This window comes from Pomacea canaliculata, linkage group LG2, assembly GCF_003073045.1.
Source record: "Pomacea canaliculata isolate SZHN2017 linkage group LG2, ASM307304v1, whole genome shotgun sequence".
NCBI lineage: Eukaryota > Metazoa > Mollusca > Gastropoda > Architaenioglossa > Ampullariidae > Pomacea > Pomacea canaliculata.
The window spans coordinates 27,006,118-27,235,456 of NC_037591.1; the positions used below are offsets into that span (position 1 = coordinate 27,006,118).

The 229,339-nt window shown below is 43.8% G+C and overlaps 11 protein-coding genes across 26 annotated transcripts; 6 read left to right on the forward strand and 5 right to left on the reverse strand.

The window, feature by feature from the left end:
• Positions 1 to 29,880: 29,880 nt before the first annotated feature.
• LOC112558093 (probable basic-leucine zipper transcription factor N) lies at positions 29,881 to 37,127 on the forward strand. Its single transcript, XM_025228292.1, has 4 exons — positions 29,881 to 30,138; positions 32,312 to 33,677; positions 33,898 to 33,993; positions 36,481 to 37,127. Exons 2-4 carry the CDS (start codon positions 32,948 to 32,950, stop codon positions 36,660 to 36,662), a joined length of 1,008 nt encoding a protein of 335 aa, XP_025084077.1. The 5' UTR covers positions 29,881 to 30,138; positions 32,312 to 32,947; the 3' UTR covers positions 36,663 to 37,127.
• A 1,388-nt stretch (positions 37,128 to 38,515) lies between these two features.
• LOC112557352 (serine-rich adhesin for platelets-like) lies at positions 38,516 to 51,751 on the reverse strand. 3 transcript variants are annotated; one of them, XM_025227151.1, is made up of 13 exons: positions 51,163 to 51,751; positions 50,776 to 50,822; positions 50,148 to 50,299; positions 49,342 to 49,826; positions 48,945 to 48,991; positions 48,295 to 48,449; positions 46,197 to 47,980; positions 45,252 to 45,319; positions 44,823 to 44,968; positions 44,450 to 44,562; positions 43,970 to 44,200; positions 43,523 to 43,585; positions 42,862 to 43,000 (listed from the first exon to the last, which is right to left on the reverse strand). In XM_025227151.1, the coding sequence occupies exons 1-12, from the start codon at positions 51,712 to 51,714 to the stop codon at positions 43,568 to 43,570; spliced, it is 3,798 nt and encodes a 1,265-aa protein (XP_025082936.1). In that variant the 5' UTR covers positions 51,715 to 51,751; the 3' UTR covers positions 42,862 to 43,000; positions 43,523 to 43,567. The 3 variants fall into 3 exon arrangements, with proteins under 3 accessions (XP_025082935.1, XP_025082937.1, XP_025082936.1); XM_025227150.1 differs by lacking the exon at positions 43,523 to 43,585 and having other exon boundaries at positions 38,516 to 43,000; XM_025227152.1 differs by lacking the exons at positions 43,523 to 43,585; positions 49,342 to 49,826; positions 50,148 to 50,299; positions 50,776 to 50,822 and having other exon boundaries at positions 38,516 to 43,000.
• A 34,117-nt stretch (positions 51,752 to 85,868) lies between these two features.
• On the reverse strand, positions 85,869 to 93,843 carry LOC112557542. Its single transcript, XM_025227480.1, has 14 exons — positions 93,795 to 93,843; positions 92,961 to 93,011; positions 92,059 to 92,138; positions 90,587 to 90,661; positions 90,091 to 90,193; positions 89,718 to 89,806; positions 89,229 to 89,291; positions 88,495 to 88,934; positions 88,189 to 88,271; positions 87,832 to 87,903; positions 87,312 to 87,420; positions 86,916 to 87,011; positions 86,605 to 86,661; positions 85,869 to 86,301 (listed from the first exon to the last, which is right to left on the reverse strand). The coding sequence occupies exons 1-9, from the start codon at positions 93,826 to 93,828 to the stop codon at positions 88,244 to 88,246; spliced, it is 963 nt and encodes a 320-aa protein (XP_025083265.1). The 5' UTR covers positions 93,829 to 93,843; the 3' UTR covers positions 85,869 to 86,301; positions 86,605 to 86,661; positions 86,916 to 87,011; positions 87,312 to 87,420; positions 87,832 to 87,903; positions 88,189 to 88,243.
• A 737-nt stretch (positions 93,844 to 94,580) lies between these two features.
• On the forward strand, positions 94,581 to 106,123 carry LOC112557860 (hemicentin-1-like). The gene is made up of 19 exons (XM_025227946.1): positions 94,581 to 94,689; positions 95,149 to 95,178; positions 95,551 to 95,636; positions 96,836 to 96,907; positions 97,215 to 97,314; positions 97,740 to 97,834; positions 98,133 to 98,201; positions 99,167 to 99,299; positions 99,820 to 100,062; positions 100,302 to 100,463; positions 101,405 to 101,526; positions 101,978 to 102,116; positions 102,358 to 102,471; positions 102,774 to 102,956; positions 103,207 to 103,317; positions 103,724 to 103,802; positions 104,330 to 104,384; positions 104,941 to 105,017; positions 105,411 to 106,123. The coding sequence occupies exons 1-19, from the start codon at positions 94,677 to 94,679 to the stop codon at positions 105,469 to 105,471; spliced, it is 1,944 nt and encodes a 647-aa protein (XP_025083731.1). The 5' UTR covers positions 94,581 to 94,676; the 3' UTR covers positions 105,472 to 106,123.
• A 5,448-nt stretch (positions 106,124 to 111,571) lies between these two features.
• On the reverse strand, positions 111,572 to 115,875 carry LOC112556484 (glycoprotein 3-alpha-L-fucosyltransferase A-like). The gene is given in 2 exon segments (XM_025225523.1): positions 111,572 to 113,625; positions 113,628 to 115,875. Coding segments are annotated over 2 exon segments (1,446 nt in total). The 5' UTR covers positions 114,613 to 115,875; the 3' UTR covers positions 111,572 to 113,164.
• A 7,197-nt stretch (positions 115,876 to 123,072) lies between these two features.
• Positions 123,073 to 131,672, reverse strand: LOC112556483. The gene is made up of 9 exons (XM_025225522.1): positions 131,410 to 131,672; positions 130,575 to 130,783; positions 129,653 to 130,201; positions 128,798 to 129,144; positions 127,742 to 128,281; positions 126,786 to 127,622; positions 125,884 to 126,053; positions 124,997 to 125,240; positions 123,073 to 124,075 (listed from the first exon to the last, which is right to left on the reverse strand). The coding sequence occupies exons 1-6, from the start codon at positions 131,548 to 131,550 to the stop codon at positions 127,219 to 127,221; spliced, it is 2,190 nt and encodes a 729-aa protein (XP_025081307.1). The 5' UTR covers positions 131,551 to 131,672; the 3' UTR covers positions 123,073 to 124,075; positions 124,997 to 125,240; positions 125,884 to 126,053; positions 126,786 to 127,218.
• LOC112556485 lies at positions 131,582 to 134,719 on the reverse strand. 2 transcript variants are annotated; one of them, XM_025225524.1, is made up of 2 exons: positions 133,377 to 134,719; positions 131,582 to 132,163 (listed from the first exon to the last, which is right to left on the reverse strand). In XM_025225524.1, exons 1-2 carry the CDS (start codon positions 133,377 to 133,379, stop codon positions 131,615 to 131,617), a joined length of 552 nt encoding a protein of 183 aa, XP_025081309.1. In that variant the 5' UTR covers positions 133,380 to 134,719; the 3' UTR covers positions 131,582 to 131,614. The 2 variants fall into 2 exon arrangements, with proteins under 2 accessions (XP_025081309.1, XP_025081310.1); XM_025225525.1 differs by lacking the exon at positions 133,377 to 134,719 and adding an exon at positions 132,697 to 133,065.
• A 1,008-nt stretch (positions 134,720 to 135,727) lies between these two features.
• On the forward strand, positions 135,728 to 143,053 carry LOC112557484 (zinc finger protein 724-like). Of its 3 annotated transcripts, none has more exons than XM_025227376.1 (3): positions 135,728 to 136,556; positions 137,718 to 137,818; positions 138,850 to 143,053. In XM_025227376.1, the coding sequence occupies exon 3, from the start codon at positions 140,037 to 140,039 to the stop codon at positions 141,117 to 141,119; it is 1,083 nt and encodes a 360-aa protein (XP_025083161.1). In that variant the 5' UTR covers positions 135,728 to 136,556; positions 137,718 to 137,818; positions 138,850 to 140,036; the 3' UTR covers positions 141,120 to 143,053. The 3 variants fall into 3 exon arrangements, with proteins under 3 accessions (XP_025083161.1, XP_025083162.1, XP_025083163.1); XM_025227377.1 differs by having other exon boundaries at positions 135,728 to 136,143; XM_025227378.1 differs by having other exon boundaries at positions 135,728 to 136,101.
• Positions 143,054 to 143,728: 675 nt separating this feature from the next.
• Positions 143,729 to 148,900, forward strand: LOC112557520 (trypsin-3-like). Its single transcript, XM_025227433.1, has 8 exons — positions 143,729 to 143,883; positions 144,379 to 144,497; positions 144,675 to 144,744; positions 145,387 to 145,615; positions 146,235 to 146,350; positions 146,575 to 146,751; positions 147,294 to 147,464; positions 147,907 to 148,900. The coding sequence occupies exons 1-8, from the start codon at positions 143,868 to 143,870 to the stop codon at positions 148,038 to 148,040; spliced, it is 1,032 nt and encodes a 343-aa protein (XP_025083218.1). The 5' UTR covers positions 143,729 to 143,867; the 3' UTR covers positions 148,041 to 148,900.
• Positions 148,901 to 149,476: 576 nt separating this feature from the next.
• On the forward strand, positions 149,477 to 156,233 carry LOC112557521 (HRAS-like suppressor 3). Of its 2 annotated transcripts, none has more exons than XM_025227434.1 (4): positions 149,477 to 149,634; positions 149,746 to 149,897; positions 150,520 to 150,667; positions 154,957 to 156,233. In XM_025227434.1, the coding sequence occupies exons 2-4, from the start codon at positions 149,765 to 149,767 to the stop codon at positions 155,198 to 155,200; spliced, it is 525 nt and encodes a 174-aa protein (XP_025083219.1). In that variant the 5' UTR covers positions 149,477 to 149,634; positions 149,746 to 149,764; the 3' UTR covers positions 155,201 to 156,233. The 2 variants fall into 2 exon arrangements, with proteins under 2 accessions (XP_025083219.1, XP_025083220.1); XM_025227435.1 differs by lacking the exon at positions 154,957 to 156,233 and adding an exon at positions 150,860 to 152,132.
• A 778-nt stretch (positions 156,234 to 157,011) lies between these two features.
• Positions 157,012 to 215,962, forward strand: LOC112557874 (pleckstrin homology domain-containing family G member 5-like). Of its 10 annotated transcripts, none has more exons than XM_025227967.1 (11): positions 157,012 to 157,463; positions 160,023 to 160,118; positions 179,983 to 180,044; positions 182,741 to 182,752; positions 190,773 to 190,902; positions 194,411 to 194,537; positions 195,604 to 195,679; positions 196,594 to 196,840; positions 196,951 to 197,048; positions 197,534 to 197,670; positions 215,951 to 215,962. In XM_025227967.1, the coding sequence occupies exons 2-9, from the start codon at positions 160,106 to 160,108 to the stop codon at positions 196,980 to 196,982; spliced, it is 699 nt and encodes a 232-aa protein (XP_025083752.1). In that variant the 5' UTR covers positions 157,012 to 157,463; positions 160,023 to 160,105; the 3' UTR covers positions 196,983 to 197,048; positions 197,534 to 197,670; positions 215,951 to 215,962. The 10 variants fall into 10 exon arrangements, with proteins under 10 accessions (XP_025083752.1, XP_025083754.1, XP_025083753.1 ...); XM_025227968.1 differs by lacking the exon at positions 157,012 to 157,463 and adding an exon at positions 158,322 to 158,513; XM_025227969.1 differs by lacking the exon at positions 182,741 to 182,752 and having other exon boundaries at positions 157,013 to 157,463.
• The last annotated feature ends 13,377 nt before the right edge of the window (positions 215,963 to 229,339 follow it).

Genomic DNA, 229,339 nt, shown 5'->3' on the forward strand with positions numbered 1-229,339 from the left:
AATTCAAATGGCTGGATGGTGGGAAAAGCACGTTAGCGAACACGTGTTAGAAACTGTCGGCAAAACGGTTGAACTTTGCTCAAACATTCGTCCCAGTTCAGCATTTTTGTTTTGGAACTTTGGTAATTGGCCACACTTGCCAGTTATAATTGCCCATTGGGATTAATCAAGTTTGTCATTTGTCACTTGTCATCCCCTAAGAGAGTGCTGCCATTATCTCTCTCACACAGACGAGTCTACAACCTCCACAACCCCACCTCAGACACAGGGGGGATGCTAATTCCCCGTTGTTCCTCACAGTTTTTCCTGTTGTTCTCAAGTTTCTTAATCCTTGCTTCACTTTCCTTGAGGAATAAGGCATCCAACACTTTTTCGGTTAGGTCTGTAGGTTTATCTACATGTCTTCCCTGTTTCCTTGCATTTCTCTCTTCCCATTCTCTACATATCGCACTGTTATCGTTATAGCAACACAGTGGATGTCAACAAACAGCTGCTTCTCCACTGGGGATGCAAACCAGGCTTATACCCTTCACTATCGAAAACTGCTTTCATAGGATTCATTAAGTTTTAATTCCCTTGAGGTTCTTCTGCAGGCCAGGTCTTTCCAACAACAGAAGAAAGCATTTCCCTGAGGGTCTGCTGGTGGTGTGAAGGCAAATGTAACAGAATTAGTGTGTGCAAGCAAGCATGCGTGCATGTGTGTGTGTGTGTGTGTTTGTTGTTGTTGTTGTTGCTGCTGTTGCTGTTGTTGGGGAAATGTCTTCATTCTAAAGACGATGTGTTTGACTTGAACTCTTCCAGACAGAAGCCGAAACTTATCTCCGACATACTCTGGAGCGTTTGTCTGAATATTCGGGGCGGATGGTGTCAGGTGGTGAAGTAACCGGGTGGAGATGGAGAATAGTCCCTAGGTAAGCAGGTGTTAGACAGCTGGATGGCCAAGTCTTTGAAGAAGTCCGACAAGAGTGCTGACACTATCTGTCCGCACGCATATCGCCGAGACACGTAAAGTGCTGTCTACGTGGCTTGTCCGTCACGTAGTGAAGAGGATAAATCCTGGTGGTGCACTCCTACAGATCTTTGTCACTTGTAAACAGGACATCTTATGGCAGTCATACAGATAGTTGTCAGGGTTTAGTAATGGCGACTGGTGGCAGTCTTCCAGACATCTTTGCCATGTGTGAACAGCCCGGCGTCTTGTGACAGTCCTGCGGATATTTGTATCACGTGAACAGCCTGCCATCATATGTCAGAATCATTCAAATGTTTATCTATAGCTGCAAGTCCGGTGATCACGTGGTTGTTCTGATGACAAGGACAGAGAGCGAGCGGTCATCAGACCAGGAGCGAGTAGTCTGGCAGGGATGATGGGGAAGAAAAGTTCAGAAGAATAGCCAGGGCAGATAATTTCTAAATAAAGAAAACGAAGGATATGCCTAGAATAAAAAAAAAAAAAAAGATGATAGATGATATAATACGCGGCAGCCCGTGATTTGAGCTCGATTCGACAGCTGCTTCTGCCGACAAGATTAAAAAAAAAAGATGCTTGTATTCATTTATCTGTATCGATAGTTAATCAACATCGACATAAAAGAGATTAAAAAAAAAGAGATGGGAAGCAAAGAGATGGGAGAAAGGAAAACAAAGATAGAGAGAGAGAAGCAGGGTGGGGACGTGGTTGATGTGCAGGGTGGCTGACGAGAGCATGGTCTTGAGACTGACAGCCTCACAAGGTCTATTTAAGCACCTCAGCTCCATCCTGTTGCCGGCTGCCATGGATATTGATTTCTTCATCAGAATAAGAATTGTTGCAGCATCAGCAAACACGGCATCGTTACTACACTTACAAGCAAAATGGTTTATGGGGGTGTGGTTGTTATAGGCAACACTTTTTGCTCTCTCTCTCTCTCTTGCAGCTGGTACAGCTGCCTGACCAGCATACAGATCAGCATTGAAAAAAAAAAACTTTTGCATTCGAGTGCTGCAAGGTTTCTTTATTTTTTCTTCTTATTTAAATTTCCAACGATCTCCGTTAACCTTATTTTTCTGTGCGTGGTGTTAACACATTCAATGATGGAGTGGATCGTAACTAGCACTGAGGAATCGAACATTTCAAATTGACAAACATTCTCGTTAAAACAGAAATGAGACTGTTGAGAATCAAGTAGGAAACACAGACACAGGGAGGAGATGAAAGAAGGTATGAGCTGGACACGACAGCTCCACCAAGGCTGCTAATCTTAGCCTTGGACGTGAACCAGACCTTGACCCCACCTACGTTTGACGGAGGTACACTGATCCTCTCACCTGGGCAGGTTTCCAAAACACAGAAGGAGAAATCCGCCCTGGCGGGAGGCAGCGCCGGAAGGTAGTTTGCACAGTCGTCCATCTTTCTGTCCTCAGGTGAAGCTTCCTAGTGAACATCGCCACAGGCTGGTGTAGTCTAGTCTTTGTGTGAACCTGAGTGATCACAGGGCTAGACTGTAGACATGTAGCCTGGACTTAATTAGTTGCGACCTACCTTCAGTTGACACATTCCTGAGAGTTTTCATCTGACTTGGGAAGCCATAGTGGATGCCGGCTAAAACTGACTGACGGTAAAGTACGAGAATGTGTACCTAACGATAAGTATTCATAAGATATGAAAGAGAAGAAGGACAGGACGAAGATGGCGATAGGTAACCTAACGGATGTGTAAGACAAAAACAAAGATACAAAGCTTTTTGCCAGTTTACACAAAGACCTGACCGAGGGCTGCAGGTTTTTTTTTCTTCTGTGTTGGTCGTGTATGCACGAGCATGCGCAACACCCATTTCCGGCTTCGTTGGCCATAGCTACTTGTCCTCTTGGTATGGCCTTCCTTTGGAGGACATGGCCAACAGTACATTTCTGACCGCCGGCTTCCCGCGGTCAAAGGGCGGTGGGAGGGAGGGATGGAAGGATGGAGGGAGGAAGAGGAGTGTGACTCGCACCGCATAGAAAGACAAACGCGATCGCAGACACATCGATCTTGGCTCCGCCAGGCGGTCATTAGAGTTCTGCTGGAGGCCAGACAACGACACGTTGTCTTGACAAGACCCGGACACAGGGCGGCGCTGATACATGAGCACAGCTGCACAGCTGCACACGGGCTTACAGCAATGTCGGCTCACTATGGCGGGTGGCTGCTGTCGTCTTTACAGAAGCCATCGGCGACTGGACCATACCACCCGTCCTCCTAACACCTCCTCCCTCTACTTACCTACACCTTGCCGACACGTGTTGGTGACTGACCCCTGACCTGTATGCTGCATGTGTGTACGTGTGTGTGTGTGCATGCACACTCGAGGATTTAATAGAAAGATAACTATTTAAACTGCTTATGAAATATTCATGTTAATTGTCATTCTTGAACCGTCTCGCATGATTAGGAGACCGAGACAGGGGATTTCAAGGTTTTTTTTTTCATTCATTCTTCCGTAAGGAGTATTAAGACATTAAAAAGAGGAACACAAAAAGGTTTGAGCAATACATTAGCCACGCTGAGATCAAAGAATTGTTGGAAAAGAAAATTGCAATGGTCGAGAGAGTTTGTAATGGTGGGTGATTAGAAAAAAAAAAAAATAAAGAAATCAGGCAGACGCACAGACAGAAACAGACGCAAAAGAAAAGAGAGAGAGAGACGAAGACATTCTGAAACAAAGATCTGTCAATACCATTACTCGGCTGTTAATGGACACGACAAATGGAGATATATTATGGACTACATGACATTTTATGTGACCATCACCTCTATCTCACCCCCACCAAAAAATGCCTCAGTCGCATAATTGCCGGTGTTTGGCTGGTTCAGACCATCCCTCTAATTGCCGGGCTGTACACGTCATAAAAAGGACGAGTGGCGCAGTAAAGTCGTCGGCGTCGATACCACGTGACATGAAGGTGAAAGTACGCAAGCGCGTGAGGTCAGCAGAGCACCCTCACCCTCACCCTCACTTCCATCTCCCCACCAGCACCACTAGCACCAGCACCACCACCACCACCAGAGAGAGAGGTGCGTGCCTTCCACCACAGATTTCTGCACGACTGTCCCAATCAGCATTACTTTTAGAAGCATGAAAAATAAAACAGCCGTGACCCTGGTTCGTGTATGTGTTCAGTGGAGCGTGACTTTCGCAAAGAGCTTGGAATGAAAGGGTCTGACAGTCCTGCGGAGCGCTCGTCAACTGTCCACCCGACTGTTTGAAAGTTGTGAAATTTTATTTCCAGACTCTCACTTTCTCTCTATCTCTCTCAGAAAAAAAAACCCACCAAAAGTCTCTTTGCAAATTGCTTTGTCTGGAGCGTGTCTCGCTCCACTGCAAAGCCACAATGGATTGTGGACTGGAGGTTACTGAAACATCCACACAGCCCAGATGCTTGAAAGGTCACACAGATCTGAGGTATATCAAGGGACTTAATTAGGCGCCAACAGCGCCCCCTTGTTAGTGACCATCGCGCAGGCTGGAGCGATAAAGAGAGGAAATGTACGACAACTCGAGGTTATCTGCTCACTTCTCGAGGGTTGTACCACGTCAGCACAGCGTCCGCCCCAGCACACATCTGGTGGCATGAAGATGAACCTTGAGGTGAGTGGTTCAACGGGCGGTGGGAGAGAGGGGGGAGGGCGTGTGAATGTGTGGGAGGATGCTCCTAGCTGCACCGAGCTTTAATGAGTGTTTCTCTGCCCAAGTTGTTGTTTGTGTGCACCTCGACCTCTACCTCACCTGCCACTTTACACCCTCCGAATTTTACAGTCATCTCACACGTTGTCATGGGCGACAGGGTGGGCAGCCATTTCGTTGCATCAGGTCCGTGAATGGAAGAGAACTCAGGACACAGCCATCGATCGTGGTCCACGCGTGCTAAGTGACTTTGTTATTGTTGTTGTTGTTTTCTTAATAAAGATTTTAGTGAGTATTCGACAACGACATACGAATCATCTACCTTTACCGCAATCTTGAACCGAGATTCCCTTCAAGGACAGCAGCCGATACAGTGTAAACACTTCGGTAGATTGGGTTAGGTTTTTTTTTTCCTCCTTCCTTTTTCAAATTTGTGTTTGGTGGGCGGGGAGCGGGTGGGATAAGGAGAGGTGAGGTCACGTACCTCGTACGACTGGGGTGTGCAAGATAAGCACGCGAGTCGTCCACCTCAGGGACAACATAATTAAACTCTGTTTCCATGTACCTGTAGTTGTAACCAGTTCTACAGCCGATGAGGTCCCCAGACTTTTTTTTTCAATGTTTGAAAAGAACGTGAGGGTCAACAGGTGTGAAAGTCCAGAGCTTTGTCAATAAGACATTGCCTCGGCAGTTGTAATTATCTCTCAACAATCGGTTATCTCTGCGACTTGACCAATTCCTGTCTCACCTTCTCTGTTTTTACAGCTTTTTCATTGGATGATCTTGCTGAATGTAAGCCGCGTTCGACAGCCAAGGATTCGTTTTTAATCAAGAGCAGATTAACCGCGAACTGGTTTCTTACTGATCGATGATCTGGTTTGGGTTTCTAATTTGCCCAAACCTATAGGTAAAGCATTGGAAATGTCTACTGTCAAGTCCGTGAATTGAACAGACTATTTCCCACATTTTTTGTGCTTTACCGTGTTCCTGGTCTAAGACTAACAACCAGCCCCAACCTTTCGAAATACCAAACAGTCATGTTGGTATAATTTTGCAGTCTCGTGAAGTATCTTAGGATGCTTTTGGTTACTTGGCTGGTTGATTTGGTTTCACCTAGAGGTGATTTCGTAATATGGGGGTAAATGGGGAGGAAACCGGAGTACCAGGAAAAAAAAACCCTACTCCCGGCCTTGTGAACAAGAGATGTCACATACAGTGTCTCTAGCCGAGATGTGAACCCAGAGCCTCCGTCTCTCTCTTTGCAATGCTGAAAACCCAGCGTTTTATCCACTACACTCACCCAATCTCGGGGTACTTAAAATACTGCTAATAATCTTTAATCTTCTTCATCTCCATCACCTCAGCCAATCAGCTGCAAGCAGCGAAGGCAGAGACGATAAGTTTCCATAAGTTCAAGGGAACCTTTTTTTCCACAACTGGTTCGCGACCAGAGCTTGAACCAGAGTACGAAGCATCCTTTTTTTTAATTAAGAACGAAACTTTCAATTGTCGATTATCACTGATTCGAGTTTTCAGATGGAAAGAATAACTTTGTTAAGTCACAAGTGTATCGTCAAGCAGCCAACCCTCCACTTCCCGCTACCCTCCCTCCCCACAATGCACCTCTCCTCACGCCACCCTGGTTGTTTCACATTTAGATGGCGCCACCGACGAGCCGCGCATCTGTGGAAGAAACTACAGCGATGATTGAAAGGAAAGTGTAGACAGGGTCAGACAACTCGCTCTATGGTCAGGGCGGCAGAAAAAGCGGCGACCTGTCACATCTAGATAAGCGTTGATCATTACCTGTCAACATCCAGGCAGGGGCACATCATTACCTGTCACGCGCAGATGCGTGCGCATCGTGGTAGGAACAGCAGGTCAACAATGAGTTAATTTGTACGACGTGCTGCGACTTTTTAACCTTTAGGGCGTTGGGCGAACCCTGCGTTCATCCCCCGACCCCGCTAATAATAATGATGAGAAAAAGGGTTTTGTCGGCTTATTGCAGTATCCGGCGGACATTATTAGCGCAAGCGATAGAGGTATTTTTTTTTCGTTTTTTTTTTTTTTTTTTAAACTAACCCCTCCCCTGTCTTCCTGGCCCCTGCTCCCTGTACTAAGCTCCAACACGAATCTGCATAGCATGGGGCCGAGCGAGATGCCAGAGGGCGTTAATCTTTGCAATTCTTTGAGGCGTCACGTGGAAAGGTGAGACCTTTACACCTGACCTTTCTTGTGGGGTCACCCTATAGAAAACTTACCCCATTCTCTATGCGATTACGTATGTAATAGTGTGTGTGAGCGCGTGTACATGTATATGAGAGATAAAGAACGAGTGAGGTAGTGGGAGAGAGAGAAAGAAGAGTATAGGTGATGGCGGTGGTCGTAAAAGTGTTAGGTCGACAACTGCAGGCGGTGCCTGCGACGTTTATTCTGTAAACACTCGACAACAGGTAAGAGCTCTCCACTCGCCTCTGGTCTACACGCTCTCTCTCGAGGTGGGCCTGGAAGGTGGGCCTCATTCACGGTCCTCCGACATCCCCCTTGCTCCAGCCCCTCCATCAGTCGGCGAGCAAAGGATCGCTCAAGAAGCAGCACTTGGAGGGGCCTATGGAGGAGTGGCGGCGGGCCTCGCACCGAGTTGTAAGTCCTTTCCACTCAGCTTGGAGAAGTCGAGCGGCTGAAAGACAGATATGTCAGGGGTTAAAAGCAATCATTTTTCTCATGACGTCATACATTGGTGAACTTTGTATAACCTGTCTTGTATAAGGTGTTGTTTAACATAATGAGAAATATTCAAAAAGTTCGCGATATTCTGATGACTTTAGTTCGCGATGCCTCTCTCGTTGTCGTCGTCACCTTTTCAAGACAGACGCCTGTTAAAAATTATATTCTATAGGTTTGTCGCATGTCATGTAAGAACAAATACTACACAGCATCCTCTTCCTTTATTGATGAGTCATTAATGCTAAGTTCAAAGGTTGTTTGCGACCCTGTTGCTGGTATCTGGGTGTCTCAGAAGCTCCAGGTTTGCATGTTGACTTGTTTACACACATTTAACATTTCCGTTCTGCTATGTCAGCTGCTAGCATCTGTATGTTTCTGCTGGCAAATGTTAAATACGTGGATAGATAGAATAATGGACAGATGGATGGATAATGGATAGATAGGAACATTTGATCCACCCCTAACATATCTAAACTCGTTGGCAGATAGATACAACCTTTCATAAAATCGAGGAGTCTGCTGATCGACAAGGAAGACTGCCACAGAGGGAATGGAACGAGAGAAAAAGAATGACCCGAAAAGAAAGATTAGACTACAAAGATGGCGTCTGGGGTGCGACAGGATGGGCGGCTCGCAACTAAGAGCGTCTGAGACAAACAGATGGTCAGCCAGTCCACCAGTAAAGTACACATGTCGGCCAAACAAGACCTGGAAATGTAGAGAGAGTATCGGGGGAGGACAGAGAAAATGTTCCCAGAATTCATAGTTTGATAACCATCCAGGGTCTCCTGTCACAGGCTGTCCGATCCCGACTCCCCACAGTGTGGACATGTGATACAAACCTCCTGCCCTCAGAAAGGCGATGAAAACATGTCTAATAATACTCACATTCTTCATTGAATTATTTAGTTAATTATTTGTTAGTTAGTTACCTGGTGCTAGTTAGATGTCAGCTAGTTATTTGTTAGTTATTAGCCAGGAATTAATAGTCCTATTACTGCATTAATTTTACCTAATTAATTATAAAGTGAAGCCATCACATAATATTTTATGAGTATGGATGATGATGAGATATGAGAATTCATTGTAAGCACGACACACACCACAGTCTACCCGTGACACACACCCTGACACAGGTACATGCAAGGTGCATCTATCATCGCCACCCTACAGAAATCAATGGTTCAACGCTGTGGGCAACGAAGGACGCGGGGACGTAATTGGGGTCCGCTTTGTAGCCAGGGGAAGTAACTAGCAGCTCATGAAGACATTAATGAGATCAGAGACATCGATCTTTCCCAAGGAGCCCCCGAGATCCTCGTTCCCTGACGAGTCTCCCGACGGTAGGTGGAGGTGCGGGGGTGGGAGCGAGGACTTTGTCGGGGGATCTGATTTCTTACCAGCTAGATATAAATATACAGGCGAGCCGAGACTGCAGGCGTGTGAGCCGAGACTGACTACCATTAGCAAACCGCTGGCAACTATCAGAGTTTGGAGTTGAAACTACTGCAGGGACCATGGCACACTGTGCTGTCTGTAACTGTCAAGATGGCAAGCAGTCCACAGTAAAGATTTATGTAAACAGTAAACAACGCTGAGGAAAAAGGCAGAAAAATAGACAGAAAAATTAATTGCAACAATCGACACCTCTGGCTATATTATTTATTATAAATAAAATAAGACAAAATTCTAGTTATAACACTTTGAGACACTATAGAATTATAAAAAGTAATAATCGAGATATGGATTTCATTTCACTACTAAAACAAAAACAACAAACTGTTGTCATTAAGGTAAGGTCACAGAACAAAATAAAAGAGAAATTACTTAAAATTATCAACTACATGCTCAAAAATAGTTTCAAAAACTAAATGGTAATCAAGAGACTAGAAACAGTGAAACAACATTTTAGTAAATTACTGAACAGAAATTCGAGTAACCTCCCTTGAACATCAGGGCGAAAATTATTGCTCAACCACAGGAAGAAAATCGGAGATGATAAATTTTATTCTCCTACAAAATTTAATTCTTCATTAACTAAATGGCAAGGGAAACTGAAGTTGCTTGCTTAGCAGATGTGGAAGACATGCTGAATGAAATGCTTGTGTCGCTTGCGATGTGAAAAATCAGTCTGTTCACATACTGAAAATACTGGAACTCATGAGCAGTTCTCTAATGTGAATTGTAACAGAAGTGGTAGACAGGTGCCACAACCCCGTCTGAAGTTCAGTTTGTATGTTACAACCAGATTACAAGTAGGTATTGTTAAAAAACAAACTTTGATAAACATATAGCTACAATGATATTGGGTAACGGGTGAGGGTCAATCAGAAAGCTGAGTACATTGTAGCTACAACAGGCTTTGCAAGTCGAGAGGGAAACACGAGGTGCTACAAATTCTTGAAGTCCACGACTCCCATGCTTGCTTTCTAGAATCATCCAGCTTAATGGAACTGCTCTTGTTGCCACCCGACTGGACGTACAAGATGTCTGGTCGACGTTTTCCTGTGAAGCTCGGGTACAGAGTGTGGAGGAGGGGTGGGCTAGGGGGACGGTGTGGGCGAAGCCTGGTTACAGGACAGAGGGACTGTCACTCACAGTTGTGTGGTGTTGGGAAAACTTTAACTTTTATGTTAGAATTCATGTACTGCTTCATATCAACATCAACATAGGTATCAGCCATGATACGTTAAAATTATACTAACACACAGGTCTGATCACTATTTAATTGTGGTTTTGATGTGAGAAAAATGACATATGTATCTATAAACAGAGGTGATAAGTAAAGAGTAATTATATATATATATATGTTTATGGACATTTACTATATATATGCTTCCTAATCTGGTTGGCTGTCCTGGGTTCAGGTCTCGTCTCGGGCACGCTGTTTTCTCTTTTTACAGAGCTCAGTTGCTGGCTGGATGTCAAACACCAAGTCACCCCGTCCTTCCTTATCACCTTTGTTTCTCCAGTTACTTGAGATTCATCTTAGAGTTCTGTGTTTAGTAACCGTCCTACATATTGCACATTCAACTGCCGATAACATTGTGTTTTAACATTCCGCCATGTCTTTTTTCTTGGAGCCAGATACCTTCATTTTCCCCGATATTTTGATGTCGGGAAATAAAGAGGATTTTTTTTTTTTGTTGTCATGACACTTTAGTAAAAAAATAAGGGTTATCGTGCTCAAGGCTACAGTTTATCCATTCCACGGAAAGAAAGCTGTTGTAGCAAACTGTTTTATCTGGGGCTGCTTCTGTATCTTATCACCTCCCGTCAATGTGAATGAACTCTGCGAAGAAAAATATCTTCTTGTTTTCCTCGCCTGTCAGTGCCAGGAAGAGGTTTCTATCTCTACAAGACTACACCTTGAGGGATCTCTGCCTTATCTGCAGTTGATTAAACATCAAGGGAATCACGAGCGAGTGTTTATTTTCTTGTAGAAAGTGAGAGCGCGAGCACACACACACACACACTCACGCACGCACATACGCACACACAAGAATAAATACACGCTCACAAAAACAAACTATTTCAAACGTGCATTCGTTCATGTGTGGACCAGTGAGCCGGAAGTATCCTTTCAAGAGGGAGAGTGATGTCCCCTTGCCTTACAGGCTTGCTGAGGGCAGTTCTCTCCCTGTCTCTCTCTCTGTTTTTCTATTTTGTCTACGATCTGTTCTGGTTTCATCGTCATAAACTTGTGGATGTACATCTTCCTCCACTTTCTCTTTGTGTTGGACTGTCTGTGACTTTCATCACCGCTTCATCTTCGTGTTTTGTTTCTTCAGTGGACTGTCACGTGATCATGCCGTGCAGGGACCAGAGTTTGTCTTGTTGACAGGGAAGCTGGCTATGCACGTGCACTCGTCTTACTGTCACGCGCTTGGATTCCTGCTGTTGCTGGAGACAGGTGCTCTGTAAATAGCTTAACATTATTATTAAAAGAAAGTTAATTTATGCACAGAGTAAACACGCTTGTTGTGAGTGGAAATGAGAGTGGTTTGATGCTTGGCTTTGGCGTAGGTTTATGAACAGTGGCAGATGTAGGTTTATGAACAGTGGCAGACGTAGGTTTATGAACAGTGGCAGGTGAAGGTTTATGAACAGTGGCAGATGTAGGTTTATGAACAGTGGCAGATGTAGATTTATGAACAGTGGCAGATGTAGGTTTATGAACAGTGGCAGATGTAGATTTATGAACAGTGGCAGATGTAGGTTTATGAACAGTGGCAGATGTAGGTTGACGAAAATACCAATTAGCAGCGAGCTGCAGTCTGGGTTTCCGACTGATGGCTGCCGAGCATGGCCATGTTAATTCTTCTGTCAAAAAACAAACGTAACACTACTTAATGTGGCGCCGAAGATCCGGTTCACATTGCCTGATCCACGGTGAACCCAGTCTTTCATCTAGCCTTATCTTCATGGCAATTATCTCCCTAATTACCGTTGTTCCTGTTCAGTTTGAGCGTACTTGAGACAGTTTTATTATGATGTGTTCCGTGAAGAGAAAATAAATAGTAATATAAATTTAAACAAACAGACAGGCAGGCAGGCAGACAGACAGACGCGCCGAGGAAAAGTCTCAACCGTCATTATTTGTTCACAACTTCCACCAAGATTCAGAAAAGCTCTCGAACTTTGAAGGCGAAGACTTTGCGAATGAAGAGTGTTTTCCCGAGTGTATATTTTGTTCACTGGCCGCAAAGTCTGTGTACAGCCAAAGTTGGCGCAAAGAGCCGTTGTGGACGATTTGTGCTGTGAAAACACTTTGCTTACCAGCCATCCCCTCCCGCCACCCCACCTTCCACCCCACCTTCCCAGACGACAAACATGGCTGTCGAGTGGAGGCCATTTTAAGCCGGTAGACTGGGGAATGTGTGTTTCGACACGACGATGCAGAAGTGTTTTAAAGTTTGGTCAACCACAATGACTGTCTCCTTCTAGAAACGCAAATAAACGACATCAGGACCCAGAAATGCCATGGCAACCGGAGCGTGAGGCGATGCCAGGAGGCATGCACGTGACTCCACCATTTTGTCATACAGTGTGTTTGTGTGAGTGTGTGAGTGTGTTACACGAGTACTGCTTTGCAGTCGCAGGGAAAGAAGGACCAAGGATGCAAGTGGCCCACATGTTGCCCAATCTCCGTTTACACCTCATGACACAGAATTACCTCCCTTGTCGGGAGGAAAGTGACGCAGAGAGGAGGCAGGGGCGTCAGACGGTCCAAGAGGAAATGATCGTCCATGTGTGCCACAGGGTGATCTCCCCTTGCTTGCAACGTCACATGTCACAGCGAGCTACTTCAAGATCACACTTTTTACCTCCCTTGCTTCGGCCAGTACGCGTCATTAACTGTCTTTGGTGTCTGGCACTTCCAGGATCGCGGCGATGACCCCCATCCTCTCTCTCCCCCCTCCGGACAGAAAGAGACGTCCTTGGGTCTCTGGAACTCTGCCAGCGCTCGCCCTCTTCGCCAAGATTTCGGGAGGCGGAGTGTGTGAGGGAAGCAGCAAAAGAATTAAATATTTATGATGCCCTGCACAGCAACATACCTTGCATCAGCAGCAGCAATAATCAGGACGAGGACACAAACACATCGCCCTTGAGTCTCACACGCACCCAATCGCCCACTACTACTGCTAATCATCATCATCCGTCCTTAAGTCTGGCTTAAGCAGCTCCTGCACGGACTGCAGCTCCTACACGGGTGTATAATACGTGCATCAGGGCACAGAGAGATGAGCCTCTAATGTACAGTGACGTGCATGTGACGTGCAGATAGTCCCTATATATACGTGCAGATAGTCCCTGCCCTTGCAGCAGCAATAATTTCTACTCTCGAAGTTTCAAAACCAGACGAATCATGCCTATATAAGCTGCCATCAGGACCACCCGATACACATGGTCGGGTGTCCTGGTCGCCTCACCGGCATATGAGGAATATTGCGACTTACAGGAGGAATATCTGATGCAGACAGGCTGGTGGTGTCTTTGCAGCAATTTGCTCCTCGTGCACATCATTTGACTACCCACTGCTAGATATCACCACCCGATACACACGGTCGGGTTTCCCGGTCACATCGTGGTGTCTGGATACTAATACTCCTACCTTCTTTTAACAATGGGGTTGTGTACCCGAGTGGCTCTAGTCTTGTAACAATACGCTTGTCCATCCAGTATCTAGCATTCTTGTTTTCATGATGCCTAGGAACTCTCTGCCACCCTGTGGACTGAATGTCAAGAGATCCCCCTACCCCGCCCAGCTCCCCACCCCACCCACCCCACCTCGCCATTAGGGAGAAGCCTGTAGTAGATCTTTGCGTCCTGGAAGAGTGGGCTCCCTTCCGGTAAGGGAAGGTTTATTCCATGGAGACCGGATTACGTGTCGCAAAATAAGCTTACATCCGACATTTTTGCTGTGGTGTCCTCAGACCAGGCGGGCATGTCTGGAGGAGCTAACAAGGCTCGGGGGAGGTTGTGCTCTGTAACTGACTTAGCGACATGCATCTACACAGGCGTAAATAACACGTACTTATACATGCACTTACATCTTCTAACGAAATGTACTTATGATTAGGGAACGTGTGTTATTGTCTGCCCTCTTACTTGTAGTAATATTGCATAATACAGCTACCTGAACTTATATAATATATATATAGATGTAGTATGGCTCAACTGAGCACGTATGAACACCTGATCTACTGGTGTACAATTTCAAAGATATGTGTAGTGAGATCTGCGCCATTGTGTAATCTAACAACATCCGGGGCCTGTTACTGTTCCTGACACATGCACCAGATGGGGGTACTATTCTTTAATGACACATTCATCACGTCGGCTTGTCACGTGACTAGTTATAAACGTTGTATGCGTTCTCTTGTACGTTTTTTTTTCTGTGTCATCGTTTTCTCTGCGTCCGTTGATCTGCCACTGGCTTGCTATCATTATCATTATCATCATGATCATGATCATCATCGTCTTTGTTGTCGTCCACCAAGGAAGAAATGATCACAGAGGTGGCAGGAAGCGGTGATTGAGAAAGCTTCAATGTAGCGATGGTCCCCTGAATCACGTTGAAATCACGTTGAAAGCTTCTGTGTGTACCGGGAGAGTTCGTCCCTTTGCGGTGTGTGAATCCTGTCGTCGAGGTTGAACTACTTTCTGACTGTATTATCTTCATCCCCACACCTGGCTAAGCAGCGGTGAGGAATAAGGAGCTCACTCAGGCTTGCTAAAGTATTGTGTCAGGTCCTCACCGATCACCGCCGGGGGCATCTCTGTCAACTATATAAAATGTCTTTTCAGTTCCTCTTCTTTCTGTGTCCATCTCCGCTTCACCCCACCCCAACTTTGAAGTAGCAGAACTCAATAATACCTTCTCATCAAATACCTTTCTATCCTCATATTATCTTCCCTATTCACCCAACCCTGAATGCCAGGAACAAACTGAAGGACTATCCAGTGATACACCGGTGTATCAGTTTCCTCAACTTCACATTCAGTGACTTTTCGTCGCTCTCGCCGGTGAAATATAAACCTCAGCTCGCGAGCCGACTTTATCCCACTAACCACTGCATGCTTACATACTTACACCCTGGCCATGCAGCTGGCCACAGCCACTCACCACCCTGCCTGGAGCATTCACTTCTTATCTCCGTGTTGGTACGGCAACCGGCAGTATCCGCTGGCCACGCGGTATCCGGGCGAAAAGACACTAACACGCCGCGCCTCCTCGCCAGAGGTTGTCATGGAAACCAGAACGAATTTTTTTTTTTTTTTTTGCTTGAGTGTGTGTATGCGTGCGTGCGTGCGCTTGAATTTTCGTGGACATCGTTGCTGGTCGTTTGCTTCCATCAATGGTGGGAAGGGTGGGGGGGGAGTGCTGGGAGGGAAACGGTCGTCTGCTGCTTAAGAGATTTTGTCCCACCTCCCCGCCCTTTTTTTTCTTTCTTTCCTCTCCTGCCACCTCTCTCCCTCCTTGCCTCGATTCCTGCCCAAAGGTTGCACACATGGTCTGGCGCAGCGGGGCGCTGTCACAGACATCTTCTGTCAAGATCCCATTAAGACTCCTCCGTCGCCAGTCCTGTCTACAGTAACCATGGCAACGCAAATAAAGCCGTACAAGGTAACACTGGTGTCAAAACTCGGGTGAAGCGGGTGAAGGAAGGAAAGAAGGTGCGTGTTGAGGGGCAGGGGAGGGAATAGAGGACGAGTGGAAACATCGTTCAGTGGTTGAGAGCAGGAGGGAGAGGAAAGAGTGACAAAGAGAGAGAGAAGGGGCAGGCTCTTATTAAAGAGATTACAAATTGACAATGCCAATAGTCACGTGATGCGAATGTGCGATGAAGCATGCGCAGTGCGTGTATTTGCGCAGAATGGATCAGCTGAGCCAGGAATTTTCATGCCATCGACCAGCGTGGCTCTTGGAAACCCGCAGATATTTCTCCTTAGTCTCGCTGGCTGTCTTTTTTTAATTCATCTTCCGAATAGTTAAAAACTGGTTGGAGGTGCAATGGCCCTCCCGGTGTTCGGAGCTGGTGATGACCCTGTAGAGGAGCGTTAGGGGGGAAAGAGGGTAAGACAGGGAGGTTTTCAACACCTGAACTACAGTGCGTGCACCTGGCTTATCACGAAAGGTGTGAGGCGGCGAAAAGAGAAATATTTGGATCTGCCTTCCCCATGTTGCGTCTTTTACACGGTGAACCACTTACACTTCATTCCCACTACGATCGCTAGGTCAAGGGGCTATGCCAATGTATGCAGCTTCTTGCATTTTGCCTGCCAGTGTGTGTGTGTGAGTGAGAGAAAGGAACAAAAAAGAGAAATACAACACAGACATAGGATAAGAGAGAAAGAGAAAAGGAGATATGGATAAAAAGAGAGAATGAGGCAGACCAGTCGTTAGAAACATTATAACTGTTACTGCCATGAAGACGGTGAATACTGGGTGAGATCGATGCCCGTTATGTTCAGCACTTCACTATCGGTGTTCGATACAGAGACTGGCACAGTACATCTCGTCATTGACGCAGCCTGAGCTCTGTCTACACCAGGCTACACTAGTCTACACTAGACTACACCAGGTTACACCAGTCTACACTAGGCCACACTAGTCTACACCAGGCTACACTAGGCTACACCAGTCTACAGCTTGACGCAGCCTGAGCTCTGTCTACACCAGGCTACACTAGTCTACACTAGACTACACCAGTCTAAATCAGTCTACTCCACTCTACACTAGTGTACACCAGGCTACACCAGTTTATACTAGTCTACACCAGGCTACACTAATCTACACCAGTCTACACCAGGCTACACTAGTCTACAACAGGCTAGTCTACACCAGGCTACACTAGTCTACTCCAGTGCACACTAGGCTACAACAGGCTACACTAGTCTACACCTAGCTACACGAGACTACACTAGTCTACACTAGTCTACACTAGTCTACACTCTCCTCCAACAGGTTCATGCCAAGGTCGTAGAAGCTGCCAGCCACTCTCACATAATGTGTCCACAAGCCTCAAGCAAATGCAGTCGGATCTTAACTAAATCTTCTTAAACCCTTCAAGAGCCTTCTTAAGCAGACACACATTATCGAGTGTGACGTCACTGAAAAAACCGTTAGTGCGCTTGACTGAGTACAAAATGGCAGCTCGGAGGCCTGCTCGGAGTGGTTGCTGAAAAACTCTTTCATCCAACATCTGTTCGGCAGGAATTCGATACCCGATACATCAATAGAGGTCAAGATGGAAGGCTCCCCCTTTTACAGCCACGTGGCGTAGTCACAGTAAACCACTTTCAAATACTAACGGCATCTATGGCGCCATTGACCTTGACCTTTTGCACTGAAAACAGGTAGACTAAACAAACATATTCGACAAAAAGTGTCCAGTTAAGAAGATTTTTAAGGTATCTGCAAGTTTCGCTAAAACTTTAAGTAATACTATCATTACTACTAAAGGTTGCTGTGCTCGGGTGGCCCCCTCCTCATCTCCACCCCCATCTCCATCCCTAGAAAAATACTGCGCCGTCTGCGGGAAACCTTTCGAGATCGAACTGTTGAAATCGCAAGGGGAGGTAATAAGCTTCCCAGGAAAGTTCCTCTCTCTAAGTTTGCAGATACCTAAAAGAAAATGGAGATTTGTTGCTGTAGACACCAGAAGTAAGTCTCTCTCTCTCTCTGCGGAAAAAACGTCTCGCAGTTATCCTGCTGATTGGTCACACCGCCTGCGCTGAAGCTACCAGGGGAGAGCAGCGCCGAACACAGTGACAGCCCCTGACAGATGAGTCTTGGGAAGTAGGTGGGTACCTAACCACGAAGTATATTAGGAAAGGGCACGAGAAATCCAGAAATTTGAGATACATCACACAGGAGGTTCCCGAGTCAGACTGTCTCGCCCTTCAGTGCCATGCGTGGTCGACTTGGTACAGTGTTCGTATCCCTGTGCGTCACTGTCGCCGTGCTTCTGTCTCTACGTCACACGGTCGCGTTTGTCAGCTTTGAAAGGGTGTCTTCAGGGTACCCAGAGGCCTACCCAGGTCAGGTACACACAAGACAGCGCGAACATAAGAGGGAAACACTGACATTCCTCCTACACCCAAAGACAAAAGTTTGAGAGAGTCTGGAGACAGAAAAAGCCAGTGTCTGTATTTTCGTGTAAATAGAATCTGTTGACTCAGCCAGTCCATAATGTAAAACAAAATACAAGTGACATATGGAAGAGCAACTCGCATATACTAAAAACACACACACACACACACACACGCACGCACGGAAACGCGCAAGCACACACATGGATTCCCTGTGCAACATTATTTTTTTACTGTTTGTATTATAATGATGAATAGTGCAAGACGCTACAAAAGAAAGAAGGATTAGATTTTTATTATTCATACAAAAAGCTTTTTCTGAATAAAGCCGCATTTGCGGATTACTAGGCAGGGCGTGGCGACGTGATGTCGGTACATTCGCCATGGAAATGAAAGAGTCTCTAGAAAATTCCTTTTTACAGATGATGACGATAATGTGCGGGTCTCTGTTGTACACAACATTCACATTACACGACAGCGGGCATCTGGAAGACACCAAGTGCCCCCCGAGGTAATACCGCACGTGTTACTCCGCATGTTACTCTCTACAAGGGAGGAAAAAGCATGGAATGGTGGAGGGAGGGAGGAAAGAAAAGAAAGGAAAGAAGGAAGAATGAAGGCCAATGAAGGGAGGAAGTTGAGCCCCGGGAATACGTACACAGCTCGCCTTCGGAGTGTCCTGTGCGCATGCGCGCTGGGAAGGTTCCTCCAGGTCCTGGTGCTCCCAGGAGTGCACCTATTGAATACATGGAATGGAGGGAGTGAATGCACGGCAATCAGACGGGATGAATGCAGCAGAGCACTCAGGTCACGCCAAAAGGCAGCTTGTTACTCTCCTCTCAACCCTTCCTACTTGCCACGCCTATTCTCTGCCGATTTTTTCCTCCATTTTTTTGTTGTTTCTCTTCTTTCTTTTTTTCTTCTTATCGGGGACTTGTCTTCTGCGTCAAGAAACCTTTCAGATGCGTGCAGGAAGATAAGTGCCATAAGAGCATAGTGAAATTAATTAGAATTGTCAGAACGTGTTCAAAACACATCACGCCACAGCCTCCGTCGTCCTGGTGGGTTAAGGGCCTTGCTTCGCTAGGGGTCTCTGCTATTCTTGTCACGATTACCTCATTGCAAGGAGGAAGATTCTCACTTCTTCGTCTGCTGGAAGCCAGGCGAGGATAATTCTCAGTAAGTTACGACCTATGTGTGTCGCGGTAGGTGCAGGCGAAATGAGTGAGGAAAACAGTGAAAAAAAAAAGAAGAAAAAGAAAAAAGGAGAGTAGGGGTTCGCTGGAGTGTCGATGAATAATAATAAAAATAATGTAACCTGCCAACCCTGTTGAGATATTCCGGGGACTGCATCACGATTAACTGAGAAAGAGAGGATAGACAGGGGAGAGTAGAAGGAAGGGAGAGATGGAAGGAACAGAGAAGCAGAAGGAGAATTAGAGACTGCAATCTCACAGTTAACACAAGCTACTCAACTAACCTGCAAAATTCTTCAATAAATCTCGTTATTAATTGAAGACAGTCTTACACTAATTGAAACATGCGGTGCTATGACTGGTATCTCCGGCGCTGCCTCTGGGATCTCGGTCCCTCCCGAGTAGAAAAGGGGGATCACGCTGTTATCTGTGTATCTTTGTGCATTGGCTTGTGGGATGTGTGCTAACAAATCAATGCGTGACCATTTGTATACCCTTAAATGAACAGATATCCATCCCGTGATAATAATAATAATAATAATAATAATAATAATAATAATAACATATTTCCCCACACACAATGGTGGGGGATGGTTAAGGATGTGCTGCAGAAAGAGGTACAAACAAGAAAGCGGTGGGAGTGAGTGAGAAGAGAGCGAGGAAAGAGGAAGAAAGAGAGAGAGAGAGAAAGAAAGAGCGAGGGGGATATAGGGAAAGGAGGGACGAAAGAATGACAGCAAGCGAGCGAATAAAAGGAGAGACCAAAACATCATAAAATTTTTAAAAACCTTAACAAAGAGTTGTGACCTGGATAAACATTTTTGACCTTTTTAATAGAAAGCAAACTAGCGTTGCGTAGATAAGTAATTAGTCGTTAGACTTCAAAGGAGAATGTGACTGTTATATGGAGGCCGCCGATAATTACAAAGTATCGGATTGAATCAACAAAGGAAAACACACCAAGAAGAGAGAGAGACAGAGGTTAGAAGTCTCCAACACCATACATTACTGAGTCCCTGTGGCTGTATCAGCACCAGAAGCATGTTTATTCATCTGTAACCCTGTCTGAATCATCAGTGAAATCCGAGGCCGCTCGCTGCACTAATGACATTCGCCATCCTGCTCTCTGCATGGATAACAAAGCGATCGTCGGGCGACGACTGTGTTGGACATGTAAGTAGGTTTACTGCGCACGTACATCGCCACAATCGATGACAGCCTGCCACGGCAATGAACCTCAGAGTATGGAAAACATGTCTCTCCCCCTAATGACGTGTCTGTCATCTTCATCATCATCATCATCATCATCATCATCATCATCATCATCATGATGTCTAGTCGTTTTTAATCCAACTTCTCATTTTTCCCCATTAATTTTTGTAGTTTGTTTTTGTTTGTTTGTTCCTAAGGTTGTTGACCATTTGTCCTTTCCTTTTTAAATAATTTAATTTAACTTCGTTTTCGCTGCCATTTTAAGACGGAAAACAATTTCAACCGCATCTTTTTTTCTTCGCATATTTTTATTCATTTGTTTGCAAATGTGAGACTTGGAAGACCATCATCTGAAGAACATGCTGGTCAGACATCCGGTTCTGTAGCAACAGAACACAACAACTGTTGGGCTGCGCAATGACGTCAACAATTGCCATGACAACAAACGAAAAGCTGCGGCAGTGACCGTTCTTTGTCCTTTCTCGCAGAGGTCGCCTGGAGAAAAAGAGGGAGGAAGCGAACGTGCACTGCACCTGCCCTCGGCATTGACGAGCTCAGTTTTATTAGAAGTTAAAACGAAACACTGTATTGATGCGTGAAATCCGCCGCCATTCGGTGACGAGGGCTCTCGCGTCCAGCAGTTCTTGGCCCTTCGTGTCACGCACCGCAGCCTTCGCCCTTCATTAATTTTGAGCGAAACTCCGCGGCAAGAGGCTGACAGAAAAGCAGGTGCTGGATGATGGAAACCGTTTGCGACAAACATACTTACTGTCAGTTGACGAACATTCCGCATGACGGCAAACACTGGCGGCGGGCCCTGGAGCAAGGAGTTCAAGACGAGCAATTTCCGTCCCGTCCGTTTTCACACAACAACATTTGGCAAGTGACGAACAGATTTCTTAAATCAGCTCTGTACTCATCACATACTCTTCAACCCAGTAAAGCGAGATTTTTGCTATCTTGTTCCTTTCATTTTTTTTTTTTAATTATTCACCTAACCCAATAATAACTTAGCTGTGGGATCTCTCTTGAATGTTTCATTCCGATATCTTACAATGATTACACACCAGTCGGAGCAGAGACATGTTCTCGTCTTGAAAACAGAATTACAAGCAGGTGTGTCCTGACATTGTTCTTTTTCTTCTATGATGACGATCATGATTATTCTATTACTTCACATATCAATATAGAGGTGTGATAGGAGATAGCTGGGTAGGTCAAGGATTGTTAAATAATCTTATTCACACAAAATCCAAAAGACTTAAAACAAGCAAACAAACAAAATAAAACCTGAAAGAAAAACAAAATAAAGCTTGGAGCAACTACTCATCTGCATGCTGATTGTTAAGCTCATTATATCCTTGGTGAAGTGGATGTGGCAATAAAAGTTAAATGGCCTCAGGTCCACTAATTATTTGCACTGTCTTTTTCTGAAAACCGTTAGCATCTGTGGTTATAAACTGTCATAAGCTGCATTTTTCGGTTGTGACCGTTTCCCTGATGGATAACTAGCTCACGCGTTCATGCGTCGCTGCCACCAGTGGGTCCGGAATCAAGAATATCCTGTTGCCGGCTAAAAACACAAAGCAGCCCGACGGCGGAAATCTCATAATTTCTTGCCGTAACCAACTAACAGAATTACAACATTTCGTGTCTCCACAAAGCCGTGAAAATAATAGGATTTCTCGCTTTTATAAAACAGAGAGATGCCAGCAAGGAAACGGGAGAGAGCGAGAACGAACAAGAGACTTTGAGAGAGAGAAAGAGAGAGAAAGAAAGCGAGCGATATATAAATAGAGAGAGAAACCATATTTTAAGGATTCTCAGCTATCTCAAGATAAATGTTGTTTTAACAAGAGGATGTAGGTATGGCTCAGCATGTGTGCGTGTGAGCGCGTTTAAATGTAGATGATGTGCATATATATTATGTGTTTGTATGTATCATGTGTTCATATAACTGTGTGTATGCACTTGTGTGTGCGCGTGCGCGCGCTGGTAGAGGGTGTGCGTGCACGTGTGCTCGTTTTCGTGCGTGTAGTGTTTGCTCATGTGGGAGTGAAGGAAGGAGGATAATGAACACTATCCTGCCAACGCATGTTCTCGCGTGCAGGTTTCTGAGTGACTGGATGTGATTATATTAGTTTGCGCTAAGAGGTTTTAAGATATTATTAATCATCCATTCTTCAAAAAAAAAAAAAAAAAAAAAATCAACGTTATGCAAGGAAGACGGCTTTTTTTTTTTTTTAAGGTGAGGTCTTTTTTACTCCCTTCTCTTAGTCAGACAAACGGTCACAGAGAACGACGCTCTTGCACGCGAAATTCAACTAAAGCCAACAAGGATTTTCTTCCATTACACATTCAAACCCTCAAGTGACCACCCTCCTCCAACTACACACGGACACACACACACGCACGCCGAGCGCTGTTGTGATCTCATGCTCTGGCTGAAGAATGCTGAGCTTCCTTCAGTTGTTTTCCTTTCTTCTTTTTTTTCTCTCTCTCTCTAAGGGCACAGGGCATTCCTCCAGGCTCAGTTTCCCAATGCCGATTGCTTGTTTGCAGTTCTTATTTTATTGTTTTATGGAATCTCCTCTTCCTGGTAAAATTGCCAGAAAATGGAAGGTCATGGCTGCTTCATGGTAGAAGACTTTGGAACATCAGGCTGTCACAATTCTTCTCTCTCTCCTCACCCAGCCATCTCAATCTGGAAGCGGTTGTTCTCACAGGTATGCCTGCTTGTCAGTGTAACAGTTCGCTACACAGATACATCACTGAAAAGCTGACTGCGACAGACTCGTTGGTCCTTGTCAGTCCACCATGGCTACCACTGATCGAGCGACCTTCACAGACAAAAGATGGACTTTTTTTGTTTTCTTTCATCAGCCTCTCTGGTCTTCTTTGCCAGCTGTCTTGTCCTCGGGGGACAGTGGGAGGAGAGGGCAGTAAGGAGCGCGGAAGTCGCACTTGCAACATGCTGACAGCTCCGTCTCCATTTTCATCACTGCGGTGCGAAGGGGCAACGCCGCGCTCTCTCGGGGGCACAGAGGTCACCTCCGGAGGTCACGACCGCCGAGGTCTTTGTCTGGAGTGCGACAGTCGCTAGATCAAAGGGACAGCCTTTTTGTGCGCAGGAGCCGTGGGTAGCTTAGCACGGAGGGCATAATTAGCCATCGCAATGGTCGACACCCCTGGCCTCGAGAGAAGGCACGGATCGGGGGGAGCAAGGGAGCGCCGTGAAGAGGGGCAGGTCTGAAGGCACTTGACAGGAGGGCGGAACTGCCGTGCAAGTGGACCGCTCGATGGTGCTGGGTTCTTGGCGGCGCTGGCGACACCTCCTTGGCCCTGTGTAAGGACTTGGAAAAGTTTATTAATTGTATACAAGTAGTTTGCTCGGCTTTGTTGCAGTGCAACAACTTTCGGGAAGTACGGTTCAACATCTTGCGAGATCGGGTGCGACTAGAACGCAAAGGCTTGCAGCTCTCGCTTCTTGACACTGGATCGGAAAGTTCTGGATTGATGTCAGTGACACCTGTTCCAATGCTGGCCGACACGTTTATTCCCCGGACACTACATTTTCTTCATTCTCTTTGAGTCATATCTAGGTATATTTTCATGCAAGACGAATTAATCTAGCAACCTCTCCGACTTCATGCAGATTAACTGCAATTGACGACGATGTTTGTCAAGATATTCATCGGTTGTTTGTGTCATAGGTAGATGAGGCGATAATTAGTGTTTTTGAATGTTTGGTTGTTTCTTTGTTTGTTTTTTAGAAGAGCCCAGACAAATCTGAAAACATCGACATCTCTGTCCAGCATCAGGTTATCTGGTTTGATGTTGAGAGACTTGGACCCTGACAGCAGATTTGCAGTATATATATCCATGGAGATGAAGGACAATCGATTCGTATCTCCTACAAAGACACAAATTCTAAGGTATACAAGAGAATAACAACGAAATAAATGTTTCTATGTTCTCTACAAAAAGAAAAGAATCGCAAGATAAAGAGGTATGGACTCTCAAGATTATCAGTACTTGCAACCACGATCCTTGGTTCAAGGAGAGGCAAATAAATTAAGACAACACCCAGTAAAGACAGAAAACCGCGAAAGTTGGGCGAAAGTTGCATCTATTGGGCTAGGGACATGTGATGAAAACAGATGTAACTCGAATTGTAGCTTCGATCACGTGGTAGTGTCACGTGATACAGATATGATCTGGAAGCTATAATGACTATAATTGAAGTTCAAGTACACGCATTTTGACACACCGACAGAGTTGAGTTCCACAATCCAAACGGTCAGTCCGCAAATTGACAAACCTGATGTAACCCGAGATAGAATAACTGAATCCATTTTGTGAGCCAGCGATGGATTTTCGAGTCCAGAGAAGTCCGACTCCTTACTCCAGAATGTGGGCTGAGTCTGCGCTGTTGTAGGGAGGAGAAGGGGAGTGTAAGTCATAGGATAAGCATCGGGGGCGGCTTTGTGTGAAAGATGGTATCAGCAGCGCTGCCAGCAACAGTCGGCGATAGTCGTCAGGGACCTCGTGGTCCTGGCTTTGGCGCTGCCAGAGCTTTTTTTTTTTTTTTAACCAGTCTGTGCTTCTCTGCGATTAATGACTTCTAACTATAGCTATTATTTACATACTGTATGTATACTTTTATGCATGTATGGAAATCGCATGCATTTATCTCAGTCATGGAGGAAAAGAAGACACGTATGTAGTATACATACCTACGTTCGCCAGCAATCTCTTGATCAAAGTTGTATATAGAACAACTGAACGTGTAACATCTTGAACTACCCCCTATTCTAAACTACCTCCACCCGCTCACCCACTACTACATTCTCACTGAACAGCAGACAGGAAAACAGATGAACAGATTTCGCCTAGGTGTTGTCATATTTATGTGTCTGTCTGTGTGTGTGTGTCGTGCACAGAGTCATTCGCAAGTCGGTGAAAGTTGTGATGTATGCGACACTCCTGTCTTCGATGTATCGATAATCTTATCTCTCCCGGAGGGACTGAGTCACAGCATCCCCTGCTCGCTCGCGCAGTGCCCGTGCGCCAAATTAAGCTCCCCGCCCCCCTCTTCACCACACCCTCCCTGCCCCCGATCCCTTGCTCGCACTCCTCTCAGCCCAGGCGGTCGATTCTCGGTGATGATGAGACCCTACTCTCCAATTTCCTAAACCCACTTTTTTTTTGAGAGAGAGCACAGGGAGTGGGGAGAAGAGGATGCTGGCGGTCGAAACCGCAAGGGAGGCAAACTGCAAAAACGCTGCTTTGATTACCGCGGCTAGGTTTGTAGTTGCCTCCCCTGAATTGTGTGGGAATTATTCAGATTCAGGCACCGTACATGCAAATGTTAAAACTGTGATTTAAGTGGGATGTGAGATAAAAACATTTCATAGTTTAAATTTGTAAACAGTTCAAAGAAAGACCGCAGCTTGTTTTCTATGACATCCCGAGTGTAATCCTCCAGTAAATTAAAAATATAAAAAAAACAGTAAAAAATAATAAATAAAAAGCGAACTACAATCTGTCTCGTATTTAGACAAGCTAATACTCTTCTTAGTCAAATACTCTCCCTTCCATCGGGTGTTGGCCACTCGTAATAAGACATTTTCAAACTGATTTTTTTATGTGACGCATACAAAAAAATCCGCAAAATAAAGTAAAACTAAAAGTTCCATTCTTCTCAAATTATCTCTCATAAAATTGATTAAAATCTATATTAAGGCAATAACGAGACACAATTTAAAAGGAAAATATGTTTCCTTTAATTTTCTTTGAAATTACGAGCGGAGGTTTTATTATCTCTCTAAATCACACACACGCCTTTCATCTGTGCCTTGAAGCATGATGTTCACCTGCGTGTTCTCATTCTTCATCTTCCGAGCTTGAGAACAAACATTCTAATAACATGTCTGGCGGGGGAAAGCTTGTTTTCACACGCAATCCTCTGGACTTAATGTGCATCTGTTTGGTCTTTGCCTGATATTCTCATCCTGCAATTACTAGATATTTGAACTGCAGTAATTTTCGGATTGTGCTGAAGATGTATTTATTTTTATTTTTTATTTTCCTGCTGTTGCTGGTGGTACTAATGATAGTGGTGGTGGAGGTGGTAGTAGAGGTAGTCTTTTCTGTTGCTTTTCTTTGTTTTGTTTTTGTTATTTTTTTCTTCTTGTGTGTGTGTGTGTGTGCTTTTTTTTTTTTTGTTTTTCTTTTGTTGATGTGTTGTTTTTATTTTTTCTTGTCTTGTTGGTTCTTGTTGTGGGTCTTGTTTTTCTTGTTATTTTAATTGTTTTGTTGATATTTTTTATTTTGTTGTTGTGTTGTGTTATTATTTATTATTTTTTGTGTGCTGTAGTATTGTTGTTGTTCTTGATTGAGTTCTCCTTTTTCTTGTTGTAGAAGGTTGCTTTGTACTGTTTCCATGAACCCTCGTTACTAGAGGTTCTCTCGGCACTAATTACACCGCACACAAGCACGAGTTTTGCTCTGTGCACGTGACTGGCATCCCATTCTCTCAGCACCGAGACCAAGCTCGCAACACCTAGTAGCCACCCAACCTTATTAAGTTTTTTTTTTTTTTTACAGCAGTCTCGTGACTAGAAAGGATTTATGTTTGTGTGGTGATCTCGTAATAAGCGAGATGAAGCATGGTGGGATGGGGAGGAAGCCAGAGAGCGGGTAACCCTCTCCCCATGATGACATCTCCTCACAGGGACATCAGTGCTTCAACATCATCGTCACACGGCGATGTCATAGCAACACGTGGACATCAACAGCCGTAGTTCTTTGCTTGTGATGGTCATTAGACTGTCATTCTTCTCCAAGATCACTAATCATACTCATTCTTTTGTGACTTATAGTATTTGCTTGGGTGTTTAGATAATGCAGAATCTATGAATGCTGATGGTTATATTTTTGTTTTAACGATAATTACCTTTAGCCTCCCATATTTGTTATTTTTCTTTCTTGGCACTTGTGACACCGGTGGAGTCTTGTCAATTGTTGAAATTAGGAATTGATGAATGAATACATTCATTTGTAAACCACAGATGTATTCGTCGAGCACAAAGGAGAGAAAGAGTGACAGACAGCACGCGCCATCTCGCCCCGCTTCACGCACTCACGGGTTGATTGCTCTCCTCTCCCTCCTCCTTGAGAAGCTGCTAATGTAGCTCTGGCTCCAGGAATGACTAAGCACCCATAATTTTTGTATTTCTGTTACCTAATCCTTCTCAGAGTAACATTTTTTTGCGGCTTATGCGAAAACAGAAAGCACCAGTTCATTTAAAATTCCGTTCTAGTTTTGAGATGGCTCTCTAATGTGGACAGTTCACGCTTATTTATAACTGTGGGCACGATTAAGGTGACAAAGGAGTGAAAGAAAGATGTAGGCCAAAGGAATGAAGCTTAATGTGTGTGTGTGAGCGCGCGTCACAGAGAGAGAGAGAATGTGCGAGAGGACGCAGGGAGCGAGTGAGGGAAGCAGGAAGGAAACGTCACAACAAGCATTAAAATTGAAGAAAAGGAAGCTACAGTCTTCTAACGCTCTGAAAACATAATTTTGAGTTAGGAGGCCATTGTAGAGTTGAGGGAAGGATGTTCTCTCTTATGTATAGACCTTGGAGGTTAGGGAATGTTGTGATGGAGGAGGAAGAGACTACAGATGAAGTAAGAATAGAGGAAAAATATGCATTTCTGGTTTTAACCATGAGACACTGCAGCACGGAACTCCACACACACACACGTACACGAACACACACACGCACACACACGCACACACACGCACACACACACACGCACTTACTTGCAGCAGCAAAATTCTATTTCAAACAGCGCAATTCATCTCTTACTACAGGACTGAGCTTCTCATTGTTTTTGTGCAGCGAAAAGGCTTTTTTTTTACAGTCAGCTTTATCATTCCTCATTCTAACATTCCAGCATGGGCTGAAACAGTGAAGACAGTGCGGATGTAACAGAGATGTTAACTGTTGGAGAGCTATACCACTGTACTAGACACGGCTATAGCTACAGTTAAATGTATGGTAGCATGAAACATATTTATGAGAAAGTCTTACAAGAGGTTTGTGTGTAGTACTTATCTTTTATGATTCCATTCTCTTTTTTACTTTAATCTCATTTTTTTATTTTCTATTTGTAGTGTGTGTGTATGCGCTCGTGCGTGCGTGTTCGTGTGCAAGTGCGTGCTTCTCTCGTGCTACTCGTGCCTTGTGTGGATTGTAAAAGTTTCTACCGTTAAATCAAGGTAAGTAAAGCCCGTTGTGACAGCCTTTCGTTCTAAAAGTGTCTCAAGTATGTCTAGCGTGTACATTAATTTTTGTAGATGTCTTGCAAGTGTTTCGTTGTGACACCCTCTGTATTCTATTACAGCAGTTGTAGTTTGTCTTCAGAAGTTCGCGATTTGTTTATGAGGATCGAGTTCTTCCAGATGGCACTAATGTCATCGACTGAGGCAGTGCGACCATATGTGTGTTAGTTTTGTTAACAGGTAACACACACAGAGACACATACCACACACATACCACACACACACACGCACACAGAGACACACGCACACACACACTTCCCATGTACTGGTCTACCTTGAGGAGACAATGACCTTCCCAGACCCTTGTAACTTATGTTTACCACACCCCAGCCACACAAACCCTTTGTTCTCAAACCTCTCACTGCCTCAGAGAAACCGAGGGAAGAACTTGTCTTCCCAGTGCAGAGGAAAATATGTGTACTGTGTACTGTGTACTGTGTACTTATCTCCGAGACCCGATACTAACCGGAACAAAGGACTTGTTGTGAAGGAGACATCTTGCTCACCTGCCTGCAAATGATGCCCTCTCCTCCTCAAACCATCCACCCCCATACCTTGAAGCACACTTTGTGAACAGACTTGAAATAAGTCGTTCTTTTGTGGGCGAGCAATGGGATTGTTACAAAGCAGCCTGAGGCTGTCACTGATGGCCTCTGCAAAACTTCTTGTCTTCTCAATGCGCGCTTGAAGCTGACCTGACAACTCGACCCACTCTTGAGAAATTCTCTCCTGCTGAGCCACACTGTTCTATGTTGTGTTTACACTGAGATGTTCCATGCTAAACACTCGTGTACACTTCTGTTGAGGTAATGATCGGTGATGGGATATGTACAATACAGTTTAGTTTTGTGTCTGACATGAATAATCGTTGTGTTGATAGGAGCATACGGGTACTGCGTGTGGATAGCGGGAATGTAAAGTGTAATCATTGTGGATAACAAACAACACTAAATGTATGCTGATAAAAAGAGGGCAAGCTAAAACAGCTAGTGAACACAGTCTCATTGTTTCAGATAATATAGCTTCCATGGCGAGTGTGGAAGCGAGGAGCTCGTCACAGCTCAGTGAGCATGCTGGCAGTTTGCGCTTTGTCCAACCCTACCAGGCAGCCTTTGGACGCCTAACTTTTAATTTATTTGAAAGGAAAGCAAGAAGACCAGGACGACATTTCACAGACATTATAAATGTCCAAAGGACTGTGCATGGAACCTTGTTGTTCATTGGCTGTCGTAGCGGCGCTTAAACAATCATAACTGCAGAGGTATGCAAGACGAAAAAAAAAGCGTTTTATATGGGAGCAGGCAACACCTGTGACATCCGTCTTGGCAGTGTCGTCTTCCCCTGTAGTTGTGTGTGGCCATGGCCTCACCTGCCAGACTGGTGCTTCCAGTTTCGCTGCAGACGACAGGTAAGCCAACAGCTTCTCTCTCTCTCTCTGATTGGTCTGGCGTTTGATGCCCTATCGCTGGTCACACTGGCGGTTAATGTAGTCCCTGATGACTAGCAACGGTGAGAAGGTTTGACTGCTGCCGTTTGCATTCAGTTATAACGGGGTTTAGTTCCTACAGTGTTGGACTACCGAGACCAAGCACCTCGCTGTAGCCGAGACTGCATGAGATGCCATTTTGGCAGGTGATTCCGACTTGAGCATCTAGCTAATTATTCTATGATGAATCATCCTCAAGGCAACAGCCGGACTGTGGCAGTAGTGGTTTGGCACCAGACAACACAGACCATTCGCTCAAAATGCTTTCACACATTTTGCCACCTGTTGTGTCAAACTGGCGTCTGGTGACGTGACGCCCCTGTCAAAATACGTCACATTGAAAACTCTCTACTGACTGTGGCCTTCAACAATCCTTTTCCATCTACAGAGGACGTGCCAGAGGCTTGTCGTCATCATTGTTGTCGATGTAGTTTAATTCTATTGGCTCTTACATAATTAGTCGCCCGTCATTGTTCTTGCAGCCTCTACCCGTTCTACTAAGTTGTCGTGTGTTGTTCTTGTTTGTTTGTAACCTGTCATCGACTGTTGCATTAATTACTTATCACTCATTATCTCTCTCGGACCGCAAGTGCAAAGAATGTCCGGGGAAATCAGGAAGTCGAATAGGAAAGGCTGTCAAGGACGACAGAAAAACATTCCCTTGTCGCCATGATGTAAAGCTTCCGTTTGAAACTGAGTATGACGTCACATGTCGTCTGCTGCGAGTCAGAAGAGAACGTGTGATTTTCTAAAAATAGCTCTGTGTGTGTGTGTGTGAGAGAGCGCCCTCTGCATGGGCTGTATGTGTTATTCGTATACTGATGTGTACGATTTAATGTTATTGAACATTTGTTTTTGGGTTTTTTTTTGTTGCTCAATTTATCAAAGAAGCGGACTTGTAGCACTGAAGCAGTTTATATCACGAGACAGTTTACTCGTCATTTCCTGTGTGGATGTTGTTTAGACGAAGAATGTAAGCTGAAATGTCACCAAGAATATAAAACATCGGCCGACAAAGTAAATTGTGATGAGAGTATGAGGCAGCGTTCATGTTCTATATCAATGTGTCGTTAATCACACACAGGTGAACACACTTACACACAGTATATGTTTCTTTGAAGCAAAGTTGGCAGAAGGTGAGAAGGCTTCCATCAGGGACATCCGAGTAGTTTGGGGTCAGACACAACTCGCTCCTATCGGAGCTAAACACAGTTACAGCTCCTGAGTACGACCACATCAGAGATTTTTTAAAGTTCAGTCAAAGTCGCAGTCCAGGCATAATATTACGATGTCTAGAGGTTGCTCCTTCCGACTCAAATTGTAAGGCTACTACCATGATGTACAGTATACAGCACAGGGTAAAGACTTTACACCGTGAGGCACTTGCTTAGCATTTTCATATACTCCTAGTGGCAAAGAATAACCTATGGCATTGCCAGAGCCTTGTTTTGACAAACAACATCCATCTCTGCCACTTGCACGCCGTGGTATGCCCCCCTCTTTATAAAAAAGATTTCCAGTACTCACGTGATACGTCCTACTCCTACGTGGCAGCTCTACGTCCTTGACGTGTCCTCTGTCTTCATACCACGGCGTGAGGCCGAGAGATAATTTCGTCTGTGGTCCTGACAACTCATCTCTCCCTACCCTTGTCTTCATGGCCGGTGCTGTCCCCACACCTGTCTGTAGCAGCATCAACAAAAACCAAATTTTATTTTTCCTGGGACACAAACTTTTGAAATGTTGAAGCGATGTCGTCGTACATCTCTAACTTAATAGCTAAGAATATTTCTACTTGAAATGTCGAGGGATGCAAGCATGGGAAGTATTTTCAAAACCCCGCAGGTTAGGACGGTTGTTTTTTCGCAGTAGTTTGATTTTTTTTCTATCCGTTGGAGCGAAAATTGCAATGACAAGAGGACGAGGGGTCAAGTTTCGTACATAACTATATGATCTCTTTGTGTCAAACTTAGATGAAGTTTACATGTAGAATACTGGGGCGCCAACTTTCAAGTATTTGTGTCAAGTATTAGTCAATTAATGAAAGATACAATTGACCCCAACAGTCTCCTGAAAGGATTTCTGACGGTTGCAGTTGTTGCGGTTGGCGATGTACATGGCATTCTGCTTGGGCCAGGAGTTGATGCAGTCAACGGAGATTCCACTGGAAGCTTAGCAGCGACCCTCAGTCGCCCCAACAGACGACCACTAGTCGGCCCGCTGCGGCCCGCCTGCCCTCACAGCCCTCCCAACCCGTGCAGCACCAGCAGCAGCAGCAGCAGCAGCAGCAGCAGCAGCAGCAGCAGCAGCAGCCTCTTCCGCAGATGTACACGTTGGTGTCTGGAGCAGCTGGAAAACCTGGTTTGGTGGAGCTGTACGCTCCAACTCCTCAACCGCAGGTAGCTCCACCTGGTGCACGGATTGTGTATGCCTACCCAGAGTCGCTGCCAGGTTACTATAGCAACGCTGGGGGGCAAGTTGACACTGGACAACAGTCCGGGCTGCAACCAGTGTATATTTACTACGTTCCACAAGTGCGGCCACCCCTCAGCCACCCCTTTCAGCCCACCCGCAGGAAGGAGGTGCGGTAGTCTTGAGTTCTTCCTACCAAACGGTACTCCAGCAGCAGCAACAGCAGCAGCAGCAGCAACAGCAGCAGCAGCAGCAGCAGCAACTTCAAGAGCAACAACTACAACAGCAGCAGCTGCAACAACAACTACAGCAGCAACAGATGCAGATGCAGCTTCAAGAGCAACAGCTACAACAACAGCTGCAACTTCATCAGCAACAACAACTGCAGCAGCAGCAGCAACAGCAACAACAACAACTGCAACAACAACAGCGCTTGCCCAAGCATTCGGAGTCGCCAGTGGCGCCGGAGTACCTGGCAAACCAGCTGACGAAGCTGCTGGGCTCGGCTGGTGCGCATTCCGGTGCGCAGGCTTTTCTCTACTCCAGCGCCAACACTCAGCAAGGCCCGTCACTCCAGGACGTCGGTCACAAGGGCCTCAACTTGCCCACCCCTTTCTCGGATGCTCGCATGCTTGCTGGCACAGGTATTGTGGGTAGGCAAGGAGGCGGCGAGCTGTACCCCAGTCATGTCCAGCTGTCCCCCAGTCACATCCAGTTGTCCCCTAGTCACATCCAGCTGTCTCCCAGTCACATCCAGCTGTCCCCTCTTCAAGCCCAGCTGTTAGCCAGTCACGGGCACCTAGCTCAGGCGTCAAACAGTCACGCACACGGGTCACAAAGTCAAGTCCAGCTGCCACCCAATAATGCGCAGCTGTCTCTCACTCACGCACAGCTGTACCAGCTGGCGCGCAGTCAGGGTAAAGGTGGTCAGGGACACCACCAGCACACGGATACCGAGCACATGACGCCACAGTGCCCTCCCTTGAGGGCAGGGGAGCATTGCAAAGGAGTATCTCACGGCTGTCACCAACACTCCCAGTGTGAACCGGGTGAGTGGACCTCACTGTGTCTGTGTGAGCTAGTATTTTTTTTTTAGCACACCATTAACCGAATTACTACTTTAATAATAATATCATAATAATGCACCATGGTGAGATGTTGCAAGCTTAAATGTTTTCGATGTCACTTGGCTCAATGTCGACTCCAGTAGAAGGGTGAGTAGCTTTCACAGAGATGTCTGTCGTACATGTTCTTTTCGTGTGTCACCAGGAGCGGCATGCTGTCCTGACGCCTGTGGCATGGTCTGCAAACGGGTGGTGGCCGCATCTCGCAGCAGTCGCATGCTGCCGGGCTCCATGCTCGTGCGTACGTATCTGTACATCCGTGACGTCACGCTAGTCAGCATCAACCCTCGCTGTGTTGATGTCTGTCGCAGCTGATCGGCTGAAAGTTTCGCGCCTTTGAATGATTACAACCCCAGTCTACTTCGCCCTAACATTCCTCATCTTTTTTTTGTTTCGTCAATGTCAAGAATTGTTTTCTTGCAGCCGTGTGTACGGGAATACAATTAGCACCTCACGTGTGTTGAGCGTCTCGTGTCTATATGTCTACACTAGGCATCCACCAGTGTAGGGTCACCGTCTGGTACTCACCTGTACCGTCAAGAAGTTGCCAGCATAAGTTGTTAAGACAGGCAGGCCACACAAGGTGAGGAGGGTAGCCAACTGGTCTCTACCGTGGGTGAGCCATTAGGGAAAACTCACCCTTAGTGCATGTTGACAGTCCCGGTGGTCATGACTGAGGAGGCCACTAAAGGCCCAGCAGCTAGATAGAAGTCAAGGCTGTAATACTGTGTGGACATCAAAGGGCAGGGAGGAGATACAGAAGAATTCCATGGTCTTCCACAGCCCAGTGAAGGGAACATTCTTGGAAAACCAATGAGATATCCCATAAATACCGTGTGCCACCTCCAAGACAGAATGTGTTGGTTGATGACAGCAGGAGAACCGAGTACACATAACCAACCATAATGGCTATTCTATCATGTATCAAAAGATGCCCTGTGGTTTGCCAGGCAGTATTGCCTCGGATCCTCAACCTCAAAAGAGCCCAACAACGAGAAGTTCGGGTACCTGAGGATCTGTTGAGAATGACATCTGCCTACGTTGCAGCTACTAGAATGACTAGTGTAGAACGACAGAAGAATTATTCTTGCAGTAGTAATACGACAAGTAGCTATCATCCAGTTTATCCTAACTATTCCCGAAAAATACAGTTATTGGAATCATTTGTACATAAGCTGAAGTAGTTCTAAGTTCAAGTCTCAGCGCGCTGAATGTGTGTTTACAACATGTGACAGGTAAAATTTGAATGTGAGTGAGCGAGAGTGAGGAGGAAAGGAGGCTACAGACAATATTGTGTTTATGGGTAGGGAGACCCGGGAGAGGGGAGATGGTAGGAAGTGCATTCGGCAATTACTGATAGGATGGAAGTAAGCGTACAGTCAAAGGGAGATAAGTCCGACTTAAAGACTATTTATACTGATTTATAAGGTGGTGTCCCTTGAATTATTCATCATTGTCTTTGAAATAGTGTATAAGACGACTAAATTCCAAAAACAACAATTACAAGTTATAATAAATAAAAAAAATAACTAAACCAAAAATGTTTGCGAAGTCTACACAGCAAGACTTCAGTAAAATATATATAGAAATATAAGATATTACAATCAATGTATACTGTGTAAAGATGATAACTCTATTGATAGCAAATTTATTTGCTAAAGACCACGAAGCTGTGTACTTTTAGTAACTTCTTCTTTTAGATATACACGAATGATGGAACAGTGAAGCGTTGTGTATATTTGTCATCTACCGGTCGTCATTTTTATTTATGATACACATCTACACCTACAGTCTCGCTCCCTCTCGTCGAAGTGAAATCCATGAAGTGTGACCTCGTGCAGGTGGGACGATCAGATGATAATCTTGATAAACTGTGCAATAGGCCGTGTCCCTTAACAATGCAGCTCTAGCTTCCATGCACTGATGTAGTTTGTCATTAACTAAGTGTTGACTGTCTAGACATAAGTGTTTGACGATGTTTTCATCACTTAGGGCAACATCACTTTCATCTCACATGCAGTCTATATTTGCTGAGTGCGCCCGTGTTTTGTGTGAGTGTTGTTTAAATTTATGAGAATGAAGTTCTAGTGTACTAGTGTCAGTGTAATAGTTTCGTGTAGTTGTATTACACTCCATCCAATATTTTCTCTTTCAAATTGTGTGTGTTCTGCAAAGCGCCATGAACCTGCTCATAGGACCTGAATATGGTGCTAGATAAGTTCACATCATCATCATCATCATCATCATCATATTATTATTATTATTATTATTATTATTATTATTATTATTATTATTATTATTATTATTATTATTATTAGTAGTAGTAGTAGTAGTAATATTTTCTTTATTTTTCCAGTAGATATTTTATGATTAGAGATAAACCATGCAGCTGCTGTAATTTTTATTGTTTTGTTTGAGATGCATTTATTTGAGCAAAGCGATAATATGTAAATTAAAGGAAATTCATTTTATACGTTGAAACTATAGATGATACAATTTGTAAACATGTTTTTATTTGCGTTAGCTCCCCTTCCTTTGTCTCCCATCAGGGCTGGCCTTAGGAAAACACAAAAAGAAAAATACTGTAATTTGTCTCTCTTATCTTTTATTTTTTTTGATAGCAGATATTTATCCTTTATATCTGTCTTTATTGTAGTAATATTATGATCTCGTATTGCTCGTTGCTTATTTTGCGATAACTGTCACGATTTTTTTTGTCTGTTGAAAGAACCATGCCTGGACGCCAACTGCAGCAGCCGGGGTGAGCACGCCCATGACCACTGTGATGCGGAGCATGCGTGTGGAGCCCGGAGCGTGTGTTGTTTTGACGGTTGTAACAACATCTGCAGGCACAACAACAACATGGCGGCTCTTCCCTCGGCGGCTTGTTTGGCCGCAAGCCTAACATGAGAGACATGTCCATGATGATGTTGCTGTCTGCGGGAACATAGCAGGTCCACCCGGACACTGGGGCGACACCCAGGTCTTGGTCACGTGGACATATTTCAAGGTGCTGGCACCGTGGTTGAGTGTCATGCGAATCGGGTTCCTCTTCTGTCTTCGTAACGGCTAACGATCAGAATTTTTTCAGACATCACATTTAAAACTGTTTATGGAAAAAGATAAAATAAAGCAATCTTTTATATCTATAGCCCGAGGCAGACAGTTTAACAGTTGAAGGAAAACGTGCAGAAAAAAACCCCATCGATGTACATTAATATTTTATATTATTTTTGTTTTAATATGCGTGTAATATATAGGACTTCCGATGAAACTATATAGAAATGATAGTAAGTAGTACCTCTTGTATATTTACGTTTTATGTAACGGAGAGGCTAAGGTGTCACTTTGATTAAACATTGTTGTGATACTACATTGCCAGCACATGTCTGATACAAGTAAAGATAAGTGTGTGAGGTGTGATGTCCCTAGACTGGAGCCAGTCTGACACCCTGTGCAATGTCTAAACCACAGCCCAGGGGCAGTAGTTACGAAGGGAGGGTGAGTCACTGTCACTGGGGCAACATGGGGAACTCAAGCACAGGCTAAACTTCACTGTTTAGTCTCAATAGTTAATTTGCGACTTTGAGATGGTGGCGTGAAGAGTCATTTTGAAGACATCACATTCACACCGGCCAATGGCCATTTGGGGAGGTTAGGCCGAAAAACTTGGAATTAACATGGAACACACTCAGAGTTTTTATGCTGCCCTTCACTTTAAATATATGAGAATGAAGCAGACTGCTAGTGTTAGTGTAATAGCTCCCTGTAGTCGCCATGCATAGCCTCCATGCCATTTCCATTACTTGCTCGTTAAAATTGTTGAGAAGTGTGCGTGGAAGGAAGGGGGATGTGAGTGGGAGAAAAAAAAGAGAGAGTAACAAATTATCAACTGTTGCTACTGGAGTCGTCTCTGAGCAAAAGTACACGAGGGAGGAACCTGGGGTCATATTTTCCTGAGGGAGATGGGTGGATGGGTGCAGGAGGAGGGAATGACGAAGGACTGGAAACCCGTTCTGCCACATCGTATCAGGGTGACATTGAAATTTGGGTGGATTCGATAATAAGGAGGTCACGAAGGTACGTGTCTGAAGAATGAAAAGTGTGAAGAACAGGGTAGAAAACAGGTGTGTGTGTTATGAGGGAGGAGAAGGAGGTCAGAGGAGATTGTCAACTATTGAAAATGCTTCAGGTGATTTATTATATGTCCGTGGACTTTGCCTTACACACAGTGTACACACATGCGTTTTCCATGGGCACTGCCACCTCTTCCATAAATCTCTCTCTCTCACACACACACACAGACGTAAACAATTATGAAGCATACACATCACACACTCCAGATATAAAAAGTACAAAGGTTAAAATATGAAGATACTTTATTTGCCAAAATAGCGCATTAGTATATATATATTAATATACATTTTATTGAAAAAATATACATAGAAACATATTGCAGTCTGCATACAAGTCCAGACACATCCGTGAATGTTTGTCCCAAAGCGCGAGTCTCACCCCTTCCTGCTGTGGTCGCATCCACACATGTGTTTGCTTGTCTGCCTGCATTACTGTAGGTCTTTGCCATTAATCACAATCCTTTAGAAACTCAGAAAAAAAAGAAACCCAAACGAAACATTCCAGATCTCAGCATGCTTTGTTCATTCATGTTTGCAGTCATGCGCTTAAAAAGACAAGACAATCTTCACCTTTTCACAACAGCTGCATCTTGAGTTAATCCTGAGACCTCTATTTTTTTTTTTTTTTGCATTTTAATATTTAAGGGCGTTGGAAATGTTCTCTCCTCACACACACACGCGAAAGAAGAAGAAGAAGAAAAAATCACGCGAACGTCTTTTTAACGATGTTGCGACTAATTCACGACGAGCAAGTTCCCGCACTGGTCACACATTTCTTGTCTGTCAGCGCTGCTCAGCTCTGGGCGAGATTACAGAAGAAAAAAGCGGAAAGTTATTTTAGTCACGTGTGGCTCAGAAGTGGTAAGTCAATCATGTGGCACAGTCAAGCTCTCAGCCCCAGCCGCACATCGCGCCCTCGTCTCCCTAACCTCATACTCCACACCTCAGCCTTTCCACCAGCTCTCGGCGCAGCAACGTAACTGTGACGTAGCGGCTACAACATGACTCCGTATGCCATTTACACGTCAACGTGCAACTTGACGTCACTATCCCCACCCCCACCACGTTTGACAAACTGTCCCAGATTCCCCACCCCCACGTGCAAGTCTCGATTATAGGTGACGTTACATTGCGTGGACGTCGCACGCAATTCGATTGTACCCCATCGTCAGCCACTCCCATCGTTAACAAGAACAACAGGTAGGCAATCAGAAAGTAGGACAGGGGTCTGAGAGGTCTACATGGAGCTAGGCGGCGCTACCTGTTGTCCCCATTTCCTTTTCACTCATCATCGCCAAGACACGTGACAAGGAGACGAGTATTTTCAGCTGTTCACAAAGTGGGGTTAGAAAGAGGAGGGATGTATACTAGTAGGTCGAGAGGTAAAAGCTTTCGTCTGCGAGTTCACCCTCCGAAATATAATTATGAACACTTTCACACATTAAGTAATTCACAGAAATTCAAACGCTTCTGTATCCCCACGCCTGGAGTTTCTTCGACAAAGAGAAGTATTTACCAAACCCCATGTCAGCTAGCACAACCTAGAAGCTAAACACAGTTCAAAACAAAATCCAGAAATGTCCAGGAAGTCTACAAACTTGACAAAAATAAAACAAGAAACAAAAAACAAAAACAAAAAAATACCAAAAAACAAAACCAAACAAAAAAAAAAAAACCAACCAAACAAAAAGTAACAAAAAAACAAAAAACAAAAACAAAACAAAACAAACAAACAAACTAAGAAAAAAACCCCAAACAAAACAAAACAATAATCTCAAGACCCCGAGACTACTTCACACAAACGTTTTCTTTTCTGCTTACATCAAGCGACATAAATCTTTGGGGAACAAAATATCGATGTGTATCGTTATTCAAACGCGCACCTCTCGCCAAGAATGTTCCCGAGAAAGAAGAAAAGAATGGCGTTCGGAAAGTGAGCACAGAAACTGCCGTTAATTGACATTAACATAATTAGGAGATACTTTCAGGAATATCGAGAGAAGTGCCGTGAAAATGCTTGAATATTTGACTAGGTGCACAGCGGATACGAGAACAACACGAAGCGAAATGTCTCACGCTGGTCACGTGAACATTGGCAACTTTCTCTGCATACTTTTACTTCTCTCCCCTTCCTGTCTTCTAGATCCAAAGACGATAATAATAATAATATTATTAATACTTCAAATTGTTTGCCCGCAACGGTCTAAATACTATTTTCAGCACAGTCTATGCTATTTCTAGTTCCTTCTGCAGACAGACCGGAAGGAACTCTAATTAGGACTGATTAACTGCGAGACTAAGAATAGGTACTGTGCGTTCATTTCTGTTGTTACCAAGGTAACATCTTCATTCTGAAATATAGAAGATGAAAAACAACTCCAACAACCGATCTGGACTGGTTGTGTGAGCGATCATTTCTTATTTTCAACACAAAAATGTGTCCAGCGCGTGTGAAGCTTGTTGACACTTTAATATATAAAAGTAAGATTGGAAGGCTGGAAGACAAAATAACAGTTTCTTCTCTACAATACTGTTTACACACATCACGTGACAATCTGAGCGTGCAAGGTAGTCAGACAATAACAAATTAAAGAACCAAAAAAAAAAAAAACCTATGAAAAATTGCCACAAAAAATATCAAGTCGCTATGGAATATTTTTGTATCCACATAAGTCATGTCACACAAGTCAAATAATAATAATAATAAGAAAAAAGCATCAATAGAGAAAGAAAGGTAAGCGCCATAGGTGAACCCTACATAGTCAGCAAATGCGTTACACAGTTGTAGTCAACCGTCACATGGTATACAAACTATACATAACCGATGGGACGTGGTCACACCATACGAGAAAAAAAAATTACATGACAACGGGTTGCAGCCAGTATAATGTGTCAATCTAATGTTTTAGGGGTTATGTAATATCTGAGTATGTAAGTAATGGAATAAAAACATACATAATCAAAATACTAGCATGGTGAGCACACATACTGTAGTCAAATAAAAACACAATTATGCTACATCAATTCTATTTTTACAATTTTTCTGACTGAAAAAAAAAAAAAAACCCTCAGGGGTAAAAAAAAAAGTTTTATATAGAAATAACTTTCAGAGAAGTGTGTAAGCCATTGGCAAATTGTTGCTTACTTCAAAAGCATCTCAACTTGAAAAAGATTTTTTTAAATATCCACAACGACAAAGTTTCTACAGACAGGACACAAGGGAGATGCTATACACAGGTTACTACCCTCGAACATCTACACAAACAGATGGTAAGATTACATGTTAAACCAACAACCCTGACATTAAACAACAACAGATCAACAAGAGTTCAAACGACTTGACATCACATGGCTGTCACGTGGCCTGGCCGGAAGGTGAAAGGTCACAAGATACATGTTCCATGCTCTCAGATCTAGACCGCAACTTCTGAACACTTTTATATTTACCTTTTAAATAAAGATGTACTCAAGTCACGTCTCCCCGAGATTTCACAAACAACACAACACGCGGACACACACTCCAACACTGTACTCTCCTAGGTCAACATTTTAAATCACAGGTCGTTGTACTGAAACATTCAACATCACGAGGCCAGATTCCCTAGAAACCGTCCTCACTACCAACAGCATCACTACCCAACAGGTCCCCTTCCCCTCTTGAAAAAGTAAGGAAAACTAAATCTTTGTTTATATTTATCTTTTATGAAGCTAAGCAATTGTGATTTTATTCTCCAAATACGTTAGAAGTAGCGACTGATATTTCGCAATCACAAGTGTTTTTGTTTTTTTTAAATAGAGTAAATTTATTTTTGAGTGCTCACAATACCATATTGCATAGTTCTGTATTTAGTGACAACAAAGGTGACGTGTGCAAAATGTTTAGAGGGTTGCGTGGACACGGCCTAGACTCTCTACAAGAACGTTGAATGGAGGAAACTGCTACCTCACTAACCTGGAGGTCCATTGAGGAAAGGCTGGACGATCTAATGAAGTGTATATGTATATACATCAAGGAGTTGTTTCACCTATGAAGGCGTATGATGTTGATAATGTGACGTGTGAGCTAAGATGGTCTGAACGATTTTCTCCACCCTGCTAAGACATCTGGCTGTACAGTGGAGACAGATGGAAACGTTTGCTGTGTACCCCAGTTAAAGCTCGTCAACCAGCAAGCTACAAAGGAGGCACTTTATTACCCCTGAAGATAGTGTATGCACGATACAGCGAATTTTATATACAGTGAGCAGACAGTAAACTCCCTACCCACCCAAAAATACACGAAATTATTTTTAAAGCGATTCTCAAGACAAGGCGACTGCCTCTATGTGAAAATATAACGAGGGAAGAGATAAAAGAAGAATGAAACACAAACCAACACCAAACTAAACAAACAATATGTAAAATTACAAAGAAACACAAAATCTGTTTGGCAAGACAAGTTCAAAAGCAAAATACCGACACGTGTTCGTTGCCGAGCACATGAAGTAGAGTTTTGTTTACAGTCACTTGGCAATAGGATGGATGGACAAAGTTGACACGTGCATCGAAACTTCACTGTCAGACGAAAGAAGAGCAGATCTGCACCAACCACAGAGCGCGAAACACTTGTTTCCCACGTGACGTGAGTGTCTTTTTACTTACGCAAACACACATATTAGTGACGTCACAACGCCTGTCGCCTTCAGAGACTTTTTTTCTTAACTGTTGCCACACACGACGTAGAACGTATTTTGCACTTAAGTGTCTGACCACATCCTGCCGTGACGTCACAGGGAGGCTACAGTTGGCCCTCACGTGCAGCACAGTTCAGCCTCTTCAATGTTATAGTGACGTCACGAGGGCGATAAACGGAATGTTTCCAAGGAAAGGATTAGCTCATTACGCTAAGCACTGACGTCGCTCCTCGTGTAGCCCTAAACAATGTCGTCATACACTAAACACTGACGTCATCACGGCTACCACTCACAGTCGCGTCTCCCAGACGTCCTGGTCGATGTCGTAAAATGTCAATAAGTTGTCGCCCTTGGAAGTTGCTGCTGCAGACGATGAGGTTGATGCTCCTGACTTGTTCCTGTCCTGTAGCTTGGGGGTGCACATTGCCGAGCTGTTCAGCTGAAAAACGCAAATGAGTCTGAATGACTACAGCACCAAGCACCACCACCGCCACCACCACCACAGCCAACAGCAAAATAATATGGATATACACAGAAAGAGGAATTACTGACCTACCTCTACTTCTTTCCTGACTCCCACCACCACCCCCACCACCCTAACCTTTCACCCACAGACTTTAGTGGTGTGCCATGTACCTGCGTAATGTCGATCGAATTCTAAAGGTTAAAGGTAAACACACTTTTCCTCCAACGGTATTATGCTTATAAACTCCGTTGTGTGCAGATCAACTGCACGTCAGTAAACATCAAATGGCTTGTCGCTCACACTCACATTTAAAAACAAAATTTGCTAGGCCGGAGTTAGCAATCCACTTTGTGTGCAGAGCATCAAGCAGCAAATACATCAAAGCCGTTGACAGTTAGCGAAGCACGTTACGTCCGTTGGCAGTGAAAGCGTGAAGCAGAAACAAAGAAAATTGTCTACTCACGGAGCTAGAGAGCTCCCGTGAACCTTACTTACATCCTACACTGGCAGCAAGGGTCGCTTCTCCGTCCTGGACACGCCTCAGAGTTTGGTAATCCGCTGTGAGGGACAGAACAAAGCACAGAACATGGCTAGCAAAGCTTTGTACACACAAACATGTTAAAACACTGTTAAAGCCTCAGCGTGAGGGACAAGCGTGGTGTGGTCACGTGGTGCGTGGAGTGCGGGCAACACACATTGTGGCAGTGGAGTGCTACATGACGAGTATAAAAAGACAGAGAATGTCAGGACAGGGATGGAAGACACAAAGAGACATAATTAATGAAAAAAAAAAAAAAGCAGAAAAAAAAGAAAGAAAGAAAAAAAGGAGAGAAATATGGTGCTACGAAGACTGCCTGGTGTGGGTTAGAGTACAAGCGTGAGACTAGTGTCCCTCCGACAGCAACCCACCCCACCCCATCCCACCCCATCCTCGTCCCTTACCTCTGTCGTCACCGGTGGTCGTCTACTTCCGGTTCCGTTGGTGGCACCGCTGGGCCGGTCCTGCATGGAGTGCTTTCCGTTCCTGTCAGGTTTGTCGAAGGCGTTGTCGTAGGTTTGGTTGTCGTAGGCGGGGAAGTCGGAGCTAGACGAGTAGCCCCAGCTGCGGCGATACCCGATGTATTCGGGGTCATCGGTCAGGTTGTACTTTTGCCGCGTCTGTCGACGACAGCACTGCAACAACACCCTTAGGTCAGTGCACCATCGGAACTCTAGGCCAACACTGGTGATACCTTGTATAACGAATGTACATATACAAGGGGATACAGTAGTACAAATGCCCCTCTGGGCTTACAGTCAAATAAAGTTTATTTCATGGCTGATAGAGCGATGAAGTGAGGGAAACAGCAAGTGAGGTGACTGACGCAGATCGGGGAAAGAAATACAAAATGACAGGAAAAGGCACAACAGAGAGATACTTACGAGGAACGCGAGCATGATAAATAAGAAGATGAGAATGCAGCCGCCGCAGACGATGACGGCGATGCCCCAGTCGGGGACGACCTGACCTTCACTCGCCCCGGCGGTCGCAGCACCTGCGCATGCGCATAGAAATCACACAATATAAAGCTTGACCGCCTCAGCCACAAGACATGAGAAAGGTGTTCATACCTATCATATAGCAAGAAACCATCCGCTTTATTAGACTGAAAAAATAGTCCGTGATTGCCTCTAAAATCATACATCAACGCTGAACACGTGATCACCACGACCACTAAAATTATTTGTTACAAGAATGGCTGTGACAGTTGGAGGGAGGGTTTCATGTGGTAAGAATGTTGTTCACTGAACTCACTATTGTGTTGTACAGAGCTGGGCTCCACCACGTACACGTCCCCCAGCTTTTTGTTCTGCAGGCCGTTGAGGAAGACTGACGTCACGTTGTCAGGTGGGACCGAGGTACTGAAGATTGCGGTATACATCACCACGATGCTGCCCTTCCTATGGACACGAAACAGTATCTTGCTTTAGAGATTTACAATATATATTGAAATGTGATGCATCGGGAAAAAATATATATATTAAAAGGTCTTTTATATAAATCGGATGGCGTAACTGTCAAGTTAGTTTTTTTTAAAAGCCGACATCAAACATGACAAACAGATTTTGTAGTTATAATGAGTCGAGCTAGTTGATAAATCGTTCACGAAAGGGTCGAACTGACTGTTGTAATCAAGAAAAGTCTACATAAGCAAGGGACACAACTCCTGTGTATATAACTTACTTGAAGCGCACGTCATTAACTCCCCTGAACAGCGCAGCCAGCCGGCTAGCCTTGTACAAGGTGACTAGCTGTAGACAGAAATTATACAGTCAGTATACAAACATACATTAAAGAGCACATCAGACTGAATCTCTAATAGGTGCAAGTGAAGTTTTCTTGCTGACTACATGGACTACATCACTGACGGCAGACGACACCGACTCCATCACCGCGGAGCCAGAAATTAGAAACACGAGTACAGACCACGAGCACGTCCCTCCCCTCCCCCACCCTACTACAGTAATCCAGTTGTTGAATAGGTACAGCACTCCAACCTCATTACCATGCTGCGAGCAAAACACGAGACAATTAAAATAAAAAGACACACCACCGTTCGGTCAAACCGTCCTGAGAACCCCTCCCTCTTCCTGCTTACTCATATCACAACATGCAGCATAATAATAATGCCAATATTAACTTGCAAGTAATTACCACACTATGACCTATAAGGAAACTTTTCAGACAGGTGCAAAATCCGCAATGAAACAAAAAAAAAAATAATTGCTTTAAACTTCATGCAAAACACAAAATTTAATTTGCTTAATTGAGTCCTGGTTCCTTGTTGAGTTTCCTTAAATCGGGAGTTGGACCACTGAGAGAGAAAAAATTCGAGTAGAACCGTGGAGAAAAGCAAGTAAAGTGAGGATGGGTGGGTGGAGACAGGAGAGGAACAAGGAACTGTGGTGTGCGGTGTCTGAAGTCAGTCGAGACAATAGAGGAAGATTGTGTCTGCTGTCCTCCCTCAAGGATCCGATTTCGAATCTTCATCGCCTCAATACTTTAAACTTCCTTAAAATTTAAAATTCCGCTAGTAAACGTCACCTTAGTATGCATGTCAAACCCCTCGTCCGCTTATACATCACAGACAAGCCTATAAACACACACACGCTCGCCTGTGATACCCACCATGTTTGTGACGTTCTCTCGTAGACTTGTAGCCTCCTCGCTGGTTTCGTTACCGAGGGCGTCGGTCCAGTTAGCGCCCTCTATGATGGAAAAAGTGCCGTAGATAGTCGTGGTGGCCTCAGTTGTCGCGATCGGAGAAGCGGAAGGCAGTGACGTGCTTTCTGGAGCGGAGGACGTGACGTTTTCGCTCGTAGAGTCGTTCATTAAGGTCGTCGACTCTAGTGGACTGGTGCTGCCACTAGTGACCAGCTGTGTGACGTTTTCAGTGGTGCTAGGTGTAGTGACGTTTCCACTCGTAGAGTCGCTCACTACGGTTGTTGATTCTTGAGGACTGGTACTGCCACTGGTGACCAACTGTGTGACGTTCTCGGTTGTATTAGGATACGTGACGTTACTTTCGGTCACTGGCTGCAGACTGGTTGCAGTTGAGGTGGGCTGTGTGACGTTTTCAGTTGTAAAATACGTGGTATTTTCAGCCGCGACAGGGCCAGTGACATTTGTACTCGTAGGAGTAGTAGGTAGAGTGGAGTTCTCGGCTGTAGAGGTTGCAGTGCTACTTTGAGATGGGAAAAATCCTGCCGTTGTGTTTTCCGTTGTGATAAATTCTGTTACATTATGTGTCGTGGGTGACGCTGTAGACTGCTCTGTTGTACTGGACCAGCTTGTTGTTGTAAACAGTTCTGTTACATTTTCCGTTGTGGACATCGTTGTCACGTTCTGGCTTGTGAGTGACATTGTAGAAGTTGGCGCTGATGTTGGACTTTGACTTGTGAAAGACGTAGAGCTTTCAGTTGAAACTGTGCTTGTGACGTTTGCTAAGACCACTGAGCCAGTGGTCGCGTTCTGAGTTGTTATTGTTTGTGTGACGTATTCCGTTGTAGTGGCGTTTTGCACCGGTGTGGTAGACGTAACACTTACTATGAAGACGGGAGAGGTAACATTTCCTACAAGGGCCGCGGTTGTGGTGTCCACAAGAGACATGGTAGAGTTGTCTGTCACAGGTGGTAGCGTTGTACTGTCTGTACTGCCAGAAGTCGAACCCAGTGACGTCATACTGACGGTTGATATGGTGGTGCTGACCGTGCTGGACTCATTCCCAGTGACGACGATGCCAGTCACAGGAAAGACGGGCGCGGCCGTCTGAGTGACGTTTTCGGTTGTGGAAGACGTAGTACTCTGTTCAGTGACAAGGCCGGTGACGTTTGCTGTTGTCACTACGACTGTGCTGCTTTCCGCCGTGGTGGCTTCAGACGTAAGCGAAGTTGTCGGAGTTACAGTCTGCATCGTGGCGTTCTCGCCTCCGGCCGTTGTCACGGAGAAGATGGACACGGGAACCACTGGCGTGGAACTTCCTGTAGTCACGACCTCCGTGGTGCTCTGGTTCACATCGCCGGTCACAGCTTGGGTTGTGACATACGGCACCGTGTTGGAGGTTGTCACGTTCTGGCTCACTGGGGTCGTGACATCACCTACCCCTACCGGTGACGTTCCTGATGTCATGCTACCTGTTGTGACCTGCGTCACGTGGTCTGTACTAGACCAGGTGCTGACAGTGGAGGTGGTGTGGCTGCTCGTGACAGACCCGGTGCTCTCGGTAGTGTCACTCGGTGCCCTTGGTGACCCCGTCGTCAGCGGCGATGCGGTGCTGGACTCCTGCGAGACGGAGGTCACGGACGAAGTAGTATGGGGTGTCGTGGGGCTCTCTGGCACTGCAGTACCCGCAGTCGTGGTTAGAAGAATGGAGGAGGTGGTAAGGATACCTGCGGTGGTAGATGTCTCAGAAGCTGTAACACAACATCCAGGATCAGTCACTGCACGCAGCTTGTGATTTATTAGCTAAAGGTTATTTTCCCTTCCAATGTGCAGCGTCGTTAACAAAAACCTGAAGATTATTCAGATATCGAAGATAAAATGCACTGCAAACCGCTGACTTTGTCAGGCCCAAACCTTGTCTACTATGTCTCTTAAAACATTTAAAGCTCCGAGAAAAGAGAGAACCATTTATTTGTTAGTTTCTTTAAACCACCTTTCTGAATTAATAAACTTATCTTGCATGGAGTTCTTCTTTTGGTACTAACTTCTTAAAATATTCCCATACCCAAAGAAACGGAAGAGATGTTGATGAGTGTAACGGTCTGTCCGTTGACGTCAAGTACCTCCCCTTGGGCTGCTGCCATCAACATGTCGTCTATCTGGGTGGTGTTGACGGTAGAGTTGACGACACCTTCTACCTCAGTGATGACGCTACCCTGTCTGTAAAGACAGTTGAAACTAATTGGACATGGACTAACGGACACACATTGTGAGACCAGAGTCTGATACGATTGCTATATCTACTTACTTTCCTGAGTGTGTGTGCGCATCATTTCATTCTTACTCTAATGCCATCTCCCCAACCACCACCCCCTACTACAGGTCTAATCAGTATCAGTTCACTGAGAGTATTCCAGTTGGCAGTGTTACATCAGTTACATTAGTTACAGCAACAGTATTTTCCGTGCACACACTGTCACTAAGAATAGCTCAGCACTAAGGCTGTGACAGACAAGTTTAGGTGACAATATTTAAATATAACTGACATGACAAGTATATACAGACTTGAGCACTACTTATGTTACAACTATGCAAGGTATGTACTTTGACCTAGACAACTGGATAATCTACCCAATTCCTAAGTACTTTATTTACCTGGATTAATTACCAGACACTAAGTTAATATAGCTATTTATGTTAGTCAAGTAACTTTACCTGAATTTTATGCTTTTCACCATCAGTGAAGGAAAGGTTTTCTTCAGCTGAAATGAAAATGTTGGTATAAAACTTTGGTGTTAAACATTTACTATGTCACAAAAGCAGTTAATAATGACGGTTAGTAGACATGAAAAACGTGATGTAAATCGACATGTAACATATATATAGTGATAGAGAGTATGGGTGTGTGCGTACACAGTGAGCTTCAAGTGCTTATGTCTGTCATTTTACAACCATACCTAGATGTATTACAGAAGGCCTGACAGACAGACAGACAGACAGACAGACAGACAGACAGACAGACAGACAGACAGACACGACTAAAGGATGATCAGATCAGATAAAGTTTCCCTTGTATCATAATCCCTTCCAAAGGAAGTCTTCAAGAACTCACCCAGTCCACTGTCCAGTTTCTAAGGCGCTCGTACTCTAGCGACCTGTTGTCCCCGAGATCTGCTGTCCAGTTGTAGCCACCCAGGGTGTACTGGATCCGAACGACGTTCTCCACTGCTGCAGTCGAGGTGGAGGTCATAATGTCGGGTGTCTGAGTCGCTGTGCTGGACGCCAAGATGGTGGGACTGGTGCCCGACGAGGTGGCTTCCGTGGTGTCCATGTGACGCACCGTAGACTCTGACGATGCTGTGGTGGTGTTTTCTGTGGAAGAAGTGGTGCTGTGGAAGGTTATGCCGATGGTTGTGGTGTCCGCAGTCTGTGTAGGCGAAGTCAGCGGCGATGAGCTGCTGGACTCCTGCGAGACGGAGGTCACGGACGAAGTCGCATGGGATGTCGTGGGGCTCTCTGGCACTGCAGTACCCGCAGTAGTCGTTAGAAGAGCGGAGGAGGTGGTAAGGATACCTGCGGTGCCTGATGTCTCAGAAGCTGTAACACAACATCCAGGATCAGTAAGCTTACGCACGCAGCTTGTGATTTATTAGCTAAAGGTTACTCCCTCTTCTAATGTGCAGCGTCGTTAACAAAACTCTGAAGATTATTCAGATATCGAAGATATAATGCACTGTAAACCACTGACTTCATCAGCCCAAACCATGTCTATCATGTCTCTTAAAGCATTTAAAGCTCCGAGAAAAGAGCAAACCATTTGTTAGTTTCTTTAACCCACCTTTCTGAATTAATAAAGTTATCTTTTTTTTTTCTCTCTTTTTTTTTTGGGGGTACTAACTCTTTAAAATATTCCCATACCCAAAGAAACGGAAGTGATGTTGTAGACTGTAACGTTCTGTCCGTTGACGTCAAGTACCCCTTGGGCTTCTGCCATCAACATGTCGTCTATCTGGGTGGTGTTGACGGTAGAGCTGACGACACCTTCTACCTCAGTGATGACGCTACCCTGTCTGTAAAGACAGTTGAAACTAATTGGATATGGACTAACGGACACACAATGCTTAACTATTTTCAAACCTGATACAATGGCTACATCTACTTCCCTCTGTGTGTGTGCGCGCGCATCATGTCACTGCTACTCTACGGCCACCTACTACAGGTCTAATCAGTATCAGTTCACTGACAGTATCACAGTTGGCAGTTACATCACTTACATCAGTTACACCAAAAGTCTTGTCCGTGCACACACTGTCACTACGAATAGCTCAGCACTAAGGCTGTGACAAGTTCATGTGACAACATTGAAACATATCTGACATGACAAGTATATACAGACTTGAGCACTACTTATGTTACAACTATGCAAGGTATGTACTTTGACCTAGATAACTGGGTAATCTACCCAATTCCTAAGTACTTTATTTACCTGGATTAATTACCAGACACTAAGTTAATATAGCTATTTATGTTAGTCGAGTAACTTTACCTGAATTTTACGCTTTTCACCATCAGTGAAGGAAAGGTTTTCTTCAGCTGAAATGAAAATGTTGGTATAAAACTTTGGTGTTAAACATTTACTATGTCACAAAAGCAGTTAATAATGACGTTTTATACTGTTAGTAACGTTACACTTGCAAAAAGTCACATAAATCGACATATAATATATACATATCGTGATACAATGGGTGTGTGCGTGCACAGTGAGCTTCAAGTGCACATGTCCGCCATTCTACAACCATGCCCTGATGTACTACACAAGGCCTGATAGACAGACAGACAGACAGACAATCACAACTAAAGGATGATCAGATCAGATAAAGTTTCCTTTGTATCACTAATCCTTTCCCAAGGAAGTCGTCAAGCAAGAACTCACCCAGTCCACTGTCCAGTTTCTAAGGCGCTCGTACTCTAGCGAGCTGTTGTTCCCGAGTTCCTCTGTCCAGTTGTAGCCACCCAGGGTGTAGTTGATACGAACGATGTTCTCCACTGCTGCAGTCGAGGAGGAGGTCATAATGTCGGGTGTTTGAGTCGCTGTGCTGGACGGCATGGTGGTCAGGCTGGTGCCGGTGGTGTCAGAGGGCGCTGTGGAGCCAGTGCCTAAAGCCGTGCTGGACAAGATGGTGGGACTGGTGCCCGACGACGACGTGGCTTCCGTGGTGTCCATGTGACGCACCGTAGACTCTGACGATGCTGTGGTGGTGTTTTCTGTGGAGGAAGTGGTGCTGTGGAAGGTTATGCCAATGGTTGTGGTGTCCGCAGTCTGTGTGCTTGCAGGCGATGTCGATGAAGTTTCAGAAACAGAGTGGGTGCCAGTACTAGCGGCTGTGGTAACCGTAGTCGTGCTGGTGTCGTCGGCGTGACCCGTTGACGTGATGGAGCTTCCCGTGACGTCAGCTGCCATGGTCGTGGTTGCCGTGTACGTCATGCCGGTGCTGGTGTCTACGCTACTTGAGCTCAACAAGGTCGCAGTCTCGTTTCTCGTGACAGTGGCTTCCGTGGTCGCGGTCGTGTTGAGTATTCCCGTCGTTTCCGGTGTGGATGAGGATGGAGCGATGATTCTGGTGTAGAAGCTGAAGTGCTTTCCTGGACCCTCGTGGATACTGAAAGGGAAGTGGTTGGATACCCGATTAAAGTAATATCTGCAGGTGTGGATGCCGTTGAGGATCCTGTGGACGTCATTACTGACGTAGTGGTTACACCTTCGGAAGCGGTTGAGCTGACACTACTGCCAGACGTGGTCAGTTGTGACGTCGCATCCGCCACAACCCGACGTCACGGTCGTTGTAGAAGCCACCGTCAAGGGAACTGAGCTGGCCGTGATGGTCGACGTCGAAGTGGTGCTGACGACTGCAACGGTGCCGCTTATTGTCGTGGACAGCATCTCAGATGATGTCTGGGAGGTCGTTGCAGCCTCGCTGCTGGTCATGCTTGCACTGGTAGAGACAGAAATGCTGCTTTCGCTGGTACCTGCGGGTGTCGTCGAGGAGTGACTGAGAGACGCCACCAATCCCTCGCCTGTTGAAACCGTTGGTGATGTGCTTGCTGGTGTAACGGTGCTCTCCAGTCCTGTGGATTTCGCTTTCAACCGAAGTTGCTGTACTCGGAGATGGTGTTGAGGAAAATGAAGGAGATGTGGCGGTGCTGTCAGCAGACGACGACGATGTACTACTGTGTGTCGTTAGTGTCATGGTAGTGGCAGTTATTGGTACCGTCGTTTCGACAACCGTTACACTTGACTGTGGTGTCACGGTTCCAGTGGACCCAGCTGTTGTACTAGCATCGAGCACAGCTGTTGTTGTTGCAGTGTTTAGCCAGCGGAAGTCAACAATGCAGCAGAGCCAGAGGTCGTTGTTGCCTCTGTTGATGAAGTCGTTATTGCGGAGCTGCCGCTAGCAGAAGTTGAGGCAGCCTCTGACGACGATGTGCTGCTAGAGGATGTGGTGACGTCAGAGCCGGAAAACGTTGCACTTACAGTGGACGTACTTGCGGGAACTGGAGAGGAGGAACTGTTGATTATTATCTCAGTGGATGTTGAGTGGTATGTAGTAGATGCCGCAGCTTCTGTCGTTTGCTTGTCTGTCACTGCACTTAACGTGTTTCCAGTTGTACTGGCTTGGGTAGAGCTCGTCACACTGAAGGCGCCCTCGGCCTGTGACGTCGTAAATACGCTTGAAGACGGAGTGGTAGAAGTGGTTTCGTCCCTCGTGATGCTACCTGTTGTTGCACCTGATGTGATGCTACTTGTTGTCTCAGCTGATGATGATGCTGCCTGTTGTCGCAGCTGATGTGATGCTGCCTGTTGTCGCACCTGATGTGATGCTGCCTGTTGTCGCAGCTGATGTGGTGCTGCCGGATGTGACTGAGGTTGTCTCTGCATCTGTCGGTGGAGATGACGCTGCTGTTGCCAAGGTGACTGAGCCTGTGGCTCCTGCTGCATCCGATGACGATGCTGTTGCTGAGATGGTTGTGATGGTGCTGGATGTGGCTGTGGTTGCAGTTGCATCTGTTGGGGAAGATGCCGCTGCTGCTGACGAGGTGGCTGTGACGACGCTGGCTGTGTCCGCAGCTCCTGGGTACCCGATGGTGACATTGTCGTGTCCCCAGCGATCGCTGTTGCTGCCGCTGTCGAGGTGGTTGCAGAGGCTTCTGGACAGAGCTGAGTGTGGGGCTAGCCACATCATTGATAGTTGGAGGGGCGATGGTTGTAGCGGCTGAAAAAGATGAAAGAAAAATTTTGTCTGCTTTAAAACCCCGATCCCGAATGTTCTCAAGTTTTTATTTTTCAAGACTCGAAACAGAACGATTGAGAAGCTCCTTAATCTGGTGGTAGGCAAAATACGGCTGGTTCGAAACCAGCAAAAGAGCAAACCATATATTTCTGTTTTATCAGGCAATGAATGAGACAGTTAAATTCTGCTTTTTCTTCCGTGTCACAGTCACAGAATCACATTCATGCAGAATCACTGTATACATCACATCACCAGAGTGTGATGTCGCCTCAGTCAACTCATGTGATAACTGGACCATTCAATCTCTTCGTGTGCGTGCGCCCATGTGGGTAGGTATGTGAGCATGTAAGTATGTGAGTGTGTACTTCAGAACAGCAAATCGAAGGATGAGATTCGCAAACAAGGATAACGTGTTAGAAGACAAAGAATGGTCTGTGGACAAAAGAGAGATTTCTTGTCGTAGTCCGGGGCTCAGCCCAGACCTCCATGTGACAGCCGAGGTGAATGCACGGGTGCACCAAGAAGGTCAAGTGAGTCACCGCATCTCCCATATCCCACGCTCTCTACCCTCTGCTTCCCTCCCGTCTGCCTGCTCATTTATCTTCACCTTCCCTCGTACCCAGGTGAGTTAGGGCGGAGAAGAAAAGCAGCCAAGACGTGCCTTCAGACAACTGAACAGTTCCGCTTGAAAACAACATTCACCGAGAGATGAAAATGTAGAAAAATTAAATTAAATATGACGATCAAGAGATGGACGGAATAAAGAACTCGGCCTTGTGTGGTGGTCTGCAGCCAGACCTTGTGTCTCAGTAAGACAGACAGTCCGCGGGGCGTCAGGAGGAGCACTGTCGAGGGTGGGGAAGTCAGACAGGACACATCATCGTAACATCCACGGGAAGACGTCAGACACCGCAGCTCAATGGGAGGTACGGGTGTCACCAGCCGCCATTGTGACCCACAGAGGGGTAAGGGTAGGCTGGTGTCGGGGCCGGAGACGGCTAAACGTTCGCATCTCATTTACATAAGGAAGGCGCCTATAAAAATGTGAAAAGGAAGAGGCAGTGTGAATACTCGTGTGAAGGGACAGAAGATAATGAACATCCATTACATCACGAGGAAAGGGGAAGGATCCTGTTCTGTGCAGCCAGCCTGTCTGTCCTGTCTTTTTGCAGACTTGAAGGAATTTTACACATAAATATTCTTGTTCTTCTCTCCCACAGAGGCCTTTAGATTATGTGACTCGAACATTAGGCATGCAGATAATCTTCGTCTTCTCTCTTTCTCTCTACATTCATTTAATCACTCATTCGTTTTATTTTTTTTTCTCTCTCTCTCACACACCGGGGTCAAATGCAAGCTTTCATCCAGGAATCCCTAGCATATGTGAGGATCCATGGTTGCCAAGCGTCTTAGCGATTTGAACAAACACATTTCCGAACCCAGGACCAGGCGAAGGACAACGACCTCGTATACAAAGACGAGACACACCCGAATTCCATACCCGAGTCCTTCACACTGTTGGAAAGGCGGGGACAGGGGAGGTGGTGTTAGTCTACCCCACTACCCCCCGCTCAAAGCTGGAGGTTGTCTACTCCCACCACCATTCCTTGTTATCAGGTCACAGGAATGTCCACCCCGCGCTCGGTCAGCCACCCGCCCTAGTCTTATCTCCCCCACAGGCTAGAGGGCATGGCCAGCGAGGTCAGGGTCAGCTAAAGGTCACAGAGCTGCTGGGAATGGAATCCTAACAGGTCACAAAACAATAAAGACTGACATCTTTTGAAATAAAGATTTACTGGTCTTCAGCAGGCGATGTCCTCGTCATTTAACACATACACGCGATTTCGTCAGTTACAACAGCAAAATAAGACATTTTAGTTGGTGACAGTATGGACACCCTTACACTTTTTAAAAAGAGTTAATAATCAAAGGCTTGTGGATCCTTCGAATCTTTGAGTCGGTGAGCCAGACCTGATTTCTACCAATTTTTCTTTCATCAAGTTCGAAACAATTAACTAAGCCAGACACGATTTACAAGTGAAACAAACGGCATTTTTCTCAAGTGAACATGCACAAAGGCGTGACTCAAAGTACTGGAGATAACTCTTACTGACAAGAACAAGGGAAGTAATCTAAGTGACGTATGCGGGGTAAAGGGTGGAATGACATTTTGACGAAAGGTGCGGCACACGTGGCAATTATTTGTGTCTAACCATGAAGTTAGCCACGGTGGCACTGCGCTCATCACACGGAGTGAATGACTGACATGGACTTGCTACAGTCACAGGGAAACACTCCTTCCTGTCTGCACTGTCTGATGGACGGCCCGGTGTCAGCAGCCGTCTCCGTCATTCCTTTGTCTGTAGATCGACCTGCGACTTCTGGCACATGGTCTTCAAAGTTGAGCGCTTTCCGAGTTTTAGGCCACGAGAGAGATTTATCTCCAGGTGAAAAAGAGCAAGAAATGGTACCGGTGAGATCTTCCTCTGTTGCCATGACACCTGGCGACTGTGAAGTCCATTCTATGGTCCATCAGACTTCTGAGAGCGAGACCCTGCCTGCCTTTCCATTGGCAGCTCGAGAATTACGAGGTCAAGTCAGAAGGTCAAACTTCCACGGTGACAGATGACTAGGGTTCATTTTCATTCTCGAATTACTGGGCGTGACACAAGACACAAGACACCATGACAGAAGTTCAAGTGACTCTTATCTCTCGAACTGTAACTAGACCTGAACCAGTGATAAGGATATAATACCTGTGATGGTCATTACCTGTCTCATACACCTGTAACTCAATGACTGTAGTTTAACCTGACAGTCTCCTCATTAGGCATTGTGAATGAAAGACACAGGTGTCCACAACCTCTTCTCTTCATCTTTTCCGCTTCACCTACTTTGTCGCCAACATGCGCTCCACCTTTTTTTTCTCAAAGATTGTGTGTGTATCCCCTAATATTTCTGGGTTTTTTTTAATGTCTTCTTAACATTTGTTTTTCTATTGTAAACCTCAAAGCAAAATCTCATAAAACAAATTATTCACACAAACAATAAACAAAACAAACACAGAACCCCACCGAGAAATTTCAGTCTGTGGAATGTATTACACAGCTCAGTAAACATAATGATACTGAAATCAAAGACATGTTGAAAAAGCTTCTGGGTGAGAGAGGACATCATCTTTGTGAATGAGTTCTGCTCTGTCTACTAACGTCGACAGGTGTATAATCTGCCGCGCTAAGGACAGGTAATCGCAACAAGGACTTGCCTCCACTGTCACAAGCCACCGCGATTAAAAAAAAAAAGATGGCCGACAGGAGTGAGGGGGGGGGAGGTCTTCTTGTGGGGACCAGAGGCACACTAAGGTATGTTAAAACACCTGTTATGCAGAGCCACCGGTAATTTACCTGAGGTAAAGAACATCAGACTGCTAAGGTGCAACACACACACACTTTTCTTCCCAAAGCACAAAGACAATTCTAATGAGTGCTATCACCATACCAGCTGTCGGAAGTTCTTTTAAAATAGAAACTCAGAAACTTGTTGATGACTGAACATGAAATGATATATTTAGCGCGTTACGTCACCCATCCTCCTTAGTCCACGCGAGTCTATGTCGTCACTTTTATCTACAGACAGGTAAAACATCGACAATTATCTGATCAACATCTTTTTAAAAACAATCAAACATCTAAAGGCAGCGTTTAGTAAGGCAAAACCAAAACCTTACATCCACTAGAAACATTAACAGATAAATCAGTTCTAGCCCACGCCAACCGCTCGTACAGCCGTTCAGTGACAGCTGAGTAGCGAACGTTTGCTACAGAATAAAGTTTCTCAGTAACGGTCCCAACTTCGCGCCAACCGCCAACTCCAGTGCAGCGGACATTTTTTTTTCCAGCTGAGTCGTCAACTTTGATAGCTGACGACAACCCCAGCAAACATGCCAAGGACAGCAGCGATGTCAGTGAGGTCTGAGAACAATATTGGCTGCCAGTTGTGTTTGTTGTCAAAAGTGTGGTCAGCTGACGGCCACTAATATGTACCTCGCCTGACTCTCGTCCTTCCATCCACTGTCCCTGTTGAACTTTTTCAGCCTCTGAACCCCTCCCTCGTGGCAAGCAACCTTCGTGTGAGGATACAGAAAGATACAGAAATGGCCGACGCCGAGTTCGGGCGTGCAAGAGAGTGGTTAACAGGACCTGGCTGGACAGGTGAAAGGTTACATCAAACGAGTCGCGAGGGGCAACCTCAAACAGAACCAGGGTGCTACCTGTCGCCTTTACCTGTAGCCATGAAGAACATCAGAAGACTCTATTGTCTAGCTGTCCTTAGTTTCCTCTCTTCAGAGCTTATTTTGATAACAGTTATCGACAACATCATCTATCCAAGAACAACTATTATCAGCAAACTTTTGTTAGCTTAAAGTAAAAGCTCATTTTTTTTCTTTTTCCAGGAAGTCTTACAACGAGGTCTTGAAAAAAAAGTTGTTGCATGTCTCAACACGGTCGCATGCTGGGAAAAAACAAGATATTTTGAAGTCAAAGAAATCGTGCCGCCTTGTATGCTGCGCCATTTTGTTCACTCAACCGCCGGTAGACAGAACTGACTAAATATTTAGTCGACAACATTGTGTCAAGGTCTTAACACAAGCCCCTATCTCATGTTTTTCTCTTCTGCGTGTGTATGAGAGAGAGCGAGTGAGAGAAGCACAGGGAGATTAGTCTGTCGCGGTCGTCTCTGTTTCTCTCAATACAAAGGACGGGGACACGAAGACCAACAATGGAGGAACACACCATAACCAGCGCAGGACCCTCGACACAGTGTCGTTTTATTTGAAGCGAGCGCCTTTTATGATCGTCCTACTTCACAACATAGGAAGGGAAGACAAATAAAACCACAAAAAAGCTGACAAACCCCGCCAAAAAATGAATACAGATATGCCTTTGTTCTGATTTCATTACAAACTTCATGACAGCCCAGGTGGCAGCTCTTGTGGCGGGAGGATCTCAAGATGGGGCAACATGAGTGTCGCCAGTCAAGAGGAGAGAAGCGACATGCTTTGAAGATGTAAAGAAACAATAATAAATCTCACAAATGACAAATGTGAGAACAGGGAAGGGGAGTTAGGTAAGGGCAGAATCTTGGGCTTTCATCGTTGTAGTCGTCCGATGTAAGCAGGCTGGACATTGCGCAATGCCGGAAACAATGAAGACAGGACAGGATACTGGACTGTGTGTATGAGGTGTTTTGTACCAGTGATGAGAAGGACGTACACTACGGTCAAACTACGTGTTTGTGTGATGTCCCAGCAGTGTGCAGACAGGAAGGCAGCAGACATGACAAGAAGCGAAGTGCTGCACGCGATGTCTGACATGACAAATGCCATGCGTGATGGACAATGAGAGACAATGTGTAGCTGTGGACCGCGAGTCACGAACCAACAGTGTTAGTATTAGTGTACCCCACTAAATCCCATCTGTTGGTCTTCTACCGAATGGTAGCCCAATTGCCTCAGGTACACCAACATTGTTTTTGCCTTGAGCAGACTACAGGCAAGTCTTCTGAATTACATTGTTGCTTTTGCCGCACTCTTTTTCCTTGGACTAAAAGTGTTTCAGAAGTATTTAAGTGTGTCGCTTGTTTTAACATAAAAAGATTTAAAGGTTATAAAAAATACAAGTACCAAGGAAAAAAGAAACACATGATTAGGACTGTAATTAATTTACATGATTAAGGTGTTCGCAGTATGGGCACGGAGAAGGAAATGACGAATATGAAAGAGAAAGATTCTATTTTTGCCTTCCTCAAACGCAGATACCTTAAAAGATTCTTATGGTCTGGATGAAAGTAACGGGACCAGAGAGTTCTAGAATCCAGGGAGTTCCGAAGTAATGGAATAAGGATGACACGTGATCCTCCCGCTACTCCCAATACACATAGATTGCAGAGGACAGCGATATCACATTTCAGTAAATAGAAAACACACGCAATGGCTGTCTGGGACCAAAATGCGCAGTCCACGATCTGGTATTGTGAGACGCCCCCTGGTGGAGGTGATCATCAATCAATGTTCAATGCCTTCTCAGTGTCAAACATAACGCAGCGAGCTAAGCTCGTGTCCGTCAGGCATGCGCACTGCGATTAAGCAGGAAAACTGAGCGAGAGAGTGAGAGACTGACAAACACACAGACAGGCACACCAGCGATAGAGAGAGAGAGACAGAGAGGGGCATGGAGAGACAGAGAGGGACATGGAGAGACTGAGAGACAAAGAGATGGAATGGACTGGAAGTGAGGGTGTGGCTGAGTTTACAGTCGGGCAACAATGGCGGCAGTCTCACCATCAACAGCACAGTCACTGTATGAACAAGAATACATTGTTACACACAGCCCCCCTCCCAATGAATGCCCCACTAATTGTTGTACTGTATGTCCTCGTAAATCCCACTTTATGTTTCCACCTGTCGTCTGCTGTGCCGTACGTTAGGCGCTGCACCCGCTGGTCCCTGTTTACACTGACAGTGGCGTCCTCGTCTTGTAAGCTTGGCTTTATCTTGGCATTCTTTTGAACGATACGGTAGCCACCATACTGGGGCTTATATTTCTTGATCGTTTGATGTTCCTAAGTGAGCGAAGATTTAATTTCTCTATTGCATGAAAAGGTGAAACACACACACTACCACACTCTCCCGTGCACGGAAATGCCAGCGCAAGCACCCTCCTTTGCACTTTTCTAATCCCCAGGAATTATATGTGATATCTTTCTGAGCTCTATGATAGGTGAAATAGATTACTGGACAGTAAAAAAAAAAGACTTAGAGTAGTGTAAAATACATCGACAGCACTATAGCTTCATTGTCAGACAACAGCAACAACAGCAACAGCAGCAGCAGCATGCCGTGCCACCAAATACCTTTACAGCACTGCTGCTAGTAAACCCATTAATCTTCCTCTCCCAATCTCTCTCTCAATCTCTCTCTCACCCTAATCCTGTTGACTTTCGTTAGGACTGGTTCGGCAAACAGCAGGATATGTGTAACTGCAATGATGTTTATTTCTAGGGCTTGGACATCAATGGTTTCTGCGGTTGTCATAACCCCGTCTCCCCCTAATTACATCACTTTTCCTCCCAAACTGGAAAATCACGAGGTGAAAATACTTTTAAATCAAACAAACCAATCAGACAACCAACCGTACACACAATGACACTCGAAGACAGGCAGAGACCAGCAGATAATACGATAACGAATAGACGGAGCAAGTATTTAGTTGTGTTGTAGTCCCCACATCATCAGGCACATTTGTGTCACAACACAGGGGTGATGGAAGGGGAGGAGATGTAGATCGAAGGAATGAGTGAAGCTAGTTCCCTTGTGGTAGAAATGACGGATAGGGTGGGCGAGACGTCGAAATCGCAAAACAGATTAATACATTTCTCAGTCCTCTACCCACGATTGACACGGCTGACCTGCTTTAAGTCAGTGTGTCAATAGACTGCGAAGACGGTCCATTGCCAACTGTTATCATCACGAACTTGTTTACTGGACTGCTGGCAGACGATTTTTTCCAGTTAACTACTAAAACGAGGCATGCTACTACAAAGCCTCCGGTTTAGTGACTTTCATTGTTTAGGCTCGCCGAGACTAACAGAGGAAAACTTCACAAGAGGCAAAGCGTTGGTCTTGGCAGACAGACAGCAGTCCATCTATACACCCCATGGTAACAGGATCTGTGGGCTTCGGGTGGATGTGAGGCTTGGACCTCTGCTTGAAGTTTGCCTAAGGGCGTCGATCTCCTGCATCTTGAGAAGAAGACTTGGCGGGAACGGAGTTGGGGTGTGGAAACACGATTGTTGCGGTCCCTAAGGGCGAGAGGATTTCAGAGTTCAGCAGGTCCTGGTGTTTATTGGGGTTCGTTGGGGCGTAGCGTGAGGCTTGAGCACCCCACGGTCACCGTGACCCCAAACTGATTGTGGTGGCGACGACAACTACAACTTGTACTGACAACATGGACAACTGCTGACACAACATGAGCATCTGCTGACATGGTGGGTCAACTACTGAGTGTAGTGCAGCTACTGATGTACTGTATACACCAGTCCTATTAGTTATGTATCCTTTCCACTTTCGTTTTGTTCTTCACTGACGAAACATTTTTTAGGCGTATATGGAGATCGCTGGTAAATATTCCAGGGTGGATACATGACTTTTCCCAACCAGGATGGGTTTTCTTTTTCATTTTACAAGTGCACTGGCGTGGCTGTTGTGTGCCAGTTACTCAAACACTGCAACTGCCTGTATGACAGTTCAGCAAGGTAAACATCTTGCCACATCAAGCCATGTATGAATGCTGCATTTCAGGTCAGCAAACAAGCACAACATCTCACTAAAACATATTACAGCTAAGAAAACGATTCGACATCAGAAAGAAAGGCAACCATTCGGTTAAATACTGAAAACGGAACGTATACAAAAGAGAGCGAGCAAGAGAGAGGGAGGAGGATAGAGAAATGTTTTAAAAGATTTATCCCAGCATGTCTACTAGCTCATATCCGGCTCGTTCTCTCCTTGTTTATGCAATCATCTCAGCCCTGGTAATTCAAAGACATAATTTTTAATTGTTGTCACATGCTGTTGATTTATCAAACCCGTCGCCTGTCACACCACCCCACCACCACCACACACCACCACCACCACCACCACCACCCAAGTGATGAACACGCGTATCAAGGTGCTAACGTTGATTTGATGACACATCACATGATGACAAGAAGTGCACCACGAGGACAGTTGCTTCCCCCCGAGGCCTGGGTGTACTGCCTCCTGATGCTGTTAATGACTCAAGTCTCGTGGGCGGAGACGTGACATCTCTGCTTTCCCCATGCCATTAAAGATCTCATAACACGTGGGATGGTCTGGTGACAAGTTTAGTTTCTGAGAAAATTCTCAAACTGAGCAAAGATGACCCGCTTCCCGAAATTCCCGAACACCTTTGCCAATTTCAAATCTCCAAGCATATCCTAAGGAAAGAATCATCTCCAATGAGCTCTACCCTGTCATTAGAATAATAATAAATAAAACCCCCACATCTATCAAGACCATGAATAGCAGGCTTGAAAGTGGTTATTGTTCAAAGTAAAAGGGACAAGTCGCATCCGACACTGAAGCCAGAGAATGGATAATGAACATTCTCCTACTTTCCATCTCTCAGTCAGTGAGTACACGGAAGTGCGCATGAGCAAACCTGAGGTATTTATGAATAACCGCGATGACTGTGGGAAACAGACCGTGGGTATGTGTGTGTATTCACTCGGGTGGATTATGTCTGGGACGGAACATATATGGAAGAAAGAGCAGCAGTTCCTCGTCAACTGATATTCAGTTAATAGAGGTCATAGGTCAAATAGTAAATATAAAAGTTATTTTTGTACAAGCAACGCATTAACTCTGAATGCCTTTGCGGTTGAGGACTCGTAGCAGGGAAAGTCGAGGTGGGGAAAGTGTGGGGAGTAAGGAAGTGACGGAGGGAAGAGGACGTTTTTAGCAGGAGACAAGGTGACAGGGAAGTGAAGCGGAATTGCTAAGTGGAGTGTCGCAGACATATCTAGACATACATATCTACTTGTCACGCACCTGCTGTCCTCGCTCAGCAAGCCAGGTATTCTGGCGGTCATGCGAGTGCACGAAGGCTCAGCAGCTAATCTACCCTCGGGGCTGTCACCAAGACCTTCCCTCCCTTCTCGTCCGGTCATTGGCACCATGGACAGCGCTTCGGTAAATATTCTGCTTGGGGCTTCTTCTCCCATTGAACACCGGCAACATCCAAACATTTCATGCCAGTCTGTAGTGTCTAGTTTCTAGTCCTGTCAGAACTGTGTTTAGGAATCGATGTATCTTCAAAGGTCACAGCATGTGGACTTGTAGGAATTGTCTCATTCATTTTTAGTCCCGGGAGGAATGCTGAACATACACTTCTCTCGACTATCCACATTTTCTACGAAGACAACACGAGTTCGAAAAGGAGAATGAAAGTCTTGGGACTTCTGTGTCTACCCGAGCTTGACACTAATCCACACTTCATTGTGACTAGGACACCCGAGCTTCAGGAGTAAGGAGAGGTCTTGATGGCGCCTGGTCTCAAGTCACTACATACTTGATACTGGTGTTTGCTACACAAGTCTTGCTGCGGTCTGATGGTCAAGGATCGCCCCATAAGTTTGGCAGATGTTGCTGAATGGAGTTTAAAAAACTTTTTTGTTCTGTACGCAGGTGGTGAATACTTCGGGACAATACACAGAACACATACATCTCCATTAACAAGACATTCACACACATCTAAATAATGATTTGTGCCGATCAAAATATAATTCTTCTGAGGCAAATCCATGCCTGTACATGCTGTGATCTTGAAAAATAAGGCTTTGACCTGTATTTAATGCACTGCCACCTGATGATGATGATGACGATGATAATAATAATTTCACACACACCTGTAAATCCACATGTTCAACTCCGACAGGCCCACAACTCACGTGACAACGCATTTTTCCATATTATCTATTATCACTAACCAAAGATTTCCATTGTAAAATGTTTGTATGGACAGGACACTGCCCTGCAGGTTGTGGTGTCAGGCGGCGAGGAAGGTGAGGCGCAAATGCAAAGTGATTCACCGGATGACAATTCACTTCATCGTGTCGCCATGTGCTTGTCACTCCATGCTTCCAACAAACAACACTTTTTTTCTCTTGTCTACTTCTTATCACAACGGACTCTGAACATTTACTAGGATAAACAAGTCTATCACTACACCTGGCTCTGGCGACAGACAAAAACTTGGCCTCTGATGTTTGTTGTAGACAAGGAGTAGAAGAACTGGAGCTCTCGTCAGCTACGACAACGACGATGATGATGAGACTAACACCAACAGCTCAGTTTATTTACTAAAGTCAAGCTCTGTAAAACCTATATACATATTATACACATGAAACAAGTCCAAACATCTACGACAGACAGGAACAATTAATGACAGATAAGCTCCACACAGGCACGATGAGATAAGGGTGCATGGGTGTGCGGTGATTATTTTGATAAATTTCTGAGATAAACAATGTCCACAGGAAGAAAGCTCGCACAGAGCCCCGCAAGTCGGGTGTGGCGTCGCTGTCGATGGGTCCCCGGGGTATTTCGATGCACTCATGAGATTAAAACCGTCAAAAGGACAAGAAAAAAGTTCAAACGACCCACGCAAGTAGGGTGTGACGAACAGGGTAACGTGTGGGTTAACTCACAACTTACACACATCTAAAGACGTGATCAGCAGTATGTAATGTTCATACATGGGAAGTTAGAGTTTGACTTGAGACATACCTTTCAGGAGAAGTTGAAGGGGAATTGAAATGTCCTACACCATTCCGGCTACAACGGATCACTAGTTTTAGGGGCGGAGACCTAGCCGTCCCTTCCACCAACTTTTGTGTTCAGAAAAAAAAATCAGGTTCTCCCAGCAGATGGGTGTTTGGCAGGTTTTTCAAAATATATTATTATTATTATTGCTCGCTTGAACGCGTCTCGAAATGACTGACTTCCTTCTCGAACGGCGCAGGCACTGACTATAAGGCTACGAAACGCCTCCTTCCAGCTTTTCAGGATTCTAATGTTTTAATTTCTAATTTCTTCTTGAAGTCGCCATCGCTATCGCTTGGTGGACATTTGCTAATGTTCGAAAAAATTGGTCATAAGATCCCAGCTCTCCCATTGGCTGAAGTCTTGAAGACGAACAAATATATTATAGTTCTTTACTAAGCTGAAGGTTTCTTGCCCTCGAAAGATATTCTACCTCCCACCACGGTCGTGTTAGACAAATTATGATGACTTACTTATTTTCCGCGCATTTTAATATTGGGGACATTTGTTTTCCCCGTTCTAGGTGCGAAAAATAATTATGCTCCCGGGAGGTCCTATTAGGAGACACAGAAAAGGGCTCACCCAAGTGTCAAGTAAGATTCATTCCCAGGAATCAGCTGTCTTTCTTTATGACAGCTTATTATTTAATTAACACAATATTTCATCCAGTTTTCCATAGCAAGGCACTACTAAGTCGTCAGTTCATTGGAAGACTGGGTCATCAGAAAAAAGCAAGTCTGTCAACGTTGGGCAAAAGTTTCAATCATTTGAATTCATGTTTTTTTATTTTAAAAAAGTGAAACGGAAAGGCAGATAAGTACAATTGTAAAATGTAATAATTTCAACGAATGATGTTTGCCTTTTGCTGCAAAAAAGAATTTAAGGAACTTCCTGTTCAAGAACTGGGGGAGGCCGGGAAGGGGAGGATGTTGCCCGAGGTGCCAATTACCTGTCTCATTGTTCTGGGCCGCTGATTAAAAGACAAAGGCACCTTCAAGCTTTTTATTGGGCAATGGTGAGACCGGGTAGGTAGTGTAGGTGTTGCTAGTCTGTTGTTTCCATGCCTGGTCCCGCTTGTAAGTGCATCAGATCCTCGTCTAATGGCCGCTGATGTTTCTAGGTAAAGATACTTTAACAAGTGTTGCAACTTCTATGGTATTGTTCAGCCAATGTATGATTGGGATGACTGAGCAGGGAAACATTTTTTTTCCATGAATTTGAGTAGTAAAGTGCTGAAGGAAATTGGAGAATTCAGATGTAAGAAGGGACATCTAGCTTTGACAAATGACTGAATCATCACAACAATATAGATGTGTATATAAGCTCTGACATGACCTCCAGTCCTCTCTGGTCATTACTTACTACCTACGCAGAAAAATTCATGATTTCTAAATTTAGTTCACGAGACAGACCTGGCGCTTGTACAATTTATTAGTTTGTTGATGGTGGGAATTTCATTTGCAAGGTGGTGGGAGTTCTTGTAATGAGGACATTCCTACCCCCCACACCCCACTCTGTTGATGTTTCAGCTGCTATGTAAACTGTGAGGCTCCGTCACGCCGAGGATGTTGTTTATTGTTGCTGTGGTCCTCTTGTTGTTATTTATTGTTGCTGGGGTCCTCTTGTTGTTGTTTACTGTTGCTGGGGTCCTCTTGTTGTTGTTTACTGTTGCTGGGGTCCTCTTGTTGTTGTTTATTGTTGCTGGGGTCCTCTTGTTGTTTACTGTTGCTGGGGTCCTCTTGTTGTTGTTTATTGTTGCTGGGGTCCTCTTGTTGTTGTTTATTGTTGCTGGGGTCCTCTTGTTGTTGTTTACTGTTGCTGGGGTCCTCTTGTTGTTTATTGTTGCTGGTGTCCCCTTTTGCTGTTGTTGTCACTTACTCTTGGGGTTTCCAGATGGGATGTCAGGCTGGCTTGCCACCATTGTCAGCACTATTGACAGTCTAGTATGCCATAACTCTTTGGGGGGTGAAGGCAGATATTAATGTTTATTTTTTATTTTAAGAAAAGCAGAGTATTACTAAGTTGTTCATCTAACATTCTCCTATTTTGTTTACATCTGTATTTCTCTCGCCACCTTATTTACACTCACTTCTGCTTTTATACTAACTGCTTTCGTGCAGCAGAAAAGCTGTTGAAACTATTCCATGTCGGGGGAGTGCTTTTCCCTAAAACTTGTACTGCGACTTTCGGTATGAGGGTATGGAAGTAGAAACTATGACATGAGATCAACATACCTCCCGCTGGTGAGATACATTTTTGGTTCATTACATTCCATGTAGACACACATTGGACACTTTGTCGGGAGGGACGAAGTAGGGTGACTGGGCTTTGTGTGCCCTCGCCTTTCAACTTCGTGAGATTCTAATGCTTACCTCGACAGCCATGACCTTACTTCCCTACAGACCAGGGCAAACAATCCTCCTCCTCCTCTTCATCATAGGTCGTCGTCATTAATTTTTCAGAGGGGAGAGGGGGAAAGAGTTTGTTCATTAGTAGTTAAATTTGTAAGAACCCGACATTGGTTCTGGTTCAACTGTCTTGCTGATTTAATTTCAATCTGCTGACATATGAGTTACCTGAGTTTCTCCCCCGCCATGGCGAGCCCCAGTTTTGAGACGGGCCCTCCCAGCGCTTTCGCCCGCAATCGGCTCAGGCTCTTACTCCATGGCTGCTGTGGAGGACTAGGATGGGGGGAGAGTGAGTGTGTGTGGGGGGAGTGTGTAGGGGGGAGAGATTGGGGTGGGACACTAAAGCTCACACGGGCAGCAGGCTCTGTGCGATAACATGCATGCCCAGTCCCCCCACTAGCCCCTCTGTACGTCTGCCCTGTGTCCTCCGCAGCACGGCAACCAGCGGTCACGTGTCGAGACGCGTGATGGGCGCCTGGTACTGAAACAACTGCCAACGTTCCCCTGATTTGGGGGAATGTGTGTGTGTGGGGGGGCAAACAAACAAAGGGGATGTAACTAATGGTAACTAATAGGTCGAATTAATTTATCCCCACACGTCACTTATCCGCTTTACTTGTTATGTTAACACGCACTATGATAATCAGGAAAGGGAGACAATTTACAGGACAGAAACATGTGAACAAAATGTGAGAGTAAGGCAAGAGAGGAGAAGCAAGAAGAATACGTTAGACATTTGCAGGACAATGAAGGGATAAAAAACAACAACAACAAACAAACAACAGAAAGAATGATACAGTCGATGGCGTAAGGACGTAGTTGAATAGGAAAAGCAATCACGTAGATCACGTGAGTGACACGATGGTGGGTTCTGGCTGTGGGCCAGATTTCCAGCTCAGGACGAGCGAAGGAGAAGAACTGCACTAAGCCATCTTGCACACACGAGAAGTGTTCAGAGGAACGACGGAAGAGGATACACGAGCCTTGTTGATCATCATGTGGACCAGACGTCCTCCAGATCAGGTATCTACTTCTCGCGAAGCCACAACATTAAAACCATCCAGCAAAACAAAACATATCAGCTTTCTTAATGGTGCGAAGTTTCCACGTACTGCACTTTAATCGCAGTCCTCGCTAAAGTCTCGCTTACAAACGTCAAAAGACGTTTACGACAAAGACGACAACTGTCGGCATCACGTTGCACGTGACACCAGCGAGATTAACGAGGTGGGTTGGGTCGCTTGGTCTTGTGACGTCAGAAACGTCGGTGGCTACACGTGAGCTGGTTGCCTAACAGCTCAGCCCATGGAAGTTGCTAGAATGCTATCAGTCCTGATATTACAATGTTATCACTGCTTTGTGTCCACCATTCAGTTTCAGGTATCCGGCTCTGTACACGACCCCATGTTGCCAGGGAAATGCAAGGCGGGTGGGAAAAATCAGTGTCCCTGAAGCATGTGTGGAGCAAGTGAGGCGTGACGACCTCAACTTTGGGCGAGATGAACGTAGTTCATGAGGTGGTTGGGGTCATGGCGATAAAATTGAAAAACCTCGTCGACCGAGGGAGAGAAAAAAAAAAAAACCAAACCAAACGATGAGGGCGTCACTGATGGAGTGTCACAAAGCGGGCGAAGTTAGACTGCAGGAAGAATTTATATTTCCAATTCGCATCCGTGAACGAAAGTTATGTTGACAACATATAATCCAATAATGTCTAAGGACATGTTGACATGTTTCAGATGGCAACCTTTCCCGGAAAATACATTATCATTTACACGACTGAGTAAAATGAACCATGCAGTCATGAACTTGCCGTGTTGTGATTATTTCATCCAAATTGTACTTGAAACTTACCAATAGACCTACACCCGAACTTGTCCACACCGATATTCTCCCTTCTCATACACCTGTGTACAGTGATGTCGAGTACAAATACCCGGTAAACAGCATGTCATTAGGTCCGACACTGACAGATCCCTTTCAAACAGGTGTTTATACGAACTTTATCCTAGCATGTGTGGTAGCAGCCACCAGTCAACACATTTAGGACAGTTTGATATAAACTGTGTTCACAGTCACAATGCCATTTATAAATGACAAAAACACATGAATAAATCAACAAGAATTTGTCAAAAGCACTCTTCATAATGTCTTCACAACAAAGAGACACATGTAAAAACCTACCGACTCCGACAATAAAAAAGTCTTAAAATATTAAAAAAGATATATTAAAAGTAATGTCATGCAGATGAAGGCAAAACTCTTCAGCCTGTGTAAAACATTTCACGTAATACCTGATGGCAAATTTGCATCGCATCTGAAGGAACACGAGACCTTATTTTATTATTATTCTTTTTTTTTTACCACTCCGACATTTACGATTGTCAGGTGACGAAGCATCTCCCACAACGGCAGCGCTCGTTTTTTTTTTTTAAAATAAAAAATATATATAAAATTAGACAAGTGCTATAGTGACGTGAGAAAGGTCATGGGGTGAAGGTCGGCAGGTGTGAAGACCCAGTAGGTTTTATAAGCAGCAGGCATCGCTGTCACCAAAACATCTTGTCACCGCTGAGGTCAGGGTTCACCAGACGTCACCATTTTCTTCCATAAATCTGCGTTTAATGTCACGAGATTTTATTTCCTTATCTGCTTAATGATGAATGTTTAGGAGAAGACTCCTACCTCACCTACCTACCACAGAAACGGACGCAGGAGAAAATGCATTAAAATGCAGTTAAAACATTAAAATTTTGAGCAAGTATCGACACAAATGTCATCTTCTTGCGTTTTTTTTTCTTTCTCTTTCACTTTCACTGTGCGCGCGCACAAACAAGAGGGTATCGTAGTATGACTCGATAAAAAAAAAACAAACAAAACAAAAAAAAACAAAACAAAAAAACAACAACAACAAACAAACAAACAAATAAACAAACAGACAAACAAACAAAACAAATAAAACAACTCCCGTTCCATCACTTTACAATGAAACTTAAAATTCTTTTCTTCCCTTTTTGCAATGATTCTGGGAATCCTGTGCAAGGTTTTGAACCGTCAGCATAACTCATCTACCCGACGGTTACAATCTGACCAACCACCTCCCACAACATGAAAAGAAATGTTTGCTTTTCTGCCTGAGGAATGTGTCGTTCGCAAGTCTTTCAGCTCACATAAAAAGAACGGTTTTCCAAAATGAAGGACATTCTGTGTGTTTGTATGTTCAGCCAGTGCACGACCACAGCTCTTAAGAACTATTTCTGTTTTCAAAGTCCCGGAGGTCTCGTCCCTTTCTTCCACCCATTCATCCATGTATCCACCCACCCACCCATCCAAACCTTCCCTCTCCTCCCCATGTGTACTTCTCTCTCTTGTATCAGATTTTGACCTTTTTCTTACACATCTGCGCCCTCTTCAAATATTTTTACCATTACCTTCACCCTCTTGTTATCCACAAACAGTAACCTTTCATTTACCCGCCCACCGGCCCCAGCGCTCGACAAAACTAGTTTTCACACACATCGTCTGCAGTCTCTAGGACCGGTGACAGCTCCAACCCCATAATATTTCCCCTTCTCGTCCTTCCCCTCTACCTTCTCTAGAATATGCTAATTACCAGTGAGGGTAGGCGTACTCCATGAAGCACCAGGTGTAAGACCATGTATGGAGACCGTCAGGGTATCAGGTTCAATAATGTGATTATCATCGACGATGTTACTGTGAACACTGAACACTGCTGTGCTTCTACTGCCGGGTACGTGTCGGGGTGCATGACTCCACTCACACACTCTCATTAATTTTTTTATTTCGTAATGTGCGAGTTTGAACGCCGGCATTGTGTTTGTCCTCCACTACCCCGTTACGTCTTGCTACGTCATGTCGTTTATCACGTGTGTGCGTCACTGCCGAGGTATGCCGAGGAGCACCAAGGTCGGCATTTTGATGGGATGAACTGTGTTATCGTCCTCCACTCTATTGTGTGCTTGGCAGGACCCACCCCACAGTCACACACACACCTATGTGTGCCCTGCCCCAACGAGCACCTCGCCTGCTAGAGGAGCGGTTCGGTCATTCGGGGTGGAGCGCATGGCAACGTTAACCCCACGCTACCCAGCAAGGACAGTACGTGCACGTGACGCTGACCTTTCCACTACGTCACCTCCGAGGCACTTCTGTTTGTGTTCTGGCTGACTACGCTTCAGCTGTCTACGAGAACAACACGTGACTAAGAACTAAGTTTCATGTCAGGTCAAGTTAATTGAACCCTAGAAGCTGATTTCTCGTCAACATCACCTACTAGACCCTTCAGAAAACAGTATGCATATATAATTTATGTTTGTGGGGGTGGGGATAATATTCTGTACTGACCCCCAGAATAATGCTATGGCAGCTGGCTCTGTAAACATGTGACTCACGACAGGACAAGAGCAGTCTGACTAAACGGGATATGAACTCACGATTCCGGATTCTCGCTACATTGGTGACAAGAGCTTAATTAACCTCGGTGCCCTTCACACAACGACAGAGAGTTGCCAGCAACAATACTCAACAACAATATTCATCTACTTCTACATCATCTTCATCTACCACTATCGCTGCTCACTCCTTCACACTGCGGATAATAACAAAATGTCAAAAAGTTACACGTACTCAGTGGCTCGATATGTTTTCTCTTCAACAAATTTGAAAAGTATTTGTTAAACAGTTACTTGACGCAGTCGGCTTATCGTATGTAGAAGGATGTTGACAAGTTTTTCTGAATGTTTGCTTTCTAAAAGCCTGAGTAGCTGAGGGCTCAACCCATCGGTTGACGATATCACCCAAACACTGAGTCAGAGTTGTCTGCGGGATAACAAACTATTTCATGGGATTAGAGTAGCATACATCAACACGCATTCTTGAACGGGTGGGGGACAGAAGGAGAGATAAAGGGAAAGAAGAGGAGTGAGGTGGTCATACGGAAATACTTCATCATACGTACTTCACATTCTTGAAACAAATGTTTCATTATTTTATTACACTAAAGTTAGCTTGACTCGTAGGTACATAAATAGTTAACAACCAAATAACGGTAGGCAGAACACCCGGATGCAAACCTTTTGATTCAAAGATTTCGGTCTTGGCAAGCAAAGCACTCGCTGTGAGCTCTAATCATGCGAAAAGGTCGCGACACCTGAGGGTGGCCCCACCCGAGATCATTGTAGTAACAATGCCTGAGACATTGTCCCTGAGAAGAACTTGTTGTCCGCCAGGTATCGGTGAACAATGGGCTGTCTGTCACGTGGTCTAGACACTAGGCTCTGGCAGAATGGTGCGCCTGATGGTCGTCATGGTGATCACACAGTAGTCAGTGAACATGGAACTGGTGAACATGTGACGATTTGTTCAGTTTTCAGGCCATAAAATAAAGCAGATTGAACTTATATTTCAGTATTGTTGTGCTTTTGGAAGCTCGGCATGGCAGGGACCGACAAGCTTCAAAGGTGTAGCGAGTTTCCCCTTCCGACTAGTTAGCAACGAATACTCGTGGACTTTTAAAATTATTTTATTATTATTATTTCTGGTAATCAGACGAGGAAATCATCCTAAGATTTCATTTGAAATAACGTGCATATAGACACTCGCACAGAGTGGCACGTGCACACCTGGGAGGATGAGGGATTGGGGTTGACATATACATGTCACGGTGTGAGGACTTTACATTCAGGACGACTGAGGAAGAAGGAATAAAGTTTATGCGAGCCGTCAAAGAACTGTAAATGGAAAGAGTTTAGGGGCTACACAAGCGTGACTCAATCCTGCGTCTCACCTTTGTCTGCCGTGTCTCTCACCTGTCATCTCTCCGTTTCCCCTCCCTCCCCCACACCATCAGTCACCTGGCAGACAGTAGCGCTCCCAGAATCCACTTCCCTCGACCCTCGCTTTATCCCCCAATGGAGGAACAAATGAAAGGTGGCTAAGGCATGCACCTGATTCAAGTAATTAAAAACAATCGCAATGTTCATACGACTGAGGTAGAAACTACAGCAGTGACAACAGTTGTTTCAAAAACAGCAAAAGTACGACAGGGGCGGATAAGACTTAACTTGAAATATTAATCAAACGGAGTCAGGTGAGTAAGTAGCACTGAGTCATTGCTAAAGACCTCGACACTTGGGTAAGTAAGAAGCCAGTTGTGCTACGCATCATATAAGCTGGACATGCCTAGTACATGTCTGACCTTTCACCTCTCGCTCCAAGAGTTTGTTGGCGTCACGTGCTAACGGACCGAGAGATTGGTCATTAACCCGTGACCACTGGTGGTGAGCTGACTCGTCGCATGAGTGGGCACACTAGAAGAGCCCACGTTCAGCGGTAGTTGATGACCTTTGAGGTCACCTTTTCAAATACCTACTGTCTACAGGTTACAAATCTTTGATCACGCGGTTTGTAGGGTGACTGTCTCGAGGGCAAAAAGTGACAGGTGTGACAACATATTGAGATATCCCAGCTCAGTCTTCCGTCACTACGAGACAGTGACTGTTGTTCTGTGTGTGTGTGTGTGGGGGAACAAACTGCAAGACAATGGGGTGGGTGTAGATGAGGCGGGGTGGGAGAACGGGGCGATGTGAGACCGAGAGTAACAAGTCACTCAAAAGACTACCGGCGGGTCTCTGCCAGAGGTTATCTCTTCGTGCTCGACTTCTTGACAAAAAAATAAGGGCGGGAGTTCGCACAAGACTCGAGGTCTCCAGCTACTGTGACACAAGCCGTTAACACCTGGACACGGGCTCTGCGTGCTAGTCATGGAGTAAAGAGTGTATGATCTGTGTGCCTGTCACGTGACACCTGCCGTCATGCACACACCATTGATATACTTCATCCACGTTGATAAACACACTTCTAAGTTACCCTTTGTCACAAAAGCTGACATCTTAGGCACAAAGCTTGCATTTCATATTCCACCACTAACCCAGGCATAATCCTAATGATGTTTCATAAATGCAAGACTGGGGCCTGGAGCTTATTTACAGATCCCTGACGTCTACGTGGTAATTACGTCCGTGGCAACTCCATTTCCTAGCCATGTAGCCACAGAACTGCTATAAATTTGGCTGTGGTTATCTGGCGAGATAAGATAAGACTGTTGTCCGGTTCCCCGAGGTCACACGCCTGATGTTACCCGACACCACAGGACATTCAGCACCGACATTGCCAGAGGCCCTCCTCTCCTTCCCCGACAACAAGTCTGTGGAGATAGGAGACATGAGGACCGACCCTCGACACTAACACCCTCTGACCTTCGACTTGCCTCACTTTACAGGTTGACCTCGCCTAGGTTGGGACTGTTACAGACTGGGGGTTCTTTTGTGGAGAAATTTACAATAAAGCGGGAAAAAGTCATGCAGGTAGTTCGTGATTCATTCATCCTTGTAAAGTTCGTGAAAAGGGGAGATTTGGCGGAAAATTTGAAACCCTGGCTTCATGATATCAGAATGATATAACAAAGTGACCGTGCAGGTGGTAAAGGTATAAACTGATGAAAGAAAGGTTATGCAGTTACATGCTCTCTCTCTCTCACACACATACACACCTTAAAATAAACAATGAAAGCCTGCTGACAATACACGCAAAATGTTTCGCATTTGTACGCATTACTGAATACAGTAAAAAGAGATAAACACAGCTTGCTTACCTTGACCAGCGGTCAACAGCGAGGAGAACATCACCAGCAGTGACCACAGCTGCCACCCGTGTCCATCCATGTCCGGGTGATCACTCGTCACGGTGTCGGGTGGGTAAGGGAGGGAGTGGACACAGTGAGTTCACAGCACAGAACACGAGCCGGTAACTGCCGTGTGGTCTGTGTCTACAGGCAGTAAGTAAGTACTCCTTGCAGAACTTCCACCCGTCACATAAACAAGGAGAAACGGTTATCAGTCTTCATCCACGAGGACGCGGTTAATCCAGTGGCTGGAGGTAGCGAGGGGACAAGTCCAACAGCGAATCCACACAATCAAGGTGCGAGCACACGTCTGCACAGTCGCTCACACAGACACTCGAATGGCAACGTGGAGAATTGTGAATGAGCAGAGTCGCAACCCCTCTTATCCCGGCGTAGGCGATAAAAAAAAAAACTTTCTTATCCGCCCGCTCAATCTCTCTCTCTCCTTCCTTCTCTTCCTCGGTACTTGTCCTGAATACTGCCGCACCCCAAATGTCTCCACCCGGAATTCGAAGAGCGAGGGTGGACGAGAAAGCAAGGCGTGTCAAACCTGCTGTGATCGCCGGCTAGCCTTCGCCGCAGCGTCCGCCGGTGTGCTCAGTGCAAAGGGCATGAAACGTCTCCGTGCTATTTACGTCCTATTTACGTCGCGCTGCTCGAACGATGTGCAGTTTAGTGCACCTCGCAGGGTGAAAAGAAGGGGGTAGGAGTAATGTGTGTGTGGCGGGAGAGTCCCGGCGAGAAGAAATAAATTATAACTGATGCAGGTAAGACGCCGCAAGGTAAGGTGGTCGTGGGTTGCGGTGGCTGTCGGAAGACCTGACTCCTTCCGCTTCTTGCTGCCCAGTTGCAGAGATGTGTATTGACCCTCTTCTCATCCCGCCTGCCCTCTTGACACTGGCTCTCTGACGGCGAGGGCAGTGGCTCGCAGGGGCCTGACGGGGCGGGGCGGGGGAGTGCGTGAGGTATGGAGGAACGATCGCTCACCTGAGCGGCATAAGCTATGAAGAGTGGCGGAAGCTTACCGGACAATCCTCTTGCTTCATCGTCGCTCGGTCGCGTAGCTGTGGAAGGGTCAGAGGAGAAGAGGGGTCGGTGGGGGAAGGGGGCATGACCTCGTGCTGTGACGTAACAGCTACTGTGTGTAGTCTGGAAACGTTCGCTGAGGGAGGAGGAGGTTGGTTAGTGAGGAAGGAGGTATGATGATGTCAGTAGCAGACGCTAGACGCTTCCACTGTAGTGTGACGTCAGGGCAGCATTGATGACGTCACGCAGGTGCCTGTCTTTCGTGCCAGAGTGGGTGTTCTCAGAAAGACATGTATATAATAGATATGTATGTAGGTGTCTAGGTATGTGCGTAGGCAGGTGTACACACGCTCATACTGCTCTGTTCAACATTCTCAGTCTGTACTGTTTGAGACACCACTGTAGTCTCGTAACTTCCAGGATACAATGACGTATAATAAGCAGGATCGCTTGGTCCTGCCATGGAAGCCTTTAGAAAACATCCCATGGTTGCCCACATTTCTTTAGAAGACAACCAGGAGGAGGAAAATATTGGGGTAAACAAACACAAAGAGGTAAAACTAGGGAAAGGGACACCCTCGGCGTAACTACATGACGCAGTGAACTGCTCGGTTTGCAAACAGCAATCAAATGGTTTTAAAAATATTTTTACCCCTCCCTTTTCCCGCGTAGAAATGGAAATGAACCAAAACCTGGGTTACGGGCCGACAAAAACGGAGATCGACAAAGTTTATTTGCGGGTACACGCTCTTCTCATTTGCATACCCTGAAAACAGCAGGTGACGCCAGTCTCGCACATTCTTCTACCCGGCACACCAGTCGATTGAACCGGGTGGGTGTGGTGTGTAACGGGCGATTTGAACTATAACCCCTCCCCCCACATCCTGACCTTTAGTTCACCCCGCAGGGTAGACACCCCAAAGAAGCCTCATTTCAGAATCTTTGAGGACTAGAGTGATTGCCTCCCGTCCCTTCCTGTCTGCATGCTTCTTTCTATTCTTTTCCAGTTGTCAACATCCACACTGCTTTGTTCTCCTGATATCCATGTTGTTCTGATATCCATTTTCCATATTTTCCCAACCTGGTTCTTTTTTTTCGCATTACAAGCCAGCAAACTCAGCAAAGACCTTCGCATTCTTGTACATTCCATCCCCAAACACCTCGATCGTCTTTCTTTTTTTTTTTTTTTAACACCTGTCACCGTGAATTAGTTTACTTGTGTCTGCTGATTGATACCTACAGTTTAAAAAATATCTATGTCTGAAGTTAAAAAAATCTTCGATGTTCTTATTAAACAATGGTCAAGGTAAGTGAACAAGTACCGTTAATGAACGTTTGCTGTCCTACAATGTCATTGGAAACATTAAACTGTATGCAAGTCAGCAATAATCGTGTTCGGACGTTTCTTGGTGTAATTAGAGAAGCTGACACCACGAGAAGGAAGGGAGTTGCCTTTCCACCCGACGTCAGAAACCGCTGACCCAGAACCGATATCTCAGTGCGCAAGGCGTTGTGTTTACAGCAAGACTATGTACCCAGGGTGGTTTGTGCGCTTCAAGTTCGGCGGAAAAAAAATCAGTGGACGAACTAGCTTTGGCCCTTGAGTTCGACTGGAAAACATATTGCTCATGCATGAGTGAACTGGTGCATGACTGCTGGCGCCGCGACTAAAGTGCCTGTCACCACGACAATGAGAATCGGGTGTCGTGGCTCCGTATCTTACCTCCGATCGACATCCCTTGATCTCTCTGGATGTGACATCTGTTTACACAGCAGATTGTTGTTGTTGTTTTTTTTTTCTCCGGATACTCCGGTTTCCTCCTTACATCACAGCTAGACTACTCCGCTCGTCGTCTGATGATCGTCTCCTTACTCTTCCTGTCACCAGAACAACAACATATGGCCACAGGATTTTTAGTTATTGTACAGCGAAAAAATGGACCCCTCTCCCTTTCCATATCAGCCACCTACCCACTATTGAATCCTTTAAACCTGAACTGAAAACGCTCCTCTTCTGTAAACATTACTCCTAACACCATATAATACTAGTCCTTTGTCACACCCTTTCTTCTGCAATATCATCTTACTCTCAGTTCTTGTTCTTGTTATTTGGTTTCACTTTGTGTTTTCTGTTTATAATTTTATTCTTCGTTTAGTACGGTTGTTTATTTTTTTTTATAGTTCATATGTTATTTGCTTGTTTTCCTGTCCCTTGTATGCTGTCCATGTTTCCTTCTTGTTCTTAAGCGCTAAGAGCACTTACGGGTGTGAGTATGAGCTTTACAAATAATTATTATTATTATTATTATTATTATTATTATTATTATTATTATTATTATTATTATTATTTGGGTCGTGTGTGCGCGTATTCGTGTATATAAAGTGCTTACAACCGGGTTTCGGTGATATATCATTTTAGAAATATTTACTTCTGCTATCACTGTAATTGTTTATTATTAAAAGTACACGACTGCACAAGTACAGGGCTGGCCTCTCCAAGCTGAACTGTAGACACTGTGAACCACACACAGCCGCTTACGGACAGGAAGCTGTTCGACCATTACTGTTGCTATATACACTTCGTTGTGACTTCACATGCAAGTTCTTCATTTACTTTAAAGATGCACAGCTAAATGGTTTAATAGAACTAAAGCACCGAAACGCTTTCCTGCTCTTTTAATATCCGTTTTAAAGAAAATAATGCAACATATAAAAAAAAATTAAAGTAAAGCATGCAACATTGACGATAATAACAATGCCTCAGTCTGCTTTATAACGAGCTTATAGTTTTTATTGGTTCCCATTAAATGATGGAAAGTAAACAAACAAAATTAACAAAAAAGATAACAATGGAAGTAAAAAAAAAAAATTTAAAAGCAATGCATTTGTTAACTTGTTTCTGATTAACGTGTAAAATGAAAGTAAAAGAATAAAATATAGAGAGCCAAAATATTTCAAAGAAAAATATGAAAGTCACATCCGGTGTTTGAGGAAAAGTGGAATAAACAAATAAAGTTGGCGTCTGCTTTGAACATTGACTGAACACTACAGTTTTAAAAAAGAACCCTCTCAGGAATTGGTATCTCCAAAGATGGCATCTCAACGTGTCAATAAGTCCGATTTTTATTTATTGAAAATAAACTCACTAAAACAGAAACACGAGGAAGAAGGGAGACAATCTATAAATGTCTTAAATGACGAGAAAAAGGTTGCTTCCCTTGGACTTCCCCAATTTGTCTTGTTCAGCCATGAAACATCTCACAGCGTGGTGGTGTTTATGAACATATAGTCGTTTTGTGTGACTGTATCAGTAGAGACAGTCGTGTCATTTGTTGTTGCATCGTCAGCTGTCACATTCGCCGCTGGTGACGTTTCTGATGACAGCAGACGTGACTGTCCGGGTGACGCATCTGTCTGTGAGAAAGACGGATTAGTCCCTGAAGGCTCAGTGGACAAAGGGACACGATTAGTACGGTAAAAATATTCAGCTGACATTTTGAGCAAAGTGAAGAGGTCTGTAGTAATCCCTGCCTCTGACCACGAGTGAGATGTAGCTGGTGGCTCGGTCGTCTGCCCGCTGTAACGGTCATTGGTTTCTTCTGGTGACGTGACAGACTGCATGCTGTCTGACGCCTGCTGAGTGTAACGTAACTCCTTCGAGACCGATGACGTAGTCAGCTGCCCAGATAGTTCTGCTACTGTCTGTCTTTCTGGGGATACAGAAGAAAGATCCCATTCTTTTGTATTAAAAATACTTCAGCGGTTGTTTGTGAGACGTTGGACTGTGCAGTGGATTCTCCAACCAAAGGAGGCAGGCTGTATGGTTCTGCAGACGTTGAAATCTCGTTCCCTGCAATCATCCATGACGATAAGATCTCGTTTGGTCCAGCTGATGATGCTGGACTCTTGTTCATTTCTGTATAATGCGGTGCGATCTTGCTTGGTTCAGCAGAAGACAAAATTTCTATACTTGACTGTTGAGTAGACTCTCTACTAAACCATTGGATGCTGTAAGACTCTGAAATCTCAGTGGACTGGTCTGAAATATCGTTAGTTAGCGTGGAAACCGTTGACATCATACTATGCAGCAGAAAAAGGCGACGAGAAGTCAATCACTCCAGGGAAAAGTTCTGAGTCCGCACTCGCTCTCGTGGAAAGAGTTGCGTTCTCGCTTGCTATAGCAAAAGACACCGAAAAGTTTTCCATAGTTGACGGTTCACTGGATTCTTTGACAAAAAAGTGCTTGCTGGAAGGTTCGGCAGACAAAAAGACCTCGTTCACGAGAGTAAATGACGTTGAGATCGCGTTCGCTACAGTGGAAGGCACCGAGATTTTGGTCTCTTCAGTTAAAGTAATTGAGATTTCACTCTCTTTTGTAGAAGCCATTGAGACCTCAATCACCCCAATGGAAGGCATTGAGATCGCACTATTTCTTGTTGGAGGGGATGACACTCCGATTGATACAGTAGGAGACGTCGAGATGTTGATAACTTGAGCTGAAGACATGGAGTAGTTCTCCACACTAGACTGAGCAGAGGATTGTTCAGAAGAAAGGTTGTCAGGTTCTGGATTTGAGATCTCAGTTGTTTGTATGGGTGATGCCGAGGTCTCACTGTTTACAGCAGAAAATGGAGCTGAGGTCTCAATCGCTCCATTGTAAAGAGTGAGTAGCAAGACTTGACTAAAGGTGCTGTGTGTAGGGCTCTACAGAAGATGACCATGAGATATAGTTCGACTCAGTGGAAGGCGCTGAGATTTTGATCTCTCCAGTTCGTCTGTTGAAGAGGGCACGAAGCCTCGGTCCACAGTGATTGCAGAATGATGATTCTCCAACCGAAGGGTGCGAGATGGATGAGACTAGGATCTCGTTTGCTTGTGTGAAAGACGTTGAAATGTCAACCGTTTCGATGAATGGCGTCGCGATCTCACTTCCTCCGTAGACAAAGGCGCTGAAACCTCGATAGCGTCAGTTGAATGTGTTGCGAAGAGGTTCTCTTTAATAGAGGACACTAAGAGATTCTTGACACTTGAGGGTATATCAGATCCATTAACAACAAAGCGCTGGCTGTAAGGTTCTGCAGACACTAATATTTCGGTCGTTTCTGTGGAAGATCCTGAGGTTCAATCATATACGACATTAAGGTCTCATTGTGCACAGTAAACAAAGGAGCAGAGACCAAACTCGTTTCACCGTAAACAGTTGTCATCTCGTTTGTAACAGCTGAAGAGACAGAGAAAGTTTCCACTGTTGACGGTGCAGTGGATTCCTCAACAGAAAGGTGTCCTCTGTAAGGTTCTATAGACGCTGAGATCTCGTTAGGTACAGTGAATGTGGTTGAGATATCGTTCGACTCTGCAGAAGGCGCTGAGATTTTGATTTCTCTAGTTAAATAGGTTGAAATTTCTATCTCTTTAGTAGAAGGCACTGAGACTTCAATCGCTCCAGTGGAAGTCGTTGTGATATCACTCCTTTATCAGATGACACTGACAAATTTTCTACTGCTGATTGCACAATAGATTCTCCGACAAAAGGGTGGGAACTAGATAGGGCAAAATTCGCTGTCGTTTGTGTAAAAGATGTTGAGATGTCAATCCCTTCTGTGGATGTTGCTGAGATCCTACTTCCGTCAGTAGAAAAAGGCTCGGAGACCTCGATGGCTTCAGTGGAAGATACTGGGAGTCTTTCTACCAGTGTATGTACAATGGATACATCAACAGAGGGGTGAAGAGTGTAAGGGTCTGCTGAGATGTTCTTTAAAGTGTATGCCGTTGAGATATCGTTCAAATAAGTGGAAAGTGCTGAGATTGGATCTCTCCAGTTAAAGGCGTTGAGATTTCAATATCTTTTGTGGAGAGCACTGACACCCAACATCTCCAGTAGAAGGCGATAACACTTGGATTGAACCAGTAGACAATGTAGAAACCTCATTAATGTTAGTTAAAGATGCAAAGTAATTTTCCACAATAGTCTGTGCAGTGGATTGTTCAACAGAAAGATACGAGCTGTAAGGTTCCACTGAAGCACCATAAACTCTAGTGGTAGGAGTTGGAATCTTACTCTCTGATGATGACACCGAGAAGTTTTCTACATTTGACTGTGCAGGTGGATGGCCAGTTGTAAGTTTCTGAAGACGCTGAAATTTTGTTGGCATCAGAAGATGAGGACAAGATATTGTTAGCTTGTGACGATGCTGAAAGGTCAATATCTCCAGTCGAGGGCGTTGAGAACTGACTTCCTCCAATAGAAACAAATGTTGAAACCTCGACAACTTCAGTAAAAGGCATCGCAGTGTCGCTTGCTTTAACAGAAGAGTCTGGAAAGTTTTCTCCCAGTGAATGTGCTAGTGATTCTCCAAAAATAGGAGAGTGCAAGCTGTAATGTTCTTCAGATGCCAAGACCTCAGATGTTTTTGTGGAAGACGCTAAGATCTCGATTTGTCCAGTAAAAACCGTTGAGACTACAATTTGTGCAGCAGTCAAAGGCGAGGGAGTCCCACTTGCTCCACCGTAAGGAGTTGCGATCTCGCTTGTAACAGCTGAAGACATCGAGAAAGTTTCCATACTTGAGGGTGAGTGGATTGTTCAACAGAAAGTTGTTGTCTGTAAGGGCTTACAGAGGCCAAAACCTCGTTGACTACAGTGAATGACGATGAGATATCGTTGGACCCAGTAGAAGGCACTGAGACCTCAATCCCTCCTGTGGAGTCGTTGTGATATCACTCCCTCTGGCAGAAGACACTAAGTTGTCTACTGCTGATTGCACAATAGATTCTCCAACAAAAGGATGGGAACTAGAGAAGGTAAGATCTCTTTCGTTTGTGTGAAAGACGTTGAAATGTCAATCCCTGTTGTGGATGTTGCTGAGATCTGCTTCCGTCAGTAGAAAAAGGCGATGAGACTCGATGGCTTCACTGGAGGCGTTGCTATATCACTCGCTTTAGCAGACGACACTGTGAAGCTTTCTTTTAGTGACTGTGAAATGGATTCTTCAGCAGAAGGATATAAGCTGTAAAATTCTGCAGATGCTGAGACCTTCACAGCTTGTGTAACAGACGATAAGAAATCCGTCTGTCCAGTAAAAGATGAGGAGGTGTCTCTCTCTACTATAGACAAAGGTGATGATATCTCAATCGCTCCACTGTAAGGTGTTGTCATCTCGCTTTTAACAGCTGAAGACACAGAGAAAGTTTCCACACTTGACGGTACAGTGGATTCCTCAACAGAAAGATGTTGTCTGTAAGGTTCTACAGACGCTGAGACCTCGTTGGATGCAGTGAATGACACTGAGATATCGTTCGACTCAGTAGAAGGCGCAGAGATTTCCATCTCTGTAGTAGATGGCACTAAGACCTCAATCACACCAGTGGAAGGCGTTGTGATATCACTTGTTTTAGTAGAAAACACTGACAGGTTTTCTTTAGCGACTGTGAAATGATTCTCCAGCAGATGGATGCAGGCTAGATAAGACAATGTTAGCTTGTGTGAAAGATGTTGAAATGTCAGTACCTGCTGTCGATAGCGTCGAGGTCTCACTTCCTTCCGGTAGTAAAAAGGCGCTGAGACCTCAATGGCCTCAGTGACAGTCATCGCAGTTTCAGTCTCTTTAGCAGAAGACAATAAGATATCCATCTGTCCAGTAAAAGATGATGAGGTCTCTCTCTACTGCAGACAAATGTGATGATATCGCAATCGCTCCACTGTAAGGTGTTGTCATCTCGCTTGTAACAAGCGAATCACCGAGAAAGATTCCATTGTTGACGGTGCAGTGGATTCCTCAACAGAAAGATGTTGTCTGTAAGGTTCTACAGATGTTGAAACCTCGTGGATACAGTGAATGAGACTAAGATATCATTCGATTCAGTGGAAGGAGCCGAAATTTCCATCAGTCCAGTTGATGGCGTTGAGATTTCAATCTCTTTAGTAGAAGGCACTGAGACCTCAATCACTCCAGTGGAAGGTATTGTGATATCATTTGTTTTAGTAGAAGGCACTGACAAGTTTTCTTCTATCGACTGTGAAATGGATTGTCCAGCAGATGAGTGCAAACTAGAGAAGACAAGGATGTCCTTAGTTTGTGTGAAAGGCGTTGAAATGTCAGTATCCCTGCTGTCGATGGTGTCCAGGTCTCACTTCTTCCAGTAGAAAAAGGCGCTGAGATCAATTGCCTCTGTGACAGTCGTCGCAATTTCGCTCGATTTAGAAGAAGCCACTGACAGGTTTTCTAACCAGTGGATGAACAGGGTTTCTATAACAGAAGGATGCAAACTGTAAGGTTCTGCAGACGCTGAGACTTCATTGGCTACAGTGAAGGACGTTGAGATATCGTTTGACTCAGTAGAAAGCGCCGAGATTTTTATTTCAGTTAAATAAGTTGAGATTACAATTTCTTTCGTAGAAGGCAATGAGGCCTCAACCACTCCAGTGAAAGGCGTTGTGATTTCACCCGCTTTAGTGAAAGAACCTGAAAACATTTCTTCTAGTGACTGTGAAATGGATTCTCTCAGAAGGGTGCAAACTCGATGAGAGTAGAATCTCGTTCGTTTGTGTAGAAATCAATGAGATGTCAATCTGTTCCGTTGATGGTGATGAGATCTTACTTCCTGTAGTAGAAAAGACTGAGACCTCCAGGGCTTCAGTTGGAATGTGTTGCCCCTTCGGTCTTGCTTTAGCAGAAGACACTGAGAAAGTTTCCACACTTGATGGTGCATTGGATGCTTGAAGAGGAAAGCGCTGGCTGTAAGGTTGTGCAGATGCTGAGATCTCGTTGGCTGCAGTGAATGATGCTTGAGATATCGAAGGACTTCGTGAAAGTTGGTGAGATTTCGATCTCTTTTGTTGAAGGTACTGAGGCCTCAATCGTTTCAGTGGAAGGCGTGTTGATGTTACTCGGTTTAACCGAAGACACTGACAGGTTTTCTACCAATGAATGTGCAATAGATTCTCCAACAGAAGGTTCAAACTAGAAATATCTGCAGACTCTTGATAACTTATTGGGACAATGGAGGATTTTGAAATATCGTTTGACTGAGTGGAGACCGTTAAAATTTGAAACTCTTCTGTAGAAGACATCGACACCTCCATCACTCCAGTGGAAGGCGTTGGGATCGCAGAATTTCCAGTAGAAGACGTGGAGACATCGCTAACTGTAGCTAAGGACACAGTGAAGCTCTCCACACCAGACTGTGCAGTGGATTGTTTAACAGACAAGTACGAGCTGGAAGGTTCTGCAGATGAAGCACCGTTCACTTCAATGCGAAGTCGATTGCAATCCTACTCACTTCAGATGTTAATGCTAACACATTTTCTACACTTGTCTGTGCAGTGGAGGGTTCAACAGAACTGTAAAGGATTTTGTAAGGTTCAGCAGAAGCTGACATCTCCTTTGCTCCAGTGGATGACGATGAAACTTCGATAGTAAAGAGATTTCTATCCCCTCAGTTGAAGGCGTTGAAATCTCACTTTGTCTGTAGAATACACTGAGACTGTCATTGGTCTCATAAAGGACGCTGTCACCTGACCAATTCCAGAGATAAGTGCTGAGATTTCACTATTTTCAGTAGAAGTCGTTGAGACCTCGATTGCTGCAATGGAGGGCGAGGAGATCTGGCTTGCTTTAGATGAAGAGGGTGAGAAGTTTTCCACAGTTGGCCATGCAGTGGATTCCTACAAGGGAAAGATTCAGGTTAAAGGCTGTGAGGACACAGAGATGTCGATCATTCTAGTGGCAGACATCATGATCTCACTCGCTCCAGTGGAAGGTGACGGGATCTCACTTGCTGAGAAAGTTTCTAGGGAGGCTATGCCTGTGGGGTACTTAGTTTCTCTACAATTAAAGAGGAAGCTTGTTGTCTCAGAGACTGCGGACACGGCGAGGCTGGATGACGTCATGTAATAGCCGTTTGAAGCAGACGACAGCTCAGGGGAGATGGTCCCCGCCACTGTCACGTCACCCGGTGACGTCATGGCCATGGACGCGGTGTCTACCGGCAAGCTTTGCGCTTCCCAGTATGGAACTGCTGGCGGAAGTCGAAAACTCTGACGACGACGTGTCGGCGTTTGACGACGACGTCGATGACTGTTCTGTAAATGAACTGGAGAGAAAGAGATCAGTCGGTGGCCCAGTAATTGAGACAGGTGTTGTAGGAGGAGTTGTCTTCCCACTAGAGGGCGCATGAACGTTGGAACCACCTTTGACATTGCAGAGATTGGTGTCGTTACAGCAGACAACATCACCAGTGCAATCCTGCAAAGACAATCAAAGAAACTCTTGTAGTCATCACTTCCGGTTCTCTTTGTAACCAGAACATTTTTTTACTTCGTGTGAGTAGATGCTCTTCATAAATTAAACACAGGGCCACGATTTCTTTTACAAACATCACGAGACCGTCAAGCTAAAACAATCCCATAATCTTTAACACGCTTTTAGACTAGGTACACTTACATGAGCCAAGAGATAAATACCTACAGGAAAACGATGTCCGTCATTTAAAATATTATTGTTGACCTTTAAGTTTTTTGGTTAAAATAGCCATGTCTGATTCCTGACCTCTGTTTTCCGGCATCCCAGGGTGAATCCGCCAGCGGTTTGTTCTGCCGAACACACCTGTGTTAGAGAAATGTAAAGAAAAAAATATTTCAAGTACAGACGTCAGTATATTTATACTGGTGAATGATTTAGAAATGTCTGACAGTCATGGATTTCGACATTCCGTCCCGTCCAAGTACTAGTCTCGATACCGTCCGTCTGTCTGTCTTTCGGTCTTTTGGTCTGCATGAACACCTAGTAACCCTACTTTGGCTGTAACACGTTCCCTGACTGCGGTTCTCAGACAAAGTTTATCTCTCGCACTCACTAACCTCACTAACGGTACAGACGCTTTGAAGCGCAGGCAGCGTGTAGGTCTGGAATGTTCTCGCAGACAGCACAAAGCAGGGCCGTCTGTGAGATGAGGACTGGAACACAAGAGGTCATAGGTACAGGCACGGCATGTGGGTGCTTGCAAGCAAAAAGTGTGTGTGTGTGAAAATGAGAGAGAAAGAAGAAATAGCGAGAACGAGAGAAATAAGGGAATGAGTGTAAAGAGGATGTACAGATGTTGGCTGTAGAAGATTAAGATCCTGGGATTAACACCCGAGTTTTTAATCGTAAGCCTCGCGCACTTTGTTCAGAAACAAGTACCACAAGAAAGAAGCAGAGAGTGAGGGAGTGAAAGAGAGAGGAAAGAAGAGTTGATTGCCACATCATTGACGTACCTTCTGCCTTACACAGCTTGTCATTGCACAGGTCTCCATAGCAACACTCACTGCACTCAACCGTCTCATGCACGTGTCTACTACCATCCAGTTCCGTGTCCTGGCACTCCTGGGGACAGACAGGACAAGATCCAGTAGGTGGCAGTCCAGTCCTCAGACTGAATGATTTATAGGACACAACAGTTTGCTAGCTGATGCTGCATGTATATAATTATTTCCTTTAGATGATCACATTCTGACAACAACATTGAAGAAAAGAATTGTCGGCATTGTTGTAGAGATTATTATGCTTATAGAAGCATAAAAGAAATTAAATGAGCAAAAACCTTGTTCTTGTTATTTGGTTCCTAGTTGTGTTTTCTGTATTTGATCTTATTCTTCATTAGCACTATTCTGTATTCTTTTATAGTTCATGTATTATTTGTTTGTTTTCCTGTCCCTTGTATGCTGTCCATGTTTTGTTCTTGGTCCTTAGCAATGTGAGTTTGCGATTTACAAATTTTGTATTCATTATTATTACCTCTCGAGCGACACAACCTGATGAGAATTTGTCCGCTCCATTGCTATTCAACCGCTTTTCTGTGAAACATGTCTGGATGGAAAGAAAGTCAATAATGATAAACAATAAAAATTATTTTCCATTTTATTTCTGTTTTTTTTTTTCTTTGTCTTGTTCCATTGTTATGATTACTTTCCCTTTGCCTACTGCCTTGGTCATTTTCACTTTGTTACTCTCACCTTATGACAGTTGTTTATCCCTCTTCTTTACACTGGCACTATATGGCACTATGCTATAAATTCCAGTGACATAAATTCTTCGCTTATAAATTATTTTCTTGAGCTCTCATTCGTTCTGCCTTCACAAATGAACACTGACTTCGTGAGGTCCGCACACTTGGAACTGGCTGCAGAAGACGGGGTTGGCCACTTCTTCACACGAGTAGCACAACGACTCTCCACCTGCACCCCGAGAAAGTGTGAACATAGTAACACATCACAAGTGAAACTACCTATAGTACCCATCCAAGACACCGTGTACACAATTCCACCAGGAAAAATTAATAATAATTTAATTAAAATTTAGTATTGACAATTTTAAACCAAAAGGAAATTGAGGAAAGACTAAACCAATCAGGGAACAAGAGAGAGAGAGAAAAAAAAAACCAAACAACGCGAACCTCACCTACAACAACAGACGGTATTGTCTTGTTGACCTGAGTTGCAGCCATCGTCACTGAAGCGAATGTGGACCATCCGTCCGTGCTGCTGAAGGAGAGACTTCCCTCTGACGTCACATCTTGACTTCCGGTGGCACCAAGCGTACTCGTCACCAACAGAGTGCTCAGGTCTCCATGGGTACTGATGGTGAGGACACACTGTCCACCCCCAGGTCGTGTTGTTGTCAACAGAACTGAAGAACGTCACCGTGGTAGGAGTCACGTGATCGACCCCTACAGTTGATTCAAAAGTTGCGATTGTCTCGCTGTCGGTAGCAGACGGCCATGACGTTGTGGAGGATGGAGTTGAGGTCACGGACACTTGTCTGGGGTTGCTGATGGTCTTGGTGAGGTTCAAGTTGCAGAGGTCGGCGTTGTCACAGCAGGCAGTGGTGCCAGTGCAGGCCTGGAAATGACCAACGAAGTTTTAACGTTTTCTCGTTCTCCTACATTGTCTTCTAACCTCAGATATAAGAGGTAAGCTGACAAATCGAAATAAATATAAATAAAAATAAAGTCAAAACTCTTTCAGTTGTTTGTTTGTTTTTTTGTTTTTTGTAGCAAGTTTTTTTCTTTAGGTCGGCTGAATCATCGGCCAGGTCATACCATAATTGTAAGCATTTCAGGATGTCGATTCGAAAGAAAGACAATTGTAGATACTAAGGGGCAGAGATGAAAAAAAATGAGAAAAGCATATGACCTCCTTCTTCTGGCATCCTAGAGTGTAGGTGTTGGACTGAGGCGCGAGTGTGGAAGAGCACACCTGCAAGGTAGAGATGGGTGGGTGAGCAGGTTAACAACTATTTCATGATCAACACTGTTGGCTGCTTCCTACAGCTCGTAATTACAATCAGTACCAAACATTTCAAATGTCTTGTGTTTATTAATGTTATTTGACCTTTTCCTCCTGGATTAGCATTCTTCAATCATAATTATTTCTTTCTTTTTCTTCTTTCTTTTTTTCGTCCTTGCATCTTTAACGTTCATGTGAAGAAGGGAATCTTGCTAACTCTTTTTATAGTACTAGCATCAAAACTGGAAATGTTAAAAGAATATTAAAAGAAGAAGAAGTAGAAGAATTTGGAACATGTAGCATTGTAGTAGCAGAAAAAGGGAAAGAAAAGTCGAAGAGAGAATGAAAAAAATTTGAAGAAAATGAAAGAGGAGATTCTGATTTGTCTGGCCTGACCTCGCCGCCCTGACAGAAGGCAACTTTCAGACACGTGTCCACATCTGACACGTCATCGCACTTGGCACAGATCATCCCATTCGGCAATTCTAAAAATAATACACAAAGTTCATGTCTTTATTGGATCTTTGTGCTATTCTAGTATGGAATTCTCAAGTGTCTGTCTGTCTGTCTGTCTTCTGCCCCTAAGAGTTTTTCATTCATATTCTATATTACATTAATTCTCTCTCATCAGTTTTGGTAAATAAACGGTTTTTCGGACGATGAAACAAACCGTGTATAGCCGTAACTTCTATCAGAAAATGTCTAAACACATTGCATATAACAGAAAGAAATTATATTTACATCGGCAGAACTTTCGTGAAACACTTACTTTGTTCACATAGGTAGGCGTTACAGAGGTCAGTATGGCAACACTGTGAACACAGTTCTGTATGGAATGGGTGGAGGTTGCCTCCTATTGAGCCCTCGCAGTCCTGTGACAGACACAAAGTTGTTGTAGAGGTATAAGTGCCATACTTTTTAATATACAGCTAGACACATATCATGTTGTACAATCCATATTAGTCAGGGCCAAATAAGTTGTTACAGACACCTTGTCTCTCATAAAAATTAAAAAAAGAAATGAGACACACAGAAACCTATCTTTTCTGTAGCAAAAGGACCATGCCATGGTTTAACATGCAAGCAATGGAACAAATTTATCTGAAAAACCTAACAATTGCCGCGCTAAGCTCAGATGCAATCAGGTGGGAAATTCGTGGTTCCTGCGACAAGTCTTCACAAGCTGTGTCAAGTAGGTCTGGAGTAATACAAAATATAAACAAATAAAACCAAGCAAGCAAACAAAATCAGTGCATGTGTCCGACCTCCCGCGGCATGCAGCCCGATGTGAAGTCCGCATCGCTGGAAGCACCGCTTGTTCCCATCACAGTAAAGCACACCTGTAGAAGATCAAAGGTAACAGGTAAAAAAAAAAATCATATAAACTGGCTTTATTTTAAAAAATTATAAGATGAGTGATGGAAATAAAATTCGTGGAAGATATTATAACATCCTTATGTTAACATGAACGAATAAAGATGTCTAAGTGACAAGTTAAGCTCAACATCAGTATTTAATATTTAATATTCAGTGTTCAATACTAATGGAAGTTTCTCCTTGACCTGTCTTATCAGCAAGAACCAGACGTTAAAGTGGTTGTCACTCAACCGCCGGGTGGAGAACCCCTACCATGTGGGAAACACGATTTATGGAGATTTGAAAGGAGAAGGGGACAGGGTGTGTAAAGGTTCTCTGTATCGACATGCTGGCTAGGGTTGCTAATGTCAACAGTCACTCTTTATCTTTTGATTATGCAATGTCAATCAAAGTGTTTAACGACAGAAAATTTCTACAGATATTTTTAACTACCTGAAAGGTTTCTAGAGAGTTGAGATCTGTCCTACTGTGTCTTAGAAAGGACATGTTCAGAGTCAAGTATAATCACACCAATACTCATAGTCAAATTTGTTCACTATCATGTCAAAGGGTTTTCCATTTCAGTAACAGAAATGTGTGCAGAAAAATAATTGTACTGGTTTAGAGTATAGCTGTGTGTGTTTGTGGTAAAATATGTTTTATTGTAGAGGATTTTGATATACTGTACATTTCCTTCGTCTGTTTCTCAGCTTAGATATCTTTCTGTCTTGTCTTGTGGAGTTCGTGTAATTGCTTTTAACTGTTCTTGGTTTGTCTTTTCATTTCTTTGTGTTCTAGGTAAATGTGATGTTTTTATTTTCATTGTCTTGGTTTCATTTTTCATTTTTGACATCTTTTGGTTTGTTTATTGTGCTGAATAATTGGAAACGTCGGCTACTCGGTTATAGACTATAAAAGCCACAGTTTCTATTTTTTCAAATTGTAATATTTTTCAAAGAAAATCAAATCACATCATAGGTTAATTACTCTGAGAATGAGCTCCTTCACCTGCCGCAGGCAGAAAGCTAGCATCAAACATGTTTTAGGAGTCTGGCAAGATATAAAGTATATAAAGTAGTCTAGAAGCATCTGTATCGTGTTTCAATGGCCCGACAGAGGGACATAAAATGGCGGCAGACGGAAGTGACCTCAGGCACCAAACATTGAATAACATTTATATGTATGTGGAGAATCGTCTCAAAGCCTCTGGGAAATAACTTGTTAACATCTTCTTCTCAGGTTGTGAATCTGTGTGAAGTTTATCAACGTGAAAGTTATTTTACTGGTTAATACCGTGACTGATAGACTCCAAGTCCACTTTGTGACGTCATTTCCTCTTATTTACCAATCGACCTTTGCCCTCCTCTCCTCAGCTGCTTACCTCGTGAGGCCCACACCTGGCCAGATTACCGCACCCAGCTGGGTGGAAAATTTTATCGCAAGCAAAACACAAGGTGTCACCTGAAACAGAAATGATGATTTACCTTCTGACTGCAGGCGGTCCCTGAATACACATCACAGTACAGGAACTTTCACACAGTTGCTTAGGTAGAAACTGTACTATAAACAGATAATAATAAAAAAGCTCCACAGCAAACTGCCGTGTTAGAGGAAAGTCCAAGTTGGCGAGGATTGTTGTGTGCTATATTTAATTTGAATTACATTAATTCCCAAATTAAAATGGTTACAGATAAGATTAGCACGTAGGCTACAGTAAAGTGATGTTGGCGAGCACATTCATTGAGGATGATAAGCTTTGTAAGATTGTACAGGTGAGGAAGATAATATTCTGCATATTATTGCAAATGTATGACTTTTCGAAGCTTCTGGAAAGCTCTTAAGCAGCATTTAATAACAAGCTAATGAGTTTGAGTGAACACCTTATCCACTTGGATGCACTGACAAACTGAACACAGACGATGTGTTTGATTTATTTAACTCCTTGCTAAATCATAAATCCACTCGTGCACAATGAAAAAAGGATCAAACCATCAGCCCATTCTTTTATCCAAGTCTTGAATAATAGGTATACACTTCACCACAACTACAAAAATACAAAAATGTGAAGAACAATGGCTTTCTTATCAGCAACTTGTAACTGATTTTTTGTGTTTGGTCACATTAATATTCAAGCTATTTGTGCTGATGGATTACATAACACTGAGTGTCTATTTTGCTTTTTCCTACCATTCTTTCTGCCATGTCATAAAACTGATTCTGTAAACTCCTATCAACTTAAAATAACATAAAAAAAAATACAAATAAACAAAAGGGGGAACTAACCGTTGACACGTGATATGAGAACGAATGTTGCCAGACATTGGAGGACCAGCCCTGCTAACCAACAAAAAATACCGACATTGATGTTGATGACCAGTCTGAACATTTCCTCTGTGTGTGTCTGTGTGAGTGTGTCTGTGTGTGTGTATATATGTGAACGCGCTAGCGAACGAGAAAGTGTTTTTTACCATTTCAACCACTTTTGTTACGAGCAAATTTAACAACAAACAAAAAGCGTTAAATGTATAAAATAAACCGTTGTTTCATAATTATTATTACTTTTTAATAATTTTATGAAGTGTTGAATTATTTAATGTTAAAGCTACAATCAATAAAGTGCTTGTTAACAAAAATTATATATATATACAGTCTCACAGTCAAAAGCGTGCAACAATAGGTCCCACTATATTTAAAACATCAGTGAACATGAAGTACTCTCAATGTGAACAACAAGAGCAAAGAATTGTTGTGAAGGAAGTTAGGTTATCCTAAAAGCAAGTTGGTGATCAGGAGATAATAGAGACAGGGCGATAATATACAGACATAAAAAAATATTATCATGGATGTAAAACAGTTATAATTACTTAGTATGTGCTTTTATTCCTTGAAAAAAATACTTAACCCACGGTAAGAGATTGTTAGTCGAAAAGGAAGGAAACATGACTGAAAGATCAGAGCAAAACTAGAGAATAGGCAAAGTAAACGACCTCCCCTCAAATCAGTTGAGACGACATGGGAGGTGGCAGAAAAAAAAACAAACAATCACTATGACCTAAACGACTCGAACAAATAAACAGTTTATTATTTTGAAAGGATCGAAAAGGGCTGTGGCCTCACCTAAAAACGCTTGCCTGGCTTTGCTACCCGCCATGGCGGTAGTCCACACTCTGGGGCACTGATAACAACATTCAACTGTGTGATAACAGCCCCTCAACGCAAGAAAGGGGGAAAACAAGAGAACAAACAAAAATCATGCGGCCTTGTGGAGCGATCAGTAGTCGAGATAACACTGACAGGGCTGTGTTACCTAACAACCCAGCGAACAGAGCAACGTTTCTTGATGCTCTGTCGAACAGGCCAGCGATACAACGGCAACGAGCAATGGAGGGCCGTTACACACAGTCGAACAGGGCAGCGTTACAGAACACACAGTCGAACAGTTACTGAACACACAGTCGAACAGGACAGCGTTACTGAACACACAAGTAAACATACAACACAAAGTCCACGAAATGAAGCTCACGCCAAGCCTCCATTCTACAAGGTGAGGCGCTCGTTCATCAACGGTCTCAACCCGCACAAAGACTAAAAACTGGGTTAGCGCGTGTTTGTATACTCAAGATAACAAGGAGTTCAGCTATGACACCTGTGAAATAATCGCAAAAAGTGCTCTACCGATATAAACATTTCTGTGGATATTCAGCAGTCCTGTAAAACGTTTGTGGCTCTTCTCAGTGAATGTTTAACTAAGCATCATACGTTTGTTTGCGTTCTGCGAAGTCTGTATTCACAACTTCATTGCCTCCACCAAGACATTCTTAGACAGTTTGCTTTCACTTTAGCTGGATTCTAAAATTTACCTCTAGCCTAGAAAGATTTCTGAAAAACGGATATGGAGATAATTGATAAGGGTTAAGACAGTTTAAAGTACTGACTATACACTGGCCCACTTGTTGTGTCAGCTTTCAGTGGGGTTGTGGCGGAGGTTTCGTGTACAGTATGTTGGTACTAGGTAAGTATTCTGACAATTAATTATTACTTCACCTGTTGACGCCATCAAGCTCATGTACAATTATTTACACAATCATCATGTACTTAAGCATCCTTATTTTAAGTTTGTGTATAAATTTAATTGTCTGTCGGTGGCGTCTGGTCCTACAGCTGTAAGTGAGTTTGCTGGTCTGTAATGATGTACAGGATTGCTAGGTTTATGATTCAGCATCTGGTTCCTCTATGTCGTGTTATTCAACATGATTTCTAGTACATCTACCTTTTACACGGAATTATGCTGTAAAGTCCTGTATATTATTTACTTTTTTCATCACAAAGACTCTTCTATTCACTTCATGGTGCTCTGATTCAAAGATTACTGCTCGATCCAAAGTTTTGCAACCAGTGAGACGATGATCTTAAGACTTTAGTAGTGTTGTAGTGCAGCTACAGTCAGTCGTCTGTACACTTCTGTTTTCAGGGCTGTGTCTACTCACCTTGCCAGTTCTGGGTAAGTACATACCTGGAGTATAGCAAATAGGGTCAGATTTCTGTTTTTTTTTTTGTGGAAATTTCTGATACTCTACATATCGAAAGAAAGAGGAAGAATTAATAGGATTTAAAATGTATAAGAATTTTGTTTACTTTCTTTTTTTCTTTAAAACATAATGACACGGGTTACTAGCTAGCTGCTAGACAAAGCAATCCAAGGAATGGACGAATGGACGAAATCATTAGATATAGGTATATATATATACAAAAGAGAGAGAGAGAGAGAGAAGTTTATTCTGATTTTCATGTGTTGATGAAGTGAGCATGTTGATTGTAGTTGACTCCCTAAATGAAGTGTCTCGACTAATGTGATTAATGACTGTGTGACCAGCAAGTGGTGAGGCATGGTGTTTCAGCTGTGAGAGTACTGCTCATCCAGCTTATTGTCAGCAAATGATGGCTTGCTCGGAACACGAAGTAAGTAATCTCTTTGTTCTCTTTCCAAAGCCATATTTTACAATCTCCTTCTTTGTTAGTTTGCTTGTTTGGTTTTCTTTTCTTTTTTTTTTATTTGTTTGTTCGTTTGTTTCTTGTTGTTGTTGTTTTGTTGTTGTTGTTTTTTGTTAGTTTTTTTTTGTCGTTTTCTGATGTGTTCTATGTATGTGTTGGGCTTTAAAAAAAAAAAAAAAAAAGAGGATGGGCGCAAAAGAAAGAAGGGAAATGAGAAGAGAAAAGACGGACAACGAGAACAGAAAAAATACACACGTGGAAGACAAACCCAGTGACAGAGATAGTATGGATGTAGTCACACAGATTAAAACCGAATCATTTTTGTCTAGGTGGTTCATTTTGTTCTGCCAAAAATTTCTGGGAGAAAACAGCTGTTAGTCGTTTTATAGGGCTGACAGTATTGTGATCTCTAGACAATGTATGATACAAACTTCAGTAGATAGCATTCTTCATTTTATTTGTTAAGAATAATATAAATAATTGCCAGTCTGCATGCATTCTGTTTTTCACATTTAGTTAACCCAAACCACACCCACTCAAACTTTGTTCCTTAGGGTTCTAGCTAGATATGTGTGTGCATGAAACAACCTATTTTCTCCTTCCATGTTGACAATCAAGGCAAGGGTTTGACTTACATGCAACAGAATGACCATCAAATAGTATTTTGATATAGATAGCTCAAAATGCAGACCTTTCGTTCAAAGTCCGTATTAGGAATTTTCTGACCTTTGTTTTGTCCAGGAAAGAGTGAGAATCACAGTGTGGAAAACTTCTGTCTTGACCTGGCTTTTGTTTGAAATGTGAATTCGCTCTCCGATGGCATGCAATGTGACTCAGTTTTTCAAAAGCCTGACTGTGTTGCTATGTCCTCAACATTTCCAATTTTCGCTATTTCTGCTCTCAACAAGAGTAGTCACTCACTGTAACTGTCACTGTCAAAATCAGTCACTGTCTTTAATGACAAAATATACATATTTGTAGATAGTTTTATAAAAAAAAACACTTGGAGAGAGGACATTTTAAACATTCATAATATGCCGTAATTTAGAAATGGCTAAAGATGATAATTTTCGTCAAATGGGAGGGCCGTGTCTGGCCTTAATGAATGTAGATGAAGGAAACAATCAGAAGATATAGCTACTCTGCGGTTTTCTGTGTGGTTTCAGTCTTGCTATGCAGAGAAACACACCGCCCATACCGGCACACCGCAGTTTACTTCAGGCTGTAAGTCAACATCGGTAAGTGCCTCCTCCTCCTCCTCCTCCTTCTTATCATCATCATCATCTGCAGCAGCAGCCATAGCAACAACATCCGAATCATGATCATCAGCATCGTTGTATTTCCTGTGTATATGTTTCTGATGTCCTTTCCCACTGTACATCTGACGGTAAGTAAGAGATCACGTGTCGCTCGGCGCTGTAGGATAAGGATGTGTGTACATTTGTTATTCACATATTATCACTGGTTTTTCTCTGTGTATGCTTTATATCTATACACATCTCCCCATATCACCACGTGGTCCTCACTGATACCTGTGTCGTGCAGGACTGTAGCAATCTAAACAGGACTCGCCGTGCGGCGGCGCCACAGTGCGTCGAGTGCTGCAGCGGCATCCTCTGCAACCGCCACAGCTGCGGAGCTGAAGGTAGGTCCTCAACACCACAAATATTTCGGCCTTTGTTTTCATGTGCTAAAGTGTCTTTGTGAGTTGTTTTCTTTAGACTGCAAAGATATAAACACATGCATTTACACAGCCGTTTGGGTGTTGCATGCACGCTCACCCTCAGTCCAAAAGTAACTGCCTCTTTGTCTTCGGATACCACGTCCATTGTAACTGTCATAACTCAAAACGTTATTTATACATTAATATCATTACTTTATAATTCATTACATATGTTGTGTGTTTCAACTGACGAACGAAATCCATCCACTTGGCTGACGATCATAACTAGGGCGTGTGTATATATATGGTAGAGGTAGGGTTTATCTCTCGGGCATCATGAAAATCATTCTAGGGTTTATTTTCTGGGAAACATGGTAATGAAGAAATATTGTATGAACTGTGTGCAGAGATTGACACCACAAACAGATTGTGGTGCGCTAGCTGTGGCTATCAGTCGCATCCAAATGACTGTGGCAAGGTCTCACTATGTTCACAAGACGAGGTAAGAGCACAGGAATATTTCAGTGATGTTACCTGGTGAACCACTTCCAGTTTGATGCCGGCGGTTGATACCGTTAGCGTTCTTTGATCATGTCGGCTCATACAATAAAAAAAATTATCCTCAAGATCGCTGTGTACCTTGGTGTACAGTTTAGGCCTAATCATCATCATCAGCATCATCATCATCATCAGCATCATCCATCCATCCATCCATCCATCCATCCATCCATCCATCATCATCATCAATCATCAATCATCAATCATCATCATGTTTCTTTGATTTTTTTTAAAAATTGCAGCTGTGCTCCGTGACGCGGCAAGAGTTATTTGGTCGAAATGTCTATGCCATGGACTGTGCAAAAAAAACGGTGAGTCCTGATTGTGATACAGACTGTCCATCATGTAGGTTGTAGGACATGTCAGTTCAGTTTTCATGTCTTTAAAGCACTGTACAGACGATTCAACTAAGTCTGATGAAACACACTCTACAGAACTGTTCACGAATATGTTTACTTCAAGCCTGTAACCAGCTGTAGACTAGGACAATAATTTTTGTTATTTAAGCCTTTTCCTACCCAGTCGTGATAACACAGCTTTCAATGCTTTCTTTGCATATTATTTGCTTTGTATTCCGACAACAAACGAAGTTAATCTCAAATGGAGTGAAATATTATTTTGTACTAAACTATATCATCTGACAAAACGATTTTCATCTATGTAGAGTTGTAGACATTCAAAGACTTATACGAGATAAAAAGGAAGCTCAAGGCTGCTGGCAAGTTAATAGAGCAAAGTTTGTTACAGAAATTCGTATTCAATTTTCTACTATTTCCTTTTTTTATTTATTTATTTTTTTAGAAAAGTACACTTAACATGATAAATTCTAATACAAGGTCAATCAAACTGCAGCCAGTGATAGCTCTGAGCACATTGTAATGAAGTGTTAATTAAAAACCTAAACGGTTTTGTGACATAAGGGAAAATGAAGTCTTTAACCTCCTTCCAAAACCCAAGTGAGAACATAGTGGGCTTAGTGTGACATGGGAAAAGAGACATCCGCCTACAGGATTTAAATTTAAACTAAATATATTAATTTTTCATGCTTTGGACTAGATTAAAAATATGGACCTTGACTCGCTGTGGAACTTGTATAAGAAGCTATTTAATGAGCTTTGATGGTGGTATTTAATGATGGCTTCGTGGCTTCATTTATACTTTGTATGCAAGCAAATGTAAAAGGATGGAGAAAAGAAGGTGAAAAAGAGGTAAAAATAATATGAAATAAAAGACTCACCAGTTTCACCAACCAAATGTGTGTCTTCACATCCTTTAGGCGTGCGCCGGAAAGACCTTGGAGCATGACCATTTGCTCTGCTGCAACACCTCCTTGTGCAACACCAACACCTTGGGAATCAACCCTGAGGTGTACACCCCACCGCCTCCGACTACTACCCCACCTCCACCATGTAAGTGATCATACTTTTCTTCCGCTAATGTTCAGATTTTATATGTATTTACAACATAGTGTGGAGAGATTATGATTGAACGCCACAGTGCTCTGCTGTAAATGCCGCGGTGCATGCTGTCCTCGAATTACGAACGTCCGTCCCGACAAACGAGCTGCCACATGACTTGTCATAGATTCGTAATAACGAACACGGGAACTAATTATTACTTTAGTGTTATTGTGTTTAACGAGTTTATGGTATTTGAAAACGAATTTGAAATGTTTATGTATGTAGAAAATATATATATATATATCTTTTCTTCGTACTTGCCAAAGACGAACCGTGCGCATGTGTTTGGACTTGCGAACAAAATATTGAAGACGGTCTCAGGGATGGAAGTCGATCGTACCCCGGGGACTGCTGGTGTTCTGTTGTGCTTGTGTCTTGCTTACATCGTAATATTCTGTGCTCTCATGAGTTGCTACCCATCCTCTTCCTCGTACAACTAATCCTCCGACGCTCATTGTCGTTGTCGCAGCTCCGGCCAATGCGTCCATCGACAACACCACCATCGACTACATCAGCCACCACGAGCTCAACGAAACGCTGACCGTCGTCTGCAACATCGACGGCTTCCCGGTCCCCAACGTCACCTGGACTTTCACACCGGCGGCAGCAGGCGGGGGCAACTCGTCCCTCAACGACACGTCACTCGGCGCTACTGCTGTACCTGCCGCAAACGTCACGCTTGGGACAAACGTTACCACAAGCAACGACACAGGTGAGGGCTTTGTCAAGTCATCGTGTTAGGACAGTATCATTGGGTTATAGGAAACTATAGTCAAGATACTTTAGGATCTGCGTCGTTAAATTCGTTTATATATTTTTTTTTTTCACTCTGAATTATTCTATTTCTATTTCTCGCTTCCTTCCACCCATCATTTAAAACCTGTTAGCTTGATGACAGTGTAGATGTAAAGTCGCCTGGACATCCATTGTTTCTCCATGGCCTCGTTGCAGGAGTTCCACAAAGCCGCGAGATCACGACAGGGGTGACAACTGCGGACGGCGTCAGCAAGCTGCAGATTACGTCCCCTGCCGCGGACAACGCGGGTGTGTACGTGTGCTCGGCCTCAAACGGTCAAGGGTCAGCCAACGCCTCCGTCGTCGTCACTGTCAGCGGTGAGGGTCCACAGCGTCACATGACTTCACCTGTTAGCTCAGTACAAACAAAATCTTTATTCATAATTATTCAAATAAATATTTGAAATTAGTTTCTACTCCGACATGTACAAGCGCAGCTTTTAATCTCGATGAAGAATAACAACAACAGTGACGCGTTCGCCCAAAGCCTTCCTTCAACTGAGACTGACATTATTAGACTCTTTAAAGAACTGAAATGAATGGTAATAATTTCAATAATGTTACCTAAATGACACCCAGATTCGACATTTATTTACGTTTCAAATCTCATCACCTTATTTTATTTTTGGCGTAAATGCGTCTTTCACCTTCTTGACAATGACCCTGACATTATTATTTATCTTCTCGACCTCGGAAGAACCTGTGTTCATCGGTACCCCGTCGCTTGATATACTGCTGCAAATATTTGTGATCCCAGGTTTTTCACATCATTTCCAATTGTACATATTCACCTTCCACTCTCTTTTGATATCATACCTTAACCCTTCTATTTAGTACTACTTATTCCTTTACTTATTAGTTAATTACTTAGGCTGTTCTTCCCCCGTAAAGAGCGAGGGTAAAAATTATGGAAGAAAGCCAGTTTTGCTTACTTTACCTCTAGTTAGTAAAGAGTTGTCATTGTCATTGCCACTCACTCACTCAGCAATGAACGAATGCACGCAATCGATCACAAGCGCATCCCGTCGCTCGCAGGCAGTCATTAAACTAACGGACTGAAGCAGCCATTAACAACCTTCATCACACCGTGACATTCATGAGAGCAGAGAGTGAAATTATACCGACATTTAGCACGCACTCTCTTCTGTGTGTGGGTGGGCGTGTGTGTGTGTGCGTGCGTATGTATACAACATGTTTGTATGCATGTGTGTGTCCGTGTGTGTGTGTGTGTGTGTGCATGTGTGTGTACGGCGCATCAGCGGTGCCACTCATTAGCGGAGACCTCAACCAGACCATCGCCACAGACGCGCGCACTGACCTGTTGTTGGACTGTGACGTCACTGGCAGCCCCTCACCCAACGTGACGTGGCATGTCCCTCAGGTTGGTATGAAGACACAAGAACACGAAATTTCACAGTATTTCTAAACAACATATACTATAAAGACCCATTTCTTTCTCTCTTGTGTTTGTGTATGAGACAGAGAGAGAGAGAGAGAAAAAAAAAAAACAGGAACCCTTGAAGAAATTAATACAATGCACTGGTTCATCTGTTTGTGTGTGTGTCTGTGTTGGGTGTAGTTGCTCTTATCTCAGTATTTTATCAAACTTCAAGTTCGATATGTTACTTTACTTTTATTTTGATATATTTTGACCATATCGGAGACAGATGTCTTGGAACCATGTGTTGTAAGCGAAGATGTATTTCAGTTTCCACAAGATGTTGTAGTGACTTGTGTTCACAGCTGGGGGAGGAGAATACGGCAATGGACAAAATATTCATTAAGTCCAAAAGAAATTACAGGATAAAAGATATTCTTTGTTAATGAAACAGACTGCCGGAGGTGTTGAACACCTGGCTAACGGCTCGGTCCTACTGCGCAACGTTCACACTGACAACACCGGCAGCTACCTGTGTGTGGCACAGAACAGCGCAGGTACTGCGGTCAAGTCTGTCACCCTGACAGTGACAGGTGAGTAGCATGGGTACCACTGTTTTCTTTGTCTGTTTTCTTCTTAACATTGTCATTTGTTTTTCTACTGTCATCTAATGTTTAGGACACACTAACAAACACACACACACAGAGTTAGCGCTTTCAGCTGCAGCTGGAAGTATAAACTATTGTTATACCCAGGACAGCTGGAATGATTAGCCAGCTGTGAGACTGTGATCCATGTTTAACATGAAAGACTCCTTGTGTTGCTGGGTACTAGATAATGCCACTGAAGCGTGTCCAAGTGTAAGCCCCGCCTCTCCAATCGCCACGCCCCTTACCAGAGGCAGTCAGCCAGCGTCTCCAAGCTCGGTCCATGATCAGTCCACAGGAGGTATGATCGCACTCTTACTTTAAAAGTACAGGTGAGATGAGTGACATCTAGGTGAGCAGAAAAGCAGACGCACTGAGTCACTGACTGTAAAATACACCCTAACTTTTTGTGTCATTGTTAGCTGATACAAAAACCAACAATACAGCAAAGAGAAAGTAAGTAAAGGAACAAACAAACACATAAGCAATGAAAGAGTTCCGTTGAGTGAGATGTTAGAGCCGAATAAAGCCGTGAAGTCTTGGCTGGTGTTGGCATTATTGCTTTAACGAGATTGTTATATGTTATTGTTTACTGTACTTCAGTGACGTTACCAGCAACACCCCCACCCCTGTCCATGATGGCGCTGGGGTCCGTCTGGAACAGCCTCACGGAACACACTTTCATCCTTCAGTGTCAGGTTGCCGGAAGTACTGCCCCCATCCCGATCACGTGGTCTCGCCTGGAGCACGACTTCAACCACAGTGACTCCGTGTTCAAGGACAATGGTTAGAGGCTGGAAGTGACATTCGTGGCAATGACGGTATGAGAATGTGTGACGTGACATGACAGCGCTGTGAGTTTGTGCGCCATGACGCTGACGGGAAGTTGTTTGTGAGATCACAGGCAACGTGTGTGACGACAGTGACGTATGGACTGGAGTGGAACATGTAGTGACGAAACCCCGAAGGTAGACAACAACAAGAAGCCGACGTGACGTAGACATGCGTCACTGAGACATTGCTGTTGTTGTCACAGGTTATGGCACGCTGGTGATCTCACAACTGTCCAGCCCGTCGCTGACCGAAACGGGTGTCTTCGGATGTCTGAGGGTAGCGGGAGGGCCTGGTGACGTGCGACACTTTGTCAGTGAGTTCCGGTGAAAGTGATACGTCTTAAAATTTGTAATGAGTGATATTTAAATTCTTCTAAATGTGTTATACAACCTCTGCTAGTGTATGATGACTGAACTTCTCATTTTAATTCTGTCTAATGTGATTCCTGCAGCACATCTAATAAAACGAATTTACATTCTCACGTGTTTAGTAAGTGGGTTTATTGCAATGCATAATTTTACAAAAATCAGCCTTGAGCTATTAATAACAGGATTTCACGTAGCATTATAGCGGGATGTAATATTACATGCCAATCAATATATGATAGCAAAATTTACATAACAGGCAACACGTGTGTGACAAAAGGCTGTCTACAGAGCAGTATTTGATGACAAATATCTTATGTGTGTGCGTGTGTGCGCGTGTGTATGTGTGTGCAGTTTACAAGGAGCTTCCAAGGAACATCACGTGTACTGAGAAGTTCTCTAACGGAAGTCCGTCCCCAGGTACAGTTCTCAGGTACGCACACGTCACCTCGATACAATGTACTTGCGGTGTACACCTTCAACAACCGCACAACCCACTGTATACTCAAGCCTCTTTGCCGCGGATAATTCTGTTATTACATTTGTTTTATAATAATAAAAACATCTTCAATGCTTTTATTAAAAATTTTAAGTTCCTTTGAATCTTTAATGTATACTGCATGTGACATCTTTTACTAACAGCTAACAGACTTTAGCGTCAATAAAATTACTGAAAGGAAAGGGTTAAACAATGTTTTCGACATATCCGGGTACTATTGACGATCCATGCATGATATGTGGTATGTGTGTCTGTGAGTGCACATGATACATCTGAACTGTTTTATTAGACTAGCTGGAAAGCATACTCATAGCCCGTCACCAAACACACACACACAGATAGAGAGAGGAAAAAAATGTTGCACGCTCTATCCGTTCTCTCACCTCGTCTCTCTCTCTCACAAGCTGTGTACAGGCTGCTTCACCAGGTGAGTTCATGTTTCAGTGTTCATTGTGTTACAGAGCGACATGTGGTCCTTGCAACTCCCCACAACAACCAGCCGCAGCCTTGACACAGGCAAGTTAAACACACGAGCAACACAGATACTGTGACTGAGTGTGTGTATATATGTCTGTGTACACGCGCGTTTGTGTGCGTGCGAGCGCACTCATGTATGTGCACGCTTGACTGACTTCTCTTTATTCACAAGCAGACTCGGGTTGCCATCCACTGACTGCACAGTCACAGTGCTGCAGCTAGTGTTGCTTTTATATTTTACCGGTCGTCCTGGGGTTGCGCTTCGGTTAACTACACGACAAAGATATGTTTTGCTTGTTCAGGTCGGTCTCCTGCCTTTTGTCACTCGTGCGCTGGGAAAATGTCTAAATCAAACACACCCACTCACCACACACACATACTTGCACAGACACACACACACACGTAGGCACGAGTGTAAAATTCTGAAGCACCAAGCGTCCAAAGTACACTTAGACACGCAAGTAAAGAGTCCGTGGAAATGTCAAACAGTCCTGTTTGTCAGATACAAAGCGGCCAGATCCACTCACACGTTCATTATTAAAGCAGAGCTGGCCAGCCCTCGCTGCGCCTCATTAAGGTGTCGCATGTGTTCCAGGACAGCTTCATCTGTGAGAGCGCCGAGAGGAAGGGCGTCCTGGCCCCCGGCGGAGGCGCGGTCACCTGGCTAATTAGGTAGGTGACGTCATGCAGGTCGACGTGGGGCGATTTCGCCGAGGTGCGAACCTCCATTTCAACTAGGCGAAGGTTTTGATGTGTGTTACCAGGTCTGACGAGAGTGAGTGGGGGAAGGGGAGGGTCTATGTTTATGTAGTGATGTAGTTCCCGGCATATTTGTCCGCATGTTTGCAGTCTACATTACGTTACCCAATAAAAAGTAGATATCAACAATCGAATTGTAAACATATTATTGGATATTGGGAGAATAATTTACCATTACAATTACAAGGGGTCCGGAGAAGTCGTCTGCGTCGGCGACCCTGTGTGTGACGAAGAATACTGTCAACTTGTCGGTGATTATAGAAAACTCGAGCTGTGCATGTCATCCATGGTGTTTACCTGTTTCAGAAAAAGCGGCGCCGTGGCACTGCTTGCAGACGACCATGGATCGGTGAAGATTGTCACGTGATCAGTTCCGCCAGTCTGAGAGCAGGTCTCAGTTACACGGCAGTCGTCACGGTCTGCTAATTAAGCTTGTGACGGAGTTTACACTCACCTATCAGTTGGGTTTTTTTTCCTGTGTGTGAATATTTTTTGCTAGTGCATTTTGATTGGCTGATATTTATTTCCAGACATAAAAAGGGCACATGCAGAGCTCATGAATCCGACTACAATGAGCAAGATAATTCTCTGAGCTAAACACTTTAACTATCGTCACAAAGGTCATATTACTCATTGCAGTTAATTACTAGCACGAACATTTAATTAACTGGCACGCTCATGAGTGCGATATAGACAACTTACTTCCCTTTGGCCAGCCAACAGATACAACGCATACTTTAAACTTTCATCTCTTTTTCTCGGGTGCCACTTCACAACTTGATCAATCTTACAACGTGTACATTAGTACACACTCCAAGCCTAAAAAAATATCAACACTGGCAACAGTAAATGAAAGGTTTAACTGTGTCACTGAGCTTGCACTATTGTTGTAAATAATTTGCTCCTGAATAAATTAGGATGAATTGTGTTTTAGAAATTCACTCTCGTGCAGTTGAGAAGCAGAAAGATATGTAGAACATCTGGTGTCATTGCTTAGAATAAAGAGCGTGTGTGCACGACCGAGCAGCCCGGTGTAATAGTGTGTGTGAGGGAGAGAGAGAGAAAGTGTGTGTGTTTGACTGTGTGTAAATTTGTGGGGAAGCGCTCTGTACCACCAAACCGTTCGTCGTTAATCACGTGACACCCATGCAAGACTGGACGTGGTGTCACAGCTGGTGTGACTCGTCCCTTTCTACTATCTACCAGCGGCCTTCCGCAGTTTATTAATAACCTTCCGTCTCTCTGACTCATTCCACTCATTACGGCTCGCAGTCTGTCACCAAACACTTTGTTGTTTCGAGAGACAAAGTGCCGACGATTTGTCCCGCCTTTAACAGAGGGTAAACAATCAAAATTCCTGTCTGTCCAATGGTTAAAATTGAATGGGTGGTAGATTGTACGCCGTGCCAGCAGTAATTACATTGCTCTATAAGCAAAACTTTTACTTACTTTACTTACTTTTACAGCAGCATCAAGTACGAGTGTAATGCATGCAGCAGCATAGCAAACATTGTTGCATGCGAAGAAGGTCATGTAAGGGTTAGATGACTAATTCAAGCAGACCTGATGAAGAAATTTTCATACTTTCCTCCATAGGGAGAGTCGCCCTGTAAAGGACTGGTTCACAGAACGGTCAGCAGGTTATTATTTCGCTGTCCCATTCAAAGCAAAGAAATAATAAAATAAAATAAATAATCCAATAATTCGCATTGTATGACAGTCGGTGTTCTCAGTCTGGAGTCTTTCATCTTGGCTTGCCTCCACACAGGTCAGGAGATGATCGATGCAACCTGACTGCCTCCTGGGGCCTGGCATGATGGTGCGGATACGTAAAACCCTCGTGGGACATGTGGTATGGAGGCATGCCAAGAAGACAGCAGGTAACGAAGAATGTGACTGTCGGTAACAGGACAGAGGTCAGTGACCCTGATCAGACTGACCAATCGCTGCCAAAGACACGGTTCTTGTCGAAACGAAGAGAGATCGAACCATTCGATCCTTGAATTCTCTCGATCGCACACCCAGACCGTTCGTTTGACATTGGGGTATTAGTCATCTGGTGTTTAGCTCGCTAGAGCTCACACACACACACGGACACACACACACTCTCACACACACTTAATATTCATACAGCCCATCGCATACACCCTCTCATTATATATATACACACACATCCACGAGGTGAAGGCGGGTATCCAGGTCTTTGTCAGTTCCCATCGTCATATCTTTTATTAAATTCCTCTCTGTCGTATGCTATTATTATCATTTGGATTTGCCTCACCACATACGACGATTTCATTGCCAATCTTTCTAGCATCTCCGATAATAAGGTGGAACAGCTGTAGCGAAAATGTCACTTTCTCTACTGCCACATCTGTTGTTTGTGACAACTAAGGACCCACGTGTTAGCTGGGGATGAGGATGGGTTGGTGATGCGGAGGCTGTGCAGTTGACGGATATCCACAAGATGACAATCACAGCAGGTGCGACACCTGCTCAGCGATGTACACTAAAGCTGTGTCCCTGAAATGATGCCAGGTGGTTGTTGACCCTGTAGTCGATGCTTACACAGAGGTAACTTAATAGTCAGACTACATATGTAGGAGCATGCGTGTGTGTTCATGTGAGAAAAGGATAAGCATCGATGGAAGAGAGCGCATTCAACAAATAGTTTGGTCACCTGTGAATTGATTCTTTACAAGACTACATTGGCATCTGCGGTTTTCTCCTACAAAACTGGATGTTTGCAAAGGTGAACGAGACCCAGTCGCCAGTTGAAGCATCTGTCATGATGTGGGGACCGGGACATCCGTTTCCCGCCCTAGCTGCTAGGATAAGCATTATTATACCTTTGCCAGGTAAACACTGTTACCTGACAAGTCGAAGTTACCTGGCTGGGCAACATCCATGCGGTCAGCTCGTGTTTCGCAGGCCGCTGGTAGACATCCTCCTGCCTCCTTCGAGAGCTTGTGAGATATTTAACTTGGATTCACAAGACACACAGGCACACAAAAGGGTGGGATGGTTGAAAATAAAAGAATCGGATCCGCAAGGTGCATGGCCTCTGTTCCTTGCAATCAGAGATTCTAAATTAACTTTTTTTTCTCTTTTTCCATTCCTGCTCTTTCATTCATTCGCCTAGCATCACTATCCTCAAATTCCTGACCTGTTTTCTCAGTGTTTTCGTAGTTTATACCTTGCAACCACTCACTTCTACCATCAATTTATTCCAGTTCCTTATTCAATCAAGCTCTTTGCATTTGAAAACAAAAGGTAGCAAGCAAAATATTTATCTTTATATCAGATGCAGTCCTTGGGTCCTCGTTCAACATCGTGGCTATCAATAAGTCATGTGACCAGAAAGCAGCACGGTCTCCTTCTAAAAGCAATAATTTATCACACCATCAGACCCACCTGGGTTTCTCCATTCACACCGCCTACGTTGGTGGGTCTTGTTCTTCATGCTGGTGGGTTTGTAACAAATCGTCTGGCTGTTCTATTGTTCTTCCCTTGTATGTATTCTGTTTGTTTGTTTCTATTTATCTCTTTCTCTCAAGCGGGCTGCAAACTGGAGAGGGAAAAAGGGAAAACAGGGCGTACAGGTATTCTTCCATGCCATTTAAAGTCCTTTCAATGCATTTAAAAGTGTTTTCTCTCTCTCCCGTGACATCCAATGACTGTGACGTGCCTGTGTGTCTATGCAGCGGACGTCACAAGCCCCTGTACACACAAGGCCACCCACCCACCCCGTATACAAGTGCAAGGACCGTTAACTTTCACGACAGGAGCCAGCGGGTCGTCGTCACAGTCATGCATGTGTTTGAAATCACATGGACATGATTTCTCTTAAAAATACAAAAAGTCCTTGATAAAATCACAAAATGGGATTCATCAGTTATCGAATCTCATGGTCATAAACGTGGCCATACATTTACATATCATCTTTTACACTTTCATTTTATGGACAACATTATATGTGGAGAGACTTTTGAACGCTTTCATCAACCGCTCTTTGTTCAAGTTTTGAACTGTTCAAAAACATATTTTCCCTTGTACGGGTTGTACTTGCTGATGTGTTGTCGGTTAATTTAATTCTGCCCAAAGTTTCCGTGTTTAAAGTCTTAATCACACTACTTATCATCAATAACTTCTTGTGTCGGGCTAAGCGCGCAGTTTTAATTATGAAACTTTTCTAAATAAGAAATTTTAAAACTTTTCTTTCCCTCTTCCACAACACTTCTCGGTTTGAGTGTTTTTTCTCTTCTAAGGTCTAAACACATCTCGAAGCTATTCTAAATATAAAACATCGTTTGGACAACGATAACAGAAGCTATCAGAATGATCTTAAAATACAGCATCGGCCTGTTTACAAACAGGAATACCCGGTGATAACTGTTGGGAAAACACTGTCCTGCTCCTTTCATGTTTACAGTTATCAATAGCAAATTATCTCTCAACACGATACAGGGATAACGAGAGCGATGTGTGACCGAAAGAACAGATGTTAAAACATTTTCACTGTCTTTAATTTACTTTCACTAAAACTTTTCAAATGGCTTTAAAATCCATTCCACGACTGTTTAACGATTGTAGGCTCGGGATTATTTTAATTAAAAAAAATCATGTGTTGACCTCACGACCTCTCTCTCCTGCTCACTCACCTTCACTCACTCCTCTGAAGTCTTCACCTTGCCGAACCGGTTTTTTCGCTAACCGGGACTGAATCCAAGTAGGTCTGTTTGTTTACAGGTCGCAGGTACATGTCTCTGTCAATCCAGGGACAGACGTGTGCATTGATCTGCAGTGTAGCCAGGTCAAGTATTTGTTTCCTCTGTCGGTCTTTCATTCAGGTAAAAACATGAATGCACACAGAACTCCATATTTCATATTGTTCCCCTGCTGACAAGTACTGTACATATCAGATATGACCGTTGTGTAGGCAGTCAGTATACAGTTCTCACATTCTGCTGAAATGCACTCTGCAGGGGGGAAAGGGGAGGAGGGAACCGCAGGGTGGAAGGGTATCTGGTAAGAGGAAATACCCGGACAGGAACTGTCGAGCTGACAGTTCTACAGTTCGTAACCAAGTCAACACATCAGCAAAACAATCGATAATGGCACCACCTTTGGCTGACATCGAACCTCTCCTCCACCGTCTTGATTCCGCTTTAAAATTAGATTGCTTAGCGGTGCCTTTGATGTTAACAAGTAGCGCAGTGGTCATCTCCATCTCTCTCTCTCACACCTTTGACTGCCATATCTGCTGCTGACGGCCTCAAAAAAGTCTCTTCCCCTTCCCCCAAATCCCCGTGTCTGACCGCCACCTTGTCCTGGAGCCTTGGTAACAGATGAAGTGCTCAGTGGATGTGTGTAGAGCGGGGCTGGGCAAAGCACGGCCCGTCGTCTGTCAACATGCGAAGTGCACTTGGATTTTTTTTTTTTTTAACCCTTTTTTATTCAGCCTACGTTGATTGGATTAAAATTTAATTATCAAGTACAACAGCTTTAGAAACCGACAGTCCGTAACATTTTAACACAAAGTACAAAGATAACAACGTGGCTGACATGTCTGATGGAGTCGTTAGAGAGTGTCGGGATGGTTTTATACTTTGAGTTTACACAATTAATTCAGTAAATGAGCACCATTGCTTACTTATTTGTCCATTTTATTATCAGTAAGTTTGTTGTGTAGTCACCCGACCTGGGATTTTAGTATTTTACCGACCCGCCGCACAGCTTAGAATTTTGAAACCTACCCAACCTTGCCCACCCCTGGTGTAGAGTGACGTACACAGCTACTACACTTCTCGCTTCAACGATAATGTGCGCAGGAGAGAGAGAGAAGGAGATCCGTGTGAGTCAATTGTGTGTAGGAGATCTTTCCTGGTGTGTCGGTGGTTGAGACAGAAACAGGGTCAGAAGGAAGTCCGTTATTCTGTGTGCGTGCATTGTGCGCACGGTCTGAACACTGCACGACACGTTTCAACACACATCCTCGCACGATACTTGTCGCATTAAAAATCTCATGGACTTTAAACAGCTTCCCAGAAAGCTGTCAACCGTCCGGCTGTGTGACAAACCCGCTCTGTCAGAATAAAACTGTCCTGGAGTGCAGGAAGAGACCTCGAGGGTCTGGGTGCACAGTTCAATGGCGGAACTTGATTGCAAACTGATCCGTCTTTCAATTTAGGGCTTTGCACTTTGTATGACAATCATTATAGTAATATAAACCATAATAAAATGTTTGGCTTGCAGTTACCGTGACGCTGCAAGTGAAAGCGAAGGTCGTAACCAGGATTTGTTTACAAATATTTACATCATTGACAGTGATGAAGCAGAGAGCACAGGGAGCAATGAAGCAATTACAGCAGGGACACAACAACTGTCGATGAAGATATGAATGGCTCAGTAATTAAGCTAATGTAGTAGGAAGCTACACCGAGCATTGAGAAGACGGTACACGCAGGTGCAAATAAAACAATGTTTATTACAGAAATATCAGTAATGAGAGCACATACAGGTAAATAATTCAAACACAATGTGCAGCTCTGGGGACTCATAGATACCTCCGTAACACAATGTACAGTTTTATAGACACACATACATAACCCTGTAACGCGATGTACACCCCACAGATAGCCTTATAACAGGGACACAACGTCTGGGACATCAACAGCACAATGAACAATACGTAAGACAAAAAGACTGAACATCACAGCTAGTAAGGCTAGGTCAATGTGATAACATCATCAGTTCGTGTCGTTGTAGTTGCTGGTGGTCTCCACCCTATGGCGCAATCTCTGTAAACAGGTCAAAAGACTACACAGGTCTGTAAAATACACATTTCGTCTTCAGATAGTGTAACGAGGCTGTTGGTCCACACAACAGCAACATCATTAAACATTGTTTACAAAACATACCCCGAGACTCAAACATCAAGTCATTATGCAAGAAAAATATGGGATTTTCTGTCAAGGATATTTAGTACATAATAAGCAATGATTTTACCAAAAACAAACAATGTTAGTGAGCAGGATATCGGTCAACAAACTGTAAGTGGTTTTCACTGCACAGTACATCAGAAACAAGGAATGAAATCCTACTAAAGACCGATGATGTATGAGGACTGCACGGTGTGCGAGATACAAGCGACCTGCTGTCAGCATTTATCAACAGATGGCATCCGTACATACTATAAACATTACAGACCTGTATGTAGATGATATCTACTACATCATGCCTTGTTTTCGCAGCCATATCTGGAATGTATTTTTTTCTGTGAAAACTGAGAAAACCAGAACATGGTTTATATGATTTGTCTGAACACGCGTACGCGCACGCATGACCATGAATATTGAGCAGATCTTAAAGCAGACCCGTTTCAGTACCAGTCAGTGGAGAGGATTTCACAATAATAGTTTTCTCGGAATTAACTGTATTTGCATGAGTTGGACACACACGCACACACACACACGCACACACACACACAAACACGCACGCGGTTTTTATTACTCCTGAGTAACTGAGGATTACTCATCAACAAACACCTGCTGCACGCCTTGTTCCCGTTTTCTGTAACATTCTCAATAAATCAGTCAGCTTTAGTACAAAGCCTCAACAATGTCCAGGTCAACAGCAATAAAAAACAAATGGCGGACGAGTTGTGGTTGTAGGATGTAGAACTCGCAACGGAATTCATCAGTAACGGATGTCCCTGTGTAGGCACATGTGGGTGTTGAGGAAATCTCATTAAATCACAAGTCACAAACACACCGACATGACTAGACTGCACAACTTCAGATACACTTAACAATCGTTAGTAACTCATTTCAATGACTTCTCTGTTCGACAAAAATTATTTGTATATACACCCACACACAGAAAACTGTAGTGATGTGGTAACGAACAATGATAAATCAGTAACAGTTTTTACCAATCACCGAAAAATGTCTCCGTCGATGCGTTTTTCGAGGAGACAAAAACTAGTCACCGAAAAAAATATATTTGCATAAAGACTTTCGCCATTCTCAGACCTGTTGACACAAGTCTTCCGGTGTGGTTCACGCGCCCTCAACTGTGGACGGCATGAGCTGCTCTCTCTCTCTGACACACACACATACACACACACATACACAAACATACACATACACACTCACAATGTAGACCCGGAAGGTTTCATCACGAACGTGGCAGCGTGACCGCCGGCTTGGCGATGTGTGGTGAATCCCTTGGATGCTGTCGCCAGCTGTCCGCACCGATGCACACCCCGGGTCCGTCCACCACTCGGCGACGTCCTCGAACCACGAAGCTCCACGTTCCTTCACGTCGTGGGCAAGGGCGCACATCCGGCACCAGAAGAAGGTGTTGATGAGGGTGCCCTGCCCCTTCCAGGCAAAATACTCGTTGTACAACACGTCGTCTTTGTCCAGCTTCAGCAGATAGTCAGCCAGCTCCTTGGGGGACTCAAAGTCGTCCACGTGGATGAAGGAGTGTGGAGGTGCAGCACGCGCGTAGTCCTCGGGGGCGCGCCCATGACGATGGGCACCACGTCGTTCTGCAGTCCAGTGACGAAAAACTTCTCCGTGATGTAGTCACGGCAGTTGGAGTTCTCGAAGGACAGGTAGAACTTGTACTCTTTGTTCAGCATCTCGAAGCACTGGTTCTGGTTGACGCGACTGCAGGACATGGTGCCGCACGCTCCGAAGATGTCCACCTGCACGTGTTCCTTCAGCTTTTTGGCGTAGTTCAGGCGGTTGTTAGAGGCGCCGCAGTTGGAGACAAACCACGCCACCATCTTGGTCTTGCCTTCCGCGTAGTTCTTCGAGGGGGGACGCATCTTGGAGGCATTGAGGTGCGGGACGTATTTCTCGTAAGGCGCGACGATGGTGGAGTCATGGCGGTAGGTGGAGGTCCAGTTGAAGTCGGACATTCCAGGCGGCGCTGGGGATAAGTGGACAGGTGATTCCAGGAGGAACAGCACCCAGATCTGGTGAAGCAGGTGGCTGCGCATGGAAGCTTCCCCCCCTGGCGGCCCCTTGAACAAGGCCACGTCTGCCGACTTGAAGTCCTCGTACCTTTCCGTCAGGACGCAGGCCTGCACCTTGCAGTTTTGCTCCCGGAACAGCTTGTCCCCCGCGGGGATGTTCCACCCCCCGAGACCGTCCCTGAGGTAGATTTTCTTGCTGGGAACCGGTTGACCCTTGGCGATGAACTCTCTCACCGACTTCGGCACGAACGCCAGCTGATTAGTGATGCGGTCGTCCGAGTGGTTCAACAGGCTAGGGTAGACCAGAAGCTCTGGCATTTTCCACTGAGTTGTCTGGCTTCTACTGAGGTGGTTTGTTGTGTCATCGTTGCAGTGAACACTGCCACACTTCGCCAGGCCCGATAACTCTAGCACGCTGATAGTCCCGGCGTCGAGAAACATGACCCGTAAGCTCAGGTACATGGCACAGCAGACATAAACCACGGCCAAGAGTACCAGTAATTTCTTCTGACAGGTAAACATGATGCTCGAGATAATAAGGCATTAATATAGGGGTGGAAGTGGAAACAGAGAGGTGCAGTGGGTGGACAGGTGACGAAACTTGCCTGTGTAGGAGCAAATCCCCTTGCCGATGTTCTTGCCGTGCGGCGACGAAACTAGAGAAAGGCGAAGTGACAGCGATGGTACAGGTGCACAGGTAGCAAGGAGATAAGCTGTCACTTACTATCGTGTCCACAAAGCTAGGTCACGTGAGAGAGATACGACATCCACTCCACAGCAAAGCCCGCCGACAACAACAGCTGTACTTCTCCTCGTCACCCCGTGTGTCGAAGACGTGCAAGGTTGGGCGAGAGGAGAGGAGGCGGGTGGATGGGTGGGTTGGCCGATTTTGTCCACGTGACGTGACGTGTGTCTGATCCACTGGGTAAGTGGCCTAAAGCCTGATACAAGCCAGACGACAACTGCGTCGTTCTATAATTATTATTTTAAAGTTATCGTGACCCTGGCGTTACAATTACACGACAGCGGTCTCGCTCCCGCTGTCAGATGTTTTATTCCAACGAGCTGAAGGATGAACACTTCTCAAGTCTGTGACGTCATGTAAGGTAGTGGGGTGGGGGATGCTGGATGAGGGTGGATGATGGATGAGATATGGGTGTTGATGTCTACAGGGGGAAAGGGGAGGAGGAGAGACAGGCGCGACGTCTCGATTGCGATGACACCTTCGACGACGATCGACAAGATGAAAGTACATCGATAACCTCACAGCCACGGCAATGAAAATGACTCCCGTCCGTTGAAAAAAAAAATTGTCGATCACACGGCTATTGGTGACGGCGATTGATACCCGCGCACAGCCGACCGCACACACATACACAGCGAAGTTGGCGTCGTCGCGTGGGGGCGCACACACAGTCACACAGTCGTCGCGTGAATAATCAAGTCGACGCGAGGGTCAATGAAAGACTCCTCCTCCTCCTCCGCGGACGTCCGTGCGGGTTATGCCAGCCAGGCACACAGTGTCATGCCGCCAATGACTGACAGGTCCACCGCCGGCATTGTCATGTGTCCTGTCAATTCCCCTCCACGCTATTTTTAAACTTTCGTTATCGCCGTGCAGCGCTTTGATTGGCTGACATCCGCTACACGCTGACGACGCATTCACTTCCGTGGCACCGCTGTACACAAACACTCGCCACGTCACGCGCCAGTCGATAGCAGTGGCGGGGTCAAGGAAGGCAGGTATCTAGGGTAGCGACACACCAACCGGGTGCGCAAGCAGAGCTGTAAGAGAGTGGATACCCCGATATTAATGACAGTGTGTGTGGGGTGGGGACAGAACAAGAAATTCGCAACAAAAATTAATACAATCATGGCGTACAACTCACACGACCACACTCCCCGGTCCACCTGTAGCAGGCAACATGAATAATTTGGTTAAAGGCATTACTGGGGTGGCGCGCACTCCAACGGTGGGACGAACATCGCAGGATGTATAAAACTTTATGGTGTATATTTAGCAACAGACTTGCTCACCATTGTAATCAGCGGAGTTCTTACGTCAAACAGCGACGTCATCAGGTGACGTGAACCTAAAATGACGTGAAGTGATCGTCACAAGGCACGAGACAGCGACACGTGTACTGCGTGCTGTCACCAAGGTAACGTGTAGGATAAGTTCAAGAAAGGGGTGGAGTCCGGGTAGGAGTAGTTACTCAAAGGTAAACACCCGGATAGGCAAACACGGGTATAGGGATAAGATCCCAAAATTAGAAACTGGGTGTCGGTGTCCCCACCCCCCCCCCCCCCACCTTTTTTTTTTTTTTTTGAATTATTATCATTTCTTTCTCCACTCGGGCTGAAAGCAGCAGCTAACAAAACACGATCGTCTGCTAAAACTTTGCATCGAGCGTGCGACTTCACAGACCAATGATTTTCGTGCACGTGTCTACAGCTGACAAAAAAAAAAAAAAATGAAGATGAGAAGAAACACACAAGTCTATTGCTGCATACAAGTTTCGCTCTATTGTAACGACTGCTTACGTCATTATTTACTCCTCGTGTAAAACTAGCAGCAGAAACTTTTCATGAATCCAATTCTGTTGATGACGGTGACGACGACGACGACGACGACGACTTCGCTTTTTCCCACACTGACGCTCCTGTTTTGTTTTGGTTTAGTTTATTCTCCCTGCGATCTCATTTTCTAAAGATTATCGACATAATGAAGACTTCAGTTTGAACAAAACATTGTGTCGATGTGAAGAGATATTGCTGTTACTACAGAGACAATACGATTTGTCCGGAGTTTCGACTTACGGTTTTTCTCGATCCATTGAACTATTATATGAACTAGCATTTTTAAGTTTAACACGAAGATGCAGTTTCCCTATCTCGACGTTTCTCTCATCAGCAGGACAGCCTCTATCATCGGTGCTTCTTCTACCCTCGACACTATCTGTCTTCAAGACCACACCCACTACAGGTCGAGAGCCGAGACTTGAAGGAGAGATCAATAGGAAACACACCGTGTCTCTTATTTATGCATGAAGGAACAAAGTTATTTATTTAGTGTCGTAATTAAAGACCTCTGCTGTTACATGTTGCGTTAAGAAACTCATTAGCATTTGACTTTTTCTGGAATGAATGCAGATGGTCCAGTGCACATGCGCGCAGAAGTCATATTTTCTTGTCGTCAGCGGTTACTCCCCAGGTGTCAAGGTGGATCCGGAAAACTTTTTGTGAAAGCAAAATACAATGGCGAATCACACTGTGTCACCTACTGCATTGCTCTGTCCTTTGCAAAGTAGCGTGTGTGTGTGTGGTGAGAGAATGAGAGTATTCCTTTCACCCATATTTGAGGTATTTTGTCATCTGGGTGATATCCGTGTGGGACACGAAACTGTGCCACAAAGAGCAACGGACTAATCAATGTCGCGGTTATGTCTCAGGTCAAACTTGTGTAATCAAGCCAGTCACTTAAGAATGCTGTCTGCGCGTGTTAGACAACGTAAAAAAACCGTAGCAGGTCAGGACGCAATCAGGCGAAGCGGCAGTGCGGCGTCACCAGTGCGGTCAGTGGCCGTCTTCATGGAGAAAAGTCGTTATCCCGGTAAATCAAGCGTGTCTCCATGGTTATAAAGCAAACGTCCAGACCAGGAATTCTGTCTTATTCCTGGGCCCAGAGGCAAAGATTCGTAGGATAACGATTCGTAACATGAGCAATATCCACGGGTTCGAGACTGTGTCTAGAATTTCTTGAAGTTCCTCCATCGTTTCCCTGGGAAACAACTTCGCTTCATGAATACCGCTCCAGAGCAGAAAACAACCGAGGGCCTGAGATGTGCATGAATCTAGTTTAACTGTAGCTGACGTTGTGATCATTATAAATCGTCCCCTGTATATTGATAGGGGCTAGAGTACAGAGCTCGACACCCTGTCTGTGTCCCAGGGCTGAGGTCGCGTACTGAAGGTAAAATACAAAATATTGTCACATGCTTGCAGCATGAGTTCCCCTTGAAGTGTGAGTGGGTGGGTGGATGGATTAAATCGAGTATATGCATTGCAAGGTTTCTTCTTCTCAACCACAAAGCTTATATTGACCACAGGCTTTAGAATAAACATCATTGCTGAGCCTCAAGTGTAACCAGACTGTCAGCAGTGAAACCCTGTAACAACCTCAGTAACACAGGCTCAACACCTTTTATCGAACTGGGCTTTTGCAAGCTTTCAGCTTTTTGCATCCCATTAACTAGAAACTAGTTCAACATCTGGTTTTGAGCTTGCAACATTACCTTATGAAAACTACTTTTTTCCCACACGCAGGCCAGGAGACACCCCACCGACAAGGTCGATGTTACCCACGTCATGGGACCTGACATTCAGGTCACTTTTATCTACTGTACTTTCGCTAGTCGACGACTCATTATGGATCCTTTGTTGATGGAAATGCGGGTAGTCTGTCTGTCCAGCTCCCATGTGTCTTGCGAGGTAGGTGTGAGTGTGGGACGATGAAAGTGGTAATTAGTTTGTACTTTACATTCTGGTAGAAAGGTTGAGTTTATGCTTTGAGTGAAGTTGCTTCGAAAGTAGATGGACTTCTTAGGTTGATGTGCGATATTTGGCGGGAAATGGAGAATAGCTTTATTGGTGGCGATAAGTTTGTTAAAGGGCAGGAAGTGCACTAAAGCTTGTTTTCACCACCTTTTCTTGGATGGCAGTGAAAGTCCTCGTTTGCTTGATCTGTGGGTGGAAAATTATTTTTTCTGACATGAAATCATGTCGTATGTGCATCTTCGACATTTGGTTTGTGCGACCTGTGTATGTCAAGTAAACAAACTTCTGAGAGAGAGAAAGAATGCGCGTTGATTTAATACTCATTAGTTGACATAATCGGTCTGAATGTTGAATGCCAACTTTAAAAATTAGAACAATTAAATTTCTTTCTAGTCTTTTTATCAGTTTGAATATAGATTTGCACAACACGAAGTCCTGAAGGCTGCAATATGTGTAATTCTGTGTCAATGCGTGATTGTTTTATTCAGCAAAAAAAATCACCATGTGCTGAATGGATAAATACAGAAAAGTAGAGTTACAAAAATATCGTTTATTAGATATAATCACATAACTTCTTCACTCTCTTCAGTTAAAGCTAGGATAGACTCAAGTCTATGATATGGATTTTTTGAAGGCTCCTCCCCTCAACCACTTTACTGAATCTTGTCTGTCCACACTCCTGCAGAAACCTTGGCTCCACATCAGACTCCCTCTATCCCACCCTCCCACAAAGACAGTCACATACGGACAACGGACGTCCTCCCTCTGTGCTGCTCACCAGTGGAACTCTCTTCCACATCACATTCGCCACTCGGACTCAAAGGCTACAGTCAAACGCTCTCTAAAAAAAACCTGTTTATTCAAGTGCTATCCCTGAAATACTATCCTTAACTCCCTTGTAATGCTGTCTGTCATGTTAACCATCAAGTACGGCTCCAACTATTTACACTATCTTTCATACCTCCATCCATTGCTTTACATTCTGTGCCTGTAGGTATCTCACCATCCACTATCTGTTCATTTATCATTACTGTCTGCGCAGCGAGTGCGATCTTGGTCGTGATGCTGTGCATTACAAATGCCCAGTATTGTCACAATGTCGCCAAGGTATAGAAGCAGGACGGTTTGTGTCAAAGTTCTGCGCCCTGGATGTTACTATTGACAAGCTCTCGGTGAGGTCAGCGTGGCCTCGCCTTAACCTGCATGAATCCAGGGGAGACTCTGTCATTGATGTTTACTATTCATGTTGTCGATTATATCTTGCATTTGTTGAGTGGGATGTTATTGAGAAAGCTGTCACACACCTGACAAATATTTCTTTACATATTTTTTTTTATATCCGAGCAACTAGCACAACTTGCAACCGACTTACTGTTCCATCATGAGAAATTGGGATGGTTTTAGACTCTGCAGCATATAGCGAGCGAGTTAAGTCTCAGTTTTACTGAAAACACAATACTGTATATATATAATAACTGGCGGGCGGGCGGGCGGCCGGTCAGAGACAGGAGGCGGGCCGGATCCGGCCTTTGCCCAGGTTTGGACTGTCATGTCCACTTACTTTTATTCAAAAGTCTACTGGACATTGGCGTACACTTGTGCACGGGCACCTGTTTGCCTGCCTGAAAATCGACGACTGTAAAGGTGTTAAGATAACGAATCCCATAGCTATAGCGACTGTAGAACCAAAGGTAAGTGGTTCACTGTCTCAAGGGCACAGTTTGTTGGAAGCGAAGACCAGCCCTCTCCTCCGCCGTTTACCTCCTCTGACAAATTATCAAATTATTATAAATTAAATTATAATTTGATTATTTGATGATATTATAAATAAACTACTTATGTCAGGTAGGTGGTTACTAAGTGAGCGTAAAAGTGAAATGAAAAACCCGACATGCAGTCAGCGTCTTTGCCCTGCCGTCGACGTGACGCTCCCTCTAACGCCATCAAACTCTCAAATGTAAATCAGTTTTTTTTTCTTCTCAGGAACGATTTCCTTTAAGGCAGGTGCGTTTAGACGACACTGATAGCGACAACAGAGATGGTGTCTATAATGAGGGGCTTTAGATGCAGGTGCCGAAGGCTGCAGGATTATCGATGCTATCATTCCAAACTATCGTCTACAGTGGTGCTACACGAACACACATACACAAAAACACAGAAAGGTTATTTCACTACTAAATGTGGCTGAGACTGAACACACCTCAGTGCTTTTCCTAAGCCGCGAGCCACAGATCACGGACACCAGTCGTTACGTGTCAAACAGAGCGCACACACCCCACGCACAAACACCCCCACCCTACACACAAACACCCCCACCCCGAGGCAAGTATTTTAAACATGCGAACAAGATCCTACAGTTAGAAAAAAGATGAAGTGCTTATCTCGCGAAGTATTCAGCGGTTTGATCATGTTATTCACTGGATACAGGTTGTCTGGGGCTAAAGCTATTAACTGGCGTGCCCGCAATAATGTCTTGTACCCTACAAAGCAAAACAACAACAAAACCACTCAGAAAAAAATAAACAGCAACCATGTATCAATCTACCCGAACACTGCATGAACAAATATAAAAGGCTGCATTATATATAAACACAGTTAAACACAAGTGAATATATATTTTTCATATAGGTAGAGAGAACGAAAAAGAAGAAAAGAGATATACAGTTATATTTTTTTTACATGTCTCCCCTCTTTTGAATCGAAAATCATCGCTATCATTAGTTTTACGCCGATTATCATTGTCCACATCGACAGCCATATTTTTTTTTTAAATCGGCGATGACACAGTGCCTGCCATGAAAATGATCTAAAATCCATATTTCTCACATTGCACCAAACCCCACTCCTCCTACAACAAGGGGTCGATAGACAGGACCGCGGTGACGTCACAATGGTGTAATTTAGCTTGTTGTCCTCGCCACGCATATCTTTCAAAACGTCTGGGAGATCGAAAACTATTTCCTCGGCACTTAACTCGCAAACATCGATAGATGGCGTCTTTGTCGTGACCACCTGTGCACACACACTGAGCGCTTGCACCTGTCAACCTTCAAGGTGAGGCAACTCGGGCTAGTATTATAAAACACAAGTTCGATTTAAAAAACAACAACAAAAAGACCAGTAGAAAATGGAAGGAAATAATGGTCTATGCAAGAAGATAAACACGATTTAAAATATCAAGTCCGGTGGGAGCACAGGCAAAATGATGGCAAATACAAAACTGATTATAAGACGGAAATAAAATCCACGCAGAATCAGTCAATAAGGACATTGAAAGCTTTCTTGTGTAATTCATCCTACAAACACTTGCGAACGACGAATTACAAACATAAAAATTTGACGAGCCCACGCAGACGACGGTGAAGGAAAGTAACGACGATTGGCCTGTAGTGTTGTCGAGATACACGATGGACACGTTTAGACCTTCAGCCGTAGTCTCAGAAATGTGGGAGTCGAGAAAATACAGTTTCAGGAGATATACGATGACTTCAACAACACAACTCGTCCATCAGATGGTAGAAACCAGAATTTATTCTTTCCTTAGAACCTTCGACCGGTCTTCTTTATTACTGCTCCACGCAGACATGTTCAACTGCCTCGCCATGACGTCTAATTTTTTGAAAATGACGTTGTCCAAATGACGCAATGGCGTACAGAAAGACGTAGTACGCAGGACACGACACATGCACAATGTGAGACTGATAGATGTCTATAGACGACTGATGTCTGTCTGCCGAGACTCACTCTTGGCCTCGTGCGAAGTTCTCCGCGGTCAGTCTCGGCGAACCAGTTGACGACCTGACTTCCGGAAGAGCAGCGCGAAGATGGAATTTAACGAGACTTTTGATATCAAAATATAATTACCGTAAGTGCATTACTTTGTTGCACTATTTAACTATTTTTGCCTATTTAGAACACGAAAGTATTTGCTTCCCTAGTCTGAAATCTTTCTTATGAAATGATAAATAATATGAAACGCACATAAACATCTACAATCATCAAGTGTTCGCATATATGCTTAACCTCGGTATCTCACTTATATAAAATCCGCTTGTATGAGTAGCGTGGCTTGGCTTGTTTTCTATATTTATTTTTGCTCAGAATTTGGTATTTTATTATGCTTTCAGTATGGTGATTGCTTGTTACAAATTCAAGATAGTGGTAGTCCGTTAAAAAATCGGTAGTGGCAGCTAAGGTCAAAGACTTAATTTAATTTGTGCTTTTGTAACGCAACATTACGGCAGAGGAAGGTCGCACTCTGCGCCGACAGTAATGATAAAACGAAGACAATAGCTACACTGACAGATGCGGTGAATGCAGTCTTGCCATTCCACGTAATCTTCGATAAGTCAGTAAAGTTCTGCAACCAAAAATACCTGAAAGTTATTATAACATTTGTACGGAAGCTGCAATCTTCGCCCAACTCTGGCAGATAGAAATATCGTTCGATCAACACAACTCTTGTCGGTCATTGTAAGTTGAGCTTCCTTATGTCAGTCATGTCAGACTGGCCTGTATTGCACGAAAAAAGCTTGTTGTGAAGTTCGACATCAACTATTTGTGAAGCAGCTGCAGGGAGGTAATCAGAGTTTGAAGTCCACTGCCCATGTGTAGATCTAAAAATCTAAATAACGGCTGACATCATCTCTGCGTCGGCGAAGGGGGAAGGGGCCGGAGGGGTTGTGAACTGAAAGCACTGGTGTTCTTGGTATGTTCATATACAACGACGTTTTTTTAAACAATAAGAATAATATTTAATCGATACACTTCTCAAGTAATTTAATGAATGACGCGATTATTAATTACTAAATTTTTATGAGCATATCTTCGGCTATATGAAAATTGTCGAACCTTATAGTCGCAGACTAAAAGCATGTACAGGAAAGAGGAGAGTATATATGAATAGATAAATAAGTGAGCCAACAATAAATATTTATCTTTTTTATGCACTCTTCTTCAAAGTGCCTTGAACAAATCTTGGCTCTCAATGGATTAAAACATTTGTCTGAGCGGCCTGTAGCACGAATGAGAGTCGCTCACAACAAACAACAAAAAAAAAAATCGTCTGCAAGCAGTCGAGGGATATTAGTTCGTGACTGACTTACAACTCGCTACAATATGTAATTAGTCTTGTCACTCAGACTTAAACATGTGGCGCGCAGCTAGCCTTATTGAAAGTCGCTAAATGGTGGTGATTAGTGAAAAGGAGGTTCTGGGGAAGGCGATAATCAAGATGATGTACCTGAAGTGTACATATAATACACCCACATCCACACACCAAGCTTTGTCAGCTGATGAACCTCATCGTGTTATGCTGACACAGTCGTTACGTAGTCTAGGTCACGTGATGCAGGTCACAGGGTCGCACTGTTCCTGAACTTGCAGGGGTCACAGGAGTGGTGTCCCTTTCAACGTCTCCACACGGCAGCTGGTAAAGAATGAGGACAGACTGGTAATACTTTGCTCTAGTTGGTCTAGCCAGCTATACCGAACGAATCTCACACATCTTCCTACCGTTTTAACACTGGATTGATTAGAAATGTTGATCAGCATATTTTTTGAAAAGAGCCTTCAAAACATAATGCTACATAAAACACTGGGCACATCAGTAACTTTGTTGGGACTAAAGATGATGATGTTTGTGATCTTTGTAGAAGTGAAAAGAAAACCTTCGGAATATTTTAGGGAGTGTAATTTCTTTGTGATTTTTTTATTTTTTTTTTTTTGGGGGGGGGGGGAATGCAAAAACATATTTGGAATAAATATACGAGTTCTTCAACGACGACTTTAAATGAAAATCTCGTTTTGAATCTTGAATGCAGTAATACTTCAAGAGAGGTTCTGTATTCGATTTAATTTTACTGCCTGAAAAAATATATATCAGTTTAAAAAACCTGCTCCAATTAAACAACTTTCACTAGATTAGTGCAATATGGAAATAAAATTGAAACGCTTTAAAGTAAGCATGGAAATGAAAGGGAACATTGATGCCCTTTATGCAACTTCTGGCTTAAATATAAATATTACTTATTTTCATTAATGAATTTATACTACTTTCAATGTCTTTTGTTAATTGTGTGTGCTGTGTTTTGGTTTCATACTGCAACTGTAATGTATATTGTGATTTTATACGCGCAAAGTAGTTATAAATACTGATGTGATGTGTTGTAGAACGAATGCACATAAATGTGAAAAATTGTTATTTGTGGAAACCTGTTTGGTAAAAGCAAAACAAAATCAACAAAGAAACAACCTTCTTTCCACAGTGTCTAGACAAACCTACTTAATCACTAGAGCGGACACAACACAGTACATAGTCGGATGAGCCAAGGACTGACAGCATTTTTACCGTGATGCCAAGCCTGGTCACGACCTCACTGCCCACCATGTCAAACCACTGAGGCGACGCGTTCTTTGTCACGTGACTGATATCCACAACGCAATGAAATGGCCACGGCCCCGGATGCAGGGGAGGATTTGGTTGAGGAGACTGGGTCTCCAGGAGCCAAGAGAATGTAAACGGGGATGTTGCGCTTGACCAGTAGGAGCCAGTCATGTCAAGGCTTTACCATCAGCTCATCGAGGTTCAGGTTCTAGAAGAGCGACAGGGTAACATGGATGTTTAAGACTATGGAACAAGAAAAATTGTGATCATCTCTTTTACAAAAGCAATGCTGGGGAATATGTTCAAGCCAATGCTTTAATACAAGGCGTTGATGTATTTATTAGAGAATCGTTCACGTTATGATGTACGTAAAGCACCATAACAGCAACGGAAATTTGGTAGAAAAATTATTCAGAATATTTTCTTTTCTCTAAAGTCCTTTAAAATGTTTTTATAAAAATATTCAATAGGAGTTTTTGTAGAATTTTTTTCCCCATCAACTCTAGAAAGGTTGGTTCTGAAGCGCACCATCGACATAGCATAAAAACTCGTTTTTCTGTACCTTCTATGTGCAGACATTTCATTTGTATCTGTGACTACCCTAAATACGCTTTCTTTCTTCCCTTTCTTACACAAATTATATATATATGTATGATGAGAGATTTGCATATTTAAAAGATACATAGGTATACAGGTATTTTGACTAAATTATAAATCCTCAAATACTGATAGAAGGAAGGATAGAAAAAAAATTATAGAAAGACGAATAGACCTAAAGAGAGTCGGCTTCAGAGAGAGTGCGTGCACACACACACACACACGCACAGAGATTTAATTAGTATGCCTCAAACCTGATGAACAGGAAGTCCCAGAGTGTCGTCACGACGCCGACAGTGCTGCCATCTCTCGATGCTGCTTCCGACTATCTCCAGTCGGCAATGTAAGCTGGACCCGGTTAATATGTTCATCAGCCGGAGCCGTGTTTGGTGGACGACGCACTCTCCCGACCACCAAGAATTTCCTGGACGACGAAAACACAAAGAAATCCTAACTTTTGAATGTACACAGTAAAGAAAATTAATGGATTGGCAGGGTGCAGTATAAATCTGAATATATAAATACTCCCCTTCCCTGATTTATTAGTTGCTCTTTCTAAGAACGACAAAGAATTTTTATCTATACACCACCTGGATCAGCTTGTTCATATATCCATTTTTTCGCTGTTCATAGCTTCATTAGACTGACCCTAACCCTGACGTCTTAAGTGGTCATATTTGTACATGGTTTCACAATTCTGTTGTTGTTGTTTTTTTTTTTTTTTGTTTTGTTTTTTTTTTTTTAATCCCGTTGTGTTCAGGCATCATCAACTCTTCCTTTAGATTCTGATTTCATTATGCTCTGTACCACTAAGCACTTCCACTTTCATGTATTTTCTGAATAGCACTAATGCTTTTGATTGGTTGCTGTTGTTACTTGTGATTCTCTTATTGTATTTTTTCTTTAAGTTTCTGTTGTTGATAATTGTTTTCACGTGATGACCACGTACTATAAGTTCACGATTTAATGGCATCCATCTAATCTATAAAAAAAAAAAATTAAAAGAATTCAGTTTTGTAAAACAAAAAAAAAAAATGGAAATAAATATTCGTATCTGTGTACGAACGTGACTTCACGATATTGACCTCTTTCTCAGCATGTTTATGTTTGCAGATATTTATCTTAATGAGTCCATAATGATCAGAAATACAGCTACCGCTTTGAAGTCTTTAATGGCGAGTCTCTGGTCCCAGATGTACACAGTGACTTTGGCAGAGGGATGGCCAAGCTGTGTCTGCGGGTAGAAGGCAGTGGCAAGCACCATGAGGGCGGGGCCGGTGACCCCTACTCCCTGGTACACGCACGCGTAGCCGCCGCGCAGTTGGACCGTGGTGACGTAGATGTGTCCATCAGACCCCACCTCAACCATCTCGGTCTTCTCTGTGTCCTCCGCTTCTTCTTCCGAGACGCCCTGCTCTTCATCTTCCTGACTCACCAGTCTTTCCGCAGGGCTCAAAATATGGCTGACATGTTCAGCGGTGGTCAGTCCGGACGAAAGGTGACCTCTGGCCAGGTTGTGACCTCTCGACATGGCGGGCTTCATATGGCGGAAAAGGTGGGCTGTCCTACTTTCGAGCGTTCCAAACAGATCACGTACACCTTCGTCGGGTCGTGACCAGGTGGAAGGTAGTGCGGCAGTCGGATCCGCACTGGCTGCAGGAACCGGAAGTGTGCGCCGACCCACAACTCCACCAGCGGACTAGGCGATGTAGACGCTGCCAGTGGCGAGGCCCATCAGGCGCTGCACCTGCGCCAGGTTTGGCGCACGACCCGGCGTGAACCGCCGCCGTGACGTGACGCCCCACTGCGTCAGAAGGCACATACAGAACGACGTCCGAGTCGCCGTGGTTGAAGGCGCCGCCGTCGCAGGTTACCGGGTGTACGGCGTACCAGGTGGGGCAGAACACTGGGGTGGCTGTGAACATATGGCTGGCGTGCCGCTGTTGACTGCAAGCCTCTCTGCTGTCTGCTGGTGACTCGGTCTCCTTCTGGCCTATAAACGTGGATCAGGCATCTGATTATTAGGTGAAAAGCGCTCAATTGATAAAATAAAAAAAAATGCGAGTGCTATAACGAAAACGACGACGACAATGATGATGATGATGATGATACCTTGCACTTTAAGCTCCCCCCATACTCGTGTATGTCCACTGACAGGGCCAATTCCGGATTTCGAAGGGTATACCCACACCAGCTGCGCAGTACAGCGGGACAGACAGTGTAGCCTGTCATACATGGTGCCGTTCGACTGTCGGTCCTTGACCCCGACGTAGACCACGACCTTCCTCTCCAGCCCCAGCACGTTGGTCCAGTGCGCCACCCACACCACGTCCTGCGCTGCCTTTACTAAGTCACGGGCGTCCTCTCTTCCCATCGGCCGCACCGGCACCTTCCGCTGTCGCAGACCTCCCAGCAGCCCTGATTGGTCGCCAACGTCACGTGACTCGCACAGCACCAGCACATCACTGAAGCGCAGTCTCGGAGCTGTGCTGCGCGCATTGACACTGGTGTTCCTGGCTGCCGTCGTCGTTACTGTCGTTACCACGGTGCTGGGCGTCTCCGACTCTGAATTGGAGGAAGCTGAGGTGACGTTGCTGGTTTCATCGCTAGACGATGTCGTTGTGGGGCTGCTGCCAGGTCCGGAGTCCGCAACTGAAGACGTGAAAACGGCATTGCCGATAAAATCTTTTACTGTGGAGGCTTTTAAGGTTTGTAACTGATAACTAGGTTTTTGTTTATGACATTTAGTGACTAATGAAAGAAGAATTCCTGCCTAGATTTCTGTATCTTTATAAACTCCTGTTGTTTGATATTGGGACATAACTTGTACATTTCTAGATCTTTGAGACATTATTTCCAACTATTGAACACTTTTGAAAAAAAAAAGGTATGACAGAATCAGTTAATATAAGCTTTAAAAGTAATGTGCCACATCTATATCACTCGCTGCATTAACTTATACTGAGATGAAGAATACTGATACCAAGTTTTCTGGCTGGAAAGAAAACACTTTCTCGAACAGCACATGTGGAGCATTGTATTAAATAATTATTTTGACAGTTGATAAGGATTTTATGTTTACTGCTGCCTGTAAGGGACATTAGGCAAGACGTATGTGCAGTCTTCTAGGTGGAAGATTGAAAACGGCGATGCAGCCACACGACTTACCAACGACTAGGCCGTTTAGAAAGTCGCCCACCTCTCGCCCACACGTTTCACAGTCGTGAGGGGCAGCACCAGTGTGAGCGTGGCCTTCATGACAGATGAACTTCACAGGCGGTCCGTCGGTAGGGGAAGGGAGATTACTCTCGCTGTAACGATAAACATCCCCATCGCTTATCTCCTCCGCCTGCGCCACCTCCCGCACCACCACGGGTGGCGATCGAAGGGCGTGGGTCAAGGCAACGCAGCGCCAGTAGGAGGAGCAGTGTCGATGCTGGCAGCTGGCCGCCCAGAGATGAAGGCCTGGAACTCTGGCCCACAGCTTCTCACAGAAGTCTGGAAATCGAGGTCGCCTGGTAGAAAGTCACGTGGTTTAAAGAAACATCAGCCAACAGACAAAGTGCTCCACATATCGACTTTTTAAATATGTCATCTTCAGGCAGTGCACAGACTGAGGCACAATAAATGGTAAAGAAGGTATTAGAGAGAAAGGAAAAAATGAGAAAGTGATGAGAGAGAGAAACTGAAGATAAAGAGATGGCAGAGAGAGAAATAGGTTAAGGAGAAATGGGAGAAAAAGAAATGGGACAGGGAGAAATGGAAGAGAGAATTGGAGAGAGAAAAAGGCATACCTATACACGAACCATGGTTTATTAATAAGCCTACCACTTTTCTAAATCTAGTTCCCATATTGTGTCTTCAGAAGGGAGAAGCCAGAAAATATTTTTACTACTGCAAAAACAAAACTATAACAGAAAAGAAAAACAGAAAGGATCGTAAATGTACACAAAAGTAATCAAAAAGAAAAGAGAGAAAGATTAGTGTGAGTAAAATGTTTCCCTGAATGGCAGCATCGCTCACCCGTAGTCTGGCCCAGCCTCGTCACACACAACAAACAAGCTTCCAGACTTTGCCTCTTTCACCAGGGACTGGACCGCCTCTAACATCTTGTGGGCTTTCAAGAAGTCGAACTCGTGCAAGCGCACTTCACCCAGCGTCTGCCCAGGTTTTGCCAGCGCGCTCAGACTGGCCAGCAGCAGGTGCTCCAGCAGGTAGGAGGCCAGTCGGCTCTCGTTCCACGTGATGACCACTTGGACGTCGTGACCACGCCGTAGCCACTCCCTCGCCGCCAGCAGCAGCACCACGCTCTTGCCCGTGCCGGGAGGTCCGCACACGAAGAGGCGACGGGAGGAGCTCGCCTCACTTGCATCAGCAGCGTTAAGCTTGTACAGGGCGTGCAGACTGTCAAGGTGGCGGGCCATGTCCTGCAGCAGCTCCACCTGGTGGTGGTGGAGGGTGATCTGCGCGAATATTTCTCCTGCTGTCGACACAGCTTCTGGCAGCGTCTTGAGCGACATCCGGGGCTTTGTGACGCATGGAACGGTGACAGTGGTGGCGGGTCCGCAAAACCTGCAGCAGCAGAAGCAGCAGTCACCGTGCGTCAAAGGCAAGATTTTTATCCAAAATAGCGAAGAAAAATGTACTATAGTACTGATTACTATCACATAATCTAGTTTTGTAGTCGATATCCTTGTTTTAAAAATGACATGATAAAATATAGGTAACAATATAAAGAGCTTAGCACAAAATGATTTAGAGGACTGTATAGAAGACTTAGGCATGAAGATGATTTTAACATATAAGCAAGCCTTTGTGAGTTTTACTGCACCTGCGTGCGGTGGTAATAGGGGTGGGTGGGGGGATATGAATGCTTGTTTGTTGCTTTGATCTCAGCGACCTCAAGGTGACCAACCAGCTTTTGAGGGCGAACATAGCCACTAACCTGGCTAGAAGATTATCATAAAGGTCAAAGTCCATCAGAGGATCTCTTTTCGAGGAGACCACTAGTTTGTGCCACCACCTGCTCATCTTCTCTAAGACGTCAGGGGTGACGTCCCACGGTGTGGCGTAATGAGAAAGGTCATCAGAGCAGAGGCACAGGTCAGCAAGGTCAGCTGGTAATGGCCTCGACCCGAGGCATTGACCTAGGGACTAGAAGGGCACATAAGTGCGAACATGAAGATTATGCGATCGAAAAGCCTATATGGATATAGGATGAGGAATTGTGTCGATGCTTGCAGCAGCTGCCAAAGAAAAATGTTTCTAACAAAGGTTTTAGCGAAGCTGCTGATGGTGGTGTGTGTGTGTATAAAATCAACTGAGGTTGACTAAGATTTTTCTTTCTGATGTATTCATAATATAATAATATTATTACTCTTATATGACAGTGGCTATCGATATTGCTAAAATCAACATTGATAAATAAACGTGCATGCTGCGATAGCAAAAATCACACATAACGAAAATCTAGGATTATATATTATAATTTGATGAATCGTTTTGAAGTGTTCCCTAGGATTGTTACAGGTCTCATGTACACTTCCACCCGACCCCCCCCCCCCCCCCTCATATAATAAAGACAAATGCGACTGAGTTTCTAGTCAGTATTATGATTAATATGATTTTATTCTAACTTGAAAAAATATAGTCTGCCGATTATACTATCTTTGTCTGACTTTGTGTGTCCGCAATAGCCGGCCTAAAGTTATTCTTTACGTTTCACTCTATAAAAATAAGGTCAAACATTTGGTACAGGAAGTTGCTGAACATTAGCTCACCGTCTTCAGGTCGTTGTCACCACAGAGAGCTTGCATGATGTCCTGCCGTGTCACGTTTGGCAATACCAGCGACACCCTGATGGTCAAGTCGGGCGCCAAGTCTGACACGAGGTGCCGTAGCATGAGGCGGGCTTTTCTCATCTGCTTCACTGCTTTTTTGATCCTTTTCTTGAAGATGCTCAGGAAGTCACCGCACCCGCCTTCCTCAGATGATCTGTCTCTGAGCGACTTGATTTCGCAGACGATCAGGCCATGATGGCGGTGTTATGATGAGGATGTCGAAGTCACCCCTACTAAGGTCCTTTCGTGACGACTGGTCATCCGCGGCGAACCGCTGGAGGTTTTTAGACTGGGGCAGCAAAGCGGTGGCGGCGGCGTAGGCTTCTTCGCCCAGGTAGTCACCGAACTGCAGCTGGCTCAGCATCACCATCGCCTGTTTCTCTCGTTCCGCCATCTTGGTCAGACAGAACAGCACGCGCTGCTGCGCCGCGTCGGTTTTGACTTCACTTTGGTGGACCAGAGAAAGTTGCCCTTCCTTGCGACGAGAGGACCGCTTGGTCTCCGGCTGTACATCGTCGCAAGGAGTTTGCGGGACATACACCGACTCGTCGGCAAAGGTCAGCACGTCGTAGGGCACGCGATTAATGTGGATGGCGGGGATGGTGTAGACCCCCGTGTGACGTCTGGGAAACTGCTGGCGGATGTTGTCCAGCCAAAAGGCCATATTTTTTTCCAGGGCACTTGCTTCATCACTCTAAAAATAGAACATATTTACCAGCTTTGTATGTGACCACCCATGACGAGCAGAAAAGGCCCCGAAGAGTTATCTGGATCTTTTATGCAGTGACTTTCTTTAAAAATGGATTCCTTTTTTTATTTATTAAATTAACAGAAAATACACCGATATGTTAAAATAAAAGTTAGAAATTGTTTTTAAATACATTGTAATCGTGGTAAAGCGGAAGCATGGCGAAAACATATCTGAGTGAAGCCAGTGAAACATTTTGTGCTTTTTACTGAATAAAGGGGAAAGTGTTTATTCAGTGCTAAGTAAATTAACAGAACAGTACATGTTTATTAACAAACACATGGCATGAAAGTTGTGCTTCTAAAAAAAAAAAAAAAAAAAAAAAAAAAAAATTATGTGCGTGTGTGTGGGGGACGCCAGTTCTCCAAGTCTTGCGGTATGTCAAGCATGTACATGTAGCTTTCTTCATTTTCTTTATTACACACTCCCACACATGTGCATTCTCGTCCTCTTACACACACATATATATATATACCTACACATTCCTTTCTCTCTTTCAGTTATTTATTTCTTTCCCTCTCATGAGCGGTCCGATGGCGCAACGGTTAGCGCCTGTCACTAATACAGTGATGATTGACTGTCGTGAGTTCATATCTCTCGGGCACACAGTTCTTTCTCTGCATGTGGAATCTGTTTACAGGGCTGGATGATTTGCTGTGAATATAACCTTAGATGCTGGCTTGGCGTAAAACATCAATTCCTCTCCCCCCCCTCCCTTAACACACATCTCTTTCTCATACTCTGTCCCTACATATGCACCATTCACGCACTCCTCTCTCTCTCCCACATATGTATTATTTTATTTTCCACATCCGTCTGTAGTTCTACGAGAGGAAATCCCAGTATCCAAAGAACCTTTATCTTACCTTGTATTAACAACATTGTTAACAACATTATAAGGTATAAGTGTTTCTAGAAAAAAGACCTTCATCTTTCCCTTTAATTTAACAAATCTCACATTGTACTTTCCACACTAAACTGCAAAATGCTTAAAGAAAAATATCTTCTCCCAAGGTCGTACGATCCTCACATTATTAACAATAAACGTTTCATTGTACAGCAATATCCCACCCCTTCCACTTTCCCACTGTTCAGCGAAAAAATAAAACAGCCTATATTAATTTTCCCCTCACTCTCTACAGACAGGTAAGCAACTCACCATTTTGGAAGGAAGAGCCACTCGTCCTTTCGCAGTTATTGTTTACTGTATCTTGTATCTCGCACCCTTGATAGCATTATCTGTCAAGGACAGCACAGCTGTTTACAAAGCAGTGGTTTAGGTGTTTACACGGCAGTGGTTTGGCTGTTTTGGTGCGTGAAAGACGAACAGGAAGCTCAAGTCGATGACAACAAAAGGTCTTTGCACACATCGTACAACAGAGTAGTCGCTGTGGATGTTGTGTACTTCAGACGTCGCAGACGCCTGGTTGACAGCTTGGCATGAATGGAGACAAACACGAAAAAAAATTAGAATGCTGCGATTTAATTCTGTGCTGAGCACTTGTAACTGTGGTAGAGCACTTGCAGGGCAGACTTCTATGATCTGTGTTACGAAAACAATCATTTACCTAAAACACATGCACGTAAATTCTAATCCATTTGCTGTTTTTTATTCTGAATGTACTCCAGCAGTTGACACAAACATGTACACTGCATGCTACACGACCACAAATAAGTTCGTCAGTGATATCTGATACCACGTGATAGGAACTTTTCGCTTCCGGGTTCCTCCGAGCCAATCTTTGTTTATCTGTCCTCCTCACTTGGATGCCCTGTCACTTGTGTACCGACCTTTTCTGCCCACTTGACCATATTGACTGTGTCTGTCGAATCACTTCAACATTCAACATCTTCAAACATATGCACTTAAGGTATTCAATAAAACCACTTTCAACACCACACAAACGCACTACCTATGTGCGCAGTAGACCTGGAGGTTTGTACCTCCAATACTGAGAGCTCTCGTGTCGTCTGCACTTTCGTTTCTGGTTGAGTGCCTGCTGCTCTTCACTTGTTCCTTGCTATAGTCTGTAATTCTATATGCTGGTGTATATGTGCATGTGTGTGAGAGACAAACTACAAGTTGGATAGATTTTGGACAATAAGGACACAAATAATAACGTGAGTGTCGTCACCATGATGCAAAGGATTTTTTAAGGTAATGTTGGTGTTTGCAGGCAATCAGCTGTCTCATACTGATTAAAATCACACACAAAGGAGCACATTTTCAGCCATAGCCTTTACAAATTACATCTCTAGTTAAATGTATGGCTGCTTTATATTTTGGATGGACGCTCTTGCACAAGTATTTATTTGTTAAACTATCATAGAGCTTATATATATATACGACGTGAGAGCTGATCATGGATGTGAAAAAAAAAAACCAAACAACAACGACAACAAAAAACAAGAATGGTTACATGCCCATTCCTATACATCTCTCTCTCACACCCTCATCTACACTATTATCACTAATTAATAAGATTTTTGTCATATCTTGATGTTATAATATTGTAGCAATATTCTAAAATGCTTACCCTTTCTCGGAAAGATGTACAACAACAACAACAAAAAGTTATACTTGTTCTCGGACTTGCACTCATCCCTTGACTCAGTACCAACTGACGAACGGTTTTGCTTGTCCTCTGAAACTGGCAGTTGGAGAGACAAAGCTCGATAAGCTGACAAGACTCGCCATTTATGCCTGTCTTGAGCGGTGAGGAACAGATCCTGCACGGAACGACCAGTCCACTCCTTCCTGTTTTCCAGCAGCTTTTCTTCTTTTATCCATCTGTTCTACTATCATCCCCCAAAAATCTCTCTCTCTCTCTCTGTGTCACTCACTCACATACAGACGGTGAAAACTAAGAACATCATTTTTTTAACTTCAAGTCTGCACTACATTTTCTTTTTCTCTCTGTCGCGCAAAATCGTGAAAAAGGCACACACCAAAAATACGAACTACAGTGGAACCTCGGTTAACGAACTTAATCCGTTCTGGAAGCAGAAATGTTCAAAACAATTTTTTCCATAAGAAATAAAGGAAATAGATTTAATTGAGCCCCTGTTGACTCGCTATTTGAAAGTTACATGTATATACAGTTAAACATAAAAACATTAATGAAAGCATTATAATCATTGCTTTAGAATCCCTCTCCATGAGCACACGTCCTTTTTTCTGTAGCTTTTGAGGTTGAAGAAAAAGTAGCGCCATTTCTGAATATTTCCTTTTTCATTCATGTCTTATTTCTTTGGAGCTTAAATAGCACAACAATTAAATAAGAAGATGCCTTACTGTTATTACATGTACGTACGTTAATTTTGAGATTTTTTAGAAATTTTTCGTTATCCGAAATTTTGTTCGCTATCCGACAAATTTTTTTCGTTAACCGAAAATTCATCCGAGGCGCGCTAGAGCACTAGTAATGCTGAACTGCAGCGATGAAAACGCAGGTCGCGTGAAAGTAAGTATAGTACCCAATGGCTAAATAAAAAGGGCAAGTGTTTTGAGGAACTTTATTTATGTATATTAATGTTTGGTGACAGTGTTTAAAATATCTATATTTTTCTTGATTCAGAAAATACGTTCCTTTTTATTTATTCTTAGCTGTCGTGAATTCATATTTTATTACTATTATTTTCAGCGGAAGAATATTGTTCGCATTTCGTCGTATACGCTATTCCAGTTTATCGAGAATAATTGTATTACATATTTGTTCGTGAAATATGAGGTGCTACGTGTGCGCGCAAGCATATCAACTGATTTGCATTAAGTTCCACCTAAGCTGGGTTTTTGTTGTGACATAAGGTCCCTCCGTTGCAGAGTTCCCTGCCATAATGTTGTGACAACGTAGTGACAACATGCTTTGCTAATTCATGGACAGGTTTCAGTGTCACTGTCACCAGTTCTTCAGTAAAATTCAGCTGTACATGTCATAATATTGGAAGACTTGCAATAATAATGGGTCAAAAATCAGATAATCAATAATTAATGATTGATGAGTGATTACAACTGTGACCATAGAATCTAAACTCAACCTCATTCAGCAGAATGGGAGGTGATTAGAGATGCACAGAAGTGTAGCCAAATATATGATTAAAACAGTCCTACTCACTGTAGACAATCACAGTGCTGTTTCTGAAACATTGTTCTACTTTTGTGGAAATGTTATTAAAGTAGCAGTTTCATGCAGGTACCCACATAAGTCATAACAGGCTAGAAGGAAAAAATAATCCACATAAACACCAGCATTTTACTTACAAATAAATCTCATTTTTTCATGTAGTATAAAAGATGTCATCCTGCACTGTTAACAGTTGGTCTTGAAGAGCCAGTAAGGTAATCACCCTAACCCTTTACAACAAGTTGACTAATCTGTTCAAGCCATATGAGAGAGTGGAACACCATCCCTCTAACCCTAGTGCATTTTGCCATCCAAAATACTCCATGAGCAAGCATATCATTTCCCTTTAGCTTCCTGAGTTCTGACCTCATCCACTTCTGGAAGCCCAGGTGTTCTGATTACAGTGTTTGCTAAAGCCAGTACTTTCCCACAATCTCAAGGAAAACTTATTTTAAGTTTCAGGTGTTTGTACAGTTGAACCTTGGTATTGGAAGCCCTGTATATCAATTCCCACTATTAGAAATCTTTTTAATAATAATCTTTTTAAGTTTTATTAAAACAATTGACAGTTTGAAAATCAGATCTGAAATAGTAAACATAAATTATTATGTTCTTGGAGCAGATCTTAAAATCCTATGAAAGCAGAATCTGTGCTGGCAAACTGCATTGCTTGGCTAAACAAAAATGATGAAATTTTCCTGAATAATGTACATTTTTGTTTTATCAAGTAGTTAATTATAAAGTGATTGCCATTTACCTTTTTTAAAATTCTATATATATATCATTCTGTATATATATATACACAGAATTTATGCAGATGTTATAAATGTGTAAGCATTATTTAGGGAAAGTGGGTGTGTAGGATTCAGATGTGTTGATGTAGGAGTTATTTCCATAAGAATAATAAAAAAATACGGCCTCCATATTCTGTTAGAGAGGTTTTGCTGTACCTTCTTAATCTAAGGTGTCTATTACCTTAAATCTTTGATTAAACATGGGAGTCTGATGGCAGAACAGTAAAGTGTTCAATATGACAGTAAAAAGTGTATGTTGTGATTTTAACTCTGACAATTTGTTTCTAGGTAGGACACCTAGTACAGGACTGGGGTACTTATTTATAATTGATATAGCTTCAGTTGCTGGTGGTCTAAAATACCACCAGAAAGGCATTCATAACTGAAGCCATTTTCAAAAAGTCACATTACTAATGAAAAAAGCTAGAATAGAGAACTGAAGAACATGAGCTACCTGGCAGTACTTAATTAATTTGAGAGTGTTAGTCATTGATTGTTAGTTGATGGCCATGCTGCTAGAAAAAATAATAATGATCGATGATTTCATGTTAGATTCAATATTGGTGATACTTTTCTTTTCAGGATATATGTACATTGGATGATAGGCGAAATGGAGCACTACTGTCACAAGATAGAGTGGAGGCTGTGACCAGCTGACGTATGGAGGGTTTAGACAATAAAGTGTATGGATCTTGTGTTATATGAGTTTATACCATGCCACAACTTATTACTAGCAACATTTTATATCAGTCGACTTATGTAGACTATTTTTCATTTCTTCAGTTTGTCCTCCTCCCCCAACTTTTTCTTTAAATTACTTCTTCCTTACCTACTTTTTCTGTAGTTTTTTCCTGTCAAGAGTCCTTAATTTTAAACATTCTTTTTATTGAATGGAAAAATATTTTTTAATTTTAGTTCTCCTCATTATTGATTTTGTTTTAAAAGGTTGTATCTGTCAGGTTCACAGTCTACTTATTGTTAGCTGTTCATTTTCGTTTTCTCTTACTGCTTTAGTCATCACAAACATGCCCATTGAGTTATGACAGTTTTGCCACCTTCCTCCCCTATCTACGCATGGGTTTGTTCTCCATGTCATAGTTATATCCCCTTATGCTTCATATATCCCCAGTGCTTCATTTTGCAGTACTTTCACATCAGATTTGTCGTGGTTATTGGATTGTAGTGCATTCATGAAAAAAAGGGTCATGGTCTTTTATATATTCACTGTAGTTGTAAACAGTGTTTTCAGCCATAAAAGGCAAGTTTTTAAACCCTCTTTTGAAACTGTTTGGAATATTCAGATCTTCCTTTAAAATCATAGAAAAATTATTGGAGGGTTTCATCCCCTCACAAAAGAAGTGCAGATCAATATACATTTGTAAATATTATCAAAATCAAAATAAAACTGCTCACTAACATTTGATAATAGTGGTAAAATATCAAATTTCTCATATCTGGTTTATGCAAAATATATGAGACCTTTCACCTTAACTTTTAATTTTTTGGAATCCAGATTCCCACTTTTACTTTAAAATCCCCCTTGGGAAATTTTCTTTATATGATTTGAATGTTGTATGTGATTTGTGCACATTTATATATGGTGGGAAAGACAAATATGGAATTCAACATATGCAATTAATATACTAGTGCTATAATTTATTCAGTTTATTTATTTGTGAAGTATATATTTTATAAAATAAACTTGTTTTTTCAGGGACCAATCTTCAAAACAGATACATGGATACTTACAGGCCGTATATAGCAAGCCTGAGGCAAAGTCATTGTAGGAAAGGACTCAACAGATGCAATGGTTTAACCATAAGATTGAAGTGTTGCAGAATCGGAAACCAAACGTACTGGCAATAGTCATATATATTTCAAATCTAAATGTGGAAGGTGTCTCAGAATATACTCCATTCTACTATGTTCAGAGCTTCAAGGCCTCAGTACTTTGTATCTTGTCAACTTCCCAAGAAAGGATTAGTTTTAACAAAGGGTTAGAGCAAGTATATTTTGTTGTCATAAGCAAGACTTGTGCTTAAAGTGATATGATTTGAAGTATAGCATATAGAGCAGAAAATATAGACATAAACCATAGATAATGAGCAATGTCGTTAAGTTTCTTCGAGGATAAACAACAGCTGACAAGCAAGGTTCTACAGGCACCATAATTGATGGTGGAACGTGGTGCACAATGCAGTTTGTGAAAAGTGATTCACGTCCCATGCATCCTGAGTGGCCACTTTCTTCTGATGTCAGGCTCTGCCAAGAAATAAAACAGGAAGTAGAAGTTGATGAGATGGAAGTTGTTAAAAGTGAAGCAGCAGCAGGACAGCATGGCATGGAAGGTTTGTCATGCTGGATGAAACCAAAATTAACTTCATTTCAGAGTCAAAAACTCAGACAGTCAGTAGGTCACTCAGCACTAGAAGCAGCTGGACTAGGTCACTCCACTTTCAAGAAAAATGGAGATTGTTTCAAACACCGGCAGAGTCCATGGACAGAATCCCAAGCATCACAGTTTTGGAGTTCACATAATATAGAAGTGGAGAATCAGGAAGATAATATTGAAGATGCAGGTTCTAAACAGAGGGATACAGACAGAGAACAGAAGTCATTAACCACTGCAACAAGTGGACTGGAACAAGAAGCAGACAAGTCATTGACAGACAGGCACAGCAAGCTGCCTGCTGATATGTCAGAATTAGTTTGGGTGAAGAAAGAGCGGAATGAGTCGGTGACCAAAGATAACTTGGTACATCAGAAAGAGATGCAGCTTTAGATGACCAGGAACAGGTAGGATGTTATTCAACTGACAGTTGTCACAATGCATTTGGCACTCAGCTAAACACTGATCAAACAGCTACTGGGACTCCTTGTGGCAATAATCCATCACAAGTTATGGCCCTTCCATCAGTACCAGTCTCTTCACCCAGTTCACAGGACTCTACCTACAACTGCCGTCAGTGCTTAGGCACTTTCAAAACCTCTGATGATTTGCTGAGACACATGGCTTTTCATGCAGAAGCAAGACCATTCAAATGCATGCATTGCACAGCTCCTTTCAAGACATCATCTGATTTATCAAAGCATATGGTGGTGCACAATGATGTTAGACCATATAAATGCAGTAAATGTACAGACGCTTTCAAAAGGGCATCTGATTTGGCCAAGCACATGGTAGTTCATAGTGAGGTTAAACCTCACAAATGCAGTGAGTGCGCAGCTGCTTTCAGAACACCCTCACAGTTGAAGAATCATGCTCTGGTTCATGGTGGAGCCAAGCCTCGTCACAAATGTACACTATGTCCAGCATCTTTCAAAACATCTTCGGATTTGTCTAAGCATATGGTGGTTCACAACGATGCCAGACCTTTCAGGTGCACTGAGTGTACATCTGCTTTCAAACGAGCCTCTGATTTGGCAAAGCATATGGTGGTTCATAGTGACGAAAGGCCACATAAATGTGGCGAGTGTGCCGCTGCTTTTAAATCCATTTGCCAGTTGAACAGACACATGCTGGTTCATGATGACAGGAGACCTCACAAGTGTAGTCAGTGTGAAGCTGCTTTCAAGCTGGCATCTCATTTGAAGAATCATAAGCTTATTCACAGTGATGCTAGACCTCACAAATGCAGCGAGTGCTCGGCTGCATTTAAGAAAACAACAGATTTGCTGAAGCATATGCTGGTTCACAGTAATGTCAGACCTTATAAGTGCAGTCAGTGTGCCGCTGCTTTCAAAACAGTAGAAAAACTGAAACTCCATAAATTGGTTCACAGTGACATCAGACCTTATAGTTGTGATCAGTGTTCAGCTTCCTTCAAAATGTCGTCCTACTTAAAACAGCACATGCTAGTTCACAGTGAGGCGAGGTCACATACGTGCAGCGAGTGCTTAGCACCGTTTAAAACTGCTATTGCACTGAAAAAGCACTGGCTTGTTCATGGCAAAGGAGAAGCCACTCTTGAGTCTCAGGGATAAATGGTTTTGTCACAGATATTATTTGAAGGGAATTTTATAGATTTTTCACAGGTGCATCTTGGATTGACTGTTATGACTGTAAGGTTCTTTACAAAGTGAATAATTGCTGAAAGAACTTTTGATTGGGGTCACAGATTTACTAAACTCCATCTATATAAATATATAACAACTCCCAGTAAATATTTGCTGTAGTTTTTCCTTTTGCTTGGGTACTCATTTTTTTAAACACAGATCAGTTCATTTTCGTTTAAAGCATTTTTCATCTGTTGCATTTTCATTTCTATTAATATTTGTGACAATGTTGCAAACTTGGGTGCTGAGAGTTCCTACTAAGAGAGAATGCTGCTGGCATGGATTTCTTGCATTAACTACTATGTATCACTCTCATTGTTTCCCATTCATAACAGATACCATTCAGTATCAGAAGCCAGTTTCACAGCCACCTGTAAAAATTGTTCTGGATTTTTTTAGACCCTTATGTAAACACTTGGACAGGTTTAATCAACTAGTAGCAGAAAAAAGTGCATCAATTTACTAACATTAATATTATGCTACTATTATTAATGTTAATATTGATCCCTGATGTTAATAAATCATTAGTATTATGCTTTATGCATATGAAACTGTTGTCACTATCATTTAATAGCAGGTAATGATGAAATATCAGCTTTTACATGTATGGATCATTATGAAGTGGCTTTATTCCATGAGGCCTCTAATCTTTTTTCAGACTTTGACCCCTACCCACTTTCCAAAAAAAAAAGACCAAATTGTTTTTTTTTTATCCCCTCCTCCACCCTTGGCAAATTTAGTTTACATGATTTGGACTTTTCTAATGTGAATCACACACACTTCTATTTGAAGGGAAAAATTTGATTTTAAATGTGAGGAAGTGATAAAATATTAGAGGATTATGTTTATGGGGTGAGGCAGAACAATGCAAGGGTGGGGCTGAAGATTGAGGCGTGCAGAGTGGAAGCAAGTGCTGGTGACTGTTATCGAATAACAAATGGTATTATTTATTAAGGATTGTAATTACGAAGACATAATTTTATGAATGACAATTTAAATTTCCAACACATTAGCCATATAATGAGTGTTCCTCAGAAGCATGCACCACCTGCAAAACAGTTGTTGATGTATTCATCTGAACCAATCAGTGGTAAGTGTAGCAACCACGTCACACTTTCGCCGCCTGGAAACTATCTCCTTTTTCCACCATCAAACGAGTTCATGGGATGTTGGTCACCTATATACTTCTTCGTGAATAGCTGAGGAAATGAAGAAATAATGTTCCAGTCTATGCTGATAAAATGTATTTTTGCAGATACCTGTAGACAGGGTTGGGCCTGTGCAGCAGCTTTTGGAGACTGGTGTGACTAATTGATGAATATTAGCACATAACCCATTCGAAGATTCATAAGCTTATTCTTAAGTAAGATCTGTTGTCTCAATAGGGTTTTTTATTTATTTTTATATTTGGATGAGTAGTGTATGTCAGAAATGATCACACAACCATTTATTCCTGAATAATTGTTAATATTTTTTTAATCTCCCATCATTTTCACAATGTCTTGAAATTTCTCTTAGTAACAGAGATTATGACATTACACTGTTCTGGATTTACATTGTGTGTTATTTACAGAGAAAAATACTGTAATAGTTCTGGATTTATATTGTACAGAGTATTGAAACAGTCTCAATCCTGTGGAATGAAAAAAAACCACATGCTTTGACACAGTGTGTTTTTTATTTTCTGTGTCAGAGGACTCAACTTTTTTTGTGAATACGTATATTAGCCATAAAAATCTGTCATACAGACTGACACAGTGAATTGTTTTAAGGTTCTTGGACTAGTAATTGTCAGCTATGCAGAATACATCTTGTTGTGTCTGTTTTAAAAAAAAATAAAGTTTACAATTTATGTGTTCAAACAACTTTTATTCCACTGTTTACAGTGTTTTAATTTAGTTTATATTTCTCAAGTTTTGACATTTTTTTTTTTTTAGCAAAAATAAATTTGTTCGTGATCTGCTGTTATTTCAATATTAACATGTCACAAGTGAGAATCTGGCAGTGTTGGAGAAATGAGTGTTTTTTCTCTCTCTCTCTCCCTTTCACTCACTCACTTGCTTGCGGTCATTTTAACTGAAAGCAGTGCATGTTGTGAACCCCTTGACATTCTGTCTGTCCATTATAGGTTACTTGATATTAAAATGTCATGGAACCTCGAAGCAATGTATCGTAAACTACAGACAAAATGCCCAAAAGAACTTATGTGACTCTTAGGGTAGGCAAACAACAAAGCTACAAAGTCTGCAAAATTGAATCATTGCTCAATATAGTATTCCTAAATTTTTCAGCTGTTCTTTTGTCAGATAGCAGGGGTTTTGTCCCCTTGACTTCGTGAAAGTCCATTACCTTCCCTATCCGCTGACCTTCTGCCGCTGTCGGCCATGGCACCGGTCACTTGTGGCTACAACAACTGTATTTTCGTCTAGTTTTTTTCCCCCAAAATATCCATGAAGTAAGTTCTCCACCTGATCGACCGTCCATTTACTGACGTCATCCAGAACAGGAGAGATGACGTTAAATGAATTGACGTCAGCGTAATTGACGCACTCGCGTGAAGAGAGTCTCAAGTGTGACACTCCTTGCTTTCCTCGCAACAGCTGTTCACATCGGCCTGTAACATGCATTTGTATCCATTTGGTCATCCAACTTCAGTGGACTGTACACACCATCATCATGCTGCACAGAGACAGTAAGTCATTTCGTGATGAGTTTTTTGTGTTCATTGCGTATGTAGAAAATAACAACAACTCTGTGCAGGTTCGATTGCCTCTGATTCTGATGATGAACGAAAAATCTATGTCTTTAGATTTAATTGAATATTTATGTCAGGCGGCATCACAGGCAAAACACGAGGCACTGATATGTAGGTTGGTTGACCAACACATAAAACACAGGAGAATGAAGTACTGAAAAAAACCCACTAATAATTACAGGATATCATGCACACAACGTGTTCTACTACTAAAACATGTAATCAATAAGCTTAATAGAAATACTTATGTAAGAATAAGTCTGTCGAGCATCACCTGTCGTGTATACTTGTTGCTGAAGAGTTTGTGTGCGAGTGTTCGCGCATGTGACTGTCATGCATGCGTTTACTGGCGTGAATGTGAAGTATCTGTGAACAGAGAGAGAAAGAAAGAGCGTGTTCACATGTTGACATCTGTCTAACGGCACATTTCAGTTGTCCAACCGCTTGACTTTCTGCTGCCGTCCGCCAAATCGTTCAGAATGAGAGTACACATGGCCACAGTCCTTTTGTATGTCTGCCTTGCCTCTCTTGATGCTAGACCACGAAGACCGGTGAGCAGTCCTTCACCCCAATGAAACAAAAATTTGGTTAAAGTTCGGTTGTTAACACGACACATGAGATTTTATTTTTGTTCGCTGTCTGGACAAGCTGTTTATGGCAAGCTTGAAAAATGTTATGAGAAAACATTGTAATGGATGAGGTTTGCTCAGATCTGTTTTCTTTGCCAGTTCCAGCGAAGACACCTGCGAGCAAGACGTCACAAAGCAGCCGAGATTGTTAACAGTCACCGATTTGGCAGTAAGAATATATTACTTACTATCTGTGTAGACAAACTGTCAGTATCCACCAACTGTAACAATCGTGTTTGCTAAACACTATGCACAGAGGTGATAAACCATTTATGTTCACCGCCTCTCTGGCTCTGGACTTGTATTTCCATACGTCTGGTTTCATGTTTATATTTAATATTTAAATCTTGTTTAAATCTTAATCACACTGTCTATGCTAGATGGTTAGATGTTTCCAGCATTCAGTGGACACAGTTCGTATATGCATTTATGGAAAGGATGTAAATAATCTTCTATAATGATTACAAAAATATTTTTCTATTTACTTTGGGTACTGTTGTGCTCTTCATTATATTGACTCGTCCCTCCACCCGCCAAAAATAAACCAAACAATGAGCCAGTAATAAAGCAATAACCATCAAACACATGTTTTAAACAAACTGATTTATAGCAACCATGCTTTGGATATTTTCTCTCGCATAACACAACAAAATTAACTCACAAACTTAGCAATTGAGAAAGTGTGTCTTATATATAGTATTAAATGTTCACATACTCTTGTCTTCCGAGGATAGTTGAATACTGTACGAGGGAGAAGGGTGGGGGGATGACATGGTGTAGGAGGTATAAAAACAGTCGCGTTCACATGCAGGAGATATCCATTGCGGAAGACGACCTCTTGATACTTCTCCCTTGGATGCCACGGTGAACGGATGGGACGTAGTGGCCCTAGAACTGCGGCAGTCTCAAGAGGTGGGCTATATACCCACTTTCGGCTTGTTCCCCTGGACGGTTGGAATTGCAGACATCAGCGGACAGCACTTGTGTGGCGGTGTCATCATCAGCGAACGCTGGGTGATCTCGTCTGCGAACTGCTTCGAGTGAGTCCTTCAGTTAGCTCTATCCCAGTCATCCTACCACACAGACCAACCCATCACTCACTTGTGACAAACCTCACACGCTTTAGAGCAGTTTGCAGTCTTTCTTAGCACAATATTTTTAAAACGAGATTTTGCATACACTCGAAACTTTTTTGTTGTTGAAGGAACCTAGCAGTGTATTGAGGTATTGACTAAATGAATCTAAAATGTGCTTTTTGTATGCTTTAAATGGAGCATGCTGCTGTACACATAACATGGGTCACATCATTTCCATTATTAAAACTCATAACCATGGAGATGTATGCACTCGTCATATCTGTATAGTAGTATACGACACTATAATATACTCATTGTGTGAGTATAGTATATACACATAGTAGTATAGTGTACACACCATATCTATAGAGTAGTATGAATAATTAACAATAATGCTAGTGTAAAATATTATTTATGTAGCGCATTATACCATATAGCAGTGAGCGCATTACACTTTAAACGAAACAGTTGAATGAGTAATAAATACAATAACACAGATCTGGGTGAGTGAAGGGAGGGGGGAGGGAAAGATGGCGAGTGAAGGATGTTTGCGTCGCTGTGTGCATCTGCCCTTGCTGCGCAGGGAACGGAAGGAAACTGATGTGATGCTGAAGGTCGGCGACGACAATCTCGATATCCGAGATGAAGGAGAGCAGATGTTCGAAGTGCAAGGCATATATATGCATGCAGCCTACGATCGTAAGCATCAGAATTTTTCTTATAATTTCACAGGGAATAGGGAAAGGCAGACCTAAAAAGTAAGCTACATTTTCTTGGAGAGATTCTAAGAAACCTAATTCTTGTCTCAATGGGGTTCATCAAAGTCACTAGCTGTGGAAAATTGTCTGTCTGTCTGTCTGTCTGTCTGTCTGTCCGCTAATCATGATGTGCATGACACCATTTTCGATTCTGTTTACTTCCAGCCGAAACTTGGGATTACGACCTGGCGCTTGTGAAAGTGAAGCCTCACGGACAGAGGGGCATTCGGTTTGACGACTTCGTGCAGCCTGCCTGTCTGCCTTCTCCTCACACTTTCTACTCGGCCAGAACCAAGTGCTACATCTCCGGCTGGGAAACAAAGAGAACAAAGGGAAACAAAGGTCCTCTTTCGTGTCTCAGTTGCTTGTTTTGAACTGGCAGCCAGTATGCTTTTACCTAAAAGGAGCATTATATAATGTTGGATCTGTGTGTGTGTGTTTCCGATGTGTGAGTATATTTGTTTATGTGTCCACACGGGTGTTGGAGGTGTAAGAGGTTGAGGCCATTGAGTGTAATTAACTGGTGTAGTTTAGAGTGACGTTACGGTAAGGTCAGGGACAAGTCAGATCAACGACGACACATAGTGTCAGGGGCTACAATACCGTAAGGTCAGGGAGGATACCGTCAGATCAAAGATAAGTCCAGAATTAATTTCAGCAACGTTCACGTAATATCCGTAAACGCAGCGAGTTATTATCCACTCGGGTAAACGTGCTTTACAAATCCAATATTTTTGCTATTTTCATCAGCACTATTCTCGAGAAGGTTTCATCAACCCTATGGTTGTCATCTGCTGATGTCATCCGCGATATGCCATGACACGGAATTGGTGCGTAGAATAAGCAAAGTTTCACGTATTTTATTCTTTTGTTTGGTAAATCAGGCGGAAAGAGAACTCTTCTGGCTGCGCAAATACCGATTTTACCCAGCTGGGAGTGTGGCGCCATCTACAATGGGTTGATAACCCCTCGCATGCTGTGCGCCGGCTTGCTGACGAAAGGCATGAACGCGTGTTCCAGCGAGAGTGGTAGTCCCTTAATCTGTAACATTGACGGTAAGACGACAGTTAAGGACACCGTTAGTCGTCAGCTGGATGACCATTAACGGGAAGCAGACAATTAAAGTAGATATAAATTATCAGCATTTTAATCTTTTATCCACTGGACATACAGCAGGTGTTTAGTCCACATGGAGCATCTGGCTACAAAATGTCTTTTCAGAAATCGTTTCTCGAATATTTCGCGATTTTTGTCTTACACTAACATCCTTTTCATTGGATCTTTAAACGAAGTGAAAAATCATACACTTTTCTGTTGCTGCAGAATATTAGTACTGTGTTCCCTGAGGCAGGTTGTGTCACTAAGAATGTGACGTGCGCTGTCGTCAAGGTGTTTCTGTCATAGTGAATGTTACCTGCACTATCTTCTGCCTGCATGAATGCACACGTTCGACAACCATGATTTTCACTTTTTTTTTTCTGATACAAACTGTTGCAGGTGTGTTCACTGTACTGGGTGTGACGTCGTGGGGAGCTTCCTGCGACCAGACCCGAGGTTCAGTCGGTGTTTACTCGAGCATCAGAGATTTCTTGCCGTGGATCATTTCAACCATGGAGCACCACTATATCTGAAACAAATTCACGCGTGTAAACATTCGTGTAGACGTGAAACAATATGCACATTTGTACAAAATGATGTTAGTACATTACATGTCAAGAAGTTCCAGTTCCTAGTTTTACACGAGGAGCTGGTAAAAATGTATAAACGTCAGCTGTTTTGTGTATCAGATATTAGACCCAGAGTTCCAGACATCTACAGGACTTTTTATAGGAATGACCTACGTATTACAGAAAACAATGGGGCCAACACAGCGGAGTTCACCGTATCGTGTGCAAAGTATGAAGGAGCTGAGCTGGCTTTAAGACCTTGTAACAACATACCCCATGTCTTAGTGTTTAGTATGATACAACCATCTTTCAAATGTGCCACTTGGCGTTGAACTAGAGGTCACATGGAAAATACCCCAGTTCCCTCCTAAGTCACTCTTTAAAAAATCCTCAGACGCATGGTCTTATTACATAGTATTAATCACCAATGTCGACTTCAACGGCAAAATTTTGCAATTGAGATGCATGCCTGTGAACATTGGAATTATCATCTTTTATCTCAAATGGTTCATCTCCGTTAACGTCTGACTCACTGCCGTTGCACCTCTTTAAACAACGTGGCACTGGCCATGGGCGTGAGTGAACTCCTAGGTTGACAATAAGCTGAAACGTAGTCATTCTCGATTATTCTTTGAAGTCTACGTTGTTAAATAATTAAAAACATAAAAATAATGTGTGTATCTCACTAATGACGGGGTATTTCCTCTTAAATTGGAGGTAAGTGTCATGCTTATGTAACATGATTTATGAACGACAGGACATAACCTTTTTTGTGATCAAGCACTTATTTAATTTAAAAAATAAATTTATTATTCAAAGGGTTATTAGAGCATGTGTCTTACTGATTTTAATAACAAAATATTAATCGATCAAAATAGTATACATTTATAAATTTTGCTCCACATAAAATTGTGTTCATTACACAGACGCTTTTAGTTCTGTTCATTATCTACTTTACAGTCTTTATAATGTTAATGTCAATTTAACTTTTATCACAATTCTCATCTAGTGTTATGCCTAGCACCGTGCGACTGCAAACACACACAAATGCATCACACTTCATGACTTTGCGAAAGGGATGTTTCAAGAAACAAAGAGTTCAGACACACTAATTAGTACAGATTACAGACTGCATGATTAATTGATCTACCCTTTGATTACAACACATTACAGCTGAACTCTGGTACGCACGTAAACGAAACAAACTATCCATGAAGAGTGCGTGCGAGCGCGCGCGCACACGCACAGACTCGCACTCTCTTTTTAACACGATCAGGCACGCACATACATGTTCTATACACAAGTATAAGTTTCTTGTTTTGGGAAAATTCCACACGGTGTCGCAAGGCACTTACCTAGTCATAAGTACTTCGTAATTACAGCCTAAGGTTCTCCACCCCTTCACTCATTTCTCAGTAATCCCAAACTAGCTCGGACACGTAGACTTCTTGACATAGTTTATTTTTCAGAAACAACATGCTGTCATTTTCTCGGCGAGAGGAGCAGACACCGCACTGTCACCACCTTCTCTCCACACATTTTCTTATTGGTCTCAAAGGTATGCCCGTAAGTTAGTTGAAGAATGACTGTTCTTTGAAGGCAGATTTTGAAAACAAGGTAAGTTCGCATTTAGCCTGTATTTTATTAATATTGTAGCATGACTCGACAGGTAACTCCTTCACCTGACAATGTCGAAATCCGCTTCGGGAAACAGCACCAAGGAGATCGAGGAGCACAACAGAATGATAATGAGCAAGGCACGTGAAGGAGATTTAATCGAATTTCCACGACCGATTTATTCTCACTGGGCTGTTTATATCGGTGAGATTTTAACTTTTGTTTACTGATTTAATATTATTTCTATATTATGACCAGACTTTTTTTTGTTGTTTTGATTAAATTATTGTGGCATTAGCTTTCGTGACAGGAAAAGAAGAGAAGTTGTAGTCAACCTCAAAAGTTAAAGAATTTTCCAGAAAATTGCAACAAAATAATAGGTAAACATAGAAGGCTGCCATTTGTTGAACAGGGATGTGCTAGAAATAGTACAAACGATGACGAGAAACGGGTTTATCAGCAGGAGGGAATTATGAATAATAGGTCAATATTCAGGCGAAAGTCGAAATGGAATTGTAGATAAAATTTATGTAATATCTGTAAGAAAGTAATGCCATTGGTGAATTAAAGGTGCAATTAGAACATCATTTTAAAATATCATTTTGAAACGAATAATCAGTTGTTTATAGATGATAACAACTTAAGACAATTGTCTTTGAAGTGTTACATCTGGGATATTGAGGAAAATGTATTTTGAGGGGAGTAAAATAGTGGAAAGGTCAGTCTGTAAGGATACATGAACCTCTTGATACAATGAGGATTTTCAACACCACCAAAGTCAATGTGCATCCTTGTCATCTCAAATTACTACCCTGCTTTGTCGCAGGTAATGGAAAGGTCATAGAGCTGACAACAATCGTCCATCCTGGATCCTCCACTGGGACGCCAGAAGGCATAGTGCAGGAGGCAGACTTCATGAAGGTGGCGGGCAGCAGCAAGGCCAAGATTAATAATGAAAAGGATAAAGACTGGGAGTAAGTAGCTAGCAGACCTTGCAGGCTATAGAGCATAATAAGCAAGTTTAAAGGTTCGAGAACGACTTTCACAATATAAAACAGTTTATCTGTGTAAGTCATCAGATATATTAAAGGATATATTGAGTGATGTTTACTTAAATTCACTATTTTTATCTGGTAACAGTTTTATTGGTTTGTTTAAATCTGCAGACCAAGCCCACCATGGCAAATCGTTGCAACCGCAAACAGTTTAATTGGCTACAGATTCTACCATCTTCTAGATTCAAACTGCGAACACTTTGCCAAGCTCTGCCGATACTCAAAAGAAGACAGCGACCAAGCTAAAGAACTTTTGAAGAAGCTTGAATCTCTGGGAAGCAACCTTCCTGCCATCCCCAAGCTCCTCGCCTCAGTCGTCACGCGGACCAAATCCGGGGCCCAGTATCAGTGACGTCACACTGCCACGTGAAGCTGGGCGATGGATGGGTCCCGAGGGCTCCTGACTGAGCCTCGGCTCTGGTCACAGGAAGCTCCCCACGACATCACACCTGCACAGTGTATACACCTGCAACCGTTTGTGTCAGAAAGAAGTGAAAATCATCTTGATGGGTCAATACGACTAATGCCTTATCCTGTCTTTGTACTTTCTTGTTATCGTAATATTACTATTACAATGAGATGACACTGCTAATCGTTTTCTAAACTATTCCTTCTTCATTGTTTTATTTTGTGTATTTTACTCGATTTTTAATCCTCTCTATGCAATCATTCGGCAGCCGTGGAGACTGAGCAGTCATTGCAGTAATGCCATCATACGCTCGTCGAGATAAATGAGTAATGAATTAGTTTATATACATTTATAACATTACATACATCGTGTGCATCTACACGGCTACATCAGGCTCATAATCTCTATTTAAAAATATATATGTATATAACATGTGTTATTGACATTTCGGGCCTTTGCCAGTTCCCAATCAATCTTGTTACACGTGACCACAGTGTAAACATGACATGCACCATTCCTTGTGCTACCTAGAGTTATCTTTTATATAGCTTATAGATAGTGAGCGCACTTTTGTTTTAAAAATTTCATTAATTATGATATATTTGATAATCACTTGCATACGATAAGTGTTTCTAGAAGCTTGCTTTTGCAAATAGATTGCTCTGTTCTCATGTAGTTCTTACGACTGTTCAACCTCCGGCCTTTAATTAATGCTGGATCCTAACTGCTTAATTGTACATTTATTATTGTAGCAAGTCAGTTAACTCATCTGATGCTGCCATGTCACATTTTATTGAAGATTTTGTCCAAGGTTTCTCCACGTTTTGTATTTAATGCACCTATTTGGATTAAAATAGTTTGTCTTACAAAGTGGACGCTTGAAATTTATAGTCTGTGTTATTAAAACGTTTAATTCACAACAAAGTACATAAAATGCTCTTTTTTCATTAAGAAGTAAATCTCTGTCATGTTTAATTTGTTTGAGGAGTTGTTTGTGAGTATGAATGTAGGAAACATTATCAAGAGAAATTAATTTACATGACTAATAAAAAAAAAAAGTAGAAATTATCTCCCTTTGAACGAGGTGCCGCAATGTGATCTAGATTATTTTGTCTGAGCAGTTGTTTCATTTTACACAGCTGTACCTCCTCATAACAGTGAAGCTAATACATGTAAGTCTTGCTGCCTGCTGAAGATGATTGTGTTCTTTTCCAGTGTATTAAAAAAATACAAAGTTAATACAAAGGCGATCAAACACACAAAGACCTGCAAGAACGTGAAACTTCATTGCACGTGGGCACGAAAGCATGAACATGCATGTATAATTATTACTAATTGAGAAAAAAATGTCGATGAAACAGAAGAGATATATATTAATGAAAGACAACACTACTTTTGGGGAATGGTAGATTATCAGTGAATGGGCAGTCCGTGGAAAGGAAAAATTCCGAATTATTCCAAATAATTCTAATCCTACAAAATTAATTAGTTTAATAATAAAAAGATACAAACAGAAGGCGTGTTCATTCACAAACACACACAATTCTGTAGTATACATTTATAAACCACGTGCCACATAGAACTGTGTTCAATATACAAACGCTTTCAATCCCGTTCATTATCTACTTTATAATATTTATAATGCTAATTAATGTCAATTTAACTTTTATCACAATTCTCATCTAGTGCTATGCATAGCACCGTACGACTGCAAACACACACACACATGACATCACACTTCATGACTTTGCGAAAAGGATATTTCAAGAAACAAAGAGTTCAGACACACTAATTTGGATTGTTTCCATGGCAACCGATAGCGCGACGAGTGCACTAAAACCATTTTTTAAAACTTCATTCAAGGGCTAAATAGCTGATTAAAAAAAAAAAAAAAAAAAAAAAAAAAAAGAAAAGAAAAAAAAATCTGCGCTATCCTGTGAAACGATTTTTATTTTTTCGGCCGGAGCTGGGCCTTAACTGACCTACCCTTTGATTGCAGCACATTACAGCTGAGCTCTTATACAGACGATGAGCACACGTAAACAAAAAAAAAAAAAAAAACAAAAAACACAAAAGAAAAACCAAACTCTCCATGAAGAGTGCATCCTCTCGTGCGAGCGTGCACACACACACACTGTCTCCCTCACTCTCTTTTTAACAGGCGCACGCACGCACATACAGATTCTATACACAAGTATAAACCTTGTTTTGGGAAAATCCCACACGGTGTCGCAAAACATCTATTCATCGGTGCACTCCCCATCCCAACCCCACCCCTTCACGGGAGATCGGGTGTGTGCTGTGGAAGGGGACGAGCACAGCTTTTATTTTTTATTTTATTTTTTTTTACAGCGGTTGTGAGAGAAGAAATTTACCAAGCAAACAACTCCCTAAAAAACTACTCATTTCTCAGTAACCCCAAAATAGCCCGGACACGTAGACTTCTTGAAATAGTTTATTTTTCAGAAACGATGTTGTCCTTTTTGCGCGGCCAGAGGAGCAGACACCGCACTGCCACCACCTTCTCTCCACACATTTTCTTATTGGTCTCAAAGGTATGCCCGTAAGTTAGTTGAAGAATGACTGTTCTTTGAAGGCAGATTTTGAAAACAAGGTAAATTCGCATTTCGCTTGTGTTTTATTAATATTGTAGCATGACTCGACAGGTAACTCCTTCACCTGACAATGGCGAAATCCGCTCCGGGAAACAGCACTAAGGAGATCGAGGAGCACAACAGAATGATAATGAGCAAGGCACGTGAAGGAGATTTAATCGAATTTCCACGACCGATTTATTCTCACTGGGCTGTTTATATCGGTGAGATTTTAACTTTTGTTTACTGATTTGATGTTATGTTCTATATTATGACCAGATTTTTTTGTTTTTGTTGTTTTGATTAAATTATTGTGGCATTAGCTTGCGTGACATGAAAAGAAGCAAAGTTGTATTCAACCTCAAAAGTTAAAGAATTTTTTTTAGAAAATTGCAACAAAATTATAAGTAAATAGGTAGAAGGCTGCCATTTGTTGAACAGGGATGTGCTAGAAATAGTACAAAAGATGACGAGAAACGGGTTTATCAGCAGGAGTGAATTATGAATAGTAGGTCAATATTCAGGCGAAAGTCGAAATGGAATTGTAGATAAAGTTTTTTTAATATCTGTAAGAAAAAAATTTTATTGGTGAATTAAAGGTGTAATTAGAATACCATTTTAAAATATCATTTTGAAACGAATAATCAGTTGTTTATAGATGTTAACAACTTAAGACAATTGTCTTTGAAGTGTTACATCTGGGATATTGAGGAAAATGTATTTTGAGGGGAGTAAAATAGTGGAAAGGTCAGTCTGTAAGGATACATGAACCTCTTGATACAATGAGGATTTTCAACACCACCAAAGTCAATGTGCATCCTTGTCATCTCAAATTACTACCCTGCTTTGTCTCAGGTAAGGGAAAGGTCATAGAGCTGACAACAAACGTCCATCCTGGATCCTCCAATCAGCAACCACTGGGACGACAGAAGGGATAGTGCAGGAGGCAGACTTCATGGAGGTGGCGGGCAGCAGCAAGGCCAAGATTAATAATGAAAAGGATAAAGACTGGGAGTAAGTAGCTAGCAGACCTTGCAGGACAAAGCATAATAAGCAAGTTTAAAGGTTCGAGTACGACTTTTACAATACAAAACAGTTTATCTGTGTAAGCCATCGGATATATTAAAGTGATATATTGAGTGAAGTTTGCTTAAGTTCACTATTTTTATCTGGTAACATTTGTGTTGGTTTGTTTAAATCTGTAGACCACGCTTACCATGGCAAATCGTTGCAACCGCACGCGATTTAATTGGCTCCAGACTCTACCATTTCCTGAATTCAAACTGCGAACACTTTGCCAAGTTCTGCCGATACGGCAAAACAGACAGCGACCAAGCTAAACAATTTTTGAAGAAGCTTGAATCTCTGGGAAGCAACGTTACTGCCATCCTCGGGCTCCTGGCCTCCTTCGTCGTCATGCGGACCAAATCCGGGGCCCAGTATCAGTGACGTCACACTGCCACGTGAAGGGCGATGGATGGGTCCCAAGTGCCCCTGACTGAACCCCGGCTCTGGTCACAGGAAACTCCCCACGACATCATCTTTAATACAGTGTATACACCTGCAACTGCTTGTATCAGAAAGAAGTGAAAATCATCTTGATGGGTCAATACGAGTAATGCCTTATCCTGTCTTTGTACTTTCTTGTTATCGTAATATTACTATTACAATGAGATGAAACTGATTGTCGTTTTCTTAACTATTTGTTCTTCATTGTTTTATTTTGTGTACTTTACTCGATTTTTAATCCTCTCTATGTGTGCATTCGGCAGCCGCGGAGACTGAGCAATCATTGCAGTAATGTCATCATACACTCGTCGAGATAACTGAGTAATGAATTAGTTTATATACATTTATAACATTACATACATCGTGTGCCTCTACACAGCTACACCAGGCACATAATCTCTATAAGAATTATATATTTACATTACTTATGTATTATTGACATTTCAGACCTTTGCCAGTTCCCAATCAATGTTGTTACACGTGACCACAGTGTAAACATGACATGCACCATTCCTTGTACTACCTAAAGTTATCTTTTATATAGCTTATAGATAGTGAGCGTACTTTTGTTTACAAAATTTCATTAATAATGATATATTTGATTATCTCTTGCACACGATAAGTGTTTCTAGAAGCTTGCTTTTGCAAACAGACTGTTCTGTTCTCACACAGTTCTTACGACTGTTCAACCTCGGCCTTTAATTAATGCTGGATCCTCGCTGCTTAATTGTACATTTATTATTGTAGCAAGTCATTTAACTCATCTGATGCTGCCATGTCACGTTTTATTGACGATTTTGTCCAAGGTTTCTCCACATTTTGTATTGAATGCACCTATTTGCATTAAAATAGTTTGTCTTACCAAGTGTACGCTTGAAATTTATACTATTTTTTTTTAATTAAAATGTTTAATTCACAACAATGCACATAAAATGCTCCTTTTCATGAAGAAATAAATCTCTATGATGTTTAATTTGTTTGAGGAGCTGTTTGTGAGTATGAATGTAGCAACCATTATCAAGAGAAATTAATTTACATGACTAATGAAAAAGACGTAGAAATTATCTCCCTTTAAACGAGGTGCAGCAATGTGATTTAGATTATTTTGTCTGAGCAGTTGGATCATTTTACATAGCTATACCTCCTCATAAGTGAAGCTAATAAGTCTTGCTGCCTGCTGAAAATGATTGTTCTTTTCCAGTGTATTAAAAAATACAAAGTTAATACAAAGGCGATCAAACAACAAAGACCTGCAAGAACGTGAAACTTCATTGCACGTGGGCACAAATACATGAACATGCATGTATAATTATTAGTAATTGAGAAAAAAATGTCGATGAAACAGAAGAGATATATATTAATGAAAGACAACAGTACTTTCGGGGAATGGCAGACTATCAGTGAGAGGGCAGTCCGTGGAAAGGAAAAATTCCGAATTATTCCAAATAATTCTAATCCTACAAAATTAATTAGTTAAATGATAAAAAAATTCAAACAGAAGGCGTGTTTATTCACAAACACACACAATTCTGAATTATTGCATTTCAGTGGGATTAAAAGTTGTCTTTTACCATTAAAAAGTAACTAAAAGCTGACGAGGAGTGTTTCAACAGTTGAGTTCCCCGATTCACGTGACCCTCCTCCTGTCAGTCCGACGCCCGCTGGTTAATATGTGTGTGTCAATGATTTAAATGCGAGCACGCCGGTACTATTTAAAAAGACAGACTTGTGGGCGAGTAGGAGATGATGACAGCGCATGGAAGTGGGACGAACGAGCGCGAGTCGGAAATGAACACAGGGAGCGAGGTCAGCCGGGGTCACGCACAAGTGGAAGTCAAAGACGGATCCTCTACTCCACTCTCAGCGCCTCTGAACGAGAGAAGAATGGTTTGACTGTTGTCAGGCGCTACGGATACTCTACCACCGGCGCTGTCAGTCACAGGACCCTGTGGGTTCGGACAGGGAAGACCTCATTCTCCTCACAGCAACTGACGGTGAGTGGATGAAACTGACAGCTCACTTTGACGTCATCAACAACAACGACCCTCCCACACTCCAGCCAGTGGGTGTAAATGTTTACGATGTATTATGCGAACACTTTAAACAATGTTGCCAAGTAAAGGATATTTTCTCCTGAAAGGATGAAATACTTACAGCGTGTCAGTATCATCGTACACCTTGAGCGACACGGAGCGCGTTGACGGTAAGACAGCTTCTCACCTGTGAAATACTTCACCTTTCTCTCTCTCTCTGTCTTCTGTGACTAAAATGCTTATTGATTAAATAAGGTTTATGTCAGTTGGAAGATTTTCTGAGTTTAAAAAAAAAAGCGAAATAAGATGTGAAGGTTGCTGCCAGCAGTGACAGGAGTAATGACAGGTGTGATTGCGGGCTGAGGTAATTATTCAGGTGAGGTGGATGTTGCGGCTGTCACTCCGATACACCGTACAGGCCTGTGCAAACTGAAACACGTGTTTACTTTGGTCTGTTCCGGCGATAACCCGGCTGTGGGTGGTTACATTCCTGTCTAAGTATGTAATGAAAGGCGTGACGCCAGCCTGTTACACGGTCATGATGACGTAGTCATTCACGTTGTGTCGTGTAACGATGATGGTGCAGTTAGGTTCACTGGATGACACGTGGTTTGTATGAATAGCATTACAGTCTTACAGTCTTACAGCTGAGAATGCTCTCTGTTAACATTGTGTGTCTCCATAGTTTGTTTTGTTTTTGTTGTTGTTTGTTTTTTTTTTTTTTTTTTTTTTTGGTTTTTTTGTTGTTGTTGTTTTTTTTCTGTCGGGGTCTTCCAATTCCCGACATTTTATTTCTGATAGAAAATGTGTTGTCAAAGGTGCACTGTCTGTTTGACACACATACACACACGCGCGTGTATTAACGACATATGAGGATATAAATAAGCTTTCCATAAGACACCAGACGACCTCCCTAACCCCGGCAACAGGCTGCATGTAACTAATCATGTAATTAAGCAGCTCGGAGTACCATCACACGACACATGAGCAAGTGCTGCTGTGCAACCTGAAGGACAAGATCTGCATACCTTTAGACGATTGGCTGTGCGATGAACACACCTGAGGTTGTGCAGGTAAACTGGGAGCACAGACACTTATAGTGATGTCACTTAACACCGAGCAGTGCCTGCTGACACTGGAGTGAAAAGGATAAATACAAGTGTCTGCAGCCTCTTGTAATTCTCCTGTTCTCTAGCACGTGCACCTGAGAGACGCAACAGGTGGGGACAGTTTCTGTTGGCCGGTTTGTCTTTTATCACTCAGCACAGTATTATTCCTCGCTCCTGTCTTATTCCTTTCTGTTACATATTTAAAAGGACAAAAGTCAAGGTGATAGTTGCTGTATACACCGACACGTATATTTGGTTCTTACTCTGATAACCTGAAAGCTTTGTCTGACTTATTTAACATGGAATATGTATTTCACATATTATCATCCTTCCCTCCAGTTTTCTTTTTCAAGCTTTCCTTTATTCCTCATTGTCCGTGTGGGTTTTTGTTGTTGTTTTGCTTTTTGATTGTTTTTCATTTTTGTTTTTTGTCCGGTTTTGTTTTTTTTTTTATTTTTTTGTTGGCATTGTTGTTTTGTTTTGTTTTTTGTTTTGATTTGTTTTTTGTTTTGATTTGTTTTTGTTTTGTTTTTGTTTTTGTACTTTATACGGGTAGATATAGAGGTCTGGAGTCGGGAATGATCCTGAAGAAATCGACTAATGTGTTGTTTTCCTGTAATTGGGTGTCTCCCTCACTAACGATGACTATTAGATGCTGTGTGCACCTATACACATTACCTGGCTACACCCAGTGTGTGCTTAGTCATGCGTAACGAAATAATGATCTCCCCAATCCCCAGACTGAAAAGATAACCTGACCGTTGGAGTGGAAGGGTGTGAGCAGAGGGGAAGTGCTGTCGTTAGGCATCTGCACACAAGCTAGTGATTCATACTGGAAGCTTTAAGACCTCCTGTTGTTACAATTTTTACAGGGCTGAGATGCTAGAGATTGAGGGATGTCCACGAACTGAAAGTTGCGGCCTGTAAATGTGTACAGTCCTGCTACACGTGTGCTTAAACTTGAATTTTAGTCCTTAAAATAAGTGAACCCCGCATGAAACTGAAACTGCCAGATCCTCACGCAATTAATTTGCGATTTTCCAAACGTTTAAAAAAAGACCCTTGAGGAACTTATATAGGCATGGTTCCGAAAAATAAATAAATAATAAAGCACACACACACACACACGAGCAAAAAAAAAAAAAAAAAAAACAAAAACAAAAAAAAAAAACAGGAGACTGAAAAGGAGAATGCTAACATAACAACCATTATTTATAACTTCCGCAAACGTTCGAGAAAATTCTAGCTGCATCTGATAAATAGGTCAATGAAGTCCCCGTTATGTGACGGGTAACATTACATGAGTAATAAACATGGAACCACTGACGTGTCACGGGGTCACGCATTCATTTGCTGTACGTGAGCACAGAATGTGTAGACCACCGGAAAGTGTGAAGGTTAACAGTCTCACCGACGCTAAATTGAGAGAGGAAACCCGGAGTCGGCAGTTCCTTTTCTTGCTCCCCATTCCCCCCTCCCCTTCAACACACACACACGTCACACACACGCACACACACACCCACCCTCTGAGTGTGTCTCCCAATGTGACAGCGACATGACTGGCTCTAATGACAGCTCTCAATGCCGTGAGTACACAGCTGTGTCCTGACATGTCTGCAGGTAGTGCCAGCCAGTGATCACACACCTGGAACACACGTTTCTGCGATATCATCGTCATTGACGGTTAAGTCATCGCTGGAGCCATGACGTCAAAGGGTGAGTACTCACTGGCTTTGTCAGTGCACGTGAAAAATGTAGACGAACACCAAATTCCATCTCTCTCTCTCTCAAACAGTCATGTATTCTTTTTTTTTTTTACCATCCTTCTCTCTGTCTCTTTCTTTCTTCTCTTTCCATGTTGCCATGAGAGTTTACTGTATGTCTTCTATTCAAGGTGGATTTGTTTTCTTTGTTTTAAAACCTTCTGATGTGAAGAGACTCTGTATGCATGAGTGAATGTGTATAATAATGTGTGTCTGTAAGTAGTGTATATGTATGTGTGTATGAGGAAAGCATCTGTGTATGGGTGATGTGTATCAGGGGTTGAGGAATGGCTAGAGTTTAAAACCCCGGAATTTGATGATCTGTACAGCAAAAACAGGTTATGTTTAGAAATACACGGAGAACACTTAGTCGTCCGTCAGTCTTAATTTTAGCTCTGAACATATTTAAGCAGGTCTAGTCTCCTCAGGTAGGTACAAATAAAAACTGCGCACAAAACTGATCAAAACATTCTTAACCTGTTCTTCACACTTCTGCCCTGCTGTCTGCCCCAGCAGTGAGCGAACGTTAACTTACCTGAACTTACCTTGTTATTGATGTGTTGTATCGTATATATTGTGACAGTCGTGTCCTTTCCTGTTTGTCTGTCTGAGCTATGGTAGTGTGGTTCACTGTGACCTCAAGTTCTGTCAAACAGGTATACTAGTGTACTAGTATACTAGTAAGTCAAACGCTTCAGGCGAGACGAGAGAAAGATCGTGGCGCTGAATGACGGACTACGAGAAGGACGAGTTTTGTGTTGGTTGTTGTGGGTAGTACACAGGGTAGGTGGCTTGTGGAGCAGTTTATGAGGGTAATAAATTGTCAAATCTCAAACAACGGCTCAGATTAACTACACGCTGTTTTATACTTATTATTATATTCTACATATATATATATACACACCCACTTTTATTATATATTATATTACATGCACAATCTAAGCGGCTGTGCTTAGTACGCTGGAGTGTGATTATTCATTTTTGAAAGTTATTGCTAGTATTAAAGTGACTAGAGTTCATGTTCCTCTAAACAATTGAAGGAAACACTTATTTCCCAGTCTGAGAAAACAAAACAAACCAAAAAAACAACAACAAGAACAACAAAAGAAAAAGGAAAAACAAAACACAAAGAAAAAAAACAAACAAACAAAACACAAGAAAACAACACCACCACCCCTAAAAACAATCCAAACTAAAACAAAAAACAATCCAAGTTTTTTTTCAGAGCTAGAAGTTTCCAAAGGTCACTTTGCACAGAGGAGTTAGACCCTTGAACCCACAACTGTAGCTGGCTCCACTAACATCCTGATAACATTCAGTGATAGAGTTGGGAGCATCCCAGGGCTCTTGTGATGTCGTGGTGGTGACCTTCTGTGCCCGATGATGTTTGTCGGTTGCTTTTCGAGGCTGGCAGAGGGCTTGCTACTCAGATTTTCTAAATCCTTTCCTTGGGGCGAATTCAGCCCAGTGATTTGAAATAAAAAACATCAAAGAGGAAACGAAATCCACCACAAACAACTCAAATAGAACACCGGTAGACCTTCAAGATCAACGATGTGTTTTGAGTACACCTGAACTCATAGCTGTTTTGTCTTTGATGAACCACTCACCCCACTATACCTCCTTCCCTACTTCCCTCCTTCCCTCCTTCCTCCTTCCCTGCCATCATGAAGGTCAAGGGCTAAACTGACTTCCAAGATTAAGGTAGGAATTGAGATTGGCGGTTTGTACAGTCATCCGGGTAAGCTCCCTGCGAGTTAACGGTAAAACCACAAGGATATTTCCTCCGAGGAAGTTCATCGTCGCACGCAGAGTCCCCTTGGGACGGTCGCGCTCTCGGAAGTGACCTTTCCCCGATCCTGCACGTGTCATGAAGCCATCACGAGACCCTCGCAAACTCTCTTCCGCCCCGACATTTCCCTCCCCACGTCCTCCACCCGCTGGTACCGTCAGGATCGCTGGTCGGTCGGTCGAGAAATCGGGAGGGCTTTTTCCAGAAAACAAGAATGACAGTAGTCGATTGTCTCCCTCGCTGACGCATGCCGTGACGTCATTATCACGGCGCGTGATCACGCGAAAAACCTCATACCTGACGAGACTCGCATGACTGGACAGAAAACTGACCAATGACAGGTAGGCGATTGTGGTATCGGGGGTGGGTTGGGGAGACGAGTGCTAGGAGTTGTCAATAACAATAACAATAGCAATAATAATAATAAATAGACACGTCACGCTCTCTTGGGCTTAGAGGTCGCTGTCAAAGCCAGCTTGTGGACAGATAACCATTTTTATATCAAAGGAATGTGTAAGTGTCCGTAAAATTGTTCTTTTGTAATCTTAGAGATTACACAGCCCTACATTATTTTTCTCCTACGCACGAAGTGTACGAGGATCCGCAAAGCTGAGCATGTGATCCGCCCTACCCTGGAATGTCGCACACCTCCGCGTGTTCTCGTCTCACCTGTTGGGAGGTGAAGAGGTGCTTCTGTCGTAGACGCAGTCGCTCGTGTGTCTTGCTTTGTTCACGGCATCGAAGAACGTCTTTTAGAGATGCAGTTGTATGGATAGGGACGAATATATCCGGCAACCAGATAGGACTCCAGGTTTGAGGACGGATGTTATATATACTTCTATTGTTGTCATTGTTGTTATTTTTGTTGTTCATCGACCATCATCATTATCATTTCATACAAACGCATTTCACGTCCACATGATGCATTGACAGCTCTCACAATTCTACCAGCAGTTCATTGCGACCTGATTGCCGGGAAGCTAACAGAATCGACTCGAACTCGTTGCCCCAGCCGGATGTTGCTAATGTGTTTCAGTGGCTAGAACAATGGCTTCTTTGACCATCCCCACAGAGATGTTTGCATCAGTCTACGTACATGTGACCTTTTGAAGTGTCCGGCTTGCCTCTGTAAGATCGGGGAGCATACTTGGTTTTTATAACTCTTATCATGGGTGCTCGTCAGTTTATTACACACGTAAAGTCTCCATCCCTCCCTCGTACGTACGTACGAACGCATGTGTATTGGTGCCTGCATACCGCGTGTTCACTTCACCCAGAACTCGGTCCATTTGGATGATACCAAAAATATCTCCTTTATAATCAAAATAAAAGCCCAAATAAATAAATCTTTATAAAAAGAATATGGCGACGGCTTCAACCACAGTGCACTTCTGTAGAATGTAAGCAGAAACAACCATCGCGGTGCATTCCATGTTGTCAAGAACTCGAGGTATGATACCAGGAAACACCAGAATAAAAACAGGTTATGTAGATGTTCACATTATATCCTTGTAGCAGATGTAGAGCATTATTTATATAAATTCTATTTACGATAGTCTTTGCAGGCCACACTCAACCCTCGTCTGCCAACCATTGTGACCTGTCTGGTCCGAGGCCGCTGCCCACCTCCTACCCGAACACGTGAATGGGGTGTCTCATCCCACCACAAAAAAGTCTCAGGGAGAAACCATTGACACACCTACACAATGGCGCAGTGAACAAGTTTGGGGACAAGGAAAACTCCTTTATTGTAGAATTGAAAAGCTGTGGTAGGAGGGAGGGAGAGAAGTAGACAGTTGACTTCGCCAGGCGGAAAGACTTGGGGAGGATTTCTGTCACGGTCTTGCTTACAAGTACGGAGGAGAGGAAGAGGACAACCCGTCGAACTTGTCCACAGCTGAGTGCGTCGGGTTATAGCATTCTTCAGTGTCTTGGGGAGGGTGCAGGGAGGAAGACTGGGTGTCGGTGTTTACTACGCTACAGGTCAGGTGAAATATGCCTCTGGTGGCAACCCTACCCGGACCCGGTATGCATCAAGTGTACCCCGGGTAGAGAGTGAGACGACTGAGCGGCAAAGTTTCGGCTGAGATCAAACAGAGTGTGAGTACGATTGTCATTACTGCGGAAAGTCGGCACCGCAGACATAAACGAAGAAATTGTATGACACTCATGACGACCTTGAACCCGCCACGGGTCAGAGGCCGAGATAAAGGGAAGCAAAAGGCAAGACACTAGATAGGTAAAGACCGGCGCGCGGAGTTCCGTGGGTAGCTATCGTCATACACACCTGGACCGTAGATAATGGGAGTGTACCCGGGATGTGCTGTCGTCGTCTGCACGAGCTAATCACTCGCTGTACAAGAGCGTGACATTAGCAGACACCACCACCACCATGCTGTACACGGAGTTGACTTCCTCTGGCATCGGGGACTGGAATGGTGAGCCTAGAGAGACTGGGAATGTCGCCATGTGTTCGATAGTGATAACGTCGTTTGAAGGTAAACACTACTTCTTGTTGTTGTTGTTGTCGTCGTCGTTGTCGTTGTTGCTGTTGTTGTGGTGTTGATGTCAGTTAAGGGTGCGGGAAAGGGGTCGTAACCTTAAATGCGCTTTATGTCAGTGTTTTGATGATCGGCGTTTAAGAATTGTTTGCGGGTGACCACCTCCAGACATCAAAGACACCGACAGACGCAAACCGTCCGTAGAGGATACTCGCGCGCACACACATATACAAGCACGTACACACGCAGACATCCACTAGAAACCATCCTCTGCTGTCACCTCAGCAATACTGTAAAGTTGAGATATTCTTTAGTCTCGATGCTGATACAAGATACAGCACGAATGTTTGATTTTTAACTTTTGAAGTCTCCGCCTACCTGGAGACCATATTTTATTTTTCTGGGAAAAGGGACTTAGTACATCACGTGTTCGGTGAAACTGTTCGCGCGTACCCTGGTGTGTGTGTGGTGGTTGTGGGGAGGGAGTGGATGAGAATGAGTCCGCAAAAACGGAGATAGCGCAGGCGACTGCCATGGGGTGTGTGACAGATAAGACGAGCAGGTGTGCTTTCCTTCCGTCTACATGTACAGCAGCTGTAGTCATGACGACTGTGTGCCAGCGTTGTACCTGTGTATAATTTTTTCCACATTTTTGTTAACTTTTTCCTATTTTCTTAAGTCATTCTGTTTATTGTCAGCCTCCACGCATTCTTAAACGTGTATATTGTATTCAATGAAGAGCAACGGAATCACGACATGTACGAGCTCGTCTAATGTGCAATCATCTGTAGTCATGTGCTCTGTTTATGTGCAATCATTTATAGACATGCCTATATACAAAGAAGGAAAGGTTGGTTGTACACTGGAAAGGTCGACAATGACTAGGCATCCACGCTAGTCGTGCTCCGTGGTCAGCTCGACCTACCGATCAGAAAACATTCTCAACTTATTTCTCTCCCTTTCGTTCGTATTATTCGATCCTGATTGTGCTAAAGTTGGCAGAATTTCTTTCGAGCAGCGAATTATGTTATCAGTCAGCTAAACTTCCTAGTAGGTGAGATTAGATAATAGGTCAAACTCCGCCAGGAGATATAAGTATGTCACAGTTTTTGCCAAGTATCCCGCGGAGATGTCAGATCCTGTAAGGACGATGGGATGTTAGACATACAGTGTCTAGCGACACAGCAACTTCAGCAGTTTGAAACTGGTTTTTTTTTTTTTTTTGAACTGCCGGAGAACATCGACATTTTGATCACACAACGATGGCGATGTATTTCACTTGACAAAATAATCATGTACTGAGAAATGTTAAAACAGGATGTAGTACATGTCTTCTACTTTCTATAACTATGTTCAGTTTCGAAAACAAAAACAAAAACAAAAAAAAATCAAAACAGGATATGTTAAGATAGACTTGTACTTTTGACTGTCTGTCTATCCTGAGGTAAGTCTGACCTGATGTAACCTCACCTGGATGGTGTGTTGAGGCAGATAAAACCCTCGACTCATTCTGCGCTGCTCTTAATGTCAACAACGTGCACTGTCAGATATAACATCCCCCTTCCAGCATATTTGTTGACAAACAAGAAGGCCCGGCCATCGCAGGGTTCAAGGTTGCACATCGAGGTCACGATTTTTCTTCTCCTTCACCTAAGTGGCGGGAGAGAACGAAGTGCTTGTTACTTTTTTTCCCTCTTTTCTGAATTATTTTTGTGTTTGGCTTTAACTGCGAGGTCTAGTAAAGCAAAGTATGCCAACAACTGTCATTTTTTTCGCAATTTTTTTTAAAAATTGCTGTAATCGTTGACAGTCTTTTTTGTTATGTCTGTGCCTTCGAGGCAGTGTGAGTGGCTCACCGCGTCTAGAGCACGAAATTTCTCTTTCCTCCGCTTTTTAACAACGATGGTACCTATGGATCAGCATCAGTCTTACTCACAAAGGTCGTGCTTTACGTGGGCTTTTATCATTCCGGCTGAAGTAGTAAAAAAATTTAATAATTTGTAATGAACTTTTGTTGTTTTTTTAATATTCGTGACAAATTCTGTTCTTTAATTTAACCTAACGGCTAGTAGATGGTGTGTCGTGCCCGTGAACTTTTGACCGGCCATCTGTCCCTTTAAAACAAAATGCTTAATAATGTTGTAGATAAGAACTGTTTCAGTCTATTTTCCAATCTAGTGGCCAGTTACTTCTCCAGGACAGTTTCCAGTAGTCAGACGTGTACATGAAGTACACTGGTTATTCTCGATACAAGTGTTCAATACATTATTCAAGTTTGCGTGACCTTTGACCACAAGGAGGGTCACCCACACGAGGGCGATCTCGTCCCATCAGGCGGACCTACTGCTAAGACTTTCCCTTCTCAGCAGGAGGAATGAGATTGAAGAGAGTGTGATTGGCCACCCCACCGTGGATAGAGAAGCACTTAGTCCGACTCAGACGAAGGTTTAACTACAAAATCTCGGTTGCGGACCGAGAGGGTCTCAACACTCCAGTCGACCCTCGTGTCTGTGTCGTAAGAGCTGGATGGTCGCCACAGAGATTTATTGCACGAAATCCTCAAACCTTGCATCGCTTGAGAGAGCAGATAGGGTAACCCCCGCCAGCAAGATTTACAAAAGCACTCGACAGATAGAAGGTGTGTGTATGGGGTGGGGACTGAGGGTGTATGACATTGCCATCCCCCGAGCTGCATTCCTTTGTTGGTCGGCAGACGCATTGTAGTGACAACTGCCTTCCACCCTCAACCACAGACAGACTGCCATTTGTTGTTGTACCCGCCATTGCCAGCTCGCCTGTGGTGGTCAGAAGCGTTAGGGGTGGGACTCGTTGAGACACTGGAGGAAAAACTGGGGATAAACATTAATTAAGGGTGGATCCAAGGTCGAACAACAGGTTGTCAGATTTTCGTCTTGACTTGGAGAGGGTCTACAAACAAAGTGCAGAGAGCCGGGTGTAAGGTTTTGCATGAAGTTGCTGTAAGTACCATTTTTAAAACTGAAGTACCCTGAAGTAAGAACTATCGTGTTGTAGAAGTGTGGACAGGACGACAAAGTACCACCAGAGGACTGACTTGCTCCTGTCATGCGGAAAGTCATCGTGCGTGACACACTTCTGTGAGTTGGAAGTCGACGGGTGGTGAGATAAGGTGAAGTTATGTGTGACACACCAATGTGACCCGAGACGCCGTGACACACCTGAGGGAAGTGAAACGCTGTGAACACCTGAGTGAACTGAGGCCTCTGGACACGAGGTGAAACGAGAGATTGGTTTCGCTCGGGCAGAAGCGCGTTTGTATGGCTTACCTGTGTGACACTAGAGGTCGTGCAGTGACCCAAGTTTGTCAGCAGAAATTCAGGTGTGGATGAGCAGGTGTGTGACTGCCAGTCTCAGCAGCGTGTGGAGGAATCGCCTGCAAGAACAATGTCTACAGACCGGAATTCAGTGAGGAGCACGGCGAGGCCTGCGGTCCGCAAGCGGAACAGTCTGTACGAACGAGGCCGCAAGATGCTGGGCTGGCTGCGAGGTGAGCTCCATCCATTGGAACATTCTTATCTGCTCATGTTTTGTTTGTTTGTTTCCGTCCTTTCACTCACTCACTTGCGTGCTTCACGAGTTACGATAGAAGGTATCAGAAGTTACATATACTGCTTATTTCACTCCCCATCATTCCAATCATCATCTGTGCATAATTTTTACCGGTTTGGAAACATGGTTCATATCCCAGTCGAAAAAAAAAGGCTAAACTTCTGGGTAGGAAAGGGGGTTACTCATTCACAGCGCTGTCGTTGTGTTTTTTTTTTGGTCCATAAATCTCCCGAGGCGACCTGTCCTGTTTTCTACCCATTTCGACCTTCCACCCCACGATGCTCTTTGCTTTTCGCGCGATCAGCCACAACGCCGTTAAGTTGAAATCTGTTACTAAAACATTCAAAAGTCCACTAAACTAACTAAGCAAGCAGAGAAACAAAATGAAAAAAAAAAAAACGAAGTAAATTACTAGAATGAGGAAATCGGCTTTCTACTCCTATCAGAACACCCTTCTACCATTCTATCTGAGTCACATCATTACGTACATTTTTCTCGTCGCATTTTAGAGACATAACTAAACTTTAAAGTGTGTGTATTGTGAGTGTGTGCTTGTGATAGACAGCAGGGACAAGTTTGCGTGCGTTAAGGAAGAATCCAGACGCTGTACAGACGATGATGTGTTTGAAGTCAGGGTTGTAGAATAAAAGAAGACCCTCGCAGCAGCCATGATTCCCCAAGTCCTACTTGCACGAAGACGAGATTTTCTGATGGCGGGAAAGGAATACAATTTTTCAAGGCGGTTACAGTTTAAGACAGGTACTCTGTTAGCCGCTGTTTGGTTCACAGAAAGAAATTTATCACAGCAGGCGCTTACACAAGGAGAGAGCCACATGACACTCGCATTCCAGCGGTATTTTGCTACCTGGGCCGGTGAAACGAGGTCAATGTGAGCAGAAAGACTAGGTCAAGGTGATGATCTTTCATGACGTGACGAAGGCAAACGAGGCGCCACCTACAGTAGCCGCGCCATCACGTGCCACCTCGCGCCACCCAGTCCCTAGCTACCCGTCCTACAAACATGATCGATTCGCCAAGCGCCCAGAAGACGGATGGTGGGAGCGAAAGAATCCGGGTCAAAAGTCGCAAGAAAAATAAAACAAAATATACTCAGGTGTAATTCGACACGCAACTCAACCTACAAATCATCGAGGAAGTAAAGAGACCCTCCTCAGCCCCCTCCTCAGCCCTCTCCTCAGCCACCTCCTCCCATTCTACATCGCCAGTAGTCTTGGCTGTTCCCGGAATACTCAGACCTTGCCCTCCTCGCTAAGAGCATTTGTTTAGCAGATTAGCATATTTATGCCGAGGTAAACCTGCTCCACTCAGGTAGAAGGTATATAATGGGGTGCACATAGTCTACTGTAGTATTTTATAATGAGGTGTGAGGCAGATCTGCCGATGAAGTTTTCCCAGCTAATGTATAAATATTGCGAGCGCCTTGATTCGTCTATTTACACAAAGGCAAACCTTTCAATAATAATTAAATGAATAAACTGGTCAAGTATGACAGTACACATCTATTTAGTATATAACGTTTTCATTTACAGAATTATCTAAGACTAACAGGTACCATAAACTGAAAAGAACATTGCAGTCGACAAGCTACCCTTGTGGTCGGTTTGAAGCAGGGAAAAAGAAAAATAATATTTCCCATTCCTTAATATTTTTCGTTCAAAGCACTAAAGTGTTCGGGAGGATAAAGTTTTCTTACTTTTTTCAACCTTCTTTCACTACCATTCCTTACCTTCCTCGCTGATGTTTCTTTTTTTAATATCATACCTCGTTTTCCCCTTTTCCGAGAATTTCCGCTGTCATCTCATTTCCCCCATAAGAACTTTACCTTCCTATAAACTCACAGTATTTTCTCATGTCGAGCAAACTTTACCTACTGGTTCCCTGTCAAGGCAGGAGGGACCTACCCAATGACGAAGCTGAACCAGTTAATGAGATGCTAAACTAAAAGACAGCCGCTAAGTGCTTGTAATGTCACTGCAATTAATTTGACAAACAGGAAGGTTTCCCCGAAGACCGACGAAGCATTCCCCGAAGGAGAACAATCACCCGGGTCTTGCTCGTCCTCACATTCAGGATGTGTGTAAGGAGAGATATACCGAGACCTAGTTCTGGTGCTGAAGGTTCACCCAACGGTGTCAAATCGCAAACAACGGGGCCGCCAGTTGACAATGCAGGTCTTTTGTTGACAACAGGAATGGTGGTGTCTGTTGGTGTGTATTACCTGAGGTCAACTTCAGGGAGGGGCGAAGGGGTTGAAACAGATCGTATCATACTTATCGAGTTCCTAGAATATGTATACTCAGTAGAACCAGCACATAATTGGCAGACAGCGAGAATTTGATAGATGGCAGATAACTGATCCAACGTGCAATCGTCAGACAGCCTATAGTCACGGCTTCAACCAATAAAATGGTTAAAGGACTAGTGGGGCACATTTTTATAATGTTTGTGAACTAGACTGAACTATTCAAATATCTCCAGAAATACCCGTGTAAGCATCAGTATTCAGAAGCAGAGGTCAGTAACACAGGGGTCACGATAGTGCATGGGGTCTGCGTGTGAAGATGTCAGCCAATAAAAAAGATGAGGACACAGCGTGACGTCACGATTTTGACCTCTTTATAAGTATGTTGACGAATGTAGATAACTGGAGAAAGGAAGTCGGGTATTCACCCGATGTGGGCAAACAGTATATTGCACAGTTTGAAATGGGAAAAAATGACAATAAAAAAATGCCTTGTGGAGGTATACGAGGACTAGCGAGGACTCTAGAGTGCCTAGACCGTGTGCACCTGTAGTCAAAGTCTGTCCCCGCCCAACACCTGTCCTGCTGAGATTGAAATTCTGATAACGCGCACATTACTGGCCTGTCCCCCCAAACCCTAACACACCCTTCCTCTCTCCCTCCCATGTAGTGCTCTCAGTTCATGCATAACAGTGCGGTATGTAGAACTGTGTCATCACCATGTCTCCCTTATCGCCCCTATACACAAGAGGATGACGATTGTTGTAATGGGTTACAAAAGCTGTCGTCTGCAAATAATGACGGTTTACATTTGATAGAAAGTGGTAAGTTAATGTGGTTTGTTACAATGGTTCTGCTGATTAGAAATGAGAAATTCCGTGGGTTCCTCTTAGAAGACAATGGCGGTGGAAAAGAGAAATGTAGAGGGAAGAACAGAATGAGAGAGAGAGATGAAGTAGACAGTGGATGCTAGTCCCCTCAAACAGTCCTGTCGACATCTTTCTATCAGCTGGCGAACATATCATCAATCGTTATCTCTTGTACAACTGCGAGAAGACTGCTCCTTGCCCTCCAGACACCAGCTCCCTAAGTCTCTCATTAACATGTGTTTTGTAGGGGATCGCATTGTTCTGGTGACCCGGGCATGAACTATGTAAAGGTCGCTAAGGTTACAACTGATACGGGATATCCCAAGGACTTTTAGTAATGTTAGAATTGATATGCATCTTCCATAGAAAATTATTTGAAAAATGTTGTAAATGGTGTTAGACTGCATTGAGTATAATATATCATTTGTGCTGCTTCCGGAAATATAATTTGTTTTTAACGCCAGTATCCTTGGTATTATATAAATTGTTCTAACTGCACCGAGTGTAATATAATGTAAGTTTATGTGGAGTATGATGTGTGTTATGTATGTTTAAAGTTCAGTGAACATACCGTCGCATGCACACACACACTCACACTAACACACTCACACACTACACACTAACAAACACACAGACTGCCATTCAGTGACTGTGAGAATGAGAAGCCCATCGTTTCCTGGAGGCAGTCGGCAGTCAATGTCACGAAACAGCCCTCCAGGGACTGTGATTCCCTCCCTCCCTCCCATCATTTCATCCCCGTCTGCCCAAACCTTGAGGGACGGAAAGTTACCGACCGCTCTGCCTCCTTCACATCTTTGAAGGGCCGCTACTGCCTCCCCTCCTAACCCACTCTGTCACCCTCCCACCCTGGGACTTTTATTTCTTTTCACGACTTTGGTCTGAAATAGTCGCTATTTTTAGAGTTGAGCCTCCACACCCCAGGGTAACAGAAAGGAAGGAGGGATGCGAAGGGTTGGGAATGATGGTTAGGTGTCGATGAAGAACATCGATTGTCCATTCGCTTATCGCTCCATCCTCGTAAATCACGCCGCTTGTGTTCTCTTTATGACAGGTGTAACTGTTATTCATTTAAATGTTTTTGCATAGTATTAAATGCCGGATTTGAAAGACTTGAAGAAACAGGTCAGATGATTTGGTCTAGTTTCATTTGGTTGCTCCTGCTGGAGAAAAGATGGAAATATTTGTGAGATTTCGCTTCGGAAATTGAAAAACTATTCTTTTTAAAGGAAGCTAAATAGTAGAGTCCTCACGATGTACGGCCACAGACAGGTAATAGTAATATCTCTGGGTGACATCGGAGGGTGTTGAGATGGTCTTGTGCATCCTTCGTTGGGACCAGGAAGATCTCATTATTTTGTGTGCACCGACCAACACTTGGACCAGTGAACCTCCGTGTGAAACATGCTGAAAGGATAAAAATTCTTCAAAAGATTTTCTTCTGAAACATTCGCAGTTCTTGATTAAGACATCGACTGGCTGAAGCACAGGTGATGTGGTCAGTGCTGGTGGCAGTCTGTCATCAGATTGTAAGGATGATGGTGCCTTTAGACCGGACACAGGTGCCAAGAGACTGAGAGTTTGTTAGGATGAGACTGAGAAGGAATGTAGACTGCACTGCAAATGCTTCATCACGGAAGACCTTCCTTTATTAAAAGTGAAGTGTGTGCTGGAGAGGTTTGTTTTACCACATTCTCCTGGTCACACCCGGCTTTTGTCAAGCGTGGACACTTGTGGAACCATCTGCTAATTCTTAAGTAAGCATGGATCTTTATTTTTTGTATGCGCACTCGCACGCATGTATATATGTATGTGTGTGTGCTCGCGCGCGCTTGTGAGAGGGTGAAAATATGCCAGGGTGTGTGTACGTCCCTGATAGCTTTTAAACATTTTATAAATGTTTACAGAGGGCTCTCGATCATTTGTAAACGTTTATAAAATGGTTAAATGCTATCCGGGGTGTTGTTTGTGAGTGTGTATATATATATATTGTGTACAGGTGCATGAAGTGCATGTGTGAGGGAGAAAGAAAAAAATATACTTTGCCTGGCAGCCCGACATGAGATACTGTTAGTACATTTGTTAGTATGAGCTTTTGGTATATTACAACCTGATAAACAATTATTTGCAAGACCAAGACACTTGAATGCTATATAAATATTTGTCGTCATCTGCTTTGTAGAAGATTAAGGTGTAACTTTTTGTTTTTAATACTGACTAGCGAATGATGCTGTAAACATCACTGGCAACAGTTCATGGTGTAGTCTTGTTACCTAGGTGACGAAAAGTGAAAACCTGAACAACTGCCCACACCTTTGTGAACAGAAAAAGAGATTCGTTTGGAAGTTCCGAGTTTTTTCCCGAGTTTGCTGAGCTGTAATTTTGACTTCTGTGCCAGGTGTGTGAGGTCGTTGGCAGAAAGGTTCGGAATGTGTTTAAAAGCCGCACCACATAAAGACTGACACCACAGTTCGGTGCAACCAGGCCGTATTTATCTGTCTACACCTTACCTATAGTTGCACGGCATGACCCGAGTTCTTGTGTATTGATTGCACCGCCACCTGCATTACCTTGTGATCAGGGAATTCTGGGGCTGTCTCGGAGGGAAGTCAGCCAGTAGGACAGGTAGGCTACAATAATGGCCAGGTAATTTAGGGAACACTAACAGGCACGGCAACAGACTGAAGAATTGAATGACATTAACTGTTTGATCAACAGGCCATGGGGACCACTAAGTAATCTTGTGCCAGTCACATTTCCACCTTTCAAGTCAGCGGTCCGGTGGCGCAACGGTCAGCGCCTGTCACCAATACAGTGAAGGCTGGCTGCCCAGAGTTCATTTCTCGTCTCGGACACGCTGATCTTTCTCTGCACGTGACATCTGTTTAGAGGGCTGGCTGCTTGCCGTAATATAGCCTTAGTTGCTGACACGGCGTAAAACCGATTCCCCCCCCCCCACCTTTCAAGTCCAGGCTGTTTCCTGGCTCACTTGTGTTACTGTACAAAGTCAAGAAAAGCTACAATAAATAAATAAAAGTGCACGAGTGAAGGTTGAACGAATTATCAGGGCGGAGCATTTAGTCTTTTAAGGTAATGGCACAGTTTTGGGGCATGAGACTATTTTGCTGTCTTTATACCCATATATCTAGAAACTGCCAACTCGGCGAGTGGTGTCCCTTGAGGCGACCTATTTTTTTTTTCTCTGCGAGTGAAGTCCCTTGGCGGCTCTCATCTCACTTTGTCCTTCCTAGTGTTTGCTAGTCCTGTGAAAAGAAAGCTGTTCGTAACTTACTGTTAATTAGAGTGTGACAGCGTCACCATCGTAACAGGACTACAGGGTTACGTGACGTAGTGCATCCGGGCTTTTATGCCTAAACTACTGCTGTGGTCGAGAACGTATTTCGGACGTACTGCGGAAATAGTGCGACAGTCTACAGATGTTTCTAGATCATCCGCTGACAGTTGTCTTCTGACCAAGCACACACAGTAAGCATAGAAAGAAAATACTTTTAGTCAACATGACATTGAAACATTTATCTTGATGATCACGCCTACAAAAACCTCAAAATATCTCGAGCCGTTAAGATTTACTCTGAACTCTTGGAATTAAGACAGCAACGTTGTATGTAACTGATAAGGGTGGTAATGAAATGGAGTCTGAATTAGTGACTATCAATTATTTTACTCTAAAATGTGGTTCATGTGGAATTAGAAGCGATGTCTGTCTAACGAGGGTTGTCTTTCTTTCTACAAATCACTCTTCGGCAGGTTAATGGCTGCGAGCTCTTGCCCCTATCAATCCCTCCTCCCAAATAAGAAAAATTTTTCTCAATTTTATGTATGATTAAAACCAAAAATTATGAGAGTAAAAGGCACTTTCATGTTTGCTTTGATCACTCAGTGACAGGCGAGACCTCTATTCTGCAAACACACCGCTTCAAACATTTATCCATGTTCATTATCACATCCCCAAGTTTAATGCATGTATTGTTTCTTGTAGAAGCTTGTTTCCAACTTATCTAGCCTGTAGCTGGGGTCAGTAAACCCCTGTGATACCCGTATCGCATTTGGTTACACATATACGGGTATTTGTCCCTCGTATCACGAGGCATGCCACCAACAGGAGAGTTTTAAAGGGACGTGACCTCGGGGTCATGGCAGCCATCAGTCGTCCTGCAGTTTTACAACATCGTCCTACACTTACCTGCCAATGGTAAGCACATTCTCGAGTTCGTAATTACATCCCTCAGACCTTTCTTTTCTTATGTGTACTTACACCTCACCTACAATATATGTCCAGTGAGGTTCGTCTTGTAGCCAAAGGCTTATTTCAAACAAAGGAGGCTTTTACTTAGCAGACCTCGATGTGGCTGTCTATGTATATATAATGAGACTAGGAAGACATATATTGACCTGCTAGAACCGTTTTAACAGTGTGGAGGACAAGAGTGACATTAGAAGGGGATAATGAGATACAGAATGTACAAGCCTTTCCGGTGTAGGGGGGAAGCGTCTACCCCGCATGGTCCTTTTTTTTTTTTTTTTTTTCTTTTTTTTTTCACCTTCCGTCGTTAAAATGCAAAAGTGTCGGCTACCTGAGATCGTCAAATGAAATCCGTGTATAAGGTGTTAAAACAGGTATACAAGGCTGACGACCTCAGGTCAATAGGTTTTATTCAATCGTCCTCGGGTGACCCTTTCCCTCTCAAAAAAAAGTGTTTCGTAGTACACGTGATGTTTAATTCCGCTGACCTCGCCCCCTGAACACGCGCCAGACAACCACAGTCTTGCGGACATTCGCGGCGACGCTTCAACTGTCACACATCTGATGCGAGTCACAACCTGGAGTGAGAGAGAAGTAGTTGTATTTACGGATACAATAGTTTCAATAGTTGTTTCCTTTGCTGCCCCATAACAGTGACTAGTCATACTGACCCGCGCGCGCGTGGTGATGTTTCAACTCAAACTTGAACAACTCCGGGGACAGTCAGACACCGATGAACATTGTTCAGACACTTGACTAAAGCACGAGAGTTGAGTAAGATGTAATGACAGGCAGAAAGAATGAGCACAGGCAGGAGAGGCACGGTAGGTAGTTAGGAGATATCGTTCTAAAATCACTGTATACTGAAATATTTGTCGTGAGGAACATAAGCACGCGCTCCTCTCTGCTTCACACAATTTTCCAAGCGATGAGGGAAAGGGTGTGTGTGGGTGGGAGAGGGAGGTGAGGGTCTGAGGTGGTTGGTTAACGTGGGGTTGTTATCTGTATTGTCTTTATATTGTCAGCAGCTTACCCGACTAAAACCTAACAACTCGCTGTGGAGTTGGGTCCAAAAAGAATCCATCGACTTTGGAATAAGCATCGAAAACCTGTCTAAGAACCGAAGCAAATTATAATAATTTTTTTTCTCAAACTGTCACAAATTTTTCTGCAAAACACACAAACACAGAGAGTAACTCAAGCTTGAAACAATGAATTGTCGCGCCAGACAACACACATTTTTGCGAACATTTCTCCTGGTGTGCACCCCGTGCACTGTGCGACTCGCAGCCTCACTTGAAGCTCACCCTCACCATGGCTCGCTTGAGAGGGTTTCGTGGGCTATTAGGCAAGCTAGGGAGGGATGCAAGCTATTAGGCAAGCCAGGGGAGGATGTAGGCTATTACCTGAGGAAGGATGAAGAGAAGACTCGACGGGACGCGCAAATGTCAGCGCTCTCGTCCTTACGATGAAGTCTGTCACCTGGCCACACCTGGCAAAGACATTTTGTCGAGAAGATTCTGGCAACAGCTTGTTAGAAGATGTTAAAGTGCTTTGCTGTTAAAACTGTGAGGAAGGTGACCTAGTTTTCCCTTTCTTAGCCGAAACCTTAACTAGTTGTTCTTGGGCCACGAAAAGCACCGCCTGTGAGCATGACATGGAACCTGAGTATGAACTGTCGGATGGAAGTTTTCTGAAATTCAGTTAAGATCATGAACAGAAAACGAGATTAGTTTTGAAAGATTCGGTCTCCCCTTATCCTCCCGTGCCTCCCCACAGCCCCACATCAAATCCCTTCACGCTTTTTTTTTTTTTAATACTGTCCGCAGGGTCAGGGGTCAGTGACTTTTGAGGGGGCGACTGCCACTAAAGAAAACCCTTGGTGACTATTTTTATGATCGCAGGTTTCCTTATGGCGATTTGAGCACGTGTCTGACATGCTTCTAGGGACATCCCTTGCCCCACTATACCCTTGACACAAAGACTAGGGCAAGTTATCACTCACGGGACAGATCTTGTGTCAAACTTGTCAAACATCTACCAACGCTGACGGAGAAGTCATGCGAGACGTGGCGGACATTTTGAGACTTGAGACTAGGAGACGTGCGATGATGAGGAAAAGATGCTGAGGCTGCAGTAACAGGACAGAAGACAGACAGACCATGTATTTTGCGGAGCCAGTCGCTTTGTGGTTTCACCCCTTCAGTCTGAGCGGTTTATCGGAGGCTAGAAGTAGTTTCATCAAAGCGGGTGAGTGTTAAGATTTGTTTTAAAAGGCGTTGAACTGCTTTAATTAATTTATTAATTTGTTGTTTATTTCCGAATTAGTGGAACCGAGACTGCAGTGCACAGGTTTTTGTAACTTCAGTTACATCAACTGGTTGTTGGTGCACGGAATTTCAAAGCTGGTAGGACTGGTCATGTTTGGATGATGGAATGGTAAGGTCGTCAGGACAAGATGATGTGGACCGCGTAGTTTGGTTGGGGAAGTAGAGGCAACAAGGGGATAGGCACCGCCACACAAAAATCGAGAAAAGTGCAGTCTCGAACTCCTCACTCCACAACGACCGAAATGTTGTGACGACTTTTGTTTATTTCTGCGCTGTGTTCTCCTTTAAAATTGTGTGAGAGAGAGAGATGGAAGGATTGTATGCGATACCGTATGTAGATATGCCGATATACTTTAGTATACCGCAGAACGTGAATACTTCTGACACCCGACATTGCGAAACTCACCCATGAAGTGCGGTGCCGCCGTCCTACATACAAATTTATGGCTTGCGACAGTCGCATGTGGACAACACACGATGTCACATCATCGTCGACAATCTGTTCAAAACATTGTAGGTCACATCAACTACCTGAAGGCAGGAGTCGGTAAAAACAAATTCTTTCGGCACAGCCATAAACACCCAGGTGCACAGAGTGAACGAAGTTTCCATAACACTCTGTTTAGCGAGGTCAGCAGATAAAAAGCGTGTATATATTACACCCGAATATTAAACCCGACTTCCGCTCAAATTGCCATTAAAGAGAAATAAAGTTGTGTCGTATTCAGCCTCGAGCTCAAGAGGTATGAAGATGCGCAATAAGTCTGATATTTCTACATTAAATAAATTAAAAAAAAATATTGTGCATTTGCATATACTAAATGTATTTCTAAAGTGTTGTTCAGCACGTGTAAATGTTTGAATATCATCGAATAACGGGAAGTTAGTAACTTTAGACGAAGAAAATATGACAGCGAGTGTTTGAATGTACGCAATAGCGAACACATACGCACTCATGCACGCCACGCACACAGACACAATTAATCTTCAGATGAGATTCCGACTGACAGGTGTGTATGTGAGGAATGATGGAGCGACTTTGATTTATCTACCAACTTGCCCTGCGAGGTCGCCAAGGCTCAAGCACCATGTTTACACTGCGCCCTACCTAAGTCCTCCGAGCGGAGCTTACCTGGTCCACCTGATTGATCACACGGCTGTCGCCCGCCTTTGATGGCTTTTAACGGTTTCGACTATTCACTCTGGCGAGCGTGGGGCGAGATGGAGGTGGGGCTAAGTTGGGGCTAAGTGGGGCTTCAACTCTTTTCTACAGCTTCGTCTCGCTCGGCCATGATACTGATATAAGGGTGGATACCGTGGTGCTTGGGAGTCGGGGAAATCCTTTCAAATCCGATATCTTTCCTTCAACACTTCTTTTCCTCACATGAACAGACTTGTCATTACGATTACATCTGCATAGAATTTCTTCTTTCTTTCCGTCCCAAGGTGTCGCCGATTGTTTAAACTCTCAGACGCGGGTATCGATGGCAGCCCCTGAACATCAATCGTCCTGGGAGTAGGGGCGGTTTGTAAGTCGTAGCGAGGCAGGGACACGTGCGAGCTAGAGTTTATAATCATTAGTTTGTTTACATTACAGTATGTAGTCATTTTGTCTAACAGGCTGAAGGGTGAACAGTTTTCCGTACCTTGCATGTTTGAGTCCGACATCTGTTGTGATTTGATTGTCACCTGTAAGATCCACCTTTGTCTTCATTAACCTCCATTACGCGTCAGTGAACTCATTTACGAAACACTTGTAACGAGGATGTAACGGACGTTTGATTACCATTTGCTGAAACCTTTGGCTACGGTCGGTACATGAGATACACACGCACACACGCACACACGCACACAGGGAAAAAAACCTGATCTGAGGCTAACTCTAGTCAGAGATTGGTCTCCCCTTTACTACTCGCTGTGGATGACTTTTCTCCCCTTTTTTTCTTGTGCGTTCCAGTCCTTACATCAGTCTCCATCTTTGATTCTACTAAATTTCTTTTTTACCTTTATGAGAAGAATTGGATATTTATTCAGTACATTTGTGCAGACTGTACAGCACATTACTGCATACTGCACGGCTGCTCCCCGTCTTCGCGTTCAAATTATTTTTGTTTTCTATTGTGTTTCAGACTTTCTGCAAATCATCATCATTGTAATTATATTCGTTTCATCATTTTCTTTTTAATTTTCAGAAGAGGAGGCGGTGCGGTTGTGTCAGAACCCCAACTGCAAGTTTAAAGAGGCTGCGGCAAGAGTGAGTACAGCTGTCTTATTATTTATTTATTACAGTCCCTTGGTAAACAGACAGTGAAGACCAGAACGAGGCTGTCGGTACGCGGGATAAACATCAGGTCTACACTGTAGTTAGGGCTTGATGAATATTTTAGTTTTAATATTTATAGCTTTGCTTTACAGGGTGGCTCACGTGTAAAATCAAGCTTTATTATTCAGAATTGTATTCTGGTTAGATTGCGGTTAGGCACACGAACGTACACACACACACACACGCATGCATACACACCACGCACACCACGGATGCGTACTCACCCAAGCAGGAATGAGCTCAACTCATTGAATGGTAACAGATTACGTCACAGGTCGGTCGAGACTATTCGAACAGAGGGGAGCCAGGGTGGACTCGAGTACAATCGATTTTTCAGAGGGGAGTCCTGAGTGGAGGAGTTAATGAACGGCTTTTAATGAACCACGTGATAGGGATGATTTAGGTTTTTTGTTTATATTAGTGTCTGGTACAGAGTTGTATGCCGTTAATGACCACGTGGTAGGGATATTTAGTTTTTTTTTTTAAACACCGGTTTATATTAATTCGGGTATGAAGCAGACGATGGAGGTCAAGTGATAGCTCCACCTACAGGTACCCCATGTTTATGGTCGTCGTGCGTTTCCCTATAAGAAAGCTGAACCAGAAAAAGCACACACATACAAACACACCAACATATGCGTGTGCGCATCAATAAGCGCATCAGACTGACGAAAAATGCGCGCATCCGTGCATAACTCAAGATAACCTCTCCAAGCTGGATATTGATGCCGGCCGTTAACGCCACCTGTTGCCACGCAAGTGAGTTGTTGACCGGACTGAGAGCACGTGCGAGTCGTGCGTGTGGTGTTTTGATAGGACAATGCGCGTGCACGGCTGTCGACACACAGGTGAACACTGAGACGTGTAGTGACATCACCTCCTTCACCTGACATGCTGTAGGTAGCTGGCACAATGTCTCCCCAGACACACGGAGGATGCTAATCTGCATGCTAATATTTCCAGGTATGTAAGTAGAAGAGTCAAGCATTCGTTGTACCCTGTAGTTTGTAAGATCGGGTATCTGACCCTTGACCCTACTACCTGTAAAAGCTCGTCTCGCACCACGTACCTCAGTTATGTGTGCGTACGTGCGTGCATTGTGTCTATGCATGATTTCAGCAGACTGGAGACCACGTAGTAATTATTCCGTTAGGGTACACAGGATAACAAAGCTGCTGTGCAGCATCCTTATCAGCCGCCCGTCTGTCTGTGTTGGCAGCCATTATCAGCTGCTGCGTGTATCTCTTCCAACACTCATTTGCTTTTTGTCATTTACTCCGGCAGACAGATTGTCACGTCCGTTGCATTATCGTTCTGAATCTGAAAGCGGAAATTTCTTGTAACACGTGAAAGAAATCCATCCTGTCATATAATCTGGCAGAAATTCTAAATTTTTTGCTTGTTTCACCTCCTGGCGATTTCCGACTCTGCTCGCAAGTCCGTCCGGGGATCGGACAGAGAATGAAGCACCGTGTTCCCTTACTGAAGCAACCGTTGACTTGATGGAAGAAGATGTGGACTGTGGTGTGGTGCTCAGGGAGTCTGCACAGAGAAGCCAGTTTCTGTGGCGCCCTTCACGGAACTACTTTTTCCACCCTCGCCAGGAAAGTATACGAACTCGAACAGAAACTTCTGGTATGATCGAAACTGTCTGGACAATTACTGCACCTTCCTCGCTTCCATCAAATTATTTTCTATATTTAGAACGCTGAACTCTTCAGGTTTCTTCGTTTTTTTCGACAAAGACTTACACAAAATATTTCCGCCCTGTGTAGAGATCGTTAAACAAATTGAGGGCGAGGTCACGGCATGCCTGACAAGATCATCGTGACCCGTTGTGACCTATCAGTAAAGAGGCTGAACTCGAAATCTCAAGACTTATATATATATTTTTTGCACTGACATATTTACAATCGCCCACCCAGCCCTCTTTAGGGTATTTTTGGCCGACAAACCTGGTCTCCTGATTGTGAACAACCCAGGTATGTAACCCGACATCTGTCATTATCTTGTCCTCTGACGGCTGCGCCATCCGCCGCTGTGAGGATCTCACGGACTGTTGAAGCTGTGGCATGAGATCACGATGCAGGTGAAATGGATAATCGCAGTGAACTATTTTTTTTTTAAAGGAAAGTTATTTGAATATTTTATTTTTGTAACAGTGGAGGCATTGTTCAACGAAGTTAACTTCAGAAACGTGCGTTTGATGTCCTTCTGACGCAAGTCTCGTGCTTTGAGGTCGTTGGCAAACTGTCAACGAACTTTGCAAACTAACAACAGGTACCCGTGTCAGGTGTGCTTGACTAAGATGCCGAACGGACCTAGTGCTTCACCTGTGCGATTGCAGTAACACGTGATCATTACGGCTTCAGTGAACTGTTCACAGTCGTGCTTTTATGGAGAAAGAGCAGACGTGCCTATGATGACTTGCGGAATAAAGATGAAAGTAGAAAAGAAAAACAAATAAAGCTGTCAATGACGACCATAAAGAGATAGCAACATATTTAGAAATGTTTTTCATATGTGATGATTTGTAGTGTGTAAAATTGTGTAGTTACGTTACTTATGACAACCGCGATGACGATGATGATGATCATGATGATAATGATGATGATTGTTCTTTTAAGGGTTTATACATGGTGAGAAATTATTTTTTGTTAATTCTTACATGTATGCTTAATGAGCATTTTGTTTTTACGGAATTTTGTGTTTCTGAGAAGCAGAACTATGTAACGGCAGGTGTGTTGTCATGAAGCACGTGCCGATCGCATGGCGTTCTGAGTTGATAATCATTCATCTAACATGGCATGTAAACTGACTTACATATGTTATATGCTGCTTAGGAATGTTTACATACTCAATTTGTTAATAATGAAGCAAAGTGCCGCATGTGCTGCATGGTCAAAGTAGTTTCTGGAACAAGAAAAGCTTGCTTCTGTCACAGTATGGCGTTTGCTACTTTCAGTCGCGCATGAAGCAATATTTGTTCCATAACAGTAATTAATTTTATTTTGACAAATCTCCATCTGAACCTTGCCTTTTCAGAGCATGAATACTTATTTTGATGAACACATAAACACATAACTTTGTTTGAATGCATGTAGACATTAAATGTTGGTAAACCTACTGTAGTATGTGCAGACCTTGTGGAATATTAGCGGGTGTTTATCTCAGTTTATCGGGGTATCTCTGAGCACTCTGCTTAGCATTAATGAAATAAAAAAGTTTTCTATAAGTATTGTCCTGTGCTCAAAAGTTTTAATTCAAGAAAGAGTGGAGAACTTAACGTATAGCTTTAATTCATAGCCGTAATTAAATTATATTAAATTGTTAATGCCTATGCGTTATGTGCATAATAAAAGATTATTTCAAGTTTTGAATAACCAGAGATTGTATTGTTCGAAGATTGAACGTCTTGCAAAACGTGAGAATTAATTTGTAATACGCTTTTAATTTTACATAAGGGGTTAGTTTTTATTCCCCTCAAATTTTGTATCCCTGCTCAAGAACACGATGTAAAAACTGTGATGGGGATCGTTTCCACACCGTGAAATTTATATATTAGATAAACAAATTAATGAATTGTTAACATTCATAACTTACAAAGATGGCATATAAATATTTTACTGTTCGTATGTCTTACTTGTCTTTGTCATCAGAAATGTCTTTCTAGTGTCATGAGAGTAAGCGAAAAAAAAAAAAAATTATGAGAGAAGAAAGGGAGGAAAACACGGTGTTCTCGCAGTCACGTGACTACATTTGTTATCTCTCAAAACGCGCGAGACAACGTGGCGAGGAGACGACTAGTCGCGGTGCTAGACAACCGATCGCGACGGTCAGGTGACAATTTATTAAAAACATGGCCGCGAATTAACCGCAAAACTTTCCGCCGGAAATTACTCTCGCTTGCCGAACAAGGAGAGCTCTCAGCTCGTGATAAGCGATGCCGAATAAACACAGACCCGCCACCATGTTCTGCATACCTGCAGCATTCCTCCAGCCCGCTCTTAACAGCATCTTATCATAAATAATAAAGGGAGGAAAAGGTCATGTTCGTCTTCCAATAGCACAGTGGTTGGAAAAGCTGGTGTTCGGTGCATCGGAGGGACGCAGCTGGTCTGCAGCTGTGAAAGAGGGAGGGATACCTGGCTGTAGAGGCTTGGGGAAGGTAAAGCAGCAGGGGAAAGGAGATGAACAACATCTTCGTCACATCTGGCACCGAGATAAGTGAGGGGTCGAACATCTCAATGCCCAACGACCGTTAAGTCAGGGGCACTATTTTTTTTATAATGATAACCACCTTTATTATCGTATTAGTCGCTAGCTCTTTCCAGAGCACCGACCTGGAAGTTTGCTGTTCATGGGCCCTTTCATTTCCCCTCCCCTAACAACAACAACAACAACAACAACAACAACAAAAGAGTGCCTCGTAGTCAACAGGTCCAGCATAAGTGTGCAGCGTATGCAAGAATGATGCAGAAGTCAGAAACATGGAGTTTCGGGTACAAAATCTTGGCGATTCAGCGTTTTACTCCTTTTTTCAGTGGAGGTTGGGGTGCAGGGGAAATGAACACCAGCTACGCTGGCATATTGTCATGTTCTTGACCGAACCTAATATTCCAGGCAGGTCTTGTGTCCTCAATACACTCGTGTCCCTAGGGGCTTGGCAGGCGAGGCGGACACAGAAGCGGCCATTGTGTGATGTTGGTCCGGAGACAAACCGAGTATCAGGCCAGTGTATTTCGGGAAGGCGATGCTATGAATGGAATGTCACACGACTGGCTGTCAGCAGTGCCCGACGATTGGCGAAGCAGCCGATGACAGGGATAAAGACAATTACGAAGACTTCAGTTCAACCAGAAAATATCTACAGCATCCCCACCCACCCCGCACACCTACCTCTGCCTGCAGTAACAAGAAATTTCAAATCGTATTTGCAGGTCTCCAGGATCAGATCTCATTTCTTCTTTTTCTTCTTCGAGAATTTTCTTAGCTTTAACGAAGATAGTGCTCCCTTATACAGACAAGAATAATTCCGTCTTTCGCTTGAGCGCCCGGGCAAGGATGGAGTGATGGTGTTGATGGTCGATGGACCATTTTGTAAGGGAGCCCAGTGTTTGCTCAGATTTGTGTTTTTCGACTGAAGACAGTTTCAAGTTCAGTGCTGGACAGGAAACAAGAGACTGCATCCAACTGCACTTCCAGGACTTCTATGATATCTGGAGATTGGATGATTCCAGAGGTAGGGCTCTTCTGTTATGTACGAAAAAGAACTGCCAGTAATGAAATTCGATTATAAGAAAACCTTACAAAAAGACCTTTTTATAACCACGATTTTGAATTGAGTAGAAAGATTCCCCCTCAGATTTTCTTATCAAGGCTGGTCTCTCGGCCAAAGATTTCGTGCGAAGAGGGTGTCAGAGCGTTGATATCCCTGATTACATTCCACCCAGGATTCAACCCTTTCCCCTCCCCAGTGTGTGCAGATGACTACACGAGACACACCTCGCTGCAGGCTGATAAAAGACGGCAATAACTCGGAGATTAAAAAGCATGAAAGCTTTTTGTAAATTACTGCAATAACTTCTCATATTCTCGCCGACAAAAGGCCACAACAATTTAAACAGTAAAAGCATAAAGGCTTTTCAGGAATTTACTACAATCACCTCTGATTCTCCATTTTCTTAATTAAATGAAAACTTCTCGGTCGGATGATTCTGTAGTAAGGACATGGTGTAGAGTTCGTCAACAATGTAAGAGTTGTTTTGCTTCTTGAATTTCAATAGCTGCACTTTTTAAAAAGTGAATCCAAAAGCTCTGTAAGCAGATGAGAAATTCAAACGCCGTCTCGCTTGAAAGACCAACCTCAATGGTTTGAGAATTTTTGCAGATATCGGTAGATGAAGGCAATAAATTTCAGTCCTCCAAAACCGATCCGATAATTATTCGCTAGCAAAGTACGCGATTGGAACCTGTGATTAACGAGCGCCGGTAACGGTGTACTACGTCACACTGACAGTGTTCTACGTCACGTCGTGATGCTCCTATGTCATGGTGGACAGTTATATGACAAGAAAATGAAAAAGTCTGGCTTTTGACTTGGACTTTTGTGAAGCTTACCAGTAGTTTAAAAACTTTATGGTTTGTGTTACAGCATTTGGGGTCATAATGGTGGGAATTATTACACAGGAGACGTGTCAACCTCCGTACTAGCGCTGCTGTGTTTGACAGACACAAACATAGGTGACATCTGAGATGTAATTTCAGCAGAAAAACAAACATGTTAAATAATCTGACCAGCAATGATATCAGCGTTTACCAGCCACACACACACTTTCCCCCTTCCTCCATCCTCCGCAAAGATGGCGGGTGTAACGGTCAGGGTCTGTCACCAATACAGTGAGGACTGGATGTCCTGGGTTCAGCTCTCGTCTAGGGCACGCTGTTCTTTCTCTGCATTGGCATTTGTTTACAGAGCCTTGCCGTGATATCACCTTAGTTGCTAGCTCGGCATAAAACACCAAATCCCACCCAACCCCACACAGAAAAGACCGTTCGGTTGCATGGTCTAATTCAGCATTTAATAATAGCAGAAATATTTTTTAAAACAGCCGCTCACTTTCAAAAGTGCTACTACGACACCAGCCACAAAAACCCTCGCTAGATGCCTTCTATTATCATCATTACATTCAAGTTTTGGAATGCGTGTAAGCTTTTCCGGCCTTCAAAAGCCAATAACAAAAAGTCGAAGCATACCCCTTCAAATGAATTTTTTTTTAAATCTGGCGTGGGATTGAGGTGACTGTGTGTACCCGTCGGCAATAAAATGCACCCGAAACTTCTATCAAGACACGGCGTGCGCATTATGTAGAGAGAAGTGGTGGGCTGGCCTCACAGGTGAAGTACCCAGACTTCTTGAATCCATGTCAAGGCCCGCCGTACCTCAAGTGGGTTTAGAAAACGACTTGCCAGGTATGTGTACAGAGGTGACCGATTAAAATCATCTAAAGTGAGACTAGCCGTGGTCTGACACACCTTTACGGACCTGTTTGTGTAGTTTGTTGGGTTTTTTAAAGAGAGGAAGGGAAAGTGCTGAAAAAGCAGACTAAAAGGGAAAATTTTTTTCATACATAGATGTTAGATGTCAGATAACATGTTCATCGACAGGGTCAGTATATCTGGCCTTTATTATCTCCCACTCTCTCTTATACTACTTCTCAGAGCTCGCGCACGATGACACACAGTTTGTCCGTGCCACACCCCTGACATCGGTGTTTAGTGTTTCTCTGTTTCTACAACCGGCACAGGTGTGTGTGTGAGAGAGAGAGAGACAGCACACCTTTGGCAAAACATTTTATACCGGTAATAAACTGTAGAGAATCAAGTCCTCGAAGTGTGTCAGTGTAGCCTGGTACTGACACGAAGACATGCTAACTTTGTTGTTTTAACCTCTTCTCTCCCACTCCATGAACTTCAAAGAAAAAAAAATTATTAAAAAAAGAAACAAATGTTTGCTCTTCTCGTCCACACAGTTCTGATCTCAAAGCTTTCCTCGAGCTGAAGAGTGTGTGGTGGGTGAGAAAGTAAACTAATGTAGATATTAGGTTTGCTGATATGCACGAGAACAAATGCAATTATGTATCTAATTCTATTTTCCTGAATTCATTAGTCTGTGACAGCTCTTTGATAGATTGGGAGGGGGACTAGAGGATGAAAAGATCGAGAGAAAGACAACAAAGGAAGTTAAGAAAAAAAGGAGGAATAATATTGGCCTAATGTAACATAACATGGGAAAAGTACACTTTCTCTCTCTCACACACACAACTCTTATCTTTCCTTCATACTGGCGGTGCGCATGCGCCAGGCACAAACGGCCCATTGATGACATAGCTTATGCTAGCACACCCACTGCACTGTGATGTCATGTCAGCACCAGTGCACCACTCGGTGGGACGGCCTGTCCCGCAGTAAATAGTTCACAGTAAATATAACACCGCCAACAACAACTTCTCCGAAGCCAGTCTCGTCCCACTGTCGTGTGCTCGCTGGGATTTACGCCTCCCCTCGGCCAGACATCCAACATCGACATCTGAAAGACATCTAACATCGAGAAATTTCTTCGTCTTTCAGAAAGAGCTTTAATGTTACAGGCAACACGTGATTTGTGCCATGTCCTCACCAAGGATTGGATAACGGAAGTGCTTTGTTGTGAGTACTGTGAGTCGGTTTTTGTGATGATGGTAGGTGTGTCTTAAAGAAGAGACTTCTTCATAAATTTGTATTTGGAGAGCAATCGGGGTTTGCTCAGCTGAAAAGGAAAACAGTTTAGAGGAGGTTCAAAGTCAAACATGCCTTCTACACGACTCCAGCAAGCGAAAAAGAAAATCAGTGGCGGTTTCAACTCTTGGCGCAAGAAGCATAAAGAAAGGATAGCTATTGACACATCCGGGACAGACGTCCTGGGTGCCACACGGTCGTGGACGTGGAGACCGTTGGATTTCGAGCCAACAGTTTCGGACATTACTCAGGATCCAACATGGAGCTGGGGGCAACACTCGTCAAACAATGTGCTGGCTGGCGTTGGAGCTCGGTTCGTATGAGAGTCCAGGAAGATCCCAAGACAGTGGATACATCCCCGACGACGAAACTTCAGTTTGCAGGCGTCAGAATTCCCAGTCTCCGCCATCTTTTCCGCCATTTTTGATTCCTGCGCTGGGCAGCTTGGACGGGGAGCAGTTCGTCAACAAGTTATTTTCAGACTTTTTGCCTGTCAGTGATGACAGCAGTGAGGACGAGAGAGAGGTGATGAACCAGCTGCTGGGAGGATCATTCTACATCGCAAACACCGGAGCGATCTGAAAGCGGAGGTGTTCCGCCAGGTAGAGGCCTCGCTAAAGCATCTCTCGATGCCGGGAATGAAGAGGCCGAGTTTAGAGACCACAGTCGAATTGTTGAAAGCGGTAGTGGAGGAGGAGACACACCTTATGAACGTCCCCGTAACGAAAGCGACGACGATGAAGGGATGAGTTCCGACGATGACACTTTAATGAATTTCTCAATTTCCACTGACGACGACAACGATTGCACAGAAGAATCTCCGAAAAATAGCAACGGAGACCTGACCAAACAGGAAGTCCCACCATCCGAAGCTTGCGACAACGATCGCCAGCAAAGCTTCGTGGCTTCCATGTTCCCCATGCCTGGAGTCTCGCGCAGAACGGAAGTCGACGTCAGCGTGCAAAGCATGATGGACTCACGCCAGGTGTGGACGCCGGGCCCCTGTCCTGATGGTGGCTCGTTGCCAAACTCGCCGGCCTTGCACAACCGTCCGAGACAACCGGCGCCCACCTCGGCCCCGTCGCCCAGGAATTCGCCGGAAGTTGTCGAAACAAGGATAACGAATGGCGAGGGCTGTAGCTCTCCTGCGCGCGTCAAACGTGTGGGGGACCCCAGTGAAGTCCCAGGCTGTGTGATTCCCGGACGAGAAGGTATCGGTGACTTGGTGGAGAAGGTCCTGGAAGACGAAAGCATGAAGGTGAGTCTCTGGTGGCACGGGGTGAAGGCTGCGTGCACTTACCTTTGCTCGCTCGCCGACAATGGGAAGCAAGTCGCAAACTAAGGTGACTTACAAAAACCGATAAGAGAAAATTATCTTTTTTCGCGTTTATTCTTGTTAGACATTCCCATCCAATTTAAAGACGATATCGTTTATTTCATTGTTTATGTGGACGATCCCAATATTTCATCGATGTCTCATTGATGTAGTGACAGTTATATCAGAAATTTTTAACCGCTGTTTTGCGCTTACATCTGTCTATCGCAAGAACGAGAGAAAGAGGGTGAGATAGATACCTTCTTTGTACACACCGAACTAACAGGTTTGATGACATTGCTCGTCGTTTAAATATTTATCACACCTTGGACTAAGTAGAACTAATGGACAAAGTAGACGAAAGAGCTCGAGCTTATCGTAAAGTCTGCATGTTTATAAATTCCAGCAAGAGGTCCTGGGTGAATAAATGTAGCAAAAATAAAATTCTTGGTCAGTCTGAGAGTTTTGCTGAGATCATGTAAAACTTTGGCAGCAAACGTCGTGATAATGTTTTCTATTTTCTGTCTGTCGATTTATATGTCTGGCTACCTATCTGTCTCTCTAGCTATACAGTTCGTGTAGGAATATGATTCACTGTCTTAGCAAAACAGCAAATTTTCTGGAAATAGAACCTGGTGCCTTATGAAACGCGCAAATCTGGAAATGGCTGTGATGCAGATTATATTTCTGAGAAATGTTGGACGACATGCTGCTTTAATACAATGATCCTGTCTTCCATTTGTAATTGTAATCAGGATGGACAAAGTGCTAAGTCTTAGAAAAATAACATCAGAGTCAACTTAGTAAAATATTTTGTTGAGTATAAAAGTGTTTTAGTGAGAATTTATCAAGTCTCACATATAAAAAATCTCAAGTTTTGTTTTGTGGTTTTTGTTAAATAAAACTGCTTGCATGATATAGCCTTAATAATGTGAACAGGACATTTAGAGTTAGTAGTTTACCACTGCTCTCACCTGGTCTGCCTTGAGAGCTCAATACTGATATGGGGTGGCTGGGACACAATATTCCTGTGACTCCATTAAAGATGTGGCTGTGTCTTGTCTCAGGTGTGTCATCATCCCCAGTGCAGCGAGGACAACCACGACAAGCCGTTGCTGCTGTGTCGTCAGTGTGACCTGGACATTCACCGACAGCCGGAGTTCAGCGGTCACCTGGTGCTAGACGCCACGAGCAAGAGTAAGTGGTGCACCCTGACAAAAATAGTTCCTTATTACACAATTATCGGTGTTTTGAGTGGCCAACACAGAGGACACATAGACGGCTACTGGGCCGCTTTGCATTAATGTTTGCATCTTCTATCGGAGGGTTAAATTTTCTTAAGACTGGCTCTAACCCTGGTGAAACTTATCGGCACTTTGATGTGTGGAAAGTGTATACGATCACTTTGCAACCCCCATCTCTTTCGATGGGTAAAGGAGAGGACAGTTGGGGAGAGAATGAGAGATAGGGAGGGTTAGAGAGACAGAGATTAACAGAAGACGATCGTAAGAAAAAGTAAATCTCATTGTGTCTTTGTCTTGAGTGCAATGGAGGATGGACAGCAGCTCTTGTTGGATTTCATGTCGCCCACAACCCCTTCCACCCTCTTTCTACCCCACCCTACCCACCAGTAGCTTTCTGGCCTGCACTGAGACTGGGTTTTGTTTGGTTTTTGTCGAACATTGTGTAGCCCTTATTTATTTTCTGCTCAGCAAGTATTTGCATATCCCGGCAGTTTTAAGTTTTGGGTTGTTTTTTTTTTAAAGACCGGGACAACCTCTCTTGATTCGATGGGCATTTCACAAAGATTATTCACGGCTACCTTGTTTAAACATTATTTTATGAGTTTAAAAAGTATCTGAGATGCAAACAAGGATTCTTTAAAAATAAGACGCTGTGGTTTTACCAGAGAAGAGGGAGCAGAGTGCAGGAAGAACTATTTGCAGGTCGGGGTAGGGACAAAGATCCGTTTAGTGCAGAGTAGGCAGCATGACCAGGACATAACCTCCTGTCATCTCCCCCGACATTCCTCGGTCACATTGTGATTGTATTGATGGCAAAAGTTGAATGCCACTGTTCGTTAATCACCCTCCCATTTACAGGTGAATTCCTTAATGAGGTGTGATCTTCTGTCAGCAAAACAACAGACATCGGCACCATGATTTCTTCCATTGTTAGTAGAGTCTTAGATTCTGTCCTGTCGCTGGGGAAACCAACCCTCCAAGAATGCAGAAAAAGAGAACATTTCAAGTACCTTGTGAAGGTAGAAAGACAAACATTGACGATCGTTTGACCAAAGTGTGGCAAGTGTTGACCGGATGTTGATGTGAAAACTCAGTCAAACATTTCATCCATCTAGGAACGGCCTTGACCGAGCACTGTGGATGTTTTGGTAGACATTCCCCTATGTCAGGTCCACTAAGCCCCAAATTTCCTTTTATTTCATCGCCGACCTATGTGTATATCTGTGATTTCTCCATGGAGTGCTAGACCATGGCACTCACCAAACATCGCTGCCCATCACAAGGGAAGCGAAAAGGAAGCATCCTTGAAAGGATTCCCACATATCCACCCCATCGTGCTGACTCCTTCTCTAATAACAAAGGTTTTTGTACCTTTTTAGCTAGAAGCACTTTTGTTCCCAGGAGGAAAACATGAATAAACGTCCTTTTATTGATTTGTTTATTGAAAACACTATCACTGTTTGCTTCCTGTCTGCAGAAACAAAAGGTGCGTTCAGGGATGGAGTAGACCCGAGGGTGGCGGGGTCAGGGGTGGGAGGTCGGGGTGATATATCTAGAGTCTTCCCTAGCTCAAGTTCTAACCCTTATTGAAGTGCAAACTCTTCTCCTTCACTGTCCCCTTCTCTCTAACACAGGCTATAAATTTATTCCTCTCACACACGCCTTTGTGTGAGAAGGCTGGTCATGCTAAAATTAGAACAATGACCATTGTACCCTGCACTTTACTGGCCTCGCCTGCCTCTGTCTTCTTCCCGTCTTTTGGCACTGACGTCTTCTACGCATGCGCGAACATCCCAACGCTGCTGCCGACAAACCTCGACTCCATCCGAGTGTTTTCTCTGCTGGGTCATTCTGACCAACACAAAAACCTACACTTTAACTCTGCCCCTAACCCTAGACTACCTCTAAACCTCAGGAGACAGAACTGATGCTAGGGGGCGAGATTGTTTTGAACGAAAAATATTTTCTTGGCCTCGCGGCGCTGAGGTGCACTTGTAACCTTCCTATATATTTGTTTGGCCTCACATTTCAGAGGTGTGTGTGGTGGAATATTAATGTTTTACGCCAAACCAACAACCAAAGCTGTGACAACAAAGCAGTAGGCCCTTTAAGCAGGTGTGATATGCAGAGAAACAACAACGTGCATTAACAAGATCTGAACTCTGGACTTTCAATCTCCACTGTCTTGGTGACAAGCGCCACCGGCCTGCAGACTTGATCTCGGAATTAATTAACAAGTAAACTCTTCTGCTAACCTTTCTCCTCACTTTCCACCTCCGTCCTTGTTCTGTCAGGGCTTTTTGTTTTTCCCCAGTCATCCCGTGGAACCTGTATTCTGCTGCACGCCTTAAAATTGTGCACTTTGTTGACCTGATGGTTCTTTGTGATCATCGGTGTACAGCGCATTGTGCTTGCCTCCGCACGGGGGAATGGCACTTTATACATGGAATATTATTATTGCTTTATTATTGACACTTACGTATCCTTTACATGCCGTTCTTCGTCTGCATTGACAAGGGAAGTAATCAAAGCATAGCTGCAACGTACTGTTTATTTCCCTTGTGCAAGAGCAGATATCTTGTTATGGCGATAGCTTCCATCAAAACGACCTTTTCTTGGCTGTTATTAGTCAGCGGCGTAGGAGGAAGATGCTAGGTTGTTTGTTTTGTATACGTTCACCTACCGTTACGAAACAGAACGAGTTTTAATGAAATCTTTCATTCCCTAATGCACATCAGCAACTGACGGCTGTCATTTAAGTCTCTCTTGTGGATTTGTAACATTAAATGCCTACATGCTGTCACTGTATTATGCTTTTTCTGAAAAGAAAAAAAAAATGACTGCTCTTACAGTTAGTTTCTTTGAGTCTGTAGTCTGCTTGGCAAATGTTTACAGGGCTGGCTGCCTTGTGATATATACTCTTAGTTGCAGGCTCGGTGTAAAACACCAATTCCTCCTCCTCCCCGTCAGCTAGCACTTTTTGATTGCAAGTTCTGTCAATAAATATGCACAGATATTGCAGAAAGATCTATGCCTTGTAGGGGAGTAAGCTTTCTCTAGTAGTGGCAATGATTAACATCGGCCAGTCTCCTCCTTCATACCGTGTAATCATCTGTAGACCTTCCTTAGGGTGTCCCCGGCGTTACAGACTACTGGAGGTTTGTTGAACTGTAGACTTTCTGCCATCTTGTGATCAATTAATATAAGATACAGGTGATGTAGCTTAGTGAATCATGAAGGAGATAAGAGCAGGACAAAGGACGTAAATTGGTTGTCGCCATGGCTACAGAGAAGATGTTCATAGAGATACGTTAGATGCTTCGCGTGCCTAATGAACAAACGGGATGTGGGAGGAGGGGAGACCCAGTAAGTCTCTTACTGTGAGTGGCGATACGTTGTTACGCGGACCACCGTAAATCACGACTTCCGGTTGCACTCATCAGAGCGTGTCTGTCCTCCAGGACTGAGCTACGGTCGCCAAGAGCAGTCTCCTGTTGAGAGCGACAGCGCCGAGGACTGGCATCACGATGAGGACACCGTGGATGGTCTCAGCCTCTTCGTCAAGAAGCCGAGCAAAGACTTCAAAAGGTGAGAAATTGGACAAGTATCTGGTGTCTCCGAGCGATAATCCGATAAATCAACCAATCCTGTTAATCCACATAACAACTTTAAAAAAACAAAACTACTGCAACGGAGAAAAGCGATGAATATTTTATGAGTAAGTCCTTCGAGGTTTACGCTTTTTTTTTTAAACCAGTCACATCAGCGTTTGATTGACATTATTTAATCGATAAAAGTAATCATTTTTTTAAATTGCTTGTAAAGGGGGGGGGGTCCCTAAAAAAATTTGATCTCTGCAAAGCATGATAAATATATGTTATAACACATTATCGATAATCATCGCACAGACTGAAATATATTACTGTTTGAGAGTCGTGGGAGTATGGTCATGTACACACATACCGACACGGATGCAAACTCATGCTATCGATCACCGCGAGGTGTTCAAGCCCCACAGCACTCCAGTGTGTCAGTCGCTGAGAACCGCTTATCTAGGTTTTCATGTTTCGATGGAGAAATGATCGATCTGGCCAAACGGCGCACACCCAGGTGTGCAGCGGATATTGCGAGGCAAAAGCGAGGGTCAGATTAGAAAATAATTGATCGTCACAAAATTGACGGCCACGTCACCCAGTCTTTGACGTCGACTGCCGATGGTATGCAGAAGGTAAGGGAGGCTCACTGAAAGTACCACCAACACCCCGGGTGCGTTCCACTCGAAAATGTACGCAGAAGCCCGATAAGCTTCACTGACAGAAAGAGGTAGACTTCAATGTTAATATTTGTGATATTTTAAGATTGTATATTTATTAGTATTATAATATAATGAAGTAAATGTAATATTAGTCTATAGACAGCTGTGGTCATTATTGTGTCCATATATTTCTGTACGACAAACAATATGTGTACATGAAAATCTCTCTCCTTCTCACACAAGTACACCTTTCTCTATTACTCAAACTCACACATATGCTAGTTGGTAGCCATGGTCTGAGTAAACAAAAACAGGTTGTGAGTTAACAACTCACCAGCCTTATTACACACACTTATCAGTGCACTAACAGCTCATCACTGATGCTTCTTGCTGCTGCAGAAACAAGTCTCCGAGTGAAGTCGAGAGGAAACTGAAGCGGAAGAAAGCGGTGAAAAAGAAAAGTTTCTCGAAGAATGTGAGTGTCCTTGTTTCTCCATTTTGTGTCGAGCGTCTGTGGCGTGTCTAGCCTGGTCAGCTGCTCTTTCAGCATGATCGTACTTAACGACCAAATCTTCTCGCCAGTGACGATAACTAGTAGACGACGGTGATGGGAGACAGGCTCAAGACAGACACTTGAATGTTAAAAAAAAACTTAAAAAGTTATAAAGGAACACAGGTCTGAACTAATTGGATTCGCGTTCCTTCTGTCTCATAAAAAGAACGGTTTTACATCACCATATATTTCCTAACGACTTTTTACACTGTCTTGTGCTGGGACATGTGTTACATCGTATTTTCTGTTGGAAATTTTTATCCTTCCATTGATCCACGTGCTCCACACCTCGGGTCGCTTTCTGCGTCCTGATGCCTTCTGTTTCCAATTGTCTTATGGTCTTTGTCCTGTCCAGCGTCCATCTCTTGAATTCTCTGTCCTGTCTTGTATCCTTTGTACAGTCTACTGTGTCCAGGATGTGTCATGTGTACTGTGTCCCTGTATACTGTGTCTTATGTCTTATAGCCTGTAACTTCCTGTTTCAAAAGGTAAAGACAGTGCCGACACCTTGCGGTTGTTGCCCATCTCAGGACAGCTTTTGTAAGGGCGGTGCTCATCCCATCTGTTGCTTTTTCTTTCCCCATCCCTGTGGGGAGGTACCCTCTGTACTGCTGCCCTGCATACGGTATCCTAAATGCAGTTGCATGTATACACTGATATCATGTGTCGTCTGTAATATCCAGTATCCCATGACCTGTATCCTGTCATGTGCTTTACATATTGCCTCCATCACTCTGTGTCCTGTGCCCTGTGTATCCTGTATACCTGTGTCCTGTACCCTCTACCCATGTTGTTCATTCTCATCACGACATGCCTCGGTTTTCCGTGACTTGCAGGACAGCTTCTCGGCTCCCGCTCTGGAGGCGGCCCTGGCGCAGATTGCGTGTCCAGAAGGGCCAGACATGATGGCCAGCGTGACGTCAGAGACGGAGGGCGAGGTCGCGGATGGAGTTGGAGGTGATCGGAAGGACTCACACACGTGGGATTCCCTCTACTTCGCACGACTAGACGGCACCGATTGCTCAGCCCCTGACAGTTTGCCACCCTCAACTCCTCGTACGCCCGGTCAGGCGACAGTCGAAGGTAAGGTCCGGTGTCTGACTAAAGCAAGTTCTTCGTCCTTCCTTGTGCAGCATTTCTGGTTGCAGAACTTATGTCAAGAGTACAGGTCTCACTCTGATGTAATGTTTCAGGTTACTATACAAGACGGATTCTTCACCATTAAGGTGTGCTCGGAAGGTGATAGCGAGGACCTGGAAGTTGTTCCAGCTTCTCAGTTTACGACACTCCGGTAAGACTACTTCACATATAACCTATGTGTTTTACATGTGACCTCACTGTTTGTTACATATGACCTCACTCTGTTTGGTTGCCCGCCTTATCTCCTTCACATTCTGAGTTATACCACCAACCATCTTTTCACATCTTTATCAAACACTGAGTAACTTTTTACGTTACAAAAGAAAATCCATCTTGTTTGCATGAAGAGTACCCGAGTGTACCCATTGGACTGTGCACCTTATGTACATACACGGTAAACTAACCCAAAGTCTCCACAGCTGTCTGTCGTCTGCAGCATCGACTGATACAGCTGTCGCCCTCAGATGCTCTGAAAATACAGATAGAACATAATGGTCGACATGTCATTCTCGCTTGTCTGTATTCCTTTCTTTTTCCTTCTTCTTTTTGTTATGATTATTATTATTATCATCTTCATCATTATCATCATCATCCTCATTAATCATCGTCATTGCCTGACCTGCGTTCACTGTGCAGAGAGGTCCTGGAGCCTGTCCTCACCAGGCGAAACATCGACATTAACTTCGTCAACGTCTTCATCGAGAAGTCCAACACCCCACTCCCCCTCTACTCCGATTCCTTTTTTCTCGTCGGCAACACCTTGGAGATCAAAGGTAAGTACACACCTTCTCTCTTTCTCGCGCGCGTGCAAACACACACACACACGCACCTTCTCTTCTTGATTTCCTGTCCTGTCTCTACCCTTCCACCTGGGTGTCTGCGCTCTCTCTGGGTTGTAACCATTTTGTAAACAGAGCACTGGTGGTGACATGTCCTGGAGCCCGGTATTTTGAACTTGGATGACAATGGTCTGCTGTTTCTTGGTACTTTTCCTTGGAAGTCGTTTAATTAAGTTTTGCGATAACTAGAAGAGTTGGACATCTCATGGCGCCAAACAAAAAGTTTCGCCTGACTGTCCGTTCACCGGGATTTGTCTTAAAGTTTACTGAAAAAATAAATTAAGATCTTGCAGAGAAATATAGTGTCTAGGTTTATGACAATGCGGAAATGATTGACAGGAGTAAACAAACGAAAAGCGATTTTGAGACCAGATTGTGAAAGTCGGTCCAGGCAGCCTTTCCAAAGACATTTACATATTTTCGCGATATCTGAAAACATCGCAAACTCATTAACAGTCTGCCGTTGTTTGCTGAGGACCAGGCGGCCGCAGAGATTCTGTTGACAAGTAGTCAATGATGAGGGCAGAAGCTCCTGAACCTTTCATTTAGGACGAGCAAGGCAAACTCATTTTCTGAGTGCATGCGCGCGCGCGTGTGTGTTCGTGTGTGTGTGTGTGTGTTTGTGTGCGCGTGTCTGAGAGTGAGAACGCCTGCCCGCATGTTTTCATGTTCAGGCGCTGCCATGTGTTCTTGTACTTTAGAAAATTTAAATGTGTTTTGACAATGGTCACACGACAGAGCCATAGCTCATCGGACCATAACAAAGGTCTTTCCGAGCAATGAGGACTGGTCGTTCTTCTTCGGTCAAGTGGCTCATCTTCGTGAAGTAAGCAAAAAGGACGCTAGAACTAATGATATATACAAGAGAATGCTACCGTATGTCATTCTCGCTTGACTGTATTCCTTTCTTTCCTTCCTTCTTCATTTTGTTTTTCTCCTTCGTCCAAACTGCTTAATGCTACCATGCCTCAAGTATCTGACACTGCTTTGGCAAAGCTCTTTGTCTTCAGAAATCTGTACCTCGGGGGCCATCTGAGGCGAGGTACCAGAAGATGTTGCCCCGAGTCGATGTCGGTGATGGTTCTGCCTGTCCCGGATTTCTGACACTGGCGCGGCATGCGAGGGTCGTTGGCTGTCCTGATTATATTTTTCCTCGCCGGAAGTGGCTGGAGGACAGTAGCTGTTCTGTCGTCTGATGGATGGCGCATTTACGCGTGCCGTGCGACTAACGTCCACGAACGGAGATTGCTGGGGGCGGGGCAATGCTTGTGTGTGTGTGCGCGCGCGCGGGGTCTGAATCTCGACCACGTGACTTCCTCAACAACCCTCCCCCATCACGGTGTGAGTGCCTGCAGTTGATGTAAATGAACGTCTTCCTGGACGCTTCCGCATCACCAGACAATTCCAATCGACTTTCTCTCTCCTTTCCTCCAGCGCCCTCGGATTCAACTTGTCCGCACTGACCTTTCCCCCTTCATCACTTACCGCCCCTGTCGGCAGACCACCCACGCTCACACAGTTCGGTCCCTCCCCACTTTTTGAACTCTTCTTAAATCTCCAGATTCCGTCGAAAGTGAATGTCATAGGCTGGTAATCAGGGAAGTGAGGCTACGTTCCCAGACGAGGAAGATTTGCAAAAGCCGAGTGAACTATGGGTAGTGACGAGAGGAGTAAAAGGATGTGGTAGGGGGAGCAAACTCGCCATTTTTTATTTTCTCTTTATTGAGAGAGGTGAGAGTGGACTAGGAGAAGTCTCAAGAAAAGTCCGAAAAGGTCTTACTGGAAGACATACCCGAGGTGGAAACTAATCGAAAGCTAGTCGGTTCCCATGGAAACAAGAGCGGAACGAAACGCGTGTCTGATGATTGACTAGAAGCTTCCGCGGGAGATAGTTCCGAAAGGGTACATGTGACTCGTAAGACTTTTACATGTCCAAAGAAGAAGTGCAGGTAGTGGAACACATATGGACCCAGCGGTCCATCAACCCTGACCTACTGCCGTAGCTTCACTGGGAATCGACCTGTCCATCATCAGTCGCCATCACGTGATGACAGCCATTACCTTCACTTTTGTTCTCGTTGGATGCTGTGTTGAGATTCGTTTCTACATGAATGGAGAAAACTTTAAAATATATTTCAGGGCTGTTTGTTGTTGTTCTTGACACGTGTTATTTTAATATTTGTTGCTATTGTTTGGGATCTTGCGGTCTATCGTGTAGCTACAGTGCTGTCTAATGTCCAGCTTGTACTTCACGTGGTCCGTGACGCCATCGACCAGCAGCAGCAGCAGCCTGAGGTTTGCCCTCCCGGTGGCCTGGGAAGCGATGTTCATTTAATTAATCGCTTCTCCAGTCAATAACTTACCGCTGTCTGCCACAGACTAGTACCTACAGTAAAACTCACTTGGTTGAGTACCTACCCACCTCCCACCCCTATCTTTCCATCCACACCCTGATCCTCTTCCAGCTCCGGAGAATTACTTCCGGAAAGTCTCTATACGAGTCGTTCGATGCTGGGTCACGTGAAGAGATGACTAGTTACGAGGTTTAGAAAGAACATACCCTTCCCGCCACACCCTAGCCTCCTCCTCCCAGCCAGGCCACTGCGGCTCCGCTTCACGCATTTATATCTATGACTTATGACAAAAATAAAAATAAATAATCGGTCTACATTTCTGGACTGCTTGCAGCCGAACGTTTCCCCGTCATAACTTCTAGAATAAGCCAAAAGCACAAGTTGAAAAAAACAAACAAACAAACAAAATGCCTGTCCAGTCGAAAGTAAAGACAGTTTTTGTATCTCATTCTTTAGAACTTATCTCATGGTCCCGAGATCATTGACTTGCTTATAACTGTTAAAGTGACAAGAAGGCAAACTTTTACGATTGCCTGTCGACATCCCACATAACCATACGACAAGTCAGTATGAGAATCTCCTTCCCCGCCTGCGTCCCGGTTCCGCATGACAGGTCACCCGTTCTGAGGACAACGTGTCCGTCCATCACCACAAAGGTGGCGCTGTAGGGGTCAGGAGCCAACGGGAGGGATGACCATCGATCTGAAGGAAGCATCGCGGACCACCACTTCGGGCGGTTAGGGAGCTTGAAGAGTTGGTGGATGGGTAATGCGGACTGAAGTCCATCATGCAAGAGGTAATGAGGTGATGGCGATGACGTGGCCTTTAAAGACAGTAGGGGAAGGGGATGTTCGTTGGCGGGGGGAAGGTTGGAACACAGAGATAGGAAGAAAAGTGGGAAGGTTGGAGAAGAATGGGCGTGGGTGGACAGAGATGAAATGTTCTTCATCGTTGATAAATGTAGCTTTCTCTGTCCTACACTAGTTTATTTAGCTGTTTATGTTTGTTTACTGACGCACTCGGTGACTCTTTCGGACATAATATGCACGTGTTCGCGCGGACTCCACCCACGGGGTAAGAGGTAGAACTACAAGCCATGATTGAGCTGTGGAATAACAAACATCTAAATGATGGTCTTTAGACGGACAGGAGGAGAAGGACCTGGGCAGCCGCGAGTCCAGCCAGGAGACTGCACGCAGGCGGCGCGAGTTGGTGGCAGCGCGAAAACTTGGAGTGGATCAATGCGCCAAGTGCGGCGCGGAGGACGAAGGGAGGTTCAGGTAGTGGTGGTGGTGGGGCTGGTGTTGATGGTGGTAGTGCTTGCCGCGACGGCGGAACTGTCAGTTGCGCCTGTCGTCGAGCAGAAAACGGGAGTGCGACGCTTTGCATCTGCGAGAGAGTCTATCACATCAGGGGTGGCACTTCGCTGAAAGTACCCGAGCTCCAGGGTGGGAAGTGCCTGCCTCTCAGGCCTTCCACAAAAGTACCCTCGGGGTGTTAGTGTCATTGCGGTGAGGAGTCGAGAGGAGTTTGTTTAGTTGTTTACTCTCCCCCTACACTGGAACAAAAGTCTGAGACTTTTCCGAGACTGGGGGAGTAGGTGAATCGAGAGCCAGAGTGTTGTTGTGCGGAGTGCTGCTGGCACTTGGATGATGTTGTCGCAGTTTGCGTGGATCAGATAAGGTGCATGTCAACAGGTGAATTAATCTGTTTGTGAGTGTGTGGATCGGAGGAAATCAAACCGTTGCTGCTCCATACTGTGCTGTGCATCGCTAAAATTGCTAATCAAAGGTTGTGTGTATGTGAATAAAAGATAGAGAACTGCGATGTGAACCTCGCGCACTTTGTTGACCGACAGAAGTGAAGGTAAGAGGTACACTTTTGTTTTAGTCATTCGAAATGCCTGTATGGTAGAAAACACGACCAAAGATGTACCAAAGCCGTACATGTGTATGTTCGTGTGCACCAGAGACAGTGAAGGAGAAAGCAGAGGAGTCAGGGTGCGTGGGTGCGTGCTAGCATGCAGACACAATTGATGTAGATTAAATACAAACAATCCAAAAATAACAAAGGTTATATTGTCCTTCCCTCTGTCTCGCTGCGATGACAGTTGAATTGTTTTTTTCACGATTATCGCTACATCTACCCGCATCGACAGCGCGTGGGCGAGGACGTGAAGTGTCTGGCAGCAGCCAAGCTGCGAGGACAGACATCTCACACACGACACACTCGCGTGCAGCTCTCTCTCACATCTGTAATCGCGTGGGCGCGTGCTGCTCAGATTCTAGGGGTCTGGAGGTGGGGGAGAGACTAAATGAAGAAAGAAAGAAATATGGATCGAAAATATAGATTTGTCAGCGGTTCTTCGAGTGCGATCGGCCCAGAAACTAGAAACCCGGAAACCCGGAAACCCGATTCGGTACGTGTTTGATACCCGTTCATTGGGGAGGTGGCCGTCGCTGGCACGAAGGGTGGGGATGGGTGCAGGCCAGAAAACAAAATCAGAGATTTTTTATGTTTTGATATTGACTACGACATTTGTTCACAACGATGGTAATGAGCTTCAAAGAGCGATTGTTGTAGGTAGGTTCGAGGAGTAATGAGAGATACGAAGATTTGTCTCGGGTGGTTGAGAGGGGCAAAGCGGTAGACGTCATGTCTAGGTTACAAGGGAGGATGGTATGACGTCTTGGGTAGGACGGGTATGAAGAGGAGACGAGTTTGCGCGATTAACGTCACGGGTAAGAAGAGACGAGCCCCCCCCCTATTTATGTATGACGTGATAACGGGTGGGGAGGGTAGAGGGGTAGACGTACGTGCGTCAGTAGCTATCACGACCCCTAGACCGTGCAGTGCTATCAACTTTTCGAACGCACTTTACGCTTGTGACGTCTATGGTATAACAAATCAATGTTTACAAAGTTTGTAAGAGGAGGAAGATGGTTAAGAAAGCTCTTTGCAGACTGAAGGAGGAGGAATACGACGATGAGAAGAAGTTGAAATAACAATCACGAACATCGAGTTTCAGCAGGTGCTAATAGTAACGTCACAGGTGGCCACAGATTTCGCCTGCCCATTGGCTGTTAGTTGAGAGCGGCAGGTGGCGACGTAGGTCAGGTTGGCACGTGAAGGCTTGTGACGTGACAAGGTTGCTTCCTCCACTCGATCCTCGACGCCGTTATCTGTCGTCATCTCGCGCACACTGTCGATGCAGTTTATCAAGTTTGCATCAAGATCCTCGAGCATCTGTCTAGCCTTCGCGAGAGATCCCGAAGTTAAGAAGCTGCAAAACGGATATCCCAAGCTTATTTGCTAAGTGGGGTATTTTTACAAATTTTATTTAATGTGCTTTTTTTTTTTTCCCTGCTACATTCTGTCTTCACCCGACTACATCTGTATGAAGATTAGGCGTTCCAAGAACTTACAAATTAACGCCTTTTTAGCTGCTGCAAACCTTTGCTGTGTAATTAAGCGTCCAGACTGCACAATTTGAATGTTCATCCAAAATCTTTCCGTCTTTCTCTCCCTCCCTCCATCGGGCTAAATCAAAGCGTGGTTATTACTGCTGCAGATTGAAGCCAGGAGAATTGTTCATTCTGATTCATGTCACAGACAGATATGAACGGAATATTAGTGATTTTTTTTTTTTTTTTTTGGTAGCGGCTGCGCTTTATATCACTGTCAACATTTTCGTGATATTTGGCTGTTCTGATTAACTGTCTGGAGGGCATATGTCCGTTACTTACCGTCGTCCTGCCCGCTTGATGAGTTCTTCCCAACATCCTGCCAATGTCTGCCGTCATCCCGACAGTTTGATTGGTTTGCTTGCCGAACTCCTGCTGGTTTGATTGGTTGTTTGCCGACATCCTGCCGGTTTGATTGGTTGTCCACTGAACACCAGCCAGTCCATGCGAGAAGACATTTGGCGGGTTCCGGTTGGCTGCAGGGCTAACGGACACGGAGCGAGGTGAACAGAAAAGGTTAATGTTGCGCTGGTTGCACGCACTTGGTAATGACACTGAAGTGCTTTCCCTGTTATGCAGCAGCTGCACGGCTCGGATCAGTACCAGCTACAAATTTTCCCTTCTGTTTCCTTTTTGCGTGCAGAGTGGCTCATCCATTTGTCTGGCACTGTTACTTAAAGCCGAAGCTAGACGGGTTGACTCTGTTGGAAACAACTTGCGTCTACTAGCAAGTCCAAACTGGATGAAGCTCTGACAGGGGACGATTATTGTTGTACAGTCAAGTTGAAAGACTTAAGAAAGGGCAGAAGCACATGGACAGGTTGTTACAGATTTGTTTTCCAGACTAGTTCGCTTTCCATCTGTCGCACTGTGTGAGACGGCCTTTAGATATCCGGCGCCAATAGTCTGCGTCCGACCCCGTCGTGCGGCGAGTCCCATCCTGGCCGTTTGCTCAACGGTGTGATTAACACTAACGGTTTGTTGTCTTTAGGCCTATTAGTGGCAACTTTTTAAAAAATCTACTGGGCGACTTCACCAACTGTCAAATCACGCAGTGGCTGTTGTCGTTGGTGGTAGTCTGTGTAGAGTCCGTTGTTGAGAGAAGCCCCCTGCTTTCCACTGCATGTGGGTCCGAACTTGATGATAGTTCCCCATACATGTGATCAGCTATGGTGATGGTTTTCCATCAGTGATGAAAACGGCCCGCCGACATCAGACTGACGACGAAGCTGACGAAGGTGCCTTCACTTTGGGTTGAAATGTCACGCCTGGATTTGGCAGCAAATAGTCGGGGAGCTTCTGTCTCAGCCCCCACCTCTACTGTTTACTATCGATGCTCGTGATGAAACCCTGTAAACACTCACCCTCGTGGAATGACACTTCAAACGAGAGCTAGCTACTCTTGTTTATCGCGCAGAGCAAAGTAACAGTCGTCATCAAAAACGAAGAAGCGGATACTGTTTCGTTCACGTGAGAAGAAAACTACGACGGTCCTGTCTTTGAGGTGTAAGTATCCAATTCGCTTACAAATGTCCTTGGTTCAGGGCTCAGGTGCTGTTCACTGGCATTAACCCACCTACCGTACCACCAGGAACTCAGGCTTGGAGCCGGTGACCGCTGTGTAGCGACCAGAGATAGGTATAGTCTATACAGACCTCTACAGGGACTAAGAACACTACAAACATTTTCTTTAAAGCCTAAGCATTAATTCTTCTGACCTGCTTATGTCGCATGCTCTTCGTTGTCTGCAGGACTGTATGGTAACAAGACATGATGGATAGAAGGGAAAGGATGACCTCAGTCATTTAGCCTCTGTTTCTCCACAGTCAAACTTTATTCTTCACACAAGCTATGAAGGTAACGATCCAAGGCCACTTTCTACCTCCGTTTGTTTTTGTTTTTGTTTACTACGTTGCGAGACCAGCGGGTCCCATCCCCAGGCTAGTTTTACACGTCGCAGGGTGAAATAGGAAGTGACGTCAGACCTACAAATAGTCTCTGACGTCATCCTCATGCGTCATTCCTGATGGCCACGTCTGTACGACCCCTGACTCCAGCAGCCTGGCCAAACACCTTCTCCACGTGGTGGACGCGGCAGGACCAGCTCATCTCAACATCGATTCTAGCGCCTCCAGGAATACCGATTCTCGCTGTACCATCCCCACTACCACACCACACCACATCCGCCACCACCACCACCACCTTCTACCCCCTAGCCTCACAAAAAACGCCCACTTCCCCTCCCTCCACCCCGACCGCCATGCGGGACGCCATCGATTGACTGCTTTCGGGGCGATATAAAACTCTGGGAGAAGGAAATGCTGGGCGCCATTTTGGGAGGGCAACTTACAAAAGGCAGGGAGGAGGAGCGGCGGGACGCTGAAAATCAAGCTTCGGGCACTTTGGCCCAAGGGCAGTAAATCAAGGGATAACTCTTAACTCTTGCTTACGTTCAGCAGATAATGCGTGCCTTGTCAAGAAACGGGTGCAAGGGGGTTTCTTAAAGATTACGAGAAGAAAGGAACTTGACGACAACGACGATGATACTGCCTACGACTAAGACTACGGCATAATGTTGACGACGACGTATTCAACACACTGCTTCAGTGCGTGCATGCTTGCGAATACATCCGCGCATTGTGATATAAAAAAAAAAAAGCAACGCGAACTTCGTACCGATTCAGTCTTTCGCAGCTTTCATAAAGTCGGTCCTTGTTAAGTTTTGGTCAACTTTTTTTTTTTTTTTTTTTTAAGTTTATGCTCTGTTTGTCTGTCTGTCTTTACGAATTAATATTACGAGGTATTTAGGTGCTGCATCTGGAATTGGTAATTGATGCTAGGAGGGTTTTATGAAGTGGCGTTGAAATACAACCCTACCGCTACTCGCACCACCCTCCAGTTTTTGTAGCCTCCCTCTCGGCGAGTGAACAGAAAGATTTATGTTCTAGAGCTGACCTGAGAGCGAATATCGGTACGTTGGGAAGACGTGACTGTCAGGTGGGAAGAATAGGTCAGAGCTCGTGGTTCGGGTTGAATACCCTTCGCTGTGTAGGGGAGAACCACCCATTCAAGGACTTTGCAGCTATGTACCCAGGTACGAATGTGTCTTTTTGTGGGTCAGAAAATCAGTTTCCATTCCCTAGTTGCGGCCGAGGACGCGAAGGAGACAATGAGCAGCCATGCGTACGACTGTGTGATTCGGATTTCCTGGGACAATGCAAGGCTCTGGCAGTGTGGCTACGGGTCAAGTGGTACAAAGACTGGGTACAAAAGAACCTCACAGTGTAGGTTGTGTGAGCACATTTTTCAAATTACTGATGCAACTGTTCGGGTTTAACTTTGCAGTGTAGGGTAGAGTCGATCCACTGGTCCAACTGAACACGTCGGATGCGCCTCTTCGTGCCGTGACTGGACATTAAGGTCAGAAAGACCCAATAGAAAAAAGTGTTTGTTGTGAATTTAAACTAAGGAAAAAAACCCTGAGATAAAAAACACGAAGACATCTGTGGACACAACAGGAAGGAAAAAAAATTGCTGTGACATTGACTATTTTCCTTAACAGTCGATTAATTATCGTTACAAAAACTTTATTTACTCTGTGGTTGAGCAAAAGGAGGAAAATCCGTGTTGCCAGCGAGAGACAATCCATGTTTCTGCGTGCGTTAGTGGACCTGAAGATTCATGATGGAGCTTATGGAAGTCGGGAGTGCACGAAGTGCCGAATCGACACAAAGGTAGTGCCAGGGGAGTATCCACCTGCTGGAGCCTGACGGAGAAAGACTGCACATCACCGTGTGACTGATTGACTGCGGTGCGGTGGTGCACCTAGTGCGTGACGGATGACTTCTTCACAAAACTCCAAGCCTCAGCTCGGCATCCACGCCACGACCTCGACGACGACGGTGGCGGCGGCAGCACAGCCTTCACGCAAGATGGAGACGGTGCGCTCGGCCCCAGCTATCATCGCTCTCATCGAGGACGACGACGAAGACGACTCGGTCTTCCTGACAGGTAACAGCTCGTTGTCGCAGCGTGTGCAAAGGTGGTGTTGTTCTTTTTGTTTCCACACACTCCCCATCCCATCCCATCTCGCCGCTCTCTCATGTGTTGCTTGCTGCTTGAGTCAAAGGTCACTGTTGTGGTGATGCCGGCGTGATTCGACTTTGTATATACATCACAACTTTTTAAAAGATTTGAAAGATTGTCACAGCCTTCTTACCCCTCATCCTTACCTGCATGCATTTAAAAAATGCACGGTAGATAGAATTCCTTCATTCACTTGTGTCAGACAGTTCAGGCCCCCTACCATTCCGATCAGACGGAGCGTGAGACGAAGAGACATCAGATCTGATGTCGACACTCGGTGGAAAATTTGTCGGAGGGGTCACGTGGTACGAGCCGTGACTGGGGAGGTGAGGAGTAGGGGGAGTAGAAGTCGTGTGGATGGTGGCTTGAATGGAACTCCATGTCCTCGTTTCCATGATGGTCCACCATTGTCTGAGCGTGACGTGCTCACTCGCGCAGACGTCACCAACGATCTTTGGCTCGGTGTCACGCTTGAGAGATGTCCTACAGGCTGGCGCTGAAGCAACAATCTTGTACTAGGCAGAACTAAAGCAAGGGAAAAAATATCGATTAAACAGGAGTATATTTAAACATAGCAATGAAATAAGGATGAAAGGTTTTATATGTAAAAGAAGCAAAGGTGAAAATAATAATAAAGTTAACTCATATAGCGCTTTACACCACCATCAAAGGAAGCTCAACGTGCTTTACCAAAAAAAAAAAAAAAAAACCCCCCCCCCACACACACACAGACATATTAATAATGAACGTTGATCTAAACAACACTGTAAGATTATTGTGTGAAGTATGAGATGTTGGGAATATCAACGCGATGAGGAATCTCCTTGCTACATTCCCCCAAACTATATAATAATTATGGCAGGGCAATCCATTATGGTCTCCACACTCTACAGTAACAGAATCTGACAATTATGATATTTGTAATTGGATTTACTTAAGGATCTTCTAACTATATAATATGATAATGGGATCTCCAAACTTTGTGATAATTATGACAGGATCTTAGGATCTCCAAGCACCACTGATTGGTATCCAGGTGTTTGAGTTTCTCTCTCTCTCTACTGCCTGATCATAACCAGTTAACCTTAGCTCCCTTGCCAAGCTGTCAGAGAACCGTTACAGAGACCGCATACCTGTAAGCAGCGTCCACAGCTACACAGACGGCGACTACCAGAAGTGCCAGTCTCTCAAGGCCCTCGTGTCACAGGCGGACAAGTGCCTCCCACGTCTACTCCCTGCCAACCTCACAGCCTGTCTGAGTCACACTCCTCTGTGACCAGCCCGCAGAACCTTGCGGAAAGCTTGCTCTGGTAATGATGTGGCGGCAAGAGCCTCCTGGCTCAAACATGGCTGCCAAGCCTCCTCGTGCCGTAGCTTGGTTGCAGGCTGCTGAAGATTAAGAGCCAACTTCCCAGCACCTCTGACAAGTTTTTTTATTATTATTATTTCTCTTTCCATCATGTAACATCGCACGTGCGCTCGCACACATACTAACATCCGTATGTCACATTATCCTACATCACAATCTCTCACCTGTTCAGACGAAATATTTTTTCCTTTTAGACGCGGAAAGATTTAAATTTAACCGTTATCGTTACCGAGATGACGTCATACTTAAAAATGGCGTACAGAAATGGCAGTGAGTAGGTGAATAATTGGATAAGTTATCCTCATAGACGTTACTGGAAGCCAACATTTTTAACAACTTTCAGGAAACGAGACACAAATAACAACTCTCTATCTGATCGCTAATCGAGAACCACTTCCCTTTTCTCCTCCTACACCACCCTTACCCTCCTCCCGCAGTCCGAAAAAAAAAAAAACCCTGACAACAACAGGAAGAGAAATGGTGTGATGACAGGTACGGTGCATCTTCGCCTGCTGTTTGTGTGTGTTTCTGTGGTTCTACACCTTTGGCAAGAGTCCCATGAGGACAAGAATGTCCTACCCTGGGCTCCGGTCTTTTGCAACAGGTCTGATGGTAGTCGCCGCCACTTGAGGGGTCAGTGTCTGGCCCCGCCACCAGCCTGTGGAGGCTTGACTTGCAGGCTACAGCCTGCTGTATGTGAGGTTGTGTGTGTGTGTATGTGTCCGTGTGTCCGTGGGCGTTGTTCGCCACTCCACGAGTGGACCTCGCAAGCCGGCGCAAACATTGGCAGGCAAAGATGACTTCACTGTTCGCGCCTCGGATTTCATCCAAAGTGCTCAGCGCTACCAGCGTAGGGGGGCATATTGCAGGACCTCTCCCCCTCCCTTTCGGGGTCAGAACCCTGGCGAATATTTAGCAGTGTGGTAGTCGTTCTACGTCAGTCATGTAACCGGCCAGGAGCAAAAATAGTGAAAGAAGAACGAGCTGACGATTGTGCCGAGAAAGCAGTGCCAAGTGACTTTCATGTTTTCATCATTGGCAAGGTTCTAGTGCTGTGGGTTCGTTGCCACGCGTTTCTGACGTATCGTCTCGTTTACCCAGTGGTTTTTTTTTTTCCTTCACTATCTCACCAAAAAAGACAAAACAAACAAACAAATGTTTGACGTCACTTCCTCACTGGACTATTTTCATCACTGTCTCTTACAACGGCGACCAGTGCTGGCCGATGTGACACAAGTGTCGACCTGTAAGAGAAGGAAGGCGAACGTCAGAAGCTAATGTTGGTCATTATCGTTGTCGTCTGTCGATGTGGCAGTGACGCAGCCAGCTGCAGGAGCAACGTAGTGTTCTAAGTACTGACCACAACTCTCGACGTAGTGTATGGTGGACTGCGATGGATTTACCTGGATTGAAGCTACTACCACAGACCCAGGACCACAACGTTTGTGTTCACACTTGGTCAGCAGGACAGCTTGATGTCCTGGAATATGTGTTTCCAGCCAGCGCTTCTTTCTTTGCTTCCGTCGTTGATGAGAGCGACGTTTCGACTCTGTCACCAGTGACGTGTATGGGTGGATAACTCCTACCACATAGTTGAACGCTTCACGTAGTTGTGACCTATGTACGTGACCAGGACGTAATGGATGCCATCAGTGTGACGTGACGTGAAGTAGGTGTTGAGGCACAATCAGTGAAGATCTGTCAGGCAAGAAACTAGTGTGAACTTCCAGAGACGCAACAGCTGTTTGTCGAGAGACCACTTGTGCGCGGAACAACAAATGTTATCAGTCATCTAGGACAGCAGGTCTTTTCTACAACCGTTATTATCTGCCACGAACAGTCGGAAGTGAAACATAAAAAAAGACTCTTCTCGAGAGACAAACTTTGGAGGAATTTGCTTATCTCGTAGGCAGAGCTTGATCGCGATGCGACAGATGAGTCGGTGGTGGGAGAACCCTGGGGGTAGCACAGTCCATGTGTCCTGCACTTCTGATACGGAGGGAAACAAGACTCTGCTCTCAGACCCACCCCTTCGGTGATCTAGAACTTAAGGAAGTGAACTCGCACTTGGACAAGGCGTGGACGTGCACTGGTGAGCGCACTGAACTGCAATATCCGGTTGCGTCACGTGATCCTTGCGGTGTGCCATGGTTAGGCGGCGATGTATTTTCTCGAATCTAGAAAAACAGCAGGTAAGTGAGGCTCTGCCTTCCCCTCCTCACCCGCGTTGTGGGAATTTTTTATTATTATTATTTCTAGGTTGGACTAAAAGTTGGCTAGTTAATGAGGACATTGTTGCCGATAGACACTTGACAGTCTAGTGCATCTGCACTGCCGGTGCGACCATGTAGGGACCGTGTAGTTGTGCTGCTGCAGACCGGCTAGAGGCTGGGACAAGACTGTTGGAGAGTGAGATAGCATAGAAGGCCGTAGTTGAGCCACAGAAATAAGATTTTTTACACAAGGGGTCGGTGGGATGCTCGGCATGTTCAGCGCCCGCCGCGAGACAAACCGAGCGTTTCGATCGTTCGTTGAGGTCGCTGCAGATGCTACCTTCCCTTTCTAGAAACTTTTCAGCGATGAAGACTCGATGGAAAGATGTAAGCTTCGTTTTCCAAACTCTTTTTGGCATAAGTTTGTAATACGGTACACTTGGTGCTGGTTGCCCTCGTAGCAACGTGTTGGTAACAATAAAGCCAGCCCGCATTACCTGAAAATGCTACAGCTATGAACAGTATTGAAACAAAACTTCTTATCTGCAAAGCCAGTGTTGCATGGTAGCCTCTGAAAGTAGGTCCACGAGACAAAAGCTTTGCTACTGCGAATGGTTCAGATCCGAAGTTTAGTTTTCCGAAGATAGCGTGCTGCCATATCTGTTGGCAGGATCAATGTGTTTAGTGAGGAGACGTCGGCTGTATCAGCTCCGTAGCTTTTTATCGAATTTACCAAATCCGTTTCCTCCAGTTTACAATTGTGTCCTTTCAACGACGTAAGTTAATCAAAAGGCTAATTAGGTTGTGGATTGTCTTTTTCGTGGAACTGGCTCTTTTTGATCCATACTTTCCCAGACGCAGATTTTTCAGAGCCAGCAGCTGTCGCTTGGTTCTGGCATGCTCCATCTTACTACCAGCCATGTGAAGAGACCAGCGTCCTGTAGTTGTAAATCTGGCTGATTTCTCTTCTTCCTCTCTCTTTTCATATTCCATCTTCCTCCCATCACACCCTCGAGTCCATTTTTCTGACATTGTCGCCCCACTCCCCTCTCCTTCCCACTCCCCCCAAAAATATTACATTTGACTCCAGCATGCCGGACATGGATGAGGTCAGCAGGTCGCTGGGGCTCTGGCACAGCCTCGTTTTAAGTCTCAGCAGCAGTGGGGAATGAGATCGCGCATCTCCTGTTTACTCTGGCCGAGATTACGAGAATTTGATCTTTGAGCCCGGTCGATGGTTTGCGATGTAGTTGTCAGAACAGAAGCCGGCTGGACTGAACACGTGGCCTTGGCAGTCTTTCTATTCCCCTCCCCTCCCCACACACACAAACATACCTCCTTTCCTTGTCCTCCATCACCTTTTGAACTCCTCCCATCCAAACAAAATGGTGTCTCAACTTTTTTTTTTTATTGTTTGCTTGACGCAAGATTTAGAATCGTTGTCTTGCCGCCATCTTGCGAGACAGTTTTGGAGAACCGTGCTTTACGTTTGTTTTTGTCGATTGTGATTGGTTGATTTTGAAAAAAAAAACCAATACTTTCACCGGCCAAACGTTGTCACGCTCTGCTGACGTGGAACACTAAACTACCCACATGCCCTTTTGTTTAATGCTTAGCCAGTCATATTCCTACCCTGTCCAAGACTGCCAAAACAAGAAAACTGTGACCATGGCAGATCTGCACATCAAGACGACCCCATCCCCTTCTCCTAGTTTTGCAAAGGCCCTGCACACTCATCGTTCAGAGAGTCACATGCAGCTCCATCGCCATCGTCAGCTCCAATCGTCGACACTCGCCGCGGTCTCTTCGGCATCGCGGGCAGTCAGCCTACTGCCTCCGGGGCAGGTACGCTCTCTCTAGGGTTGGTACCTGTTTATGAGGCTAGACTGGCTTACAGGAAGTACCCTGAGTTGCTGACGGCGTTAAACACAACCAACCAACCAGCTTACTACAGCTCCCCTCCCCCTGCCCCTGTCTTTCTAAAGATCACAGGAGGGAGTGCTGCTCACTACAGCCCGATTATTCAAGCGCGTCATCATGATGGATGCTGACAGTTGGGGTCGCGTGCCTGCCCTCTCTCCCTAATTAAATGGTCGATGACGCTCTGTGGTTACAGACAGGCTGCACCGTGCTGCGGGGAAACCTGCTTTGATCTTGTACCGGAAGATGAGAAAACAGCTGTCAATTAGAACAGAAAGGAAGAGGACCTCCAGTCAGTCGCTTTTTTGCTCCTGTCCGCCTTCATTGTTACTCACCTGTTTCATTTGCTAGCCGTCTTCTGTTTAGAATTTTAAATGCTTTGGAGCTTGTTCTTCTAGCAGACATACCAATGGACAGATGAACCGACACAGAGACGCCTCACAGGCATAAAAGTGTAATATTAAAAATATTGTCATTGTCACTAACGGAATCATCCTCCGTTACCATCAGCCAGAGGAGTGTGTTACGCAGAATACAGACGCCAAACGAAACTACATGTAGAGCCCAGACTCGACCAGAGTTCTCAAAACCTTGCACTGTCTTCCTGTACCATGAAAACTCCTGCGTTCTTTTCCGTGAAAGAGGGGATTGGTCTTTCAGTTAGTCATAGCTGAATAATAATGTAACATGTTGAGAAGTGGGGATAATGTGATGTTTTCGGTAGACAAATGAGGCTACGGGGAGTCTAATGGAGAAACGTTGCGCGCCCTCTTGTCTTCCCTGTCGTCGGTGGACCAACAGGCGTGGCCCGAGACCATCACACCTGTAACTTTGTTTTGAAGTGGTCCGGCACTGTTTTCTCCGCTGTCTGTTTTGGCTCAGCGCTGTCGCTGTTGTTTCCACGGGACACGGGAACGGCCATCGAGCGTTTGGTTTTGCCTTGGGACAACAGACCTGCCTTGCCCTTTGACAATAGTCCAGCACTTCGCCTCAAACACCAAAGTCTGGAGTTCTCTCAGGCGTGTGCTTTGGTTTAGTCAGCGCCCTTTCCTCGCAACCCTTGTTTGCGAAACAGCGGAGCGGAAGGCGAGGAGAGACAACTATTGTCAAGAAAACAACTCCTGGACATGTCATGCTGGTATGGTAGCTCTTTTGTTCCTGAAGTTTTGTTAGTTTTTTTCAGTTCTGTAATCTTTTTTTGAAACTTTTGTCTTTATTCACAAGCAGCTGGAAATGAACTGAGCGTTTTTCATATCACTTTTTCCAGTAGACTTCAAAGGTCCGTAAAAACATCTTGTAGAGGAGATTCCAGATAGAACCCAAAGCTCCACATGTCACTTGATTCTGATTTTCGTTTGGTGACCAGTATTATGTGAGATATCGACCCTTAACTGACGATTGCTTCTCTGATTACCTTCTGGATTTAATTGTGTAGTAAGATGCACTTGTCTGTCTACTGGGGGAAGCTCAGTGCAAGATAAGCTTGTTCAGTGGCCGCAGTTTTCTTGACAAAACAAATGTCGCATGCCTGCGCTTTATTTAGATCGCGGAAGGAGGATCGTCGATGGAATAGAGGGAGGAGAGGAGGAAGAGGACAGAGACCAAAGGTGAACGCCAAAGTTTTGGATTATCTACCCCTTAAACGGAGGTCAGTCACATTGCCCCGCGTGTTGTCCCCTTGTTTGTAAAGGAGGTCTTTGGTAAGACCTTGGTAAGCCGGCGCCCTTGTGTGCGCGAGGGTTGTGTTTGACATCGCGACTCCTCCCAGCCACGGGCCTGTTGGCGAAGGCCATGGTGTAGTCCCCCTTCAAGTGTGCATTGTTTGTCCAGCCTCAGATACATGACTTGAACTAGCCATCAGATCGCCGCTGAGCTTCTTCTGGAAGGAGTTCTGTTTCTTCCAGCTGGGAACTAAGCCAAGGTGGAACTTGAAATAGCCTGAAACTACAGAGGTATTTTGGGATCGGAGTGTACAAAACAGTTTATTTCGTTCTTAAAGGCGTTAAACGACTCGAGCAGTCGCAGAGTAAGGAACTCCTTCTCTGTCTTGCTTGCTTCCTTTTAAAATATATCTTGAGAGTGTTTCATCTTATATGTGAACAGATTTATTGTGAAAAAAATGTGTATTTATCCAGAGTGTTCCACCTGTAGTAATCGAGGTATGCAACTTTGAAACCTGGTTTAGGTCATCGCAAAAAAGACTTCTCAAGAAGTTTTCATGTATCTAAGTAATTGTGCGGGATACACACCCACATACATAACATAAATGCTCTTTCGCACACTCATCTACATCTTTCCATGCGCCCAAACTCTTGGACTCCGTTTCTATACTTCATTATGTTTCGGCAAAGGTTTACCTACTCCGCACCCGTGGCGCACATTGAAGTAATTTTGTGTGTGCGTGTCTTAAAGGGGAAAAAACAATTTTGGCCTACCTGTCGATGACGAAAAGACTGCTGCTTATGGAATGAGAATGCTGAAAACAATGGATGATGTCCATTCCATAATTTCAGGGAAATTTGAAGCCTTCATTTTCACTTCATCGCCTGCGAGAGCCACGTTTTTTCTCCTTTTGTGATCAAAAGATCACCGAAAGAAGACGATGATGAATGACGACGACGACGTTGTTTCATTTGAGAATAGACTGGAAAAAAATGGAATTATCTGAGTTCTGCAAATTGCCTGCAGAGTAGAAAGATATATCTTTTCGTTAAAAATCCTAGTTATGTTGTCGAAGCGATAACCTGTGCAACTGTCAGTGTATTGAGAACGACCTACGTGCTGTGACCTGTGACCTTGTGTGTGCAGAGAAAGATGAGCGCGAGTTGGACATGGTGAGCCAGGGATCCGGCAAGCAGCGGCCCAGCAGCGCCTCCAAGTCCTCCAACAAGGCGGCCAAGTCCTCAGGGGTAAGAGGATTATCACCTTTATCCATGAGTAGCTTCGACTCATTGATAGGCGCTTTATAACATAATATTATGCACACATATACTTCTGTACCTTTCAGTCCATGTATATATGCACACACACCACCCCACCGCCACCATTGGTCCCTCAGTGAAATATTACAAATACATAAAACTGTTACAAACATATGAGTTATTATTGCTATTGTCATTTTTGTCAGTGTTCTTGTAACACAATAATGCCTACTATGTTCATACAAAGAGTGAAGCTTTTTTTCACAGTATTCAAATGTAATTGATTTGTATTTGATGATGTTATTGCTTTTTTAACCATAATCAAATAATTAGTACAAATTATCTTAATGTAGAGGGCCTTTTTGCTTGAAAGCAACACTGTTAAAATTTAGCTGTATAATATAATATTTGGCTAGTCTTGACCTAGATGTTGTACAGCTATAGTCACCGCAAGCATACTGCTTAATTAGTTATAGTCATTAGAAAATAGACTGCTTAATTAGTTATAGTCATCAGAAAACAGACTGCTTAATTAGTTATAGTCATCACAAAACAGACTGCTTAATTAGTTATAGTCATCACAAAACAGAATGCCTAACTAGTTATAGCTACCACAAAACAGACTGCTTAACTAGTTAGTCACCACAAACAGGCTGTTTGACTAATTATTAGTCCAGAGAAAGCTCAACGTCTTTATTCTATCACTAAAGTTGCAATGTTCTTAGTGACTGGGTCTGTCAAATTTGTTACTGACAGCAGAAAGCACATTACTGAATCTAAGTCATGTAGCTAAGCTGTCACATGTGCAGTGTCTGTGAACGACATCTGAACATGCTGGCTACACACTAGCAATAAGATAAGCTGCTCATCATCCTGTGCTTATCTGTGATTGTCAGAATGTAGGGATTATTTTTCAACATTCTTTGGATAGGTTTTGACCTGTGTAGGTCCCTGTGGCATTTGATATCTCTGGGAATTTTTGCCCCGTTGAGAGAAGAATGCATGCTCAGATTGGTTCAAAACATCCAGACCCGCCACTGGATTTTTGTTGCCTGGAAATCTGATCTTGCTCATTCGATAACACTGTGCTTTGCTCGATTTGTATTGCTGTGGTTCAGCAACTTGTGAAAATACTACACGAATAAGAAATGGAAAGAAGTGTGTCAATACTTGTATTTAAAATTCCTATTTTCAGAAAATGTGCTTTTTTTTAAATCTTAAACTCTATTGTTGCCTTTTCTTTCATGTACAGATTTCAGGCATTAGGCTTACTAAGTCATTTGGACAGAAACCAGTTACCCAACCATCTTAAAACTTTAATGTTTTCTTTAATATATTAATAATTTATTAACCCGAAATGGTGTTTTGTTTTTCCTTCCTAAGCTAATCTTTATAACAGCAGTGAGATACATATTCTTGAAGCATAAATTTATTTGTATTTTTATTTAAACACAATACTAAGCACGGCAAATCAAAGACCACTTAATGTTTTACTAAACATATACTTACCTGTAACCTAATTCCACCTAAAGTTTGTCCTCTATATGCGTTTATTTAATATGTAGCATTTTCCTCCTGTTGCATCTAAACATATTAGTAGACTGTACTTGCGAACCTGATTGTGTGTGTGAGTGAGAGTGTATGTGAGAAGAATAATCTGTAATTTTTTGAATTGTGTTATAAGCCATTTCTTGGTGAGAATAATTTCAAATAAAAATCGTTTTAAATCATCTTTTGAATACCTCTAAAGCCAGAAGACTACATGACAATTTTTTTTCTGCCTTCAATATTTTTTGGAAAGAATATTTGATCTGCAGCCTCCTACAGAAGAACGAGATCTGATGTATTGAGTGCTACACCTATTCTTTGGCCACCAGATCATTGTACATACCTTGTCTGTCTCTCTCACACACTCAGAGAAGCTCGCGGCGGGACTCAGTGGGGGTCGTTGCCACGCTGTTGGAACCTCCTCCGACCAAACAGAGGAGAGGCTCCCTGCAGCTGCCGTTCCGCGAACATTTCTTCAATTCTAAGGGAGACAACTCCCAGAGTAAATCTGGGGAGGTTAGGTCGCAGGACGATCCCTTCGTAAGTTGCATGCGGTTACCTGTCTCATGTACCTGTCGGCCACTCCCACCACCCTCTCCTGCTCTGTTTTTTCTCCTAGATGACTCTTACTTTCCCTGTGCTAGATGTGCTGCACCTTCTTCGCCGTTTTGCTTCAACGATCTTTGACCTTTTATTTTTAATCTCGGAGAGATCAGTTTCTTGTGCATGGTTTATTTTTAAGTTTTTTTATCATTTCGTTTTTGCATCCCTTGGTCAGGAGCTGTTGTTGTTGTTATTTATTCCATTTCGCCGTAGAAATGTAGTCGAATAACACGTAGTAATAGCCTGTCTCCCCACAACTAATACCATTCCGTGTTTTCCTGCGGTTACTTCCCCTGATGTATCGTGTAGTGAGGCTCGAGGTCTAATGATCCTGCTTGAAGTGTTGAGTAGTGGAGGAAAAATACATCCATTATAAGCTGTTTAACACCTGCTTCATCACATGAAAGAGAGTTTTTGTTTCTGACCATAAAAGATCTAACACTCGGCTCCCCTCCCTGCCTTTTTTTATAACCACCAAGTCAGCATCTGTATAGGGCAAGCCCAGAGCAGATTCTCTATTTATTGTTTGCTTCTGCTTGGATGGTATATAACAATGGTAAAAACAGCAGGTATAGTCTGTCTGTTTGTTCTTTTGTCTGAACAAGAATGTCAGGAGAATCTTGCTGCTAAACAGTGAAAATAGAAGTTTAGTTTTACAGAGATTTTGATCATGAAATTGAGTCCTCAATGATAGCCCGGCAAACTTTCGGAATAGAGGCTTTGCCTTTACGAGTACTTAAAACATTTTTTCTTATTTAATTTTTTTTTCTGAAGAGGTGGGCAGAGGTTATTACTCTGAGTGCTTGTTAATTTGTTTGGGGATAATTTGGGGGTGGGGGCTATATTAGCTGTTTTTTAAACACGAACATAAATTTAAAAAAAAAAATAAAAATTTATGAGCTATGCCTTATACAAGAACAATTTCAAAGCTGTCTACAATGGAGACAGTTTTAAGAAGATATATATATCCTTAGATATACTTTCCTTCATTACTTTTTGCAAATTCATGGCGTAGGCTTATGTGCTAGTTTACCGGTCTACCTTTGCAACATGCTTATACATGTGTATGGGCGAAGCCGCCATGACTGTGAGCACCTTCGTCGTTGTTGTTGTTACTATAACTTTTCCATGATACACCGTCCCGCGCTTGTGGTCACGCACATTTTTGCGCCACTCTTAGCTCCCGCTCATAGACTGGCTTATTCATTTTCTCGTTCAGTTATTTTCTCTATTTCTTTCTTTCATGCACACGTGCGCGCTCACGCACACACACAAACACACACACAAACAAAGCGGATGTATTCTGGAGTTGTGACCTGTTTGTTTTTTTCCCCCTTTTTTTTCTTTCTTTTCTTTCAGTAATAATATTCTATACTGCTATAATAGAACAAAAGAAGTTTTGTGGATATAAAAACACAAGAGCGCATGTATTCTTTGATTTGTAGCTGACCACCTTACCTTCATTTTCTCAGCGATAATAATATTCTATGCTGCTATAATAAACCCAAAATAGCACGTATTTAATATAATGGCATGTATCACACTAAAATAGATGTATTATCGATGCCGTAAAAAGGCTCGTGTGGCTATAAAACGTGCATACCAAGGAGGCCATAGTCTAGACATAAAAGTAGCAGTCCTGCTGCGTTGTGTGACGCCATGCGGCAGCCTTTCTTTAAGAAAAAAGAAAAAAAAACAAACAAACTTCGAAACACAACTTCAGAAGTACACTGTCATGGGAGTGACCACGTGACACAGTCTTCATGTTCGGTTTAATGTCACTTTCGTGGTTGCCCTTTTTAAAACTCCTATATTTTACTATTACTGGGGACTGCTGCTTCTTCATTTTCCCTTCTGCTGATGGATAAAAGGGATGGGGCGGGGGTTTGTTGGCGTTGGGGGGTTTCCTTTGTACTTTAGTGACTTTGTTCGTTTGTTTGTTCCTTCCTTCCTTCCTTGGGCGGTCCGGTTAGCGCTTTTTACCAATGCAGTGAAGGTTGGCTGTCCTGGGTTCAGCTCTCGTCTCGGGCACGCTGTTCTTTCTCTGCATGTGGCGTCTGTTTACAGGGCTGACTGCCTGGCCGGGATATATAGCCTTTTGCTTAGTTCCCCTCCCACTTCCTTCCATTGTTTGATTTGGATAGAGAAACTTGGACCTGTACAAGGTCATCGACGTTCCTCCGTGACTTTGTTGGGTCTCGTTAGTATTTCTCTTATTTCATTTTCGGTTTTGTTTCTGGTGAAGCTGATTGCTCGTCGGGGTTGTCTGCGATTAGTGTATTTCTGTATACAAAGCCACCACCTTTTTACGTCGACATTTATCACCCTTTAGCCTCTCTGCGTGTAAAATCATTTGCTGTCATTTGACCCTTTACGTCAGGACATGCAACATTTTATTACGTCCTTCACGTCATAAAATATCACGCCTGACGTCGCTTGGCCCAATACGTCATAAAATGTAATATTTGACGTTGTTTAGCCCTGACGTGTAATACTTAGCATGTTGGACCTTTTCGCGCCACGTAAACTGAAGCTGCTTCTCGTTAGTGCTTGGTCGTCCATAGCAGCGTTCATATTCTGCGCCATATTGCCCCAGTGTCTCCATTGTCAAATGCTTTCATCTGTATTACAATTACAAATATTTAGAGGAATGGTTTCTGGAAACTTTACTACCACAGTCCTAATTGTCATTTATTTATTTAATTATTCATTCATTCCACCATTAATTTTCGTGACTATAGACTGTATGTTATGCTCGCATTATAGTCGGGGGCTTATGGTGTCTGTATAAATTTTGCTTGGTCCTGTTGGGTCAACATAATAGTCGTGCAAACCCGTAGTGTAGATTATCTCACTAGTTCTGCGCCTGGTTGAGGGTAGACTTTACACAAGCTTGCAACAGGTGTCTGCATGAGGTGGGTAGAGTGTACACGCACACTGCACTGGAGAAGGGCACCATCTAACGATGATTTCTACGTTCACTGTCGAGCTTTTTTTTTTTCCTCACCTGAAGAAGCTCGGCATTCAGTGAGGATAAAGACAGCCAATAGTTTAGAATAGTCATGATTCATATTTGTTGTTGTTGTCCTCTGTGTGGTCGTTTCTGTCAACACAGATCCACAATGACTGAACGAAATGCACATTTTCATTTTATTGTTATTTCCCTTTGTGAATAATCCCAGATTGATTCCATTATTCCTTTGCTATTGTAGATTGTTCTGAATTCTCGCATTTTCTGACCTACACAGTGTAGTAAATTATAACGGAAGACTAATCAGACTAGCTCCAAATGGCAAGTTTTTTTATTATTGGTTTTTGATGGTGTTTTTTTTTCCCGTCTGCCTCCTCGCCTTCTTTCGTGCGAGTAAAAACGCCCTCTGTGTAACTGTAATATGAACAACATTCACATCCTAGAATTCTCCTGACAGGGCAGTCTGAGGGGCCGTCGGGGCACGAACCTTTCCATCGACGACACTTACACCATTCCGTCCACCAGTCCCCAGGGCACCCTCACCTTCAGCGAGGGCAAGAAGGGCAAAACGCAGAAACTCTCTGTGGTCAGTCTCTTCAATACCACCTCCAGCAAGGTAAGAGGAAACTTCTCTTTCCCTCTTTCTTTTCCTTCCTTCTCTCCTGTCTTTCTTTCGTTTTCCCTTACATTGATTTTTTTCATTCTTTTCTTTCTTTTTTTTTATCTCTACGTCAGTCTGTGTGTCCCTTATCATCCTTCACCCATGCTTTGCGCTGTATTCATTGTCCCACCGCTCTCTTTCCTTTCTCTGTCTAATGTTATTTTCCCGTTAACACTGTACTGGACATAAGAGAGGCTTTTGCTCATTTTCTGGAAGTTTACACTGCAGGGGCGTTTTGCGGAAACTTGTATAAAACAGGTTCCTCACTAATCGTCTGTCTTGAAGTCAACATTACTAGTGGTTCCTCCATCCATAATAATAATAATAATTTTATATCGGTTGTGCCTTCTAGTCTACAAACTAGCACTGCACTTCCTAGAGAACGCTGCAGGTGCTTTCTGCTCATAACGTTTTGTGGTACAAAAGATGGGCGGCAAAGAGCTTTCTAACGGAATAAAAAAAGACCGGGACTGATAGTCTGCCATTGTATGACTGTTTTGCACATTTTCTTTCCCCTACTCCAAACCGCCGTTAACTTCGAGCTGGCGGCTTTGTTGACCAGACACACAAACAGGTGCGTGTTCCGGTGGACCCTCCTCGGCAGTCGTCCTACCGTAATATAGTCCCGGTTTACAATTACACCTCCACTTTGTCATCAATCATCGGTGCTCTTGACAAGGCTTTTGTGGCCAAGAGAGAGAGAGCGCTATACTCAGACCCACGATGCCAAAGAGCGACCGGACAGGTTGTACGCACTGGCATAACCGTTAGTCGCTCTGTACCTGTCACGAGCCTGCGACAGATTAATTTAGCTTTCATTTGGTGACACCAATAACCTCATCTCTTCTGCTGTCTCTCGTTTCTTTTTCGGAAAAATGCGCAAACTCCATTCATATGCATGGGCGCAGAAGAAAGCACGCGCGCGATAGGTACGAACGCACAGACGCGCGCGGACACTGATAGATAAATGCATTAAGTTTGTTTATTGTTTATCTTTTATATATATATCCAACGTACAAGGAACGTTTACTTGTTGCAAAGTCTATAATAATAAAAGCGTAAGCCGTGCTACAAGCACTCGAGGTAGCAGCAGAGCTGACTTTGCGGATTAAGGTGAGAAAGTTCTACATGAACTGCTGATGTGAAAAAACAACCCCAACTTCGGTCAACGAAGGTTTTACTGTGTTCGAATAAAAAATAAACAACAACAAACAACACTATTAGATATCGCCCACTGGCCGACTGTGAAGGTGACCCAGTCCACATTCTTCAGCCCGTACAAGGGAGGAGAGGCGGGCTGCAGCATGAAAGCTGAAGTCGGGGGGACTGTCGACGACGTAGAGTGAATGTCGGATTTTCTGGAGGACGCCGAAGTGACAGTATAACAACCAATCATTTGTCCAACGCTCAAGAGGAGTCTTGACACGAAGGGACTGCGTGAAACCTTGCTCTTGAAAGACTTACTCCCGACTTTGACACAAAATGTTGTAAAGAAAACCAAGGACAAATAGCAGGCGACATTGGGAAATAAAATAGTTGAGCAAGCAAGAAATGCTAACACGTAGTGGGTATGGTACGGTCAGTAGTACTTAACGGTTTGACAGTCAAAGGGTCGGCGGCATTTTGTTTGAACAAGATTTGCAGAGTTTTCGTGACGGTTAGAAGATAAATGACTTGAGTATCGACTTACTTATCGCACGCCTGATTTCTTGTCTGTAATGTACACCAGTGGTATTACGTGGCGTTACGTCTGTGTCTCTGTCTCTGTCTCTCTCCCTTTTTATTTTTTTATTACTTCTCGCCGACATGAGAAGCTGGCGATGATGGGAAGACTCCAAGAAAACAAATCGGTCGCGGAGAGCGCTAGCGGTTGAAGATGGAGGTTGGTCTGGGGGTGGGGTGATAGGGAGGAATGCTTGTGGCTAACCCTGTAGCTGGAATGTTACTGAGCGAGACTCACTTTGTCCAGACTTGACGTCACATCTTCTGTCTCCCTGACTTGCACACACACACACAGCAGTAGCATCAGCGGCGGAGTCTGTTTCTTGACCACTCATCCCCAATCCCCCATGTTCACCCACCCACACCAAAACTGGCCTGAAGGATGGCCGGCGTCTAAGTTTACTTATCCCCTCTCCCAAATCCTCCTGGTCTGCGCGAGGACTGGCCGCACGATTATCGCCGGACCAGGCAGGGTCGCCAGTTTACTTGGTATGTGGTGCAGGGGCCAAGAAACACCTGGGGCAGGAAAACAGAAAACAGAAAACAGTAGCCAGTCTAGCAGCTTTCTCTCTAACAGTATGGTATGTGCCACTTCTTTGATCTCTTTGTGCAGCTTATTTGTTTTGTATGTTAAGACACTAGTGGTAAAAAAAATGGAAAATAATAATATAGCAGAACAAATTACAACAAAAAAGCTCTAGAATGGATTTATAAATGTCCTTCATAGGGAGAAAATAATCCTAATGGGGTTTGTGTGTGTGTTTGATGACGCTTTGAGTTCCTCTTGTAATCTCATTAGGTGCAGCTCCGTCAGGAAGCGGCTGCTTGCTTGTGTTTTGCTTTGCTTTCATAGTCAAGTTGTTAGAAGAGAAACAACAATTTATAATCTGAGTCACGTGGTTTAGCAGAGACCGCGATAACGCGAGACTTTGTACGTAATTCTGACGTCAGAAATGTGCGCAAAATGTACACTGACGTAGGCGATGACATGTTGTCCACCCTCCCCACTCCGCACCTCCTCCCCTAGCTCCGTCTAAACGTGTATTGTAAACAATACCTGTCGTCTCCGCCATCAAAGGGTCCGGATTACCGCTACCAAGGTATGCACGGCGCGAGAGAACGTTTAGCGGCCAGTCACAGGTGGCGCTGTGTGGAGAAGAGAAACAAGATAGCTGCCAACAGGTTTGCAGGCCCGCCCATGGCATTTCAATAGCTTTTACATGTGTGTCATTTTCCACGGTGTTGGTTGTGTATTGTCCTGAGACTGGTTGTGATGTACTTCAGTAGAACTTACACCCACGAGCTGTCAGCTACCCGGCACAATAACCCCGAATCTGTCTGGGTGGGGCTAGCACTGACATCTGCCGAAACAATATTCAGCAGAACGCAATAGCTCTGAATACTTACACACATAGATGTCACTGGAGTATTGAAAACAAACTTGTATTTGGTATCGTCACTTTGTCTTGGGTGGTGGATAGACAGGAGGAGGACATGATTAAACTGCCTGCAAAATTGACGAATGGATCTCGGTCAACAAAACCCTTCTACCCTTCGCGTGGTCTATGCTCTAATTTCAATTGGAACTTGCTGGCACCATATCAGTTATTTAAAAAAGGAAAGGGCATTCAACTGCCATGAAAGGAGCTGAATTACACTCCCAATGAAAAATGCGTGCATGGCGATATAACGGAAAAGTAAGCCAAACGCGGAGTTGTCTGCTTTTTCGTGCATGTCTTTCGGGCATTGAAAAAACAAATGAAACCGGTGTTTCAGTGGATTTGAAAGAGGAAACGAACGAACCAACAAATGAGAGAGACAGAGAGAGTATTTGAGGGTGGTGGATGGCGGAGGTTCGGTGTAGTTAGGCGGAAAATCAACAGTCGTCGTTACCTCCCACGGAAGAGCTAGAAAAAGTTGTAGCCTAGTAGCTGACTTCAGATTACCACAACAAACTCACGGAAATCTTTTGCTTCCAGGCTGGTCACATTAACTCTCTAACTTGCACATTCGGGAAAGACGAGTGCCTTCCTCTTTCCCTCCTTCGGCAAGGCTGACAGTTTGTAACTCGATGTCTCGTAAAATTTTGACTCAACCAGTTAGTATATATGATGAATATACTTTTGTGTATTGGTGTCCAACCAGGAGATCTATCACAAGAAAAAGTGTTGTTAAAAATACAAACACACAACGCTTTCACCCTGTTCTCACCCGAGGCTTGCAACGTTACCTGTACAGCGATATCATTATGCGATTACATAAACTCCATACTGACTGGCTGTGACTACAGGTATTGATGAAAGAAATGAATAAAACCAAGAAGTGGCGTGTTCATTAAAGATCTATTAACTTGATGCTGTCAGTTTCAACTAACTTTCATCCTCGCCGACAGTTCAAAAGTTAAAGCCACAAGAAAGACGCCAATGACCAGACAGCTGTTGTTTCCGAAGGTGCAGAAGCGGCAGGTGTGGAGGAGGAGGAGGAGGAGGGCGAGGAGGTGAATGTTGATAAAAAGACGGCGGCTGTACAAAGACACGTTTCCTTCCAGCGACGACCACTTGCAAACTTTCACACTGACGCACCTTCGTGTTATGTAATCCTTTGGGTGTTGGCCAATTGCAGTCTGGCTTTACTTGCCTTTGTCTGCATTTACAGCTTTCCCTCGGCCTAACCCTAACTTATACGGCCCTTTGCTGGAGTTATATATGTAGACTGTTGTTTACAGCTTCATTCTTTGGTTGTCCTTCTCCACTGTTGTTTGCATTTATTTTTTTTATTATTTTGTGTAAATATTGTTTCCCTGTCCTGGGAAGATGGAATTGGTATTCATGTACATTGTACAATCCTGACGTCAGTGTTGTAGACCTCTTTCTCGTGCATGGTGATATTTATGGGCTTGTTTCACGAGAACGTAAGAGAAGCATTCACCCAGATTTAGGGTAATAATATCTTGCACCGAATAATAAGGAAAAATACATATATCTTTAAAAAAACTGCAGGTCGTGTGGACTCCGCACCTGCCCAGGCGACTTAACAGAAACTTACTAGCCGTTCTGAATTCGTTTGGTCGACGCAAAGCCTTCCTTACCTGCAGTTGACACCTGTGTTTTTGGTTTGCTCTAGGCCACCGACAGCTTGTTTGTCACGGGAATGACAGTCGGTTCATGACAGAACGGGTGTGATCATAGCAAGGAGTGGGAGTGCGTGCCTCTGAAAAGCAGCAGGGAATGAGTTATGAATGCAGCCACGAGTTTTTGTTTATTTTTATTTGTTTATTTTATTTTTTTATATTTTGTCGCTGTCATGCGATCGATGGAGGAAACAAGGGCTGGGGAGCGTTCATGCCACAAAACGGTTTTAAAGTGTTTGTGGATTGGATTTAATTAGTGCCACTTTGTTGTTCAACCATCATTCGTCCAGATATCAGCATTCATTTCGCCCTTTAGCATAGTAAACACCATTCTGAATCGGACAAATATGGACGAGAGTTTGTTCAACAATGCCAACTTTTTATATGACGATAAAATCTTTGTCAAAGAAAGGGGAGAGAGTTTGGCTCTAAATTCTGGTCAAGTGGAGTTTGGCTTTTGAAACTACTTGATCTTATCAGGACCGGTCACTCTGCTACCCACGACTCAGTCCTTCACAGGCACAGGATATACTTCTGACCACCCGCATACACTCGTGTGTTCATCTGTATTCACTGGTTTCGGTGTTGCTCGCCTGTCGTCTGCTTGTCTGGCAAATGCAGGTTTTTGAGGCAGGACTCTGCACGTGACGTCAACGAACGCACCACTAAGTGCGCGTGCTCCTAGGCAGGGGTGAAAGGTCAGCCACAACACCGAGCAGACGACGTACCTGTTCGCGTGACAAAGCATTCCGAGACCACCACCCGACGCCATAATCCATCAGGTTCGGTAGTTATGAAGCGAGGTTAAATCTTTGCCCTGGGGCAACATGGGGAAACTTGAGGACAAGCGTCTTGCTTCCGGTGTCCATACTCGGCAAATGTTTTGACCCTGGAGCCGTAGTCATAAGTGGTGGCAAAGATGCCATGAGGTAAGAACCATCAAGTTATGCCAGTGTGGTCTTGACATCGCTTTATATTTTTACAACTCGTCGAGGATCATAGGGCCATAACAAACCACTCCAGCTGACCCGGCTTCTGGGGCAGCCCCTTCAGTTGGGTCCGTGTGGTTGCAACGTCCTTTGCCTCATCAAATGAAAGAAGTAATAAAAATATTGAACTTGACAGTAATTACTAAAAGCAAGTGAAAGTGTTATACGGAGAAGAACTAAATTTTCATTTATTTTTTCTTTTGGAGTTTGATTGACCATTCTAATTACAACTAAGGCAAATTATCCTGGTTTTGATGCTCCTTCTAAAAGCAATCATCAGCACTTTTGATTTCTTTAGCATGTGATGGTGAAACAGGAAGAATCTTAAGAGAACTATTCTTATTTATTCTTGTCTCGACCGTGGCTTGGGTACTTCGCAATGTCATGGAGCGAGCGCATGACAAATATCCCGCAATGCTTTGTGCGTCGTTCTTTTCTCAGACGGAGGATAAATAAAAAAAAAAAAAAAAAAAGAAATGTTGCCACGGACACGCTGTTTTCAGTTACAGATCTGCCTTAATGTGAAAATGTGACTGGGGTATGAAAACAAAGGTGAAAGAGCTACAAGGGAAAAAACATTGTGGTTACAGTTTCAAAGGGAAGATATCGTGACTGATCGCTTGTCTGGCGGTTCCACTAGCAGCGAAGGAAATAGACCTCAGTCGTGCAGTTAATTCACAGACACGAAAGGAAAGGTCGAAGAGAGCTGACCCGGTGCCCAGCGCTGCAGCAGCCAGCAAGGTGGCCTTTTCTTTTCCTTTCCTACATCGCCGCTCGCAGGTCGTTGAGTTGGACCGAGATGTCTTTTATAGCCAGCCAGCGAGAAGACGTCGCCGCGTCACAGCTGGAAGCCCGGCATCGCCCAGCCCACCCTCCCACACACGCTCGGTCCTCTGTGGATGAGAGCAGCACTTTCAAATGTCAGAGATGGAAATGTCTTGTGCCATACTTCCTACACCCCTGTACATCTGGGTTAGTCTAATGAATGATAATGCGTGGGTAAATGTCACAATGTTTGCGTTTCTGTCGCGCACAGAAAATTAAACAAAGGAAAGAAAAAAAAAAATTCGGTCATGTTTTAAAAAACATGAAGCTTAGAGAAGCACATAGCTTACGACAACATAGTTTGCACATCTGTTAGAAATAACATGATGGCAACACAAAGAAAGCAGTTCTGCCATTAAAAAATGTGGAGATCGAACCCTAATTTGTAGGTGGAATACTTTTACGTAATTTTGAAGCCACATAGCGTTGAATGTTTGAAGTATGTCAATTCTTGTGGAATTTAAATAACTATACAAAACGGAAAAAAGCCGTCTGCAAAGTATGGCCTGCCATGAAGGGAGTGCTGTGCAGCGTGCATAGCCTTAGCGGAAGTGACATATGAACAATGACGTCATACTCGTTGCTATTTATATCCAGCTTGACACGTTTTATTTGGCAATGTCCGTTATTCTCTTTGTTACTTCCGTAACAGGTGTCAAGTTCCTTCCTCAGTGCAAAGTTCTCGAGTAAGTGAGCGTGACTGAGCGGAACATTGCGAGACATTGCGAGATGTGTTGTTCATATTACAGATGTTTCCTTTGAGCCGAACAGGTGGTGTTCAGAGTATGTTTGAACGGCCGAATCCAGGTAAAGTTTTGTCCGTTACT

Coding starts and splice junctions, on each gene's coding strand:
- LOC112557484 (XM_025227376.1), top strand. CDS start 140,037: ATGGCCCTTCCATCAGTACCAGTCTCTTCACCCAGTTCACAGGACTCT.
- LOC112557860 (XM_025227946.1), top strand. Junction 99,300..99,819: donor TACTACCCCACCTCCACCAT/GTAAGTGATCAT, acceptor TCGTTGTCGCAG/CTCCGGCCAATGCGTCCATC. Junction 103,318..103,723: donor TGACGTGCGACACTTTGTCA/GTGAGTTCCGGT, acceptor ATGTGTGTGCAG/TTTACAAGGAGCTTCCAAGG.
- LOC112557542 (XM_025227480.1), bottom strand. CDS start 93,828: ATGGCGGGTAGCAAAGCCAGGCAAGCGTTTTTAG. Junction 89,807..90,090: donor CGCCTACCTATGTGAACAAA/GTAAGTGTTTCA, acceptor TATTATTTTTAG/AATTGCCGAATGGGATGATC. Junction 88,935..89,228: donor TAGGATGCCAGAAGAAGGAG/GTCATATGCTTT, acceptor GGTCATTTCCAG/GCCTGCACTGGCACCACTGC.
- LOC112557520 (XM_025227433.1), top strand. Junction 144,745..145,386: donor TAACAGTCACCGATTTGGCA/GTAAGAATATAT, acceptor GTTCACATGCAG/GAGATATCCATTGCGGAAGA. Junction 145,616..146,234: donor TCGTCTGCGAACTGCTTCGA/GTGAGTCCTTCA, acceptor CTTGCTGCGCAG/GGAACGGAAGGAAACTGATG.
- LOC112557352 (XM_025227150.1), bottom strand. CDS start 51,714: ATGACGTACACGGCAACCACGACCATGGCAGCTGACGTCACGGGAAGC. Junction 50,823..51,162: donor GAAACTGGACAGTGGACTGG/GTGAGTTCTTGC, acceptor TTTTCATTTCAG/CTGAAGAAAACCTTTCCTTC. Junction 44,969..45,251: donor GTTAATGACGTGCGCTTCAA/GTAAGTTATATA, acceptor TCGTGTCCATAG/GAAGGGCAGCATCGTGGTGA.
- LOC112557874 (XM_025227958.1), top strand. CDS start 189,136: ATGAGTTCCGACGATGACACTTTAATGAATTTCTCAATTTCCACTGAC. Junction 189,649..190,772: donor TGGAAGACGAAAGCATGAAG/GTGAGTCTCTGG, acceptor GTCTTGTCTCAG/GTGTGTCATCATCCCCAGTG. Junction 196,841..196,950: donor CGGTCAGGCGACAGTCGAAG/GTAAGGTCCGGT, acceptor GTAATGTTTCAG/GTTACTATACAAGACGGATT.
- LOC112557521 (XM_025227434.1), top strand. CDS start 149,765: ATGTCGAAATCCGCTTCGGGAAACAGCACCAAGGAGATCGAGGAGCAC. Junction 149,898..150,519: donor TCACTGGGCTGTTTATATCG/GTGAGATTTTAA, acceptor GCTTTGTCGCAG/GTAATGGAAAGGTCATAGAG. Junction 150,668..154,956: donor GAAAAGGATAAAGACTGGGA/GTAAGTAGCTAG, acceptor TTAAATCTGTAG/ACCACGCTTACCATGGCAAA.
- LOC112558093 (XM_025228292.1), top strand. CDS start 32,948: ATGCAGATGCAGCTTCAAGAGCAACAGCTACAACAACAGCTGCAACTT. Junction 33,678..33,897: donor ACACTCCCAGTGTGAACCGG/GTGAGTGGACCT, acceptor GTGTGTCACCAG/GAGCGGCATGCTGTCCTGAC. Junction 33,994..36,480: donor GCCGGGCTCCATGCTCGTGC/GTACGTATCTGT, acceptor GTCTGTTGAAAG/AACCATGCCTGGACGCCAAC.
- LOC112556483 (XM_025225522.1), bottom strand. CDS start 131,550: ATGAGAAAAGCCCGCCTCATGCTACGGCACCTCGTGTCAGACTTGGCG. Junction 130,202..130,574: donor TATGATAATCTTCTAGCCAG/GTTAGTGGCTAT, acceptor CTGCTGCTGCAG/GTTTTGCGGACCCGCCACCA. Junction 128,282..128,797: donor TCTAAACGGCCTAGTCGTTG/GTAAGTCGTGTG, acceptor TCACGTCTTCAG/TTGCGGACTCCGGACCTGGC.